Source organism: Acinonyx jubatus, chromosome E4 (assembly GCF_027475565.1).
Source record: "Acinonyx jubatus isolate Ajub_Pintada_27869175 chromosome E4, VMU_Ajub_asm_v1.0, whole genome shotgun sequence".
NCBI lineage: Eukaryota > Metazoa > Chordata > Mammalia > Carnivora > Felidae > Acinonyx > Acinonyx jubatus.
Genome location: NC_069395.1, coordinates 2,353,401 through 2,588,607, shown reverse-complemented (window position 1 = coordinate 2,588,607; position 235,207 = coordinate 2,353,401). Strand labels below are relative to the sequence as shown.

Sequence of the window (235,207 nt, the reverse complement as noted above, 5' to 3'; positions counted from 1 at the left end):
GTGGTCCTCTGCCCTTCCTGCCAGACCCTCCCTTCCCTTCCCGCTGACTCCTTCCCCCAGTCTCCCCAGCGACACGGCTCCCCCCACCTCCCTGCCACCTTCACGGCCAGGCAGTACCATCCCTTTGGGCAAATCTCCTCAGTGACGGGGCCACGCCTGAGAAGCACGCAGCTCAGGAGTCCACGGCTGTGTCCAGAAAGGGGTGGGGCTGCGTTTTTTCCGTGACTTCCTTATTCCATTGCAACCAGTGATCACACTTTGGTCCTTATCTTGTTCAGCCTCTCCCTGCATCCACCACCCTTGACGACTTTTATTCCATTAGTTGCCAAGATCGACCCCTCCCCAGGTCTCCCTCCCATCCCTAAGATGTTCCTTTTCTTAAAAAAACATTTTTTTTAATGTTTATTTTTAAGAGACAGAGAAACAGAGCATGAGCAGGGGAGGGACAGAGAGAGAAGGAGACACAGAATCCGAAGCAGGATCCAGGCACAGAGCCCGATGCGGGGCTCGAACTCACGAAGCGCAAGATCATGACCTGAGCCGAAGTCGGACGCTTAACCAACTGAGCCACCCAGGCGCCCCAGTAAGATGTACCTTTTCAAACTCCATTCTGGGGTCCCCTATACACACCCACCTCCAGGGCTCTCCACGGACCCCGCCACAGCCCTGCTAAACCTGCCCTTGATTCCTGGGTGGTTTCAGTTCTGTCCTGTCTCCCCGCCTTGGCTGCCACCTAAATGCTGACCGTGCCCACGTCTGCACAGCCAGCCATACCTCTGACCCGAGCTCCAGGCTCATCGGTCCGCCTGCCCACTGCCTGGACGTCCCACAGGCACCTCGAATGTGTCATGTCCCAAGTGGAGCTCTCTGTCCCAATATCCAGGGCTGCCTCTCACGCCCCTTGCCTTTCTGTTTCTTGCTTTAGTTAATGGCACCACAAAATATCCACTTACACCCAGGGAGAAGCTCGAGGGTCAGGCTGTCCTGCCTTTCCCCTCACCTCCTATACCCTTTCAGTCATCAGGGCCTACCAGTTTACCAGTTTTCCCTCCTAAACATTTCTCGAATCTATCCTTTTCTGGATAATCCTACGCTGACCTGGTTAGGCTCTGACCAGCCCATAGAAAGACCACCCTGCACATCCCATACATTTCTGTTCAAAATGCCGATCTGACCACGTGACTTAAAACCCTTCTGTGGCTCTCCTGAAAGGAAAAAAAAAAGTCCTCTGTGCCCCCAGTGATGGTAATTTATCTGTACAATAATGTCATCTAAAGAGACAGAGACGTGGGAATGCAAACTGGTGCAGCCAGTTTGGACAACAGGATGGAGGTTCCTCAAAAAAACTAAAAATAGAACTACCCCACGACCCAGCAATTGCACTGCTAGGCATTTCTCCACGGGATACAGGTGGGCTGTTTCGAAGGGACACACGCACCCCCACGTTTACAGCAGCACTGTCGACAACAGCCAAAGGACGGAAAGAGCCCAAATGTCCATCGAAGGATGAATGGATAAAGAAGATGTGGTCTATATATACAAGGGAGTATTACTCGGCAATCAAAAAGAATGACATCTTGCCATTTGCAGCTACGTGGATGGAACTGGAGGCTATGATGCTAAGTGAAATTAGTCAGAGAAAGACAAAAATCATAGGACTTCACTCATGGGAGGACTTTAAGAGACAAAACAGATGAACATAAGGGAAGGGAAAAAAATAATATAAAAACAGGGAGGGGGACAAAACAGAAGAGACTCATAAATATGGAGAACAAACTGAGGGTTACTGGAGGGGGTGTTGGGGGGGATGGGCTAAATGGGGGAGGGGCACTAAGGAATCTACTCCTGAAATCATTGTTGCACTATATGCTAATTTGGATGTAAATTTAAAAAAATAAAAAATAAAACAAGTTTTAAAAAAAGAGGTAGAGGGGTGCCTGGGTGGCACAGTCGGTTAACCGTCCGACTTCAGCCAGGTCACGATCTCGCGGTCCATGAGTTCGAGCCCCGCGTCGGGCTCTGGGCTGATGGCTCAGAGCCTGGAGCCTGTTTCCGATTCTGTGTCTCCCTCTCTCTCTGCCCCTCCCCCGTTCATGCTCTGTCTCTCTCTGTCCCAAAAATAAATAAAAACGTTGAAAAAAAATTAAAAAACAAAAAAGAGGTAGAGACAGCTAGTTGTAAATATATATTTATGGCACATCCAACTATAAAAGATCTGGCAATTTACCAATCAAATGGAAACAAAATTAGCAAGCCAATACGTATTTTACTAATAACATTTTTTTTTAAGTTTAGTTTATTTTGAGAGAGGAAGAGAGTGCAAACAGGGGAGGGGGAAAGAGAGAAAGAGAGAGCGAGAATCTCAAACAGGCTTGGCACTATAAGCGTGGAGACTGACGTGGGGCTCAAACCCACCAACTGCGAGATCGTGACCTGAGCCGAAATCAAGAATCAGATGCCTAACTGCCTGAACTGCCCAGGCACTCCTTTATTTTACTAGTAACATTAATTTATTGCAACAGATGGTATTTACTGAAACCGATGACTGCACAAAGCATGACCCTCCAGCGCAAGTTCCCCGGTGTTTGGCAGGCGTGTGACAACTCACCTCTGCCGCCACTCTCCGTTAGAACTTCTGCTAACCCCCTCTTCACGCCACCTGGAGGGAAGAACCAAGTCCTCTATTCTCTGTTCGGTGGCTGACACCATTAAAGCGGCGCTCCTCAGCACCAACTCATCATAAACACAAAGGCAAATGCAAACACTGAAACCAATTGGCAACGTTAAGTCATAGAGCGCCTCCCGGATAATCCAAAACATGATTAGCTCCTTTGTTATCTTATCACTAAAAGTAAGACCCAAAAGTTAACCTTTCCGCAGAAGTTTCATGGACTTTGGGTTGAAACCTACAGAACCGAGTCAGAGTTCCAGAAAGAGCCAGGAGCTCCCCACTGCACCTGACACAAACACTCAGAGCCACGTCTGTAGCCATTCCCCGCCATCCACTTGACATCCCAGTGGAAACAAATTGCTTGCGCCTCTGGGCTTTGCATGCCTCCTCATCCCCCTGACTGAAAGGCCCTGTTTTGCCCACTTCTGAAGCTAACTCCTCCTCATCTTTTAGAATTTCACTCAGAAGCTCATCCTGAACCCTCAGGTGGGATCCAACAGGATTTGTCCGAGCTTGCCCCCGGACCAGGCAGCATGGAAACACGGCCACCAGACTAAACCCCAGGATCCCTGCAGCAGTGGAGGGAAGCCCTCACCATGGCTGAGCCGTACAGCTTGCCGCGATGATTGTTTGTGACCTTGGACGTGCCATTTCACCACCTAGGACCTCAGCTGCCCCATCTGCGACGCAGGAACAATACAGATAAACTGGCACGGGTGAAAAGTATAGGCAAACTTGATGCGGCCTGGGCTCAAAGCAAAATATTAGAAGCAACCCAATGTCCACAAATTACACAGATTAGGGCACATCCATAGAATGGAATCTCATGCACAGACAGAAAGAGGAAGCTCTCTGTGTACGGATGTGGAAACACCTCTGAGATTTGTATTGGGAGGGAGTAGGGACATAGCAGTGTCCGTGGGATGTTATCATTTGTCTGTGAAAGGGGGGAGGGAATGCATATTCACATTTTCTTGCTTCTGCACTAAAATGTCCGGAAAGGTAGACAAGAACTAATCACAGAGGTTACCGTTAGTGAGAAGGAAGTGGGTGGGTGGAGGGCACAGGTGACAGATTTTTCACCGCACAGACTTTATGTTCATGATTTTAAAGTTTCTTTCTTTATTTTGAGAGAGAGAGAGCGCGCGGGGGATGGGCAGAGAGAGAGGGAGACAGAGTCCCAAGCAGGCTTCATGCGGTCAGCACAGAGCCCACATCGGGGCTCGATCCCACCGACCGCGAGATCATGACCTGAGCCAAAACCTAGAGTCAGACGCCCCACCAACCGAGCCACCCAGGCGCCCCACGTTTATGATTTTTAAACTACAAGATTGTTATTAGTTATATAAAAAGTAAATGAATTGAAGAGCAAACGGTAATATTGCTGCCATGGCCACATCTCGGGATCAAGTGGGGAAACCAAACAAAATCTGCAAAAGCACGTGCCGTGGTCGTAAAGCGTGGAGCAACGGCAGCATTTTTGTGGTGAAGTTACTACCCTCCGGGGTCACATGCCTGCCCTTGTCTATCCCTGCACCCCTCCCGCCACACTCACCGGGAGGACCAAGCTACCACGTGACAGAGGGACGTGGGGAGGCTGCAATTCAGGAAAGGACAGCTGGGCACATGATCTCGTGCCTGCTTGTATTATGGCGGGTCCCACGTGCAAACCCTCCCCCCCAAGAGCCTTCCTCCCACCCTCCCTTCCCACAGCTCAGTCCCAGCCAGACCTTCTCGTGGGCCCCCGCACAATCGTGACCTTCCTTACTCAGTTGGACGTTCTCCCAGGAGCCTCAAGGTCACCAAACAGCAGGTCCCCACAGAGATACTGGGTGCTGAGTCCTGAGATCCTGGGTGAGCTAGCTCAGGGTGAGTCACTTCGGATGGGCTTCCCGCCTCTTCTCCCTCTTGCTTCAAAGAAACTGGAAGGGTGAGGGCGCCTGGCTGGCTCAGAGCACATGACTCTTGATCTCAGGGTCATGAGTTTGAGCTCCATGTTGGGTGTAGAGATTACTTAAAACTTAAAAAAAAAAAAAAACAGAACTGGAAGGGAAGAATGCCAACATTGGCTTTTGGAGAGCAGGCAGGTGCCATGCAAATAACACCCCAGCAATGCCCACAGGAAGGGTCTTCTGTGAAATCCTACGCTGAGTCCTACTTGGTTCAAGGAATGGCCGGAAAGACCCTAATCACGAAATGATTAGACACATGGATTTTGGTCATGTGTCTATTCATTCAACAAATATTTACTGAGTGCCTACTAAGTGCCAGGTGCTGGGCTAGATAATGGCATGCTGGTAAACAGGCTGTCCAAAAACAAAAATTAAAAGGCCCTGATTTTTTTTTTTTTTTTGAGTAGGTTCCGCACCCAATGGGGGGCTCGAAGTCATGACCTCAAGATCAAGAGTCACATGTTCCACCAAATGAGCCTGCCAGACACCCCAAAAAAAGCCCCAATTTAGAGCATCTGTCAACTACCGTGGTGTGAATACTCCCACTATGGTCCATTATCAGCTGTAGGACGTCACTGAATGTGGAACTGGGAGGAGAGAGGCACAACCGGTCCTCGTCGGCACAGGCTGGCTGCAGCACGCCACCAGACGATGAGCAAAACACACAGACTCTACCTTCATGAGCACGTGGCATAATTACTAACGTTTCCTGAGTGTTCGCTGTGCGCCAGGTAATATTCTAATAGCTTCATCATTATAAACCGTTAAGTTGTCACGACAAACCCTATATGGCGAGTTTTATCATCGGATAACAGGAAACTGCACACATAATCTCGAAGTGGGAAGCCAACAGACAGGGTACTGGAATCAACTATCGACAAGGGGGCAGGGGCAGGATATGATGACCAGGGCAGAATCTCTCCCCGCCTGGGTACCTTAATGAATAAGCACAGGAGGGCGGCATGCTACCCTGTTCACCCATCCCGCTGGTTAAACCACTGAAATTTGGGGATGCTTATGCTAGCTAGAATCATCCTGGGACAAATATTTTCAGTTGGTGGCAAGTATTTGTTGTATTTGTCACACGGAGGACATCATTCCACGGCTTTCTGATTTCCATGGTTGAACGTTGAGAAGTCGGCTATCAGTATAAATGTTGCCACTTTTACAGACAGCGGGGTTTTTCTCTAATCCCTTAAAAACATCTTCCTGTGCAATGATTTTAATAGGCATCTCTAACATACAAAGAATAGGGGCGCCTAGGTGGTTCAGTCGGGTAAGCCTCTGGCTCTTGGTTCCAGCTCAGGTCCTGATCTCATGGCTCGTGGCATCAGGTTCTGGGTTGACAGCTTGGAGCCTGCTTAGGAGTCTCTCTCCCTCTCTCTCTCTCTCTCTCTCTCTCTCCCTCCCACTCTCTCTGCCCCTCCCCCACTCAGTGCTCTCTGTCTCTCTCAAAATAAGTAAATAAAAACATTAAAAATAAATAAATAAAACACCAGAGATAACTATTTTTAACATAACCACAATACCATTATCATATCAATAGTATTAGCAACAGTATTACTAGTGTATCACTCAATAATTCCTAATATCCAGTGATCTAATGTCTAAATTGAATCACAAACGCCATATGCTTTTTTAAACGTTTTAGCAATTTGTTTGTTTGAATCAGTATCCATAAGGCCCACATATTACTATTGCTTGGTTTGATTTTTAAAATCTCATAATCTATAGGTTCCCCATACACACACACATACAAACACATACAAAATCTATATATAAGATACAGATTTTATATATATATATATATATATATACATATATATGTGTAGATATATATACTTTGATATATTTCATCAGTTTCTGTGGTTTTCCTCAAATAGATTTGGTATATACTTTGTTAGATTTTTTTGTTTTTGTTTTTTTATTTTTTTAAGTAGGCTCCACACCCAATATGGGGCTCAAACTCACAACCCTGAGCCCAAGAGTCACATGCTCCACTGACGGAACCAGCCAGCTGTCCCTATTTTGTTAGATTTATACTTAAGTATCTCATTTTGGGGAGTGCTACTTGAAATGGTAATGTGTTTTTAATTTCAGATTTCACTAGTTCATCGCCAATACATCGAAAAGCAATTGACTTTTGCATATTAGCCTCATTTTCTGCAACTTTTCTCTAATCTCTTATTTACAGGAATTTTTTGTTGACTCTGATTTTCTACATAGATGATCATGTCATCTACAAAGTTTTATTTACCTCTTCCCAATCTGTATCCTTTTTACTTCTTTTTCTTATCTTATTACATTAGCTAGCATTTCCAGTATAATATTGAAAAGGAGTGGTGAGAGGAGACATCCTTGTCATGTTATTGATCTTAGTGGGAAAACTTCGAGTTTCTCACCAAAAGTATGATGTTAGCTATAGGATTTTTGGAGATGTTCTTTTATCGAGTTGAGGAAGTTCTCTATTCCTAGATTGTTAAGAGGTTGTTTTTTTTTTTTTTTTATCATGAATGGTTGTTACATTCATGTCAAATGTTTTTTTCTACACCTATTGATATGATCATATAATTTTTCTTCTTTAGGCTGCTGATATGATGGATCACATTAATTGATTTTTGAATGTTGAATCAGACTACCATGCCTGATATAAATCCCACCTGGCTGCAGTGTATAATTCTTTGTATACATTGTTGAATTTGATTTGCTAACATTTTGTTGAGGATTTTTGTATTTATGTTTATGAAAGACATTGGTCTGTAGTTTCCTAATAATGCGTGTGGTTTTGTTATTAGGATAAGACTGGCCTCATAGAATGAGTTACAAAGTATTTCCTCTCCTTCTGTCTTCTGGAAAAGATTGAAGAGAATTGGTAATAATTTTTTTCATAAATGTTTGGTAAAATACCAGTCGGCAAATCTGTGCCTGGTGCTTCCTGTTCTTAAGGGTTATTAATTATTAGTTCAAAAACATTTTTTTAAGATACAGGCCTATTCAGATGGCTTCTTCTTGTATGAGTTTTGGCAGACTGTGCTTTTGAAGGAGTTTGTCCATTTTATCTAAGTTATCAAGTATGTGGGCATATAGCCGTTCATAATATTCCTTCGTTATCCTTTTAATATCCATGGGTTCTGTAGTGATGCCCTTTTTTTATTTCTGATATTAGTAACTTGTGTTTTTCTTAGTTAGCCTGGCTAAGAGCTCATCAATTCTGTTGAGCATCTCAAAGAACCAGATTTGGTTTTGTTTATTTTCTCTACTGATTTCCTATTTTCAATTTCATCGATTTCTGCTCTAATTTTTATTATTTTTTATCTTCTGCTCACTTTTGGCTTAATTTGCTCTACTTTTTCTACTTTCCTAAGGAGGAAACTTAGATAATTGATTTTAGATCTTTCTTCTTTTCCAAAAAATGTATTCAATGCTATAAATTTCTCTTTAAGCACTGTTTTTACTGGATCCCACAAATTTTAATACACTGGGGTTTTTTTTTTAATTTAATCAGAATATTTTAAAATTTAGCTTGAGATTTCTTCTTTGATCTGTTGTTTGGAAGTATACCATTACATTTCCAAGTATTTGGGGATTTCTAGCTATCTGTCAATTATTGATTTCTAATTTAATTTCATTGGGGTCTAAGAGCAAACACTGTATGATTTCTACTCTTTAAAAACTTGTTAAAGGGTGTCTTATGGCCCAGAATGGGGTCTACCTTGGTGAATGTCTCATGTGAGCTTGAGAAGAATGTGGTACCTGCTGTTGCTGGATGAAGGGGTCTGTAGATGTCCATTATATCCAGCTGATTGATGGTGCTGCTGAGCTCAACTCTGTCCTTACTGATTTTACGCCTGCCGGATCTGTCCATTTGTGACAGAGGAGTGTTAAAGTCTTCAACTATAATACTGAATTAATATATCTCTCTTCACAGTTGCATCAGTTTTTGCCTTACATATTTTGATATTCTGTTTCAGATGCACACACATAGGATTGTCATGGCTTCTTGGAATATGGACTCCTTTATCATTACATAATGCCCCTCTTCATCTCTGATAACTTTCCTTGATCTGACGTCTGCTTTGTCTGAAATTAATGTAGCCACTTCTACTTTTTTTTGAGTAGCATACCTTTTCCTGTCTTTTTTTTTTAACACAAAGATTGAGTTTGTAGTTAAAAACTTTCCCACAAAGAAAATTCCAGGTCCAAATGGCTTCACCGGGGTATTCTATAAAACATTTAAAGAAGAAATAATGCCAATTCCACACAAACCCTTTCAGAAAATTGAAGAGGAAGAAATTCTTTCCAACTTGTTCTACAAAGCCAGCATGACTCAAAACCAGATGGGGCGTCACAAGAAAAGAAAGTGACAGACTAATATCTTTCATGAACATAGATGTAACAATTCTTAACGAAATGTTAGCAAATCAAATCAAATCATAAAGAAAAGGTTAACATCACAACCAGGTGGGGTGTATCCCAGAAATTCCAGGCTGGTTCAACGTTGAAAATCTACAATATCAAACAACTAAAAAAGAAAAACCATATGATCATCTCAGTCAATCCAGAAAAAAAAAATTGATAAAATAACGAACATCTATCTATTCTTGATTTTAAAACAAAACAAAACAGAAACAAAAAACAAACAAAAGCAACTCTCAGCACACTAGGAATAAATGGGGACGTCCACAGTCTGATAGAAGAGCACCTAGGAAAAACCTACAAGATAACATCATATTTAATGGTGTAAAATCAATTTGCTTTCCTCCAAAGATCAGAAACAAGACAGGAATGCATGCTCTCACTAGTTCTATCAACTTTGTTCTGGAGGTTCTAGCTAGTGCTGTAAGACAAGAAAAAGGAAATGAAAGGAATGCATACTGGAAAGGAAGGAGGAAAATTGTCTTTATTCTCAAACAACATGCTCATCCATACAGAAAATCTTATGGAATCTACAAAACACCTACTAGAACGAATGAGTGGTTTTAGCAAGATTGTAAGATAAGATCAATACATACAAAAATTACTATAGATCCATGTACTAGCAGTAAGCAATTTGAAATTGAAATTTTAGGGACACCTGGCTGGCTCAGTCGGAGAAGCATGTGACTCTTGATCTTGGGGTCATGAGTTCAAGCCCTACGTTGGGTGCAGAGATTACTTAAATAAATAAAACTTAAAAGAAAAGAAAGAAACCTAAGAGAAAAAAGAAAAGTCCCATTCAGCAATAAACTGATGTACTCAACAATATAGATGAGCCTGAAAATATGCTGAGTAAAAGAAGTCATGCAGAAAAGAATACATACTGTATGATTTCATTTCTATAAATTCTAAAAGATGCAAACTAATCTACTGGGGCAAAAAGCAGATCCCAGATTGCCCAGGAGCTCGGAGGGGTGGGGGGTGGGGGTCCAGTGGGAAGGAGCCGCAGGCAAGAATCAGAAATGAACAAAAAGTAACCTTAGAGGTAATCAACATACTCATTACCCTGACTGTGGTGATTGTTTCATGGGTGTGTAAGTGTCAAAACCCCTCAAGTCGCACATTTTAAATATGAAAAATTGATTATATGTCAGCAATTTCTTTTTTAAATTTAAGAACATTTTCAGTTTTTAAAGCAAGCTTCGGGCGGTTTTTAAAAAATTATCTTCCCCTTGGCCTCTCACCTTTTTTTGTAGCTCACTTTTGATCCTGGGAACTTTTCCTTATTCAGAGGGAAAAAATAACACACGTACACAGCCAGCTTCCCGAAATATTAGCCTTCAATCTAAAACTGGTTTTCTTTCACACATTTTCCTTTACAATGTATCTTGGCACCTTCCCTGCTATTCAGTTCGTCTCAGCTACCAGAGGTGTTGGTGGGAGAGAGTTGGTTTCTAAGGTAACCACAGACAGTAAGGTACCAAGCTTGGGAGGCTGGAGTGCACACCCAGAGGTGACCCCCCCCCCCCCCGCCAGGCAGCACAGACCTCCCCTCAGTGGGAGTTAAGGTGAGAAGCCCCTTCTGCACTAAATGCCTTGAGATCTTCAGAAACCATGAAGGGCCGAACTTCTGGGGGTGGCATCTCAAGGCATCAAGGGACAGTAGAAAGGGAGACACAGAACTGAGAGCAGGAAGGTGAGATCTGCTGGTCACCGCCCTGTGGGAAAGAGGACCGTGCAGACAGACCCGGACTTCCAGCACCACCCTCGCCAGTGTCCCCGCAGTAAGCCTGCACCCTTCTAATCTTCTGAGAACCTCCTGCCTCCGCACCGTTCTTTGGTTTCATCTTTTCCTCCAGTGCTGGCACCGTGCCTACAACATTGAGGGGGTGTGGTTGACAGTTAAGCACAGACTCCGGAGACAGACAGCCTGGGTTCCCAGCTCTGTGACCCTAAGCAAGTCATTCAACCTCTCTGGGCCTCAGATTCCCATCTGAAAAGAAGGGGTAACGGTAAGCACCTCAAAAGGTTGCTTGAGAGGATCTAATGGTTAATGTTGACAGTCTGTTTAGAATGGTATTCACACAGCAAGCACTGTATATGTGTGGGGTATGGTTATCACTTCATATTAAAATGTGATCGGGAACTCAACAGGTTGAACGAACAGAATACTGAGTGTTCAAAGGGGGTGTATAACACGGGTTGACTACTGGTTATCCTGTCTACCCAAAAGCATTCTAGAGAAATCTAAATCAGCCAGAAAATAAGTCTCCACCTTAGGGCTAAACAACACCTTAACTAAGCCAGCCTTTCCACATCCCCTTCCCAGTGGAGAAAGGCTACAAAGAAGGATAAAGGATCTCCAATAAACAGTGGCACTGGGGCCTTCAGTGGTGATGTTGTATTCAGAAAGAGAATGGCTGAAACCTGGAGTGACCCGGCTGTCACTCTCTAGGACACACCTGCTTTGGTCTGGGGATGTCTGCCTGTGAATGAGAAGCTGTTTCTCTAGAACTCACTCCGAACCATTCGGGGCTCCGTATCACTACTCTCCCTGCGCTACTCAGTCAAGCGTTAAGTTTCTAGAATCCCTCCCCGCAAATAGGAGCCGCCCATACCTGTGTTTTCCTCTGCTTCTCACGCCTAAATATGAGGAAGTATGAATTCTAGCTTCAATTTATCAAATTAATGAAACTTCTTGCTGACCACCTACAACCTGTCTGTGCCCTTCCTAGTTTCCTTAAGTATAAATGAACGAAAGCAGCATAACAACGAACGCCCTCCCCACCCCACAGGATGTTGGACAGAGGAAAGGATTCATTTATTTTTTTTTAATTTTTTTTTTAACGTTTATTTATTTTTGAGACAGAGAGAGACCCAGCATGAACGGGGGAGGGGCAGAGAGAGAGGGAGACACAGAATCGGAAGCAGGCTCCAGGCTCTGAGCCATCAGCCCAGAGCCTGACGCGGGGCTCGAACTCACGGACCGCGAGATCGTGACCTGAGCTGAAGTCGGATGCTTAACCGACTGAGCCACCCAGGTGCCCCAAGGATTCATTTATTAATAGAGTTCTGGGGGGGGGGAGTTAAAAGGACCACGTCAACTCAAGACATCGCTTCTTAATGTCTATTTTGATTTTTCTGTCCAGCACGCTACAGTTTACAGAGCCCATGCTTGAACTTACTCTATCCTTACGACCTGCAAACAGCAGTCCCAGAGCTGAAAAGGGACACAGTCCCCCAAAAAACTCAGTTCTTTGGACTCCTAGTCTAGTGCTCTTTCCATTAACCAGCCGCTGCTTCCAGATCCCCTACAACGCAGTCTGTCTTGGGTCTAATCTAGGTCTTGTTTCTAAACCAAGAGTTGCAATTCACTTAAGTGGCCAGCTAACTTGAAGGAACTCTCTTCTGCTGAAGCCCCCCCCCCCTTCCCCATAGACTTCAAAGTGGAGTGTACCAAGAGATGCTCAGGTGTGCAAGAGGAAAACGTCTAAGAGTGCATGCACAGTAGTATTTAACTGTAGCAAACACAATTGTCTAAGCTTTACTAAAACCTGTCTTTAACACAGGGATCGACCTAGAGCTCTCTCTGGGCAGCGTGTCGGATGTTTCCAGGAACGAACAGTAATGCCACCCACAGCTTAGACCTCCATTTTCTCCACCGCGTAACGCCATCCGCCAGACAAAAACAGGCCTATTAATTGCTACAAACTTGACAATTCTTAGGAAAGACACGGAGAATGACCATGAAAATCCTTGTTCTGCAGAGATTCACTGGTTATCTCCAGAGAAAGGCCCCACAAGAGATACTGAACACAGAAGATATACCCGTTTTTATGTGACAGCGAGCGTCCTATGCTGAGGACTGGCCGGCAAGAGTGGACTAACACTTGTGTTCCGAACCAAACAACGACAACAAAAAATCCACTTAATCTGTTCCTTCAAAGTGAACAGGGCAGTCTATTAATGAGTGAGAAAGGCATTGCTTTGCTAAAGAACGTCATGCATATGGGGAAAGCATTTTGAAAATGCACGACTACATATGGGTCCAACACTGTGATTTTTAAAATTTACTTATCGGGGAGCTTGAGTGGCACAGTCAGTCAAGTGTCTGACTCTTTATTTTGGCTCAGGTCATGATCTCAGAGTCCTGCAAAAGAGGCCGCGTCAGGCTCTATGCTGAGCACAGAACCTGCTTGGGATTGTCTCTCTCCCTCTCTCTGCCCCTCCCCCACGAACATGCACTCACATTCTCTCTCTGTCTCTCAAAATAAATAAATAAACATAAAACAATAAAATTTATCAAAAACAATGTGCTACCTGTAAAACATATACATATATACACATATATATATATGCACACATATATATATATTTTTTAAATCAAGTAAACCCTATGCCCAATGTGGGGCTCAAACTCATGACCCCGATGTCAAGAGCTGCATGGTCTACCTAGTGAGCCAGCCAGGCACCCCGTCACCTGTAAAACTTTTGTCTGCACGCTTGAAAAACTAAGAAACAGAATTTTAAAATCTGTTTTAAAAACCTAAATGAACTTTCTTAGTAGGTTTGGACCCATTTGTTAAAAATACAAAACGCAGTACCTTTCAATCAAATACCAACCAACTCATTGACTTAAAATGTACATTTGCTGACTGGATTTCAATGAAAACCTTTGTATCGTGGTGAACGGACTGGAAAATGGGTCCTAATTTAATAAATGCAACCAAGGATGCTCTTCCTCTATTTTAATCTACCTCTTTGACAACTATCTCTTCCAGTTATGACAGCCAATACCTTTCACCAAAAAAGTATGATTTTAAAAATGCACTTCATCTTTATTTCGGTCTTCGCGTATTCCTACTCTAGGGCATGTTTTATAGGGTATGTAATAAAATGGCATGTACACCATTGTTTTTAAAATATCGCATGTATTCAGAAAGCACCATAGGGCTTGTCTGGCGACCACTGGTTGGTCTATCAGCACAGAGGAAGTGTCCACATTCGGGAGCATCATCCTCGCAGGTAGAACGGGAAAGGAATAAACAATAGGACAGCAGCAATTTGGACCGTGGCGCTTCAGATGCCGGCAGACCACCCGTCTTGGGGAGTTCTGACCTGGGAGGTGGTGAAGACGGGTGAAGGCAGCCGGTCTTTCTTTTAATTGTCAACTTGTACTTGGGTATCATCTAGGGGAAGCTCCTGGGTTATTCTAATCGTCAGCCAATGCTTACTCGTCTTTCCTCGTGCCAACTGGTAACGCTGCTGGGGTCAGTCCACACGGCTCCCTCCACACTGCTCATGGATGTGTGGGTAAGCACACGTGCACCTGCGTGTATTCCCCGCCCCCCCCTCGCCCCCCAACGATCAAGGTGGTGTGGGAGGGAGCGAACACACTGCCCGCGGGGTGTTCTACAGTAGCACTTACCTAGACCGGAAGACAGAGAGCATTCCCCAGTCCCGATGGAAAAGTTTCCTTTTTATCTTATTTTTAACGGTAATGCCAGGGACCCTCTGACCAATGTCATGTTACTGGGAAAGATTGAGGCACCGTGATTCTGCGAGAGGGGTTGTAAAGATACAATTGTCCTTGAAAGGCTCTTCCACCGAGTTCAAAAACGCTCCAGGGCTGGCACCAAGGTGCCCAAACGCAGGGGAGCGGGAAGAGCGAAAGGTCTCTGCCTCCCAGGTGGTGGGGGGGGGGGCGTCGGGGGTAGGGAGGTCACGGACACCGGGAACAGACTAAAGAGCTCCCGGCACCCAGGAAGAAGGGCCGCACAGATTTTTGGAAAATAAGATGAGGTCAGAGGTGGAGAGAGGGTGAGCAGCGGCGGTGGGAGCGCCCCGGGCGGGAGAAGGGGGAGGGGGCGGCGCGCGCCGACTCGGCGAGCCAGGGCCGGGGCCGGGCAGCCGGCGGGCCGGGCCGGGAAAAGCCGGGGATCCCGACGCGCCCGAGGCCGGCTAGGCCGCGCGGAGAGAGGGTGGCGCGCGAGGGGCGGCGGGGCGCGGGGGGGAGGAGGAGGGGCCGGAGGGGGGGTGGAGCGCGGGGAGGGCCGGGAGGAGGGGAGCGGGGAGGACGGCCCGGAGTGGGGGAGGACGAGCCAGAGTGGGGGAGGGCCCGGAGGAGGGGAGAGAGGAGAGCGGGGGAGGGGAGCGGAGAGGCGGACCCGGAGGAGGGAGGGGGAGGGGCTGGGGGAGGGCCCGGAGGAGGGGAGGGAGGACGAGCGTGGGAGGGGTGCAGGGAAGGCCCAGAGGGGGGAGGGGAGCTGGGAGGAGAACGCGGAGCGGGGAGGGGCCGGGGGAGGGGCCTGCGGGCCGCGCCGCCGGAGCGGGGCCGAAGGGGGCGGCGCGGGCACGGACGGGCGGCCGGCCGGGCCTGCGCCCGAGGAGCGGCGCGCCGAGGGGGAAGGGCCCGGAAGGAACCGCCGAGCCGCCTTCCGCGCGCGCCGGGCCGGGAGGCGAGGCCGCGGCGGGCGAGCGGGCGGGCGGGCGGCGCAGGGGCCGAGACGAGCCGGGGCCGGGCGGCCGCGGGCCGGCGCGGAGGAGGCCGCAGGCGGGCGGCCGCGGTTGATGGCGGCCGGCGGCTGGCGGCGGGCGCGGGCCGGCGGCGCGGAGAGGCCGGGGGTCCGGCGGGCGTGAGGCGGGGGCGCCGCGCTGCCGGGGAGGCGCTCGCTCGCGCGCTCGCCGTGCGCCAGCGGCCCATTGAGGAATTTCCAGACCTTTCACGGAAAGGCTGCTTTTTTTCCCTTTTTCCAAGGACGTTGGTAAGCGCGGTCCCGGCGGCGGGCCGGACCTGAGCGGCCGCCGCGGCGCGCACGCCGCTGCACGGTGGCGGCGGCGGGGCCCGGCCCGGCTGGGGTCCCTGTGGCCGCGGCCCGCGGCGCTGGCCGGCGGGCGGCCCGGGGGGCCCGCGCCCGCTCTCCGCGGTGAGCGCCGACATGCCGGGGGCGCGTTCTTCCTGCGGTCCGCGCCGGAGCCCGCAGCGCCAGCCGTGAAGAGATTTGCGGTCGGGGGTTTGTTTTCTGAGGTCACAGTTTTTCCTCTTTTTCTTTCGGTTTTTTTCTTCTTCTTTTTCTTTTCCCTACGGCGGGGGAGGGGACCGGGGGCCAAGAAAGGACAGCATGCTGGCCGGTGCGAGTAGAGTGGAGCCTCAGTTCCCGGGGTCCTGAGAGCCCAGCGCACGGCACCCGACCATCCGGCCGCGAGCGGGGAAGCCCTCCTCCCGCCTCTCTTAACCATCGCAGCCGATTCGGCCCCGATCCCGACGTCCACACTGCAGGACCCTGGCGGCGCGGACGCGCTGAGGAACCATGAGTGTAAGGTTGCCCCAGAGCATAGACAGGTAGGTTTACGGATGATGTGCTTTTCAACACTTTCTTAAGGAAAGGCTGGGAGGGTGGGTGTTGCATTTGGATAAAAGGTTGCAAAGCCCGGGTCGGGGTGGGAGCGACCGTCTCTGGGGACCCTCCGGACCTGTCTGTGTGTTTATGTTCTGTGTGTGTGTGTGTGTGTGTCCGCGTCCTGATTCCGTGTTTTTTTAATCTACCAGCAATAGACAGCAGAGCTGGGAGAGCAGAAAGAGGGGCCGTGCTCCCAAGAGCCTTTGACTTTTGCCTTGCTACAGGCTGATTTTGAGCCCCTAACACGCCAGTTTAGGGGGCGGGAGGCGACACGAGCCTGGTCACGTGAGTCCCCAGGGTGGATTGGGACTGGCTTTAGGTGTTGAGCTGCTGGGGGAAGGGCCCTGCAGGGGCGTGGGCCTCCGCCTGCTGGTTGCTACGGAATGGTGGGGCTTGGTGATGGGGTGGATTCCATTTCTAGAACTAGGAGGATGTTGCAGGCCTGACTGATGGGACAGAAACACCCTTTGCACCCATACAGGTCTGGATTTTTGCCAGTGGCTGATAATGGCCCGGCAAACGCACAGGGCACATTAGAATCTCTTGCTCTGCAGGCTTAGGGTTTAATTGGAGTCCTGCTTACGGGCGCACGTTCTAGGCTTGATCTTCTAAGCCGTTTTTAAAAAGCCTGGTTCTGCAGGATGGGCCTTTCCTCTGCCTAGGAGTTGTGGGCTCTCAGGCCTAACCTGCAGAGGCGCTGGGCCTTGGAGTCTGAGCCCAGGACCCACCCCCCACCGGCCTCTGCTTCACTGGTTACCACCGCAGTTTACAACTTTGTGAGGCCTTTGCCCACCGCCCTCCCCCCCCCAACGCTTTCTCCTTAAGAATCTTGACAGAGGCCTGCATTGTGGGTGCTGCACACATCCTAACTGGATGGAGATGGGTGGTTGCAGGACTGAGCACTGGCCTGGAGGCCGTGTGAGCAGAGCGGCAGGGAAGGGCAGGGAGCGGTGGTGTTTTCAGGCCAGTTAACCTTTGATTATCCATGCTAATAGTAATTTCTTTTCGGCTGTGGAACGCAGCCTGAGTATAATCTGTCCCTCCCAGACACTCCTCTGTGTGTCGTCCCCGAGTCCTGTTTAGATCAGTTCAGCATCAGATCAGCTCAGCAGTCCCCCAGCCCGGGACCTGACTTGGCAGCGGTGGGGGGAGAAGGCGGCCAGCCGCAAAGGACATAAGGCGTGTGCCCCTTCCCCTCGTTGTTGGCCTCTTGTAAAGGGAGGCCCGAGGTGCGTCGGGGCAGGGAGGTGACATGGTTGCCGCCTTCTCTGTTCCTCCTGCTGGAGTTTGGAAATTCGTGCACCTGCCTTTTGTGAGATTTGAATGGTGAGTGATTTCTTAGAAATCGGGGATGTGAGCAGGTGGAAACCCAGGCTTAGGGGGGCAAAGAAAGAGGCCATGACGGTTCCCGGGCTAACGCGAGATGCCCCTCTGGGAGCCTGTGTCTCCTCGTAGTCTTGTCGGGATTCATACAGTGCAGGACATCTTCCTAAGAGCTTTTGTAGGACATATCTCATCTGGGCCCACGGCGTTTCTGAGGGGCAGACAAGTTGGATGTGATTCCGTTTTACAGAGGGGGTCACTGAGGCTCGGGAAGGATACGTGGCTTGCCCAGTGCCATCTTGCTGGACCAGTGGCAGAGTCTGAGCTCCGATGCAGGTTGTCAGGCCCAGGCTCTTCTGCTTGCCACACGCTAACAGGGTTTATGACTTGGTCCCGTGGAATGTGGTGTTAGTCTCTCCTTTTGACAGTAGGTGAAGATGCCTTTCAGTGTTCCCTTTGCACTTTTTTTTAAGGGTCATTTATTTGTTTTTAATTTCTTTTTGAGAGTGGGAGACGGGCAGACAGTCGAGGGCGAGAGAGAGAGAGAAAGAATCCCAAGCAGAGCCCAACATGGGGCTCGATCCCACGAACTGTGAGATCAGGACCTGAGCCGAAATTAAGAGTCGGATGCTTAACCGACTGAGCCACCCAGGCGCCCCTCCCTTTGCACTTTTTAACAGTCTTGGGGCCAACACTAGCTTCTGTAGTAAAGCACTGTTTTCTCCTGGGGGATAAGGTACCTTTGCAGGCTGAGAGCATTCCTCGCCTCTGCCCCCACCTCCGCTCTCTTCCCCGTTAGGTATCTCCCGTTGTATCCGATCTCACCCCCGAGGCTGCGGGCTCATTCTGCTGGGCCTTTGACATCTGAGGTTCAAGACTCTGGATTTTAAATAATTCATGATTTTACTCTGCACTGGAGGGATTGAGCAGAAGGAATGCTCCAGATTGTGGCGTCAGGGTTTCTCTTATAGTTTGTCCACGTGCCGTGTAGGGTCTAGCATGAGACGCCAGACGGGCGTTTCAGAAAATTGAAGGACGCGGCTCCTGCCCACAAAGAGTGTGCAGTCTATTTGGGGAGCGAGGGAAGGGTCCCGAAGACCAGGGAAAGGCAACACTAGGCTGTAAGCCGCGCACAGGCAGGGACTGTGTCTGCTTTGCTCAGCGGTAAGCTGTGCGCACTGAGCTTTCGATAACTGTGTGACAGGTGATTGTGGGAAGGAGTGAGCGTGGCAGCAAGCAGAAAGTCTTCCATTTCAGATTGTCTCAGCGCTCCGGTGTTGGTTTCCCAGGTAGTCAAAGCGGGGTCAGAGAAGGCCTCCTAGGTGGCGTGTATTTCCCAGGGGATAAACCACGTGGCACAGGACCACGTTTGTGGGGAAGAACCCCCTCTAGGGGACGGACACCCGTGTCCGCTGGAACGAGGGGTATTTGTGACTGATCTTTGTCTCTCCGTATTAATCGGTTGTGACTGACACATGGGCCCCAGCGGCTGCTTGAGCCCCTGTCGGTTTTGCCCGTCGACCCCTCGTCTTCTCCAGAGATCCTGAAGGTGTGTTTGGTGCTGCAGGTGGAGGTGAGGACGCTGAATTCGTCTTATGGGAACGGTAATGAGTTCTGCTGAACGATCTAGATCCTTCTGCCTCGTCTCCAGTGACACACGTTTCCACGCCGGCCGGGTGGGTTAGGCGGTTGCGTCCGCACGGCAGCTTTCCTCCGTGCAGAGGAAGATCGCCCCTGTGAGGCCAGGACAGACGGCGAAGTAGGAGAGCTAAGCCAAGAGGCCCTGGTTTGAGCCCTGGCATGCCCCTTGACTCCGTGACCTTGGGCAGGTCACAGACCTTCTCCGATTTCCTTGTAGGCGAAACGAGTGTTCGCTTATGTGCAAGGCCTTCTGGTTCACAAACATTTTCACGCTGTGTGGCATTTGAGGATTATAACATTTATTGCGTCTCTCTCGTGGGGCTGTTGAAAAGAGCAAATAAGATAATATATTTCAGATTGCTTTCTAAGCTGTAAAGCTGTAAAGGAGTTCTAGGCGGTGAACTCCTGAATTTGATTTAGCGTCATGCAGTACTTTCTGAACTAGCCCAAAACAGATTTTGAGTAACCGAAGGATCCTTGCGTCGTTTCGAAGCATTTGACCAGAGTGAACAGGCTGTTTGTGCAGAAGTCCGTGGTCGGAAGGGAGAAGTACTTCTCCTGTGGTCTGTGCTGGGTGATAGACCTGAGGAATATGAGAAGAGGAAGCTTCTCAGGAGTGTTGATGAGTGGGAGGGACCGTAGCTACCTTGGCTCCCTTAGATTTGGGGTGGAAAGAATTTGTTTCGTGATCTCCAGCCATCCCCAATTCAGAGTAAATCCAGACCCAGCAACCGCCCTTATCAGAGATCTGAGGCTGAATGTAACCTTTCCCTGTCGGTAGCCTTTTTTCTAGAAGAGACCCAATCTTGGGGGTGGGGGGGTGCACAGGAAGGAAGGACGGTAGAGAGCCTTGCGCTTTGGGGAAGGTCTGCAGAGAAGAGACGCTGGGTGCCCAGACAGGGCTTATGTGGAAAGGAAGGGGGTGGTTCTGGGTTCTCTTCCCACCTTGGCTGCAGGTTCTTACCGAGCCCCAGGTCCTAGAAATCCCCATTCAGCTGAGTTTAGATGGTTGGCCTCCCTCCCATTCAGAGCTACAAGTAATAAGCCCCCTGAAATGCTGAGTCTCCTCCAGGACATACTCTTGCCCCGTCTGGGGTGAGACGAGAGGTAGCAGCGGATTTGGAGATGAAACGTTTGGTGGTTAATCACCACTATGGCCGGAGCACGCTGAGCTCAACTCCAGATTCATTCACTTCAAAAGCATTTTTGAAAGAGCGCCTTTTTTTTTTTAATTTTTTTTAATCTTTATTTATTTTTGAGACAGAGAGAGACAGAGCATGGATGGGGGAGGGTCACAGAGAGGGAGACACAGAATCCGAAGCAGGCTCCAGGCTCCGAGCTGTCAGCATAGAGCCCGATGTGGGGCTCGAACTCACGGACCGTGAGATCATGACCTGAGCCGAAGTCAGATGCTTAACCGACTGAGCCACCCAGGCGCCCTGAAAGAGCACCTTTTGATTAACAAATTTATTTAGGGTTTTGTTTTGTTTTGTTTGTTGTTGTTGTTGTTGTTTTTGGTCGGGCTACTGTCAGAGTCCTTGCCACCCATTTAAGAGAATAAATAAAAAATGTGAAAAGTTAAGTGATGGTATGATTTCATCAAAAATAAAAAGATCTTATGAAGGGTAATGGCTCATTCCCAAATTAGTATAGAGACAGAGTCCTGGAAACTCATAACCCTCACGGAGTGGAGTTTGGGAGCCCGGGCCAGCACCCCGCACTGCCGCTCTGAAGGTCTGGGTGGGATCCCATGGGAGGGAAGGGCTTCCGTGTGTGTGTCATCCCGGGAAACGCCACAGGAGTTATTTTAACCTATGTTGACGGAGTCCGCTTCGTGTCTTCATAGTGGCACTTACCGCCTTTCGGACTCCACTTTAGTGGCGTGTTCATCTTGTTTTGTTATTTTATTTTATTTTATTTTATTTTATTTTATTTATTTAAAAAAACTGTTTTTGTTTTATTTTACATTTGGGAGAGATAGAGTGAGCAGGGGAGGGGCAGAGAGATGGAGACAGAATCCGAAGCAGGCTCCAGACCACGCTGTCAGCACAGAGCCCGATGCAGGGCTCGAACTCATGAACCACGAGATCGTGACCTGAGCCGAAGTCAGGCGCTCAACTGACTGAGCCACCCAGGCGGCCCATTGGCATGTTATTTTAAAACGGTTTATCGCGTGGCCCTGAAGAGCCTCTTCGGGGACCCCCCCCCGGGGTCCGTGCATGCTTTCCCTTCTCAGCCCCTGAGTGGCCCATGGCAGGACCCGCACACAGCCCGGCTCTGGCCTCCAGGGTCACTCCTGCGCCCCGTGGGGGTCAGCAGCGCTCACGAAGCTACAGGTCCTGTCTCAGAAGAAAAAAGGAATCGTTCCTTCACTCAGTCACACTGGGTCCCTCCCGAATGGATCTTTAGGGCTCTGAGTGACAGGGGAGCACATCAGCCCGCAGCCTCTTGGGCTCGGTCCCTCTGAGAGCATCATGTGTGTGTCCTTTCCAGAACCAGGACTTTTCCCCCGGGGATCTTGGTCTGGCCTTCCGGGAAACGGTGAAAGTGAAAGTTTGCAAAGACCAGGGGCAGAGCTGGTGCTGCAGGGATGGAGGAGAGTGGAAGTGTGCTGAGGGGCCCGGAGCAGGGGCTGCAAGGTGCTCTCACATCTGGAAGGACACCCGGAGCTGTGGCAGGAACGTCACACGGGTCCTAAGGCTTAAGGGGTCACCTTGCCCTTTCCTGTTGGCTCCAGAATGGACACCTCTGGGGCTAGTTTGCAGCAGGTGGAGTGTCTCTCCCATACTGGCTGGTCCCTCGAGGAAGGTGGCTCCACATGGCTAGCACAGTTAGGGTCTCAGACTTGCCTCTGCTCCAGTTTAAGCCCATTGCATTGTCTTTTCATCCTGACTTCAGCGTAGGCCCTAAAATCACGAGTATTCTTTTATCTCTTTGTTTGACTTCAGGGTTTTCGTCCTCATTCTAAAGAACAGCAAACTAAGATATGAATGCACAAGGAAGGAGCTTTGAAAAGTCAGGGGAAGTGATTTCAGAGTCTTGGTTTCCAGCACTTTCTCCGCCAGTATTTGAAGCTACCATAAGGTGGTCTGTCGGGGTCTGTCGTCACCGGTCGTGGCCTGGCCTCAGGTGCTAGAGGGGACCGGGTGACTCCAGCAGCCTCCCGGGTGATGCCTTGTGATCTGTAGTCCGCTTGCTGGACGGCAAATATCTATCAAACAGCCGCACACCTAGCTCGGTCCTTGGTGTCCTGGCAGATAACGTCGGGAGGGAACGTTAGCGAAACAGCACATAACCACGAAAGGATAGTAGTAATTGCTCAAGTCCGTGTGTGTCGAGAGGTGCGTTCGGAGGAGAGGAGAGAGCGGGTGCTAAGAAAGGCAGCCGGGAGAGGGCAGGTGGAAATTAGGGAGAGGGGAGGGGCCGCGGCAGACGCGCAAACAGCACCGGCAGAGGTTCTAGGTGGGACCAGCATGGGGCGCGTCGGGGTGGTAAGATGGTGTGTGTTTGCAGAGCAGGGAGAAAGTAGGTTGTCGAGGTGGGCAGGATGGGGGGATAAAGGCGTTCGGACTCGATGCGGGAGGGAGAAGGAAGCCAGTGAGGTTTGTGTGTTACGTGCAGAGAGAATGCGGACTGCGGACGTCGATAGGCAGATCGGAAGAGAGCCTGGGGCCCGCAGGCCGGCAGGGAGGTTGTGCGGCCGTCTTGGCAAAAGATAACGTGGAACAGAGAAGAGAGGCAGGACCCGTATGACACCATGGAGGGGAAATCTGCAGGGTCTGTTACGGCTGAATCCCATTTGATTTCCAAGGTGCCGAGACAGGTTGGCTGGGAGGAGGGTCAGGCTGTCGCTGGAGAGAATGGGACCGTCCGTGAGTCTGTCTCCTATTGGCTCCCAGTAGTTCGCTGACTGTGGCCGCAGCCAGCGATCACTTCCCTTGCCGACACAGCCCTTGGGTTGGGCCTCCTGACCACATAGTTGTAGTTCTTCGTGGCAGCCTCTTGAAGGGAGCGTGAAGGGAGTCGGGTCTGGGAGATCCCTAGGGAAACTGGTCCTGGTCTGAGGAGGCGGGCACATGTGTGATGGGGATGAACTCACACTGCACCCCCACGCGGCAGACTGGGCCCCGGGGCGGGGGGGGGGGGGGCATCTCTGCGGGAGTGGTGCTGAGACCAGAGTTACAGAGTCCAGGATTTGGGGCGAGAAGGTCCTTGTGGGAGCCCCCACTCAACCACCACCCGGCCGTGCGAATTCTGTGTTGTCAAGGTGGCTGGTGGGACCAGGACCAGACAGGCCTGGGCTCTACTCAGCTGTCACGGAACACCCGGGTCTGGGGGCTCCGGCCTGTGCTCGCCCTAAACTAGGGACTGGCAGACATTGCTCCGGGGACACCAAACAAACACGGGACGGTACTTAAGAACCCAGTGCGCAGGATCTCGTCCTAAAGGCATCCTTTGCAAGACACCCACGGCGCCTTTCCTTCCCTGCCCAGACCCCCCAGCTGGGGCTCCCCCCCAGCTGGGGCTCCGTGGCTCCTTCCTTCAGCTCGGCCCACCTCTTCTTACTGTGCCCCCCACCCGCTTCCTGGGCCCACACGCCCCTCCGCACCTGTACTCGGGCCTGCTCTTCCCCCCACGACTTCAGGGAGGCCATTTCTGGTGAATGCCACCGCGCTTGTACGTCTCTGTCATTCAGTGTCCCTTCTGTACACACGTACAGCAGTTGGACTCTCACCCTTTGTGTAAAATCATTCACGTAGGGGTCCTAGCAGAACGCTGCACCCCTGGCGCCCTGTGGTCGGCGGGTGCCGGTGTGCTTCTGTCCTTCCCATGCTCTGTGTCAGTGACAGTGTCTCTTCCTGTCTCTTCTTTCCTGTGGGTGGATGTCTCGTGCCCAGCTGGCTCTCTCCGTACGGCATGCACACCTGCCTGCTGTTAACTGACTTCACCTGCAGCTCCTTCTGGACATTTCCCATCCCCACCGGGCCTGGCCACAGAGTTTTCGAGGAAGCAGCTCTCTACACAGTGCTGCCGGGAACGGAGACCAAGAATTCAGTGCTCGGTCTTGGGCACTTGGCGTTTCTTCTAGGGACAGAGCAGCCTTGTTGGGGCTGCTTCTCAGAGGCCGGGGGATTTCCCCACTGGCGGCCTGGCTTCCGGGCTGCCTCTCCCCGAGGGGGTCTGACGGCACCGGGCCCACCCTGCTATTGTCCTGCCCGCCCCAGGCCCCAGGCCGGCCCCATTCAGTTCCCAGAGCAGACCCACGGAGAAAGGCTGCTGTTGTCTGGGGGAGACGGTGGAGAGAGTGCAGTCAGCAGCCCTGTCAATGGACCTTGTGTGGGGCCAGAGACGCACGCCCTTCCTGCTCAGGGCCCTGGGGACGGGGGCAGAAACCACGCATGCCAGTGTCTTCGCAGGGACAGGGCTGAGGTTCGGGAGGGTCCGTGCTGGCCCTCAGGTTAAGAGGTCTGGTCCACTTCTCGAACCTTCAGGGCTTCAGCGGGAGTGAGCTACACACACCCCTCTCCGCTGGGCGGGGAGACAGAAGGTGGGGGACGGAGTGTGATCCCACCCGGAGCTCTCTTTGGTGACACCTGCTGACGCACGCCGGAGGGACACCGAGGAAGGTTTCCTGGAGGGAGGGACCTTGAGGCCTAAAACAGAGCCAGGCTAGCGGGGGCAGGAAGGGCGAGGTGTGGGGGGGGGGGGGTGGCCACGGGACAACGAATAGGTGAGCCTGGACGACGGCAAGGAGCTGGGGCCCGTGTCTGGGTTCGGGGGGTGACGTGAATGGGATGCGCCATGAGGAAAACGGGGGTCCCTGTGGCGTCGAAGGAGCAGTGACAGAGCCGAGAGGCGATCAGGCAGGGAGCTGTCGCCGCCGGGGGTGGAGAAGGACGGTGGGACACTGAGCAGCTGGCTGCATGGGGGAGGACGGTGCCCCATCCTCGGTGCGGGTGGGGGTCCCCCTCGAACGGGAGCGCCGGAGTGGACAGCGTGCTGCAGGGAAGGAGGAGCAGGGCGCACCCCTCTCAGGCGGTTGGTTGGAGGTGCTGAGCAGGCAGGGGCTGGGGCCGGCGGGCCGCCCGCACCCAGGGGAAGCGAGAGCGAGAGCGGGTCCCACAGAAGAGGCTGGGAGGGAGCAGCGGAGAGGCAGCGGCGGAGTGTCGAACGCTCCCACAGGCTGAAGGCGGAAGGGATAGAGAAACGTCTGGACGTAGGAGCATTTTCTTGGCCTCTGGGCCTGGAGGGCAGGCGGGAGCCAGTGTGCAGTGGGTGGAAGAGAGAAGAGAGGGTGAGGAGACGGTGACAGTCTGGTCCGTTCTCGTACGAGGTCTGCTCAGGAGGAAGGGGAGGTCCTTGATGGAGGGACTTTGAGTTCGGTTTCTCAAGGCAGGACTAGGCTGCCTGCAGCGGAGGTTGCAGTTGTAGGCATCCGTCAGAATCATCTAGAGCCGCTAGAGATGTGTGTTAGCATACCCACGGCAGGGCCTCCCCCCTGGGAGTCACCTCCCCTCCCTCACCCAGGGAGGCGGTTTCTGACTCCCTGAGCTCCCTGAGATTGGGATCTGGCCTGAGCATTTGCATCTTCACCAACTTCCCGGGTGAGGCCCCTGCAGGTGACTCCTGTGCGGGTCGGGGCGGGTGGCCCACGCCTAGAGAACCACCGAGGACGCCTGTGGCCCTGCTTAGGTCTTCTGGTGCACGCACAACAGAGCTTTGTACGCGTGCTTCTCTCTGCTGGGAATTTTCTCGGTAGCTCAGGAACATCCGGGGGGGCAAGGGCTGGTCACTCTGTAACCTTGGTGCCTAACCTAGTGCCACTTAGATGCCCAACACGGGATTTCTGGGCCCTCATCTGTGAAACCTCGTTTAGCCTTTTTCTGCCTACCTCTGGTGTAGGTGCCAATAAACCTGGTCTACTAAAGATCTCCAGGGGTTTATCTAATTTCATAGTGAACTAAAGCCAAAAAGAAGGTCAGAAAAGAATTATATAGAAATTTCAAGATTTATAGTAAATGCCAAAATTGAACATCCGTAATTTCAGCAATTCAGTTTTGTATTGAAAGAATACATTTTCTAACGTGGTTGGCAGACTGATGCCCGGCTCTGAATTTTCCAGTGGGCAAGGTCCTTGACGTGCCATTGATTCCCCTTAGAATGTCGGCAGAGCTGTTACAACGTGGGTCCTGCCCCCAGAGAGCTTCCGTCTCTGGAGCCCACTTCTGTGCAGTGGCGGTTCTGCCCTGTCAGCCCTCACTGCCCTCCACTGGCAGTGTCTTTGCAGGGTGGGGGCACCGTGCTGTTCCGGGGCCCCTGTCGCTTCCCCTGAAATTGGGCTGAGGGACTGCACAGCTGGGGTTTCCAAGAGTCCCCTGACCCTTAGTCTCTCCTTGGTTTCATTTTCCTTTTTTCCCTCTGAATCAGTGGGCTGTTTCTTTCAGCTTCTAGAAAACCCCCAGACCAGTGGCCACAGAAGTCTGAGGTGTAGGTATGGGTCGTGGACCATGATCTGTGCGGGCCAAAGCCAGGCAGCTCCTGCGGGATTCCTAACCCACTACCGGCCCTGCGATCATCTGATTATGCAGCAGGATCCCAGAGGAAATCCGGGTTCTCCTAGCAGGGCCCGGCGTGGGCCTGATGGCTTTGCTTCTGCTTTAGCGTTGGTCTTTCACTAGTTCTGAACTTGAGGCCCGACAGGTGGAGAAAGGACTGGGTGCAACATGGGGGCAGAGACCACTCCCCTGTCAAGATCCTGCTGCACATTTGTTGGTCTGGGATGTGGGAATTTTGTGTGGATTCAACACACATATCAAATACATATTCAATGTTAGGCAGTGTTTTAGGCACAGGGGATACACTGGGACTTAGACTGCACCGGGGAAAACAGACAAGTGAGTATATAACTTGCTTTCGTTGTTGTCTGTGATCCAAACATAAGTGAGTTTAGTGAAAGCTGGGTTCGTAATTGCCACGGGAGAGGCAGGACGGGGATGTGTCAGGGTGAAAAGAAAGATCCGAGTCGAGAGGGCGGTCAGTGTTTGAAGCAGGGGAGGACGTGGTTGGTGGGGAGAGAAGGAGGGCAGGTATAGGAGCCGGGAGAGAGCACTGATGGCCTCCTTTGTACTTTGCAGTATAACGTATCGTTGGTGGAGCGGTTTTGTTTCTTGTCCTGTTGAGGTAGTTGGGCCAGTATTTGCGTTCACGTGTCGCAGACGTGGAAATGGGCCCAGAGAGGCTGTGGTGACTTACCTGGGTGTGGACGCTGGTGAGTGACAGAGCCGGGACTAGAGCCTGGCATGGCACGGTTCCACTCTCCTCGGCCCGGCGGGGCCTGGTGGGCATGCGCGTCCTGGGAGGGAGCCAGGCCTCAGGCGTGCCCGGCAGGAAGAGATTGGGGACCAGGAATCAAGCTTCCTCCAGGAAGACCTCCTTGCCCCTGGCCCGCTCGGGATCTGAGGGCTTGCATTCACTGGCTGGTTGATGACCCGGAGAGGGTGGCACTTGAGTAGGGGCTGGGTGAGTTGGGGGTGCCGGGAAGAACCAAGTGTCCCCAGCAGTCACTCCGAGCCCTTCCACCACGCGGCGTGTGGCACCTTGGAGCTCCTCAGGGGCTCGTCTGTGTTCTCTGTGGTGGCCGGGACCGTGTCGCAGGTGGGTGCTCAGTGAAGTTTTACTGAAGGAATGGATACAATTTTTTGAAGATTGTAAGTTACGTCTACACCTGACACGGGGCTCACACAACCCCAAGATCAAGACGCACATGTTCTAGCAACTGAGCCGACCTGGGGCCCCTACCATTTTTTCATTGACGGCTTTATAGAGGGTAATTCACATACCTAAAATTCACCACTTTAGAGCATACAAGTCAGCGCGTACAAGTTAGTGTATTCAGGGTTGTGCAACCATCCCCACTTGCTAATTTCGGAAAATCTTCATCACCCCAAAAAGAACCCTTGTGCCCATAGCGGCCGCTCCCGTTGCCCCTCCCCCCAGGCCCAGGCAACCATTAATCTACTTTCTGTTTCTGTAGATTCGTTTATTCTGGACATTTCCTGTAAAGAGAATCCTACAGTATGTGGCCTTTTATGCCCGGCTTCTTTCACTTAGCACGGTATTCTCAAGGCTCATCCGTGTCGTGGCATGTCAGTGCCTCGGTCCTTTCTGTGGTCGAACGCCGTCCCTTCGCACGGGGAGACCACCTAGGTCATCCACTCCTAGGTGCGCGGGCACCGGTGTGTTTCCACTTCCTGCTAACTGGTCCCCGCGGACATTGACGCGTCGTGTCTGTGGGGGCGCGTGTTCTCGTTTGTCATGGGCCCGTACCTGGCGGGGGACGTGGGGGGATTGCCAGATCATGTGGCAACGGTATGCTTAGCATTTTTAAGGAACCGCCAAACCGTTTTCCAAAATGGCTGCACCACTTTACATTCCCGCCAGCAAACCGTGAGTCTGGTTTCTCTTCACCTTCACGGACACTTGCTACTGTCTGTCTTACAGCCATCCTCGTGGGTGGGAAGTGGTTTCTCGTGATTGTCGTTTGTTCCCTTAATGAAAACTCACGGTGACCATCTTTCACGTGCTTATTGGCCATTTACATATCTTCTTTAGAGAAACGTCCATTCAGATCCCTTGCCCGTTTTTTGTTTGGATTATTTGTCTTTCTATTGTTGAGAAACGGATACAGTTTCAAACAAAATGACCTAACCTCGGGGGCCTTAGTTTCATCCGTGATCCAGTGGGAGAGTCTCATGTGGTGTCTGAGACCCAGGTCCCCACCTTCTCCCTAACAGTCACCTTGCCGGGCCGGGACTCTGAGCTCTGTTTTCCTCCTGCGGTCTCGCCTCTGTCGCTTTGGTTATTTACCCCAGAGACTGAGTTGCTTGGGAGCGCTGTGAGCTGAATTCCTTTGGAGAGGTGCGTGTGTGTGTGTGTGTGTGTGTGTGTGTGTGTGTGTGTGTGTGTTTTCTAGGACAACGGTTTGAGGAATGGTGCTGAATGGGTAGGGAGCACAGAGGAGCAGAGGGCAAGAAGGGAGCTAGAGCAGGTAGGGAAAAGAATCTCCCAAAGTGGCAACTGTGACGTTCTCTTTCCTTGGACTGACAAGAGTGCTGGTGGGCGCACAGCTGACCTCTGTCTGCCAGGAGCCCACTGGCGGCCCGCGCTGCCCCCGCGTCATCAGGGCCGCTCGCCGAGAGTCTGCTTCGTGTCACTTCCTGTCTCAGTGAGCTGTGTGACGGTGCCGTTGCAAGCACCAGGATGCAAAGCGGACAGAGGCTGAGCGCCCACTTAATAACCAGCCCCACGGCCCCGAGTGTGCAGTGCTGTCCCCGTGCGCCTGCCGTGCACTTCAACCTCACCGTGGGCGTGTGAGGAGGGCCTGGGGCGGATGAGGGACGGTGACCTGCTTTCCCTTCCCTCCTCTCCCTCCTCGGGCCTGGCGGCCCTAGGACGCACTGTTGTGACAGCTTTTTCCCACGTTGGAATCGTCCCCCTTCTGGTACAGCTCAGCTCCTCCATCTTCCCATGAATGGGGGACCTTCCGTCCCTGGTGCTATTTAACAGGGGCCCCGCTCGCTCATCTGTGTGGCTGCCCAGTCTGTCACCGTCATCGCGTGCGGAGCCTTTTATACGAAAGCTACAGGACCGGAGAAGGAGTGGGCTCGGGCAAGAAGATGACCGGCTCGTAGGCCCGGAATCCACGCTTCAGGAAGGCGAGCAGGAAAGGGGGTGAGGAGGGAAGGAGGCGGTGGCCACCAGCAGCCTGAATTCGACTGGAATCCGGATTCTTTTCCCTCCGCCAGACTTACGCCGCATCTCGTTTTGGCTAGCATCCTCTCCGTCAGCTTCCACTCCTGCGCTGTGCTGCGTGCTCACGTCTCCGCCAGATGCCTTGAAGAAGCTCATGGGGACGGGTGGTCGCCGACCTCGCCTTTCCTTAACGGCTGATGATGTTGGGCATCTCCTCCTGCGCCTGGTGGTCGTTTGCATACCTTCTTTGGAGAAGTGTGTGCTGTTGAAGCAGCCTTGCCTTCCTCGGACAAATCCCACTTGGTCGTGACGTATCCTCGTCTTCCCATGTTGGTGGATTTGATTCACTAGTAGTCTGATGAATTTTCGTGCATGTAGTTTTATTTAATCATTACAACGACGCTCTGAGAATTAGGGTCCTCGTGAAGAAGCCAAGACAAGTAGGCAGCTTGCCTGTGACCAAATGGCATCAGAACTGGACCAGGAACACTCGACTTCCGAATTTAGTATGATTTTCTTTCCAGTGCTCCACTTTGCCCCTCTTTACAAAAAAAAAGTTTTTTAATGTTTATTTTTGAGAGAGAGAGAGAGACACAAAGTGCAAGCAGAGGAGGGGCAGAGAGAGAGGGAGACACAGAATCCAAAGCTAGCTCCAGGCTCCGAGCTGTCAGCACAGAGCCCGACGCGGGCCTTGAACCCATGAACGGTGAGATCATGACCTGAGCCAAAGTCAGACGCTTAACTGACTGAGCCACCCAGTGCCCCTTTCCCTCTTTCTAGTGTGGGTAACCAACAGATTTCATTTATGTGGGCTGTTGTCCTTTTTTAAAGCCTCATCACTGTTGCTTAGAGTGTAAATTCCCAGAGGGTGGTCTCACTAATGCTCTTGTCACATGGCCACACAGGACTTAACATCGGATGCATTTGGGATGATAATGAAGTTTATATCCTTGACGGTTACTGATTTGATTGGAAATGTGTCCTTGTCTCCTTGTGGAATCTGGAACATTTCCGGATAAGGACATACGTGTGATTCTTCTTTCTTTTCTCAGCACCCAGAGTTTGCTGTGCCCAAATACATACTTACTAAAGACTGTGGGGTGGGAGGGGTGCGTCTCTGTCGTGCCCACCTGAAAGCTACCCCTTAGACGTCCCTTACGTACCCTGCTGGCCACGTGTTCGTTGGGTGTCGTCTTCTGCCTGAACTGTGTGCCCCATCACACCTGCCTCTCTACCTCCTTGCCGCACGGTGACTGGTTCATCAAAGACTGGAATCACTGAGAACTTGCTGATGGAATCTCATTATATCTTTTGCTTTTCCTACCTTTCCGATGTGAGCATAGGCAGACTGCAATCCATTTCACATTGGGGTACACACATTTAGAGACCCAGGAAAGCTCTGGGGCAGCTCAGGAGAGTGAGTAGGGGGTGCGTGGGCAGACATTTACCTGTGAGCGTGTGACCCTGGCAGGCACATCTGAACGCTCTTGAACTGTCATTGTCTGCAGGTAACCCAGCGGCCTTGTGTGTGTGCCAGCATCGCTCTCTGCGACACCTTAGCTCCTGCTCTGGTGTCAAATGGGAGAGGGGTGGTGACAGTTCATTTCAATATTAGTCAAAGCCTGACATCCCCGAGAATATATCTTCTGCGAAACAAAACCATGTATTAAGTTACAGAGGCAGATGAAATTGCTTTTTGGATGATCTGTTTTTGCTGATTATTTGTGCCGCCTCTCCGGTAACGTGGGTATTTGGGATTTACTTGCCTGTGCATTAATTGATTAAGTAATCATTTGTACGTACAAGTAGATAGAATGCAAGAGTATGCCCCTGTTGTGATTTTCGCTGTTTTAAATCCAGAGGCCATCGCCTCGTTTTGTGATCTAGCGACACTGTGGCCTGGACGATGAGCAGGATGTCTTGGGGCAGGCTTGTGTTACCAGGAAAAGGCGCCTGTCTGTGTCTCTATAATTGAGAAGCACAATGTTGCGTTTCTGTGTGGGCCCAGAATACTTTTTTCCCTTAATGCTGGTTTTTTTTTTTTCCTTTTAGTAGCTTTATTAAGGTATATTTGATGTACCATCAAAACGCACACACTTAAATAGAGTATACACCTTGATGCTTTTTGACGTATGTGAGTACCTCTGACACTGTCACCCCAATCAGAATAACGAACATACTCATCACCCCCAAATGCCCTTTTCATCTCTCTCTCCTCCCCAACCCCGGGGAACTTCCCTTGGGGATTTCCTTCTTTCATGGTAGATTAGTTCCCGTCTTCTGTAATTCTGTCCAAATGGAATCCTACACCGTGGCCACTTTTCTTGTCTGACATCTTTCCCTCGGCACAGTCATCTGAGGCTAACCCGTGTTCTACAGGTCGGCGGTGTGTTCCTTTTTATTGCTGAGTAGTATTTCAGTTTACGGGTCACTTGTGTGTCCGCTCCCCTGTTGACGAACAGTTACAAATAAAGCTGCCGGGAACATTTGTGCGTAAGGCTTTGTGCAGACCTCGGCTCCCGTTTTTCGCGCACTGGCCCTGGTGTCGTGTGCTAGGTGTGTGTTTGACATCACGAGATGTGGCCATACCACTTTCCAGAGTGCTTTTCCAGTGTTGTATTCCCACTAGGGGTGTGTGAAAGTTCCAGCTCCCGTGCCCTGCAGCCAGCATGTGGTGCGGTCAGTCTTTTCCACCGTAACCGTGTGGGTGTGTGCACAGCGATATCTTACTGTGCTTTTAATCAGCGCATCCCTGATGCCCAACGGTGCCGAGCATTGTCGATGTGCCTGTGTGCCACACATGAGTCTTCCTGGATGAAGGGCTTGTTCAGGTGTTTTGTCCCTTTCTTAATTAGATATAATTGCTTACGATTAGTTAAGTCACTGAATTATAGGTGTTCTTTGTGTATTCTAGAGTTTCTCTGTCACAATATGTTTTTGTAACTGTTTTCTTCTAGTCTGCGACTGGCTTTTCCATTCTTACAACTCTTTCTTTTAAAGCTTGTTTTAAATTTGCATGCAGTATGGTGCGCCTGGGTGGCTCAGTTGATTGAGTGTCCAATTCTTGATTTTGGCTCAGGTCATGACCCCAGGGTCGTGGGATCAAGCCCTGCGTTGGGCTCCACACCGAGCGGGAAGCCTGCTTGGGATTCCCTCTCTCTCTCCCTCTGCCCCTTCCCCCCCTGCTTACTTGCTCAGTCTTTCTCTCTCTCTCTCTCTCTAAAATAAACTTTAAAAAATAAAATAAAAACTAAATTTGCATACAGTAGAATACAGTATATTTAGAAGGGCAAAGTTCTTAATTTTTTTTGGCGTTTTATTTTTTGAGAGAGCACAAGTGGGGGAGGGGCAGGAGAGAGAGGGGAAGACAGAGGATCTGAGGGGAGTTCCGTGCTGACAACAGAGAACCCGATGTGGGGACTGAACTCATGAACCACAAGATCATGACTGGAGCTGAAGTCAGATGCTCAGGACGCTCAACTGGCTGGGCCACCCAGGCACCCCTAAAAGTTCTTGATTTTGATGAAACACAACCTATCAGTTTTTCCTTGTGTAGCTTGTGCACTTTTTATTTAGAAAATACTTGAGGGGTGCCTGGGTGGCTCAGTCAGTTGAGCCACCTCATTTTGGCTCAGCTCATGCATGACCTCACGGTTCATGAGTTCAAGCCCTGCATCGGGCTCTCTGCTGTCAGTGCAGTGCCTGCTTTGGATCCTCTGGCCTTCTCTCTCTCTCTCTGCCCCTCCCCTGCTCGTGCACACTCTCTCATTCTCTCTCTGTCTCTCTGTCTCACAAAAATAAATAGGTAAAAACTTTAAAAAAGAAGTTGGTTCTAGCTCTTATGTTTAGAGCTATGATTTATTTGTAGTGACTTTTTGTGTGAGATTGGGGCAAGGTTATTTACTTATGTATTTGGCACATGGGTGCCCAGTTCTAGCACCATCTGCCAGAACACGTATCCTCTCCCTGCCGAGTTTCACTGGCATCTTTGCTGCGGATCAGTTGATCGTACGTGTGTGGTCTGGACTCTTTGTTCCGCGCTCTCTCTCTCTCAGTAACACGGCTTTGGTTATTGTCACCTTATTGGAAGTCTTGAAATCAGGAAATGCAAGTTTTTCCAATGCTGTTCTTTTGTTTTCAGTATTAAATTTTTGCTTATTCTGGGTCCTTTTTGTTTCCATATAGATTTTAAAATCAGTTTGTCGTTTTCTACAAAAATGCCTCCTGGGATTATGACTGAGAGCTTGATGGCTCATAGTTCGGTTGGAGGCAAAGGTGCCCTGACAATACCCGGTCCTCTGGCCAGCAAGGTTGGCGTATTTCCCTGTTTATGGAGGTCTTGACTTTCTGTCACCGCTGTTTCACAGCTTTCAGTGTACGGGTCTTTATCGGTCTTTTGTCAGATTTCTCCCTCCATGTTTCATAGTTCTGATGCGGTTTTAAATGGTAGTTTTTACAGACCAGTTTCAATTGATTTTTTTTAATGTTTGTTTATTTTTGAGAAAGCGTGAACGGGGAGGGGCAGAGAGAGAGGGAGACGCCGAATCCGAAGCAGGCTCCAGGCTCCAAACTGTCCTCACAGAGCCCGACACGGGGCTCGAACTCACAGACCGTGAGATCATGACCTGAACTGAAGTCGGACACTTAACCTACTGAGCCACCCAGGTGTCCCAGGTTTCATTTGTTTTTGTATATGGTTTATTTTTGTACATTGATCTTGTATCCTGCAACCTTGCTAAATTCATTTATTAGTTCTTGTAGTTTATTTTGTTAATTCTCCAAGATTTTAGAATCAGCTGTCTAGTTCTAAATCATGTCGTAGGCAGATGATAACAGTTTTTACCTCTCCATTTCCAATCTGTGTATTTTTGAGTTTTGGGGGAAAATCAGGATTTTACAGCTTTTTGCTAGACCCATAGAGTAGACATTGGGTTCTCCCTCACTAGGGTATCTTTAAAAACCAAAAAAAAAAGAAGATCATTAAATCCTTCTCTCCAGGAGTGTCAGACATTTGTGTGTCAGACGCTGTCTAGTGGCCGGTGGAGGAGACAGACGTGTAAACAAGTAATTATAATTTAACAAGTAAGTGGAGTGAGCACCCGGTGCTTGGGATCCATGTGCGTCGGGCGCTCAGTGGCAGGGCCGTTCAGACGCGGGGCGGAGCGTGAAGCACTCCCTGCCGCCCTGCTGCCCTGGACGTGGGTGACAGAGGAGTCCTCGGAGATTTGTCCGGTTACCCTCCCTGTCCTAAGACATTCTAAGTCTTCTCCTGATGGGTTCTGTTTATTACGACTGAGAGTCTGAAAGGAATGTGTCTTTATCTATAGTTCTTTTTAGAGAGAGGGAGAGAGAGAATCCCAAGGAGGCTCTGCACTCTCAGCACGGAGCCTGACACAGGGCTTGAACTCTCAAACCACGAGATCATGACCTGACCGAAGTTGGATGCTCAACCAACTGAGCCACCCAGGCGCCCCTGTTTTCTTTTTTTTTTTTTCAACATGTGTTTATTTTTGAGAGAGAGCGAGAGAGACAAGGCAGGAGTGGGGAGAGTCAGACAGAGTGGGAGACACAGAATCCGAAACAGGCTCCAGGCTCCGAGCTGTCAACACAGAGCGTGACACGGGGCTCGAACCCACGGACCGTGAGATCATGACCTGAGCCGAAGTTGGACCCTCAAGCGACTGAGCCAGCCAGGCACCCCTGTTTTCTTTCTTTAAAAAAAAAAAAAAAAATCTTCCGTGTTCCTGTGGCGGCCTGTGCTTCTGGCTCGAAACCTCCTCGAGCCGAGGCCAGGGGCAGTGCAAGCAGGATACTCGACGCTGTGTTAGTCTCAGTACTGAATCGTGCTGCTGTGTTCAGAGAGCCTTGGGAGGGGGTCCTGCCACCCCCTTTCTGCAAGGCTCTGTTCTGTGTAAAAGCGTGCTAGTGTGTCCCCATCTTTGTTATTCTCATAGTAACCTAGACCTTTACGTGTCTCCTGCCACGTGCATTTTGGGGGGAGCATGCTTTTGACCTCGTCGCCCCCGCCTAGATCCCAGGGTCTGGTGGGGGTTGGGGTGTGTGCATTGGTATAGCTTCTCTTTAGCCTACTTGTCATGCTGCGGGCTCCTGCAAATGATACAAGATCGCTCCCATTTCACAGACAAGGAGATGTCTGCGGGCCACCAGGGGGTGAATGATAGGAGGCACGCCCGTCAGTAGAGAATTCCGGATTTTCTGGGTCACTTAGGAGACGCTGAGACCAGCGCTCTTCATTCTGGAGGTGGGGACTCTTGCTCACAGAGGACGATGGCCGAAAACCAGTAACACTGGCCGTAGCTCTTGCTTTCCTTGTGCCCGGCCTGTCGTGGGTGCCGAGCCTGTGGGGTGCAGGCCTGGCTTGGGGGTGGCCGGGTGGGCCGTGGCTCCTGCAAGCGCATTTACTGCCGACCCGGAGCCAGGAACCTGATCCACGTTCTTCCCTTGACACTTCTTGTGTCTCACGCCTTGTGACCTCCCTCTTCTATCATCCTGTTCTTGAATGAAGCACTCCCATAGAGCGAAGCGGCCGCCGCGAGGTGGGAACCGAGCCCGTGGTCTTGACTGAGCGAGCGAGTGTGTCCCGCTCGGCCCGGGAAGCACACCTGTCGGGCCAGCATCGTAGTCTGGTGGTGGGTTTTCCGTTACTACCTCTTTCTCCCTTGGTGGCGAGGAGACCTCGCCTGTACCTACCTGTGCCCAGTGTGGGAAGGCCCTCTGTGACCTTAAGACCCCTCACAGCACGCTTCCTGAGGGCCCGGGGGCAGGTATGGCACTAGGCCTTCAGGCTGCAGAAACAAAGGAGACAGTCCTTGCCTCGGCTTACAGACCATCGCATAGATAAGTGCAGTTGACCCTTGAACGAACGGCACAGGAGTTAGGGGCGCCGCCACCCGCCCCCATGCAGTGAAATGTCCACGTGTAACTTTGAGTCCTCAAAAACTTAACTACCAGTAACCTGCCGTTCACCAGAAGCTTTACCGGCACCATAAAGTCGATAAACACGTGCTTTGCACGTTATACGTATTATAGAATATTATTCTTACAGTGAAGTAAGCCAGAGCAAGGCCAGTGTTAGAAAAATCATGAGGGAGATTTGCGGTCCGTTTACAGCACTGCCCTGTGTGGTTCAACAGCCCTCCTGTGAAGCAGACTCTGTTTTCCAGATTCAACATGGGTGACTTGACAAAAATCCTGAACAAAAATCTTAGACCACTCATTTTGAACATTAGGAGGATAGTATCCATCAGTGTCCTAGGAAAGACCTTTTCTTCCACTTAGTAAAACCAGAAAAGCGGTTTGATTTTTACAACTTCATTGAGATATATTTCACATACCATAAAATTCATTTGTTTCAACTATACCGTTAAGTGGGTTTTTATGCATTCACAGAGTTGCAAGGCCATCACCACTAGTTTGATCTAGAATTAATTTTCCAGTGCCGTGAGAAGCAGCCCCGTGATCGTTAGCAGTCATTACCTTGTCCTGCCCCCTACCCCTGACCCCAGCCCCAAAAGCCCCGAGTCTCCTCTCTCTCCGGAACATGCCTCTTCTGAACATTCCACGTAAACGGTGCCCCACAACATGAGGACTTGTGCCTGGCTTCTGTCACTGAGTATCACGTGTTCAGGGTTTATCCGTGTTGTAGCGTGTGTCTGTGCTTCGTGCCTTTATTTCAGTTTATTTTCTTTAAGATCTGTTTTTAAGTAATCCCTACACCCAGCATGGGGCTCGAACTCACGACCCCGAAATCAAGAATCACATGCTGTTCTGACTGAGCCAGCCAGGTGCCCCCATTCCTTTTTTAAAAATTGCGGGTTAAAAGTATGGAAAGAGCCCAATATATACACACATACAATGGGCTATTACTCAGCGATCAGAAAGAAGGAAATCTTGCCGTTGCGATGACATGGATGGAACTGGAGGGTATTATGCTGAGTGAAATTAGTCAGAGAAAGACAAAAATCATATGACTTCATTCATATGAGGACTTTAAGACACAAAACAGATGAACGTAAGGGAAGGGAAGCAAAAATAATATAAAAACAGGGAGGAGAATAAAACAAAAGAGACTCTTAAATACAGAGAACAAACTGAGGGTTGCTGGAGGGGTGGTGGGTGGGGCGATGGGCTAAATGGACAAGGGATATGAAGACACTTGTTGCATGAGCCCTGGGTGTCATATGTAAGCGATGAATCACTAAATTCTGTTCCTAAAATCGTTATTACACTATATGCTAACTTGGATGTAAATTTTAAAAAAATTTTATTGAAAAAATAAAACTGTTCACCCTGCAAAAAAACGATTGCTGGTTAACGTGTCATTGTACAGACAGACCACCTTTGTTCCCTGTTTGTCTCTTGATGGACTTTTGGGTTGTTTCTGCTTCGGAGCTGTGATGATTAATGTGATTATGAGTGTTCACGTGCAGGTTTCTGCCTGGATGTGTGTTTTCAGTCCTCTCGGGTTGTACCCAGGAGTGGAATCGATGCATCTGTGATCCTCTGCATGTAGGATCTGGAAGAATTGCCAAGCCGTTTTCCACAGCGGCTGCGTGCCTGCACGTCCCCCCCGGCAACGTATGGGGGTTCCGTTCTCTCCACATCCTCACCAGCTCTTGTCACGTACCCTTGTTTTGGTTTTAGCCGTCCTCGTGGGTGCGAGGTGGTATCTCATTGTGGTTTTGATTTGAATTTCCTTGATGACTAATGATGTTGAACATGTTTTCACGTGGTTGTTGGCCATTTACATGTCTTATTTAGAGAACTGTCCATTCAGGTCTTTTATCCATTTAAAAAAAACTTTTTATTGTTGTTCTGTAAGAGTTTTTTTGTATACTCTGGCTACAGGTCCTTATCAGATAACATGATTTGCAAATTCTTTCTCCCACTGTGTGGGCTGCCTCTTCCCTTTCTGGATGTTGTCCTTGGAGGCACAGAAGTTCTTAATTTGAGTATGATAACTTGATGCTGTGGGTTTTACTTTTTATTTGTCTGGGGGGAAGTGTGAGATGAATTGGATAGGTGCTCCGGGCAGCAAGGTCATGTTGAGAGAAAGCAGGAGAGCTTGAGCCAAGGCATATTGAACCTGGGGGTGGGGTGGGTACTTTTATGGCCAACAAAATGGTTCAGAGCTAAGATAACAGCTCCTGGCCTCCTTAGTGTGTTTTGAACTTTGCAGCCAGTTAGACTGGCTGCACCTTCCACAGAATTTCCCACCAGCCAGCTTGGACTAGCCAATGAATTTGCATTGGTAAGGAGTCCCCTTGTTTGGGTCAGTTCGCGGCTCAAGACTCATTGAGAAGCTGCGGGAAGTAAGAGAAGGGCGTTTATGCTTTCTCCGTCCCTTTAAGAGCTCCGTGTAATCCTCTGACCTTGGCATCGCTGTCCTTGGAGAGCCCTGATTTCTGATCTCGGTGCCTATAACTCAGTGCTTTCTGTATCCAGTTGACTCTGCAGATTTGCACTTAACTCCTCTTGTACATTGTACACCCGTGTCCCTGACTCCTCAAGATTGTGAATTTCCCAAGGACGAGAATCATGCCTACACCAGTATATGTGCCCAAATATCTAAGTCACATCTGTGTACTGATAGTGATTACCTCTTGGTAAAGGTGAGTGTGATCACAAATGCAAAGACTTCTGAGCCATTGGGGAAGTATATTAAGCGTAAATCCATTTTATACTTGATAAGCAGACTTTTGACACAGATGAAGGTCACCTGAAAGTCCTAATTTTTAAGTTTAATACAGACACATTTGGGTTTTTAAGGATGTGCAGGAGGGTTCGAAAGCGCCCCTAGAACGTCCTGGGTTCATCTAGTTACCTGCAGGTGAGACACCAGGCAATCCTACTCCTCACGTCCCCAGGCCTTGGTGTAATGGAAAGTCCCCGGCCTGGGCCCGGAGCCCTGGACTCTGGTTCTTGCCCTGCTACCAGGAGACCCTGAAAACCGCGCCAAAAGGCCTTCTTACTCAGCTCAGGCTGCCGTAGGATACCGTAGACTGGGTGGCCTTCTCATAGTTCTGGAGGCTGGAAGTCCGAGACCAGGCCGGCAGCCTGTTGGGGTTGTGGCGCGTTCTCTCCTGGCTTGCGGACGGCCGCCTTCTCACCACGCGCTCCCGTGGCCCGGCCTCGGTGTGTGCGCGCCTCATGGGGGCCCCCGTGGCCTCGCTCAGCCCTCTTTCCCTCCCAAAGGCCGCTCTCCAAGTTCCACTGCGCTGGGGGGTTAGGGCTTTAGCAAGGTGATTTGCGGGGCCACACACATTGGGCCCGTGACAAAGGCTGTGATCCTCAGACTGTCTGCAAAACGCAAGCGCAGGGCCTTGAGATTCTCTCTGGCTCCTACCGTTAAGACTCCGTGGGCAGCGCGTTTGCACTACTTTCTATTTCGACTTCTCTGGAAGGCTCCTCCCTGCGTTCTCTCTGGCGGCGGAGAATTGACTAGGTTTGGAATTAAAAGGGGCTAGGTGTATTCCTTCGCTTAGTAAGTGCGTTTGCTTTGGAGCATCTCTCTGTGCTGGTGTAAGCACTGAGGCTGCAGCAGTGAACAAAACAGGCCGTTGTCCCTGCCTTCCTGGAGCTTCCATTCTAGGTGAATTAAAGACACTACATTACAGCGTGCCGGGTAATCGTTGCCAAGGAGACAAAACGCCAGGAATGTGAATGGAGAGGGGAGAGGGCGTGTGTTTAATCCTGCGTGGCCCGGGCGGGGAAGCTGAGACCCTGCTAAGGAAAGCTCCTTAATCCAGAAATCCTCCTCTCCCTCCAGTGGCCCTCCTCCCCGCTGCCCCCTCATCCACTTCTGTGCCAGACGCTCTGTGCTAATTAATGATTTCACAGCCCTTTTTAAATCTCCACCCAAGGGCGGTAATGAGGAGTTGCATTTCACACTCCCGCTGCCGGAGTCTGGGAGGATGTAAAGCGGCCCCCGAGATAGGCAGGTGTCCACTCCCTTCTCCCCTAAGCCGGCCTTTCCTCTGTCACCCTGGCTCGTGCTCCCCTGTCTCCGCATCTTTCTGACAAGCCCTCCGCCCCGACCTTTTTCTTGCTGTACTCCCCCCTTTCTCTTGGACCTTCCCCGCTTCTCCTCCTCCACCTGTCTTACCTCCCGTGTCCTTGCAGGGGACGGGGCTGACGCAAGGGGAGCGGCCCTCCTGTCCCCCAGTTCCCTGCACCGGGTCGCCCCCCCCCTCGCCGTGCCACCCATAAGTCAGTTTGGCCCCACCGGACCCCTGGCCTCCCTAGGCCTTGGCATGGGGCTCACGCTGCAGATCTGGGGCTGCCTCTGCGGCTCGGGTCAGGCCCTTGGCACACTTAGTGGGTCTTGGGTCACTGTCGGTGTCACTCATCGGTCCAGTCGTTTAGGGTTCAGTGTGCTCTGGGGAAGGGGGTTGCTGGCAGTTGGTAGAACCTTCTGTCAGTCATCACCATCTCTGACCTGACCCCTGTCCGGGTGTCCAGAAGGGCAGAGCCACCCAACTTCCCTGATGTCACCAAGAACCGGAGCCTTGAAGCCCACTCCTGAGCAGTTCGGCCCCCCGGGGGGCAAATAGGATCAGGGAGGGGGCCCCCTTGTCCTTAGGACCCTTCTTCTCTAAGAACAGGAAAGAGTGACGGAGAAACTGGATTGTGCCACTTGATCTTGTGAGTCCGGTGTCTTTGACGGGTGCATCCTTGCTCCCCGCCTCCTGCCCTCAGCCCTGCTGTGTCACGATCAGGGTCAGCCTCGGGGCCGGAGGGAATCCTGGCCGTCGCCTCGTGGTTCTCAGTCCGCGGTTCTCAGCCCGTGTGGTTGCGTGGCCCCATCTTGCATAGCTCATTTCTGGTTGGCTGTGCAGTCGCTCGGACTTGTGTCGGTGGCCATTTGTCAGCTGTGCATAGAGTCTGTATTTTGTATGCTCTGTGTGTGTGTGTGTGTGTGTGTGTGTGTGTGTGTGTGTCCATCCGTGCCTGTGAAGAAACACCCCTTTTATCCCGCTGGCCCCTGGGGGAGGGGAGAGGACAAAGACACTCCAAAGAGGGAGGGCACATCCTTTCCTGTCAAGGTGTATACACTTGGCCGGGAAACCAGACGTGTGGAGGCACATTGATTGAAAAGTACCAGGAGAAGGGTGTCAACCCCAGTGTCCTTTACTACACAAATCAGATCTTTGTGGAATGAATCCCAGGGAAGTGTCCGTGCCTCCGGTCACGCTGGGTATGGCACGTATAACTCGCAGTGAGTGGTTGGAATGCTGGGTTTCGTTCGCAGTAGCACAGAGTGAACTCATGAGAGCTGAGGTTACTCCTGCCAAGGGGGAGAGGTCGGCCGGGAGAGACTAAATCAAGGAAAGCTTCTTGGGATTCACGTTTTCAGTCAGATTTTGATGGGTGGAATGGGGTCAGTGCCAGTGTGTTTGGGGGCTTTTCTCGATCTGCTCTGCTAGCTGCGATTCTGGGAGCTCTGGACCGGCCTCGAGAAACCCAACCCTCCGTTCCAGCCATAACGGCTCAGAAGCCCTTTGGGATTTTGAGGCCCCTTCCGTCCCTGTCCTCTGCACTACCCAGCACTCAGCATACCTCCTGAGGGTCCCTGTGGATGAGCCCGGGCACTCAGACCCCCTGAAAGCCCCAGCATGAGGGGGACAGGAGCAGGGGCACCCTGAGGCCTCTGGGAGCACCAGGGGACAGCATGCTGTTTCTTACGGTGTGTCCGCAGCCGTCACGGGAGGAAAACTGAGCGGACCTGCCACCCACACGATGGGCAGTACACACAGCACAGGCGTGGGGACCCCAGTCCTATGTGTGAGGGTAGAGAGCAGCGTGTTTAGAAGAAAAGGCAGAGGAGCACCTGGGTGGCTCAGTCGGGTAAGCAGCCAACTCTTGATTTCGACTCAGGTTGCGATCTCATGGTTCGTGAGATCGAGCCCCATGTTGGGCTTTGCGCTAACAGTGTGGAGCCTGCTTGGGATTCTCTCTCTTTCTCTCGCCCTCTCCTGCTCACATTCCCTTCATCTCTCAAAATAAATAAATTTTAAAAAAGAGAAGGCATGGCCTGTGTTCCTACAAGCCTGGATGAGGAGGAGCTTTGGGAGGGGGATTTACTCAGGATGGGGGCACACACACACACACACACACACACACACACACACCCGATGTTCATATAAGAGTCAGAGGCCCAGACTCCCGGCCTTCTGGACGCCATCCTTCCCACCCCGTCTGCAGCCAAGAGCGCTCCGTGTGGGGAGACTGAAGGTGCCCTTCCCCTTCCTCCCGTTCCTTTCCCCCTCACATTGGGGGTCTCACCCAGGGAGGGAGTTCCCAGTGTCATCTCTGTGGAAAGAAGGGGGAGGAGCGAGGGAGGAACGAGGAGGACCTCGGAAGCCTTCAGCACGTGGAAGTCCCTTCCAGTCCTCATCAGTTACCCCCGGGAGACGGCTTCTTTCCTCCCCCACCTACCCTTCTTCAGCCTCCTGGAATTGAGGGGGGCTGGAGGAGGGCTGGAAATCCCCACTGCGTCTCTGTCCGCATGCGGGGGCCGCGACGGGGTTTGGCTGAGGGGGTGGGAGAGGCCAGAGACTGCCGAGCCGATGGTAAGGGCCTAATTGCTGCTCGGCCTTGAGCTTGCCTGTAATTGTGGTTTCTGGGAGCCAGCGCGTCCTGGAAATCTGCTGGAACAGCAGAGATTTGGGGTTTCCGCCTGGGATGGACTTGGATTTTCCACTTGGAGCAGCTCGCCCAGCACCCACTTTTGGTCGGGGGCGGGGGGGCGAGTCCCGGAAGCTCTGGCAGTTAGGACAGGCTTCGGGCTACAAGGCCTGCCTTGGGGGTGAGAGGCTGTGTACCCTGAAATCCGGGACCTTTTAAAGAGCCCAGAGAGGTAGCCGGGTGTGGAAGTGCCACGTGCTGCAGGCCGGGAGAGCCGGTCGGCCCCACCCCTGGGTGGGGACCTTGCGTCTCTAGCCTTAGTTTCCCCGCCTGTCACTGACTTGGATATCCTTCTGCCTTACAGGATCTTCCATAATAACAGGCGGGGAAATGCTGGACTAGTATAGGGGAGCGACGCAACTCCTTTCCCACAGTGGCAATAACAATAACAATACGGTACATATCTTGAGTGTTCATGGCGTGCCCTGTGCAAAATGCTCTCGTGAACGGCGCCTTCAAGTCCGATAACAATCCCGTGCAGTAGTCCTAACCTCTGCTACAGGTGAGGACACCTGAGGTTGAGAGGTGAGCTGTCTTGCCTGAGCTCACAGGGCCAGTCTCCGCATCAGGATCACCAACCCGGGGAGCAGATCCCGAAGCCTGCGCACTTGGCCGGCAGATGTGTAGACGGTAGCCCGCATTGTGTTTTATGCGTGGGCCAGGAAACACCCAGAGCCCGCCTGGCCCGGGGCTGCCGTTGAGCTTGGGGTCACGGGGTCCGCGTGCCGGCCCTGGCACAGGCCGTCGTCACCCAGGGTCGTCCCCGCCTGCAGCGTCCCCGTCTGTAAGGTACGCGCGTGCAGAGTTACTCCGAGGGCCAGGCGAGGTGCTACCCAGCTCTGCACCCGCCACCAAGCGGGTGCCTAGTAAATGCTAGCAGAGCCTAAATCCGCGGAAGGAGAAGCCAGCAGCCAGTGCTGCCATCCGGACGTGGGATCTGCGGTGTCAGAGCACTGAGTAGAACGGTCTGCAGCAGAGCGGCACGGGCACCGAGGGTGCCCTCCCGCGGGGGGACGCGGCATTGGCCGCCCGGGGTCGTGTCCCAGCTGCGCCTCGCTCCCCGGTGTGCGAAGCTAAGTGTGGTGCTTGCGTTCCCGCGGCGCGGCTTCCTCGTCTGCGAACTTACAGCACCAGGTAGTGCTGTCCCAGGGGGTTGTCGTGCCGGGTGAGTGACCCAGGCAAGAAAGGCTAGTGTTGGAGGAGCTCATTGTGTGCCAGGCCCTGGCCTGAGCATTTCATTTTTGCATGTTTAACTAGTCCGGTCCTAACAGCAGCCCCAGGAGAGGGACAGTCTTATCGCCCCCATTTTGACGGTGAGCCAGCGGGGGCGCAGAGCGCTGAAGCGACGAAGGCCACGTCGCTGGCACGTGGCAGGGCCGGCACCCACACCTGGGAGGGCGCCAGGAGCCCGCAGCCTCGTCACGCGCACCGTCTCCGTGAGTGTGCCCCGCGCGTGCTTGTCTCGTCCTCGCTGGAACCCGTCCGTCAGCCGGTCCCAGGCACGCACGAGGGGTGTGGGCCCAGCACGCGTCACCAGCGCGTGCTCTGTCAACAAAGAGCGTGAGACGTGGCCTGTTTGGAGGGAGGCATGATCGGCACGGGGGAGGTGACCGAAGACGGTGAAGCTCTGGCTGATACACGGGGCCGTCAGTGGCGCCTAGGGACTCAGACGTGGCAGGTGTGCGCTCCGGAGCCACACAGGTCGCCGGAGACGCTGACGGGGCGCGCTAGGGGCGGACTGGAGCTCAGCTAGCAGACGGGCGGGGGCGGGGGCGAGGGCGAGCTCTCCGGATGCTGGAGTTTGGGAGGGGCTGGAATTTCAAGGCCGCCGTTCGTCACTCAGCGCTTCGTTGAGCCCGTACACGCACCTGGCGCCTGGCCCGATGGAGAAGAATCAGTGTCGAGTCCTACTTGCCACTGATTACCTCCTCGTCAGTCCTGGTTTGTTTCTTAAAGGTGGTGTTTAGCAGACTGGCTCCTTCCAAGTTGAAATGCTGTTATTGCCCTGCTGAGGTGGGGGGGGTCCCCCTGTTGATCCGACAAATCTCCTGGTGATGGGATTTGTGCCTCGGTGGAAGGTGTGTGTTTCTAGGCCCCCAGGAGGGAACGGCAGGGACCATCCGGTTCGTGCACCCCTCTCCCCGTCACCGGCCCCCGCATCTCCCCCCCCCCCCACGCCCCGTGCCTGCGCACACGCCCCACACTCTGCTTGGGAGGAAACCAGGACCCACAACCAAGGTTATAGCCGGGGCTATAGGATGCCCTGTTGAAACTGCTGCCTGATCACAAACTTAGTTGGAGTCAGTGCTCTGCAATGTAGCTGTGCAGGACATGTGCTTAGCACTTCCGTTCACCTATGGGGAGCGGGGGTTGTGTCCAGTCTCCCGGCTCCAGTAATCTTAACACCCCTTTCACCGTTGTGCAGCCCTCTCAACACGAAAGATTTAACCCAGTAGGAGAGTGTAGGAAGCAGCCCTCGCTGGAAGACGGAGGGGCCGCTGCTCTGAAGACCCTTGTCTTCCCACCAAACGGCCTCCAAGGGTGTCTGCCCCACCTGCAGACCCAGAAGAGTCCAGGCGGGCAGGGCCCGTGCAGCTCTCTTCCGGTCTCCCTCCTTGAGGGCAGGCCCCGGCCCGTCCGCACCAGGGGCCCGGTGGGGTGCGGTGACTCAGAGGGGCCCAGAGGAGTCGCTGCTGATGGGCCTGTCGTGAGGGCCTCAGGGTCTGGCTGGCCTTCCATGGGCTTCCTAACCGGTTGTGTCTGGGAAGGGTCCTGGGTAGAACCCGGGCTCTTGGCTGGGGACCCAGGTCAGGTGCCTAGAGAGGCCGGTGCTAAAGAAACTCAGAGTCCCTCCTTCGGAGCAGGTATGTTGTTAATGTGGTGGGGGGGGGGAGGGCGTGCGCTTACAGCAGGAGTGGAAATCCTAAGGGCTGGACAGCACAAAGAACAGGAGTGGTCATCACTGGTGAGCACATTGAGGAAAGTTTCCAGAAGGCAGGGAGCCCGTTGCCAGCCAGAGAGGAACCTCCCCCACCTGTCCCTCTCTGTCCCTCTCCCTTGGCGGGGCCTCCCCCAGTACAACCGGTGGCTCCCCAGCTGTGAACATCTTCCTCAGCCGAGGGAAGGTCCGGGGGGAGGGTGGTAGGGAAGGGCAGCGGCTTGCCTCCCCATGACTCAGTGCATGGCTTCAGCTCGGCAGCTTTAAAATCCAAGGCAAACTTTCGCCTGCCACCCAGTACTTCCCCATCAATTCTGATCCGAACTCAGGGAAAGAAAACAAGTTTAAAATCCACCTTAACTAAAAGTAAATTAGAAAGGTGAATCTTCTGAGCCGATGACAGGCTCTTTGAAAGCAAAATGGAGACTTCTTGGATTGGCTATTATTCTGGATTGTTTTATGGTCTGTCCTTTAATTGTGCCAGTAATCAAAAATTGACTCAAGTAACAATTCTATTCATATAAAGTATACAGCCAGATGTGCTTTGTGTATTTAAAATATTATCATCATGGGGCGCCTGGGTGGGTCAGTCGGTTAAGCGTCCGACCTCGGCTCAGGTCACGAGTTTGAGCCCCCCATCGGGCTCTGTGCTGACAGCTCAGAGCCTGGAGCCTGCTTCGGATTCTGTCTCCCTCTCTCTGCCCTTCCCCTGCTCATGCTCTGTCTCTATCAAAAATGAATAAAGGTTACAAAAAAAATTTTTAAGTATTATCATCACTTCAGGAGGATGTACACATTTAGTTTCCTTTTCCGGAAAACTTTAGGTGGGACAGGATGCGCCGAAAGCGGTTCTGGGTTTACGAGTAACGTGGTCATCGCAGGGCCCCGTGAGAGGGGCAGGCTCGGTCTTCCCGCTGTGTCGCCACGAAAGCTGGCTCCTGGCCGCGGTGTGTGGCTTGTCCACTGCCACACGCTGGGCACCACGGAGGCGAGGAAGACATCTCGTGCCCCAGGTTGAGGCCCTTCCCCACCAAGTCCAAGCCTCGGGCCCTGTCTTGTGAATTCTGACCTCTCTTGAATTCCTTCCTCTCATTAAAACCAGGAAACTGGAGTAAAAACACCCTAGGCCATCGCACGAACATCCGCGGTGCGGACTCCGTGGGGCTTCTAGAGCTTCTAGATCGCTGCCCGTCAAGGCGCCTGTTGTTTTCTGCCTGTGCCGTTGAGCACATCTAGCTCCGCATCAGCCCTCCCTGGGTACGCGGACACAATGCGCCCAAGACCCCCTGTGAGGGCAGAGACCGGCGCCGGATGAGAGCCGGAGGGAGGGAGATCGGGCCCAGGCTCTGCAGCGTAGGGCCGAGGAAGCCGTGGCGTCCGGAGGGGAAGACCCGACTCCGGCATCAGCAGGCTAGAGTTCACATCTCGGCTCTACCGTTTGCTGGCTGCGTGCCCTTGAGTGACTCGCTGAACTTCTCTGAATCTCGCTTTCCTCACCTGTTAAGGAAAATAACCACGTCTGCCTCGCCAGGTTGTTGTGAGGATTACACGGACGCCTGCGACGTATTAGACGCTTACTCCGTGTAATTTTCTCCTTTCTCGAGGGCATCCGGAAAGACGGGGGCAGAGTTGGTCTAGAACCCAGATGTCTAGACTGTCTGTCCCGCCCCCTCCCCGCGGCGGCCTCCATGACTGCCCTCCCGCGGGCCGCACGCCCCGGCCGGGCCTCCGGAGACGCCGCGCTTACGGTGTCTGTCCTCCCTCACTAGTGGCCGGCGGCTCCGGCCACCCCGCCTCCCCCGGCCGTCCGCACACGGTGTCCATCTCGTCGGAGGTGACCGCCGGCGGAGGTGACACGTGGACAGAAGCACAGGAGCGTGGACCAGACCTCACAGTGCGCAGCAGGGCGTCCGCCCCAAGGAGGCCCAGAGGCGGCTGCGCCCACACCGGATAACTCCAAGTTCACTTCTGTGCTGCGAGCCAGGCCGCGATCGCCTGGAGCAGCCGCCTCGTTCTGGTGGACTTAGGGGCTCGCAGCAGGAGTGGCAGCCAGTTTCCGAGCATGGCTGTGTGCCAGGCGTTATGCCAGATGCTTTGCTTACGTCCCGGTTCTTACAGCAGCCGGGGGGGGGGGGGGGGGGGGGGGGAGGGGTGGCTGGTTTTCCGGTTCCAAAGATGAGGAAACTGAGGTTCATGGAAAGGAAAGAATTTCCTCTGAGCCCTGCCAGTGGTCGGAGCCGGGATGGGGATGTACTCCATCCGCCCCCCTGCTGGACCACCTTGCCCGCCCCCCATACTGGTTTGACTTCCTGGCCCGGCCCAGACGTCCGGCTTTTCCTGAGGCGTGTGTGACAGACAGGTGAATCGGATGTGAGTCTGCCCCTGCGCTGAGCAGGGGGGCGGGGGGGGGGGGAGGGGGTGTCGGTGCCGGGTCCCGAGTGAAGAGAAGGTACACCGCCAGTCGACTTGTTCTAAGCGCTGGAGACGGCCGCCCCCCTGAGCCCCCGCTTCTTCCTCGCCGGGGACACTGAGAGGAGCCCTTCTGGCAGTCACAGTCCAGTGAGCAACACGGGAGAGGGGTCCACGCCCACGGAGCACTGCTTGGCAGCAGTCTGGTCACTGGGTGGTGGCTCTGGGCAGGCTTCTGGTTGCTTCTCCCGGTCCAAGAGGCTGGAGGCCCCACCATGGGAGAGAAGGCTGCGTCTGGGACACCTGTGGCCCAGGGAGGCCAGGGCAGCCTCGTCTAGCAAAGCAGAACGCAAGACACACGTGCCGTCGGAAATTGTCTAGCAGTCACGTTAAAAGTAGGAAGGAGGGTTGGGGCGCCTGGGTGGCGCGGTCGGTTAAGCGTCCGACTTCAGCTCAGGTCACAATCTCGCACTCCGTGAGTTCGAGCCCCGCGTCGGGCTCTGGGCTGATGGCTCAGAGCCTGGAGCCAGCTTCCGATTCTGTGTCTCCCTGTCTCTCTGCCCCTCCCCCATTCATGCTCTGTCTCTCTCTGTCTCAAAAATAAATAAATGTTAAAAAAAAAAAAAAAAAAAGTAGGAAGGAGGGGGCACCCGGCTGGTGTGGTTGATAGAATGTGGGACTTGACCTAGGAGTGAGTTCAAGCCCCGTGTTGGGCCTAGAGATGATTTAAAAGTAGGATCTTTTAAAAATGAGAAAAAGGGCGCCTGGGTGGCTCAGTGAGTTGAGAATCCAGCTTCAGCTTGGGTCATGGTCTCACGGTTCATGAGTTTGAGCCCTGCATCAGGCTCCTTGCCCTCGGCACAGAGCCCACTTCAGATCCTCTGTCCCCCTCCCCTCTGCCCCTCCCTCGCTTGTGTGTGTTTGCTCTCAAAAATTAAAACAAAACATTTAAAAATGAAAAAAAAAAAAGGTAAGGAGGGGCACCTGACCTGGGTGGCTCAGTTGGTTGAGCATCCCACCTTGGCCCAGGTCATGACCTAACAGGTCGCAAGTGAGCCCCGCGTCGGGCTTGTTGCTATCAGTGCGGAGCCCACGTCAGATCTTCTGTCCCCCTCTCTCTCTGTCTCTCCCCCACTCACGCTCTCACACTCAAAAATAAATAAGACATTAAAAAAAGAAAAAAGGTGGGGGGGGCATCTGGGTGGCTCAGTCGGTTAGGCCTCCCAACTTCGGCTCAGGTCATGATCTCGCGGTTCGTGGGTTCGAGCCCTGTAATCAATCAGGCTCTGTGCTGACAGCTCAGAGCCTGGAGCCTGCTTCGGATTCTGTCTCCCTCTCTCTGCCCCTCCCCCCTCATGCTCTGTTTCTCTCTCAAAATAAGTAAACATTTTTTTTTAAGGGGAGAAACAGGTAAAAGGAATTCAGTGATATGTTTCATTTAACTGAATCTACTCAAAATACTGGTATTTCTGCCTGTGATCAGTGTTGAAAGTGTTGGTATTTTGCGTTCCTCTTTTGTCTTGTACTGAGTCTTTGAACCCGTGTGTGTGTTTTACACTGACCCTCTCACTTCAAGCTAGCACTTTTCTGGTGCCTGTGGCCCGGGCGGCTCCCCTGTGGACGACACAAGACGGTCCTGCGGCCTCTCTCCCGGCTGCTCTGGTTCATTCCATGCAGTGCTGGCACTCAGGTGCATGTGACCCCTGCCCTACCTGCTCTCTGCGCCTCCAGCCTCTCCCCTTCCAGTCCACTCTGGCCACCACCGTCAGACCTATCCTTTTCGTGCCCTGATCTGCTCCCGTGACTCCCAGAGAGCTTTCAGCCTCTACAAGGAGTGAAATCCACAGCCCGCCCCAAGCTCTCCTCCTGCTCTGATGTTGCTTCCGCGTCTCCAAGCCTCTGACGCACCTTGCCACGTAACTCCGAGCCGCCCCGTGAGGCAGGGAGAGCCGGCAGGTCAACTGTCCGCGTTGTCACGGTGAAGAACCCGAGGGTTTCCTAGATCCACTGGCTGGGATGCGGCAGAGCCCGGGCGGAGACCCGTCTTCTCGGCTCAGTCCTGTCTGACCCTCCGTCCCCCCACGTGTTGCACCGACGGCCTCAGAGCTGCCGTGTCCCCCTGCCGCCTGTGCCCGCTCCTCCCTCCTGTCTTTCCATAGCAGAGCTTTTTGCCCTCGCTCCCGGGCCCTGGTGAAGTTGGCCTCCTCTCCGGTTCCTTCCTCCTTCTTTGGCCCCCTCTCTCCCCAGCCCAGTTTGTAGTCACAACACGCTTTAACGTTCATTTTCTTGTTTAGTGCTTTGTGTGCAGAATGGAATTCTAGAAGTCCGGGAGACTGAAGACTGTAGGAGCTTACATGGTTCTGCAGGTCGATGGCACTCGCTGTGTAAGTCCATGCAGAGGCTAACACCTTCCTGCCTTTGTTAAAACCACGAAGCCGTGAATGTAATCCTAACTTACGTGCACTGTGGCGGTCCTTCAGGCTCTCTCGATCGACGCTAAGTGTGTGCTTACAATATTTTGATGTCTGCAAAGTTCTCTGGCACATATGGTCTGATGTTATCCTTCAGCTCATACTTTTTTCTTAACGTTTATTTCTTTTGAGAGAGATGAGCACACACGCGAGTGGGGGAGGGGCAGAGAGAGAGAATCCAAAGCAGGCTCGGTGCCGTCAGCACAGAACCCAAAACAGGACTCGACCTCACAAACTGCGAGATCGTGCTCTGAGCCGAAATCAAGAGTCGAACCGACAGGAGCCACCCGGCACCCCTCAAGTCATAATTATTGTATATCGACTGCGTGCTCCGGCCAACAGGACACGATGAAGCTTTATCAGCAAAGGAGGAGAGTAGACGTGAAGCAGTCCGAGAAAGCACGAAATGACCAGTCGGCACTGAGCACCACAGGGAAGATTTCGGGGGAGGCCCGCGTCGTGGGGTGTCCAGGAAGGCCTCCTGGAGGAAGAGGTGGTTTGTGCTGAACCCTGGAGCGTGTGTTGGCCTTCATGGACGGGGAGGCTCCTGGGGTTGAGGCCAGTGGGGGCACGAGGACCCCCCCCCCCCCACCCAGAGCACCTGCTGGGCTAGGGGAGGATTTGAACCTTTATACGAGGGTGAGGACGGTAGGAAGCTGCTACAGGGTAATGTTCCACTTCGTCTTTTTAAGAGATTGCTGGAAAGTTCTCAAGTAGAGAATGGATGCGATCTAGGGAGGGGAACGGCCGACTGTGCTAGGAGAGGGGCAAGGAGGGACAGAGCGGGTGGGTCCAGAAACAGTGGTGGGTAATGGCAGTAAGGTGTGGCGGTGGTTAGATTTGCAGGGGTGTCAGAGTTAACTTGGGCTCCCACGTGAGTGACCACATGGCACGGTTACCTCGGGAGGAGACCTCTGCTTAGGAGCAGGGCCCACGCTGGGAGGCTGATTTCAGTTTGGACATGTTGGCTTTGAGGTTTCTGTGAGGGTGATGTGCTCCCAGCCACCCTTGGAGGAAATGGTATTTTCCACATTCATTGCTGAGAAACCGGGGCTCGGAGAGGTGGGGTGCCACCCAGGAGAAGGCTGAGCCCAAGCCCGAGCCTGTATTTCACCCCAAAACAGTGCTTTCCAGACCATAGCATGGGCTGTGTGATAAACATGGAGTGTTGAGCCCCGCACGCCGGTTCTCGCCACCCCCCGACCCCCTCCGTGCACCTGTCCGCCCCGATGCCCGCCGCCCTCAAAGCCCTGCGTGGAGGCGACCGGGACAGCCGGGGGCATCTTCACGTCTCCGTTTCTTAGTCACCCACTCTTTCTCATCGGTGTGCCTCACCTCTGGCACGTTGAGCGTCGGTCACCTAGTGTGGACCTTGAAAAGATTTGCACGGGACTCCACGCCGTGGGGAACCTAACGGAGTGCCTCTCTGAGCCTCACGGCAGCTCTGAAGGGGGAGGGCCGTGCACGTTCCTTCAGCAGACGTGTCAGGGCGGCCTTGTCCCCGGGGCTCCGGTCCACCCCGGGAAATCAGTGCTGGCGCAGAGGGAAGGGGCTGCTCGAGAAAGGACGCGTGTTCCCCGCCACCGAGCTGCCGCGTTGGGTCCCCGGGTGGGAGCGTGAGGGGTTCCCACGCCGCTCTGCAGCCAGTGCGTGACCTCGGGGGTGGGAGCCTCTCTGTCCGCTCTGCCAGGGGCTTCCGCTCCCCACCCCCCACCCCCCGCTGCCCCCCGCTTGAATTGAGAAGAGATCCACGCGCAGAAGTGGGTGGTGGCCGAGGGCCCCGTGGATTCCAACAGAACTGGAATTGGCTCCTGAATTTCCAAGCCCAGTCCTTCTCGGCAGCACCCTTTGAAGTGTTGACTCTGCACTCTGGTTCTTTCTGACGGAGAGTGCTTTCGTTTGATCTGTGCCTCTTTTTTTCTAAGTGTTCTCAAGTGTATGAGCTCTTAGGGGCAACAGTGTCTCTTCCCTTCACTGCAGGGATGTGCAGGCTGGAGTGTTTGCCTCAGACCGTGGGGAGACTTCCGCCCAGATGCAGAATCCTTGAAAAGGGTGCCAGGAGGCTACTTAGAGCTCCTCCACCCTGGTAGATAAGGGAAACCAGACCAGTAAGACCAGGTCAGGGTTCAGCGAATGTGCACTTTATCTAGAACGAAGGTCCTGGCAAGGTAGCTCTTTCCTGGTTCACTGCCGCTCCTGGCTTTGGGGAGGGGCTCAGGAGTATGACTTTGCCCAGACACCAGAGACCTACGTCAGCTTACGTACGGTGTGCTTTTTAATCTCTGTTGATCGTATTTGTTATCTCTCTAGATATACATAGCGTATGCCTTCTGCGTACCTTGTGAGTCTAGAGTACATCACGTGTATTGTGTGTGTGTGCGCACATGTGAGGTACATGTATTGTGTGTATGCAAAAAAGAAAATACCAGGAAAGGCCCAATAGAGACCAGTTAGTTAGATCCTCATACATGGCCACAGGTCAGATAAGTTCATTTAGGGGCCCAGACCTTGAAGCCAGATCCTATCTCAACTCCGCTTAACCCCGCTGCTCACTCTGAAAATGGGGGTGTGCTGCCTACCTCGCCTGGCTCCGGGGAAGGTTAAATAGACAGCATACGGCAGGTGTTCCGCACACCGCGCGGAAGGTAGGAAGGACTTCATAACTAACTAGCGTCACGGGGACATCCTAGGCTGCTCCCTAGCTGCAGGCTGCCGGCGGGACAGAACGAGGATGACGAGAGCAGGCCCTGTCGGCAGCCGTTGTCCCCTTGTGGGGCTTAGAAGCACGGTGGTGCCAGAAACCGGAAACCTGTGGCTTCTTAGTGTGAAAGGGTCTGATTTTCAAATGTTAACTAATTTTTAAAAATATACACACCCATAGGCCAACAGGAGGGGTAAATGGGCAGTTTCGGATTTTGTTGTCGGGACAGTCTCCACGCGTGTCCGCGCTTCATTGCGCACGGGGGGCGGGGGGACCGTTTTGGCGTGGATTTGCAGAGCGCCTCTTCTGCGCCTGGTGCTGCTGTGGGTGGAGGGGGGCAGACCGCCGGGGTGGGGGGAGCGTTCCGGAAAGCCCGGCCAGGACTGACACCAGATGACAGGAGTAGTGTCGGAGGGAAGGCCGAGGGCGCCTCGGCATCAGGGTGTGGCCGGCAGGGCAGAGAGAAGGGGAGGGACGTGGAAGGTCTCTGCGGACCGGGACAGAGCAGTGTGCATTTCCTTAGCTTCCCAAGACGAGGCCCAGAGAGGAAGCCAGAGACCGGTGGGAAAGCTTCCCTGCAGGGTCAGGACGCGGCAGGGGCGGCTCTGGAGGGACCTTTTGTAAGGTGGCATCTTGCGTTCTCGACCATGTAAGTGCTGAACAGGTTCAAAACGTAAAGTTAGATAAATACTGAGGAAAGGAAACCCCCCAAGTTAAGTACAAGTATGAAAAGAGGCCTGGATGCATTTCAGGCCGATAACATCAGAGAGCAGCTTCCGCACACGGTCCTGACTGTGTGCCTCTGATGCAACGCGATGTGGGGACAGAGCTGCAGGGACACCCTGGACTGACTGAATAGACATGTTGGTGCGTTCACCCCAGCAACCCTCTCACGTGGGAACCGGTTCTCACTCCGGGAGAGGAAGGACCCGCTAGTGTCGGAGCCAAACTGGAGATGTCAGTGTGGACTCACACTTTCTGCATAAATACTCGCTGCCCTGGCCCCCCCGATCCTGTCTCTAAGTATGACTCCCACTGAAAGGAACCAGGGTCCTTACAGGAGCGTTTGATCCTAGGCCTGGCTCAGGGAAGGTAGGCAGTGAGCCGGGAAGGTCTTGTGCCAGAAGGCAAGGATGTGCTCAAAGACAGACGGTGACACTGTTGAGGAACAAGGTCTCCCCCAGCCAGATGGGGACAGCTCCGAGAGTTTCTAACAAGTGATGATGAAAGGGGCGCCCGGCTGGCTCAGTCAGTGAGCCCGTGACTCTTGATCTTGGGGTCATGAGTTCGAGCCCCACGTTGGGCAGAGAGGTTCCCAGAAAAAAAAATAAACTTAAAAAAAAGAACATTAAAAAGAAGTGATGATAATGGACTATAATGCCTTGCATTAGGGAAGAAATTCATGAATTCGTGGCACCGCTCCAGGAAAGGGAAGGACTGCCTCCTTTACAGGAGACTGCCCGCTAGTGGATGTGGAAGGAGAGGCGGAATCAGTAGATGGCCTTTCTATGGCTACAGTGCAGCATGCGGTCCAAGCAAGGAGCCCCCGTGGAGGGTGAGGCCGCTGGGGAGGGGCTGTTGGAGAAAAGGGTGGTCCTCTGGCTCAGGTATCACCCCAGCTTGCCCGCCGATTCAAGTGGGAAACATGTTTTTACCACTGCCGACTCCCCGGAGCGCACCTGACCCAAGTAACCAAACCTGGCATAACCACTTACATGATACTCTTTTAAGAGGCTTAATCTGAATCTAATCATGAGGAGACAGCCGAGTCCTCTGCAGGCCGATCGATAAGACGACTGGCCTGAGCTCTTACACCTCAGGGTTCGGAGGGACCGGGGTGGGTGGGCGTTCTGGATCAGACGAATCCCGAGGAGACTGAGTAAGTGCGATCTGCGATCTGCGGCTGGACCCTGGTCGCAGGCCGTGGGAAAGCAGCCATGTGGAAGAGCCATACGACAGTTGGGTTTGAGCGCGGACTACATGTGAGGTAATCCTGTTGTATCAACGGTGAGCTCCTTGGGTGCTGAGGTCACTGTGGTTGTCCAGGAGAAGTCGAAGGTCTTGGGGGGTCATGCTGACGTACTTCGGGATCAAGTGTCACGCTGTCTGCAACTTTGAAATAGGGAAAAAGTGTGTAACCTTGGGAAAATAAAGCAAGCGTGACGAATGTTGACTGAGGAGTCTAGATGGAGGCCTACAGGCACTCATCGTGCTGCTCCCCTCAACCTCAACGCACGTTTGAAACGTTTCAGAATACAATCTTGGCGTAAAAGATACGCAGGCTGCTGTGGCCAGGGAGAGCACGGTGGGGTCCATGCCCCTTGACCAGAGCCTCGAGGAGCAGGGGCAGAGGGTGGTGCCGTCACAGGGCCACGGTGTTTGGGTCCCCTCGGTGGAAGGCCCTTCAGCTCCAGGCGGCCTCGCACGTGTCTGGTTGTCAGGTGTGAGGAGGGAATCGCGGGTCCTGATCCAGGGCCCGGGGCGGGCCGTGCCAGGGAAGGCTGGTCCACACAGTGAATCTGGGCTTTTCCAGTCACCCAGACCCAAGGCTAGAAGCCACACGGTCAGTGGGGGCGGGAAGCAGGGAGCGGGTCTGGAAACACCGTCGGCTGCACTGGGCAGGGGGCTCAGTGGTGGGGCCCTACTGGGAAGCTGGGCCAGACCTCCTGTCTCGCGGCTGCCGTTTAGCGAGCCACGTTTTCCGGGGGGGGGGGGGTCTGCACTCTCCCAGGCCTTCTCCCTTCAGGTTTAGGCCGATTCAGATCTGATCTCTGCTGCCAGACTTGGCGGGAACGGCATGAAGGAGAGGGGAGCCCTGCCGTTAAAATCCCTTCTCCTTTTCTGACGGCCGAGTACGCTCTTTGCTTCTCCCTCTTCCCTTGTCTCTCAGATTTTAACCTTCCCAAGGGCTCCCTCCAAACTCTCTGCTCGGGCTCAAGCCCCCGCCGACCCAGCAGCCCGCACGTTGTTTCCGCCCACCTGATCTGCCGATGTGTCTTCCTGCCCAGTTCCGGGGTAGTTTTTCCTCCTCGAAGCTCTCAAAGAGAAAAGGCCGTTCACATCTGTTGCTGAAGTGATTCTCGTCCACGCCCCTGACGTCCTCCGCAGCCAGGTCCACGGGCCGCCGCTCCGCGTGCCTTTCGTGACGCACGACAGCGCACGGCCCAGCTCGAGTGCAAAGCAAACCAGGTTCCGAGTTCCCGTCCCTGCCAGGCTTCCATACAGGCGTGGGCCAGACTGCACGAGGCCAGGAGGAGGCCCCGGCCGTCCCAGCAGAAAACGGGCTTTCCCCCGAGGTGGCGAGGAGGAGGGGTTCAGGCCTGTCCTCGGTAGCCCAGGGGTGGGGTGTGCGGATCCGACTGCAGACAGCAGATGAGCAGCTGGAATAAAAGACCTTTAAATTAAGGTCCGTCCTGAGGACCCCTCTCTGAGGGGGCCAGCACAGAGCTGTTGCCCCCGCGTGTGTGCTCCTCCTCCGTCTGTACCCAGCGCCTCGCACGGTGCCCGGAGCAGCACCGTGCCGTCCAGGAGAGCTTTCCGCAGCGATGGAAATGCCTCGTGCTGTCGGGTCCAGTGAGTGTGGTATGGTAACCACGAGCCACCGTAGCTAGCTAGGAAGCAATGGAAATGTGGCTGGGCCAGCTGAGAAACTTACATTCTTTTTCAGATGTGAATTCAAATAGACGCTTGTAGCTGTTACGTCGGGTAGCACGGGTCTGGGCTCTAGGGCACTCTCTCAGTTTCCCTGAGATCTCATTGCCACACGGCACTGTGCACGTTCCAGGGGAGCAGCGTGACATACATATGTTGCAGAATGATGACCGCAGCAAGTGTGGTCATCATCCGTGGATTCTAGACCACTTACTGAGTGCTGAGCTAAGCTGGGTGCCCGGCGTGGGTGGAGGGGTGGGGGTGGGCAGAGATTGGAGGCAGGGGATTTGAAGACAGCCAGAAGCCGGAGCTGCCGGCAGCGCACGCTCTCGTCTGGCTCACAGATGCGGTCACAAGCCGTGCGGCGGGAGGGACATCTGGGGAGCAGGCGCGGTACGGGCAAAGGCAGGGGCCAGAAACCAGAGCAGGTGAAGGGCCGGTGGCAAAGAGCAGAGACGGAGAATAAGGTGGCGCGCCTGCCGAGTCCCGCCTGGGCGGTGGGCCCCGGGGGCAGTGGGGGAACCCGGCAGTGCCTCCCGCTCGGCCACGGCCATGGCCCAGCTCGGGCAGCACAGCCTTCCCCCCGCCCCGCGCACCATACGGAAGCTCTGGGAGGTTCCCGGCAGCAAAATGACATGGGCGGATTTGCATTTCAGCAAGATGACTAGTGCACTGTGGGCAGTTTCCACTCCGCGGCCCTTCTCGGCGCGATTGCGGCTTTTCTTGAATCAACCGTCTCCCGTGTCTTGTCTGGTTTATGTCTTGTTTTGTTCTTCCTTGTTTCTCGTCCTCCATTCCCACGTCACGCTCTCCTGGGCCCCACGCTCTCCTCTCCCTTGGCGTCCTCCTCTCTCTGATCCAAAGATCAGCCAGTAAAAAGCAGTCTCACCTGTCCAGGGAGGAGGGGCGCCAAGATGAGGGGAGAAGACCCCCGTCTTTTAACTTTGAAAGTTATTTTGTTGTGTCATGTGTGTCACTTGAAGAGCTGGCTCCTTCCCGGGATCCAGAACCTAAAGGCTGCAATCGAGAATATGAGTTTCTAGCACCAGCCCTGTGCCCCAGACACGCAGTCTCCTTCCTCAGAGGCAGCCAGTGTGTGTTTCTTTTGTACCCTCCCAAAGGTGTCTTAGATCCTTTGTGCATACGTGAGCGAGCGTCTAAACGCACACGAAGAAATACTCCCCCCCCCCCCCCGCTCTTTTGCCCACTTTTCCCTGGGCTCGTAATCCTGCGCCTTGCTGTTTTCACTCAACACGTCCTGGAGGCCATTCCTTTCCGTCAAGGGCCTTCCCGTCACACGCAGCTGAGCACCCTGCCATCATACTGTCACCGTCACACTGTGGTTTACTCAACCAGCCACCACGTGAACATTTACACCGAGGGCATGTTCTGCCACTGCACACAGCGCCTCCGCTAATGACCTTCTGCCTGGTCACTTGCTGTAGACACGCGGGAGACCCCCTCAGAGGGGCAGCAGGTACACTCTCCTGAATGGGAGAGGCATGGCAGCCGTTGAACTTGCCCTACTGCTGTTGAAGAGAAGATCTGGTTTGGTGATCTCAGTACCTTGAGGTGTTAGGGTCTCACTTAACCTTTGCCGAGCGGGGCGCCTCGGGCTGGCTGCAGGCAGGGGCTCGGTGTGGGCCGGATTTCTACCACCAGACGGGCCAGACTCCAGGAAAAGGGGCGTTTTCAGAGGCTTGGCCATTGCTCTTCCCCTCCCTTCTAGAGAAGCGTATGCTACCCCGCCCAGGTTAGTCCCAGTTCCCCGCCTGGAGGTGCCCGTCTAGAGGGGACGAGACAAAGCCCGAGGTGGGGAGGCGCTCTGCTGCACCCGCCGCCGTCCTCTGCCGGCTGGTCCTGATGCCCCGCCGTCTCGCCCTCCCGTCTCCCTGTCCTTTGCCAGTCGCCGCCTGACACTAACCAGCTTTTGTTTTCTCCCGTCTTTTTCTTGCAACCATCTCCCTGCTGCTTCGTTCTGTTCCGTCAGCCCCATTGCCGCCTGGTAAGAGCCACCAAGCGTGTGTGTCTGTGCGCGGTCTGCTCCCGCCACTCTTTCTTTGTCTCCCGACTCCAGGAAGGGCTCTTGCCCTTCGCGCCTTGCTGGGTATCAGGGAGACCGTGCTTGCCCTGCGGCCCAGGATCTCACATAGGTGGTGTTGCCGGTGGTGTAGACACGGCTGATCTCCCACCAGATTGAGCCGCTTCCAGGCTGAGAGGGGTGGCCTCTCTTCACCCAAGACTCGGGCCCCTTCTAACAGAGCTGCAGGCTGGTCCCTCCCCGCCCGGCTCACCGCTGCTCTCCTTGCCCTGCAGGTTAAGTAGCCTGTCTTTGGGAGACCCGGCGCCCGGACGCAGGCCTTCTTCCCACCTCCGCCAGCCCTCTGACGCCTCTGACGCCTCTGACACAGCAGGTAACCTTGGGGCGCTAACACGCAGACACAGAAGGGGTGCCTTCCCCGGGGGCAAAGCAGCCTTCCCGTCGGGCTCGGCAGTTTGCCGTTTGTACGACTTGTCTCCTCTGTCCATACACCAGCCACGGAAGGGGGATGTTGTCCCTGCTCACAGAGCGGGGGGCCGAGGCACAGAGGGCTTCAGACACTTGCCGAGTGCATAGGCTCGGAGGGGCCGGAGGCAGGCCCGAAACCAGTTGGGTTTAACTCCAAGGTTCCTGCACTGGCCGTTGTGGGACGGGGCCCGGGTCGGCACGCGAGCTCGGTGCTCGGTATGCGGCATCCAGTGCGGTGTGCAGTCCGCGGATCCGGGGCGTGACGTCTGGGGCGCAGCGTGCAGGGTGTGGGGTCCGGTGCGCACCCGTGGGGACGGGGGCACTCGGCAGTCGTGGCTGCCTTTCTTTTCCTCCACATTCTGGGGGCAGACGTGTGTGTGACAAGAGCAGGCTTTCTCTTTCCCTGCACCCTTCCCCGGCTCTGGCAAGGGGCCCGCCCCGGTCGCCCCCCGTGAGCCGCCACCCACCACCCTCGCCAGGCGGGATTTCCCAGCAGACACCTCACTCGGGCCTCAGTCACAGGGCTGCTTCCCTGTCCTGACCCTCTTTGGCCAGCCTCAGCCGACAGACCTAAAGAGACAGACGCCTCAGTGACTGGAGAAGGGTGACTTACACGGGGCGCAAGGTAGCTTCCAGGTGTTCGTTGCTCCGGAGGCCGTCGTGTCATCGCCCTAGTTTTGCTCGGGAAGAGTCTGGGGAGTCGGTTAGTCTGGAAAGGCTTTCTGCGGGAGGACGACCTGGGGCTTTCCCGGTCGATGGTGGCTCCTGATGATCCTTCTCTGTCTGTCACCCTCATCAGGTCTTGTTCAGCGCTGTGTCATCATCCAGAAGGACCAGCATGGCTTCGGCTTCACCGTCAGCGGGGATCGTATCGTCCTGGTGCAGTCCGTGCGGCCCGGTGAGTGCTGCGTCCCGCTGCCCGCGGGGGACGGGAACACCGTGTGGGTAGCAACCGTGTGCGTGACCTGCCGCGTGATTAGAGGACGGGCGTGGGCGCTCCCTGGAGGTGTGGGGAGTGCTGGGCGTGTGTGAATTACTACGAACTGGTCCCCGGGGCCGTCTCGGCAGTGCCGTGCGCCAGACAGAACTCGTAGGGGTCACGTCGCGTGCCCACCTCCCCGTTGGGAAGGGTGAGAATGGCAGGGTGGCCCTGAGGCTGCCGGGCAGATGCCAGGTTGCCACCCGAGGGAGGCCCTCTTACCGGGTCAGAAGGTGCCGTGTGGGGTCGGAGACCCCCGTCTTTGTGCCACCTGCAGCGCCCTACAGTTTGGGACAGCGTGCCGGCCCGGGCGGGTGCGGGTGCCGGGGCGGCCGACGTTAAATAGTAAAGGGCCAGAGAAATGACGTGTGCCAGGCATTCTGGGAGGAGACGGTGCTGGGAACGAATGGTGTTCGGGTGGTTTGTGGTCCAAGCCTCCCTGAGAAGCAGTAGGATTTCGGGAGCAGTCGCAAAGGTGGGAATGAAAGACGGCTGGCAGGATAGGACTCGGGGGGAAGGGAGCAGAGCGGGAGGGCACGTAGGCAGGTCGGTCGAGCCGCCAGTTGCGACTGGAAGAGCCGCCAGCACCTGGAAGCCGTGTCGCCCCCCAGGTAGAGCCGTGCTGGTAAGCGACCCAGGCCGGAGCTGACAAGCGGGAAGGACGTGGGAGCGGGGACGTGTGTAAACCAGTGTCCCTAGGGGGGTGAACTTCAGTGTGGCCGCGGGGGTGGCGCGGGTGACGTGGAGAGTCTAAGGCTTGACAGGTACGGGCTCGGCCCCTGACCGCCACAGAAGCAGGCGTCGCAGTAAAGCGGCTCAGAGCGACGATTTGGTGTCTCCGCACGCGTGAAAGTCGCGCTCTCACCGTACCGTGGTCTCAGAGTGCGGTGGCGTCACGTCTGAGAAAACAACACACGCGCCTTCGTTAAAAACACCTTGTTGCGGGGCGTTCCTGCTAACGAGCGAGTCACAGTCTCTGCCGGAGGGTCTGCCTCGATGTTGGTGGCTGCTAGCTGGCCGGGGTGGTGGCCCCCGAAGCCTGGGGGGGCTGTGGCGATTTCCTGAGATAAGACGATGACGTTTGCCACATCAAGCGACTCTTCCTTTCAGGAATGTCTCTCTGTCATGAGCGCTGCTGTTTGGGAGCATTTTGCTCACAGCACACCTTGCAGAATTGGAGTCCATCCTCTCCACCCTGCTGCTCCTTTAGCAACCGCGCTGATGGGATATTCTCAGTCCTTTACTGTCATTTCAACAGTCTTCACGGCATTCTCACCAGGAGTGGATTCCATCTCAGGAAACCGCTTGCCCTGCTCCTCCCCAGCAAGCACCTCCTCGTCCGCTCGGGTTTTATCCTGAGGTTGCAGCCATTCAGCCCCGTCCTCAGGCCACACTGCACTTGTGCCTGCGCGGAAGTCTTGAACCCTCCGAGTCAGTCTGTGAAGGCTGCCTCTTCTGGTTCCTGTGAATATTGATGTTTTGACCTCTTCCCATGAACCGTGAATGGGCCGAGTGGCATCTAGAATGATGAATCCTTCCCAGAAGGTTTTCAATTTGCTTTGTCCGGATCCATCAGCAGAATCATTATCTAGGGCAGCCACAGCCCTACAAAATGCATTTGTCAAATAATAAGACTCGAAAGTCAAAATGATTCCTTGACGCGTGAGCTGCAGAACGGGTGTTGTGTCAGCAGGCACGACAACACTCGTCTCGTTGTCCATCAGAGCTCTTGGGTGCCTGGGTCATGGTCAAGGAGCAGTAATATTTTGTTTGTTTTTTAAATTCTTTAATGTTCATTTTTGGGAGAGAGAGAGAGAGAGAGCGCGCGCACATGCACACACAGGGGAGCGGCAGAGAGAGAGGGAAACCCAGAATCCAGAGCAGGCTCCAGGCTCTGAGCTGTCAGCCACAGGGCCTGATGTGGGGTTCCAACTCACAGACTGCAAGATCATGACCTGAGCCGAAGTCGGACGCTTAACCAACCGAGTCACCCAGGCCCCTGGAGCAGTAATATTTTGAAAGAAATCTTTTTTTTTCTTCTTTTTTTTTTTCTGCACAGCAGGTCCCAATGGGGGACATAAGATATTCAGTAAGCTATGTTGTAAACAGATGTACTGCCCTCCAGGCTTTGTTGTTCCATTTCTAGAGCACAGACAGAGTAGGTTTAGCGTGATTCTTAAGGGCCCCAAGAATTTGGGAAAGTTCAAGGAGCTTCAGCTTACAGTCACCAGCCGCGTTAGCCCCTGACAAGAGTCGGCCCGTCCTTCGAAGCTTGGGAACCGGGCCCTGACTTGTCCCGTCTGGCCACGAGAGTCCTGGACGGCGTCCCCTTCCAACATGAGACTGTCTGGTCCACACTGAGGATCTGTTGGTGAGCGTGGCCACCCTGGTGAATCCTCTCAGCTGGATCTTCCGGAGAACTTGCCGCGGCTTCTGCATCGGCCCCGGATGCTTCTCCCTGTGCTTCTGTGTCGCGCAGGCGGCTTCTTTCCCGAGACCTCGCGGACCAGCCTCAGCCAGCGTCTCGCCGTGCCCGTGCGGCCTCCTGCCCTCGCTCGGCCTCCGCAGAACGAAGACAGCGCGGGCCTTGCTCTGGACCGGGCTCTGGACCGGGGACGTGGTGCGTGTGATGCTCCGTCCGGACCACTCAGACTTTCTCCGCATCGGCAGTAAGGCCGTTTAGCTTTCTCGTCTTCCGCATGTTCCCTGGAACAGCACTTCTCATTTCCTTCAGGAACCTTCCCTCGCGTTCACAACATGGCCAAGCGTCGGGTGCGGGAGGCCTAAGCGTTCAGTGTATCTGGGCTTTGGACGCGCCTTCCCCCCTGAGCCGAATCGCCGCCAGCTTCCAATTTCAAGCGACGGGCGCGAGACTCTGCCTTTCACTGCACACTCAGCGCCGTTGTAGGTCAGTGATCGGCCTGATGTCACTGCTGCTGTGTCTCAGGGAACAGGGCGGCTGAGGAAGGGAGAGAGACGGGGCACGGCCGTCGGCGGAGCATCTGTCCAGTTCACCGTCTTACAGGGCACCGCTCGTGGTGCCCCCCACACCATCACAGCAGTAACACCAAACGTCACTCGTCGCAGGCGCACCTGGGTGGCTCAGTCGGTTGAGCGTCTGACTCCTGATTTTGGCTCAGGTCATGATCCCATGGTTGTGGGATCAAGCCCCGCATCGGGCTCTGCACTGAGCATGGATCCTGGATCCTGCTTAGGATTCTCTCTCTCCCTCTCCCTCTGCCTCTCTCCCCTGGGTGCGCACACACGCGCTCTCTCGCACGCGCGCACGCTCTCTCTTTCCCTCAAGAATAAAAATACAGGTTAATGTAAATAAGTTTTTTAACCTAAAAAAGATCACTCGTCACAGATCACCATAAAAATATAATAACAGAAAAGTTTTAGATATTGTGAGAATCACCAAAATGTGGCACTGAGACAGGAGGTGAGCAAACGCTGCTGGAAAAATGGCACCGACAGACTTGCTCGACGCTGGTTCCCGCAAACCTTTCATTTGTTTAAGGTTTTTGTTTAATGTTTTTATTTATTTTTGAGACAGAGCATGAGCGGGGGAGGGGCAGAGAGAGAGGGAGACACAGAATCCCAAGCGGGCTCCAGGCTCCGAGCCGTCAGCACAGAGCCCAACGTGGGGCTCGAACTCACGGACCGCGAGATCATGACCTGAGCCGAAGTCGGACGCTTAACCGACTGAGCCACCCAGGCGCCCCTCCCGCAAAACTTTCATTTGTAAAACCCACTGCCTGCAAAGTACAGTAAGACAAGGTGTGCCCATGAGCAGGCTAGCATTTCACACTAAGTACATTGCAAAGTGGGAAGAAAAATAGACTTTAAGTAATTTTGAGGAAATAGCTGGGATTTGTTTATGGGAAAAGTAAAAAGAGAATTTCAAATTCATGACCAAAATGAGGTCTGTAGATCACACGAGGATATAAATAATTGCAGCTCAGATGTTTGGGAGTTAACTTGTGTCTGTGGGGCTTGTTTTCCTGTCCGAGGACAGAGCTCTGAAGAGATACTTCTGTTCTCTGCTTCCGTGTTGTCCCTGCTGCTGGACAGGGGAGACGGAGCTGGTGGGGACAAAATGCTCGTCCTTCACCTCTGCGGCCTGCGGTCCCTCGGGTGCAGCTCAGCCCTCTTACATGTCCCTGCCCTGAGGCCCAAGCAGAGTCGGACCCAGAGTTAAGGGGTGTGTCTGTCCATGTGTGTGTCTGTGCACGGGTGTCTCTGCACACGTGTGTGTGCATTTGGGGCAGGAGACAAGGAGAGCCTACATTGGCATCAGCGTTGACCTCTCGGGAGTAACGAAGTGGTTGTTACGGTCTTTCCCTGACCTTAGGCTTCTCTAGTTCAGTTTCTCAGAGTGTGGTTGGTGCCCTGCCGACGTCAGAGTCACCCGGACCCCAGGATGGCTGCCACCCTCGTCCTGAGCCCACGGCCACAATTACTGAATCACTCTCTACCAGGGGGCCAGGGGTCATGCCTTTGAACACATCCCCCAGTGACTCATGCTCACTGAGGCTTGAGAGCTTCTCCGGTTCCTTTACTCTGGAGACTGTTTTTTTTTCCGAATCACTAAGTTACTAGAAATCACCACGTGTGTTTCCTACTTTCTTTCCCACCTTTGGTTTCCAGACACAGGGTAGAGCATTTCACGCTCCTTTCGAGTCCTCTTCTGTAAATAGCACGCTGGAGACGAGGGCGTAGTCTTGAGTCCCGTATTGAAAAGCCAAACTGGGACGCAGTCAGCGCTGTAGAATCTCTTTTTAGACCAGAAACATCTATGTGTGCTTTGTGGGAGTTTTGTTTTGATCAGATGAGTGCAGCTCACAGATTGAATGATCATCTGGGGCAGATTCACGAAAACAGTCTTCATGCCGCTCGTTAGCTAGCCTCAGCTTTCGTGTTTCTTATGCTTCCTGGATGTAAATCAGACCAGGACTGAGTCATGGAAAACCACACGGCAGTCACAGCCAGCGCAGCCTCTGGCCAAGGGGCAGTGTCTCAGTAAGTCTCAATCAGAAGCTCTTAATGTGGCGCATTTTAAAGGGAGGAACTAAATAGCCTGAAACAAATTTTGACAGTGAGTGACCATGACCATCTTTATTGATATGAACCCCAGGATACCCCTGAACCCTTCAGGGCTTCAGAAGGATGCTTGGAAACCTCATTTTTATCCTTTTGTCCATATTCCTGTTAATAACTATCATTATGCTAACAGTACAGTTGATACGGTAAACCCATCCTTCCCACTGGATCATAGGAAGTAGCTCTTACTGGTCTGGGACATCCAGACACATTCGAATAAAGCGCACGCCCACTCCCCGGAGCCCGGCCTGCCTCTCCAGCACCGTGGTCTGGCCGCTGGAAGTCTGGTCACTGGAGCAAGACAAGAGGCATCCCCGGCATTTGAGGTCCTGACACAAGGGGCTGAGAAGACAAGTCGGAGGGACCGCAGGGCAGGGTCAGTGACCTCTGGGGAGGGTGGCCGGGCTCTGCTGACCAGGTCGTCTCCCTACAGGAGGGGCAGCCATGAGAGCTGGTGTCAAAGAAGGCGACCGGATCATCAAAGTGAGTGCCCCTCCCCTTCTGTCTGGCACCTGCACCCTCCAGCCTCGCTGCCACCGGGGGCCCCCGGGTTGGGGGTGGGGCCACGAGAGGAGCCGGGGTGTGCCTGGCAGCAGGGGCAGCCTCTAGGAGCCCCATCCTTGGCCCTTCTTGACTCTAAGCAACCGAGCTTCTGGGATGGGTTTTATCTTTCCATTCATTTAACAAACAACAAAAATACAGTTAAGACGGAGAGGCTGAGGCCAGCGAGGGGCCCAGTGCCTTAGGATTCCGTCCCCACACTGCACTGACCTGAGGTCCTGGCCAGCTGCCACCTACTGTCACCTGCCCGCCCTGTCCACCCAGCACAGAGTCCTAGACGTGCTTAGGAGATCCTAGACGAGGATATCCCTCGGTCCTCTCGTGAAGAGGACACAGGCTGGGGCAGGTGACAGGAGTGTGGGCAGGAAGCTGGTATGGAACCTACCAGAAATAACAGATGAAGCTGCAGGTCTCATCCCTGGATCCTCACAGACTGACTGGGAGGACAGAATGTACAGCAGATGAGAACAGAGCAAACAAGTGACCGGAGGTGTCTGGAGAGCACTGGAAAATGGCTTTGAAGGAGTGACATTGCGAACTTGAGAAGGATTCTGTGCATCCATCTGGTTACTTAATAGCATCTGTCCCCCAACAGGTGAACGGCACCATGGTGACCAACAGCTCCCACCTGGAGGTGGTAAAGCTTATCAAATGTGAGTTGGAGAGAGCCGAGCACAGCAAGTAGGGGAGCAGGTGGGCTGTGGGGCAGGCCCCTTGACCCGGAGCCTCCTTTGTATGTGACAGAGGCAGCCGGGGTCACGTCTTTAAACCTGATCCGCTGGGCCTGCCCCCGTTCCCTGTGGTCACTGCACGTGCAGACAGTGGCCTCTTGTCTCCCTACACGCCCATGTGGACCGTATCCATATCAGGCCCCTCCAGTACCATTCACTGCCTGTCCCCCCACAGACAGCCTTTCTCATTGGTTTCCTATCTGCGGGGGAGGGAAGCAGAAACACCCTGTTTGTAGCCAGGAAGACACAACAGTCAGGCCTGCCCAGGTAATGAAACAGAAGCAACAGATTTGAGGAAAGAGTTGGTGGGTGGGCCAAGGGGGCGGGGGGTTAGCTTCCACGTGCCTCCTGTGTGCCAGGGGCTTGACTGAATGACACGAGAGCTGGACAGGTGGCCGCTGGGGAGTACGGCCACGTATCCCTGTGGGACTGTGGTTGAGCGTTCCACGTGAAGGAAGGGAAGGAACGCAGGGCCAGTGAGCTGGGATTAGGGATGACAGGGCGTTAAAGTGCAGAGAATTTTATCTGCAGAATTTTAAGCTCCGCGCAAGGAGAAGGAGGACCCCCTCTGTAGCTTGAGTGTCTGCCGTCCAGAACAATGTGCCGCGAGCAAGCCTCTCCTTGTCTGTCTTCCTCCAGCTGGTGCCTACGTTGCACTGACCCTCCTGGGCTCTTCCCCCTCATCCGTCAGCGTCTCTGGGCTGCAACAGGACCCAGCCCCAGCCGGAGCCCCCCGAGTCGCCCCCACGGTCCCACCGCCTCCTCCGCCTCCGCCTCCGCCCCCTCCACAGCACATCACGGGGCCCAAACCACTGCAGGTGAGCTCCCCTCCTCAGCTGTCATCCGTGGGGAGGAAAGCAGGTTGTAGCTCAGTGTTCTGGTGAGAAGACAACCCCGAGATCCGTGAAGCCTGTCAGAAAGCAGAGCAGAGAGAGGCTGGCTGCAAGAAAGTGGCCACTGCATCCTTAGTGTCCCCCTTCCACGCAAACGCGTGGTCTTTCCAGACAGCAGTGGGCTCGTGCCTCCTAAATGGGGGAGACCCCGAGGAGGCCCTCAAGGGCCCTGCTCCACAGCTCCCCCGCACTCCCAGCCGTTGCTGCAAGACCGTGGAATACACTGGGGAGGAGGGGGACATGGAGCCCTGCTGTAGGCAGAGAATTGGGAAAGGACAGACACCAGGAGGGGGCGGACCCGGGACAGGAGCTAAGAGGACGGAGAGGGCGTAGTTGGGAGACGGGACGGGACCTCCAGTGGGGAGGAAGGCAGAGCAGAAGTCCCAGGAGACTTGGGAGCCGTTGGACAGCAGAGGTGGTTACGGCCAAGGCTTCTGGGAAACTCCGCAGTAGAAGCCCTGAGGGAAGTGAGGGGCCGAGTGTCACTCCCACGCCTGCGCGGCCCAGGCTGCTGTGGTGGCTTTTCTCGCCTGAGAAATCAGCAGGTAGAGGAGAATTAAGCCGCGGGGCTGTTCCCAGCCCTCACCTGTCCTATGCTCCGTTCCCAGGATCCCGAATTCCAAAAACATGCCACCCAGATCCTTCGGAATATGCTGAAGCAGGAGGAAAAGGAGTTACAGGTAAGGCCCCTGCTCAGGGCGACTGGCCGCGGCTGTAGTGAAACCCGCAGCCAAGTGCACGACCTCACTCCGGGCGCGCAGCCCGTCATGGCCAAACCCTACCTACCAGCTGGACCTCGTGGGCCGTGGGATTCGTGACTGCGCAGCCCGGCTGAGAAGGGGAATAGGGACCAGAGCACCTGGTCAGGTCGGAGTAGTAGATCCGCAGGCCCCACGCCAGCAGGTGACGGGCGAGGAGAGCACAGCCAGGGAGCACCAGAACTGAGCAAGGCCTCGGGCTCCCTGGGGAGGGAGGCGGGGCGGGTGGGGGCCCCGTCGGTGGGAGGGGTGCAGAGTGAGGTTCAGGCGGGGGCGGGGGTGATGCGCTCTCACTGTGGCGGGCAGCCAGGTCCTGGCCCGGCCCCTCCATTTCAGTTCACGTTGCCGTGAGCGTTCGCTGCACGGAAAGCCCTGTTGTTGGGCAGCGTTCAGAGACCGAAAGATGAGGCGCGTCTTGCCCTCGACGCGACTGTGCTGACAGAGGAGATTTGTAGCACGATGGGCCAGTTGGTAGGGGACATGGAAGAGAGCAGTTGGTGAATGACAGGAGACGCAGGGACACCAGAGAGAGGCCTCCAAGAGGGACTTCTGTGGGTGGAACCAATGCAGAGGGACCGCGGTGAACGGACCGCGTCAGCCAAAGGCATGCACACGTGAAGACGCACTCCTGGGTTCAGCGGGCATGGAATCTGTGTGGCGGGGTGGAGCACAGCGATGTCGGCACAGAGACAAATGAGAGATGCTCTTTCCTCGTGGCGCTTGTACTCCAGCAGAGGGTTGGCGGATGAAGGGAGGTACGGCTTCCCCCACGTTATAATGCGTAGAGGTACTTAAGTGTGTTCGTGTCACGCGGTGATCAGGACAGGCCTACACATCAGGAGAAGAGAAGTCACAGTCCAGAAATTAAACCGTACAAATATAGTCAGTTGGTTTTTGACAGATGCCAAGACCATTTAGTGGACAGAGTCCACAACCAGTGCTGGGCCACCTGGCCGTCCGCACGCAGAGAACGGACACGGACCCATACCTCACACGATTCCCAGAATTCATTCCAAACCGCTCGAAGACTCACATGTAAGAACTAAAACTATTTTTTGAAACTGCAAAACTCTCGGGGCGCCTGGGCGGCCCAGTCAGTTAAGCATCTGACTTCGGCTCAGGTCGTGATCTCAGGGTTCATGGGATTGAACCCCACACTGGGCTCTGTGCCGACAGCATGGAGACCGCTTGGGATTCTCTCTCTCTCTCCTCTCTCTCTGCCCCTCCTCCATCTCGCACATATGCTCACTACCCCCCTCCTCTCAAAATAAATAAATAAAACTTAAAAAGAAAACATAGGTATGAGTCTTCACGACCTTGGATTAGGCAACGTTTTCTTAGGTAAAACACCAGAAGTAGAAACAGCGAAAAATATAAAATAAAATAAATTGAACTTCATCCAAATTCAGAACCTTCGTGCATCAAAGAACACTGTCAAGAAAGTAAAAAGACAGCCCGCAGAATGGAGAAAATACTAGCAACTCATATATCCAGTAAGGGCCTAGTACCAGACTGCGTAAAGGACTCTCAAAACTTAATAGTAAAAAAGACACGTGAGCGCCTTAAAAGTTGGCCAAAGATTTGAATAGTCAGTAAAGAAAACGTAGAGATGGCCAATAAGCTCGTGAAAAGACGCTCCACATCATCAGTCGTTAGGGTGATGCGATCAAAGCCCCACAGCACTGCTCCGCACCCATTAGGGTGGTTAGAGCCAGAATAACAGAAAATAACAGTTGTTGGTGACAGTAGCCTGTGTATTTTGTCTGCATGCTCGTTATCCTCATCTGTTCCCACCATTGCCGGGGGGGACGTGCAGGCACGCAGCCGCTGTGGAAAACGGCTTGGCAATTCTTCCAGATCCTACACGCAGAGGATCGCAGATGCATCGATTCCACTCCTGGGTACAACCCGAGAGGACTGAAAACACACATCCAGGCAGAAACCTGCACGTGAACGTTCTTCGTACCATTGGTCATAACGGCCCCAAAGTGGAAACAAGCCAAAAGTTGTTGGTAAACGGAGGTGGTCTGTCCGTACTCAGCCATAACAAGGTCGGACACACGCTGCACCACACGGGGACCCCGAACACGTGTTGCTCGTGAGAGAGCCAGGCACAGAAGGCCACAGGCTGTAGGATGACATTTACGTGCAAGTCCCAAATAGGGAAGTCTGTAAAGAGAGAAAGTAAATTAGTGGTTTCGGGGGTGGAGGAGGGGAGAGGTTGAGAGTGACCGCCGTCCTGTCGGGTGGTAGCCGCGTTCGGGAATTCCACGGCGGCTTGTATGCTCTGCGAAGGCGCTCCAGGCCACTGAATTGGGCACTTTAAAACGGTGAGGGTTACGTTACGTGAATCACGTGTCAACAGTTTTTACAACGGTTTTTGAGGGCACAGAAGCCCAAAAGAAGGAATAATCATGCCGTAATCAGAGCAGGCTTCCTGAGGTGGCCCTTGAGTTTGGGTTCGGTCTGTTTCACTCTGGAACGTACTTTGGGCCTAGAATTCCGTCTGAGCTTGGGGTTTATTCTGAAGACCGTGGGATTGGTCAGGGTTTTGAATGGGAATGATCACACCTCCAGACCAGCAGTCTCCACGGAGATGCGTGTTCTGTGCGTGGACACACCAGAAGGCCACGGGGAGCCACGGGGACATCTCAGAGGCAGAGGAGCGGGGCGGGTCCAGGGGCAGGAAATGAAGGTCAGCTTCGGTTGACCGTGCGACGTTCAGATAAAAAGGCCGTGGACCCGGCCGGTGGACGTGACAGGGTTGAGCCTCAAGGGAGAGGGCAGGGTTGGGACAGAGGTTCAGGCATCCTCAGCCCGAGCTGGTAGTTAAAAGTGGGGACCGGGTGGTGTCACCCAGGGTGCCGGGGCCAGAGGAGGAGAGCGCGCAGGGATAGAACGTGATGCTCCGGTGCTCTTACTGCACACGCACCCACCCGCCCGTAACATCGCTGCTATGGTTGCTGTTGCATTCAGATTTCAATTATCTGTCCTCCTCCCTGCGGGACTGAGTTCCTTAAAGGCCAGGGCCACGCCACGTGTCCCTGCATATGCGTGTCCTACACTGGCATGGCTGGCACGCAAGGCGGGGTGGAGACCAGGCGAGGCTGCGGGCAGCTGTGAGGGAGGGTGGGGGGCACCGGGGCGGCTGTCCGAGGAGGGGGCACTGGAGAGGTGACGGCTGGGGCCAGGCCTCTGGCTTTGGCCTTGGGTCATCGGGCTCCTTGGAGGAGTAGCAGTCAGATCATTTGCGGGCAGCAGGGTCTGGCCCCGAGGGTGGACCCGTGTCTGGAGGTGTGTCCGTGGATGGAGGGTGAAAGGGCTGAGGGTAGTCATAACTGACGGAAGGGCTCGTGTGCTCGCAGGATGGGGGGAAGGAGCCACTGGAGGGGAGCCCGAGGGCATGAGCAGCGTCTCAGCAGAGTCCGGGGAGCTGGAAGCAGGGCTTCTCCAAGGGCCGGGCCCGGGATGTGATGTCGTGTGCTGGGCGGCTCGGACGGGATGGAACGAGAAGTGGGGGGTTGTAAAATGCGGTTGGCAGGTGGCAGGGGGGGCCTCAGATGAGCTTCGAGAACGTGTGCACCCACCATCTTGTTTAATTGCGAGCCAACACTTCCTTCCAGAGTGAAATTACAGTAGCTGCTCCCGCTGAGTCCTCATGGACGCTATGGCGTTCAGGTCTCCCAGCTGTCCCCGTTTTATCCGCGAGGACCCGGTCCAGCTTGCGGGTCTACGCAGCTAGTGAGCACGGGTGGCAAAGTTCAAGTCCAGCCTCCCCGAGCACACAGCCCAGGCTGTAAGCGCGCCGGGTGAGCGTCCAGCCGGGCACGCACATCCGGCTGCTCCACGGGGACGCTGTGCATCCGCCCTGGAGCAGGAGAGGGAGAGACTGCCCGGGCCTTCCTGCCGTCCCTCTCCAGCATCGCCTGCGCCCTCACCGCCTCCACACCTCCCCCTCCTCCTAACGTGCGTCTCCCGAAGGCAGAGAGCTCCCATCTCTTCTCTTTGTTGTGGGGTGACTCCCCGTTCCCTGCCCCCGTGAGTTGTCTGTCCTCCACTAACCACCTTCTGCCTTCCCCCGTCACCCTCGCCCATCCCCAGCGGATCTGCGAGGTGTACAGCCGGAACCCCGCCAGCCCGCTGGAAGAACAGATGGAGGGCGCCCGGAGGCGCGTCACTCAGTTACAGCGGAAGATCCAGCAGGAGACGGGTGGCTCTGCGGTGAGTGACGCAGGCTGGGCTCCAGGCGGGTGCCGCGCAGACGGCCGGGGGCAGAGCACGGAGAGCCGGATGGGCTTCTGGAGCCATGCAGGACCCGGGGCTGACCAGTAAGCGTCCAGGACTTTACAGGGAACGGAGGGCAGCAATTCTTTCTTTAGCGCCAAAGGGCCCCTTCCTGCCCCCGATGAGCCTGTGGCGGAAGGAAACACGCACGAACGAAGTCGGGCCCTTGGCTTCAGTCTCCCTGTCACCTGCTCCCCAGTGCTGTCCTTGGAGCTGACGGTCGTCCCTGAGCGATCTCACACGGCGCACGTCTGGAGGCTCCTTTCAGCCCCCGTCCCAGCACTTTGCACATCAGCCCAAGTGAGGGACCCACAGCGCTGACCGTTTTGCGTAAACGGAGTTGCCAGAGAGGAGTGTCCTTACCTGTCCTCGTCAAGGGCTTTGTTATTAGCATCCGTCTGAATCTCCATCAGGCCTTAACTCTTTGGGTAAATAAGAAGGAACCCGCCAGAAACTTTAAGATCTCCAAGGATAGTTTTGCCAAAGCTGGTAGAACTTGTTGGAGGATGACCTTCTTCTTTAGAGCATCCAGATCAAAATGTCTGGGAACCGCAGGCTAGTCAGATTTGAACCGTTGTGTCTTCTGAAGGACAGTCAGTGTCGCATGGCTGGTAGGAGCTCAGGTTCTGTGCTCGCCTTCTGTAAGACTTGGGCAGGCTCCGTACTTCCCGGGAGGCTCGGTGTCTTTGTCTGTAGAACGGAGGTCACAGCAGGGCCTGCTGGAGCGGGGCGGTATTGCGGGAGAGAAGCATGCCCCTGCCACTGTCCACACCCGTGTGCTCTGCGGGGCGGTGGGTCGGGTCGCCAGCCCCGGCGTCAGTTTTCCTGCTGTGTAGCTTGGGCACGTCACGTGAGGTCTCTGGGCTCCTCAGTTATGGCAGAGAGCTGTCCCTGCCTCGGGCTTCCCGAAAGCCTAGACGAGATCTAGAAGGGCGGGCTTCCCGAGCAGCCAAGCTCTGTCACCATAGTCCCATCCCCCCAGCCCCGTCCTGTCTGTCGGTCAGCGGCAGTTAGAGGCCAGCCAGCCCTCCTCCGCTGCCCTCAGTCACCAGCTTTCCTGGCGGGAAGCTCCTTCTGCGTCCAGCCCAACCGAGGCAGTAGATGCTTTGAGGTCCGGGGCGGCAAATCCGTGGGTTTGAAGAATTTCTCCGCTTCCACCATCCTCCCGACTACCCACGATGCACTGGCTCCCCAGTCTGGGCATTTTTAGGCAACAAATCAGAAGCAGCCGCTCACTGCGGCAGATACTCTCTGCGGAGATGAGGGAAGGGGTGGCTGGAGGAGGAAACAAGTAGGAGAGAGGCTTGCAGAACTTGCCACCCTCGGCACCTTTGTTTTTTAGGACCTGCTGTCCCTGTACGGTGACACCGGCCAGAGGTCGTCAGAAGGTAAGTCGGCCCAGCTCTCCATACTCTGGTCCAGGTTCCTTACTCACTGTCCCCTCCCCCTGGGGCAGGTTCAGGAAAGACTGACTGGAGGCCCTGCTCCGGGCACAAGCATAGGGAGAGAAAGCGACATCCACGCACAGGGGCAGCGGGGGGCGGCTCAGTCGGTAGACGGCAGTGCGTGACCGCAGCACCGACGGCTGCGGACCAGAGAGGAACTGTGATGACAGCAGTCAGGCCCTTGGGAGGCCACACTGGGGTCAGGGGCAAGACTCTCGGTGATCTGGCACAGCAGAGTCTCATTCCGGGACTGACGTGGCCCGGGCACAGGCACACTGGTGGGTGAGAGCCGGGTGTAGAGCATCTGACCTGAGGGAAACGCGGAAAGGAGGGAAGGTGGCACGTCGCCCCCCTACCCTGCCCACGGGCCCCCCAGGCCATGATGCCACCTTCCGTGTCATCTGTCTCCTTCCCAGGCCGGCTCTCTCTGGATTCCCAGGAGGGGGACAGCGGCTTGGACTCTGGGGCAGAGCGCTTCCCCTCCCTCGGCGAGGTGAGTGCCCACAGGGGGCCAGCCCCGTCTGAAACCACCGTCGGCGTCCGCTCTCCGGGCACCCACAGGTCCTGCCGTCTGTGCACGCTCCCAGCTCCAAGGGTTCTCGTCGCTGTGCTCTGGGCACGGAAGGGGCTGCACGTGCGCCCTGCGTGCGGGGCTGTCGGAGCCGCCTTCCGTTCTGTAAAGAATCGGCGGAGGAAGGCGGACGACGTGTGGGGAGCCTCTGGGCGTGAGGGAGCAGAGCCTGTCCGCGAAAACCGCGGCCTCACCGCACACACGGGTCTCCCTCTCAGGTGGACACCCCGAGCCGGCCGAGGCAGAGCGGCGGCCCCTCTCTCTCTCACAGACCTCACTGTCCTTGAACAGCTCATCTTTTCTGCAGCGGTCAGAAGACTTGGTTCTGGCCTAGCGTTACCTCCCAGCTGTTCTCTATTTGCATATGTAAATTGCAGATATAAACTTGCAAGCTGAAAGTGCAAGTGAACAGAAGAAGTAATCGTGATGTCTGTAAGACACCTGCTGAGCCAGGTTAATTAACACACTTACACCGTAATTCTAAGTAATAGTTGGAATTGTATTAGCGTGTCCTTACAGGACCCAGGATGCGTTCCAGGTATCCTGACGGCCGGGTGTCAGAGAGGCGACCTGGCTTAGAGAGGAAGGCTGTGGGCTGGGTTGACTCCAGGGAATACCCGTGGCTGGGTCCCGACCTTCAGCAAATCTCATGACCTTCCCGAGTCTTGGTTTCCTTATGTGAGAAGCGGGAGGAGAGGTAGTATCTGCCTCAAAGGGCGGTTGTGAGCATCGAGCCCGGTGCGCCTAACGCGGGCCCAGAGTCGTGGCAGGCGCGGAGGAAGCACTGGGGAGTGCGCGTGCGCCACCGGGCATGGGCCTCACCACACGAGCAGAGCGTGAGTTTCTGGATGGGCTCTCTGTTCCTCTAGGTGCTGAAGAATCGGAACTCGGCACTGTCAGACCCTGGGCTGGACAGTCCCCGAACCTCCCCTGTGATCATGGCCAGGGTGGCCCAGCACCATCGGCGGCAGGGCTCGGACGCACCGGTGCCCGGCGCCAGCGACCAGGTGAGGGGTCCAGAGCCCCCTGTGGCTCTCCCTCCCCTCCTCCCCTCCTTCAGAACCACATTCCAGTGCGTGGCCTGGACCCCTCTGGCCACACCTGCTTCCTGATAGACTTTTGCCTAGAGAACAAGACGGAAGGACGAACGTGGCTTGAGTGGATGTTTGAACGCTGTCTCGGGCTGTGTGAAGACGGTGAATACGTGTGCAGGGAAGGGAAGGACGCCCGAGGGACAGACAGCTGTCTGTGTACAGCAACAGATAGATTTGTGCAGTCTTTCTCCCGAACACTACTCCTCAGTTTTCTCTTTCTGCAGCAAAATCTTATTCTTATTTGGCACCCTGGTACCACAAACAGGTAAAAGCTCAGCTCCCCCGGGACCTGAGCCCGTCAGCATCCCCCCTACCCCAGGGCAAGTCCTGTGGCCCCAGGGTCCTGAAAACCTGATTTGGAAGCGCTGCCCCCAAGAATAGAACCAGGAGGGGAGACCCGGGAAGAGGGCTCTGGGCTCAGCGCAGAAAGCTTGCCGAGGGTCTGGGCTGTCGAGGGCCCAGAAGTGGCCATCCGCCATCCCTGGGGATCCTGGACCCCGAGGGATGCAGAGACCCGGGTGTTACAGGAGAGGAGGCAGCCCAGGATGTGTCTGAGAAATACAGAGGCAGCTGCCCCCACGTTCAGTCTGCCCGGGCCTCGCGTTTTCATTTGTCAGTGAGCGCCACGCTGATCTCTGACGTACCTTCTGGGTCTCACGTTCTTTGACTCTGTCATTCTGAGCAAAGAGTCTGCGAATAGCAGGAGAGCAGGGTGAGTGAGTTTTTGGAAGGCGCTGTCAGGAAAAACCCCTTGAGCGAGTCGGGTGGGAGGGCATGTTAGGCCTGGAAGAAAGTGGGCAAAGTGGGCGTTAAGTGGTCCAGACGGGCTCCAGAGCAGGGCCTGTGTTGGGGAATGCCTGGAAATGAGGCAGATTGAATTCAGTGGAAAACATTGGTAGAAAAGCTTTGGAAGTTCATGGAACCTTCAGGAGAAAGCTTGTCCAGTGAAGCGTCTGACACGTCTGTGCAGAATGAACTCTCGTTGTACCTGACACGGACCACACACCAGTTAGGGGTTGGGCTTCTAGTAAAACAGGCGTGAGGAGGAAGGGGAGAATGCCATGCTCAGAAGTCTGGAATTTAGGCAGGTGGTGGAGGCCTGCCGTAGACCCTTGAGCCGGCTGGGGGAACGGTCAGCTCCGTCCCATCCTGCTCAAGGAGGCAGAGATGGCTCCAAGCTGTCCTGTGACGGAGACCGGGCCACCGTGGGCACCGTGCTGGACGTGGACATGGCCGCCGAAGGGACCAACAGAGCCCCAGGCCGCGGCGGCAGGAGCTGGCACTGCGTCCCAGGGTCTTTCGCAAACAGGAAGAGCGCCTTCTCTCACTTCCTGTCTCCGCATGCACATGCCCAGGCCTCCCCACCCAGAGGAACTTGACTCCGGGCGCTGGAGACTGTGGTCTGCCCTCTGAGACCAGGGGAGGTGGGGAGATGCCAGCGCTCTCGCCAGACACACACGGTCCTCCTCACCGGTGCCATGCCGTCACCACACAGATGTGGTGTGGGGCCTGGATCCGTGTCCCCTGACCTCCCTGCATCTGGACTCTCTCTGCAGGGCACAGACCAAAGCCCAAAGCCTTTAATTATTGGCCCAGAGGAAGACTGTGACCCGGGTTATTTCAACAACGAGGTAACGGTTCCCTGACTCCCTGCTTTCGTCATTGTCGCACTGGCTGCTGTTGACTAGAAGCCGTTAGACCCACACCGGCCGTGAGGGGCACAGGGTGGGCGCCGAAGCTTGCAGACCCGGGCGACGGGGGACGTGGGGCGAGGCCGCAGGCCATGCTGCTGTATCCTGCCTCTGCGCACCGCAGCCACGCCCGTGCGTCTGCCTTCCAGAGCGACATCATATTCCAGGACCTCGAGAAGCTGAAGGCCCGGCCAGCCCACCTGGGGGTTTTCCTGCGGTACATCTTCTCTCAGGCGGACCCCAGCCCGCTGGTAAGTCCGATCCGTGGGCGCCGGCAGGCAGCTCGAGGACAGAGGCAAATAGGGAAGAAGGTGCGGGTCAGGCGGGAGGGACTGTGCCCCATCAAGCACGTCCGGAGTGTAGGGAGGCGCGGGGAGAGGGAGGCCAGGGGAGCCGCCATCATTCTCGGTCCGCTTGGAGGAGACGGTCATCCTGGAGTCATGAACCCTGAGGACGTGAGAGCCTGGCCTTGCAGACACGAGACCTTACCACAGGGAGGCTTAGCGGAGGGGCAAGGTGACAAAGATGACAGCGGGCTGTATGGGAAAGGGGCGCCCTGGGACAGGGCTCGGGGCCAGCGGCCTCAGCAGCTTCTTTCCTGCTGCTCAGCCGCTCGGAAGGGGATGGGCACGAGGGGACGGTGTCGTGTTCCTCAGGAGGCACAGAGCACTGTTTGCCTTCGGGGCCAGGAGCACCGGTGTGTGGGACCCAAGTGCTGTGTCCCAGAGACTCCGGGGTGAAGTCCGGGCACATCACAGACAGAAGTAGAACACCGGCCCGTAGAACACAAGATACAGACCAGCACGAGGCAAAATGCCGAGTGTGGAGGACGCACAGATAGGGTGCCTGTGTTGCAAGCGGGTGGGCAGAACTCAGAGGGTTCTGAGACTCCAGGCCAGGGTTTCTCCGCCCCAGCGTGGTGATGTTGAGCTGTAGGAGTTTTTGCTGGGGGGCCGTCCTGTGCATCTTCCCATCTCAGCTGCGCCACTAGGCTCTGCCCACTACGTGCCCCAGCACCTCTCCAGGGAAGGGTCACAGGTGTCTCCAGGCACCTCCTGCTCATTGTCCCTTGGAAGCAAAATCACTGCTCCACGGAGGGGGGCCACTGAGAACCACCGCTCCAGCCCCCTTCTCTCTCCTCCTAGCTTTTTTACTTGTGTGCCGAAGTTTATCAGCAGACAAACCCCAAGGATTCCCGAAGCTTGGGAAAAGACATCTGGAATATTTTCCTAGAGAAAAACGCGGTAAGGCAGTCGTAGATTGAATTACAATTTTACTGTACTCCTGGGGGCCACTCGGAGCAGAGGAAAAATGAAGCCATACATTCAGACTGGATGGAAACCGTTCTTCAGGAGAAGTTGGGGCTGACGGACGGCTCCTGGGTCCTGTTCCCGGCCCTGCCCTCAACCCTGAGCTCCTCTCCTGGCCCCTTTGTTCTGCGTGTGGCCAGGTAGAATGCACGTGGCCTCTCCAAACATTTGGAGAGAGAAGGAGCTGGTGCCAAACCCTGATTCCTGTCCCCTAGATCGGTGCTGGCTCCGTGTCTGGGCTCACTGATCTAGGGAGGGGCTCTCATGCCCAGCCCAGAGCAGAGTTCCCGGGGAGGAGGCCGAGAGCGCGCGCCCGTGTGGACGGGGCCGGGCTGCGGTGGCACCTGCCTGCACAGGGCAACGCCTTACGGACTCTCCAGTGTGAGCGGCTATGCTGATGCCCAAACGACTTCAGTCTCTCAGTTCCAAAACATAAGCTCGCAGGATTCCTGAGACTGGGAGTAAAGTGTCCTTCTCAAGACTTCCACACCTGTTCCCTCTAGCGGGTCTGGAGGGGGGCGGCCGCTGCCGGCCGCACCCTGTGGGGGTTGCAGAACCGGCCCGTCCCCGCGGTCAGTCCCTCTGCTCTCCGCTCACTGGGACACTCGGTAACCTGAGGGAGCAGAGACGGCCCAGTAAAGCTTGCTCCCTTGGTGCTGAGTCAGCACCCGTGCATCCCATGCACCCCATGTCCTTGAAGCAAAGTGGGAAGCCTACATGTGCCCCAGAAGGTGGCCCAGCTCACCTTGTAGCTTCATGCTCGAGTGCAGGCTTACGAGGGGGCAGAGGAGAGGACGGTGGGCCGGGTGTCCGGGAAGGAGAGAAGGGGCGTTCCAGTCCTCCCTGCCACCGTGCAACATCTCCCACGTACCCTGGGCTGTGGGCCTCACTGCCCCCGCCCCCACTCTTCTCTTTTGTAGCCACTGAGAGTGAAGGTCCCAGAGGTGTTGCAGACTGAAATTGGTAAGTCAGTTTACTAGCCAGCTGCTCTTGTCCTGGGCCGTGGGAGGCTGCAGAGCACAGAGGGCACGTGGGCCCCATCCCTGGGAAGCCCTCCTCTAGGAGGGAAAGCAGGGGCGGTTCCCCCCGAGCGCCTCACGATGGCTGATGAGCTGCACAACGGGACAGGCCCTGCCTGGGGAGCCCATCCCAGGAGTACGTGCCCCCGTCAGACCTGAGCTCGTTTCTGCCAGCCTTCCCCGGGACCTTCCTGGGCCCAGCGGGGCCATCTGTACGAAAGGGCAGTTGGACTTGAGGGATTCCTAAGCCTGGTCGATCACCAGAATCCCTGGGGGAATTCTTGAAACTCCAGAAACCGGGGCCTCACTCCATCCCACCTCGGGTCGGGATCTCTGGAGTATTTTTGTTTCTGTGAATTCCTCTCTGATGCTGCCGGCGTTTGGCCCGGTGAGGACCCTGCCGGCCAATGATTGCTCTGTTCCCATCTCGTTCTCTAGTCGTGATAGGAGAGCTGAAGGAAGGCGGCATAAGAGGGTGTCAGCCTGAGAAGCGGGTCCCAGGCAGCTTTCTAGAGAACAGGCGTCCCACGCTGCCTTCGGAAAGCGTGCTTTGTGGCCTGAGGCCAGAGGGTGGAGTCCCTCGACCGCGTGAAGCTGCTGGGGGAGCGGACCGACACCGTCCAGGTTCCGCTGGGGAGTCGGGGCTTCATGTGAAGTGCTTGCCTTTCTCGGCCTCGCGCCCTGGCCCGGTGGCCACGAAGAATGAGGGGTTTGCACTGTGGCATCAGAGGGCAGCCCCTGGGCCCATCTGATCATAGACGGGGTTTCATTTGTCCACATAACAGAGCCTAGAACATCCAGAAAATGTTTTTGTGCCTGCCTTGGGACCTGGACAACAGGAGTCCAGTCCTGGACTCGGGACTGGCCTGGTGGGTCCAGGACTCAGGGGGCTCAGCAGGCCTGGCCCCCTCTCCCGACACCCCATTTCTCCTTCCCTGGGTTCCCACCAGACTCACGTCTGCGCAGCAGCGAGGACGTCCGCGCTGCCCTCCGGGAAGCCCAGGAGGCGGCCATGCCCGAGATCCAGGAGCAGATCCAGGACTACAGGTTGTGGGTCCCCCCCCGCTCCCTCTGCGTCCTCACCCGTCTGTCCCCTGTGACGAGCGTCTCTCGTGAGCACATTTGCCTCGCTGTTTCCGGGCGTCTGTGAGCACACGTGTGCTCCTGCTTTGTCTGTCTTAGAACGAAGCGCACCCTGGGGCTGGGCAGTCTGTACGGTGAGAATGACCTGCTGGACCTGGACGGCGACCCTCTCCGAGAACGCCAAGTGGCCGAGAAGCAGCTGGCTGCCCTGGGAGACATCCTGTGAGTGCACCACCACCCCACCCCCACCCCCCCCGCAACGCCACCCGGAAGTGCCGAACAGACGCGAGTGTCCTGTGCGTCTGCTCGCCGGCCTCTCCCCGCACGACGTCTGCCGGATCCTCCCCCCGGAAGGTGCGGAGGGCCCGGCTTGCCTGCTGCCTTGCTCAGGCGAGACTGTCGGCATTTCACGGGGCCGCGGGACTCTGCGGCTCCCCACGGAGCTTTCTGCTCCCCTTCCGAGCCCTCTTCCTGACCGTGCTGCCTCCTGTCCTTAGGGTCACAGGGACCCTGGCACGAGGGCCACACGTGGGCCCTCAGGAGGCAGACCGGCTGGCGGGCGGGAGGGTGAACGATTATTCTCAACCAATCATCTCAGTAGGGCGTCAGGAGACCGGCCTGACTAACCTGGTCAGGAACTTCGGCTCAGCTGCGGTGGCCGTGCCTCTCCTGTCCCGTCTTCCCAGCGCCACCCGCGTGACTTTGTGGGGACACATCAGACTTAAGGGCTTCTCCACTCAGTGCTCTGGGACCCTGGTCTCAGCTATAAAATGACAAAAGGTGGACGAGACTGTCTCCAGAGTCTCTGTTCACGCTGCCATTCAATGCAGCAACACGTGCGGAGTTCATTCTGGGCTCTCGGGACGTGTTAGTGAACAAAACAACAGTTTCTGTGGTGCTCACGTCATAGGGGGAAGAGAGAGCAATGTGCAAGAAATAAGGAAGGCCTGTAACGCGTTGGAGACAACGAGGGGGACAGAGCAGGCTGGCGGAAGGGGTCGGGCGCACCAGAGCCAGCGGGTGACGGTTTTAAATAGGGCGGCCAGGGCGAGCCTCCCCCCCCCCCCCCCCAAGTAACATTTAAGCAACTGAAGAAAGTGGGACCGTCATCCTTGAAGACCGCTGGGGGGAAGAGGCAGGGCAAAGTAGGCACGTGCTTGACGTGTGGGGAGCAGCGGAGACCAGAGCAGATAGAGAAGGTGGGTGCTGAAGTCAGAGAGGTGACGGAGGGCAGCCGCAGAGCCTGAGGACGGTTGTGCGGCCTCTGGATTTCCCTGTCCGTGGCGGGGAGGGGCCGCACGGGAACCCACGCGGTGGGGCTTGGACCGGGCAGGGCTGGGGCACGCGGTGAGACGCGGTCGGTGTCCCACGTGTATCCTAACAGTAGAGCAAATGGGCATCTCCTAAAACTGAGTGTGGGTCGGGGAAGACCCCACGGTTTGTGCCTACACGGCAGAAAGGACGAGGTGCCATCAGCCGGCATCAGGGCGGCTGTGGGGGGGGCAGTCCGAGGTGGGCATGTTGAGTCTGAGGTCCGTATTAGACGTCACCCTGGAGGTGCGGCCGCAGGCTAAGTCTGGCAGAGGACAGACAGGACTGCAGACATCACACAGGGGCATATTCCTGGGAATAACCCCCTGAACTTCAGCCAAGCCCTGGATCTTTGTGGGCCTCAGTTTCCCTGGCCTGTTACAGTGGGCACCCCGCTCAGGGTGGTCTCTCCGGGAAGCTTCAGCCTCACTTGATGGAGATCTAACACCTCCTCACCGGGCACTTTGAGATCTCGATCAGCTTGTGAATAGCTTAGAATAGCGCCTGGCCCATCATGCCCCCTCAGCTGGTCGTTGCTGCCTCCACCGCCGTGTGGGAAGGTCTCTCTGGGTCGGCTCTCGAGGGGCCACCCGCCCTCCTCCAGTTCTACGTCAGCCCAGCCCTTCAGTCGAGTCTGGCTGGGCGAGGACGGGCCCCTTCCTCCGTGATCACGTCACAGTGCTGGCCACGTCCCCCTTCAGCGGGAAGGACCTCTCAGTCCCTGTGCCGAGGCCCCCACGGGGGTGAGCGCTCTCGCCTCCTGAGCCCCACGTGGGCTCAGAGCTGAGACCGGAGTCGAGGTCTGGCCTCCCCACCCCCACCGCCCCCGTCCTCTGTGTCTGCGCGGCCAACACGCCTGTGCCGTACGTGCGCGTCATGGCTCCTTCCTTTTGTTCCAGGTCCAAGTACGAGGAGGACAGGAGGTGAGTGAGTGTGCAGTGCGTTTGCCATCCTTCTGGACACAGGGCGCCCTGAGCATCGAGGTCACAGTGTGTCCGGCCATGGCCCCAGGTGTCGCGTAACCGTAACAGCGGCTTGTGAGGTCCAGGCCCCTGCCGCTTGGGGCCGCCGCCTGGGGCAAGGGTCTGCCCTCACCCCACCGTGCACATAGCCAGCCTCCCCACCTCCGCCTTAGCTCTGCGTCTCCCTCCGGCTTTCACCTCTGAGCCACCGTGAAGTGCTGGTGACAGGACCGGTCTGAGTCAGCAGCCCTTGTCGGGGAGCCGGGGCGCGACGCCTCTCCTCTCTGGCACAGGTTATGGGGTTTCCGCAGCCGGTATGCGTGTCCGCTCCTCAAGCGGCCAGCGTCGAAGAGTGTGCGCACGCTTGAGCCGGAGGAAGGCAGGCCAGGGCGGTTGTGGAGGAGGGGCCGGAGCCCCTGCTGCACTGAGTGCCCAGAGTGCCTGACCTGCCTCCTGAATCCAGGGCCAGATCCGCTTCCAGACACAGCTCTGGACGGTTCCACGTGTGGCCCGTGGCGGCTCCGTTCCATCTCTCTCTTGGTGCCAGGGCCGGGAAGGTGGTGAAGGCAGAGGCAGGCCGGCATTTGCCACCCCACCGCACGTGGATGCCCGAGGACCGTGGCCGTGGGCCTCAGTCGGCTCCAGGCCTGCCGGCTTGTTGGCTTACGTTGTAGGGACCGGCCACACCCTTCTGCTGGCCACTCTCCCCCTTCAGGAAGAGTTCTGCTTAGGGAGAGAATTAGGTCTCTCCCAGGACTCCTGCTAGCCAAGAGTCCTTCTGTGCCCCCCCTTGAGAATTCCAGGGCTCCTTCCAAACACCCTGACCCAGAACTCTCCCTTTGTCACCCCCCCGGGCAGTAGTTTGGAGATTGTTCGGAGCGGGGTTCCGGCCCTTCCGCCTGTTGGCGGGCACAGCTCGAGCTTTCTGACTGACCACTCTGCTTCCCGTCTCACAGCGCCCCCATGGACTTCGCCCTCAATACCTACATGAGCCACGCCGGGCTCCGTCTTCGAGAGGCACGGCCTTCCGGCGCAGCCGAAAAGGCTCAGGCAGCTCCTGACAAGGACAAGTGGCTGCCCTTCTTCCCAAAGACCAAGAAGGTGACAGAACTACCTGGACAAGAGTCCTCTGGTGCGGGTCTCTGCATGAGGCCAACCCGGGAAAGCCACTCAAGACTGCTCCTGACCCTCGCTGCCTTTGCGTGGGGAGTCCCTGAGAACCCACAGACAAGCTCAAACCCGGCCCAGGCGCACGTGTGCTGGTTCGGGAGCAAGCAGGAGTCTGCTTTGCAGTTAGCCGTTCAGGGGGGTCTGGGGGGCAGTGGCAGGGATGAGTGGCTAAGTCTGGGGATTGGGACCTTCTCCAAAGCTGGTGTCTCCTGTCCCAACAGAGCAGCAATTCCAAGAAAGACAAGGAAGCCTTGGAGGACAAGAGGCGAAACCCTATCCTCAAGTACATCGGGAAGCCCAAAGGCTCTTCGCAGAGCAGTGAGTACATGGGGGGGGGGGGGGGAGGGGGGGCGGTGGCCTCAGGCAGGGGCGGCGGCCCCGTCACCGACCGGGTGGCTGGCAGAGGGTGTTCCTTGTCCCAGCAGCCGCACGCCCGCCTGCCCTCTGAGACCGCAGCTCCCGCTCAGTGCTGCTCATTGTCCCCTTGCCACACCGCGTGCAGGCTCCTCGAGATGCAGATGACGCTTCCGAGCCAAGGAGGCCATGCCGGTCCCCGGGCCTTAGTCTAGGAGCTCAGGGCAGTTATAGCTACCGAGCAGCCACGCGGAGGAATATTCCCGCCTGGCAAGGCCGCCCTGTTGACAGTAAATGCCCCCTTCACCTTCACCAGTGGGCTCCGTCTGTGCCCCTGAGGTGTGTCAGGAGCAATTGTGGGCCCTCGATGGGAAGTCTGACTTACTGCTAAGCAGAACTACATGTGGAGTGGGAGGTGGGGGCCCAGCGACACCCCCGATGCTGCCACTCACCTGAAACTCGGTTAAGCCTGTCGCCGGTCTGGAACTTCCTGCTGGCCTCCCGGTCGGCGTCTTCAGACCCCAGTGTTAGTCTTGGGAGTCTGGGAAGGGCTGTGGGGTGGGTGGGCCAGTGGCCTTTTCTGATATTGCTGCCTGGGGGCTGTGGAAGGGGGGACTCTTCTAGATCAGACCTGATTTTTGCCATTCGTTTTTCATTTTCCAGCTTGATGTAAGTTTTGTTTTGACTCTGGAGACGTTAATTTGACTTTTCATGGTTTACTTTTGTTTTTGTTTGTTTTCTTTTAGCATTTCATATTCCCTTGTCCCCTGTGGAAGGTAAAAGGACCATTTTCTGTGGGTTTTTCTTTGCATTAGCTTTGAGTTTCCATCTCTCCACTCTGTCTGTCTGTCCTTTTTCCCCGTCCCCCATCCCGTCACTCCGTCGCTGTCTTCCATGTGCCTCCCTCCTGCTCCAGCTGCCTCCACAAGGGGCTGCTCCTGGCGGTGTCACGGAGGCCAGGCTCCCCGCCCTCGGCCCCACCCTGTCCCTGTCTCACATCTCAGGGAACAGGCTCCGAAGGTCCAGGGCTCCGTGTACATGAGGGAGGCCTTTACACATTAAAATGTCCTGCACGAGCTTCTCAGGTTTTTGTCTCGACTGAAATAACGAAAATCCTCATTTTTGAGAGTTATGCAGGGTTTCTTTCATAAACAATGGGTCTCTAACAGTTCTTCTTGGGGGCCTTTCACCGTCCGTCACCTGCTCTGCTTCAGCCCTTGAGCATGGCGCGTCCACCGCTCCTGACTTAACATGGACGGCGTGGCGTCACCACGGCGGTTGAAGAGAGTGACCCCTGCTGTGTGTTAGAGGGCCTGGTGCTGTCGGGGGTCTGTGCGCTGAAAACGAACACGTCATATACATTAACCCAGAGAGGCTGAGAACCACATCATATACATTAACCCAGAGAGGCTGAGAACCTGCAGTTGGGCAAACTCATTTTTCATCAGTGAGGCTCCCACGAGTACAGTCACGTGATTAATGTGGTCAAGGCTCTACTGTGAATCTGTGCAGAGAGAGAGCAGTGCAGTGAAATCAGGAAATTGTTCAGTGGCTAGAATTCATTTTATGTGAAGTGACAATTAAAAATAACGATTTTCAAAATTATTTCAAAGTTACTAAATTCCTAGACTCGTGCTACTTTCTTGATTTTTTTTTTTTTTAATGTTTATTTATTTTCGAGAGAGAGGCAGAGACAGAGCGTGAGCAGGGGTGGGGCAGAGAGAGAGGGAGACAGAATCCGAAGCAGGCTCCAGACTTCGACGCAGGGGGCTTGAACCCACGAACCGTGAAATTATGACCTGAGCTGAAGTCGGACACCCAACCGACTGAGCCACCCAGGCACCCCTCCTTATGCTACTTAAAAAAAAAAAAAAAAAAAAAAGGTTTTAAGTTTTGAGAAAAGGCATACAAAACAATGGAAAAATAAAAGAATGGCCTTGGGACCCAGGCCCTTAGATCTTAACACACACTTCCTCCTGTCCACGCTGCCCCAGTGGAGGCAGGAGGAAGCAGCAGCTTCGAGGGGCCGGGAGCCCAAGGACAGGGTAAGGGGCCTAGGTGTTCACCAGGGCTGAGTTCGGTCTTTCCATTGTAATCTAATGATTTGGTGTGGCCTTGGTTCTCAAGTTCCCAGGACATCAGCAAAGCCTATGTCCGTGTCTAAAGACCAAACAGCCCCCAGAGGTGGAGGAAGGGTCAGCACTGAGTGACCGTTAGAGTCATCAGCTGTTGCCCCCGTTTAACAGCGACCATAACTGACTGTTAATAATATGGAATGTACTTACCCTTCCATTTCATTGTCATCCAGAGAATGGAGGAAGGAGAACAGGGGACACCAGTGAAAACTGTGCTCATTTAAAAAATTGCGTTCCTTTCTGCCTTTCTCCCCCCCATTACACTGACTTTCCTCAGTTGTGCCGCCTCTCAGAGCAATCCCCGTTTGTCGTCACAGGGTGAACTATACCCCGAGCACAGGCGACACACAGGGGAGGGAGCAGTGGGCTCAGCCCAGCGGCCTCCTGTTACAGGGTATTCCCAGGCCCTCGTGCCATCACCCAGCAGGGCCGCTCAGGCTGTGACTGCAGAGCTGACCCTGTGGCAGGCAGCTCAGGCCCCAGTCCCCAGAGTGGGCGTGATGCTAACAGCCCCTGCTCCTGACACGGCCTCCTGTTACGCATCTCTGGAAAACTGTTACCCCGGCCACCTGCCTAAATGATACGAAGTTTGAAGAGACCAGCTGGATGTTCTGTTTGCTCTGGCCTGGAAACTTTCTCATGAAACCTGAGTTTAGAGACTTAGGGAGATTTGTAGGTTTGCACGGGTGGGACTCTGGCTAGTGTGGGTAGGATCAGGGCCTTGCCTGCCTCCCTGCCCACCCCCAGCCTTCCTGTTGGTCTCTGGCAGATCGGCCTCTGAAGCCCAGCTCTGGGCTGATGTCACTGCATCTCTGAGGAGGAACCTTCTGCGGGTGTCCCATGAGCCTCGTGACTTTCATACCTGCTCTGTTTCTTTGAACAAGAACAGCCTTCTTTTGTCTTAGCTTTGAAGAGGGGCTGGAATTTGAATGCCAGAGAGTGACCCCTTTTCTCTGTTCTACCTAAGACCACCCCCACTCACTGATAATAAAGGGTCTGATTCACAGTGATGGCAGCAACTAGAGGCAGGGGCCGGGACTGGAAGGACAGGAAGGAAAGTCAAAAAAAAGAACAAATAATGAGCTCTAAAAGTAATATAAACTTGGGAAATGATTGATATAACCTGGCAACCTGGCCAAATTACAGACAGATGCGTTTTGGGTGCTCCTGGCTGGTATTCTATTCTGTATTCGGTTCTTGGAAAAAATGTCATCGTTAATTAAGCCTGAGAGTCATTGTAATAACGTGAGAGCCGAAAGGAATACCCACAGGAAATATACCTCCAAATGGTCTCATTTTGCATGTGAGAGAGCAAGGGACTGCCCCTGTCACTCTCCGGGTTATTGGGAGAGGACCAGGAAGTAGTCTAGAGGACCAGCCCCCGCGTCTCCCAGTCCCCAGCCCGGTGCTGCTGTCATCCGTGCTTGCTCACTGCTCTGTCTTCTGGGCTAACGGGAGCGAGGGTCCCGAATAGAAAGCAGAGTACCCTTCATTGTCTTTCTGCTTCCAGTCAAACCAGGCAACGTGAGGAACATCATTCAGCACTTTGAGAACAACCAGCCGTATGACGCCCCAGAGCCCGGGACGCAGCGGCTTTCCACAGGAAGCTTTCCCGAGGACCTGCTGGAAAGCGACAGGTAGCAAGGGCCACGTGGGAATTGCCGGCTTCCCACGGAGGGGAGCCTGGGCAGGGTGTGCTGCAGGGTTATTTCCAGGTGCTTCCCCCCACTCCGTTAGACCATAAGATCCCCGCCGCAGAACTCGCAGCTGCTCCGAAGACACGCCAGTGTCGGCCATCAGGCCACCAGAAGACCGAGCAGGGCCCCCGACCTCCCAGCCCGGGGACTGCGTGTCTTCAACGTTTCCTTTGGACTCACCGCCTGGGTACTCAGCAGCTAGAGGATATTACACAGCAGCTAATCCCGACACCCTACCTGACAAGGCTGGAGAAGACTGGGGCAGGGGTGGCAAGGGACAGTCCCGGGGATGCAGGGGTCAGGCAAGGTTGGCCCCGACGCCCGTGAGGAAGAGCACCGGAGTTTGGCTCTGCTGGTTCCAAAGCACTTTCGAGAAGAAAAGAGGGTTTGCAGCTCTGGCATCTCGTATGTTCTCCATCTTTGGCCACGTTCCAGTGAGAACCCTTCTCTGGCACCGAGGCGTGCTCCCGGACTTGTTCCGGACCGCGGCACGACAGCAGCCACGTCATGTCTGAAATTCTCCAGCCAACACTTAGTGAGAACCACCTGTGGTCAGAAAGCTCCGTGCACCTTCCCTGAGTCACCCTTGAGTCATCGTAGACGGGGTCTTGCGTGCACAGAAATCATACACGTGTGTACCTACTGAGCAGGCGCAAGCCAGGTCACTGGGTCACTGGGGAGTGGCCAAGGGAATCAAACCATTTTACCTGGGAAACTGACCAAACTACAAGTCCGCCGTTCCTGCTCCCACACAAGGTTACTCCTGCTTGTAGCAAACCTTCGTAAGCTCAGTGCATGTGGAGATTCTGCCGTCATGAGAACAAACAAAGCTGTAAGGGAAGGTGAAGGTTAGATCTGTCCTGAGCCAAGAGGCCGAGCTCTGTGTAATCTCATTGAGTGAATTAAATGTATAAATTACGGGATGTGTAGGCCCGATGTTACAGATGCATCAGGCGTGTAGAGACAAGATACCAATGTTGTGAGAAAAAAGTTGAGACCGTTTGCAAATAGTGCTCTTGAAGGTGCCAGCTATACATGCCCTGAGACCCTAGGATCCCGAATCCACTGTCCACGGGAGCCGTTGGCTTTGCTGACTGTAAGCTCACCAGCAGTCTTAGCAGAAACGGTGGGTCAGAGGTCGGCAGGTATAAGAGCCCCTGGGTCTAGAAGGCGGTATTCTAGGGATCGGGGACCAGAGGTAGGTCGCCCCACTTGTTGGGAGGAAGGTTACTCGCTTGTGGGGGCTTGTCCTGGTGCTCAGGTGGCCTGTTGTGGGTTACTGGTGCAAGTGCTGGGTGAGTGGTCTTGGCTGGAGGCGTTCTAGCAGCCCCCAGGGGGTGGTCTGAGGCGGTCGGCTGGCAGTGTGGCTTCAGGGATAGCTCCGTTTGAGTCCTTGGCAGTCGAGAGACACGAGATAAATGGAGCCCAGGGTGCTGGCCTCCTTTGCTACAGCAGCTTGCTGTGCCCTCAGGAGCTGCCCGGACTCCGTAGGCCGTCCCTGGTCCTGGAGGCAGGGGGCCAGGATGCAGATCAGTGAGCAGGTCAGTAAGAACCAAGCCAGCAGGAGGAGGGAGGAGGCACCATCCTGGGGCAGCAGGGGTCAGAGACACCAGCTGTTTCCCGGCTCATGCTCTGCAGGATGCGGGAAAGAACACCCGGCCGTCAGCGTCTCTTCACACTGAGGGGTCTCTGGGACTGGAGATGCTGAGTCTTGTCTTGTCTGTGGGTCTTTTGGCCAAACCTGGCAGGTGAGGGAGCGGGTTCCTGCCGGTCAGTAGATGGGCCCTCCCCAGCCAGCCTGCCCCCAGGAGGGGACGTGGAAGCTCCGGAAGGATGCTACAAGAGGAGAACCGAAGAATCCACACCACAGCTGGAGGGGCAGGAGCCCATCTGTGGATAGAATCTCTGATAGGCCTGCGAGGAGGCCAGGACAAGTGTGAAGGAAGTGCCTGTACTTCTCGGTAGAAGAAAGTCCTATGAAAGGAAGAGATCTGCCTCAAGCAGGGTCCGCGGTGGGAGCTGACCTGCTCTGGAGTCGAGGGAAAGATGGTCTGGCCACCAGACAGTCCGGGACAGGAGCGAGGACCTCATGGTCCCCGATAAGGGCCTGCGGCATCCACAGCTTTCCTGGAGGGTTTGGGGTCTGTGGCGTACCACAAGTCTGATCTCTTGGTCCCCGCTCTCATTTCCTGGTGGGCCACGGGGACGATGACGGGGACGATGAGAGCCTCTGCCCATCGAGCCGGACTGGGGAGGGGCAGGGGAGGCACCTGGAGTCTTGGTGGCAGAGGAGAGCTCGTCCGGGACGTGGGACCCCAAGGTTGCCGGTCCTCCTTCCCCAGTTCACGCTCAGAGATTCGCCTGGGCCGCTCGGAGAGCCTGAAGGGCCGGGAGGAGATGAAGCGGTCTCGGAAGGCGGACAACGTGCCCCGCTCTCGCAGCGACGTAGACATGGACGCGGCCGCGGAGGCCGCCCGCCTCCACCAGTCAGCTTCGTCCTCTGCCTCCAGCCTCTCCACCAGGTGGGCAGGGCTCGGGCAGCTCAGCTGGGGCGTCTCGGGGCAGGGGCAGCGGGGGCTGAGGGCTGACTTCTCTCCACAGGTCTCTGGAGAACCCAACCCCTCCCTTCACCCCCAAGATGGGCCGCAGGTGAGTGGGGTGTCCCGGCCCCGAGCGGCCGGCCAGGTGTGCCCGTCCACGGCCGCCGTTTCCCGTGGGCTCCGGGCAGGAGAGACGGGGGCGGACCCCGAGCTGAGTCCTTCCTCCTCTTCCCCAGGAGCATCGAGTCCCCCAATCTGGGGTTCGGTGCAGACGCCCTCCTCCCCCACCTCCTAGAGGACGATCTGGGCCAGCTGTCTGACCTGGAGCTGGAGCCGGATGCCCAGAACTGGCAGCACATGGTGGGCAAGGACGTGGTGGCTGGGCTAAGCCAGAGAGAGATCGACCGGCAGGAGGTCATCAACGGTGAGCATGTGCCCCTCTGTCTCGGGCGAGTAGGGGGCAGAGGGTGGTAGTAGGCCAGGTGGCTCCCCGGGGACGGGACCAGGTCCGTGTCGCCATTCCCGCATGGCCCTTGGGGTGGGACGTCGCCCTGCGATCTGACACCAGCGCTCGGCTTCCTCAGAAGTGGTTTGGGGTGGCAGTCGTATGACTTTGCATACTCGCTTGACCCCCCTGTGCTTTGTGTCCCTCCCATCCCGCGACCACCCCGCTCAGAGCTGTTTGTGACAGAAGCCTCCCATCTGCGCACGCTCCGGGTCCTGGACCTGATCTTCTACCAGCGAATGAAGAAGGAGAACCTGATGCCCCGGGAGGAGCTGGCCCGGCTCTTCCCCAACCTGCCTGAGCTCATAGAGATCCACAGTGAGGGGCCGTCCTCCCCGCCCGCTGTCTTTCCCCCACACCCCTTCTCCGGCCAGCCTTCAGGTGTCTGTCCCCATCTGACCGTGTGCCAGGGCCTACCTGAGCAGACAGCCCTCACCTGCTCTCTCTGGCGGACAGCTTGATACGCGGCCTGGAGCCAGCCTCCCGGGTCCCCCAGGAGCAGAACGGCTGCCGCACCCTTCCCCTCGGCACTGCCGCCCAAAGCCCTTCTCCCCGGGCCCCGGAGGGTCCGGCGGTGCAACTCTACCCCGGGCCTCTCTGATTCTTCTCTCCTTGCCCCAGATTCCTGGTGTGAGGCCATGAGGAAGCTCCGGGAGGAGGGCCCCATTATCAAAGACATCGGTGACCTCATGCTGGCTCGGGTATGCTTGGAGGGGACGGGTGCCCCTTTCCCGCGGCCACGGGAGCGGCGGCGGGGGGTGTGGGCGGGCCGGGGTGCGATGCCCGGGTGGCGTCCCTTGTGCTGCAGTTTGACGGCCCCGCCCGGGAGGAGCTCCAGCAGGTGGCCGCGCGGTTCTGCTCCCACCAGTCCACAGCACTGGCACTCATCAAGACCAAGCAGCGCAAGGAGAGCCGGTTCCAGCTCTTCATGCAGGTGTGGCCTCCCGCCGCGGCCTGGCCGCCAGCAGAAGTCAGTGCGGGCGTAGCTCCGTAAAGCCGGCCGGGGTCGCCAGGGATCTCCCGGCTGCTTTCCTGGAGCCCCGGGGCAGGCCCGCCGGCCTCTCCTCTCCACCCGGGAGGGCAGCCCAGCCACCCCCACGCCCATCCACAGCCCCCTCGTCCCACGCCACCGCCTCAGAAACACTGGCACGTGCCGGCCCTCAGGACGGACGTGGCTTAGCGGCCAGAAGGCCGTGTTCACCTCCTGCTTCCTGTGTGCACGCAGCTGGGCCTCGGTTTCCCTGTCTGTAAAGCGGGCATAGCACCTGCTCTGTGGCGCTCGTTCGACCACATCCCCTCCGTGGGTTATCTCCCGGCCCCCACCAGTCTTCCCTAAACCTTTCTGAGTGACCCTCTGGGGCCAGGACCCACTTGGCCTTTTCACACCCATCGGGGTCCCGAGCCCATGAGCCAGGCCCTAAACCGCGGGGTGTCCTCTTTCTCCGTCTGTGCCCCCTGCTGTTCAGGAGGCCGAGAGCCACCCTCAGTGCCGGCGGCTGCAGCTCAGAGACCTCATCATCTCGGAGATGCAGCGGCTGACCAAGTACCCGCTGCTGCTGGAGAGCGTCCTCAAGCACACGGAGGGTAGGGAGCGCGAGGCGGTGGCCGCACTCAGACCTAGTTCTAGCGCTGACCTGCTCTGTGGCCTTCACGAGTCACTTGTTTCGCTCAGTCTCGAGGGAGGTCGTGATTATGAGCGTGCTTTGGGGGGAAGAAGCTCAGCAGCGGGAGGGGGTGTGAGGCTCGCCCCCAGCCTGTGGGGGCCTTGGTGCAAACCTGAGGAAAGCGTCCGAATGGAAAGAGGTTGGCACGCGGACTCCCGTGTGACTGTGGTCCCACACCGGGGCCACGGCTGCCGTCACCTCCCCCCCCCCCTCCCCGCCCCCGGCATCTGTCCGTCCCCCTGCCGGACGCCTCTGTGCAGCGCACAGACGTACAGCCGCGTGTGCTGACTGTAGAAGTTCAGTGGCCGTGCTGAGAGGAGCTAGCCCCAGGGACACTCTCTGGGGTCCCGAGCATTCCCCCGCTGCCCTCGAATTTGGGGTGCTGGAGTCAGGGTATGGAGTGTGAGGACCCTCTCCCGACCTGGGCGGGCATCCTGGAGGCACCCTTGCCGTCAGCCAGGCCCTGCCCTCCCCCGCATCTGTGGAGCTGGTTGTGGTCCAGCTGGCAATTCCCAAGAGCTGTGTGTGTCTCCGGGACGGTGCTCTGATCCCGAGGACGCTCAGCGCCAGGGCCCCTTACGTGTGAGGCCAAGACAACACAACTGTGCCCGTACCGTCGGCTTGCAGCCACCGGCGGCCAGGTGTGCTGGACTCTGACACGCTCCTCAGGCAGGCACCCCCCAGCACCGCCTCTGCCCCGATCGGTAGGTGGCACGTCTGAGCACGAGAAGCTGTGCCGGGCCCGGGACCAGTGCCGGGAGATTCTCAAGTACGTGAACGAGGCCGTGAAGCAGACAGAGAACCGGCACCGTCTGGAGGGTTACCAGAAACGCCTGGACACCACCTCCCTGGAGAGGGCCAGCAACCCTCTGGCGGCGGAGTTCAAGGTGGGAGGCGGGGACCGCCGCACACACTGGGGGCACCCCTGGGAGCGGAACCGGCCGGGGCCCGGAGGGACGGGGTGCCGCAGCGGGGCCCCACGACCACCCAGCAGACGGCCCTGCCGACAGGGACGGGATGCTGGAGTTCTCCTGGCTGAGCGGGGGCTGGGAGCCGGGGTCCAGGTGAAGGTGGCCGGGGAGGAAACAAAAAGAGGTCGGGTTGGGGAGAGGCCCGGGCAGAGCCGCTGGCGAACCCCCCGGTGGGACGCACAGCCTCACGGCGGCTTCTGTCCTGCCCGTGGCCTCTATTCGAGCGTCAGAGCAGAGGCCGCCTCTTGCTTGCCGCTGACCCCCAGCTCCTCAGCAGTGTGGCGTGCACTGGGTCGAACGAAGGTACGAATGAACGAACGACGTTTCCTTAACAGAGCCTGGATCTGACAGCCAGAAAGATGATCCACGAGGGGCCCCTGACCTGGAGGACCAGCAAGGATAAGACCTTGGGTGGGTGCCCCAGCCCTGCCCCCTGGACCGCACGCCCGGGGCCCGGCAGGGCTCCTGCGGCCCCGCCTGGGGAGGGGGCACAGGACCCTGTCCCTGTGCTGGGGGGGGGGGGCGGGGGCACTCCTCATGGCGCTTGCCCCCCAGACCTGCACGTGCTGCTGCTGGACGACCTCCTGGTGCTGCTGCAGAAGCAGGACGAGAAGCTGCTGCTCAAGTGCCACAGCAAGACGGCCGCCGGCTCCTCGGACAGCAAACAGACCTTCAGCCCCGTGCTCAAGCTCAACGCCGTGCTCATCCGCTCCGTGGCCACAGGTGCCGCGCGGGCCTGGCCTCGGGCCTCCCTGCTGGCCCCTGAGCAGGAGGACGTGGCCCAGGGCGGGGTGGGGGGACGGGGCCCGGCGGACAGAGGCAGTTCGGTGAGAAGCCCCGTGTGTGCGGGAAGGGGCCCTGGGCCCGCTCTCTCCACCCGTGGTTTGGGGCGATGCCCCCCCCCGCCTCCGGGAGTCGCGGGCGGCGGCGAGCGTGAGGGAGAGCAGAGGGAGCGGGGCCGCCGCGGGGAGGGCCTGAGGGTCCAGGACTGCCTCTGGCCTTCCTGTACGCGACCCTGCGTGGTTCCGGTGGCCAGCTGCGTGTTCTGCTCTGGTCCCCGTCCCGTGTCGAGGGCCGGGGCTTCCAGCACCTTGTGGCCCTGGCGGGGGCCGCCGTCACAGCTCTGCCACCTCCACGCGGCCCTTCCCCCTTCCTTCGCACAGACAAACGGGCCTTCTTCATCATCTGCACTTCCGAGCTGGGCCCCCCCCAGATCTATGAGCTGGTGGCTCTGACGTCGTCAGACAAGAACACGTAAGAATCGAGGGGCCAGGGCGGCGTGTGTGAGTGGTGGGCAGTGAGGCCGGGCTGAGGGGTGGAGGATGGGGCATGGGCGTGGGACAGGGAGACAGGGCAGGCGCAGCGGACTCGCGGGACCGCCGTCCTTGCCCCCGAGGGGTCTTCTGCGTGGTCAGTGGTCCCTTCCTCCTCCCTGCGCTGGGGTTCTTCCTCCTTCCCACCAAGCGCATGCGCCTCCGGGGTCGTCACCCACCCCTCGTTCCCTCGCTGCCGCCACACGAGGCAGCTCGACTGAGTCAGCGTCTCAGCGTCAGGCTTGTCACCTGTGGGTCTTACTGCCTGTCTGGGGGCCGTTTAAAGACAAGGAGCAGACGGGGACTGCTCGGCCCAGAGCACGGCACAGGGCCACTGTGGGTGGCTGCACACGCCTGTGGGGAGGGCTGCCTGCGGGGGGCGTGCCTGACCCTGTGTTTACCACCGGCCCTCTCTGCCCCTGCTGAGCCACAGGTGGATGGAGCTCTTGGAGGAGGCCGTGCGGAACGCCACCGGGCGCCCCGGAGCCGCCCCAGCACCCGCCCATCCCCCACCCACCGGCGCCCAGGAGCCGGCCCACCAGAGCCTCACACCCAGCAGGTGCTCACCCCCCAGGCCCCCAGTCGTCCCCACGCCTCCGCCTTCAGTCCCTGTCTGCTCCCCCCAACCTGGCCGTCGGGGAGACCATGCCTGCGCCAGGGTGGGGGGTATAGAATCGGGACCAGGAGACGCCGGCCAGCACCCACCCTGCTCTCCAGGTGGCCGACCCGTGGCAGGTGCTGAAGCCTGCCACCTCCCTTTGTCGGACCATCCTTTACTGCCCGTTGTGACGCGGGAGGCCAGGGCGGCGCCTGAGCTCACCCCTCCTGGCTGGTGTCAGCAGTGCGGCGGGTGACCTCTGGGGGTTTGTCCCCGCAGGGTGGGACTGGATGGCTCGGAAGTGTTCCACGGCGAACCAGGACCTGAGGAGCTGTCTGGAGGTGTGTCCCCGGAACCGTGCTTGTGGGAGCCCACCGGGCCATTGTTGGTGGGACAGGTCAGGGGGTGGTCGGGTGCGGGTGCGGGGCGATGGGAGAGGATGTCGGGGCCAGAAGCGTGAGGTTTGGATAAGAACAGAGAAAGGACTGAGAAGGGGGTCCAGAAGGGGAAGGAGAGTAGACCTGAGCCAGTGTGGACGAGCTCACTTGAACAGAGACCCCCACCCCGGCTCTCCGGGTGACAGGCGTTCCACAGTGGAGGGGGGGGGCCCCGTCTCCTCCAGCTGGGCGTTTCCATGGAGAAGGCCACACCCGTGGGATACCGTGGGTAAATCTCCTGGTGGACTCCTCACTTCCTTCGGGTCCCTGCAGACGTTGCCTCTGCGGCGACGCGCCTTCTGTGGCCTTGCGGCTGCAGGTAAACGGCGCTCCCGCCCGCCCCCGCCCCCTGGCCTACGCGCTGCCGTGTCTTTCCCACGGTGCTGTCTCCTTCTAATTCGCCTGGAGAGCTCGCTGTACTGTGTTACTCCTCTGTGTCTGTCCACTAGAGCTTAAGCTCCACACTGGCAGGGAGCTGGGTGTCATCCCCGACGTCTGCCAAGGGTTCGGGACGGTGTCTGGTTGTAGTCATAGTAGGGGTTCACTAAACATTCGTGGAATGAGTCCATGTTGTCAGCCGCTTGAACCCAGAGCTGGGTGTGGATGGGGTCCGCCCACAGGTGCCTTCCTTCCCCCTCCTTATGCTGTCCTCCCGCCCAAAGCAGGCCCTGGGCCACAGCAGAGGGTCAAGGGGAAGCACCCGGTCCCGCTAGAGGATCCCGAGCAGGAGGGCAGCACAGAGGAGGAGCTGGGTGCCTTGTCCCACCCTCCCGCAGCCCTGGATGCAGAGAACAGGGGCCGCAGGACCAGGGATCCCATCCTCCTGTCCCTCCCAGGACCTCTGGTTACGGAAGGGCTCGCTGATGCAGCCCTCCAAGATGGTGAGTGCCTTCCGGGCCCCACAGACCCCTCTACCCTCCACCTGCTGGAACGCTCTCTCCGGCCGTGCTGGAGGAAAAGGGCCGCAGAGTCCGCTCCGGGTTCTGCCCTGTGGGGGAGGGGAGCAGCGGCCCTGGGCGTGGTTGTGCGGGGGAAGCCAGCACCTTCTCTCCCTCCAGTGGAGAGCCTGCGGCGCCTGATCCTGTGGGGCCTGCTGCCCAGTCACCCCGCGGAAGCACAGGCGTCCGGAGAGCCCGAGGCCGACCGGACACCCACGCCTTCCCTCATGAGCAGCGCCTCTCAGCCCCGCGACCCCGGCTCCCCCGGGCCGGAGAGGGATCAGCCAGAGCAGGAGGGCACGGCTCTCTGTTCCCTGGAGCAGCTGCCCCCACGGGCCAGGAATTCCGGGATCTGGGAGTCCCCCGAGCTGGACAGGAATCCAGAGGAAGAGACTTCAAACACAGAGGCAGCAGGAAGCTACAAAGTTGTGAGAAAAGGTAAATCAATTGGGACGTCCACTGGGGAGACGGGCGCCCGGTTCACTGAGGTCGAGGCAAGCCTCCCAAATGGCGCTTTATCCGGGAAAGCGTGTGCACAGAGGCTCCCGGATCCCGGGAGGAGACGCCGACACACGAAGGCTTCAGGGTCGGGCAGCCGAGGTTCAAAGCCTGTCACCTAACATCCATGTGGCCTTAGACAAAATCGCGAACCCTCTCTGAACATCAGTGTGTAACGTGAGGGTGTCATCTGGTGCCCGGCACAAACCGGCTGCCCACAAAAGCCCCCGCTAGCATTCTTCACGGACGACCCAGGCCTGAGGAAAAGATGAGGCTCTCTTTGGGGGCCTCAGACCCGGGACAGGTGCTTACAGCCACCCCCTGCAGCTGGTGGTTAGTGGCTGTGGTGAGGGCACTGGCAGCATGGGGGGGGGGGGGTGGGGAAGGGCACACGCCACAGGACAAAGCTGGGGGTGTGTGGCGAGCCATCGTGACAGTGGGAGAGCGCCCCAAGTTGTGGCCCCGTGGGCGGGGTCGAGCAAGAAAGCCCAGACCGGCCAGGACAGGGGCTGGGGACGGGTTCAGGCAGAGCTGCAGGCCCGAGGGAGGAGGGAGGAGGGAGGGGACGGGACGTGGTCTGAGGAGGGCAGCAGGAACCATGTTCACAGGGCTGCGGGGTCCTGTCCTCCCGGCGCTCAGCTCCGCCTCCCGTCTGCCCGAGGCCCGCCCTCTCTCCTGGGTTTCCGGGGGCTGCCCTTCCTGCTCTGTGCTTCGGTGAACTGGTGGACGGTTTCTCCGCGGCCCCCGGGCGTCTGCGTTCACGGTGTTCCCCCTTTTCTCCTCCTCTCCTGCTGTCTTCCGCCGCCTCCTCTTTCCTTCTCTCCTGGTGTCGGCTCTCCCTGGTGGTGGTGCTGGTCCAGCCGAGGTGGCGGGTGCCACAGCTGTCCCCGCGCTACCCGAGAGTGGCCAGTCGGGGCCTGAGCCAGCCGAAGCAGAAGGCGGAGCCGAGGCTGCGGGTAATGAACTTCGCGGAGCCGGAGCCAGGCTGGGGCTGGAGCGTGGGGCCTGCGGGGGCAGAGCCGGGCTCCGGGAGCGGACCCCCTGCCGCAGGGCACCCCTGCCCCTGCGTCCTCCCTCCCCCATCAGGCCTGGGCCTCTGGGACTGGGCTCGGCGAGCCGGTGCCAGATATGGTGGGGAGCGCACGCAGCCTGGTGCCCGGAGCCCCGCGTCCTTGGCCTGACATCCTGAGCCACACTGCAGTGTCACTGTGGAAAGAGGCTCACGTGGCCTCCCAGGCCCCTTGGTGTCTCCCCTCCTCCCCGCTCCAGTGGTGTCTGAGTCCCTCCTGGAGCTGAGGGGTCTCTAGGACCCTGCAGATGGGCGCAGGGGCTGTGGCAGAGTTCATCTAGAGCTTGCGATGGGGAGATGTGACGGGACATGTGACGGGAGATGTGACGGAGCCTCCCTCCGCTCCTTCTCCCAAGTGCCTGCGGCCGGCCCTGCCTCCTCACCCCCCTGCAGGGACGGGGAGGCCTTCCCTAACCTCCGCTGCTGGGCACCCTCCCTCGGCGTGGGCCAAGCTTGGCCAAAGTGCCACCTAGAAGGCTTTCTGGAGGAGGGGGCCTTTACAGGGCTGGTGGGCAGCGTGAGGCCGCCTACGCCGCGCTCACCCACGGGACGGCAGCCCTGGCCCCTGGCCGCGCCAGTCCACGTGGGGAGCGAGCACCCAGGGCGATGGGGTTGGTCTCTGCGTCCTCTGGACCAGCATCCTAACCTCCCCGTCTCGCCGTGGGGACAGGGAACTGTTTTTACGTCAGCATGCCAGCGGGACCCCCAGACTCAAGCACCGACCCCTCGGGGGCACCCACAAGCCCCGCCCAGCCCGACAGCCTCCCTGACTGGCAGACGGAGCCTCGGCCCTGGTGCCAGGGCGGCCGCAGGCGCCCCAGCCGTTCCCCGCCCGGCCTGGCCTTCAGGGACGCGAGCAGCATCTTCCATACCATCGAGCAGCTCACCATCAAGCTCCACAGGCTCAAGGTGAGGGCAGGTCCCCAGACCCGTCGCCCCCAGGGCCCTGACGCAAGGGACCCGGGTCACACATCGCCCTGCTGTCTTCCAGGACATGGAGCGCGCCCACAGAGAGCTGCTCAGGTCCCTCGGGGGAGACTCGTCTGGTGGCACCACACCCGTGGGCAGTTTCCACGCAGAGGCGGCCAGATGGACAGACAGTTCCCTGTCCCCTCTGGCCAAGGAGCCCCCGGCCTCAGACTCCAGGGACAGGCACCAGCCAGGGCCGTGCTCTGAGGACGGTGAGTGTGGCGCTGCCCTCTGGGTACCCACGCAGGGGAGGGGGAGGAGGGCTCTGTGAAGGGGTCTCATCACCCCCACCCGAGCACGAGTAATTCACACCCTCAGCTTCAGAAAGGGATCTTTCCAGGGAACCCTTACAGAAGCTCCCCTAAAAGTGGAAAACTTAGTATCGAACTCCATTTCCTTGGATCAGAGAGAGGATGGGTCTTCCCCCTCGAACCAGACAGGGGGTGGGGGTGGGGCCAGCGCGTAGCCACCCACAGGCTTGGGAGCAGCAGCGGCCACTCCCAGGCTCCGGGAGAAACTCCTTTCTCCGCTTTCGTCGCAAAAGGCTCCAGAGGACGCACTCTCTTGAGCTCGGGTGCCGTGCAGGTGAACCCTAACAGGGAGGGTCACCCCAGAGGCTGGCCGCTCACTGCCCTCCCCGTCACCCCCCCCCCACCACAGGCTCCGACACACCCCTGGAAGAGTGCACGGCCCACGCAGCCTCGTGCCCAGGACTCTAACTGTCCAAACACCGCATCCTCTGCATCCCCACTCCCCCCGGGGACTGGCCTGAGGCAGGGGCACAGGGCAGCGGGACCCCAGACCTCCACCCCGCAGTAGAGGCGGTCTAGCCGAGACCCCACAGGAGACCCGCATGTCCCTTGGTCCGCTCAGGTCCGGGTCAAATTTCAGTGTGTTCCCGCCTCCCCAGCCCCGTCCACGGCCTGGCGCCCTGAGCATGCCGGCTGCACCCAAACGGCCCCCCAGACACGCAGGTGGCAGGAGGAGGCTCTGTGTACGTGCACTTTCTTCCTCCCCTCCCCTCTTCACGGGACCCCGGGGCTGGGGTGGGGTGCCCGCACCCCTGCCCTCCTTGTCACTTTGGTTTCCTATAAATATGTATGTACCATACGTGCATCTTGCTTTGTAAATAACCGAGCGGTTTCTGTCGTCGGGGTGCCGGAGGCAGTCACAGAGGGCAGCTTGTGTCCTAACAGCCCAGCCCCGGGAGGGTCAGAGCTGAGCACGCCGGTCCCCAGCGGGCAGGAAGGTGTCCCAGCCCACCTGGCCTGAGAGCCCCGCCTCTGCAGCCCAGGCCAGAGCTGCTCCCTCCTGCGGTTCTCTTCAGGGGGATTCCGGACCCCACCTCTGTCCGCCCGTCCCCACCCTGTCCCTGTAGAAAACCAGTGTATCAGGTACGGCCCTGAAAACTGGGCCCCAGGAGGTGGGGTGGGGGGTTGAATGCTGGAGTCCCTGAACCTAACCCAGGACCGTCCCCAGGGGCCCCACAGCATTGGCCCCTGTTGCCGGGCCAACCCCCCACCCTAATAAAATATACACACTGTGCTAGGTGTATATATACATATATATATAAATATATATATAATATATAAAATATAGAGATGGAAATGACTGTTTTCCTGTTAAAATAATGTATACTCTTTCTTTCTTTCATGGTTAAGATTTTTTTTTTTAAGAAAAGTTAAATATTCTTCAACCGTGGTGGTGTGTGTGTGATTTCTGAAACTGCCCTGATAAAGACAAGGGGGTGGTTCTCAGGCTCGGGTGGAGGGAACAAAAGGCAGCCCCTGCCCCTGGCGTCGAGCCCCCAGACGCAGCTCTGGCCAGGGTCTCCCCCAGCCTCTGTTGGGGGTGCAGCCCTCATGGCCAAAGAAGCCACGGAATGTACCGCACACACAGGCAGGGGGCCCAGAGCCGGGGGACCTCGGGCAGGCCTGGCTGGTCCTCACTGCCCTCAGCCCCCGCTGCCTCCCACGGGCCCTGGCAGCCCTGGAGGCCGCATCCCCCAAACCTCCTGTCTTTCGGACTTCATGGGCGGACCAAGGGACGGCTTCTCTTGCCACTCGGTCTCCTGGTCTCCCTCCCAGACCCAGCACGCCCTCCGTGCCGGCCTCATGGGCTTATGGTGCAGCCGGCACTGGACTTCCTACGACACGGTGCCTGGGAGCCGTGAGGAGGACTGGAGAGGCCAGCCAGGTCCCTTTCGAGCACCGGCAGCGTCCCACAGGTTATCTGTTCCATAGGTGCTCTCACCTGAGGCAGCACTGAAGGTAGAGATATGGGGGGGCGGGGGGGCAGCTCTGAGGCTCCTCTGCACCCCAGCTTCCTGCCATGCGGGCATCCCTGGTTTCACACCACCCACCTCCACAAACCATGGCTTTGGGGTTTGGGTGGAGGGCTTGGCCTTTACTATGTAGATACAGAGCCCTCTTCAAATCAGCCGCCAACTCCGCATCCTCTATGGAGTCCTTGCCTCCTGTGGGCGACTACCAGCTGCGGGAGTGGGGGCCTGGAGCCCTCCCCTTCCCCTGGGCCTGGGCGAAGGGGTTACAATCCCTGGGGTCCTGCTGGCAGCACGGAGAGAGCAAGCCGGGAGCAGGCCCTGGCCCGCCCAGGCTGGAGGGGCCAAGCTTAGCCCGGAGAAGAACTGGAAAGCCCTTCAGCCACTTCTGGCCACGAGACATGAACAGACTCAGAGTCCAAACGTTCCAAGTAGTTCTGGAACGGTTTTCAGACAATCTCGAGGGGCAACATACAGCAGTGGAGTTTGCTAGCGATCGAGATCGCCCCCAGGGAGGCCAGCCCACCACGCAGGGACCAGAGATGCTGCAACAGCCCGGCGGCAGCTCCTGGAGGCAGGTGGGAGGGGCTAGGTGGTCTCCTCCTCCCTGGGCTTGGCCTTGGTGACGGGGGCTCGTGGCAGCATCAGCTCCTGGATCGTCGCATACGCAGGACATCGTGGGGAGAAGCAATTTTTCTGGAAGAGTGAAAGGAAGGGGACGGTGGACAGAAGGGATGCAAGTCAGTCCTCCGGCAGGACAAAGCTTCCCGGGACAAGGTGGGTTAGGGGCCAGGGGACTCACCGCCAGGGACAGCCGCAGCAGCCCCACTGGGCCCTTGGACGGGCTCTTGGACTTGGAGAACTGGGCCTGGTACTGCACGGTGGCCAGGAAGCCCTCCAGCCCCACCTCCGTGATGCGGTTTCCTGGGAGAGGGAGCGACCCAGGTGGCCCCACTGCACCTGTGCCCCTCCCACCCAGCCCCTGCCCCTCACTTCTCCTGCTCCCCCCCCCACACCCACCCTCCCTTTCTCCCTCTTCCCCGCGCCCCCCCCCCCCCCCCCCGCCTCGTTCTCCTGCCTGCCCACCTGGTTTCCCGCCTGCACTCCAACTGCCAGGCCCGCGGCCCGACCTACTCTCGCCCCAGACCCTGTGCGGGAGGGCCTCCACACTCGTGACGGCCAACCATGGGAGGACCGTGTTCTGCCCCGTAGGGTTGGGGGGGGGCACCCCCAGGGCAGCACGGGGCCCCGGTGGCCTCACGGCAGGAGGACAGGGGTGCTCGGCAGACATACGGAGGAGGTTAAGGTGCAAAAGGACCTTGTTCCCAGGCACGAAAACCTTCCCGTTGTGGTGCTCCACCGGCTCCAGGAGCGGGCTGACCGTCTCTGTGGCTTCAGCAACCAGCTGCTAAAGCATAATCCCAATTGCAGCAGAGTAGAGGGAGCGAGCCCCCAGGCCACCAGTCAGTCAACATACATGCTTTGGAGACCAGCTATAGGCCAGGCTCTGTCCTAGGTGCTGGGGATACAAAGACACAATAAGCCCACGCCCTCCAGAAGCAACACTGTGAGGGGGAGCCAGAAGGGGAAGGGGGAAGGGATGGGCAAGCCCCGTGGAGAGAAGCTGGGGTGTGCGGAGCACAGAGGAGGCCCCCCCGGCCCCCTCTCCGGGAGCAGGTGGCCCCTGTGCTGAAGCTTGCGGGGCGTGTGACGGTTACCAGGCAAAGAGGGGGCGGAAGGTGTTCCAGGCAGAGAAAATGGCCAGAGCGGAGGCCTGAGGCGTTGGGGCTTTCCTAACAACCAGCCAGCGCGAGGAGGGCCCAGCGCTGGAGACAGAGGACGACCCACGGACCGGACCGGGGCAGAAAGGCTGACTCTGTGGGGAGGAGCCTGCGTGCGACTCTTGATCTCAGGGTCCTGAGCTTGAGCCGCACGTTGGGCACAGAGACTACTTAATAAAACAAAACAATGTTTGAAGGCAGCCCAGCCCCTCTCTACCTGACCTTCCTCCTTGGTAGGATCTTGTGTTGGTGCCAGAGAAAACTCCCAAAAGAGGGGAGGCCCCTCCCTGCCTAGGGCAGGAGGTCTGATGATAGAGACAGACCCTTGGACAGCTGGAGGGCTGGGGGTGCCGGGCGCTGTGGAGTCAGCCCAGAAGGTTCCGAATTAACGGGGGAGCCTCCCCAAGTTGAAAGAGAAAAGGGAGGCTCGGGCGGCAAAAGAAAAAGGGGCTCAAGGAGCCGAGCACAGGGTGGGGCGGCACCACGGGAGCCCTGCCTTCCCGGGGAGCTGAGAGGGGCACAGGGCCAGCAGGACAGTGTGGCCGTGGCCGTCCGGCTGGGAGGGATCGGCCTCCTCCAGCCAGACAGAGGGAGCACTGAGCTCTCCCCCACCCTGCACCCGGACTGGAGCCCGGTTGGGGGGGGGGGGGACCCAGAGACCTTTGGGGCGGGGCCGGGCAAGCACTCCAGGGGGCCAGGCTGCCACCACACCCCCACGCCCACCACCTCTCCCCTACCTCCGACTCCAGCAGGAAGCTTCGCTTCTCTTTGTTCCCAGTCTTGGGCCCTTTCCCCTTGCTTGTTTTCTGCTCAGGGATGGTGACCTCTGCAGGGGGCAGGGGGTGGGGGAGCCAGAATGCACAGGGCCCACTCCGGAGACCACCCAGGGGCCCCGGAGAGAATGGGGCCCGGTGGGGGGGAGGGGGGGCGGGGGGGGGAATCTCCTCACACCAAGGGTTGGGAGCAGCCGAACAGCTGGAGGAACCACCCTGGCCAGGACGACGGTCCTCGTCTCAGAGCAGTGCCTTGGGGGTCCCCTCTCTTGGTAAACAACGTGGGGAGTGCAGTGGGCCAGGACGGGGCCACATGGGGCCGGAAGGACATCACCAGAAAACGCACGTGGAGGCGGAGGACAGGCCTCCCGTCCAGCCCCCGCCGGCCCTCCCCCTGCACCGAAGAGGAGCCTCCAATGGGCACCAGCACTTACTCCCTTTGCCTGACTTCGTGGGGTCTTCTTTCTTGGGGGTCCCTTGCGTGGGCGACTGCCCTGACCCTGACTTCTCCTCCTTCCTCACCGACTCCTGGGCAGCCAGTAAGGACGCAGATAGAACCCGCCTCCCCGGGCAGGACGGAGCCCGGCTGGGAAGGGGCCCACGCGGGACCTTCCACGGCCTTCCTCCCTCCAGCCCGGTTCCCCCAGCGCTGGCAGCACACCCACCCCCCCTGACTTCTCCTTCTTCTTGCTCAGGCCTTTCGGGGTCTTGGTTGTCTGCGTCTTGTCTGTCTTTTCCGCCAGTGCAGCACTGTTGACCTGTAGCAGCAGGTTCTTCTCACGGTCCGTTTTGGAGTCCCCAGGTCGGGAGGAGGAAGGCTGCGCTCACAGAAGGGAGGGGAGGGGAGGGGAGGGGAAGGGAGGGGAGGGGAGGGGATGGGAGAAGCAGCCAGCACCCTTTCCTCAAGGAGGGGTGAAGGGAAGCCCGGTGCCCGGCTGGCGGCGGGACTGACCGCACCCCCACGCCATCTCCCCGCCTAAAAGCCGAAACTGCGCGTTTGGGAGTCCTGGGGGTGTGGGGGAGGGGGGTGGCGGTGGGAGGGGCTGGGGGCTCAGACTCTCGCGTCGGGAGGGAAAACAGTAGACTTTCACTGAACTAAGGCAGGTGCACCGCGCGCACTGTCCCGTGCGACCCCGCAACAGAGCTGCGGAGCAGCCGGGCCACAGGCGAGCACGCAGGCCGCGGTTAGGGAACGCGCCCCAGGTCCCGGGCTGTGGCCGGCTGCCCGGGGCGGTATCTAGTCCTTTCTCTCGCCCCGCAGGAGAGGCTCCGCAGGGAGAGCAGACCCGCTAGGCCTGGGGGGGGGGGGGGGGAGGGCGCTTCGTGCGGGGCCGCGGGCGCCGGGGGCTCACCGATCGCGAGCGCTCCTGCGTCCCTTTCTCCAGCAGGAGGCGGCGGCGCTCCACCACCTCGGTGTGCGTCAGCTCGAAGGGACGCAGGACCTGGGGCGAGCAGCCCGCGGTCAGACACCGGCGGGGGGGGGGGGGGGGAACCCCAGCCTCTGCCCCGCCGCCGCACCCACCTCGGCCAGCTTCAGGGCGCCCTGGTCCTGGATGCGGTTGTGCGCCAGCGACAGCCAGAGCAGGGCGCGGTTCAGCCGGAGGCCCTGGGGCGGGGGCGCGTGTGAGCCTGTGGCCCGGCCGGCCCGCCTCCGCCTCCAGTCCCCGCTCCCTGTCCCCGCCGGTCACGTACGTCCGCGATGTAGCCGGCACCCGCGTCCCCGATGTGGTTGAAGGCCAGGTTGAGCGAGACCAGGGTCCGGTTGCAGCTGCGCAGCGTGGACAGAGCCTGGCCCAGCAGCTGCGCGCCGTGGTCGTCGATGTTGTTGTTCCGCAGAGACAAGTGCGCGATCCTGCGCGCGGAGGGAGAGCAGGCTGGCTGGGGACGTGGGGCCGCGCCCCCGGGGAGCCCAGCGGCGAACTCGGCGCGTAAGGAGGGCGCAACGGTCCGAGGGCGGAGGGGCAGGAGCGGAGGGTGCCTGGGGGTTTGTCAGGGGGCAGGACAGGGTGGACCAGGGCTGACCTGGTCCGGGGGACGGGCCCTAAGAAAGGGGGGAGAAAAAGCAGTCTCACGGGCTGTCCGCGGCCATGAGCTTGTGATAGGACTGTTCCGGCAGCGGGTTGCCCTCCAGAGACACCTTCCTGAGGACGGGGGAGATCTGAGGACCTGGCGGCACCACTGGGGCCAGAGGAGGGAGGGGGTCGGACAGGACGTGTGGGTCTCTGGGGAGCAGCTTGGAAACAGCCCAAGGGTGGCCCTCGTAGGAAATTACACGGACAGTTCTGTAGACCAAAAACCCACAAGTTCTGGGGGGCCCGGGGGGGCTCGGTCAAGCGACAGACTCGATCTCGGCTCAGGTCTTGATCTCTCGGTTGGGGAGACGGAGCCCCGCATCAGGCCCTGCGTTGATGGGGTGGGGCCCGCTTGGGGCTCCGTCTCTCCTCTCTGCCCCTCCCCCACTTGTGCACGGGCACACGCTCTCAAAATAAGTATTAAAATATTTTTTTAAACATAAAAATCCATAAGTGTAGCCATGTGAATGGGGTCACTCGCCAGCGCTAGTGACCGGTGGTGAGGTGGCCTCTGAAAGGATTTCGGGATCCCACCTTCCTGGTACCCAGGCCTGGTGTAGTCCCCCCACTCCCCCCCCCCCCCAGTGTGGCTGGACCCAGTGACCCCCTTCCTACTGAATGGAATATGGCACAAGTAATGAGGTGTCGCTTCTAAGTCACAAAAGGACCGTGGCCCCTGCTCTCTGGCCCTCTCTGGGATCCCTTGCGGGGCAGGGGGGGCATCCAGACGGCCAGACTGGCCCGGAGAGCCCTCCCTCCTACTGCAGCCCCACGGAGGCGGCCACTAGGTCAGCTGGGCGGCAGGTGCTCCAGCCCCAGCCGCCAGCTTCCTGTGGGCCCACCGGGCCACCCCCACCACCGCGAGGGACCACACACCCCCCACCCCCCCCACACACACACACCCTGGGCAGGGGGCACCCAGCTTGTCCACACCCGCACCCAGGTCTATCTCCCAGAAACCGGAAACCAATAAACTGGTGTCGCTGGAAGCCCCCACGTGACCCGTAGTGTGTACCTGATTCGAGACCCCCACAAGCCTGGCTTCTCCCGCAGCAGCAGCAGGCGCTGGGAGAACGCAGGCCCTTTTCCAAGTCACCACGAACACTGAACTAACGGCTAGAAGCTTCTCTACTTAAAAGGTCTCTCCCACGGTTTATTATCACGGGAGATTCATTACCTTTCGGGTTGGCTCCTCCTTCACCTAAAGGTCATCACGTTCATTTTCAATTATTCGCCCTCGGCGATCTGACTCACTTTCGTATCTTAAGAGGAATCCCTAGGTCTGTTTCCGGTTCCCATGATGGAAACAAATTACGTTTCCTCCGCTGAGGGAGACCCAACCCCGCCCTGCAGGAACGTCCCACCGGCCACCAGGGGAAGACCCGTAGCACCGGAACGCGGAGGGTGTGTTCTGTGAAGCAGGATAAACCAAAGGTGCTGGGGAAGCCTCGAGAAGGACTTCGAGGCCCCACACCTGTAGCGACACCGCCTCCCACCTGGCCCCTGCCCCCTCCATTCCTCCTCCACAACTCGGCACCACCTCCTCCAGGCAGCCCTCCTGTCTCGCCGCCCAGCAGCCATGAAATGGGGTGGCACTCTTTCTCTGCCCCCACTCCCTGCCCCACGAACCGCCACAGTGCCCACGCGGCCCTGCAGTGTCTGCCCTAACCTCTCCCTCCCCCACCGATGCCGGAGGAGAAGAGCCAGCCCTTAGTCCCGCGTTCAACCCCAGGCAGGAAACCCCCAGGGAGAGCATGGGTGGTCGTGGTGGCGAGGAGAGGGGTCGGGGCCCAAAGGCCTGTCTCTTTAGGCACTGGTGTGGCATAAAAGGGACCCCCTCCTTGTCACACTGGAGCTTCCAAACCTCCCTCCCGCCCCAGGGACGCCACCGCCAGTCTCCTCCCCAAACTGCTCCCGGCCCCCCGCGCCAGGTCCGTCCTGGGGCCCTCCCCACCTGCCGTCCCGCCTCTGACCTGAGCGTGGGCGCGCAGAGAGGCAGGAGCGCGATGAAGGTGCTCAGGGTCTTATCCGTCAGCCCCACCTTCCACAAGCTGGACTTGGGAGGCGCGGAAGCCAGCTGGAGCCTCACCCCCTTCCCCGCGTCCCCTCCGGCCACACGGTCTCCCGGGCGCCCCTTCCACCGTCCCGGGCCTCCCGCGCCCCTGCCCGCGGCTCTTTATCCCCCGCCCCGGCCCACCCACCCCGTGCCCTCACTTTATGGCCTGCAGCTGGCTGAGGGGGGGCAGACATTTGGAGAAGATGCCCAAGATCCGCTCCTCGACCCTCCAACCTGTGGCAGCAAGAGGAGGGAGGGGCCTCAGGCCCCGGCCAGGGGGGGTCCGCGGTGTGGGGGGGGACTGCGGGGCGGGGGGGGGTGCACCGCCGGGAGGTGGGAGGCGGACTGAGGGCGGAGGGGCACCGCGGGGCCGGGGGTCGTTGGGGCTCAGGTCCAGGGGGCGGGGCAGCGCGGGGTGGGGGGCGGACCCGGGGCGGAGGGGCACCGCGGGGTGGGGGAGCGTCGGGACTCAGGACGAGGGGAGGTCCGGGGGGTGGGGGGCCACCACGGGGCGGGGTGGGGGGGCGGACTCGGGGCGGAAGGGCACCGCGGGGCGGGACTCAGGCCGGGGGAAGGTCCGCGGGGCGGGGCGGGGGGGGGCACCGAGGGGGGGCGGGCCCGGGGCGGGGCTCACCGCGGATGTAGATTTCCTTCACCCACTTGTCCTCGGGCTCCAGCTCCACCTGGATCGTGGGCCGGAAAAACACGTATTTGCTCTCCAGGCTGTTGAGGCTGCAAGACGCCGACAGGCGCTGATCGTCTGCAAGGCAGGGGTGCAAGGAGCGGGGTGAAGAGGGAGGAAACAGAAGCGCCGGCCCAGGGCGGCCAGAGGGCAGTAGCCCCCAGGTGTGGCCGGGCCAGGGTCGCCGAGGGTTTGGGGAGGAAGGCGGGAGACTCGCCCGCCTCCACACCCGCCACTTGGAAGCCTCCCCTCGGCGCGCCGCACCCCTGCCCTGCGCATCACCCCCCCCCCCCGGCCTTTGACCCGCCCAGCGAAGGGGGGCCACCCGGCAGGCCCCCTAGGGGCTCCCCTGGCACTCACTCACCCTGGGCGGGCTTTTCCGACATCGAGGCGGAGGGAACGAAGGCCGGGTGCGGGCGAGGCCGGGTGACGACCTTGGGGAAGTCCGTGTAGCCCGAGCGCGTGCAGAGCTCGGCGAAATCCGTCTCGAGGACCCCGGTGCACTGGTATTCCTCTGCGGGGCGGCGGGAGGTGAGGGCGGCCGGGCCCGCCGTGGCCGGGGGGAGGGGGGGCAGCAGAGAGCAGCGGGCGCCCGCGGGGACCCACGGGACCGCGCCGGCGACGCGTCCCCAGGCTCAGCCGCCCGGGGCTTCGGGCCCCGCGGCGGCTGGGCGCCCCCCTCCCGGAACGGCATCCTTACAGCCAGTGTTTAATCTAAGATGCGTGGTAAAGACCCACGCTGGGGACACTTAAGGGCAAACCGCGGGAAACCCAGACCCGGGAGAAAGGGGGCTGCCGGGCGCCTCCCCTCTGCGCTGGGGGCTCCACCCACCCACGGGTCAAGGCCGCTTGCGCTGCGCTCCCCGCGCCGGGGCAGGGGGGCGCTCCACCTCCCACAGTGTCCCCAGCCCGGCCTCCTCCCGTGCCCCTTGTTTGCTGGGACGGCCCAGCGTCACCCGGGGAAAGAAGCCCAGGCCCGACCGACGTGAGCCTGGGAAGGAAGCCAGGAGCACCTGTCACCCCGCCCCCACCCCACACGGACACCGAGCTGCCGCAGAGCCTCGGGCTTTTATTTAGGCAGCAACGTGTTTATAGCACTTGTTTGTTCTGAGTGCTTTAGAAACATCACTTCACTCAAGACTCCCATTCATTCAGACCGACGCTCCCCACATCCCATCCTGAGGGCTATGCAACCTGGAGTCCTCAGGGACCCGAGGTCTTTCCCACTTCCCCCTGTGCATCCCAGGAAGCAGTGGTTCCTGAAGATGGGAAGGGCTGTCCCTGGCGCAGGGGAGCGTCTGGAGGCCGAAGGGTTGGCCCGGTACCAGCCTGCTCTTCCAAGTGCTGGCAACCTGGAGCCGGAGCCCCCGAGGCACCACCACCGGCCTGTGCTGAGCCGAGCCGGAGGAGAACCGGGGCAGCTGACCACCCGGGAGCCCGGAGGCCCAGATGGGCTGGAAGCAGGTGCTCAGAACAAGTGGGGACGAGACAGGTTCTCGTGGCAAAGGAGCGAGACCGGGGCGGGGGGGGGGGGGACCGGGGCACAAGACACATCAGCTCCAGGGACAAGGCAGTTGAGAGGAGGCTCAGGGCCCCAGGGAACCCCCTTGCACAGCCGCCTCCTGCACACCGCCTGCCTTCCGGGCTGTTCCCCCTGCTGGGGGAGCCCCTCACCCCTTCCTCCCTTTGCTCCCACCACCCTTCTCTGTAACAGAGATTCTCAAACCTGAACAAACCAGGAGAGCCGGTCAAAACAGTTTCCTGGGCCCCCTCCCCAGACACCCTGATTCCGAGGGCCAGGTGGAGTCTGTGAATTTGCATTTCTAACAAGCTAACAACAAACCGGTGATGCCAAAGCTACTGGTCCAGGGCCGGCGGCTGAGAGCCTCTGCTCTGGAGCCGGGCTGCCCAGCAGAACTTCGCGGGCACATGGAAATGCCCCCTGCGCTTCAGGCAGCCTTTACCTGGTGGCCAGTGAAGCTCTAAAGGGGGCTTGTCCCCGCTCCGTCCCTCCCACACTCCTTCCTCACGCTCTCGGCTGACCTTGCCTTGCACTTCTTGAGAAAACAGAAGCCACCAGATGGGGTTTCCACTAAATCTCTAAACCTTCCTGCGGCCGCCATCACTCTCTACCCGGCTGGAGCCCTGAGCCCCGCATCTGCCCCACCACTGCCCTCAGTGCCACTCCGTGTTGCCCTGGGCGGTCGCCACCCCCACTCTCTCCCACCTGTCAGCTTCTCTGCCAGCTGCTCCCCCCCAACAATGCCTCCAAGTGCTCCACTCTTCTCTGCACATGCTCCCCGCTGCCCCAGGGGAACCTCTTTCCTCCCCAGGCCTTAAATACACCCGGACATCAGCAGCTCCCAAAGTGCCAGCTCCAGCCTTCCCTCTCTTGGGTGCTCCGGACCCAGGTGTCCAGCTGACGGCACCCCTTGGGGGACTTCTCCCACGTGCCCTTGGCAGGCTTTCCTGTCTGCGCGGACGGCACCTCAACCCACCCACTGCCGAGCCCAGAAACCTGGGAATCGTTTCTCCCTTCACTTGCCACCCGAGCCGAGACTCCACCGGTTCTTACGGCTTCTACTTGGGAACTATTTTTCCAAGAAGTCTAACTCATTCTCCCTCGCTGCTCTACCCCAACTACCACTGTCCCCCGTGTGGACTGGCGAAATGCCTGGATTCACCTCCCTGCCTCCACACTCTTCCCTTCCTCTCCACTGTTTATGCAGAGCGGGGGGGGGGGGGGGAATGCAGCTGGGTTCCTACCTGTAAAACATTCTACATTGTCTTGTCTCTCCTTCTGGAAAATGCTCTTTCTCCAGCTCTCACAGCTCCCCACCCCCCAGCCACCCTGACGAGGAGGGAGCCCCTGACCAAGTTCTGACTATCAGAGCCTCTTCCCAAGTGGTTTTCCCGTGAGTCCAGGGACAGCAAGCCCCGTCCCTCTCAAAGTGGATGGATTTGAATCAAGGAGCCTTCCAACAGGGGTGCCGGCTAGCTCAGTTGGTAGAGGGCACATCTCTTGATCTTGGGGTCATGAGTTTGAGCCCCACGTTGGGTGTGGAGCCTACTTTAAAAAAAAAAAAAGACTTCCAGTAAATTCCCCTTTGTGGATCATTTATGTGGGCTGGGGTTCTGTCCCTTGCAACACACAGAGCCACACGCTGACTCCTCTGGTTTTCTTTCCCCAGAGAGTGTGAATGGACCCTGTGCATCTCCGCATCCAGAAAGTAATTGTTGAATGAATGAGTAAATAAAAATCAACTCAAAGTCACCTCCTGGTAGTTTCCCCTCCCCGCACCTGGTGTCCCTCCCCGGGGCCTTCTTCTCATACATCTTATCACACCTTATCCTGTTTGTCAGCGTCCCAAACCACAGGGTGGGTTCTTTGGGATCGAGTTCGATTCAAAGCTGTGCCAAGTTGACTTTCAAGAGCTGGGCTGCGAGAACCGTGATCTGTAGGCCAAGATGGAGCAGAGAGCTGGGCACAGGGGTGCACAATGTACGCTCGTGGGATCAACAAAGGAATTTGCAGTTTACAAAACACCTTCCCACCGCCAGCTCCCTTGTTCCTCACATGTCCCATGTCCGCACTACACAGAAGGGTGCCCGGGGCCACACGCCTAATAAGGGTCACCACGCAGGAGCTGGTTACACGCACCAGCTGAACACAGCGAGCCTCAGCACCGGAGCTCCCGCGGCGACCCCCGGCTCGCCCGCCGCGCGCTCCAGGCCGGCGCTGCGCCCCGCACAGCGACCATGCCCACCCGCCCGCCTACCGGGGTTCTTGGGCTCCTCCTCTCCCACCGGCGGCAGGACGAGGACCGGCTTCTCCTTGGCCCCGCGATCCCCCTTCTTGGTCACCGAGCCGGACGACTTCTGGGTCCCGGGACGCGGGGCCCTGGGGGAGGCCCCGGGCGTACTCGCCTCGCCGGACATGCCGGCGCCGTCCGCAGCGGCCCTGGGACGGCCCACGCGGCGCGGAGGCGAGACGGGACTCTGTGGGGCTCGCCCTGGGGGAGGACTGAACCTGGGGTCTCTATTCCGCTGCCACCGCCCCGCCGCGCCCGCCGCCCCGTGGTCTCCGCGTCCCTCTCCAAGACAACGCGCGCCGCGGGAGGGCGCAACAGTTACAGCCGCGGGCGGGGGAGCCCGGGGGCGGAGCCAAGGAGAGAGCGAGGGGGCGGGGCGGGGCCCGAGCCAGCAAGAGGACCACTCACAGCCGCGGGCTGGGGAGCTCGGGGGCGGGGCCGGTGGGAGGAACAGTTACAACTGCGGGCGGGAGAACTCGGGGGCGGAGCCAAAGACTGAGCGCCGGGGGGGGGGGGTGGGGGGGGGTGGGAAGAGGCGGGGCCGGGACGGAGGTGGGCGGGGCATCCAAAGTCACTCGGGAAGTTGCGTCCCGGAGAGCCGGGATGCGGCACTCAGCGGAATCTAGGAAGGGAGGGTCGGGTCGGGGCAGACCCACTTTCTGGGGTGCTCCCTCCTATCCTGTAAGGAGAGGGCTCCTGATGGAAAAGGCGTGGCGCTGGGTTTTATTCCCGACCCCCCGTGTGGTTAGCCTCTGGGAAGTGTGCGCAGCTAGTGGGTCCGCTAATGAGGTCACGAGGCGGATCTCGCTTCTCAGAAATCTTGGATTCAAAGTCCTCAGGTCGTCTAGCCCCCCGCGGTTCCACAGCCCTTGTGAGCCTCCCCTCTCCCCGCTGCTTTCCCGCCTCCAGCCTCCGCAGCCCACCCAGCTCTGCTCCCCCCTGCCACTGCCAGCACCTCCCGCCTGGGAGCCTTGGCGCCGACCTCCTGTGCCGCCCTGTGCACGTGCCACTCTTCCGGGAAGCGGCCCACATGTGCCGCCCCTCAGCTCAGTTCGCAGGCTGCCTACTTAATGGCACTTACCACTGGTGCTTTCAGCTCACTTAGCCGCTCGCCCTTTGGGGGACATTTATTGAGTGCCTACTGTATACCAAGGGGAACTGATGTTGAGCGTATTACGTGATCCCTGCCTCCAGGGAGCCTACAGTGGGGGGGGGGAGGGGGGAGGCAGAGATTAATCAAATGATCCCACAAACACCACATTACAGGGAGGACTGGTACCCTGAGGACCTTCTGCAGGTATCCGGTGGATGAACACAGCTGGAATCAGTGCTACACAACAGAGGGGAGCAAGAGAGGCGCTTCCCTGAGGACCGGATGTGAGGGACAAGTAGCAGCTAACAGGTGAGCGGAAGACAAGAGCACCGGATGTGCAAAGTCCCCGGGGTAGGAAGAAGTGTGGCTGGTAGGTGGATCTAGAGCCCAGGGTGACTAGAACGGAGTGACAGTGAATACAGTTCAAGGTGAGGCTGAAGACAGGCCAGGCCAGCAGAGCCCCTAAGGCCTGTGACAGTTCTGAGTCTGGTCCCAGAGCCATGGGGCACCCACGAAGACGTCCACACACGGGTAACTAACCACTGTCTATTCTGAGCAGCCGGTTGGAACAGGTGCCAGTGTGCAAGGAGGCCAGTTAGGCTGTTGCTGGAGTTCGCTGAGTTTGGGCTGCCTCTCGACTGCACAGTGTGTGCCCCAGACAGGGTGTGTGCCTGGAGGCCCTCTGCACACACACACACACACACACACACACACACACAGCCTTGAGTGCGCAGAAAAGGAGCCCAATATACATTTTTGACATTAATCTGAAATCAGAGTTTTCCAGCAACATTCAACCCACCAGTTTATGTACAAAGGCCTTGGGGCCCTGGGGAGCAGCAGGTTGCGAAACGTACAAAAGGGAAGGCAGGCCTCCTGCTGACCGGTGTCTCCCACGATGGAACCCGGGATCCAGGCCCCGGTGTCCCGGACATTCGCTTCCTCTGTCAGGCGTGTTCACGTTCACGGCCTGCCGGTCCTCTCCCCGCTCCTGGCAGGGTACAGCAGGCTCTGCCCCCAGCCCCGGGCCGCGAAGGGCAGGTACTGGCCTCTGCGCACCACCCCGACCTCTCAGCGGTCCTGGCGCCGAACTGGGGGTGACGGGGGATGCCGTACTGGGGGCAAGTCATAGTGTCCAGGGATGTGGCTGTTCTTTGGGGAGTCGTAGTGGCCAGGGGGCAGGCCCGGAGGCAGTGGGGGCTGGGAGCCCACAGAGTCTCCATCTGGGGACAGAGAAGGGACAGGGCGGGAGGTGGCTCCTCCCTCCTCACCCCTCCCTTCCCCTCCCCAGCCCCTCCTGCCCACAGACAGACGACGGACGGTGCCAGTTTGTGTATCTCCTCAGCTGCCGTCGGGGGGAGGCCACCTTGACCTGCCCACCTCATAGGTTATGAGGACACTTTGTCCCCATCCTTGTTCCCCTCTTTTCTGAGTACCAACGCCACAAGTCAGGTGCTGTCAGACCATTTCAAATCCTCAGCCCTGGGAGGCAGGCCACCACTCACAGGCCCTTGGAGGCAACGTGACTTCCCAGACGTGATGCCTGTGCGAGCCCAGTCTGACCCCAAGGTCCACGCTCTTGGTGCTGCACCGGGCCCGCTCTGTGCTCTCTCCCCCCCACCCTTCTTTCTCCCTCCCTCGTCCTGCTTCCCTGTAGCCCCTGCCCCAGCGGAGAAGGGGGACTCACCATAGGTCAGAGGGCTGGGCCGTTCATAGGTGCCACTGTCTCTCTGTGGCTGGGGGTGTCGCCGCCTCTGGCTGTCCCGGAGTGGAGGGGGCTGCCTGGGGGGAGACCCTGAGGGGGGGCCTTTCATCTCCACATAGCTGCTCTCCCGGAGGCCCCCGAGGAGGCTGGGCAGGTCCCGGATGGTGGCGTAGGGGTTTTCGCTGCTCAGGGAAGCCACGCTGGCCCCCAGCCCCTCTTCGGAGACGGGCCCCAAGGAGAGGGGAAAGGAGTCAGGCTCTGTGGGCACACTGGCGCCCAAACCCCAGCTCAGCATCCTGCCTCACCCCTGCGCCCGTACCTTTACCAGAGAACGGGCCTGGGCCGTCGCTGCTACGGTAGCTGTGGCTGTAGCTCAGGCGGCCGCTACCTGCGCAGGGGGAGAGGGAGGCAATGAGCAGTCAGACCCCGCGCTCCTCCCCAGGCTCCCACCTGCCCCGGAACCAGAGCCCAGGACCCTTCTGCGGACACACAGGCTCCGAGGGAGCAGGGTGCTGAGCCGCACAAGCCCCCCTCTCCAGACGCCTTGGCCTCCAGGCTCCTACCCCTGTCCAGAGGCCCTGCAGGGGGCTCCCGACGGTGCTTCCAGTCCGCAGGCAGGGTGCTGTGGTTATCCTGCCCGTGAGCCCCCCCTGGCCGCTCAGGGACCTGCAGGCTGCCGAAGAGCTGACTGCCGGGAAGCTGACGGGGAGGGGCGGAAGGGGGAGAGAACACACAAGGATGGAGCTTTCCAGAGAAGTAGGTGTGCGCCCCCCCCCCAACTGCGGTGCCTTCCCTCCCCCAGCACTGACCTTGTTCGGGGGCGGGGGTTTCGGTGAGCACTGTGACAGGGTGTGGTAGCTGGGGTTGGAGTAGTAGTGGCTGTAGCTGGGAGGGACATCTGCGCGAACAGACGGGGCGCATCGTGACCTGGGCGGTCAGCGAGAGGCCCGGGCCCGAGACAGTTGTTCTGTCCCGGCAGATCTGACCTCTCTTCTCCCCTCCAGCTCCCCGCTTCGCCTCTTCCGGGTCCAGGGAGGGACACGGGAGCCCCGCACCCCATCCGCCCGGAGCCCACGCGCCAGCCCCGCGTCGTGTCCCCCGCCCCCGGGCCAGCTCACCTGGCATGACGTACTCAGAGCCATCCAGCCGCCCGCTGCTGTAGGCCACGGCCAGGTGTTGGTGTGCCTTGCCTTTTTGCCAATGGCGGTAGCCGACGAACAGTGCCAGCAGGGCCACCACCAGGGACCCCAGCACCGCGATGCCAATCACTGCCCCCAGCGAGTTATAGGCCACCGGAGAGGTAGGCATCATGGTGAAGGGCTCCTGGCTTCCTAGGGGGATGGGATGGCCACTCAGCGCAGTCTTGGCTCTGCCCGTGAGCTTGGGGTGCCCGCATAGGACAGGCCCCGGGAGGGGGGCAGGGCCCATAAGGGGACCGGTCCCGGTGCCCTGGGGACCATCGGGGCCAACAGGAGAACTCACCAATCCTGCAGGGGGCGCCGCTGTGCCCCGGGGGACACACACAGGCTCCCGTTTCCGGATGGCACCTCTCTCCAGGACCACACTGGCAGGACTGGGAGCAGTTGGCACCGAACATCCCCGGAGAGCAGCCTGCGGGACAGGCAAGGAGGCAGTGGGGTTGAGAGACCCAGATCTGCAGTGTCCGCCTTGGGCTTGGGGGCAGGGCGGGAGTTTCCCTTCTCTGGGTACCTTCTAAGCAGAGGTATCCAGTCCAGCCTGGGGGGCAGAAACAGCTCCCATCCTGGGGGTGGCAGGCCCCCCCCTGGCGGCACTGGCAGGGCTGGGCGCAGTTGGCTCCCCAGTGTCCTAGAGGGCACGCTGCAGGAGACAAGGTGGCTGTCCGGTGGGGCAGGGCCACCCCCGTCTGGATGAACCCTCAGCCCCAGCTCCCTGAAATCTTCTCAGCCTTGGTCTCCCGGGGACACCAAGTTTTTGAACCGCAGCCGCACACCGATGAGTCACACATGCTTATCACATGCCCAACTGCCTACTGGAACCTGCACTTGGCTATCTAGCAGCCATTTCAGACTCGCGGGGCCAAGGCCAGACAACCAAAGGCTTTCAAACTACCCTGCATTGCTTAGCTCTGGTTTCTTTTTTACGTCTTTATCATAAGAGAGAAGTAAACCCTTTGAGGCATAACTTCTGTGTGTGTGACACTAGCAGATAATCTAATGGTAGCCGGGACCGCATCCTATGGGAAACTTTTCCCCTAGATATGCCCCTCGCCCACCGCCACGCCTGCACCCAGCCTTTCTTGTGGCCACATCTCCTCATTTCCCGTTTCCAACACTTGCTGTCTGTGGTTTGGGGGACTAACCTTTTCCGTGATGTTCTTTATATATTTATGGGGGGAGGAAGCCACATACAAATAAATATAAATTGAAAAGCGCAGAGGGGATAAAAGCACGTGCCCAAAACCAAGCTTGGGGTTCCCCCCACCCCGCGCCTGGTCGAGTAACGCCCTTCCCAGACGTCCCGTGCAGAAGGGTGGGCGTTCCCTGAGCACGTGGAACAGGACCCGGCGTGTAGGGGACACCCGCTATGGATCTGTTTGCGTTGTTTACATAAGTTACCGAATCCAAGTGGGTGCAGAGGCTTTTACGCCCCGCAGCAGGGGAACAGGAGCCTCTGGCCCTCAGCCCGCCTCTCAGCACACACACGCACTCCCCCACACAGGCCAGCACGTACGCTGGGAGCAGTCGGGGCCCGTCCAGCCAGCCAGACAGTAGCAGGTCCCATTGGAGGGATGGCAGGAGGAGTGGTTACCACACTTGCAGGGCACACAGCGTTTGCCATAGCGGCCAGGCTGGCAGGCTGCGGGAGAGAGACTGGCGGTGACTGGGGGCAGGGGAGAACCCTCAGCCAGCCCTTGACCCGCTGTCTCCCTCCCTCCCTCCCACTGGAGCGGGGTAGTGGGGGCGGGGCTTCCGGCAACTGATGTTGCACCGCCCCCTACTGCTGTAAGCACCGCCCAAGTGCTTACAGGCCCCAGGTGGGGGAAGAAAAGGGGGGCCTCACATCTCTGGCAGGAGGGGCCTCGGAACCCAGGCGCACACACGCAATTGCCGTTCTCGGGGATGCAGGTGCCCCCATTCTTGCAAGAGCAGGTGTTACTGCAGTTTGCCCCCCAGAAGCCTTCGGGGCAGGGCAGGTGGCAGCGGGTGCCTGTGGGAGAGAAGGGTAGGGTGAGCCCAGCCTGGGCCCCCGGTGTCCACAGGGGCTCTTCTGGACACACTTAGGATGCATCCCCCAACTCCGCTGTGGGCCTGGGGCCTGGACACCTAGAATGCTCACCCGTCCAGCCAGCCTGGCACCGGCAGCGTCCGTGAACAGGGTCACAGCCGTCAGCATGGTCACAGTCACAGCGACTAGCACAGCCTTCACCGAACTGTCCCTTCTTGGAGAGGAGGTGGGGTGGGGGCAGGCCAGTCAGCTGGCAGGGAGGAGGCTGCGACCCGCCATTCCCTGGGCAGACAGGCTGTTGAGTGCTTACCGGGCACGGGAGCTGGCAGTGGGCCCCCTGCCACCCAGGGGTGCAGGTACAGGCCCCGGTCTGGGGGCTGCAGGCTGCCTCGTGGGCGCACTGGCAGCTGGCGTTGCAACCGAAGCCCCAGGTTCCAGGTAAGCAGGGCACAGAGCAGTTACCAGGCTGCCAACCTGGAAGAAGGGCCCTGCAGGTAGGCCTAGGGCTCCAGCCCTCCCGGGGTAGCACACACCAGGCCTCAGCTGTGCCAGGCTCTGGGCTCCGAGCCGGGGGTGGGCTGGGGGCCCTCCCGGCCCACACGGGGGACCGGCATATACACTGGTAGAAGCTGGACAGAGGCAGAGCGGCCGCCTGCGGCGAGCCACCCCCTTCTGGGGCCCGCCTCTCCTGCAGAATGAGGGGAGCTGGCAGCGACCCAAGTGTTTACAGGCCCCACCAGGTAACTAAATGAGTTACACAGATCACGTGGCAGACTAGGGGGAGGGCAGGCGACTGCAGACCGGAGGTTGGTTAAACATAACAGAGAACCGCCCAAATAAAACACATCCGTGTTAGAATCCAGCCTAGACGTGGCCAACGGGCCACCCGGGTAGGTCTCAGAAGTCCCTCCTGGCCCTGCCATCGCGCGGTTCTAGATGACAGAGGGTGAGGAATGCTCTCCGAGAGGGGCCTTCTGGCCTGGGCCTTTAAGCGCAAGCAGGATTTTTGTGGTTGAAGAAAAGCAAAGTGGATATTCCAGGAAGGAAGTAGGCTGGCTACTTTCCCACCGTCCAGCTGCTGCTACCCAGGGGCGCCGCCCTCACCCTGCAGCCTCGCGCCTTCCCCGGGCCCGCCCCCGCCCCGGGCCCGCCTTCTCTCCCGTGGGCCCGCCCCCACGCCGCCCCTCCCCGGACACCCCACGCCCTCACCCTCCTTGCAGACGCAGGCGCCGTCGATGGGCGAGCAGGCCAGGGCGTTGTGGCAGGAGCAGCGTGCGGAGCAGTTGACTCCGTAAGTGTCAGGCGGGCAGAGGCTGGCGCAGTGCGGGCCCTGAAAGCGGGGCCGGACTGTGAGCGGGCGGCCCGGCTCCGCCGCGCCGCGCCCCCGGGGCCCCGCCGGGCCGCGCCTCACCGTGTAGCCGGGCGCACAGCGGCATCGGCCGCTGTCGGGCTGGCACACGCCGCCGTGCAGGCAGAGGCAATGCTCCTGGCAGCCGGGCCCGTGCGTGTCCTGCGGGCAGCTCTCGTTGCAGTGCAGGCCGGCCCAGCCCGGCAGGCACGCGCACTCCCCGCTCATCGGGTGGCAGCTGCGGCGGGAGGGGAGGGGCCGTCAGAGCTGCGGGGTCCGCGCCCGCCCCCCCCCCCCCCCCGGCCCCTCCGCGCAGCGCGCGCGCGGGGCTTCGCGGAACCGGGGAACGCGCCCCCGCCCCCCTCCCCGAGGCCCCTCCCTCTGCCTTCTGCGACATCTGTCCCGCCCTGGGGCTTGGCCTGCCCCAGCCTCGGCACCCGTGAGCGCGGGCCCCGCGGCGCACCTGAGGCTGTGCTCCGGGTCGCAGGTGCACGGCTCCTGGCAGCTGAGGCCGTAGCGGCCGTCGGGGCAGAGGCGCTCGGTGCAGCGGTCCCCGGTGAAGCCGTGTTCGCACAGACACGCGCCGTTGGCCGGGAAGCAGCGGGCGCCGGGCGCGCAGTCGCACGTCTCCGCACAGTCTTGCCCGAAGCGGCCCACGGGGCACTCCTCACGGCACCTGGGCGCCGGCCGAGTGAGCCCCGGCGGCGCCCACCCCCGCCCAGCCCCCGCCCCCCCCTCCCGCCCTCGCCGAAGCCACTCACCGATCCCCCGTGTAGCCCGGAGCGCAGCGACACTGCCCAGTGAAGCGGTCGCAGAGGCCACCATTGTGACAGCGACACTCTTGGGAGCAGTTGGGTCCGTGGAAGCCCTCGAGGCAGGGCAGGGAGCAGATGATGCCCTGGAGAGACAGAAGGTGGACAGAGCCCTGGGTGCCCGCCACTCCCCCCGGGCACAGGGCCCCTTCATACCCCCCCCACTTCAAACCTCCACAGGGTCCCCAGAGCCCACCCCCTTCCCAGGCATCCTCCTCCCCATCCTGCCCAGAACCACCCCATACCCCCGCCCCAGCCTACCATCCACCCGTGTGGGCAGCTGCAGGAGCCCTGGGAGGCCTGGAAGACACCCCCGTTGTGGCAAGGATAGGTGCTGGGGCAGAAGAAGCCGACGGTGCCCCGGACACAGGGTATCTCACAGCTGCTGGGTAAAGCGGTCGAGGTCAGTGTGCACACAAGCAGCCCGTGCCCCGGCTGGGCCTCCCAGGGCTGGCCGCCTGCACGCCTCTCCCGGGGCAAGTCCTGAACTCCCGGCTCTGGTCCCTGCTGGGGACTGCAGGAGTCAGAAAGCAAAGGTTTCCAGGAGGAGAGAAGTGGTGGGGACAGCCAGCACCGCCAGATGGGAAGGGGAACAGCCTGTGCACTCCCCCCACCCCCAGCACCTCTGCTCCGGCCGGCCGGGACGGCCCCCCTCCCTGGCTCCTCTGTGAGGCCGGACCCTTCTTGACCTCCGCCTGGTGCACATCCCCCCACTCTGCCTCCACCTCCTTGCGACAGGCCAGGCCGACAGGCCGCCTGGGACCCTGTGTCAGCCCCACCTCGCAACATGGTCGCGCACACACAGGCTTGGGCTGTCTTCACAGCAAGCCTCCCGGGTGGAGGACACTGTTCCCGCTTCACAGACAGGCACAAGCCCATGAGGGGTCGATCTGCTCAAGGTCGCTCAGCTAGCAGGCGGCAGAGCTGGGCCGAGGACCTTGGCCTCTGCATCCCGTCCCGTTTGGGAGCCTGAGTCCCCTCGGATCCCTGTGTATGCTCGTGGGGCCCTGTGGCTGTGACCCCATTATGCACCTGGCCCCAGTCCTCTCTGGGGGGCAGAAGCAGGCTCCAGTCTGGGGGTCACAGGGTGCTCCGTGGCACAGGCAGTGGAACTGGCAGGCGGGACCATAGTGGCCCGGGGAGCAGGGCTCCAGGCAGCGTGGGGGCTGCAGGCCGGGGGGGCAGGAGCACGCTCCACTCTTGGGGTCACAGGAGCTGCCGTTGCCACAGTGACAGGGCTTGTCACACTGCAGCCCCCACACTCCTGGGGCACACCCTGGGGGCGGGGAGGGTAGAAGGGAGTCACCAGGGGTCTCACCCCTCCCTAGCCTCCACTCAGCCCTGGGCTCTGTCCCCCAGCCCCCCACACCCGTGCCCTGTAGCACCCCCCCTCCCGAAAGGGCCGTGGTGGCTATGGGGCTCCTGTGGGTGACTGTCCCGGGGCGTGAGCACTCGTGGGCGGTAAGGAGGGCGCCGCCCGGGGTCCTGGGACCTGCGGTCACCAGCTACTCACCACTGGAACAGTCGTCACCCCTCCAGTTCTGCACACACTGGCACTGATTGGGTGCCACACAGCGGCCATGGACGCACTCCTGGTCACAGAGCGCTGGGGCAGAGACGAAGGGAGGGGGTTGTGCTTCCCCTGCCCCCACCCGCCCATCCTCTTCTTGGGGGCGTGTTGCTGGGTGACACTCCTCCCTCCCATCCTTTTCTGCCCCGGGGTGGCGGGGGGGGGGGCAGGCTGACTCTCCCCAGAAACACTAGCATTTTTCTGCCTCTGAGACGCAGAAGACAGGGGGCCAGGACTCAAGGCTCCCCCGCCCCTCTCTGTGACATTCTCCAAGCACCTTGTTGGGAAAAGGCACAGGGGCTCCTCAGGTACGGGCCAGACATGGATGCTGTGCAGAGGGGGTGGGCTGGGTGGGGGTTAGGCAGGACGGAGGGGGGGGCAGGAGTTTGGGGGTGCAGGAGAGACTGGGCAGTGACAAGTCAGAGACAGATGGCAACAGACAGACAGGGATGAGAAGACATAGCGATGGACCCAGACCCACAGTGACAGAGAGAGACAGAGAGAGGCTGCCCCGGGGCTCAGAGAGAAGGGGCAGGAGACACACGGGGTCAGCTGGAGACACAGGCAGCAAGTAGCGGCTGCCGTCCCGGGGACACACCCGGGGCGGCAGGGGGGGACGAGGCCCCCCACGGCCCCCCAGGACTCACGGACACAGATCCCACTGCTCTCATAGAAGCCCCGGCAGCATTGGAGTCGCTTCCGGTGGTCTGTCTTCACCACCTGGCGGTACACCGTCCTGTAGACAACCCTAGGAGACCGCGAGGCGGCCCTCAGCCCCCCTGCTGCGGGCCGGGCTGTCCCCCGCCCCGCCCCGCTCCCGCCCACCACGTGGCAGGGGGGCAGCAGGGGCACCACTCGCCGCTCTGGGCCGGGGGAGCACAGAAGGAGCGTTCCCCCCAGGCCCCCCACCCGACCCCGCGGCGCACCCCACGCCAGCCTCCCCAAGCCACGCCTTGAGTGCCTCTGCCTCCGAGTCTCCGAGGAGAGAATGAGGGTGTGCGGGGTGGGGTGGGCACTCACGTGGGCCGGGGGCAGGTGTGGGGGCTCTCCCAGGGCCGGTCGCAGGGCTCCGAGGGGAGCAGGCTGAAGGGGCGGGAGTGAGACTCCTTGGTGGTGGTGGTGAAGCTGCAGGACAGGGGGAGGAGGGCGGGGGGGGGGGGCTGGTTAAGGACAGGACGCGGTCAGAGCCGGAGTCAGGGGGGCCTGGAGGAGCAGAGAGCAGAACCAGGAGGGAGGGGAGGGCTGCAGAGAGACAGGGAGGCTGGGAAGGAGAGGAGGAGGAGACCCGGGGAGCAGGCACCCCTCACCTTTCCCAGAAGCTGCAGGTGTTGGGGTCACTGGGGTTGAGGGCTCCAGCCAGCCGCAGGCCCAGGCCCAGGAGAAGGAGGGCACGCAGAGCTGGTGGCATCGCAGAGGCCAGGGGCAGAGCGGGGGACCGGCGCAGAGCCACAGCCTGGAGGACCAAGTGTCTGCAGAGGCGGCTGCCTCTTGTCCCCCTGCCTTCTCTTCTCTTCTCGTCACCCCTCCTTCCCTGCAGACCATGCCCCCCCCCCGCCCCTCCCTCCCAGCACCCTTCACTCACACACCACCAGCCAGTGCCTCTTCCCGGGACGGGGATCCTGCCTGGTATCTCTGAGCCCCAGCCCAGGGCACTTTGACCTTGGTACCAAGGTGTGAGGCCGGGGCCAGCGGGGAAGTCAGGGGGGAGGCCCACCTGGGCTCAGCTGGAGGAAGGACTTTCCAACAGCCAAGGTTCCGGAAGGGAGTCGGCCGCCTCAAGTGGGGGGCTTCCCGGCCCGCATGTGTGCAGGTGGAGAGCGGCCGCAGGAGGCGCGGGGCTGGGGCGGGACCGGGTGGCCCTGAAGGAGGCCCCTCCTGACCACGGGCGTGCGGGCACCTGCTCGCCTGGGCTCTCGGGAGCCAACTGTGCACGTCTCTGCCCAGCTCCCCGCTCACAGACGACACATCAGGAGCTAGAAATCAGGCTTGGGGAATTACTTCCATGCGGGACATGGGCCAACACCACAGACCAGGGGCAGCCTCATCCGCACCCGCCAGAGGCACCTGTTAAACCCTGGCCAGGGCACCTCCTTACCCAGCTCCGGGGACTACTGCCCGAGGATGTCCCCAACCTGGCCTCGGACAGAAGAAGCCCCCACCTCCCTCTGGCCACCCCATCGGCCATCTGGAAACAGCTCCTCTCCGCCCCCTCCAACCCGGCCTCGCCCAGTGGGTGGGAAGCAGGTCAGGACCTCAGCAGGGTCTGTTCTGGCTCCTGAGCTCAGGAGGGGCTGAGCTCCTGAGAGGCCGCCCCCGCAGCCGGTTTCAGATTCTGGGTTCAGTGTTCCTACAACTTGTCCTGGCTCCTTGCTCTCTGCCTCCCCGAGGCGCCCACATCTGCTTATAATTTTCCCGAGAAGAGAGAAAGGCCATGGTTGCTGGCCCCTGGCCCCCCTGAGTATCTCTGGAATGCCTGCTGCCTGGCCCCACCCCATGCCCCCCACCCACACGCTCCCAGGGTCCCCGGGGCAGCAACGCTCCAGCCCTCCAGGTCTGAGAGAGGTGCTCCCTGACTTAACCCCATGTTGCCCTCTGCTTCGGCCCCAAAATGCCTCCTGCTGTCTCTTGCCCCCCCCCCCCCCATACCGCCTGCTGGCCCACGGGCTTTCCTCCCTTTGGTCCTCTGGCTGGTGTCCCTGTCACCGCTCCCCTGGGGCACGTGTCCACCCCTAGCCTTCTCTGTGCTCCCCCAACCATCCTCGGTCCTCCAGTAACTCACCAGGCCTCTATGGCCTCCTGCAGCCTGAGAAGCTCAGCTGAGCCAAGGGGCAGGGCGGCTAGGCCCTGGGCCCAGGGGCCTGGGGGGCGCCAGGGAGCGTCCTGGGGGATCCCAGCGCTCAGGATATGGAGCCTGAAAACAGGAAATAGAGCCTGGCTAGAATGTGTGATGTGGGGGAGGAGAGCAGGGTCATGGGCTCCCTCTTCCCGACACCCTGAATTCAGAAGGTGGGGTGCAGGGGGCAGGGCCAGAAGCCTCTTTCTGTTAGGTTGTCTCTGAGCTGAGCACCGTGGTCCCCCTCTGAAGGGCTTCAGAGGAAACAGCCTGTCCTCAGAGAGCCTGGCCAGTCGGAAGTGTCCTTCAGACGGGGTCACCGGTCTGTCCCAGGGCACCCCCCACATCGTCCCTTCTCCCGCCACCCCCAAACTATCCCCTCCACCCTGCCCTGCACCGGCCACCTTCCCAGGTGTGGGGCCCACCTCCAGGGCCATCCCCGTCAGCACCCAGTTGACCCCTCCCTGCCTGGCCCTCCCTTGGCAGGGCCCCGAGCCCTCACACATCCCCCCTCTCCACCCCAAGGTCTTCTCCACGCTGACCTCTCCGTGGACCCTCGCTGTCCTCACTGGGGCTCAGTCTGAATGGATTCAGGTCGTCACCCTGACCCCTGGGTGAGCCTCACATCCAGCCCCACAGGGACCCCCCCTCCTGGATCTGTCGCCAGAGCTCAAGGCTGCAGTGGGACCTACCCCGTGGAGACAGGTCAGAGCCCTGTGGACAGTCACTGCCTCCCAGACCAACTTCTAGAGGAAATGGTTCACCTGAGGGCTTCAGGAGGTGGGCAGGGGGGCATGAGGAGGGCTGGGCCCTGACAACCAGAGATTAGCTGGCTGCAGGGGTGGGGGAGATTGTTTTCCCAGAGGGCCTCCGTTCCCGGAATGCAGGGGAGGCCCCAGCTGGTCAGCAGTGGGACTGGAGCCCGGGTGGGTCCACCACCAGTGGGTGGTCCGCAGGGAGGGAGGGTGGGGGATCCCGGGAGGGAGGAGAAGCGGGTGGCCTGAGGGACCTCAGCCCCTGAGGAGGGAAGGAACACAGGCCTGACCAGGAGCCCAGAGCCCCAGCCTGGTCCCCCAGCTTGTTTCCATCTGAGACTTTGTCCCCAAGGGGCTGGGGAAATTGAGGCCCTGGCCTGTCCTTCCCTAACACCCCCGGGCCCACCAGCATCGGGGCCCATGTGCCTGCACACACTCCCCTCTGGGGGGGTTTGAACCAGACAGCTCTGACTCCCGTCCGGCCCTGTCCTGCCCCGGGGCCCACACTGCGGTCCCTGAGGGCGCCCCATTCCCCCTCCCTGTAGGCCCCCACCTGCCCTCACAAGAAGCCATCATCTACTGCGTGGAGAAAGGCAGGGAGCTGCGTATGAAATCCACGGTGGTGGGTGCAGTACTCCCTCTACAGGTGAGGACACAGAGCGGGTAAGTCCCCCACCCGGGCCACACAGCCAGCAGGAGCAAAGACCCAGAGTGCGGCAGCCTCCCCACCCCAACCACGCTTCCCATCAATCCGGCCCACCCGGGAATCCCAGGGGCTTTGCATCTGTGTGTAACAGCCTCAGTCATGCAGAGGGGGAGCCGGGAGGGGGCGGGGGAGGGGGGGAGGCGGACCGGGGAGCTGCCACAAGGACAGACCAGAGGCGTGGGAACCGGGATGCGTTTACAGTCAGTCTTCTCTCCTCCACCTCGAGATGCAAGGCAGCTGGGCCCCCGGCCAGGCCCCGGCCCCGGCCCCGAGGCCCCCAGCCGCAGCCGGGTTCCCTCTGGTGGGGAGCCCTGCCCTCCTGGTGCCCCGGCCCCCTTAGCAGGAGGGCAATGACTCTGGGTCCGAGCTCCCAGTGGGCAGGAGGTGATCCGTTTCTGTAGGAGGCAGAGAGCAAGAGGGCTTCCTCAGGGCTCTTCTCCAGGAGGTGGGGCAGCGAAGGACGCCCTCTGAGCTGGGCGATGAACGCCAGGTCTCAGTTCCCTGGTCTGTAAAATGGGGATGATAGCACTTCCCTTTGTAGGGCTGTCCCCAGGATTAATACAGGAGTTACGTTCGCGGTCACCAGGATGGCGGCTGGGGTCCCGGGTCTCCTGAGCCCATCCCTGTCCCCACTGCCCTTGGCGCCCTTGGCCCTTTGAGCATTAATTCCAAGAAAAGCTGTTTCTTGTTTTTCATTTGTTTTTTTTTTTTCCTGAAGAACCCCCAGGATGATCCGGGAATGGGGCCTTAGCTGCTGGCACAGAGAAGGGAAGTGGGGGTGGGGAGGGGCCAGACCCCCCACAAAACCTGATCCCTCAGAACCACGGGCTGCCCGCCAGGTATGTCTTGAAGCCAAAGGCGGCTGATGAGTTGGACCGCTTGGGTTCTGCTTCCCCCCAGCCCCCAGCCTGAGCACCACCTCCAGCGCCTTGCTGGGTCCCGGTGGCCCCTCCTCTCCTCTCCGTCTCTCTGTCCTGCCTCTCATCTTGGAATCCAAAGCTTCTAGGGCTTACAAGTTGTCACTTTCGAGCACATCACTCGAGCCCCGTGGGCCTCCAGCCTCCATTTCCCCCTCTGTAAAATGGGAGAATAACCCCCGCATCTCACAGGGTGCAGTGAGGGCTGGGACTGCTAGTTCCCGTGACCGCCCCGGAACAGAGCCTCAGACCAGAAGCAGCTCAGAGGACCTGCGCTGGTGCAGAAACAGAATCCCCCACGTTCTAGGCTCTCTGCCTCTTTTTGTTTCTGTCTTGTTCCTCATCAAAAACTCTTTGCTTTCTGCCTTTTTTTTTTTCTTCCTCCATCAGTTTCTTGGTCTGTGTCTTTCTGTCTCTCTCCTTCCTTTCCTATATCAAGGCCGTCGGTACAGCACAGTCGTGCGGTGTGTTGACTGCACTAGGGAATCCATCCTCAGGTGTGGCGCGGGAAGGGAACTCCGGCCGCACTCGGCTCACCGGGCCGAGTGTCTTAGCTTGTGCCCGGGGCTGCCTTGCCCTCTGTCTCCCTTGTCTGTCTGTCTCCTTCCCCGTCTCTCTCTCCCTGCGCCGTTTCCAGATCTGTCTTTGCCATGGAGACAGGGTCACTTAGTCCTCCCCACTCGGCAGCTAGACCCCAGTCGGAAGACTCCTCCCTCCCTCTCCACGCAGGGACGCACCCTAACCCAGCTCCAGCAGCCTGGGCCGCTCTCTCCACGTCCGCGCACGTGCACACGCCTGCACACGCGAGCGCCCAGCCCCTCCCGCACCCAGCCAGGCCTTTTGCAGCCAGGAATGTCTGCCGGATGGAGGGACAGGAAGCCTGTGTGTGAGCCAGAGGCTGGGCGGGAAGGGGGCAGGGGTGAGGGGCCGGCCTGGCGTTCTCTGTGGCTCAGGAAACAGAAGCTAGAGGGTCCTCAGCCCGACCTGTTTACTCATCAGGAAATAGGGAAACTGCAGGGATTCTGAATCACCAAGCAGGCATCGCGTGCCTGCCGGAGGCCGGCGCCAGTGCGGTCCGGGCCCCTGCCACCACCCGTGGGTGCCGGCGGCCACGCTCTGCAGCCACAGGCGGACGTGGGGGTCTCGGGCATCAGAGGCAACAAGGGAATTAGGATCTGCTTCAAAGAACAAAGCACCGGCCCACCCGCTCACTGCCACCGCCAGACACCCTCAGAAAGCACAGCCCTGCTCCGGCCACTGCCCCTCTCCAGAGACTTCTGTGGCTCCCCACACCACACGAAAGGGCACCAGGAGCCAGGCCCGCCAGGGGCCCATCCTCACAGCCTCTCCCAGGATGCCCCCTCAGTGGCTGCAGGCTTCCTACACTCCTCCCGCCCTCGGGCCCTCCTGCAGGCCCTCAGCCCAGCCACCACAGACCCCCCTGGCCCAGAGGAGCCCTGGGCTGCTCTTGCCGGAGGCCAGCTCCACACGGACACGGACCAGCACTCCCCAGACCCCAGCCAAGGGCTCAGCACCGTGTCCCTCCTCCGGGGGCATGTGGGACTAAGCCAGGCCATCCCAGGAGTTCGCAGCCCCTGGAAACCTTCAGGTCTGACGGACCCATCAGGGATCAGCGTTGGGGCTGCGGGTCTGTGCTCTGGCTGCCCCAGCAGGCTGGGGCACCCTCAGTCTTATTCCTCTGGGGCTGTTAGTGGTCAGGCTGACCCGATGTACCCTCACAGCCCCCATGCCCCACTCCTTCTGTTCTTATGAAGGTCGGTCTTCCCCGCTGGAATGGAGCTCCGTGGGGTCAGGGCGCTTTTCCACACCTGATGGAGGGGATGGCCCGATAAAGCCCGAGCCCCCTTCTGACTCCAGCAAGCCCTGACCTGACTCTGTGGGGCTCGGGGGCTGAGGGAGAGGTGTTCAGAGGCTGCGGCTTCAACCCGGCTCACCGGCCAGAAGAACTGGCCCCCCCTTCCAGGGCCCTCGAAACCCAGGATTGGCAGGATGCCGGAAACTGGGGTCCAGAAGGAGCCTCCACCCTTACAGAGGGGAAGGCGGCTCCGGACCTGCCCTCCTGACCGCCGGCCTCTGAGTTCCTAAGGGACGAGTGCACAGTCGTGCGGGGCACTGAGTCGCCTGGAGAGCAGAGGGTGTGCCCACACGGCTGGACCCTAACCTTGTACCAAGGGCCTCGGGATCCCGGGACAATGCCCCTCACTGTCCATCCGCACACCCCCTCTGAAACAGAGGGACTGGGCGCCCCCCATGCCTTATGTGGGGGTGGGGCAGAGGTGGGAGAGGGGACCCAGGAGGCCCCATGTCCCAGAGCTCCCTACACGCCATTTCTCTCTGGACACCTCCACCTGCACGCGTGGGGGCTGTAATCTGCACCAGCCCAGATTAAATGTGCGCTCTGGGCTAGACGACCTCTCTCCATTCTCTCGGCAGTCCCAAAACGTAGGTGCTATTATGCTTCCCATTTTACAGATAAAGAAACATCCCAGAGAAGTTAAGTAACTTGCCCCCGGTCACACAGCCAAGCGACGGCAGAGCAGGGGCCTGGACCAGGTCAATCAAACCCTGAAGCCTGTGCTGCCCCTTTACCGCCTCCCCCATGATTTCTCTTTGGTCTTCTGACCCTGCTTCTCCTGTCTCCACCCCCTTTCTGCTCCTTCTCTAGGTGCGTTCTCCGTTTCCCTAAGTCTGCCCTTTCTCCCCTCTGGCTCTCGTTTGCAGAAGCCTCTGCCTTTGCCTCTGTTTCCGTATTGTTGTCTCCTCCTAGCTCTGTTTTTGTCTTTGTCTCTCCTTCCCTGTCTCCCCTTCCTCCTGCTGGCTTCTCCCTGCCCGATTATGAGCCAGGAGTGGTGCAGACACCCTCCCCGAGCCGATGGCCAGCCCCTCCTGCCTCCAGGGAGACTCTTACTCAGTGCTTCCGAGGCCACTCAGAGGAGAGGCTGGGGAGCAGAGTGGTGGAGGAGCAGCCCGGCCCCAGCACCCCTCCCCAGCACCCTCCCCAGCACCCTCCCCAGCACCCTCCCTAGCACCCTCCCCAGCACCCCTCCCCAGCACCCTCCCCAGCACCCTCCCCAGCACCCCTCCCCAGCACCCTCCCCAGCACCCTCCCCAGCACCCTCCCCAGCACTCTCCCTAACACCCCTCCCCAGCACCCTCCCCAGCACCCTCCCCAGCACCCCTCCCCAGCACCCCTCCCCAGCACCCTCCCCAGCACCCCTCCCCAGCACCCCTCCCCAGCACCCTCCCCAGCACCCCTCCCCAGCACCCTCCCCAGCACTCTCCCTAACACCCCTCCCCAGCACCCTCCCCAGCACCCTCCCCAGCACCCCTCCCCAGCACCCTCCCCAGCACCCTCCCCAGCACCCTCCCCAGCACCCCTCCCCAGCACCCTCCCCAGCACCCTCCCCAGCACCCTCCCCAGCACTCTCCCTAACACCCCTCCCCAGCACCCTCCCCAGCACCCTCCCCAGCACCCCTCCCCAGCACCCCTCCCCAGCACCCTCCCCAGCACCCCTCCCCAGCACCCCTCCCCAGCACCCTCCCCAGCACCCCTCCCCAGCACCCCTCCCCAGCACTCTCCCTAACACCCCTCCCCAGCACCCTCCCCAGCACCCTCCCCAGCACCCCTCCCCAGCACCCTCCCCAGCACCCCTCCCCAGTACTCCTCCCCAGCAGCTGCTGTGGTGGCAGCGGTAGGGAGGCAGACAGAAGCCCAGTGACCTCTATCTCTATCCAGGTTTCCGACCCATTCGATTCGCGGACTGCCTGGAGAGTCAAGTTTCCTCTTCTGGGAAAGTCTGATAGGGAGCGGGGTCAGGCAGGAGTGAAGGCACCGATGCCAGTGCTGGGTTTCACCTCCCGGTGAAGAGCGGGGGACAGAGAGGCCGGCCTGGCCTCCCACCCAGCTCCCAGGTGGCCAGCCCTCGCTGCACTGGTGAGTGCGCCATAGACTTCAGGAGGCCTCGGGACTGGGAGAGGAGCAGCAGGGGACAGATGACAGGAGACAGGACGGCGGCCCCCACCCTTGGTTCACACGTGCACACGCGCAGGCACTCCGTCACGCATTGGGCTGGCGTGGTGTTCAGAAAACAGCTCCCTGTGCACACTGCTCCCCTGCCCAGCCCCTGCTGAGGCCAGGGGTGACAGCTGACCCCTTGCCCAATCCCGCCTGGGGAGGAGGTCTGGCTGAGCCTGGGAACCTCCGGGCCAGTACAGGCTGTTCCCATCCCTGGGGACTAGGGTCACAGCGCAGCAGCCCCGGGAGAGGCCACTCATAAAAGGTCAGGACAGGAGAGTGAGAATCCGGTGGGAGGCAGGAGACGGGGTGGGGCTGCCGGCTGGCCTCGCTGGGGGTCCCCCTGTCTGGGCCCGACCACCCCCGCCCCCTCCCCAGCCTGCCACCCCAAATCATCTGCCAGGCCAGGCTTTTCTGACCCTCTAGACGCTGGAGACCTTTGGCCAACCTTCTGTGCTCAAAACCGGCAAAGCTGTGAGCCGCACACCTGGCCCTCCCCTCACCCCCCCAACCTCCCCGGGGAGGCGCCAGCACCAACAATGGCCCAGACCAGGCGCCAGCGGAGCAGGAGACATGTTTTTGTTCCTCTGAGCCTCCCAACAACCGTGGTAGGCGCCGTGTCTTATGGTTCCCCGCTTAGACACGAGAAACTGAGGCACAGAGGGCCCACAGCCGGGAAGGGGCAGAGTGAACTAGAACCCCAGCAGCCTGGACTCCCAGATCTGGGGGCTCCCCTCGGCCAAGAAGAGGAGCCGGCACCCCATTCTCCGTCCAGCCCCGAGGGGGCCACGGGTTGGGGAGAGCGCCCGGCCCCCACGTCGCTGCAGGTCACTTACGTGCAGTCCCCCGGGGAGGGCGACCCCAGTGCCCTCGCCCCCTCCGCCGCCCCCACCCTCGCGCAGGGGCACCCGCAGTCCTTACCCGGGGTAGGGGAGGTCGCGGAGCGGGTGGGGGCGCGCAGTCACTCACCTGCGTCGGACCCGGGCTGTCGCCGGCCTGGGGTGGGGATGGCGGGGCGGCCAGAAGGGGCCGGCGGGCCGGCGGGGAGGCGGGGCGTGCGGCCCGCGGGGCGGGGCGGGGCAGGAAGGGGGCGGGCCCCCGGGCCCCCGCGGGGCAGGAAGTGTTGAGGGGGCGCGAGGGAGGTGGGGGGAGCGGGCTAGGGAGGCTGCGGGCGCCAGGAGAGGGAGGTGCCGGGGAAGAGGACGCTGCGGGGGCTGGGGGGCTGAGGGGCGCTGGCGGGGGGGGGGGGGGCGAGCCGGGGGAGGGGGCTGGGAACTCCAGGAGAGGGGCAGGAGGGCGGAGGGAGCCGGAGGGAGCGGGGTCGGAGTGGCAGCTTAGCCTGGAGAGGGCAGGGTGGGGAGGCGGGGTCCCCGGACCCGGGACCCCCGCCCTCCCCAGCTGCCGCAGGGCCCCGGCTTGCTCCGCCTCCCGCGCCCCAGCCTTCCAGTCTGCAAAGTGGGGCTGTGCAGGGGGCCAAAGAGCCCGTCTGCGGCGGGCAGCTTCCCTGGGCGGCCCGGCGACCTCGGGACCCGAGCCCGGCCGTAGCCCACTGTCCCCTCCTCCGCTTCCGCCCGAGCCACCCGGGCCGCGGCGACCCCCGGCCCAGCCGCCGCCCCAGCGCGGAGCCCGCCCGGTGCCGGGCGCCACCTGGCGGCCGCAGCGCGCACCCGCACCCCACTCTTCTTAGGGCCCCGGACCGCGGGCGTCTCTGAACCCACACAGACCATTTTTGTGACAACTACGGTTTGCTTTCCTCCTCGCTAGCCCTTTGGGTGTACTGCGCCATCGAATCCCTAGCTCGAGGTCGGTTTCATTTACAGGATGAGACAGCTGCCCGCGCCTTAGGCTGCAGTCGTGGCGGCAGCAGGATTTGAACCGCGCTCTGGGCCCCGCCGGCTGCGTGGCATCCGGGCTGAACCACCGCCAGCCACAGAAAGAGCCCAGATAGCTCAGGGCGAGCGAGGCAGGAACACCCCTCCTCGGAGAGTTTTAAAAATCAGCTCTATTGGGGTATAGCTGACGTACAATAAAAAAAAATGGACCCACTCAAAAGCGTACAGTTCGATGATGCTTTTTAAGATTTTTTTTAATTATGGAGAAATCTACATAACAAAACTTACCATTTTAACCATTTCAAAGCGTACATTTCGGTGGCATAAGCTCATGCATATCGTGCAGCCACCATCCGTCTCCATAAGGTTCTCATCACTCCAAACTCAGACTCTGTCCCCAACGCCCCCCGCCCCCCGCCCCTGGTTACCGCTCTTCCACTTTCCGTGGCTGTGGATGTGACCACTCCGGGCCGTCATGTAAGTGGACCGCACACACTGTCTGTCCTTTGGTGTCAGGCTTATTCACTGGTGTGAGGTCGTGGTCCAATGAATTTTGACAAATGTGGTTAACCTGTGTGACCACCTCTCCAATCAAAGTATTTTTTAATTCTTATTTATTTTTAATGTTTTAATGTTTATTTTTGAGGGGGGAGGAGCAGAGAGAGAAGGAGACCCAGAATCCCAAGCGGGCTCCAGGCTCTGAGCTGTCAGCACAGAGCTGGATGCGGGGCTCGAACCCATGAACCGTGAGATCATGACCTGGGCTGAAGTGGATGCTTAACCGAGTCCCCCAGGCGCCCCTCAAAATAATTTTTTTTAAGTAATCTCTACACGCAAGGTGGGGCTTGAACTCACCACCCGGAGATCGAGAGTTGCATGCTCCACCCGGCCAGGCGCCCCAATCAGAATAGTTTTTTAAAACATTTTGTCTCCCCCAAAACTTCCCGTGGACTCTTGCAGACAATGCCCCACCCCCGACCCCAGCTCTATGCCATCTCCCGTCTGATTTCTGTTACTGTGCAATTGTTTGTTCTCGAAGGTCGTGTACACGGACTCACGCCACACTGAGGCGCTTATGTCTGGCTTCCTCCACTCACCAGGAGGCTTTTCAATAGTTCGTTGCCCCTTCCCACTAAGTGGCATCGCACTGTGTGGACGTACCACGATTATCTTTATCTTCACATCCCAGTTGATGGGACCGGCTCGTTTGCTTTTCCAGTTTTGAGCTACTGCGAGTAAAGGTGCTCTGAACGCGTGTGTACAAGTCTTGTGCGAACATGTTCTCATCTATCCTTGTAGCCAGGCGCCCCGTGCCAAGCTTGCACCACCCCCCCCCACTTTGGGTGGGATTGTGGGGTTTCACAGTGATGAATCCTTTATGTATTCTGGTTTCAAGTCCTCTGTCAAAAATATGTCTTGAGAATATTTTCTACCCGAGAGACTCGCATCTGAGGGAGCCTAGCAAGTGCTCAATGTGACGCTCCCGGAGGTTTGCAGTGGGGAGGGGTGGGCAGGTGCTGCCCGAGGAACGGAAGGGCCGGACGCGTTCGCGGGTGGAAGACCAAAAGTTTCCAGCAGGGGGCAGCAGAAACCAGCGCACGGCTCCAGGGTCCGGAGGCCCAGGACCTTCGAGTTGCAGCATGTCCGAGGCCAGAGAGGCCTCGAAAGTCTTCCGATGCAGCGCCCTCTAGGGACCAGTGGGGGGACCTGCGCTCCCCCTCCCTCACCTGTGCACGTGCTCGGCTCCCTCCACGGTCAGGTTCAGCACGACGCTGGCCCTTTCTCTGGGACCCTGTCCAACCTCTGTCTCTCCCTCCCCACTCCTGCATAAGAAAGTTAAACTCGCCTCGCCTAGACTGAGTGCTTTCAGGACTGGGGATTGGCTGAAATTGCCTTAGTGACTCAGAGCCTGGCAGGAAGTGCGTGCCCCTTAAACGTCCCAGCGGTGGTAAGCCACCCTGCGGAAGGCTCCTCCAGCCCCCTGGACCCCAGCTCGGCCTCCTGGGCCAGCCCTGTGGCTGGAAGGATGCCCCCAAGAGGGAACAGGAGGTCCAAGGTCCTTATTCGTTTTTGTTTTTCCTTTGTTTAAAAATGATTATTTATTTATTTATTTTGAGAGAGAGTGAGCAGAGGAGGGGCAGAGAGGGGGGGGGGGAGAGAGAATCCCAAGCCGGTTCCATGTTGTGGGTGCAGAGCCTGACAGGGGGCTCAATGTGCGGCTTGATCTCATAAACCCCGAGATCATGACTTGAGGAGAAATCAAGAATTGGATGCTTAACCAACTGAGCCACCCAGGTACCCCAAACGCTGACTTTTTTAAAAAAGCTTATTTATTTATTTATCTATTTATTTATTTAGGGACCGAGAGCCAGCGGGGAAGAGGCAGAAAGAGAGGGAAAGAAAGAATCCCAAGCAGATTCCATGCTGTCAGCGCAGAGCCAGACCAGGGGCTCGATTCTGCGCACCATGATATCACAACCTGGGCTGAAATCAAGAGTCAGACGCTTAACCAGCTGAGCCACCCAGGGACCCTGATTTTTTTTTAAGGGAGGCTCTCCACCAAACATGGGGCTCAAACTTGGAGATCAAGGGTCGTATGCTCCACCCAAGGGAGCCAGCCAGGCGCCCCAGCTCATTCATTCTTTTGTTCCGCAATCACGTGTTTTGTGCCCAGGATACAGAGGAAGCAACCATGACTATGATGATGGCGGCAGCTACTTTTGTTGAAAAAAACCTACCGATAACCAGGTTCTCCCCAAAGACCTTTGTATTTGATCACTTATTTGGGTAAGAAATAAAAGTTCCTTAATCTCAAAACCTCACATGCTAGTTGAGGAAATAGTTACTCGTTCGTTCGTTGGTGCAATAAAGATCCGGTGAGCACCTGTGTGTGCAGGCACTGGGGCTATTCTGTGAACAGAATAGGCAAAGATCTAAACACGGAGGTCGAGAGGGAAGCTCGCACCCGGTAGCGGTGCTGGAGGGGAGACGATGAACACGAAATCAGAGAAATCCGGACACTTACCATGATAGGTGCCGTCAGACGCCAATAGAGGGAAATAATGCGGGAGGGGAAGGGGAGTGCTGGGGGGGGGGGGCGATTTGGGAAAGGAGGCCAGGGAAGGCCTCACTGGAAAGGTGACCTCCAGATGAAGTCCTGAAGGAGGGAGCAGGCCAGGAAGAGCGAGTACAAGACCCCGAGGCCAGAGCACAGGCCACGTTCAGAGACCAGCCCGAAACCTGCAAGGAGCGGGTGTTGGCGGTGGATGAGCCAGACCCTGCGGGGGCCTTGTGGGCTGTGGGGGTTTGTTCTGCGAGGGGGGGGCCGCAGGGGATTCTGAGCAGAGGAGGGTCATGATCCAGCTCAGGCTTTAACGGGACAGTTGTGGGCTGACGTGGCTGTAGGGAGCACGGTGAAGCAGGGGCAGTGGGACGAGGCCACTGCACTGACCCCGGGGGACGGCGGTGGTGGCTCAGAACCCGGGGAGCCCAGCCGGGGGCAGCGTGTGGGTGCCTCTTCCCTCCAGGATGGAAAGGCTGCTGGCGGAGGGGGGGGGGTCCCAGAGGGGGCCGCCTTGGAGGCATTGGGGAGGGCCGAGAGAGCGGGCACCAGCTGAGCCTCCGGCTGGCGTCCTGAGCACACAGCGCCCCCCTCAGGCCTGACGCCCGCACGCCCCTGCATGTCAGGCCCTACAGACGAGAGAGGGAGTGGCCTCCGCCCCCCTGCAGCCCACTGTTGGGGGGGGTGGAGGGAGGCGCGCAGCCTGGTTAGGGCAGGGGAGCCGGCAGGGGGAGCCTCAAGGGACAGAGCCTCCTTGCTGCTCACCGAGCCTGTCCAGGTGCCTGGCAGTGATTCCGAGACCCTGGCCAGCATGGTCCCAGTCAGGGGGCCCACCTGCCCCCTCCCTCGCCCTCCGGGGTCTCCGGGTGTGGATGGGGGACCCTGGAAAAGGAACCATAACCCCAACTGCCTGCCTTCCAGCCGGGCGTCCCCTCCCTGCCCCCGGTGGTCCTGGCCTGAATCTGCCCACAGCCCCCCCCCCCCCCGCCCCCCCAGCCCTGCCCTCTGCTTCCCATCCCTCAGCCCTCCACTGTAATCACAGCTCAGCCCAGACCCCCTCCTGTGAATAATTGGGGCTGATTTAGGGGCTATCAGGGGAGAGAGGGGGGGCTAATGGAGTCTGTGGGGGGGCCTGGTGATGAGAGGAGTATGGGAGGCAATTAGCAGGGCCGGCAGCCTCGGGAATCACCTAATGCACCGGCCTGCAGTCAGGGCCCGCGAGGGCTTGGGGAGGGATCGGGGCCATCCTTCAGCCTGGCAGCAGGACGTTGGAGGACAGACAGCAGGAGGGACTTCCAGCAAAACAAGGGTAAGGGGGGAGAGGGGGCAGGCTGACGGGATGAGTCGGGAGCCCCTGGTCCCCCACAGCCCCTCACTCCCCAGTACGAATGCATGTGTGTGCAAACACACACACACACACACACACACACACACACACACACACTGCCCCATATGAATCCTATCCCTCACTGGGGACCAGCTCCTGATTAATACCAACATTAGCCCTGAATGCTCTCCCCTCCTGGCCTCCCCGTCATTAATTACCTCCTCTCCCAGCCCAGCAGAGGGGAAGCCAGCTCCTCTGGGGCAAAAGGAATGAGTCTGACCCCCTGCCCAAGAAGCCACCCCTACCCCTCCTCTGTGCTTCTGAAGGCAGAGAGCAGAGAGGAAGGAAGGAACCCTGAGCAAGGAGGGAGGGAGAGTATGTCATACCACCCCCAGCACCCCCACAGCCCGCGCCCCCTCGCGGAGGCCCTCGCCCCTCGGATGCAACCAGAGCGCCAGCCCCACCCCTGCAGGTGGAAGAGGGGCCCCCCCAGGACAAGGTGGACAGCCACACCCCCGATCCCCTTCCCCTTTCTGATTTCACCTTGGGAACAGGAATCTGCACAGAGAGCCAGGCTCTCACAGACCTCCTCACAGAGACTGTCACGTGCAAACACAAAAGCAGACACACTGGGGAGAAATGACAACACGAGGATGGCATCTCCTGTGTGGCATCACCCAGCACCCAGCACCCACAGCGCCCACCGGGAACGTGCGCTTCCCAGGACAAGGGAGGCTGCCGACAGGGGCAGGTGACGTGTCTCAGAACGTCCGCGTCGGTGAAAGAGGCTCTGCCTTCGTGATGGGACCTTGAGTGGCCTGGACTTGAACCTGAGACTCAGGAGGAGGGAGCCCTGCCTTCTCGCTTTTGGGCTGCCATCTTGAATCTCTCCATTTCACCTGGGCCCTCCCCTCCCTCCCCCTCCCTCCTTTTCTTCTTCCTCTCTCCCTCTCTCTCCCTCCTTCTCTCTCTCTCTCTCCCCCTCGCTCCGTGTCACAGCCGCACACACACTTTAAAGCAAAGTGCGGTGAACTGAAACCCAGCCCGCACCCCCCCAGTCGGCCCCTCGCCAGGCTGGAAGCTCAAACCCCCCCTGGGCCCTCTCCTCCCCGCAGCCTTTGGGTCCCACACTGTGTCTCTCCACGTCTCCCTCTGAGAAGGCGCCGCCCAGCTCCCCCTCAAGGATAGGGGTGGAGGCTCGGTGAGCCCCTCCCAACACCCCCGTGAGCCCCCTTATAACCAAATGAGCCTGGAGACCCGACAATCGATACCCCTCAAAGACGAAGATGATGAAGACGCTAATAACTTTACCCCCTCTCGTCCTCCGACTCTTGCCTACATTAGCTCTGACCACAGGCCCAGGCAGCTGGGATCTGCCGTGGGCAGGCCTGGAGCTGAGTAACCCCTTCAGATCCAGGTGGGAAGCGGGAGGGCAGACAGCAAGAAGGACTTCCCGACGCCCGCGAATGGGAGGTCACGGGGATACGGGATAGAGGCCGCCAAAGCATGTTTCTAACACCTAAATGGATACACGGGAGACCTGACTCGAGTCTGTGAGGACTTGTGACCTCAGAAGCACCCTACAGGGGTGCCAAGGTCCATGTCTAGTCCCTGAGGGCTGCCTGGAGGAGGTGAGCAGGGAAGGGAGGTCCCACTGGGGAAAATCAGGGCACTGGAGTTGACGGGGGTGGGGGGGAGGTCAGCCAGTGGGGGTTGCTCTGGCCCTTCCCCCCCCGCAGGGGAGGCTCTTCCCCCACGAGGCTGTTGAGCAGCTCAGGGACCTGCAGTCTGCGGGGCTTCAGAGGGAGGAAGAAGCCCCTTCCCCACCTCACACGTCCCACCTCCGGAGGGAAGTGCCCTCCCAGAGCAGCTGCAGCTGGGGGGCTGGTGGCGACCAGCCAAGAGCTTCCCTTCTGTGATCACTGTTCCCACAAAACGCGGCCCTGCCGGTCTGTGCTGCCCCGTCCCCACAGACCAGGGATGGAGAGGAGGAGGAGGGGGAGAAGGGGGAGGAGGATGACACCGACAAAGACAGAGGAGAGAAAAAGGGTAATAAAGCCAGCAACCTTGTGCCCAGGCATCCACAGGCCAGTCCCCGCTGGGAGGGACGCACACAGAAGACTTGCTTCAACCTGCAAACAACCTCGTGAGGTTAGTGCTATTATTATCCCCATTCTGCAGCGGAGGACCCCGAGGCACAGAAAGGTTGAGTAACTTGCTCAACATCACACAGCCGATGGATGCAGAAGCTGGTCTGCGAGCTTAACCTCCAGGGAGCCTCGGCCTGGAAGAGGAGGAAGGGACCCAGTTAAGCAGGGGGGTGGGCTGCAGAGCTTCTTGGTCCAAGCGCTTGCTGGGAGATGGGGCTCAGAGGACAGCACGCAGCCTTTGGGCTGTGTCCTGCATCTCGGGCTCTCTGCCCTTGTCTCCGCGCAGTGCATGTGCGTGTCTGCCCTGCTCGGTGGCGCACCCCTGCCCCTCTTTGCCTCTCTGTGGGCCCCCCTGCAGCTCCGGCTTTGTCGTCTCTCTGCCTCTCCCAGCTCCGGATCCCTCTCTTCCCACAGCCCCAGAGCCCGAGCTGCTCAGATGTTCCATTTTAGCACTGGAGTCTGTGAGAGCTGATGCCTGAAGCATCCCTGGGGCCTGGCAGTGGCCTGAAAGTCGCGACTCCTGGGTCCTGGCTCCTCCCAGGACTGTCACCCCCGCCCTCACTGGACAGCCTGTCCAAGGCCACTTTAGGAATTTGGCCAAGACGGGCTCTCTCCAGCTGGCACTTAGAGAGCCCAGGGCCTATGGAGTCTGGGGTCCTCCCTAGGGTCTCTCTTAACTTGGGGGTTCACAGGGGCATGGGTCAGGACATCTTCCACCCAGGCTGCCCCGGCCCTCTGCCCACACAGTCCCTGGAAACCCGAACAGATGCCCGTTCCCCTGTCTCCTGTCAGGAATCCGGCCCCCCGAGGGGCAGTGCAGGAAGGAGGCCGAGGCTGCCTCGGGAGGCAGAGGGGGTCGGACGGCTTGGATCCCTGGGCTCTTTGGAGAGCCCATCCCCGCACTGGGGTGGCCCCGGGGGACCCCCACTGGCTTCTGTATCACTGACTCCCGGTCTCCAGAGCCGAGAGCGGAGGCTGGCAGCAGCTTCCTTTAGAGGAAAGTTCTGGGTGCTTTTCTCAATGTTCTCGCAGAGTGAGCCCACCACCATTTCTGAGCCTCTATCTTCCAGCAGACACAGCCTTTTTCTGAGAGGGAGGGGTGGTGGGAGGGGCTCACAGTAGGTCTAGGGGCCCCAGATGTCTGACCCCCACAACCCCAGGTTGCTGTCCCTGTCCCAGCTCCCCGCGGGGTCCTCGGGGTCCCATTCCATTGATCCCCCTGCTGGCATCCGCCTCAGCTGGTGCTCAGCCCCTGGTGTGTAGGGCGGGGCGGGGGGGGGGGCGCTAATGGACTTGGCACCCGCAGGAGGTAATTAACAGGGCGGGGCGTGGGCCTCACTGGGGTGGGTGGAGGGGGCACCATTACTGACAATGGAATCCAACAGCTAGAGAGAGGGGGCGGGGCCGTGTGTGTGTGTGTGTGTGTGTGTGTGCTCATCTGCGTGGGAGCAAAGAGGAGCCAGTGGGGGGGCTCTTAGGCCATGAAACTGGCAATGTGGGTACAAGCCCCTTCCTCACCAACCAGGGCCAGGTCACCTGGAGGGGTCCCAATGACTGGCTTCAGCTCCCCTTCCAGATCAATGAAAAGCTATCCAGTCCTCTGTCCCACACTCTCCCGGAATATTCCCCTCCAGGTCCTAACCTGTTCCCAGAACCTCTCACCTTACCTTACCTGCCCAGCTTTTCCAGCTGTGGTTTTAAGAGCTTCTGATGTTCCGATGCCCTTGACCTTGGAAATGCCCCCCACACGCCCTGGCAGTTCCCTTCTACTGCCTGACCTCCAACCCCTCTGCTTCAGCAATGGCCCAAATCCTGCTCAGTGTGGGAGGCCCCCTATGGCCCTACCTCTGGGGTCTCCACGGCTGGCACTGCCCCACCCCCTCCTCAGCCCTGAACTGGGGCTCCAGGGGCAGGGGAGGTGGGGAGGATGGGGGCGCAGGTGAGACAGAAAGCGTCCCAGGACCCCATGCTGTTCTCCAGAACATTCTCTGATTCAGTTGCGTGTCTCACCTGTGTCTGTTTCCAGCATGCACCTGCACCCTGTCTCTCCATCGGTGTCCCTCTGTCTCTCTGGGGGTCTGTCTCTCCCCTCTGTTCTCATACATCCCTCTGCAGTCTTTGCATGTCTCCGAGTCTGTAGACCCTGTCCCGGTCTCTCTCCAGGCACCTGTCCCTGGCCTACCTGTTGGATGTGATCCCCGACCCTGTCTCTCCCGCCACATTGCCACCCGCCCCCTTACCGCACCTGCTGTAAGCCCTGCCTTACTGGGTGGTGTAGTACGGCCTCACTCCTCCCAGGTCAGGAGAGCAGGGCCTGTGAACTTGGCCCTCAGGGACCAACCCCCGCCCCCCACCCCCATCAATCAGCCTGCAGCCCTGGGTCAGACCTCCATTAGCACTAACCAGCCTGGACAAGAGGCAGACACCATCGGGCTAGGCCTAGGGGTGATAAGGCCCAGATTGAATCACTGTGTGGGGGGAGCTGGGCACCCAAGGACATGAGACAGCCACGACATTAGCCCTGAGGAGCCTTGGGGAGTGTGGGTTATTGTGGGAGCTCAGCAGGTGATTGGAAGTGATGGGGCGGGAAGCAGGAGGGGGGGGGGGGCGGGGGGCGGGCACTGCTCCTCCAGGGCTCCATGTGATGAAGATGGGGGCAGGGCCCAGGTCCTGAGGGGATCCTCGGCCAGCCTCGAAGCCTCCAGAAGCCTGGGGCCACTCAGTAAAGCCAAGTGCTGTTCCGAGAGGCAGAGGGGAAAGGAGACCCTACCTCCTCCTTGGGCAGAATGGCACAGGGAGACGTCTCTATCCTTCCGAAACAGACACCTTGCCCAGTCCCTGGCCTCCAGATGCTGATCTCCAAGCACTTAGAGCCCGGAAGAGCGACAGAGCAGAAGGAACATGGCGTCCTGCCTCCCCCACCACCCTCCTTCCCCGGCCTCGCCACGTGCGCACGCGCGCGCACACGCACGCTCAAGCTCACGCTCGCTCATCCACTGGTCCTATCATGTGCCCGCCCTGTTCTGCCCACACCAGTACCAGGCGGACCCACCCCACGGATACTCCCGCCCGGTCCGCCGTGACATCTAACTTCCGCCTCGCGCTGCAGCCTCAGCCTTCGCGAACACGAAGCGCGGAGACGGACGATTCGGGTCTGAAGTTCTGGAAAGCCTGCCCTGAGGCTGCCTCTCCACCAGGTGAACACAACGGTCACAAGACTAGGAGGCTGCCACAGCTGGAGGTGACAGCCACATGGACTAGGGACACCGCGGAGGGCAACTAGAGAGGGGAGGCTCATCCCCTGCCTGAGTCTCGATACCCCTCTCCCGGAGTGACGTCATCCCAAGAACTAGCGACAGACACGCGGCCAAGGGGTAATAAATATAATTGCCATGATGGAACCTGCCCAGAGAAGCAGGGACATCCTGTGCTCCCAGACCCCACTTGTCCCCTCCGGCATGCTGAGGGTGAGTTAGATGCTGAGATCACCCCGGGGGGCTGCTGGGAACTGCAGGGGTGACTGATGGCAGGCCCGGGATTCCGGCTGCCCGGCCCCTGGGTGGCCCCCTAGCCCAGGACGTCCAAGTAGACAGGAGGCGCCTGGGCCAGGGCCTGCAGCCGGGCGTGCACCTCCTTGATGCTGTGGCGTTGCTGTGGCTCCCGCTGCCAGCAGCCCCGCATGATGGCGTAGACCTCCGGTGGGCAGGCCCGGGGCCGCTCCAGCTCGCGCCCCTGCGTGATGCACTCGATCGCCTGGGGACACCGGGGCGGGGGAGAGAGAAGAGCGCACGCGGTGCTGGAGCGCCACCCCCGGGAGGCTCTCCCGGCAGGCCACACACAGGTCTGGGCCTCTGGGCTACTAATCTTCTAAAAGGATGTGGTGAACCACCGGGACACTGAGCAGTGGGAACGATTCAGGCTAGGTAGACTCTGGGGGTAGGAGCTTCCAGAAGGGCTGGAATCAGACCCTCAGAAGACCTGCCAGGTGATGTGAGGAAGGGGAGGGCCCCGCCATTTGCCAAATCCACCGGCCCAGTGCTGAGGGCTGAATGGGGGGGGGGGGGAGGGCCCCCCACCTCTCAGCTCCAGGGGGCAAAAAGAAAAGAGAGCAGGATTGCAGGTAACGGCCTCGAAAAGGGTTTGCAATTTAAGGCACAGGGCGACCCACTGCCTTTTCTCTTCTGTAGGCACCACTCTGTGGGGACCTAGCTCCTCCGAAAGTTTGAAACGGCAGCAGGAGAGACCAAAGTTAGACTCCAGGAAGGACTGTCAGAGCAGCGAAGGGATCCAGGGACGGAGAGATGGTGGGGGGGAGGTGGGCGAAGGGGCCTGGAGCCTCTCCGCCCCTTCTCCCCTCCCTCCCCATTAGAGGACTTGGGTTATGGGCAGCACTAATTCCATTCCTTCTCTCAGTGCTTGAGAAAATTAAAATCTATAACCCTCTCCCCCACCCCACCGGCCTCCAGGGAGCAGACTGCATTAGCAGGAGAAATGGAAACTGACAGCTGCGAGCCAAGGAGGGGGAGGGGGGGCTGCTCTGGGAGACAGAACACCTGGGGCCCCTTGGTGGCCGCGTCCGGCCGCGCGGGCGGACGGAGCGCCAGGCCTGTCCTCCCTGCAGTCTGACCTCCGGCCTTCCTGCTGCGGCCTCAGGCCCTCCGGTGCTGTGCTCCTCCTCCCGGGCCTCTCCCTTCCACCCTGACAATGCCTGCGAGGTCTGTAAAGTGCAGCTAGGGATGGGGGTCTGGGCTCCGTCTGTAAAGTGCTTTGGGGCTCCCCCAGGAGCCAGCTGGGCCTGGGCTAGGACGGTGAGTGGGAAGAATGCTGGGGGGGAGGGGCTGGGGGGAGGAGGCCCAGAGCTGCGGGGGCGCTGGATGGGGGCAGAAGGGGACAGGAGGGGCAGGGCTGGGGGGGGGGGCGGGCGGGGCTGACCTCGGTGTTGGAGAGCTGGTACCAGGGCTGTTTGCCGTAGGTGAAGATCTCCCAGAGCACCACGCCGAAGCTCCACACGACGCTCTCGGTGGTGAACTTGCGGTAGAGGATGCTCTCGGGGGGCATCCAGCGGATGGGGAGCATGGTGCGGCCCCCCACCTGCGGGCGGCACCGTGTCACTGCCGGGAGGGGGGGGGGGGACCCGCCGCTCCCGCGCATCCCGCTCCCACCCGTGGAAGCGGCTCTGGGCCCGCGCTAAGAGGGAAGAACCCACGGTGTCTTTTCCGTCTGTCCGGGAGAGCAGAGAGCCGAGAAGGGGGGTTCAAGTCCCGAGCCGGCAGCCTGGGCCCCCACACCACCCTCCTGGGGTCGAGGGGCCCCCCGGGGGGGTCTGCAGTGCCGGTGCGGCCCGGCCGGGACCAAAGACCCTTACTCGGTAATAGTCGGTGCTGTAGATGTCCCTGCTCATGCCGAAGTCGCCGATCTTGACCACTAGTCCCTGACCCACCAGACAGTTGCGCGTGGCCAGGTCCCGATGCACGAAGTGCAGACCCGCCAGGTACACCATCCCGGCAGCGACCTGGCTAGCCACGGCCAGCAGCTGGGACAGGCCCAGGGGGCCCGGAGCCACGTCCTCCCTGCCAGCCAGCAACTTGGCGTCGGGCCCGTGGGACCTGCCAGAGAGTGAGGGAGAGGGGCGGGCTGGGGGGGAGAGAGCCCCCAGGAGGTGGAGGCTGGGGAGTCTGGGGAGCTGGGGTGGAAGCGGGGAGGGGACTCAGGAGAATGGAGGAAGGGAAGAACAGGGAGGCGGGTGTCTGGAGGGGCTGGGATGGGCCCGCCAGGTGTGCCCACCTCCAGAGCCCTCACCGCTGCCCACACTTCCTACATTCGTGCCCCACCCCCAGGCAGCCCCCTTGCACTCTGAGCCCAGCATCCACCTGCCCGCTGGCCCCTGCATGTCTCGCTCACGGGCACCTCCCACTCAGTCCTGTAGATGCTTAGCATCTTCCGCCAAGTCTGCGCCTTCCTCCGTGAAGGGAACCTCCCTCCCCAGCCTCCGAGCCTGAAACCTGGGGGTCCTCCTGCCTCTCTCACCTTCGCCCTCAACATCCAGCCTCCTGTGGGGTCCTCCTTCCTTCCCGAGGTTTCCAGGACGCCCTCCACCTCCCACACGGCCATCACCAGGCCAGACCAGTCCAGACCACTCAGCCCCATCCCCCAGATACGCCTTGTGACCCCTGCCTGAGCCCAGGGCTTTGTCAGCATCGCCCCTTCCTACTGGCCAACTTTCTCCTGGTCCACTTATTTCTTCGTTTCTTCCAAAGCCTGTTAAACACCTCCAGTGTGCCAAGCACCAGAGCTCAGGTGGAGGGTAGGGTACAGATAAAGGGGTCACTGCAGTGCAGTGTGGGGGGCACCTGATGGGCACTTCTTCCTGATGGAAGAAGTCGGGGAAGACTTCCTGGAGGAAGAGACATTTAAAGTGAGACTCGAACCCTGAGGAACAGAGGTGACTAAGCCATTCAAAAGGGTCAGAGACAGAGGTGAAGTGGCTGGGAGAGAGACCCGAAGTGCCAGGCAGAGGGAGCTGTAAGTGCAAAGGCCCTGAGGTGAGAAGGAACAGATGCCCCTCCTAGGGAATGTCTTCCAGACTTATCAGAAGCTTTCATGGTCCCCTCCTTTGGTTCTCCATGTTCCATGCAGCCATGAGAGCCGCTTCTCCCACAGCCTGGGCCCCAGATAGCAGCATCACCAGCACTCAGCACTGAGCCCACACCGGGGCGGTGGGCAAGGGGAAGGCCTGCTGTGGACTCCAGTTCCGCTCAGCCCATCCACCCCTCACTCAACATCGGGCCCTCCCTCCTGCTCCCCAGCCTCCACTGCATCCTCCTCCTGCAGGGAATTAAGCTTAGACCCTGAGGTCTCTCCCAACTGAATTCTGTAGACCTCACTCCCAAGGGGGCGTCTGGAGACCAAATCACGACCATTAACTGGACAGCCACAAAATGCTTTCTTATCCACAAACACAGTCCCCCCCCCCCCCGCTCTTGTCCCGCTTAGTGGCAGGGAAACTGAGGTCAGAGAAGAAAGCTACCAGGTCACAGCTGATCCAGCCCTGGCCCTCCCCCTTCCTCCCTCACACCTGACAATGTCCCGTCCTGCGAAAGGGGGAATCTCATGCAAGAAGGACTCAGCAGAGGGAACATGTGACCATCACAGTCAGGGCTTGAGACACGGCTCTACCTGGGGTCATACTCTCCCCTGGGCCGCTGACCACCTTCGTGCCCTGGGGCAAGTCACTTAAGCCTCATCTGTGAAATGGGCACCTTTCCTGAAGTTATTAAAATTGTCGGCACACGTCAGTAAACGCATCGGAGTTGTTCTGCCCAAAAGAAGGGAATTTCTAGTCACTTCCTCCAAGTGTCAACTGCCACATGCTCTCGGAGAGCATGAAGAATAAAAGTCTACTTATGTTATTACACAGATGTGTACAAACACACGCAGCCTAGTGAAAGTGACTCGCTTAGAAAGTGAGCATAGATCATGGAGCCTGGAGCTCAGCAAGCTCCTGACAAGCGTTTGTTACTGTTGCTGTAACTCTCGAAACCCCACCTCCTGGGGGCCCGGCTTCTGCACGCCACGGGCCACTCCACCACCGGCCACTCTGCCACCGGCCACTCCGCCTCGGGCCACTCCGCCACAGGCCACTCCACCATGGGCCACTCCTCCATGGCCACTCCGCCACCGGCCACTCCGCCATGGGCCATTCCCCCACGGGCCATTCCCCCACAGGCCACTCCGCCTCGGGCCACTCTGCCGCTCACGGATGCATACCACTCTCTGCAAAGCCACCTCCCCTGAGGTACAGCTCCCGACTCCTGCTAGTGCCACCTTCCCGACTGCCACCACCCTGTCCTCTGCGCACGCTGCCTCCGGCGTTCACACATCTGCCCTAGAGCTCCCCGGGGACGACAGCCGCGCCTTCCCGCTACTTCTTGGTGCCGCCTCTCGACTCAAGGATGCGTGCGTATGGAAGGGATGAGGGGCTCAGGGCCAGGGGCCAGCGCGGGGGGCGGGGGGCGGGCACTCGTACCGGAGGAAGCGGTTGAGGTCGCCGTGGCGCATGTACTCAAAGACCATGAGCAGCGGGCGGCCCTCGGTGCAGACCCCGAAGAAGCGCACAATGTGCTGGTGCTGGAGCACGGTGAGCAGCTGGGCCTCCCGCTGGAAGTCCTGCCTGGCGCTCTCGGACACCTCCTTCAGCGCCTGGACGGCGGGGCGGCACTGAGTGCAGCACCGCCCCCCCCCCCCCCCGCCCCAGCCCCAGCTCACGTCAGGGAACGCTGGTGCTCCGGGAGGTGGCCCGGCCAGCGGTGCGTCACCCACGGGGTCTCACCTTGACGGCCACCAGCATCTTGTCCTGCTCCGGCAGCAGGTTGTAGCATTCGGCCAGGAAGACCTTCCCGAAGGCGCCCTCGCCCAGCTCCCACTTGAGCACAATGTCCCTGCGCTTGATGTGGTGAACACCTGCAGAGAAGCTCGAGGGATCACGCACAGGAGCCCCAGCCTCTGGGAGCAGGGGCGAAGTGCCAGCCAAGGGGGTGGCTGGGGGCTGCCATGAGCCTCCACGTGCTCACCAAGCCCCATGCCGGGGTGTGGACGGGGGTGGGGGCAGATGGGGGGGGAAGGCCCGTTCGGGCCTGGGGTGGGCAAAGGAGACGCTACCGGGGCTTCCACACACACACACACACACACACACACACACACACGTGCACACACACCCAGGTCCCCCCCACCCTTGACCCAGGATAGCCGCTCACAGGCATCACTGAAGTATTGTGGGTTCTCAATGATGTGGCCTTGGAGCCCAGAGCCTTTGCCCTCAGTGGGGGACAAGGAGCTGCCACCTAATGTCATGAAATGCAGGGACATGGCCAGTCCGTCCTCTGGAGCCAGGACAGCTGTGCCTGGGGAAGAGACATAGCCATGTGGAGGGGTCACAGCCCAGGTGCCCGCCCTGGCCCCTGGCAGGTGCAGGACACCAGACAAGCCCACCTCCGGAGGAGCGGAGGAGCAAGTCAGCCGGCAGGGGAAGGCGGGGGGGGTTGGGGGGGGTGGGGGGGGCACCGTGGCCTCTCTCCGTCTGGCTCCTGTCCAACCCCAGGCCCCGTGGGCCACCAGAGAACTCCCCCGCCACCCCCCTAAGAGCTCAGACCTCCCAGACCCACTTAGTGTTTGACTACAGTCCAGCCACCAATTAGCAGCTGCTGCCTCTGACACTGCCCCAGCCCCGGCCCCGACACACTCACTCACACTCACTCACACCCACGAGCCCTGCAGCCAGGCGCCCAAACACCCCAACACACCCCCGAGCACTCCACCTGCCCACGGGCCCCCCACACAGAGGACAGAGCCCGCAGGACAGACTGATGGACAGACTGACGGACAGCCCCGCTCTGGCACCCCCACTCACGGTTGATCCCAAACTTGTTCCTCCGTCCACATTTGTTGAGTACAAGGAAGAAGGCAGAGAGGAGGAGGCAGGCAAAGACGGCCAGGCCCACGGCCACTGAGACCTGGGGGGCGGGGGCAGACCCAGAATTCCTCCTATGGCCTCAGAGCTCCCCCAAAGCACATGGCTTCTCCGGCCTGCGCAGGGGCCCAGAGTCAGGCCCCCAGACCTGCCCCCCTACTCCCCTGGCGCCCCAGGCTGTGGCTGTGAGGGTGGCTGAGGGAGCTCAGGCCACACGGTAGCGGTCCCCACGCTGTGACCAGAAAGGACACACAGACAAGCCACTAGCCCAGACTCCGGACCCCAAGTCCTCGGCAAGCTTCCCGCCCCACACTCACCCCAAAAGGGGTTTCGTCCTTTTTCTCCACTGGGTCTCCGGACGTGCTGTTCGAGTCTGTGGGGACACAGGGGAGAGTGGGCACACTCAGTGCCTCCTGCAGCAATGCCCCCCACCCCCGCCGACCCCTGGGGGGTCAGGTCAGCCGTGCCCCCTGCCCCAGCCTCGCCTTCAGACCAGACGGAACTCCGGCCTGAGCTACTCACCCACCGGCGAGAAGGAGACTGCCATGGGAGGAGGAGAGAAAGCCATCAGATGCCGGGCGGAGAGTGGAGAGTCACCCCCCCCCCCCTTCCCCCAGACTCATCCCTTCCCGGGGCAGAGTGGGACGGGGAGGTGAGCTGCTGGACCTTGCTGAGAACAGGCACGTGGCCCCTTCCAGCCGAGCCACGGATGCCCTGGGGCAGGGCCCTCTCTCCTGCCAGCCCAAGAGAGTGGACTAGCCCGGGGGGTTCGGGGCTCCTGGGCTGGGAGGGGGGCGGGGCAAGGAGGCCAGCACCGAGCCTGTCACCACAACCCCAGGCCCCTTTCTGCCCAGGCCCCGGCACCCCAACTTCTGGGGTCGGGATCACAGCAGGGCGTGTGCGGGGCCTCCCCCCGCCCCCTCGACACCCGCACCCAGGGGGAGCCCGGGGGGGGGGGGGGGCGGGGCTCAGGGTGGCCCTCGCACCGGGGATGGGGTCCTCGGGGTTGAACTCGAACGGGTTGTCCATGAAGGCCGCCAGCACGGAGGCGGCGGCCCGGCCAAAGGGGTTGGCGGCCAGCAGCGTGTAGTTGCCGTTGTTGACGTGGGTGGGCTGGTTGAGGCGCAGGCAGCCGTGCCGCACGGTCTCGTTGGCCGCCGGCTCCAGGAACTCCGTGAAGATGAAGCTCGTCTCGTTGAGCACCGAGCCGTTGAAGAGCCAGCGCAGGGAGGGCGCCGGCTGCCCGTCCACCGAGAAGGGGATGCACCAGTGGTGCAGCTCTACGGCGGCATGCAGCTGCACGCTGGCCGGGACTGCGGGCCACAGACAGGGGTGCGGCGAGGTCAGCCGCCGGGGAGCCCAGCATGGCCCCGCCAGGTCAGGGGGGAGGGAGGGGCGGGCAGAGCCAGAAATCAGGTGGAGGGCCTCAGGGAAACGGGCGAGCAGCCCCTAACGAATTCCCCGGGAGGGACATTTTGGAGAAGGGCGACAGTAAATCTTCAACCAACCAGGCAGCAGGTGCACAAAATGCAGAGGCTTAAAGCACTTAAGTGGTGGCCATGAGTAAGCGACGGCCCCAGAGAAGCGGGGTGCCCGGCTGGGGAAACTAAGCAGGCCGTGCCTCTCGGACAAGAGATGCGGAAAAATTAAGTGCAGTCAAGCTTAAGAAGACCGGGAGAGGGCCTAGACATCAAACAAGCAAAACGTATCTAGTTAAAAAGCTTTCTGAAAACAGATTCGGGTTTGAAAGAGACCCGACCTAAAAAAAGCAGACCCATACATGTCAGGCAGCGGGATCCCCCTCCGCAGGGAGTGAAGCAGCCAAAGCCACTCCCACCGACACGGACGAGCCCAAAAACGTGCCGCTGAGCAAAAGAACGCACAGTAATACTGGCGGTGTGATTCCACACGTGCGACGCACAGGGACAGGTAAGACGAAGCCACCTTGACGGGGCTGCGGGACGGGTGTCAAATTATTTTTAAAAGCAAGGAAAAGAGGGTCACGAAAGTCCAGATGGGGCAGAGAAAAAGGATGGCGAGAGGAAGGGAGTGTCTTCGGAAGAGCTGAAGAGTAATCACTGTTTAAAGTGTCTGAGTTTGGGGCGCCTGGGGGGCTCAGTCGGTTAAGCGTCCGACTCTTGGTTCCGGCTCAGGTCACGATCTCACGGTTTGGGGGCGCGAGAGCCAGCCTCGGGCTCTGCGCTGACAGTGGGGAGCCTGCTTGGGATTCTCTCTCTCCCCCTCTCTCTGCCCCTCCCCTGCTCCCTCTCTCTCTCTCAAGAATAAATAAATAAAAACTTAGATGGAAAGCAATTTGACAATAAATTTCATATATTGAAAAAAATAGTGTTAAGAGCTAACAAAATAAAGAAATAAAAACTTAGAAACAATTTTAAATAAAAAGAAAATAAAGTGTCTAGGTTTTATGTACAAATCTAGATCATAGATCACAACTAAAGAACTATGTAACGCACCGGGTTTAAAGTGATTTGTTGGCAGACCTAGGGGAATTAGGCAGCGAGCCTACAGAAGAAGCCGGGAGGGGAATTTCTTGTCTTAACACTAGGATGTGCGACAAGAGTACTACGAAGGCTACGAAGGGTCAGGCGGTGAAGCGATCCAGCAGGGAGCAGTGAGAACAGCCGGGCGGCGGGCACCAAGGGCCTCAGGTAGCAAGACTTGGGCAGGGGGCCAAAAAGAAATCCATCACCATCCCTCCGGCCTTGACAAGCCCCCAGGACTTCCCCCACAGGATCAGGTTTTCATGGGAATCTGGAAACAGCTGGGCAGGAGCAGCTGTGGAGACACGTATCCCGGCCCATCCTCCAGCCCCCCACCCCCACAGCCTCTTTTCAGGGAAGGAGGGGACATGGGGGTGGGAGCCGTCATTGGGACTCACAGGACACGTTGACCTGCACGGAGACTTCAGCCCGGCCCACATCATTCTCCGCCCAGCATGTCACATTCTTCCTGTTGAGGTCACTGGTGACATTGGCCAGGGTCAGCCCCAGGGATGGCAGAGCCCCAGATTGCTGGGTCACAGAGAAGAGAGGGGGAAATCAGGAAAAGTGTCAGCAGGCTTGGGTATGGAGGCAGGGGGCTGGAGCTGAGGTCTTTGGGGGAGCCCCTGGGGCTCCAGATGGAAAAGGAAGAAGGCGTAGGGGGAGGAAAGAGGTGCAGGAGAGAATATAGCAGAGAATGGCCCCCCTCCTTTAGAGCTCGTTCGCAGACTATGTCCTGGATCGTGTATTTAATGGTCCGAAACATCTAGAACATGACCAGTAACCTCAAAATAGGCACGGGATACCCTGAACCAAAACCACCGTCCGAGCAGCTAAATAGATGTCAAGAATCCCAAGTGCCAAACAGACACAACTCACTGACGAGCCAGCTGGGGTCTCGCCACCCTGCTCGTTTTTGTTTTACACACAGTTCTAATGGTCTCAGCCCGAGGAAGGCCAGAAACGCAGAGGCGGCTTGGATGGCAGGGCGGCAGGTGGGAGGGACAGCGGCAGCATGAGCCCACCCACTTTGGCAGATAAACACAGAGAGTGAAGTTACAGGCAAAGCGACTTGATTCTGAATCATCATCGAAAGATTGAATCAGCTTCAGATTCTCTTCCTAAGAAACTGCGGCTACGTGCCAGTTCCACGACCTTAGGACAATTCTTAATCTTGCTGAACCGTGGTTTTCTTGTTTTGTAAGCTAGGGAGGTAGACAAAATGATCTTCTGACGTTCTAGAAAGCTATTTTCATAAAATGATGAAAATACACGAAACAGTGGATGACCCTCACTTATCTGGAAATTTCCTAAATGTGGGATCCTTTGAATAAGTGTGGGAGGAGGTGAGGCTTCCCCGGGTTTCCACTGGAGTATTAGCTCGAAGACTCCAGAAGAGCCCTCCAGTCTCTTGTGCAAGCTCTGAGTTCCAGGCTCCTCCAGGGGAAGCCCTGCCCTGCCCTGCCCTGCCCCCAGCTTCTCTTTGCTGTCCCATCTCCCCCAGATCACCCTGGGCATAGGGCATCCCACTAACGCAGAGCTGCTCCGCGATCCCCCAGCGTCCTGAGGGTGACCAGCACCCCCCTGCCATCTATTTAACCCAGTTGGGTGTGGCTTTTCTATAGGAAGTTTCTAGAAAACAGAAGCGGTCGCAAACATGTAAGTCTCCCAAAGAGAAAAAGCAAAACCCTGGAATTTCCCAAAGCAGTTGACCAGAGGTCTCTCCACAGATGGTCACGGCCAACCTCCTGCCTCCACCTGGTTCCCTTCCACCGCTCACTCTCGGGGGCTGTGCTCTCTGGGAGGGAAGGAGCCACACAGCGGCTACTGGTCCCCCCCACCGTGCCTGGATCCCCTGCTCTGGTGGTTCCTCCTTCAGTATTGTTCCAGAGGCCTCCAGCAATTCTGGGGGATGGTTCCCTCCCAAAGCGAGGGCCTCCACACTGAACACGCTGGTCTGGCTCCGCCAAGGGGCTGGACCCTGCGTGTCTCCTTGTGGGGCCAGAGTTTTGGGTGGGCACAGCCTATCGTCCACCCCTGCTGATCTTGTCAACAAGGCCTGAGTCTGCTGCGGCTACACTGCCATCATCAGCCTGACGACAAAGGGCAAGGCGTGGGAAGATGCCCAAAGACACATCTGCAGGACAGAGATAGCAGCCAGAGTGTCCAGAGGCAGGCGGGACATCAAAGGTCATCATGTCCACCTCCGCAGTAGACAGATACGGAGACCAAAGTGCAGGCAGATTTAGGCATTTTTCCAAAAGTCAGTCCAAAAACTCATTAGTGACAAAGCTGGACCCAGACCCGTGCCTTCTTCCCTAATACGGTTGTCACACGCCCAAGAAGATGCTGCTTCCAGAATCTCCAGAAAAAGACGGGAAGGATCCTGAGGACTCACCTGGGTGCCAAGACCACAAATACTGTGCTCTCTCCCTCGTCTCGTTTCCTTCTCCAGAAAGCAGGTGGACGGCAGGGATAGTCTGTGGGTTCGGGGACCTTCTCTTTTGCGGCCAGAGAGGGGCCTAAGTCCTGGCGGCCCCAGCAGAGCCTGGGGTCCCTGCTGGGCCAGTGCCCACCCTGAGGGTACGTGTGCACCTGCCCCACAGAATGAGCCTCAGCCCCGTGGAGTTAAGCCATATCTGTCCATCCCTCACGCTCTACGTGCTTCTTCCTCACTGTCTCGCTTTTCCTGTCTTTGGCCCCGTGTCCTGTCCAAGCCTCTCCTGGGACGAGGGGAAGAGGAGGACGAGGGACGGGGGGTGGGGGTGGGATACAGCGCTTCTCACCGTCACCGTGGCCGACTCCTCCAGCTCCGTGAGGATCCAGCCAGCTTGCTCCAGGCCCCGCCCCTCCACCTGGCATTGTAGCAACACATCGTCCCCCACGTTCACGGAGGCATTGGGCGTCTGGACCTTCAGCACGGGCACGCCTGGCAGCCCGGGACGGCCAAGGGATGTCAGAGCAGGGAGTGGCCTTGAGGCCCTCCCTGGCGCCATGCCTCCTCCCCCACCCTCCTCAGCGACCCTGAGCCCTTACTGGCAATGCCTCCCAACCTCCAGTCCCCCAGCTTTTGCCAGTGCCCGCTCCCCAGTCCCCTCTCAGTGCCCGCTCCCCGGGCATGCGGCTCCTTCCCAGCCCCTTACACCACCTCCAGCACCTACCGCAGCTGGCATTGGACAAGAGGGCCAGGGGCCCCTGCCCGGGACACTGCAGCCTCTGTGCACGAACTCCGCCCAGGCCCTCCTCCTCCCAGCGCAGCAGCCAATGCAGGGCACAAGAACAGCGCAGAGGGTTCCCCGACAGGACTCTGTGGGCACGGGGGACACCGAGAGAGAGTCAGGGCGGAGCAGGTGTCAGCCGGGGGAGCCACAGAGAAGGAGGTATCACAGTAAGAGGGAGTGCAGTCAGAGCGCAGGGGCGGGAACATCCACAGGGAAAGGAGTGGGGACAGAGGAGAGGCTCCTCCTCCTGGGGACCCAGGAACAAGACACTGTCACAAGAAATCGAATCCGGAAAGTCAAGGAGCCGGCTGTGGGCTCCACGCAATTGCCCTGCCCCAGCGGGCTCCCTGGGATGACAGGCCGGGCGAGGCCTCTGAGCAGGGTGACAAAGAGGGAAGGGCGCTGGGGTGACCCACAGGCCCCAGGTTCCGACCACACACAGACCTCTGCTTCCCAGCCGGCCCGCGTGCACAGGGTGCCGGCAGTGTGGGCAGATGCACGCGCGGCCCCCAGCCTCCAGTGGGCCTGCGGCCTCTTTGATGGGGGTCACGGTCACGTGCCAAGTCCCTGTCTTGAGTCTCAGCTCGCTGCCGAACACGTAGTCCCCAAAGAGCGTGCCCCGCAGCTCCACACACACCCAGTGACACACCTCCACACAGGGATACGAGTGCCCACGCACACACGCACACACACGCACACATACCGATCCGGCCCCCTGGAAGCCCCACACTCACAGCTCCTGCAGCGACAGGCCCTGGACGGTTTTCCAGGAGAGAGACTCCAAAGCGTTAAAGGAGAGATTCCTGTGGGAAGTGAGATAGAGACAGTGGCCTTGAGCCCCAGCTGGCCTGCTCTGGCCTGGTGGGGGGGGGGGGGGGAAGCCCCGGGAGCCACAGGAAGCTGCTGTCCGGCCGCCCCTCCTGGGGCAACAACTAGAATCATCCAAGGGGCACCGGGGTCGGGACAGGTTAGGCTCTTTGAGTCCTCCTCTCCTCCCTGGGACAGCAAGGGTTAACCCCACTTAACCCCCTCCCTAGACCCCAGGGAGGGGGTCCCAGGGAACAGCCGCTCCCCTCTCCCCCACCCTGGCCCCAGCTGGCAAAGTGCTGAGGCCCCAGCTGGGGGAAGGGGCTCCATCTGTGCTCCCCTACCCACGAGCCCGGGACGGGCCACAGGAGGAGGGGGATGGGGACCAGGATCTCAGACTCCTTCCTCAGCTCCCCCACCCCTCCCTTCCCCTCCTCAGGGCCCCTGGCCCCGGGGCCCCTAGCTGGAGACAGGGAGAAGTGAGCCCTGAGGGGTGCCAGCTCCTGGCCACACCGTGAGCCAGGTTAGGCGTCCCGGCTGGTGCCGTACACCAGGCCTCGTCTACAGGGCCTGCCCTGGGGCCCTGTTTGTTGAGCTGTTTGTTGAGCGGCCGACTCTTGGTTTCAGCTCAGGTCATGATCCCACAGTTCACGGGATGGAGCCCTGTGTCGGCTCTGCGCTGACTGCACGGGGCCTGCTTAGGATCCTCTCTCTCCTCTCTCTCTCTGCCCCTTCCCCCTCCCCCGTCAAAATAAACATTAGAGGCGCCTGGGGGGCTCAGTGGGTTAAGCTGCCAACTTCAGCTCAGGTGATGATCTCATGGTCGGTAAGTTTGAGCCCCGCCTCCGGGCTCTGAGCTGGCGAAGCCTGCTTGGGGTTCTCACGCTCTCCTCTCTCTCTCTCTCTCTCTCTCTCTGCCCTTCCCCCACTCGTGCTTTCTCTCTCTCTCAAAAGAAATAAATTGGGGACGACACGACCTCTCACCGCGTTGACCGTGAAGATTCACTGACATCACGTATTGTGAGGTGTCACTGGGCACACATCTTTAACTGAAGCCCCCAGTGTGTAGTCCGGGATGGAACATCACTTTTGCGTGTGTGACAGAGAGGGGTGGGGGAGGGGCAGAGGGAGAGGGAGACCAAGGATCCAAAGCAGGCTCCGCGCCCACAGCAGAGAGCCTGATTCAGGGCTCGGATTCACGAACCATGAGATCATGACCTGAGCCAAAGCCAGACCCCCCCCGCCCCCCCACTTCCAGGCTACCCCAGGGGCTCCCGCCGCCCGCTTGCTCCCTCGCACTGGTGTGGATCTGAACTCCGGGAAGAAAAACGGGGCAGGCACCTACGAGACGGACGCATCCTGTGGCAGGCAGCGCGGGGGAGAGACCGCGAGGACCTTGGAGCCCACGGGGTGGGAGCTGGGGGCTCCCGCCTCCCCGGAGCAGGTGAGGACGAGCCCCGGGAGAACGGGGGAGACACTGGCCCGACCGGCCCGGGGCTTTCTTCAGAATGGGGGGTGGGGGGCACGAGCCCGGCAGCCGCCCAAGTCTGGGGGCCCTCCCGCTCCCTCTGCCCCGCCCGGGCCACTCACAGGCGACTGAGCCGAGGAGTAAAATGGAAGACATCTGGTGCCACGAAACGGAGCCCGCTCTTCACGATGGTGCTGGGGGCGGGGACAGCAGGATCAGACCCCCGGGCCTCAGCTACCCACTCCAGACCCCAGTGCCCAGCACCGGACCCCCCAAACCCTCCCAGCCTCCCCGGCTACCCTGGCCCCACTGACCCTCGGGCTTTCTGATCTCCTCCTGGAGTCTCCGAATCCCTGGCCTTTGCTGAGCCCCGTGCCCGCCCCCGTACCCGCACCCCTACCCGCAGCCTTACTGGTGCCCGCACCCATGCCCACACCCGCACCCGCGCCCACACCCGCAGCCCCTCACAGGCCTCTCAGCTCCCCCAGGCCCCTCAGGTCACTGGGCTCCAGATGCCGCAGCCGCTCTTGGTTCTCGATGTAGCTGTGGGGAGAGGGGGCGGGAGTCACAGGGGTTCAGCTCTCCAAGTCCCGTATGCAGCCACCGCCTCCCCCACAGTCACACGTGCAGGTGCACACACACTCTTATGAACACTTGCACACATATGCACTCGGTCACACGCAGACCTGCTGCACGCACATACGCGCACAGGTACATGCATACACGTATACGCAGAGACTCCTCACACTCACACACACGTGCGTGCATTCTCTCACCTCTCATGCGTGCACACACAGCCATGCACACACACGCAGGCATACACATACCCATAGAGACACACCTCCTCAACGCACATCACACACGCGCCTGTGACGCCAGCACGCCTACGCCCTCACAAGTGGACATGTGTGTGCACATATCTCTCACGTGCACAGATGTACTCACATTCCTAAACACGCAGAAGCCCAGTCTCAGCTTGGTGTTCTGCTTTTATGCACAGGGCCTGTCCCACACATGTCAGAAACGGGGGGTCCCACACGTGCTTAGAAATGGGGGGTCCCACACATGCTCAAAAATGAGGGTCCCGTATGTGTCAGAAGTGGGGGGGTCCCACACATGCTCAGAAATGGGGGGTCCCGCAAGGCTCAAAACTGGGGGGTCCCGTATGTGTCAGAAATGGGGGGTCCCGCACATGCTCAAAAATGGGGGGTCCCACAAATGCTCAGATATGGGGGGGTCCCGCACGTGTCAGAAATGGGGGGTTGTGCACGTGTCAGAAGTGGGGATCCTGCACATGTCAGAAATGGGGGGTCTCGCACATGCTCAGAAATGGGGTGTCCCACACATACTCAAAAATGGGGGGTCCCGTATGTCAGAAGTGGGGGGTCTCGCACATGCTTAGAAATGGGGGGTCCCACAATTGCTCAGATATGGGGGGTCCCGCACGTGTCAGAAATGGGGATCCTGCACATGTCAGAAATGGGGGGTTGTGCACGTGTCAGAAGTGGGGGGTCCCTGCAGAAACACTTGCCTCTTGCTTCCACCAAGGGCCTAGGCTCACCACAGCCACTGCCCCCCCGGCACAGAGGAAGCCCTGTGGTCATGCACATATGTGTTCCCAAACACATATTCACCATCTGCGCTGACCCACATTGCAGCACATGCACGCTCACACACACACACACACACACACACACACGCCCCACCCTCTCCTCCTCAAAGCCACAGCCCCTCCCTACTCAAACAGCAATTCCTAACCCCCCCCCCACACACACACACACCTTTCAGCAGAGCAAGGGAGAGGCACAAGGCTGTTGGCCAGGGACCCCTTGAGCTCCTGCCTGCCCCAGCAGGGACCCAAAAAGGGGGAGAGGGGCAACAGGAGGATGGAGACGGGTGACAGGGGAAGAGGCACAGACTGGCTGGCTTACCTGGCGAGATAGTGGTGGGAAGGCTTAAGGAGGGGGGCAGAAAAACAAAGAGGGGAACAGAGACACCGAAAAGGAGAAAACAAACAGGAAGAGACTGGCAGAGAGAGACACAGGCAAGGAGAAAGACAGATAAGGACAGGCAGACAGACAGATAGATAAGGACAGAGCGCCAGAGAAAGCGAGATAGGGAGCCGGGACAGAAGGCCCTGCATGTGGGGTTGGGGGTTGCTGACGCCCTGGGCCCTGCCCAGCTTCTGGATCCTTCTGGACTCGGCATGCCAGGGAGTTCCTGAGAACTCAGCTGCCCTGGAGTGGCATGTCAGTGTGCCCCCCCCACCCCGCCCCTCCCACATGCCAGGGGCCCCTGACTCACTGCCTGTTCTCAGAACTCCCCTCCTCTACCCTCTCACTTTCCCTCGCTTATAGGAACCGGGCCCAGCCAGCATAACGGACCCCCTCCCCAGCCGGGGCCCCAGCAGGACAGCCAGGTATCAGGCCCTCCGGCCCCTGAGGCCTAGGGGACAATCTCCAGTGACGGTAGAAGAGTAGGTCCCTGCTCACAGGGTTTACAGAGAGCTGTGGGGACCCAGGGAGGGTGGTGGCTGTGTGCAAGCTGTCAGGCGGCACACTCAAAGCTGCCTCATTCGTTTGGATTCATAATCAATCTGTCTTTTGGAGTCCATTATCTCCTTGTTAGCTCTGCGGGCGAGGGAGGGGAGGAGGAGGGGGCATGCAGGCAGAGGCAGGGGGTCAGGCCGCTGCCCCACCCTGAGGGACATGCCCTCTCCCCACCCTGCACCTCCTAGTCCCCGGCCCAGCCCGTCCCCTACCCCCGCCCCACCCCCAGGGCTGGACCCACTTGGGGCCTGGCAGGGAACTGGGGCGAGAGGGGACATTCAGCAGCCTGGGCCCCGATGTGAAGGCACAGGGCACTGAGTGGACTGGACCAGCGGTGGCGGCCTGGATCCCGCGCCCCTCCCATCACGCAGAGACCTAGGCCCAGACCAAGACAAGGCCATCATCTCGTCTCCTCCTGGTCTCCCTAGGGCCATTACAGAGAGAGACTGAGGACCTTCCCGTTAATTACCACAAGATACCGGAGTAACTCACTGCCAATTATCACAGGCTGCTCAAGTAACTTCCAGACAGTGACGGTTCCCGCCTCGGACGCCTTCCAACCCGTCGTCGCTGCCTGAGGCCAGGGTTCCTCACCCGCCCTCTAAGCCCCAGGCCCCAGGAGGAGGGTTTTTCTAACAGTTCCTCCCCTCTTCTAGAAGTCTTGCCGGCCCCACCAGTCCCGTGGGATATTCAAGTCTTTCCCAGCCATCACCATGTGATGCTTGGGGACCTCTAGGTATTTCTACAGAGTACCCCCATAGGTTCACCAGCTGCTAGGGAGTACTCCAGTATTTTGTAACCAAGTGCTGTAGGACATCAGAGTACTGCAGAATGCTGGAGCTTTCTGCCAGTCTGGGGCCCTGCAAGGAGGAGAGTGTCTCAACAAGAACCCTGGCTTTCTGACCCAGGTAGGGGGAGGAGGGTGGAAAGGGAGTCAGGACAGGGACAGAGAGGCCAGGGGTCTCCTTTTCCACCTTGGAATCAAGGGGTGGTGAGGCCACGGCAAGGTGGAAATGGGGAGAAGAGAGCTGGACCACCTCACCAAGCTACGCTCCTCACCACCTCCACCAGCTCAACCCCCAGTGTTGCCTGGTCATGACCCAGAACGGGGTGGGGGCTAGTTTCCCCCTGGAAAGGGGACAAGGCGGTAAGGATTTGAAACTAGGGACTCCCCGCAGCTAGCCACCCTCCCCCCACCCCCACCTCCAGGAGGCAGAGCTTGGGCTCCTGTCTGATCTCCAGAAGGCCGCTTCCACACGGCTGGGCTCCCCCAGACCCGGTGCACGGACAGCCCCCTCGCCCCAGCTGCACTGAGCACCGCGGTGCTCCCTCCAGACGGTCGCCGCGGTGGGAGCCGCCGCCAGGTGCAGCCTCCCGCCGCGCCCGGCCCTCCCGGGCCCGGCAGGCCCGAGGGGAGTCCGCGCCCTCGGGGCTACGGCTACACCCGTCCGCTCCCCACCACCCCCCCCCCGCCCCGCCCCGCCCCGCCGGCCGGACACTCACAGCTCCGTCAGGTTCTCAGCGCCCGGCAGGCGGCGGAGGCTCTCCAGGGCCCCAGCCCGGGTGCAGCGCAGCCCCGAGGGGCCGTGGGGGCAGCAGACGTCCGCGCAGGGTGCGGCGCCCGCGGACGCCAGCATCAGCCAGGCCAGCAGGCTGCCCGGCCCCGCGGCCCGGCCGTGCCCGCCCCGCGGCCCGCGTCCGCCTCGCAGCATCGCGCCGCCGGCAGCCGTCCGTGCGCTCGCAGCCGCGGCCGCCGGGCCTCCCCCGACACGTGCGCCTGCCGCGTTAAAGACCCAGCCGCCGGGAAAGGGCGGGGCCCGCGGCCCGCCCCGCCCCGCCCTGCCCCCTCCGGCTCCACCCCCGCCCCTCGGCTCCTCAGCCCCGAGGCTGCCCCCACCCCTTTCGGGGGACCCGGCGCCCCCTTTTTTCCCCAGACCCCCGGCTCCAGAGAGAACTCCTTAGAGGTGTCTGCTGGGGTGGGGGGGTGGGGGAGGGCTGGGAAGTTGATCCGTTATTTCTCCCAGCCTAAAGCAGCTGCCTTTAGGGGGAGGGGAGATGACAGGGCGAGGGCAAGGTTACCGTCGGGGTCATCCCAGCCAGTCCCCCGGCCTCAGATCTCCTCACGATGCGCGCCCCTGAGGGAGTGTACGATGTCACTTGGGGATAAAGAAGGTGAAACACTCCCTAAGGCCTAGGAAGAAAGGGGAAGGGACCCCAAAAAGACCAAACGCAGGACCTGGGGAAAGAAAACAGGAGAGGGAGGGGGTCGCCCCAAAACGGCCGGAGCGCCCCAAGGAGCCAGGAGGCCCGCTTTCAGGAGAGACCACAGGGTGGCGCTAGAGGCGCGCGCGCAGAGTGCGCTCCGCGGGGCTGGGGGCGCGGTCTGCAGCCCCCCAGAGCTGCGCCCCAGGCCCCAGCGACGGCCCCTGACCCCGGCCGGCCAGCGCCGGGCCCCAGGCCGGGTGGGGCCCCGCCGGGCTGGGCTGGCATCGATCGCCGCCCTGACAAGAGCATCGATTTCTGCGCGGAGAAATTAATAGATCTTCTCTTAGCTCCTCGGACCCGGGAGCCGCCCGCGGGTGGAGCTGGGGACCCTTCGGTCCTAGGAGGTCGCGCACCCGGAAAGCCCCGGGATCCCCAGCCCCTCCCACCCCGGTGGCCGCCGGAACCTGCCCGTCTCAAGCCGGGGAGGAGGCAGTAGAGAGCGAGGGAGAGGGTCCGGGAGGAGGGGTTCGGCCGGGAGGGCAGGCGAGGGCCGCAGGGAGCGCGCCAACCAAACCCACCTAGAGGGGTCACCAGGCCCTCAGCGCAGACCGTGCCCCAGCCCCGGGACGGGGACAGACCGACCGACCGACCGACCGGCGGCCCGCTTTGGGAAGGCGACCGGACAGAGGTGGGCCCCCAGGATCTGGGTCGGAACCGAGGGACTTGGCTGGGACGGATCCTCGCGCGAAAGCGGAGGCGGCGGCCCCCCAGGGGGCGGCGAGGGCCTCGGAGAGGCGAACAGCTTGAATGTTCAGCACACGGTTCGCGTTCCCGCCAGGTTCCAGCAGGCTCGCCCGGCCGGGTCGTGGCCGCCAGAAGTCGCCCAGCAGGTGTCAGGGCGGCAGAACTTACCCCCGCCCCCCACCCCAACCCCAGCCGGCACACGCGGCCCCACGTGAGTGAGTCCGCAGGGGCGATGGGCGAACTCGTTCCTACCATCCCCCTGTATTTGGCCTTATTTCCCCAACAGACCTGTCCCCCCTCAGTTGTCAGGCTAAATATTTTGGCTTGGCGGGAAGGGCGGAGAGAGCCCGGAGGTCCCAGCAAGCCAATCCGTTGCGCCCCGGGGCGCGGAGGGCGGGAGCTGGGCGCGGCCCCGAAGCGCCCAGTGATACCGCGGCCCCGTGCGGCCCCCCGACGCTCGCTCGGCGCCCAGCCGCCCAGACGCCCAGCGGGGTTCCGGACTTTTCTCCCGGGCGAGTCCGCGCCGCTCTCGTGGGCGAGCCCCCCGGGCTTCCTCGCCGCGCCGGCTCCGGGTTGGCAGGCCTCGCGGACTGCCTTTTGCTCTGCACCCTGCCTGACTCTCCCTCTCCGAGGCCTCTCTGAGCCTCCTCTGCTGCTTTCTGCATCTCTGCCCTTATCATTCTGCCTCTGGGTTCAGACCGAGTCTGTCTCCAGCTGCCTGTCACTGTCTTTGTGTCTCTGTGGCTCTATTCCCTTTTTGCCTCTGAGATTCCCCCCCACCCACCCCACCCACCCCCGCGCCCGTGGGCCCCCACCCTCCCCTCCCCTCTGAAGCCTGCAACTCTGTGTCCCTTAGGTCCTGCCAGACCCTGCTCCTCCCCGAGCCAGCTGCAGAAGCCAGGAGTGGGCACGAGGCAGGCCTGGGACGATGGCAGCGCCCAGCCTGTGCCCGGGGGTCGCATGCCTGCTTGCGATCCATCTCTCCTTGGGATTTGGCCTGGACACACTAGAGGGTGAGTCCCCCAGCGCTGCCTCCTGGAGCCCCATCTCCCCCCTCCCACACCCCCCAGCCAGCTGGGAGGCCAAACATCTGTTTACCTAGGGCATGAAGACAGGGGCGGCTCTCAGGACTTCCCACCAGGAAGAGCAGTTAGTTCCCCCACATAACCGTGTATCCCCCTCAGCCCCCTGCGATGTGAGAAACAGAGAGATGAAAGAGATCTCCTCCATCGTGCATTCCCAGAGAACAGCATGAGGAGGAGAGTCTCAGGGGTCGTTTCTCGGGTGCAGGGAGGGATGGGTAGCTGAGAACTAGGCACCATGAAGTAATGAATCCATTGTGCAGGCGGGAAACTTGAGGTCCAGAGAATTGAGAGGGAAAGCTGGACTGGGGCCCTGAGCGCTTGTCCCAGGGCCTTGTCCCATGTCCCCCACACTTAGGGCCAATCCACTGGGCCCAGGCCAGACCCTTCCTATGTGCAGAGTTGGGGAGAGGAGGACCGCATAGACCAGAAGGCCCCATGCAGGTGTGGGGAGCCTAGCAGGGGAGGAAAAGACACTGAATGTGCGACATTCAAAAGCGGGAAGGATTAAGAGCGTGCCCTTCCCCAGTCCCTCCGTCCCCTTCCAGACCGAGGCAGCTGGGGGTGGCGGGTCCACTGCTCCATGCCCCCCCCGAGGGGCCCCGTGGCGCCCTCAGATGGCTCAGATGGGAGGCTTCCAGGAGGAGGTCAGAGTCTCCCTTTCCTACAGAGACAGAGGGGAGCTGCAAAGGGTTGGGGTCGGGGGTCCCCTGAAGAGTGCTGGTGGGGAAGGCACTGCAGGCGAGGGACAGCCCCTCCCCCACTGCCGGGCCAGGACAGGGCACACAGATGCCAGCCATGAGCCTGGTTGTCAGGAGGGGAGCACGTCCCTGGGAGGGGGTGGGGCGTGGTGTTTGGTTGTTTGATCAGGGGACCCAGATGTCCTCTTCCCAGCACAGCTCTGCGCAGGGCCAGGTCCTGAGGGCAGGCAGGCAGGGGTTAATCTGTGAAGGTCGTAGATTTGTTTTTCCAAATGACTCCCATCAGGGGAGCCCTAGAGAGGCCGGGGCATGATGAGAAGTGGCATGTGGGCGCCTTGGAGAGCCTGATTGGCCTTTGCCTGGAGGGGCTAGAAGTGTTTTCTCATTCTCTCCCTCTTTTTGTGCATGTGAACACACACACACACACACACACACACACACACACACACAGCAGCTGTGCAGAGCCAAGCACAGGGACCATTAATGACAACAGGGAGAAGGTGTGATGCAAGCCTCAGGGAGCCAACCTTGCCTGCCCGCTACCAGGAGCTGGGTCTGGGTCTGTGTGGGGGTGCGGGGGTCTGTGTGGGGGCGCGGTGCTGCCGAGAGCCAGGCAGGAAGTGGGGAGCAGGATCCAGAGAGCCTAGCAGGACATGACTGGCGAGCCGAAGAATAGACTCGAATCCTCCAGCCTGGAAGGTATCCTCTGGAGCAAATGAGAGTGCATGGGCCAGGCATCCAGCCCAGTCAGGGGGCCGTCTCAGGTGCCTTGGGGAGAGGAAGGAAAGTGGGTCTGAAGAAGCCAGGCACACCCCGGTCCCCGGGGGAGGAGTGGATCTGGGAACCAGATGTCCACCAGTTCAAACCATGGCCCCTGAGTGCCCGGTGGACGCAGCCCTGAGCTGAGCACTGCGGACTCGGTGCCGACTAACAAGGGCCACCCTCGGGGGATCCCGTCCTTGGAGAGGTGACAAAAATGTGGACAACAGTTGTGGGGTGAGGCCCCAGGTGTTCCGGTGGGTGCTAGAGCCAGAACTGGCCAGCCCGAAGGGGGAAGTGACTAACTCAGGTCAGAGGATCGGGGACGGACAGGCTCGACCCGAGGTTCGCAGGACAAGAGCTGGGTGTGTGGCCAGGCCCGGGGAACCCTCCTGAGGCTTGGAGACATTAGCGAGGACCCGTTTATCAGCCCCCTGGATATCAGGCCGAGGAATTTTCACTTGAACTTTCGGCAGTGGGGAGCCACGGACGTCCCTTCGAGAGTAAACCAGTGCGGGGACCAGACATCCGGCTCCCTTAGGCCTGGGAGGGAAGCGGGAGGTGTGAGGCTTTGCATCCCAGTCACAGAATCCATTCATTCATCACATACTTGCTGAGCACCCGTTTTGTGCCAAGCACCAAGGATACAGCAATGAACTACACAAAGATCCCTGCCCTTCTGGAGCTTACCGTAAACAAAATAAGTAACTCAGACATTAGCCGACGTTAAGATGTAAGGAGAAAAGTTAAGTGGGAAGGGGGGTAGGGAGTGTTTAAACGGATGGTCAGAGAAGTCCTCATTGAGGAGGTGACATCTGAGCAGAGACTTAAAGAAGGTGAAGGACCGCGTACAGGGAACAGCGCTCTAGCCAGAGGGAACAGAATGGGCAAAGACCTCAGAGCAGAAGCTTGGCTGGCTTGCTTGAAAAACCAGCAAAACAAAGTCAGTGCGGCTGAGGAAGAGAGGCTGAAGTCAGAGAGGCTGCAGAGGCCTTGCAAGCCCCGTCAGGACTTGAGCTTTTAATCAGATGCGGGCCTCCAGGGGGGTGTGAGCAGCGCAGGAAGGTCACCCCAGTTGTTTTGAGACGATCCCTTTGGCTATAGAGTGAAGAGACCGGGAGGGGACGCGGGCGGAGGTGGGGGGCCATCTGGGAGGCCACCGCTCAGTCCAGGAGAAGGGCACGGTGCCCCGCAGCGGAGGCGGTGACTGAGCATTGGATGTGCTGTCGTTTAAAGGTGGAGCCCGCAGGCTCTGGGGGCGGGGGCGGGGGGGGCGTGGAGGGAAGGACTCTTCACCGTCGCCGCCGTCACTGTCACCGCAGGAATGAAGCAGGTTGGGGGGGAAGGAGCTCCCTGTGGCCCACGTCGACCCGTGGGGCGCCCGTCCTTCAAGCCGCCATGAGGCCTGTGAGGCCCAGGGAGGAGGCCGCCCCACCGCCACGGCGGAGCCCTGCCCCCACGCCGTGTGCCGCTCCCAGAGGGTCCCCCAGGGCGGGGCGGGGAGCTCAGTCCACTGACGGCTGCCTGCCGCCTGTGCCCGCAGTGTGCCCCAGCCTGGATATCCGCTCGGAGGTAGCAGAACTGCGCCGGCTGGAGAATTGCACCGTGGTGGCGGGCCACCTGCAGATCCTGCTCATGTTCACGGCCACGGGCGAGGACTTCCGCGGCCTCAGCTTCCCGCGCCTCACGCAGGTCACGGACTACCTGCTCCTCTTCCGCGTCTACGGCCTGGAGAGCCTGCGGGACCTCTTCCCCAACCTGGCGGTGGTCCGCGGGGCCCGCCTCTTCCTGGGCTATGCGCTGGTGGTCTACGAGATGCCGCACCTGCGGGACGTGGGGCTGCCGGCGCTGGGGGCCGTGCTGCGGGGGGCCGTGCGCGTCGAGAAGAACCAGGAGCTCTGCCACCTGTCCACCATTGACTGGGGCCTGCTGCAGCCGGCCCCCGGGGCCAACCACATCGTGGGCAACAAGCTGGGCGAGGAGTGCGCCGACGTGTGTCCCGGCGTGCTGGGCGCCAGCGGCGAGCCCTGCGCCAGGACCACCTTCGGCGGGCACACCGACTACAGATGCTGGACCTCCAGCCACTGCCAGCGAGGTGGGCGCCAGCCCAGAACACGACGGGGCGGCGGGGGGCCGGGGGGGGGGGCACCGGAAGGGTGGAGGCAGGCGGGCCGGTGGCCACGGGACGGCGCGCGTCCTCGCTCGGCCGGCACGGACCCCCTTCATTCTCACCCGTCCTGTGAGGCAGGCCATCTTTGTTATTCCCAGTTTGCAGATGAGGAAACTGAGGCTCGGAACAGTCAGGTAACCGAGGTGGCTTACGTGAGCTATTCCACGAGGCTTAGGGCAGTGCCTGGGTCATGGAGGGTGTTCTCTGTCCCGATAAAAGTGGCTGCAGCACGGGCGGGAGGCACAAGGCAGGCTGTCAGGTGGGATCCAGTCTAGCAAGGCAGGTGCAGGGAGAGAAAAACGGAAGGAGGGAAGGGAGTGGAGCGAAGCGGGGAAGTGAAATAAGGAGGGATGATGGGGGGAGGAGGCGGAGTTCACGGGGGGGGGGGGGGGGAGGAAAGGAGGACCGTTCAGAGGCTCGCAGCAGATCTGGGGTCCCCGGCCACAAGGAGGTCAGCTCCCTCAGCCCAAAGCCTCTGCTTCGGGGCAGAAGAGTAACCAGATCCCTGCTGTATCTGCCGGGCCCCAGCTCCCCGGTGCCTCCGTGTTGGCTGTAAACACGGCTGCTTCACATCCTCTGCCGTGTACAGTGTCAACACGCCCTGACTGACCCCCGCACGCCCCGCTCCCACAGACAGCGAGCTGCCACCACGCACAGTTCACAAGCCTTGGGCCCCCAGCCCCAAACCCACCTGCCACTGCTTGGAGCCGCCTCCTGCCCAGGGCAGAGAGCTGGGGAGGGGGGAGGAGGCGTGGGCAGGGCACGGGCGAAATGGCCCGTGGCAGCCCCACCTCGCACACACTCCCAGGCCCCCTGGCCCCGGGCCTCGGTGCCCGGGAGAAGCTGGCAGGCTCCCCCTGGCACCAGGCCCAGTGATGATCTGAGCACCAGGCCCAGACAGGGCAGCAGGCGGGGCAGAAGCAGCCGTGGTGGACGAGGTCACGGCTCTGCCCTGAGTTCCGATGTCCCTGGCCAGGCGCCATGGGAGGTGGGGAGCCACACAGAGGGACCGTGGTCCTTGTCCTCAGAACCCACCTGAGGAAAAGAGAGCCAGCAACCCCGTGCCATCTGAATGGGAGGAATTTGGGTGCGGACGAAGAGTGTTATCCCAGGGGGAGGGGTGGCACCAGAACCAAGGGGGCAGGGGCCAGGCCCGACACGGCCCTCTGTCCGCAGTGTGTCCCTGTCCCCATGGGCTGGCCTGCACCGCTGGGGGTGAGTGCTGCCACGTCGAATGCCTGGGGGGCTGCAGCCGGCCGGAAGACCCGCGTGCCTGCGTCGCTTGTCGTCACCTCTATTTCCAGGGTGCCTGCCACCGGGCCTGCCCCCCAGGCACCTACCAGCACGAGTCCTGGCGCTGCGTCACGGCGGAGCGCTGTGCCCGCCTGCGCTCTGTGCCCGGCCGCGCCTCCACCTTCGGCATCCACCAGGGCCGCTGCCTGGCCCAGTGCCCTCCAGGCTTCACGCGCAATGGCAGCAGGTGAGTGTAGGGGGTGGGGGGGGGGCACTCTCGGGTCGGTGAGGAGGTCCACGCTGGTCCAGGGCTCATTCCGCACCCTCCACTTGCCCCTGCCAGCATATTCTGCCGCAAGTGTGAGGGGCTGTGCCCCAAAGAGTGCAAGGTGGGCACCAAGACCATCGACTCCATCCAGGCCGCACAGGATCTGGTGGGCTGCACCCACGTGGAGGGGAGCCTCATCGTCAATCTTCGCCAGGGCTGTTAGTACCTTCCCCAGGCCACACCTCTCCTCCCGGCCGTGCCCCCTTACAGGGACCCAGCTAAGGCACCACTGTCCACCACCCCGGGTCCCGGTCCTGAGGGGCCCCCTCCTTGCGCCCCCATCCAGCAACGCGCCCTGCTCCCCCACCCCATGCAGACCTGTCACCTCCCGCCCTGCTCTGGCCCTGTCTTCCCCGTTTCCAGACAACCTAGAGCTGGAGCTGCAGCACAGCCTAGGGCTGATAGAGACCATCACCGGCTTCCTCAAAATCAAGCACTCCTTCGCCCTCGTGTCCCTGGGCTTTTTCAAGAACCTCAAACTAATCCGGGGAGACGCCATGGTGGATGGGTAAGGGGTCAGAAACAGCCTCTGACCTGATCCCTCTGTCACACCTCCTTGTCCCTAACCCTCCCAAAGCAGCGGCAAAGAGCATGGGCTCCGGAACCAGCTCTGCCTCGGACTATCTGTGTGACACCGGGTAGGTTACTTAACTTCCCTGGGCCTCAATGTTTCTTCTCTGTAAAATGGGGTTAATAGAACACTACTTACTTCTTAGGGCTGTTGTGAATACGACTCACATTGTTATGTATGAAACACAACAGTGCCTAGAACACAGTACGTACTATGTAAATTATAGTGACACTATACGTAAGCTCTACATAAACTCTACGGAGGTTGGCTATCATTGTTATCCGATGCTCTCAGCTGCAGAGCAAGACTGCCTCGGTTTGAACCCATCCCTACCACTGACCAGTCAAGGCCTACCTGTAAGGTAGCCAGGATTTGTCAACGTACAGAGAATGTTTTAAATTACCGTCCCACCAAGCGGTTTTTCATGTCTCCCTGGAACAGCCACGGACCCCCCAGGGGTACCCACACTGCAGCTGGAGAGGCAGAGCCCCAGGCTGAGTGCCCCTTCTCCCCTGTGCCCCCGGCAGGGACAGCCCCTCCAGGAGGAACCCATAAGGCACCCCCCCTCCCCCCCTTGCCCCCACCTCTCGTGCAGAGCAAGGTCCCCTGGCCTCCCCCAGGAACTACACTCTGTACGTGCTGGACAACCAGAACCTACAGCAGCTGGGGTCCTGGGTGGCTGCGGGGCTCGCCATTCCCGTGGGCAAGATTTACTTCGCCTTCAACCCGCGCCTCTGCTTGGAGCACATCTACCGATTGGAGGAGGTGACCGGCACGCGGGGACGCCAAAACAAGGCCGAGATCAACCCCCGCACCAACGGAGACCGCGCTGCCTGTGAGGCCCGACACCCCAACCCCGGGGAGACACGACCCGCGCAAAGCCCAGGCGCGCGCGCGCTGAAACACACCAGACACGCAACCGGGAGGCAGGGGGCGCTTGACCGGGACCCTTAGTTACGTCCGCTTCGGAGGCCGCGTGGGGGGAGGGGGTGCCGCGGGGTCAGGGTGGGGGCTCGGAAGTAGGTGGCTCGGGCAGAGACGAACGCGGCTGAGAGCAGGTGTTGGCCCCCCCGCCCCGTCCAGGCCAGACTCGCACCCTGCGCTTCGTGTCCAACGTGACGCAGGCGGACAGCATCCTGCTGCGCTGGGAGCGCTACGAGCCGCTGGAGGCTCGGGACCTGCTCAGCTTCATCGTGTACTACAAGGAGTCGTGAGTGCCAGGGGCGGGGCCAGGGCGAGGGGCGGGGCCCGCGCTGGAGTGGGCGGGGGCATAGCCACCGCGGGGCGGGGCCAGGCCCGGACAGGGCCGATTCCTTGGAGAAAGCGGTCAGGTGAGGGCAGAGCGCTTTCCGGGGGGGGGGGGGGGGGGGGGCTGTAGAGAACCCAGGGGGCCAAGACCCCCACGTCGCACTCGCTAGCAGTGCCCACGTCTGGCTCTCCCCTCACTTTATTCATCCCTCCGTGCCTCAGTTTCGCCTCACCAGTGAACTGGAGAGGACAGTCAGGACTTCCGAGAGACCAGGACAGGAGCCCCGCTGAGAAGGCTTGGATACTGAAACTTCAATTCACTATGCTAATGTTCTGTACTGAGCACATGCTCCTGCCCCAGCAGCGGTTTGGGGAGTACCCACTAATTTGGCCAGTTTTATGCGTAGCTTTGCCAGCATTTCATTAAAGCCAGAGGAAGGGAGGGAGCAGGGACAGCCAAGGGCAGGCTGCTCTTTTCCTCCAAGAGAGTGTACTGACCAGCGCAGGAGGGCCAGTGGTTAGACCACGGGAAGGATTTCTCCAAAAGCGTGGCTAGGAATCAAAACTAAAATTCTTAGAAGAGAGAGGTGGGTCTGGGAGGGCAGTCTGGGAGGGCAGCAGTGAGGAGAACTCCCCGTCTATGGGAGGGAGACAGAGGATGGGAACCACCTCGCTTGGAAGTCGTTCTTGGGAACTAAAATCGAGAGGCCTTAACCTTCCCACTAGCACAGGACCTGGCTGGGGGGAAGGGGGTGGGGAGTCAATGGTGGGTGGCCTGTCTCAGTGGTAGGTGAAGGTCTCTAGCATGGGGAGCTGAAGACTGGTAAATACAGATTCCTGGGCCCTACCCCCCCCCCCTCCACGCGCACACACGCAAGTTCTGATTCACTTAGTCCTGGGTAGGGCCCATGAATCTGCATTTCTAACAGGCTCCCAGATAATGCTGAATCTTCTGATCCATAGACCACACTTTGGCGAGCACTAACATGGGCTGCAATGTACCTGGCACCCCCTGCCTGGCTTGTGCAGTTCACAATCTACACAACTGTACCCAGCTGCCTCTGGGCTCAAAAGATAGAGAATCTTAGAAGTCCTTCACGAAGCTCCCCTACCATCACTGCCTTGCAGCATGGCTGTGGCTGTGCTCACTCAGAGACAGGCTGTGACTCCTGGCCCAATTCCAGCTCTGAGCAGACCCACTCAGTGAGTGCCCCCAAAGAGCAGGGTGCCTTCACGCCTACTGGAAGAATGGTAGCGACAGTCTTCAGGTGGTTCAGAGAGGAGGGGGTGCTAAAAACTGGGGTGGGGCTGAGCCACCCCTCAGTTCTGGGGGTCGGGATGTTCAGCCCCTTCCAGAACGCCACGGAGCACATAGGTCCAGATGCCTGTGGGACCCAGAGCTGGAACCTGCTGGATGTGGAGCTGCCCTTAAGCCGCACCCAGGAGCCAGGGGTGACTCTAGCCCCCCTCAAGCCCTGGACCCAGTACGCAGTGTTTGTGCGGGCCATCACACTGACCACTGCTGAGGACAGCCCCCACCAAGGAGCCCAGAGCCCCATCGTCTACCTCCGAACCCTGCCTGCGGGTAGGCTGGACTTCCAAGGGGGTGGGAGCTAGGTGCCTGAGTCGGAAGGAGAATGAGGGAACCCAGGCACCAGACATAGAGAAGCTGGGTCACTGAACACCTGGCCCCTAGAGACTGGGAAGCCAGATGTTAGAGTCCTAGAAAGAATAGGGGGCATCCGTCTGGGTCCTAGGGAGGCTGTGGGTGGGAGAGAGCGCAGGGGGAACATTTGAGCCAGTTCAAAGGCCTTCGAGGGACGGGGGGCCCTGGTTCTGAGTGCCAGGAAAGGGAGTTTGCGGGTCACTGATTCCTTGGGAGAAAGAGAGGGGCTTGGACCCCAGAGAGGGGCCCCTTACCAGACAGTATTTGAAAGGGGGATCCGCGGCCCCTCAGCTGTACCCTACTTACGTCCCCAGCGCCCACGGTGCCCCAGGATGTCATCTCCACGTCCAATTCCTCGTCCCACCTGCTGGTGCGCTGGAAGCCACCGACTCAGCGCAACGGGAACATCACCTACTACCTGGTGCTGTGGCAGCGTCTGGCGGAGGACGGCGACCTCTACCTGAACGACTACTGCCACCGCGGTGCGCAGGGCAGCGGCGCGGGCCGGAGGGGTTGGGACGCGGGCCGGGGCGCCGTGAGTCTAACTGCCTTTCCCTGCGTCGCGCCAGGCTTGCGGCTGCCCACCAGCAACAGCGACCCGCGATTCGACCGCGAGGACGCGGAACTCCAAGCGGAGACGGAGCCCGGCTGCTGCCCTTGCCAGCACCCACCTCCGGGGCAGGTCCTGCCGCCGCTGGAGGCGCAAGAGGCCTCGTTCCAGAAGAAGTTCGAAAACTTTCTGCACAACGCCATCACAATCCCCAAGTGCGGCGAGACGCGCCAACCCCCCCCACACACCCGGAGGGCCTGAAGGGCCGGGCCGCGGAGGGGCGGGTGTGGCTGGAGGGGTGTGGGCGGGGCCGCGGAGGGGCGGGTGTGGCTGGAAGGGTGTGGGCGGGGCCGCGGTGGGGCGGGTGCGGCTGGAGGAGTGTGGGCGGGGCCGTGGGGGGTGGGTCTGGCTGGAGGCGGGGGGGCGGGGCCACGGAGGGGGCGGGTCTGGCTGGATGGGGGTGTGGGCGGGGCCGCGGGGGCGGGTCTGGCTGGCGGGGGAGGGGCCTGGGTGGGGCCGCTCTGCGGGCGGGGCTGACCCCGGGCCGACCCCGCCCTCCCTGGCCTCCCCAGATCCCCCTGGAAGGTGACGTCCATCAATAAGAGCCCTCACAGGTGAGCGGGGCGGGACTGAGGGGCGGGGGTCCCGGGCCGCCGCCGTGGTTCTGACTCGCGCACTCCCCAGAGACTCAGGGAGGCACCGCCGGGCAGCCGGGGCCCTCCGGCTTGGGGGGAACAGCTCGGATTTCGAGATCCAGGAGGACAAAGTGCCCCGGGAGCGAGCAGTGCTGAGTGGCCTTCGCCACTTCACGGAATATCGGATCGACATCCACGCCTGCAACCACGCGGCGCACACAGTGGGCTGCAGCGCCGCCACCTTCGTCTTTGCGCGCACCATGCCCCACAGTAGGTGACCCCCGACACCTCTACCCACCCCCCACACCGACCCCAAGGACTCTACCCAATTAGTGCGCCAACTAGCGAGTTCGACCTCCCGGTAACCAGGGCCTCTGCCTGCTCACCCTTCCTAGTCCACAAGTCCGCATATCCTAGAGCTTCCTGAAACCTCCCAGGGTGGCCCCCTTGAGTTTGAACGTGAAGGTGAAAGGAAGTACTTGGGGCCGGACTGCCTGCTGCCCTCTCCCACAGGAGAAGCCGATGGCATCCCAGGGAAGGTGGCCTGGGAGGCAGCCGGCAAAAGCAGTGTCCTCCTGCGCTGGCTTGAACCCCCGGACCCCAACGGACTCATCCTCAAGTACGAAATCAAGTACCGCCGCTCGGGAGAGGTAGGTACCCCAGGGGACCCCCCACCCGGCCCCAGTTTTTGCCTCCATTCTCTTCCCAGACAGCTGTTCTGTGTTGTCCTCAGGAGGCCACAGTGCTGTGTGTGTCCCGCCTGCGGTATGCCAAGTCTGGGGGGGTCCACCTGGCCCTTCTGCCCCCCGGAAACTACTCTGCCAGAGTTCGGGCCACCTCACTGGCTGGCAACGGATCCTGGACAGAGAGTATCGCTTTCTACATCCCTGGCCCAGGTTGGCGTAGCCTCTGCCCCAGACTGCACTCCCAGCAGCCCCGCCTGGCTCCCCCGCCCCCCGCCCCTGCCACATCTCCGGTTGTGGAAGTCACAGCCACTCCACCGCATTCCTCCCCCTGCTCCTGTTGCCCTGGTGAAAGAAGCGTCCCCTGTGCCCTGACTTCTCCATCTTTGACCCTACCATCTGCTGCCCTCTGACCACCAGAGGAGGAAGACTCCGGGGGGCTGCACGTCCTCCTCACCGTCACCCCCGTGGGGCTCATGCTGCTTGTCATTCTCGCTGCCCTCGGTTTCTTCTACAGCAGGAAGAGGTGATGATGACCAGTCCTACCGTTTCCCATCCCCCTCCTCTCCCTGAGCCCTCATCACAAAGTCAGCGTGCAGTCAGAGGACGGTAAATGAGACAGGAGAGGACTCCCTAGAGCCCTAACTCATCCCCTGAGGGCAGCATGGAGGAGACACACATTTCAGGGGGGTGAGCGCGGGCCTCAGTTTACTGGTGAATTTCCCAACCTTACCAGTGAGAGTCCCACCTCCTGGGACTCCCCGGTCTGGGCACACGGGGACTGCTGGCCACCACGTTCTCAGCCTGCAGGGGAAGAGACAGGAGACCTGAGCATGTGCCCTGAACAGGTGCCAGATGCCCCCGGGGCTGAACACAAGAGGGCAACGGAGGCAGGATTTTGCTTGGCTGGACTCTAAGGGTCACAGGGTCACCAGAGTAGGCAGGAGCTGCTCTACTCCCCATTCCCAGCCTGTCACAGCCCAGATGCCGGGACTTGGAAAGTGCGTAGGGATCCCCAAGGTCACCCTTGATCAGGGATGGGGGTGTGGTCAGTAACTTCCCTCCTCTTTGTCCTCTGACATTGCTCCTTCCTTCCCGGGGACACTTCCAGCCTGACCCCCTCACCTCCCTTTGCAGAAACAGCACCCTGTATGCCTCCGTGAATCCGGAGTACTTCAGCGCCTCTGATAGTAGGTCTGGGAGTGGGTGGACAGGTGTGTGGGAAAGGGAGACAGGAGGGGAGGACAGCCACGCTTCCAGGAGACCCTCTTAGAGAAAGCAGCCTTGGGACCCGAGCCCTTTCAGAGAGGAGAGGGGTGGGCGGGGTGTGGCAGAGAGCAGTGTTCTTGCCTCGTGACCCCCACCTCCCCTCAGTGTACATCCCTGATGAATGGGAGGTGCCTCGGGAGCAGATCTCCATAATCCGGGAACTGGGCCAGGGCTCCTTTGGGATGGTATACGAGGGACTGGCACAAGGACTTGAGGCTGGAGAGAAGTCCACACCCGTGGCCCTGAAGACGGTGAACGAGCTGGCCAGCCCACGAGAACGCATTGAGTTCCTCAAGGAAGCCTCTGTCATGAAGGCATTCAAGTGTCACCACGTGGTAAGGGAGGATCAGGGACAATGCCAGGGTAGGGTCATAATTGGGCTGAAAGTCATATGGTAAGACGGATAGAGAGGGTCAAGGATGAGGTCAGGGCACCATTGAGGTCAGGGTTGGGACTGTGGCGAAGATCCTAATTGAGGTAAAGGTCATGGTTAGGGCTGGACTCAAAACCGGATCATGGGAAGACCATGACAGAATCATGGCTGGGGCTGGGATCAGTCATGGCTGGGGGTCAATACTCAGTGTCATTAGGATCATGATTGGGACCAAGGTCAGAGTTGGGTGAATCGTGAAGATTGGAATGATAGTTATGATCAAGTTCGTGGGTTAGAGTCAAGGTCATTGTTAGATCAGGATTAGGGCTGTGGTCATGGTTGGGTTTAGGGTCAGGGTTGGTGTCTGGGTCAGGTTGTGGTCACAGCAGGTCAGTACTTTGGCCAGGTGGGTCAAGGAGAGGGGACCTGCAACCAGGCTCTTTGTCCGTCCCAGGTACGTCTCCTGGGCGTGGTGTCTCAGGGCCAGCCAACTCTGGTCATCATGGAGTTAATGACCCGTGGGGACCTCAAGAGCCATCTTCGATCTTTGCGGCCTGAGGCAGAGGTGGGGACCAGAAAGACCCTGGGCCAAGGGGCTGGAGAGTTAGAACTGACTTGGGCACAGTTGTGGGGGAATCCTTGGGCAGGAGTCCAACCTCCGGGTTCCTTCTTCACCAGCCCCCTGTCTTGGCTCTAGAACAACCCTGGGCTCCCGCGGCCAGCACTGGGAGACATGATCCAGATGGCTGGTGAGATTGCAGATGGCATGGCCTACCTTGCCGCCAACAAGTTCGTGCACCGAGACCTGGCGGCCCGAAACTGCATGGTGTCCCAGGACTTCACCGTCAAGATCGGGGGTACGCAGGGTGCAGCGGGTAGGGGCAGCCTGAGGAGTAGAGTGACCCTCCCTGAGCTAGACTAGGAGATCCAGACCTGGCCCCCAGCTCTGCCCCTAACAGCCACTCCCCCCACCCTGGATCTCAGGCTTCTCGTCCAAGGCCAGGGGGTGGTTGGCGTGGGATGATCTCTGAGGTCCTTTGAGCCGCCGCATTCCAGGATTCTTGGGGGCTGTGCAGGGGGAGAGGGCCGGGGCTGGTGTGGCCTTCCGCGGCCCCACACCTGTCCACCCTCACTTTGCAGACTTCGGGATGACCCGAGACGTGTATGAGACAGACTATTACCGCAAGGGTGGGAAGGGGCTGCTGCCCGTGCGCTGGATGGCCCCTGAGTCCCTCAAAGACGGAATCTTCACCACCCACTCGGACGTCTGGTGGGGACTGGCTGGAGCAGAGGGCTCAGGGGGTGTGCAGGTGGGGCTGGGGAGGGGCCCAGGTGCACTGCGCGGCGTGCAAGGTGCTGGGCTCAGGCCCTCGTGCATGCCCTCCAGGTCCTTCGGTGTGGTGCTCTGGGAGATCGCGACTCTGGCTGAACAGCCCTACCAGGGCCTGTCCAACGAGCAGGTGCTCAAGTTTGTCATGGATGGTGGGGTGCTGGAGGAGCTGGAGAGCTGTCCCCTTCGGCTGTGAGTGCCCGCTGCCCACCATCTGCCCTGCCCCGCCCCCGCGACGGTGGCCCCGCCTCCTCTGATGCTGTAGGTCCACCGGTGCCCCGCTCTGAGCCTTCCCATTCTGAGTCCCCACTACGACCCCATTTCCGCCCCCGTGGCCCTCCCGATGTAGTCCCCCACACCCCCCTTGCACCAGCTGGCCTTCTCACGCTGCCCCCCTCCCCAGGCAGGAGCTGATGAGCCGCTGCTGGCAGCAGAACCCACGCCTGCGGCCCACCTTCACCCACATCCTGGACAGCATTCGGGGGGAGCTGCGGCCTTCCTTCCGCCTCTTTTCCTTCTACTACAGCCCAGAGTGCCGGGACGCCCGGGTGTCCCCACTGCCCGTGGCCGAGCCCGACTCCCTACCGACCCCAGAAGGGGCTCCCTCAGACTGCAGCCCCCAAAATGGGGGCCCGGGGCACTGAGGCCACCCTATTCTCTGGGTGACAGGCCTCCCACGGGCAGAGAGGAAGGGTCCTGACCTTTGAGGCCCTGAGGTGTGCAGACATTCACACCCCACCCCATGCTCAGAAGGGTCATGGGGGCGGCCCAGGCTGGGCCAGGGAGCAGGAGAGGGAGGATTGGGTGGGGGGCAGAGGGGGCAGAGCAGACTCCCCATAGGAGTCTGAGTTTCTCCACGAGCAGCTCAGCAAGGTCACGGCAGGAAGAGTGGACAAGAAGTCCAGCCTGGGGGGCGGGGCCCACCCACCCAGAAGGTGGGGTTCAGAGACCCCCAGCCTCAGCTTGGGGTGTCCTGTGGACCTCTGGGACCATCAACACACTCAAAACCAGAGGAGCACCCGCATGAGGCCGGGAGCCCTCTCTGTCCCAGTGTGGAGGTGGGGGATGGGATGTCCGTACGAATGCCCTTCTCAGCCCCACGTTCCCCCTCCTCCCCTCGTCCCCACGCATCAGGGGGCGTGGGGAGAACCCAGAGACCTGGGTGAGCAGGTTCCTAGCCTGTAGCCTGCCCTCACTTCCTCCCCTCCTTCGCCACACCCAGGACCCCCCAAGTTTGGTGCTCCTCCGCCCTCCTCCCCAGGGGCATCCCTTGGTGCAGATTCACCCCTTCTCCCAGCCCCTTCCCCTCAACCTCCCCCCTGCCCTAGGATGATTAAGGCTTTGATCCTTCAAGCCTTGCTTCCTCCCTGCCCTCACTCCTGCCCCCCAACCCCCGGCCTCTCAGGGGAAGACTGAAGGAGGCACAATAAATGCTGAGGTCTGTTTGTGCCCTGGTCCCTGGAGAGCCCATTATCTCTCCATCTATGTGGTCTTAACACTGGCTGAACTTCCTCCTTCCCTTCTTGGGGACTTGACACGGTGACCCTGAGGCCGCGATACAGGATAAATACTGGGCTGTCAAACACCACCTCCACGAGGACCTAACAGCCCGGGTTGTCATGGCCGTGTCCGCCGCTCGGGCAGCCAGAGGTGGCTGAGCCTGGCAAGGAAGCTTTGTCTCTGGGCTCCCAGCCTCACCAACTGTCCCCCACACCTCATCTTTAGGTCGTCCCTCGCTGCTTCCACCGGGCAGACGTCTCCCGGGCATTGGAGGACAGATGCAGGGGTGGGGGAGGGGCCCTGATGACCGGTCCGTGCTGGACACCCCACCCCCCGCCCCCCAGCCAGGGCAGGGACCGCGAGCAGAGTCTGTGTGTCTGGCTCCCTTAGATTACCCACAAGCAGAGATGCCCTGCAGGCGTGTTGAAGGAGCACAGGGGAGTCCATTTCCAGGCTCTTATGCCAGGAAGAGCTGCAGATAAACGACTTAAAGCCTTGGTGAAGACGATGGAGGCAGAGGGGGCTGGTCACGGCTCAGGACATTTTAGCATCCTGTACCAGCGTCTTCCGCACCCTGGGCTCGGGGCCATGGCTCCCGCGCTGCCACGCGCTGCCACGGACCCAGAGTCTGGGGACGTTTGCGCTTCTGAGCTTGCTTGGCGCCCTCGTGCCCTGCAAACCACAGCTCCTTAAGGCCTGAGTGGAGTGGGCACGAGCCTGTGTGAGACCATCTCCGTCATAGCAGTTACAGCTCACTTACACTCTGCTGGCAGGGGCAGTGTGGGCAGCCGGGACCACCTGTCCCGCTGGACCCCTGCCCTGCCCCTGCCTGTCAATGGTAGCTGGTGCAACAGTGACCCCTAATGGTTGCTGGTGGAACCACAGTTTACGGAGAATGGAACCCCCGGAGGTTGTTCTCTGGGTTCCTGGTCTCTGACCGGCCTCCCGCTGACTAGAAGGGGGGGGGGGGGTGGGCACGCCACACAGGGGCCCCAGGGGAGACCCACACACCTACACAGGGCACACAGCCACACCGGCGCTTGCACGGGCCTGGACGGCGGCAGTGGGGTCAAGCTTTCCCCCACCGCCCGCACCCCTAACCTGCACAGTGCTGGATGTCACCTGTCCTGGAAGTGCTGGCCATCTGGACGTGGAGGGGCACAAGGAAGGGCTAGAAAGCTGAAGCAAAGAGGGCTTCAGGAAAACCCTGCCTGTGCTCGACTTCCAAAGATGAGCAGGTGCTGGCTCTTGGTGAGCCCCTGGGAGCACGGTCAGAGGGAGGCTCTTGGCAGGCCCCTGGGAGCACGGTCAGGAGCTTGCGATCAAGTCCTCAGCTACCCCTGATGCCTGACAGAAGTAGGGGGTCTCAAAGGGGCTGCAAGGCTAAGAGTTCTAGTGTCCTTGCTGTGGAAAGGAGGCCTGAGGGGCCGTGGGACAGGGGTTCTGAGTGCGGCTAGATATTGGGTCACCCTGACTCAGGAGTATTGGCCCTTCTCCAAAGCCAGGAGGTATACAGCCCGTGCCCCGAATCTTGACCCACGGTAGATATTGCAGCCCCAGCTGAGATGTCCCCTCATTCGGTTCCTGGGAAGGCAGGACACCTGAACACTTTGGCTTCTTGGACGGAGCAGGCCAGGAGTCATTCTCTCTGCCTTCGTTGCTCCCACCACAGCCTGGGAGAGAGGGGAGGAGGGCGCTGGTAAGAAGCGAGTGTGGGGATGGGCAGAAGGGAGGCCGTCCAGGGACAAGGAGGCTGGCTGAAATCCTAGGACAGAAAAAGGGGCTCGTTCAGGGGCCTCTCTCCCCACCAACACCCCAGCAGCTGCAGCTCTGAACCACCCGGGCCTTCTCGGTGCTGGGATGGGAAAGCACGGATGCTGGGGAGGCGGTAGGAACAGAGACACGGACAGACAGGGAGACAGGAGCTCAGAACCCCTCTCCACACGCCATGGACGCTGAGAGGCCACCCCAAGGCCTCTCCCCTACCCTGCCCTTTGCTCTCTGTGGGTCTAGCCCTCCCCCCCCGACCCTACACTTGCAAGCAACAACAGGGGGACTTTCTGCTTGGTCACTGCCAGACATGCTCGTGCAGAACTAGAGCAGGGGGGGAAGTGGGCAGAGGTGCAGGGAGAGGGGGTGGATGAAGGATACATAGAAGACTAGGCGGCCGTGGGGGAGAAATCCCGAGACCATGAAGAAAGACTCTCAAGAAACTGAGACAGGGCGTCTTCCTCCCTGGGGGGGGCAGAGGCAGGAGAGCATGTGCATAAAAGATGATGCATCTCAGGCGAGAAGACGGGGAGCTGGGGAGGGGTGCGGCCAGCCTCACCCCCGACGCAGGAAGGGGGAAGGCGAGGCTGGGGGGGAGTGTGGGAGCACGGTGGCCTCTCTTGGAAGCAGACTCACCTAAGGGAGAGCCCCCCATGAAGGAAGGCCAAGGGCTGAAACAAAATAATGAACACCGAGCACTCTGCGAGCTGGGGAGCATCGCACAAATGACCACCGTTACCTAATCGTGATAGCATTTTTTTTTAAGTTTATTCATTTCGAGAGAGGCGGAGAGAGCAAGCGGGAGAGGGGCAGAGAGAGAGGGAGAGAGAGAGAACCCCAAGCAGGCTCCACGCCGTCAGCACAGAGCCGGACACGGGGCTGGAACCCACAAAACGCGAGACCATGACCTGAGCCCAAACCAAGAGTCAGACGCTTAACCAACTGAGCCCCCCAGGCGCCCTTAAGTGTGATACCATTTGAAGGACACGTGGCACTGCCTGTGGTGAGGACAGGTGGCGCCTTGGAAAGGTGGCCACGGTGAGCTGCAGAGCAAAACGAGCAAGTCACAAATTTTGCATTTACGTGTCCCAACTCAGAAAAATATCGCCAGCGTAATCGAGGCCTGGGAGACGCGATTGTGAACCACACAACTTTTTGCTTATCTGTATCTTCTCCGCCGGTCTGTTCAAGAGCATGCATCATTCATAGGGTGGAAAACAAGCAGTTGCTTTGAAAAGGAGGCTTCCTGCCTAGGTGGCTGAGGTCCGGGGCTGGGGACGGGTGAGGTCAGACCCGTGGGGCCCCGGCTCACCCTCTCCCTACTTGCTTGGATATCGCGAGAACTGACCCATACGCATCCTCCAAGAACCTTGTTTCCTCCGTGTTCTGGGCAGGACCAAAGTCAGTTTCCATGAATTTAGGATTGGTAGCCTGCTTCCGTAGCCCCAAAATGTCTTCTGCCTGGAAAGACTTAAAACAGGAGGGAGATGGGGGAAAGCGGACACTTCTTGGAGATTCCGGACAACTCTGGGCCCAGTCCAGGGGAGGCCAACAGCCCCCCGCGAGCAGTGTCTTTGGGACCACAAAAAGTGAGGGCGCCTTCCCCTCCCACCCCGACAGGACCACCCTCCGTCTGGTTTCCCAGCCCCTTCACTGGACAGACCCTCCACACCCACTGACCAACCGCATCTTCCCTTCCCCTCGGGTCCCACACCCTGCCCAACCTGTCCCCCCAGACTCAGTGCGGGCCACCTCACCCCTTGAGGTCACCCCACACTCCTCCCCACTGGGACGCCCCCCTCCTCCCCTTCCCAGCCTGGAAACACCCGCTGCGGTGGCCCCTCCCCCAAGCTGACCTTCTCCACTTTCTCAGGATAGCGTCTTAATACCAATAACTCCTCACGCTGGCGGAGAACTTTCCATTGCCAAAGAAAGAGAGACAGACAGAGGTTTTTGTTTGTTTGTTTTTTAAATCTGCTTCAGAGGGGATGGTGTCAATGATCTGAGAGGCCAGCTGGCCCGCCTGGGATGGCACAGCAGCTCCTGGAGGCCCAGCCTGCCAAGGGCTGAGAGCAGTCACCCTCCCTCCGTCCTCCAGTCCCCGTCTTTATCCCTGAAGCGCATCTTCCCTGGCGTGGAAGCCTCCACTTCTGGCTGCAGCCTGCCCTCCAGCCTCCTGATCCGCCCAAACCCGGTACAAACCCCACCTTCCCATCAGCCTCGACTCTTCCGGTCCTGCCAGCGTGTCCCCCCATCGCCCGGCCCGCGCTGCCCCGGGACTTGCCTCCATGGTGACCCCTCCCCGGCCCCCAGCCGCGTTCTGTGGCTCCTGTTCATGCCCTTCTGGCCTCTGCACCGAGCACAGTGTGCCCTGTACCTGCTGTCACACGACCCCGGTGCTGGGCGTCAGGAGCCAGTCCCTCGGGAACACACACACACACACACACACACACACACACACACACACCACGCTGTGGATTTCCACAGGCATCCCTGAAGGCAGGCGGAGGACCCTCCTGCTGTGGGAGGGGACACGCCTAACGACACTGATAAGGCAGGAAGCAGCTCCCCCTCCGGGCTGTGAGAATGAGCGGGCGAGGCTGGGGTTGTCGGGGCCTGGACGCTCAGAGGTGGGATCCAGCTCTCGGGGGAGGCGGTGCTGGGCAGCCTCAAAAAGAGGCAAACAGGAAGGAGCGGGTCCTCCCCTGTCCCTGGCAGCAGACCTCACCATGGCCCTGGCACAGGCCCGCCAGCAAGGAGCCCGGGAGTGCAGTTTGCAGTCGAAGCCCTGACCGCACAGGGCGGAGAGAACAAGGGAGGGGTGGGGCTGGGAGACGGGCGAGTGGCCAGTGCCCTTGGCGGCTGCTACTCCCTCCGACGACCATTCCTCAAGTGCACTGAGCATGTCCTACGCGCCTTCACTCCGCACGCACTCTAACACACAGAACGTTCTGGGGGGCTTCATACCGTGGCTGACATCTTGCAGATAAGGAAACTGAGGCCTGAGGAAGTGAAGGAACTTGCCCAAAGACCCACAGCCAACAGCTGGCCAGACTGGGATTCAAAGTCCGAGCCATTCTCGTGTTTCCCGATGTGTCCCGCTGCCCCCGGGGAAGGCGGCCAGGGATTCCTCACGGGCAGGAATGGCGGCAGGTGCCAAACCACCCGAGCACCTAGCAGATGCCGGACAGCCGTTGACGGGCCACCTGCGGTGGGTGAAGGAGCGCGAAGATGAGCAAAGCCAGGCTCGCCCCGAGGGTCGAGGATCGTGCTGGACGGGGCGAGCGCACGCCGTGGCCTAGGACAGCCGTCACTGGGCGATGTGAGCGCTGGAAGCGGACCTCCCACTCCCCCCATGGCTCCCCAGTGCCAAGATGGAGCTCCCCGGCTGGCGGCTCTCCCACTCTCTTCATGCTCATTCACGCTCACTCGTGCCCCTTCCCAGAGGACCCTACAGCTCAAAGCCCCTCATCAACACCCATTCGCTCCCCCACCCTCCTCCACCCATCCCTGCTCATCTATCCCGAGGATCACCTGCTCACCCCTACACCCGCTCTCTCAACTACCATCCCCTCCCTGAAGCCTCGCTTGGCCTCATGCAACCTGGCACCAGGCAGAATGGCCCACGCCTCCCCACCCCACCCCCACGCCCCCCATGCCTGGCTTCCTGGTTAGTTCCCGTGTCCTGAATCACCCGGGTTTGTTTACCTGTGTGTCTCCCCCACCCTCGTGTCTCCCCCGCCCCGCCTTCCTTATCTCCGTAGCCCCTGAAACACACACACCAGCACAGAATAAGTTTTTGGTAGACACTCGGTGATTTACTTACAAAGCAGGGGTGCCTGGGTGGCTCAGCCAGTTAAGCGTCCGACTCTTTTTTTCTTTTTCTTCATGTTTATGTATTTTTGAGAGAGAGAGAGAGAGCCAGAGTGCAAGCAGAGAAGGGGCAGAGAGAGAGGGAGACCCAGAATCCGAAGCAGGCTCCAGGCTCCGAGCTGTCAGCACAGAGCCGACGCGGGGCTCGAACCCATGCACTGCGAGGTCATGACCTGAGCCGAAGTCGGAGGCTCAACCAACTGAGCCACCCACGTGCCCCTCATGACTTCTTGTCTTGTTGAGATGTATCGTGTAACCTTATATTAGCAGCAGGTGTACAGTGTAATGATTTGATATCTGTATCTATTGCAAAGTGGTCTCCACAATAACATCCATCACCACACATAATTACAAATTTCTTTTTCTAGCGAGGAGACCTGTTTTTAATGTTTTATTTATTTTTGAGAAAGAGAGAGAGTGTGAGCAGGGGAGGGGCAGGGAGAGAGGGACACAGGATCTGAAGCAGGCTCCAGGCTCTGAGCCGTCAGCACAGAGCCTGACGCGGGGCTCGAACTCACAGACCACGAGATCGTGACCTGAGCCGAAGTCAGAGGCTTAAAGGAGGCACCTGGTGATGAGAACTCTTAAGATCTACTTTTGTAGCAATTTTCTAATATATGATACAGTGTTATTAACCATAGTCACCATGCTGTACATGAGCTTCACGACTTACTTATTTTACAACTGGGAGTTTGTACCTTTTGACCCCCTTGGTCGGTTTGCCCAACCGCCACCTCTGCCAGGCACCAACCTTTCTGTCTGTAGGTTTGAGATTTGTTTTGTTCTGTTTAGATCCCACACAAAGCGAGATCATAGAGTGTTTGTCTTTCTCTGGTTTATTTCACTTAGCCTAATGCCCTCAAGGTCCACCCATGTTGTTACAAATGGTAAGATTTCCTTCTTTTTATGGCTGCATAATATTCCATTGTGTATGCACGCCACACGCATCCACGGACATTTAGGTTGCTTCCGGGCCTTGACTACTGTAAGTGATGCTGCAGTGAACGTCGCAGTACGGGTGTCTTTTCAGGTTAGTGTGTTCTTTCCTTGGGATAAATGCCAGAAGCGGGACTGCTGGACCATATGGTAGTCCTAGTTTTAATCTGAGAACCTTCCATAGTGGCTGCACCAACTCACACCCCCGCCAGCAGCGCACGAGGGCTCCCGGTTCTCCACTCCTCGCCAACACTTGTCATTTCTCGTCTATAGGATTAGCAGCCATTCTGACGGCTGTGAGGTGACGTCTCTCTGTTGGTTTTGATTTGCATTTCCCTGATGGTTAGTGACATCGAGCACCTTTCTGTGTGTCTTCTTTGGGAATGTTTATCCAGATCCTCTGCCCGTGTTTTAGTCAGACTGTTTGGGTTTTATATGTTCTTTATATATTTTATATACTAATCCCTTACCAGACATAGGATTTGCAAATGGTTTCTCCCATTCAGTAGGTTACCTTTTCATTGTGTTGGTGGTTTCCGGCTGTACAGAAGCTTTCTAGTTTGATGCAGTCCCATTTCTTTATTTTTCCTGTTGTTGCCTCTGTTTTTGGTGTGAAATCCATAAAATCATCGCCAAGACTGATGCCAAGGAGCTTACGACCTCCGTTTTCTTCATGCCTTTAATCTCAGGTCTTTATTCCGTTGTGAGTTAATTTTTGTTTCTGGTGTAAGGTCAGCGTTCAGTTTTATTCTTTTGCATGTGGCTGTCCGGTTTTCCCAGCACCATTTATTGAAGAGACTGCCCTTGCCCCATTGGTATATTCTTGGCTCCTTTGTCATAAATGAATTGACCGTATGTGCCTGGGTTTATTTCTGGGCTCTATATTCTGTTCCATGGACCTATGTGTCTGTGTCACCGATGCCATACTGTTTTGATTACTATAGCTTTGTACTATATTTTGCAACCAGGAATCGGGATGCACACGGCTTTGCTCTTTCTCAGGATTGCTTGGGCTATTCTGTGTCTTTGGTGATTGCACACAGGTTTTATAATGGTTTGTTCTATTTCTGTGAAAAGTGCCATTGGAACTTTGATAGGGACTGCAGCAAATCTATAGATCGCTTCGGGTAGTACGAGCATTCACCTGTGACTTCTCATCATGGCCCGACCCGGATGCCTCCCAAACTGAACTCCCCCCTCTTAGCCTCCACTCCCGTCACCCCATCAGAGTACAGCTCTGTTCCCTGAGGTCCTGGGGGAAGCACACAGCACATGCTCTGAATCACCAAGTCCCTTCTGAGGTCCTACCTACCTTAGGACGCAAGATCCTTGAGAGGAGATGACAGTTGCTAACATTTGGTGTATGGACTAAATCGGGTCCCATCAATATTCATATGTTGAAGCCCTAACCCCCTGTTACTGTATTGAGAAAAAGGGCCTTTAAAGAAGGAATTAGGGTTAAATGGGGTCATAAGAGTGGGGTCCTGATTTGATAGCACTGACGTCCTTATCAGAAGAGGAAGAGACAGCCGAGATATTCCCCCAGCCCCACCCCTGCACGAGCACAGAGGAAAAGCCAAGTGAGGACGCAGCGAGAAAGCAGACATCTGCAAGCCAGGAAGAGGGTTTTCATCAGAAATCAACCCTGCTGGCACCTTGACCTTGGAATTCCAGACTCCAGAATTGTGAGAAAATATATTTCTGTCATTATGCCCGCAGACTGGGGGTTTCACTGTGGCAGCCCAGACTAATACATCTGGGGCCTCAGAGAAAGGGATCTGGGGCTGGGGGGCCGGGGCGCCACCACACAAACCGTCTAACACACATGTTCTTGAGCCCTTCCTGATATCTGCCCGGTGGTCCCCAGACCCCCGTCTGTGCAAGCCCGGCCAGAGGGGGAGACCTAAAGTCTGAACTTGTGCCCCAGCCATGGCATGGCAGTGGCCAGAAGTGCCCATCACAGTGCCAGGAGCTGCAGGAAAGAAGGGAGGGAATACTTGAGCGGCCCCTACGTATCAGACAGACCGACTGCTGGCTCAGTGCCCATTTACTGATGAAATCCCACGGCCACCCTTCCAGAGAGGTCTTCTTGCCCCATTTTCCAGATGAGGCACCTAAAGCTTGGAGGGATCAAGCAACTTGCCCAGGCTGACCCAGCCACGAGGGGGGTGGGCGATGAGACGCAGGTAAAGGGGGGAGACGGTCACAGCCTCAGAGGCGCTAAGGCTTTTCCGACACGGTCTACCCGACCAAGTGTTGAGGCCCACCCGGGGGCCGGTCTGCATTTGGACAGAGCTGGGTCCGCTGCACCTGCGTCCACCAGCCAGCGCCTCTAGCCGGGCCCAGGCCTCCAAAGAGCACGGGAGTGAGTCCATTTGAGAGGTGAAAAATGCTTCCCTTGCGATCATCACAAAGCGCACCAGAGTGGGGGGGGCAGGGTTTCCGGAACTGGGCTGTGCCGAGCAGAATTCCAGACACGCAGCGGGACACAGAGCAGAGCCCTGCTGTTTGACGGGGCCGGGAGGGGCTCGCCCCCACCGCCCGGTCAGGTCATCACAGCAAAGTGAGGGGTCTGGGGAAGAGGCCGTTCGGGCACCTCTCGGCCTCACTCCCAACCCCTGGGGCTGGGCCCGAGGGGAAGGCGATAGCGTTTCGGGAAGGGGAGAAGGCCTTGGAGTGTGTGCACGTGCGGGCCAGCGGGGACGGCGGGGACAGCGCCCCTGCCCAGAGCTGCTGGCCAAGTAGCTCTTCCAGCTTCAGGCCAGGTGTCCAAACTCCTTCCTGGGCACAGGGCAGCATTTCATCCGGCGGCACGAACTGCTGCGGGGGGGCCCCCCAGCCAGCCCCCGCTCCGCCCCGCGCACCTCGCTGTTTCCTTCTTATACGCATTCGCACACACCCGTGCCTCTTCTAGAAACATCTCTGCCCACCTTCCTCCCCCCACCTCACCCTCCACGACTCAGCTCCTCCTCCTCCTCTTCTGATAACCCCCCCTGCACACACGCGCACCAGGCGGGCCGGGCACCCGTTGCAGCAGCCCGCGCCAGTCTCTCGCCACCAGAAGAATCTGTTGGCAGGCCCGTCCGCCCCACCTGGCCTCTGGAAGCAAGATCCTTTTTTTCCCTCTGGGTTCCCGGCCCCAGGAGCAGTGCCTGGCACTTAGTCAGGGACTGTTGGCTTAAACCGCGGCGAAATGGGTGAGAAGATCTAGTTTCTGATCCCAGCTTCTGAGACATCTGGCCACAGCACTTCTCTGAGCCTCAGTTTGCCCTTCTGGAAAATGCGCGTAACATTCCCCCGTCCCTTTGAGGATCAAATGAGAGAGAAATGGGATTGGTCCTCTGGTGCGGAAGGAGGTGTCGGCACAGCGCGGGTTTAAGACAACAGCTCACCATGTGGCCGGCAATCACGACGTGTGGAGTTGGAGGAAAGTCTTCCTCCCTCCTCCAGGACGGCCTGGTCTGGCACTAATTCAGCTTCGTTAGCTGCTGGAAGGTGAAGCCAGGCCCCTCCCCTCCGCCACCGGTCTCGCAGATTGCATATGACCTCAGAAAGTCCTTCCAGAAGTCTGACCCGCATCCTTCCGTAGCAGCCCTGCTATCCCTCCACTCATATGTCCTAAGAGCAAACTCCGGAGTACAAACCTCCGAGGAGCCCAAAGCCCAGGCACCTAATTAGAGCTTATCCTGCTGAGGTTGACATCCGCAATTGCCACTGCTCGTAACAGAAGCTGAGAGAGAGACAGGGAGAGAGAGAGAGAGAGAAGGGAGTCCCAGTCTGGAGTGAGGGGGTGGAGGAAGAAACAGGCGGTTTCAAGGTCAGACGACAGTAAGGACTTCCCAACACCCAAGCCCAGAATGACACAAATACCGCCACACCACCACCAGGTTCAGCTGCCTGGCTTCCGGGGGAGGGACAAGTGTCTTACGGCTTTCCATGACGTGGGTCCCCTGCCAGGGCTAGGGCTGTGGGTGAGGCGACATTTCCTGCCGTCGGGGGCCGGGTGACGGAGATGAGTTGCTGAGTGTGCACATCTCCGGGGAGCACATACACATCCCGTGCTCCGGGGGCTCCCTTCTCAGGCTGCCCCCATGGAGCCCCCTCTGGCCCAGATATGCCCCCAAGGTAAGTGCGAGGCCGGGCCGGGGACCGTGAGGGGAGGGACATCAAGACCCCCTCACCCCTGCTGTCCCCAGGCCAGAACCTGCAGGGCCGGCTGGCAGGGCGCCCACAACCCCCTCTCCTTGGCCGGGGCTCCAGTCCACTCAGCCTGGGGGAACACAGGTAGCGGCGTCTACGGGGTGCTTCTTAGAGAGGACGGGTGCAGAGGAGAACCCGGGCCAGGAGGCAGGCGGTCCTGGGCCATAAAGACACGGCTCTGCCCTGAGGAGATGCGCCACCCCCCACCCAGCACTGTGGCACTTCCGGACCATCAGGAGGCCCCCTGGCTTCCCAGTCCTGTCTCCCTGGCCGGTGGGCACCTCCTTGTCTCCCTACCCTCCCCCACCTCAGAGACCCCCTGTGGTCCCGCCTGCATTTCTGCTCCCATGACTGTCCCCGTCCGTCCTCCAGATCCCTGGTCAGAGGCACGCAGGGCCCTCACTGAGAAACCCCAGCTTCCCTCTTTGCGCTAACAGGAAGTCGCGAAGCCCCTGCTGCTGCCTTCAACACCTTCCAGAGGGTGGAATTGCCCCGCAGGAGCCGCTGCGGCCTGAGCGTGTCTCAGGGGCCCGGGCTCCGGGCCCCGAAGGCTGAGGAGGCCCAGCCCAGCCCCAGGGTCCCCGCTGTCTGTGCCGTGGTGAGTGGGAGCCAGGCTGACACATCTTCCTCACCGGCTCCCATCCCCCCAGTGACCTGGGGCCACCCATGGACGGGGGAGGGAGAGGGGATGGGGAGCACCTCCGTCATGCTCATGCGCTATATTCCCCCCTCACTGTTCCTCTGTCCCTGGGAAGCTCGGCCTGAGTCCGCAGGTGGCCAGGGTGCAGGGAACCGGGTCCCGGAAACAGGCATCCGCGTCTCTGGCCGTGGCCTCCGTCGGCATCTCTCTCTCAGTCCCTCTCACCCACCAGGACATTAGGAAATCCTCCCTGCGGACCAGCCCAGCCCCTCCTGCAGGAGGCCAAACCCTCCCTCCTGCCATCCTCTGGGTTGGCCAGTAACATCACCTCCTTTCATCCCACGGGCCAGGGAATGACTTCCTGGTCTTCTCGAAGGTCTCACATCCGTTTATGCACAATCCGTCAGCTCCCAGCTACTGGATGAGAGGCCCTCGGGGCAGAGGGAAGGGGAAGGAGACCCTCTGGAAACCAAAGCAGGTGTTGCTGAAGGAGAGTGTTACGCTAGGCCTTGAGAAGCACTTTCTGGGTGATCACAGCATAAAATAGGCAGCGGGGATAGAGAGCAGGGGTGAGGATGAGAAAGTGGCAGCTGGCCTGGAGTCAGGAGAAAGCCCACTAATCGTGGCTACTTCGTCCTCCTTGAACTTTCCCCTGTTCCAGGCCTGTCCTCAACCCCCAGGGCCTGCCTCCAGCCCAGACACTGAGAAGGCTGAAGAGCTGCCTGGGGAAGGCGGCCAGTCCCTGCAGGCCGAGACCCGGGCTTGGTTCCAGAAGACCCAGGCCCACTGGCTCCTGCAGCGCGGGGCAGCCCCCCCCTGGTTCCATGGCTTCATCACCCGGAGGTGAGTCACAGGGAGGAAACCGGCCCAGAGATGCGCGGGACGTGCGCCGGGCCCCGGGCGGTCGGGAGTCCATGGAGGCTAGAAGTGCACGGATGAGTCCTGGAGGCTCCCAGGCCATTCTCTAGGGCATCTGTCCTGGGAGGGGGGGCTCACTGGAGAGGCTGCAGCCCCCCCACTTTGCGCCTCAGCCTCCTGCCCTCCTGGTTTCCCCTCCCCGCCCCTGCCACTGTCTCCCAGGGTCTCAGCCTCTCCAGCCTCTGTTCTGCCTTCTCTCCCCCCCCAGCCCCTCCCTCCTCAGTTTCTCAACTTTGCCCCTCCTGCATCTTTGGGGGCCTCCTCCAGTTCAGCTGATGACTCCTGAAATCTACAAGTCTGGGGGCGCCTGGGTGACTCAGTCGGTGAACCATCTGACTTGGGCTCAGGTCACCATGGCTCATGAGTTCAAGCCCCGCATCAGGCTCTGTGCTGACAGCTCAGAGCCTGGAGCCTACTTCAGCCTGTGTCTCCCTCGCTCTCTGCCCCTCCCCCACTCGTGCAGGCGCGCGCGCGCGCGCGCGCTCTTTCTCTCTCTCTCAAAAATAAACATTAAAAAAAACATTGAAACCTACAAGTCTGCTACCACCCCACCCCAGCGCCTCCAGGCTGCCCTGCAGGGTGAGGCCTGAGGAGGATGCAGGGCTGGGAGTTCCCTCCCCCCCCCCCCCCCCCGCCCGGGGCGGGACGCCGGCCCGTTTTCTCCAGTCCCGGGCGCGTGGGAGCAGAGCCGCGTCCTCTCTGCCACCTGCACCCTTTTCCTGCCACTTCCGCCTGCTTGGCTGGGGTCTGGGGTCGCCCTCGAGAGCCGGAGACAGGTGTGAGGCTGACGAGCGTCTCCCCCATCGCCCCCAGGGAGGCCGAGAGGCTGCTGGAGCCCAAGCCTGAGGGATGCTACTTGGTGCGGTTCAGCGAGAGCGCCGTGACCTTTGTGCTGACTTACAGGTGAAGGGCAGGGTTCGCGCCAGGTGGCCCAGAGGCGGGGCTTCGGCGGGGGCGGGGCGGGCTGGGTGAGCGGGTCAGACGGAGAGGGCAGGGGCGGGAGGCCGGGCCTGGGTGGCTCTGACCCCACGGGCACCCGCCAGGAGCCGGACTTGCTGCCGCCACTTCCTGCTGTCCCAGCTCGGGGACGGGCGCCACGTGGTGCTGGGCGAGGACAGCGCCCACGCACGGCTGCCGGACCTGCTGCGGCACTACACCGTGTGCCCGCTCAGCCCCTACGGGGAGACGCTCAGCGAACCCCTGGCCCGCCAGGTAAGCCCGGACCCTGGCCCCGGGGGACCCAGGCTGCAGGAGCCGCCTCCTCGGGACCCACGACCCAGCCATAGGTCCTTTGCCCACATGCGTCCCGGGGAATCCCTTGGAGAAGGATGAGTGCTGGAGGAGGGTCCCCGAGGGACAGCAGGCACAGGGGTCCTTGGTGTTGTCAAGGGCCTATTTACTGAGCTCCTGGCTTGCACCAGCTGCTCACAGGCCCTGAAAATAGAACCATGGACAAGGCAGAAGGGCCTCAAACCCACAAAGCTCACTTAGCAGCAGCAAGGACGGCTACACCACAGCAATCGGGTGCGATGAGAGGGGACATGCAGAGTGGGGTGATCCTGGGCTCACCTGGGGGGGGACCGTGTCAGGGAGTGCCTCCCTGAGGGGGCTCAGGCAGTTCCGGGGACCACCGTGTGCCAGGCTGCGGCCTGGGCACCGGGAACCCAGCAGAAAAATCCAGCAGAAACAAAGTGACCAAAACGGCCCTGCCTTCTGGAACTTCCAGTCTAGCGAGGAGATAGTCATCACATAGGACAGAGAAACAGATCATCCATAATATGTCCAATAGGAGAAATGCATGCCAAGAAGACAAGCAGCAGGGGGACCTGGGGGGCTCAGTCGGTTAAGTGTCCCACTTGGGCTCAGGTCATGATCTCGCTCGCGGTTTGTGGGTTTGAGCCCCGTGTCAGGCTCTGGGCTGACAGCTCGGGGCCCGCAGCCTGCTTCGGATTCTGTGTCTCCCTCTCTCTCTACCCCTCTTTCTGTCTCTCTCTCTTTTGAAAAAAAAATAAATACACATTAATAATTTTTTTTATTTAAAAAAAAGACAGGGCGTAACAGGGTGGGGGCTATTTTACAGAGGGACATCAGGTCAGGCGGCTCTGGTAAGGGGACATTTGAATGGGGCCTGGATGAAGTAAGGGAAGGAACCATGCAGACAACTAGAGGGAAAACATGCTAGGCAGAAGGAACAGCAGGTGCAAAGGCCCTGAGGTAGGAGGATGCCTGATGTGTGTGAGGAAGATTGAGAACAGTCAGTGAGGTGGGAGATGAGACCAGAGAAGTGAAAGAAGGGGGCCCTGCGGACTCTCATACGGATTTCAGATTTTATGCTGGGAGAGGTGAGGAGGCACCGAGCAGTTACAACCTGAGGAGTGACACGCGCTGGCAAGTTTGGGGGGGGGTATTCGGGGACCAGACGGAGGCCACTACAATCCTTCAGATGAGCTGAGGGCAGCCTGGATGAGGGGGGTAAGAGGCTGAGGGGTGAGGAGGCGGAATGCAGGGTGCGTTTTGAAGGTAGAGTTGACAGTTTTTGCAGGATTGGTTGGGGAGCGTGAGAAGCAGCGTTGCCTCTGCAGGATGAGCAAACCCCTGAGAGGCGGGGCAGAGCAGTTCAGTTCCACCTGCAGTTTGAGACCTTGATCTACATCCAAATGGGGATGTGGAGGGGCGCCTGGCTGGCTCAGTCCGTGGAGCTTGTGACTCTTGGTCTTGGGGTCGAGTCCGAGCCTCACGTTGGGCACAGAGTTTACTTAATTATTTTTTTTAATTTTTAATGTTTATTTATTTTTGAGACAGAGAGAGACAGAGCATGAACAGGGGAGGGTCAGAGAGAGAGAGGGAGACACAGAATCGGAAGCAGGCTCCAGGCTCTGAGCGGTCAGCACAGAGCCCGACGCAGGGCTCGGACTCACGGACCACGAAATCATGACCTGAGCCGAAGTCGGCCACTTAACCGACTGAGCCACCCAGGTGCCCCAAGTTTACTTTAAAAAAATGGGGAGGGGGGGGTGCGCCTGGGTGGCTCAGTCAGTTAAGCGTCCAACTTCGGCTCAGGTCACGATCTTGCAGTCTGTGAGTTCGAGCCCTGCATCGGGCTCTGTGCTGACAGCTCAGAGCCTAGAACCTGCTTCAAATTCTATGTCTTCCTCTCTGTCTGCCCCTCCCCTGTTCACATTCTCTCTCTCAAAAATAAACATTAAAAATTTTTTTTAAAAACTTAAAAAAATGGGGATACCGAGTAGGTGGTTGAAATACATGGGTCCAGAGTTTGGGACAGAGGTCTGGGCTGGAGATAAACACCTGGGATTCATCAGCATCTAGAAGGACTGATTCAAAAAGCCTTCAGGGGGCGCCTGGGTGGCTCAGGAGGTTAGGCATCCAACTCTTTGATTTCAGCTCAAGTCAGGATCTCACGGAGTCACTGAGATCAAGCCTGAGTCAGGCTTGTAGTGACAGGGTGGAGCCTGCTTGAGATTCTCTCTCCCTCTCTCTGCCTCTCCCCACTGGCACTCGCATGCTTGCTCACTCTCTCAAAAGAATTAAACGTTTTATTATTTTTTTTTTAATGTTTATTTACTTGAGAAAGAGAGAGGAGGGGAGGGGCAGAGAGAGAGAGACACAAACACAGAATCTGAAGCAGGCTCCAGGCTCAGCACAGAGACCGACACAGGGCTCGAACCCACAGATCTCGAGATCATGACCTGAGCCGAAGTCGGACGCTCAACTGACTGAGCCCCCCAGGCGCCCCAGAAATAAATGTTTTAAATATTAAAATAAATAAATAAAGCCGTCAGGAAGGGTGAAATCTCACTAGAGAATGAGCAGACGTGGAAAAGAAAGGAATACCAAGTCTCCAGCACTTAGAGCTTGCACAAATGAGGGCAAAGCTACAAAGAAAATTGAGATGGAGAGACGGGGGGGAGGGGGGGGCGGGGGGACCAGGGGCGTGTGATGCACTGGAGGCCAAGCAAAGAGAACGTCTCAAGGAAGAGCCGTGCAGGTGGGTCCCATGTTGACCACCGGACTTAGTCAGAAGGAGCTCCCTGGTGGCCTGGACACAGTTTCTCGGGGCCCCGACTGGAGTCAGTTCAAGGAAGTGTGCCCCATGGGCCTGCGCCGGGCAGTCAAGTCCTGTGTGGAACTTCACGGGGAATGGCAGAGGCCGTGACCCCCAGCGGTGGGAACAGGGTGCAGGGAAGTCTGGAGGTGAGGGAGCCAGCGGAAGCTGAGGAGCCAAAGGCAGAGCTCTAGGAACCGAACCACCCACCGGCACTCCCGTTCTCTGGACTTTGGACTTTATCTGGGAGTGACGGGGTGGCCACCAAAGGATTGCCCCGGGGGGACTTCTTTAGCTCAGGCTGCCCTCGGAGAGAAGAATGGGTTGGCAGGGCAAGATGAGACAGGGCAGGACCTAGGAGGCCGGAGCTGGGGAGTGGCTGCGGCATGCAGAGAGGGGTGCACATGCGGAGATGCTGAGGCAGTGGAAGGAGCAAGTCCCGTGCTCCATTAGGTGTGGGGGGTGCTGGCTCCCAAAATGCTGTCCCAGCAGCATTGAACACCCACTTGGTGGATTGCAGAAGCATGAGACAAGCTGTGGCCTAAGCCTCTCAAAGCCGTGGGCATGAGGAGAGCCCGGGCTCTTACGAACCCAGGGCTGAATTGCTGAGCTAAAGCACAGCTGCCATGGGAGGGAACCTTCCCACAGTAAGACGCATCTCCCTGGAGGCGGTCTCCCTGCCCCTAAAATACATAGCTTAAACCTCCATAAAGTACTCCTCCGACACCTGCAGAATAAACACAGGCACGGCAGTCTTGGAGATCTGTCCCCGGGTTGGAAATTTTCAGGCTAAAGACTTGTAAAGCCTTGTTGCATTTTTGCAACCACAGGCACAAATGGAGACGGGCCTGGCCCTGCGTTCCAGGCAGAGTTAACGTCAATGCCAGATACAAGCCGTGACCAAAGCTACTTTCCCCCTGTTGGACCCCTTGCCATCTCCATTCCCTGTTCCTCACCCAGGGAACCCAGCCACCCCAAATTTCTGTGCCCCTCCCCCCCACATCCTCCACTAGCACCTGCCCACCCACCAGCCCGCCATCGCTCCGGCACCGAGTCCCTGAGGTCTCCTTCTTTCCCAGCAGACTCCTGAGCCTGCAGGACTCTCCCTAAGCCTTGAAATGTCAGACTCGGGAACAAAACTCCACCCTCAGTACAGCACCATCCTCAAAAAGTCGCTGAACGCAGGCCCCACGCAGAAGGAGGGCGCCGGGGAGCGGAAGGAGGTACTGCGCTGGAGGGGTGCCCCAGGGGAAGGGGGGGTTGGGGCAAGGGAAGGGAGCGGCGTGGGGGCGGGGCCTATGGGCGGGGCCCGCGGCTGTGGGCGGGGCCTGCAGGGCCCCGGCTGGGACTCGGGCCCCAGCCTCCACCCGCCTGGGTTGCTCTAACGCCCCCTCCCCCCCTCCCACCCCACCGCGGCCTGGCCTTCTCTCCCAGCCTCCCCAGCCGCCCAGGCCCAAGCCTCCCGTGCCCGCCAAGCCCCAGCTGCCCCCCGAAGTCTACACAAGCCCGGCTCCAAGGCCCCGCCCGGCCCCGCCCCCCAAGCCCTCCAACCGCATCTACCACGAGCCTGACGAACCCATCGCTTTCTACGCCATGGGCCGGGGGAGCCCCGGGGAGGCCCCCGGCAACGTCTATGCCGAGGTGGAGGTGCAGCTGGCGCCGGGGGCTGGGGGCCCGCCCTGCGCCCTCGCGCACCCTGCCCTGCGGAAGTGCAGCTCCAGGCCTGTTCCCCGAAACCAGGTAAAGGGGTGCCCGGAGAAGGCGGGCCGCAGGGGGCGGGGGCGCCCGAAAACCAGACTGAGGACGGTGGCGAAGGTGCTCAGGTGGATGCCGGGGTCAGGGTAAAGTCAGAGGCCTCAGGCGACGGGGAAAGGCAGAGGCTGGGGCTGCCAGCGGCCCTTTCCCAGGCCCAGAAGTGGCTCCTGACGGGATGGCGTCCCCTTTGTCAACCCCTCCACTTCTCGGAGGAAATAGGGGCTCAGGCCCCGCCTCAGCCTTCCCGCCCTCCACCCCACCCCCAGCCTGCCTGTCTCACCCACCCAGTGCCTCCCACGTGTTCCCCACTGTGCCCCGAATCTTGACTCCAACTATCATCCCGTCATCCTGGTTGGAACTTGGGCCTCTCCGGCCCAGGCTCCCTCCCCCCAACCCCCCCCCAGCCCTGCCATTCTGAGTCCCTGGTGTCAATTCAGAGGGAGCTCTGGGGAGGGCCACCTGCACCCCTGCCCCTCCACACACCCCCCTCTCCCTCCTCCCTCCCCCACCTCCCTGCCTTCTCTCGGGGTCTCAGTCCAGGGCCGTGTTAGACCTTCCGGCCACTCCACTCCGATCCTCTTCCTGGGCCTCTGCCCCCTCCACAGGCCCCTCCCCACCCTCCCTGCTGGTGCCCCAGGCCTGCCTCAGCCCTTGAGCCTGTACCACCCCCCCCCCCGCATGCCCCGCGGGGGTTGCTCCTGCTCAGCTCCCAAGAGCCCCACGGCCTCCTGAACTCAGCATAGCAACCGGCTCTCACCCTTCTCCCCAGATTGGCCCTCCTATACTTCCCATCGGACCGATGACTCTCCAGCCACCCGACTGTCCAGGCCAGGATCCCAGGGCTTCCCTAGACACCCCCTCCACACCACTACTCCTCATAAGTCACGGATTCCTGCTGGGTCCCTTTCCCCAGTTTCAGCCCCATCACCCCTCATCACGATCTTCCAAGAGCTTCTTTACTGGTCTAACCACCAACCCTGCCACTTCCGATCCACTCTGCCCCAAGGAAGCCAGAAGGGTCTTGCTTAATCAGTCCGTGTGGCCCTCCACACTGGCGGAACAGGGGACCTCCTCCTCAGCCTTCCCACCAGCTGCTGCGGACCTCCAGAGCTATTCCCGCCTCAGACCTAGTCATCCTTCCGGCCAGCTGGCCTGCTGCCTCCTCCGCACTTCCCTGACCCCACTACAGAGGCATCCACTGTGCCTTCCGGCACCTGCCACTCATCACCTGGGAAGCTGTCTCCCCTCTCCCCGCCCCCCCCCAGAGTGCACGCTCCCTGAGGGCAGGGGCTGGGACTCACTCAACTGTGTCCTCAGCTCCCAGCACAGTGCCTGGCACAGAGCAGGTGCTCAGGAAATGGTTGCTGAAGGAATGAGAGGGGGTGAGAGCCTCTTCTCCGCAGGCCGACATCTGTTCCGACCAGACTACCAGACGATAGCCCTTGAGGCTTCAGGTGAGCCTGAGAGGCGGAGGGTAGAGGGTGTGACCTTGGGATCGCCCTTTTCTCCGCAGAATGCAGCCGGCCAGCAACTGCATTCTGAGAACTCTGTGACCGGACAAGGCCCTTTCGTGCCCCACCAGACCCTGCCCCGCTGGGGGCACACCCTCCCCTACAAGCTTTCTAGACAGAAGATGGAGGACAGAAGCCAGGCGTTGCTTCCCCTGGGGCCTCCTCAGTAGCCCGGTGAGCCTGCGCCGGGGGAGGACAACCCGGGACCCCAGGTCCAGAGACCTTTGCACGCGGGGCACCCTTCTCAGGAAATGTGCACGGAACACACCGTGGGCGATCAGAGCCAGAAAGGGCCTCAGCCACCATCTATCGCAAAGATGGCAGAATGGTGTCATCTTGCGTGCCAACTGCAATCCATTGGTCGTGGCTGCCTAGGGCACCACGTTGGGAAGGATGCTAAGGTCAGGTCTGCACTCAGCAGAAAAGGGCACCATGATTGATTAGTGATGTCTGCTACGGGCAGGGAGGCAGGAGCAGTGTCTCCTCTGCCCTTACAAATCTGGGCCAAGTTCCTCACTGCGCAGATGAGGAGACAAAGCCAGAGAGGGATAGCGACTTGGCCGAGGCCAAGGCCCAGAACCCAGGCTTCCTAGTTACCCCGTTTTGCACTCTGTTTCTTACCCCACATTCCCTACCTCTTTTCCACAGGAGATGTCAGAGATTTCCTCAGATGGGAAACCTGGCTACTTCTGAGACTTCCACTGCATGGGGGCCTGGGTGCCGGCTCCCTCCCCCAAATCGCAGCTTAGCCGTGTTCCCTGGACAGGTCTGCCCCCCTCCGCCCTGCAGAGAAGCCTGGAGTTCAGAGGAGCAGGTGGCGAAGTCCCTTCCTCATAGGGGCACACCCACTGGTTCCCTCCCCAGAGTCCCTGAGAATCCGGTGGCTCAGTGATCTCCGTGATCGGTGGTCCTCTGCGGAAGTGGGCGAGGCCGCTGGGCAAGGGCGGCCGCTGCCGCCCGCTGCCTCCCGCTGCCTGGCTTCTCCTGGAGTCTGATTTCCTTGGCCCTCTGAGCCTTTGAGGTCTGGGCCCTGGTCCAATGCTGCTGTTGTCTGAGGAGTGGTTTGGCGAGAACAGATGTTAGAACTTGTTTGTTGATTCTTGTCTGGCTAATAAATCATCGCCAACCACCTCTCCCCACAGGGATCCAAGTAGCGCACGCTCCTTCTGTCTGTCTCGGGCTCCCTCTCTGTCCTATTGTGGAGGGCAGGTGGTTCGAGCACCACTGCAGTGGGGGGGAGTGGGTCTGGGGTTTGAGAGACACCCGGGCAAGGGTCACAAATCGGGGGGCCGGGAGACTCCCGGGTAAGGGCCCGCGGAGTGTTCTGTTCTTAGCAGGGCCGGGCAGGTAGCCAGGGGCAGAGGGGTGGCTGTGTCACTTGGGGGTGCCAGGAAATAAAGGGGGGCAGGGGGGAGAGCAGTTGAGGGGTAGGCCCTGTACCCCCTTCCCCAGCCCCCCTGCCAAGCACAGGCCTGGGGAGAGGAGCATGCGTTGGTGACCTGTGTACGTGAGCCCCTTAGGAGGATGGGGGGCCCTGCAGTGGTGCTAAGGATCTCTTTTGTCTTCCCAGCCTCTTCGGCTCAGGCCTTGCCTCAGTCAGGACCCCATCCTGTCCCCTGCCCTCTTGTGAGGCTTCCTCTCCACTCCACCTCCCCACCCAGACCCACTCCGTCCCTCTCCCTCTGCCCTCTGCCCCTGCACGGCTCCACACCCTGGGCTTCAGCCTCCTGGAGGAATCTGCCGCAGGCCACGTTCTTCTCTCAGACTGAGGGCCCTCTGAGGCAGGGCTCTGGGGACTCCGGGGTCCCACCGGTGCAGCCGTTCTTACACTCGTTCCTACGGGAGTTTAGTCAAGACAGTGCCCATCAGGGTCCCTCCTCCCGCCAAAGGCCCCACCGCCGCCCCCCCCCCCCACCTGCCAGGGGCCCAGAAACCCCCCAGACCCGTCCCCAAAGCGGTGCTCCCTAGGCCTGGGCGCCGCCTGCCGCAGCCACACCCCACCCCCGCCCCCCAGCCTGGCACGGGCACCACCTCCGGTGACTGGTGAATTCTCCCCCTTTGCAGCCAGTGCTAATCAGCTTAAGGAGAGCTTCTGTTGCTGAGTCAACAGGGTTGGGGTTCCACTCCCTTCTGTCTGTGCCTCTCCAGAGCAGGGGGAGAGATGCCGAGGGAGGGGAGGGGAGGGCAAGGAGCAGATGGCTTTGCCGAAATCAGGGAGGGAGGCTGAAAGGGCAAGAAAGGTCTTGGATTGAACTCCACGGGTGGGGGTGGGGGTGGGGAGAGGGCTTCTGGCTGACTCCGGGGCTGGGGGAGCCCCGCGCTGGGGGAGGCCGCTGAAGGAGGGGAGGCTCACTGCACAGCAGGAACTGGAAGTCGAGTCTGAATGTCCAGGGGGAGGGGGGCGGGGGGGGCGGGGGGAGGGGAAAAGAAATGCCTAGTGACCCCCCCCCCCCCCCCGGGTGTCCCTGAAGGAACAAAGCAAGAGGGGACAGGGCAGGCCCCTGCGGAGCTCGCCCTCCCTCAGCAGGTGGGGAGGGAGGATCCCTAAGGCGGACGTGGGGAGAACCCTGGGTCTCTGTGCGAGCTGGCTGGCGGCCTGGGTCCTGTGCTGGCGAGGCAGCCTTTCGAAATGGAGAGAATGCTTCCCTGTTTGCAGGCAAGGCTGCGTCAGGATGAGGCCGTGCAAGGGAAGGGTGCAGTGAAGCAGGACTGCCCGGGCCCCAGGGAAGCCAGGTCCTTTGTGGCTGGTTTCTGTTTGCTGTTTGTTGGGTTTGGGGTGGTTTGGTTTTGTTTTGGTTCAACCCAATAGGAAAGTGAGGTCTAGAGAGGGGAGGTGACAGGGAGCTGGAGGCCGTCACACCCAGATCCTGCTATCCTGATCCAGTGCTCCCCTTGTATCAGGGGCCCCTCCCGGGTCAGCAGATAAGGTCCCTGTCCTCCCAGGGGCTCCCGCTGCAGGCTCGGCCCTGAAGAAGAAGGTGGGGAAGCCTCCCCTGCTCACCAGGACCGGCACCCCTGCTCATCCTGCTCACTCCATTCCTGCGCTGAGGCCTGGGGATGGAGAGGCCTCGTGCAGGGAAGGGGGGGGGGGCGATTCCTGAAGCAGTTGCCCCCCCCTTGCCGGAGACGCCGGCACCACAGGGGAAGGGCACCTCCCCAGTCACCCCATCCTCCCGCCCCCCTCCATACAGGGCCGCCTCTGGCTCAGTCCACCCAGAGTTGAGAGGACATTTACCCCGGCCCCGCAGCCTCCATCGGGCCTCGCTGGGATCCCAGCAGAGGGCACAGCCTTCCCCTCCGGCCCTTTCGGCCCCAGGGCAGACCCGGCGGCTCTCCGGACCCTCCCTGGCCTCCTGTCTGCTCCCTCAGCTAACCCAGAACCCGATGACTAAGGTGCCGGGAACTGGCAGCGGGGCAGGGGGTGAGTGGAGGTCACCACCACGACCTCCTGGGTCCTGGGCCACAGCACAGCACCGCCCCCCCCACCCCACCCAGGGAGGGCCAGTGGCGTCACCACTGAGCCCCACCCCCCACTACCTCGACAGCCCTAGAACGTCTGCCCCCTGGTGGCAGAGGAAGGGGAGGTCAGCAAGGCCAGGAGCAGAGAGCGCTCCGGCAACCCTGCGGCTGCCCCAGGCCCCACAGGGCTTCCTGCAGCCCCTCCACCTGCCGCAGCGCCTCCACACCCCTGCCGCCCAGCGCCCCTCAGCTGCTGGTAGTCAAGGACTTGAGCTTCCTGGGCTCTGCTCCCCTGGTCCGTGCGACACTGCACCCCAGGCTTAGCCCCGGCGGCTCTGGTGGCCCCGGGGCCTGTCTGGACCCACTCAGACCAAAGCCTTTGCCCTCCTCCCGTCTATTCATCGGAACTCGAGGCTACTGCCTGCGGGAAGCCTTCCCAGGTGAGGACTGTTTCTAACCTGTCAGTATTTCTCATGGTGACCAGGAAATCCCAACCACCAAATAAAAGGTCATCAGTGGTAGGACTAAAAAGTGGCTTTAAAAGACATGGCCCAAGGGGCGCCTCGGTGGCTCAGTTGGTTAAGCGTCCAACTCTTCATTTCCGTTCATGATCTCACGGTTCATGAGTTCGAGCCCTGTGTGGGGCTCTGTATGGACAGTATGGAGCCTGCTTGGGATTCTCTCTCCCTCTCTCTGCCCCTCCCCCACTCACTCACTTGCACGCTCTCAAAATAAATAAACATTAAAAAAATAATAGGGGCGTCTGGGTGGTTCAGTCAGTTAAGCGTCTGACTTCGGCTCAGGTCATGATCTCGGGGTTCATGAGTTCGAGCCCCGCATCAGGCTCTGTGCTGACAGCTGGGAGCCTGGAGCCTGCTTCGGATTCTGTGTCTCCCTTTCTCTCTACCCCTTGCCCACTCACACTCTGTCTCTCTCTCTCTCCCTCTCTAAAATAAACATTAAAAAATTTTGTTTTAAGTAATAATTTAAAAACTGGCCCAAGACTATCTGCAGAGAACTGAGGTGGGAGGTAAGAGCCTTACAGACAACAGGCCTAAATCCATCCACTTCCAGAATACACCAGGACCCCCCCTAAGGGCCACATCCTGCCTCCCAGCCCAGAGCCCCCGCATCTCGGTCACGACGCAGCCCCCCCCCCCCCGCCCCGTGTCAGGGTCCCAGGGGTGCGGCAGGCCAGGAGGCCGGGCTGCATGTGCAGGCAGCACATCGGGTACAGAGGACAAAGCTTTGGACTCGGGATCTCAGACTTTGGGGCCTGTCGACCCAGGTGACCACCTCAGATACCCCGGCGAGTGGCCTTGGCCCAGGTCCCGCGGCCTCCGCAGTGGAGTGCCAGTGGGTTGATGCTCCTTCCTGAAGACGGCTGGAGACACCGCCACGGGCAGCTGTAGCCCCAGTGTCCCCGTGGGATGCAGGAGCCCTGTCTGGCTCCAGCCCCAAGTAGGTCAGATTTCAGATAAGTGGGTGGTTTTCCTGTAAGTGACGAAACCCTCCGCCGTACTTAATGAGAAACAGACTCCTCAACTTACCCAACACGCAAGACCGCGAGCTCGGGGAGACCCTCCCTCCCGCCTCTTCCTCCTCACGCCCGGGTCCCCACGCCGCCACACGCTCCAAATGACCCCTTGGCCGTAACCTTCACCTTCCCGTCTGTCACCAGGACTGTCAAACGGCGAGCTTCTCCAACGGCCCGGCACCAGGGCCTCTCCCTTCAGGGCTCTTCTCGACGCCCTGGTATCGGGAAGCCGCTGCAGTCAAGCGCGGCCGGGGCCCCGGCACCCCCAGCACCCCGCTCCGGTAGTGGCCGCAGGACGCATGGTCCCAGGACAGGCGTGGGCCTCCCGCCCCTGCCCGAGCCCTGCCCCGCGGAGGAATCAGGCCACCGGTCTTGCTGCACGTGGCATCCCAGCGCAGAACCGCCAACCCAAGTGTGTGACCCTGCCGCCCCCCTCCCCCAACCACTCCTCCTTCTCTAACAAAAAGCTAGGGGTCCAGAAGTCCCCAAGGAGACCTGCCTGGCCCCCAAGCTCCACACAAATCTTCCAAGCCGTTCATGGCCAATGGCAACTGGTTGTCAACGTGAGTCCTTTCCAGGGACATTTCACCACTTCACCTCCTGCTGGACCGAAACAGATGTGAAGCGACTCTTTCACGTCACAGAAAGGACCTCCTCTAGTCTCCAGAGACACCGGAGATCAGCGATACTTTCCAGATCTGGGACCACAGGCCCCCGCCCCATACGAAGTCGTAGGCACGCCTCCAGAGTCTTCAGTGGCCACGAGCCCAGTTTAGACGGTGGGCCCAGGGGAGAAAAGCAAAGCAATCATGAGGCAGGTTGTGAGGGTCGGGGCGGGGGGTGCATTACACTAGGTACAGTCAGACCGAGGAACAGGAAAATGCAGGAGAAAGATCCAGAATGGAAAAAGGAGAGCACACGAAAAAGTAGGAGAGGGGTTAGGGCGAGCAGTGTCCGTCAGACTGAATGTTTTATTTCAACAGACATCCCTGGTTTAAAATTAAAAAAAGAAAAAAAAAAAAAAAAAGATGGAGGGAGGGGTTCACCATTTCATCACACCCAGGAGGGAGCAAAACTCCCATCCAAGGACTCGGAGCCCCGTCTGAAGCATCACCGCTCGAGTCTTTGCTCCAAGACAGAGAGGAGCTGAGTTCTCTAACTTCTGTTAAGAAAAATCTATCAAACGTGTTCATCCTCGCGGAGGCGAGGGCTGGGTCCCCAGGGAAGGAGGCCCTGGACTTGGAGGCAGCGGGGGTCCCGGAGGTGAGGCCGTGGCGCCGGGCTGCAGGAGGTCCCGGGGGCAGTCGGGTCCGGAGCCCTAGAACCCGTACTTGGCTTGGGTCTGCCGGCGGCTCAGCTTGTTCTCGGACCAGGCGTTCTTCAGCTCCAGCTCCCGCTCCTTGGCCTGCGGCGAGAGACATGGGCGGGGGGGGGGGGGGGGGGGGGCATCAGCCTGGGGTGACAGACTTCTCCCCTGGCCTCTGTGAGCTTCCCGCACCAGCCCCTTTCCCCCCTGGAACACGTCCAGGAAGTAGCAAATCTCCTGCCAGACTGTTTCCTCTGACTCAGGTCGAAGGGGAGACCCCGAGAAAGCAAAGAGCTAACGGGGTTTAAGCAGAGCAAAGACTCAAGGATCCCTGGCCCCGGGCGCCCGGCCGGCTCAGTCGGCGGACAGTGCAACTCGACCGCGGGGTCCTAAGTGGGAGCTCCACGTGCGGTGTGGACATGACTTAAAAAATCTTTACACGGGCCCCTGGGTGGCTCAGTTGCTTAAGCGTCCAACTCTTGATTTCGGCTCAGGTCATGATCTCACACTTCATGAGTTAGAGCCCCTCGTCAGGCTCTGGGCTGACAGTGTGGAGCCTACCTGGGATTCTCCCTTTCCCTGCCTCTCTCCCTCCCTCTCTCGCCGCCCCTCCCCTGCTCGTGCATGCTCTCTCTCTGTCTCTCAAATAAATAAACATTCAAAAAGTAATAATAAATACATAAAATCTTTACAAAAACAGAACAGAAGCATCCTGGTCCTACACCTGCTGGAATTAAAACCTGGAATCTCTCCAGTGGAAACCTGACAGAGGTCAGCTGGAATTTGCATCTGAAAGGAGGACATCAGATGCCTTGGATGCCCGACCAGCCAAGCGGCAGAGGACAGTGTCAAAGATGTGGACAGGGCCACACGGGACACCAAGCGACAGCTGTGTCTCGAGATGGAGTGTCACTGCTGTGCTGCACACAGTGGATGTGGAACCCTAGAAATTCACACCCCTTTCAAGCACAAACTGAAGCTGTGAAATACAGACTGGAAGGCACCAGAATTGTGACTTTCCTCTGCTGACCTCAACACCACACTTGGGGACCCTACAGGCACCACCTGAGAAGGGGGGCTCGCCAACCCCACCCCGCCAGAGTTAGCTGGTATCTGCCCACCTCCCCTTGGTTAAGGGGCGGAGGTGAAGAGTTAGGGTTTAGGGACACCTGGGTGCCTCAGCAGGTGAGCACTGGACTCTTGATCTTGGCTCAGGTCACGATCTCACCCTTCATGAGTTCAAGCCCCGCCCCTTCCGACTCTGCGCTGACACTGCAGAGCCTGCTTGGGAGTCTCTCTGCCCCTCCCCCACTCGCGCTCTCTCTCAAAATAAACATTTAAAAAAAAAAAGGGTTTGGGCTTAAAAGAAAACCCTACCCTCCAATCCTTTCCCTACAAATAACAAGTCAGGATAAGGACACAGGGGAGTCCCTGAAAAGGAAGGTGAACCACTGACAAGAACAGCAAAAGCAGATTTCCCCCTGAAATCACCAGGCAGCAATGTGTCCCTAGGGAAAGGGCCAGAACAGCACGTTCCCATCTGGGTCTCAGACAGCGTTTGGCACAGGAGGTCTCCAAAAGATGTCTGCTTAATGATTAAATAAGTGAGAGTTGCTGGGTCCTATCAGGTAAGTGACATTCTAATTCCAGAAGACATGTTTGGATTAGCTGTGATTTTTAATTATTTGTGTTGTTTCCTGCCACAGAAGTGGAGACTACAAAACCAACATCCTTATCAGGTGGATGTTCTGTTAAAAGCTGGTGAACCCATTTTTTTCTTTAGATTCTTAAATCCCTAGATAGATAAACTCGCCATTTATTTCTGATAAACTTGCCATGTAATAGAACCGTAGGAGAAACCACTTTGCTGCCCTCTGCGTGCATGTTTGGGTACCTGAATCTCCACCTAGTTTACTCACAAGCCCCTGGCACTTGAGGCTGAAGGGAAGTGGGAAGTGACAGGCGCCAGGGCGAGGCGGGGTGGGGTGGGGCAGTAGGAGATTCTGAAGAACACATCCCCCCCCCCCCAGTGGCCACATGGAGAACGGACCCTGGGAAGCTGGTGCCTGGCACCTGGGCTTCCAGCCCACGGGGCGGTGAAGGGGCCTCAGGCCCGCAGTCAAGGGGTCTCAGCCGGCTGTCCCTGGGGTCTCCGGGGACCCTCTCACCTGATGGATCAGGTACGTGATCTGGTGCTTCCGCCGCTGCTGGCCCGTTGGCTGCTCCCCTTTCTTCTGCAAGGGAAGAAAACACACTCTTTAAGCCACAGGAAGAAAAGTAGAAGTATCACACGTGCCCAGATGGTGCAAGGCTGGGGCTTAGAAACCAAGTGCTTGGCCTAAAACCTGGGGGAGAAAAGTCAGCTTGGGGCTGTTTTTATGTCTGTACGCTCACAAAACGGTTTTTATTAAAACCATTATGCCAAAAACCCAGGCTAAGAAGCTCTGCCTGAAATAGCCTGCTAATATCTCTGCTGGACTGGAGATGCTTTGAGGTCAGGATTGCGTCTTCTGTTTCTTTGGTAACCCTACCCCACCCCACCCCACCCACCCCCAGCAACAAGCACAGGGCTCTGCCCACAGTGGGCACTTGAAGCTGGCTGTATTACGTGTAGTGACTCTACAACAGCTTCTGTTCCAGGGCCTGGGTGACCTCCCTCCCTCTCGTAATCCTGCCCGTCTCCGCCTCAGCCCTCCCTGTCTCTGTCCCTTTCTCCCCGGCAGGCCAGCCACCCAGCCTGCTCCTACCTACAGCTTCCCCAGCTCTCCCATCCCCAGCCTCTAGCTGAAAGCCCACCCCCGCCCCCCCTCCCCGGCGTGTGCCTCCCCAGAGACCCTGGAATCAGAATTTTCACCACCACCCACCTCTCCCCCGTCTTCCAGCCTCCACCGGTAACTACACCCAAGCCCTAACCAAGCTCTGAAGCAAAAGCTTTACTGTCAAAGTCTATACTGGTCTGGGCTTTTTCATCCTACGGTTTTCCTGCCCCACCAGTGCTGCCTCAGACCAGAAGCATCCTATCAGCCCCACCCAGCCCCCAACACTCCTCTCTAGAGGGTCTTCGGCAACCCCCCATCACTCATCAACTTTCTCCCGGCTGTGCCGTAAAGCCCTCGAGGACACGAACCGTAGGTTTCTCTTCTTTTTAAACAGTCGAGCTGTAACACCATGAGGCGGTGCAAAGAAAGTAAGGACCCAAGCAGCAGCAAACCCCCAATTCCTGGCTGCTGTGGGACACCGTTTAACGTCACCATCAAAGCCAACAAGCACGACGCACTCGCTGGCCACGGTGGACACCACCCACGGCGGCTGTCACACAGAACAGTGATGCTTCCGACCCGGTTAGGAGAGCACGCTCCCCCCAGTGGTTTTTCCAGGAAACACAGATGGCTCTGTGCTGATCTAACCACAGCCCTCTGCTCTGTCCTGTACGACCGCCAGCATTCGGTGAAAACAAACGGCCAGGGCTCAGATGGCCATCTGTGGCCACAGAACAGAGCCGAGAGAGTGGGAGGGAGAGGGGGAGAAGATGCCCGACCTTGGCCTTGCTGGTGCTGGGCTTGAATCCAGGGCTTCCCCACATTCCGCCCCCCGTGGCAGGCTCATAAATGTCCATGTTTGCTGTGCTCAGCTACTAGGTGGAGAGGGGTCCCTCACGCTGACTGAAGAAAACTAGCACAGGAAGGCAGGCGTGTGGTGTGGGAAGTGTGGACAATAAACACCCGAAAAGCCCCCAGCTGGCGACAATAAGTAACAGCAAAAAAGGAGAGGGGAGGGGGTGCATACTCAGAACCGGAGCCCCCAGGACTCTGCTGTTCCATCCACACCTCAAAGATGTGCTGAGCCAGGCCCCAGCCTGGCAGGGTGGAGGCGGGAAGTGACAGAGGGAGAGGGCAGGGCAGCTGCAGGTTCTGTCCCGCCGGGGAGACAGCCACAACGCATCAAAGCTCTTCCCGAGTCGCCCAGTCTCGGTGACAAGACTCCACCCCCCAGACAGAAAGCAAAGTGCCGCAAAGTTCTGGAAAGTTCTGGAAGGCGGAGGCTGCATCCGTGAGGCTCGGCGCAGGCTCCAGTCCCACGGGTGGCAGGCATCTGTGAAAGGTGCTGGGGGGTAACCATCGGGTGTGGGGTCGGGACAGGAGCAGGCCCAGATTCTGCTCTGGGCACCCCCCACCCCCAAGTTAGCCATGCAACAGACCCTTCCCACTTACTTTGCTGAATGACTTCATGGTTTTCTCTTCTGTCAACGACTTGGTCATCCACTGCTGAGCCCCACTGAGCTGGTCGTCACCTTTGATCTCCACAAAGTTGACTTCCTCCCTCCCTCGGTTCCTCTTGCCCTGTAGCCGCTTAAACTGGAAAAGGAGACAGAGAGCAGCAGTGGGGGATCTGGGTGAGAGATCGGGGACTCACTAGAAACCCAGAATTTATGGAATCATCTTACGACCATCCCCCCGCCCCCCGTGCTACCCACGGCGGCCGTCACACGGTGCAATGATGCTTCCCGACCCAGTTAGGAGAACACAATTAAGTGTCCTTAACTCCCCCCTGTGCGATACCCCATTTCACCCCCCACCTATCAAACTCGTCCGATGCCCAATGAAGGGCTGCCGCCCAGACGTTCTCCTGCCCTCAGGGAAAGGGAGGCCAAGGCGGTACCCCCAAACATGAGCGAGTACGGGGGCGGGGGATCACTGCTGGGAACATGTGCTCAAACTATGCGTAAGTTCAATGTACCGAAAAGGACTGCATACAATTTTCAGATTAAGAATTCAGAGTAGGGGCGCCTGGGTGGCTCGGTCGGTCAAACGTCCGACTTCAGCTCAGGTCATGATCTCACAAGTTCGTGGGTTTGAGCCCCACACCGGGCTCTGTGCTGACAGCCCGGAGCCTAGAGCCTGCTTTGGATTCTGTGTCTCCCTCTCCCTCTGTCCCTCCCCTGCTTGCACTCACCTTTCTCTCTCTCTCTCTCTCTCTCTCTCGCGCGCTCTCACTCTCAAAAATAAACAAACATTAAAAAAAAGAATTCAGGGTAAAAAAAAAAAAAATCTAGGATTCTTCCTCTAAAAATTGGTTTTTACACGTGCGTTCCTTCTCATTGGTTTGGCATCACAAAATCAGCAGACTCCACACCAGAGTGGACCTCAGAGGCGGAGCTGGGAGAGAGGGAGCCTGGCAAGATTTCTAGGAGGCTGCCGCTCTCTCTTGCCCTCCTCACCGAAAGGGCAGGTCACACCAACGTCGCCCGGACTCGTGTGGGTGAGGGAACTCTAATTGAAACACTCAGAGACCTGAGTGCAGGCCAGGCCCAGCTCTCAGCGTCACCGGTGAGGTCTCCTCCGAGGGACTCTACCTGCAGGAAAGAACTCTCGCCCCTGGCTGAGCTCTCTGCTGCCTCCCAGGCTGAGGACAAAAAGGGCCCAACTATGGACCGTGTCAAGGATACACCTGCAGGGGACACAGTGACAGCAGGAAGAAGCATGCGGAGGGATGGACACCTTCTGTGAAGAGGCGAGAGGGGGTTATTTTTCCTAAGAGCCTGAATGCAAAAAGAGCACACCCCCACTTCCCCAGCCCCCTCCTGACAGGCTGAGACCTCCCTACGGAGAGAACAAGGTTTCCCATCCGGAACACAGCCTGACGGGACCCGGGGTTTTCTCTCTCCTTGTGCTGAGGTGAGGGAGCCCAGCGGCAGGGGATCCAGGCGTGTGAACACAGGAGTCATTTACTGTGGCTGCTGTCCTCTCCCCAAATCCATCGTCCCCTTCACCTTTAACGTGAAGGAGCCCAACATTCTGGCATATCACCACCCAACTGGATAAAAGACTATCCCACCCCTGGGCTCCCCCTGAAGCCACACGTGGTCACGTGACCAGACTCTAGTCAACGAGACAGAAATGGAAGCGCTGGTAGGAACTCTGGGGAGATTTGGGGGAGGTCTCCCCAAAGGAGAAGAAGATACTCTTCCTCGGTCTCTCCACCTGCCGCAGAACAGCGGCCGCAACGCAGGCGAGAGAGCGGCAGCCTCGGCGGCCACCACCACCGACCAGAGCACAAAGGCCACAATGCAGGGACAGCAGAGGAATCACCACAAGGCGCCCGGATCCCCAACAACTATGCAGGGCTGCCTCCGGCCTTCTTTGAGGAAGAAAAAAGTTAACTCCTCTGATGTAAGCCACTGCACTTTGGGGCTTCTGCCACAGCGAATCCTAACTGAATATAGTTAAAAAAAAAAAACAAAAACAAACAAAAAAACCCCACACCCAGTGCAGAGCCCAATGCAGGGCCTGAACTCTCGACCCTGAGATCAAGACCTGAGCAAAATTCCACCACAGGGGTGCCTGGGTGGCTCAGTCAGTTGGGCGTCCGGCTTTGGTTCACGTCATGATCTCGCGGTCTGTTGAGTTCGAGCCCATGTCAGGCTCTGTGCGGACACCTCGGAGCCTGGAACCTGCTTCGGATTCTGTGTCTCCCTCTCTCTCTGCCCCTCCCCCGCTCACACTCTGTCTCTTTCTGTCTCTCAAAAATTAATAAACCTTAAAGACCTGAGCTGAGACCAAGAGTCAGATGATCAAACAACTGAGCTATCCAGGCCCCCCTCCCCAAAAGGTTTCTTTACTTTTGCATTTGAAACCTGGTGTCCATGGGTCAAAGATGGTCACCGTGCTTTATTAACTTACTGCTTCGTCATCGATGAAGGAGGCGTCTGGGGCAATTTCCTGGGGGGGGACCAGGGCCGGGTCCTGTGCAGGATAGTAGCCACCACTGTAATAATCCTGCAGTCAAGAGAGGGAAAAAACACACCAACTGAGGGGCACAGCGGACAGGGGACAAGGTCTGGAGCAGAGCAAACCCTCACCAAGTGGCAGCGGAGGCACCCGCACCACCGGCCCCTCAAGCGGCCCAGGTAGAGGCGTGCGTCCCGAGGACCCATCCGTAACTCAGAAGACCCTCTGCAGCTTCTCCGATCGGCACCGTCCAGGTGGCTATAGCTCAGGGAAGGGGGACAAGAAACAGGCATTCTCTCCTGCTTCGGTTGCTCCCCTCTCCCTCGGTTGCTCCCCAGGGTGAATCCCAACCCTCACGCCACAGTGCCCTCAGCGCCACACCTCCTGCCCGTGAGATGGAGACACGCTTGGCTGTGAGCAGGGGAGAGGTGTGAGGGCGCACCGTTCCCGCTCCTTGTCTTAATTTTGGGCCTGTGGACCCAAGGACGCTGCCTGCAACGGGGAGGGAGGGTGCAGATCTCTGATATGAAATAAATCGCCACACACCTGAAACTAACATAACATCCATCGCGTCAACTATAGTTCTTTTCTTCTTTTCTTTTTTTTTTTCAGGGAGTGCGGGAGAGGCAAAGGGAGAGGGAGAGAGGGTCTTAAGCAGGCTGCACACGCAGCACAGAGCCCGACGAAGGGCTCCATCTCACATCCGTGAGATGATGCCCTGAGCAGAAATCAAGGGACGCTCAACCGGCCTCTGAGCCACCCAGACGCCCCTCAACTATACTTCAATAAAAACCTAACATAAAATAAATGGCTTTCAGACTGGTACGGAATTTACAAAGCCGGGAACAAGCCAAGGTGTGTGTTCCCGGGCACTCGGCTCAGGAATCTGATGACCGCCCTGGAGCTGAGCTGTCGGAGGCTGCTGCGGTCCCGGAGGAAGAGGGGTGCAGGCAGGACGAGCCCCCAGGAGGCCAGCCAGGTGGCCCTCGGGCTGAGAAGCGGCTTCCTCCTGGCCCACGCTTTCTCCCAATCCTTCCACTTTTGCCCAAAACTCCAAAAAATGCCCCTTTAAGAACATTCATTTTACAGTGAACTAAATGGGAAGTAAGGTTTAACACTGAGCGAATAAAACACGTAAGAATCCAGAGTGATCAGAGCGTGATTTTCTATGAAAGCATTCGCAGTAAGATGCGTGCAACTGCCGGCTCCCGAGTGCACATTGCACGTTTCGCGTGCACGGACTCCCTCAGTGCAGCGTATAAATAAATACAGAATGCCTGGTTGTTGTTCCTTTAAATGGCTTTGGTGGATGTTGTGTTTTGTTTTGTTTGGCTGAACAGGTCAGAACACTGGCGAGTCCCTGAGCCCCCGGAGCCCTCTCCACCCAGGACTGTGATGCCGGGAAAGTCCTTCCTAAACCCACTCACCTGGCCTCCCGTATCCTCTGACGCCACTCACAACAGAGCTAAGCAGCTCTTCCAAATGGCACCGGGATAAAAAGTTATCCCAACTCTTTCCTGGGCATTTGCTCTGGCCCGGGCACCATGCCACGCTGATGGGCTTGTCCCAGCATCGCTACGAGGCCACTGCTGTTACCCCCGCCTCGTACAGCTGAGGAATCTGCCCAGACTCACACGGCTTGGGATTCCAAGCCCAACCCCCCCTCAGACCCCACTGTCTGTCACAGCACAAATTACGGTCCCCTGGCTCCCTGGGACAGGGGCTCCCATCCTTTCACCTTCCCGTGGCTCCTGCCTTCCCCCCTCTTCCCTTCTGTGTTTAACTCTCCAGATCCCCTTCGCCCTCAGCCCCTCCTCTCCTTCCTTCCTGCTCTCAGTGCACCCCTCCAGTTCACTCAGCCTCACCATCCACACCAGGGGGTCTTGGATCTCCCGCCCTCTCCCTACACCTCTCACCAGCTCCTACGGGGCTGGTTTCCAGAACAAACGTATCAGTTACGTACTTCTCCCTGTCAGACTTCAAGACGGGCCCTTTTTCAGAACAAAGGTGGTACGTTTTGAGGGCGGAGATATACAGGAAAATCAAGGCGCCGGAAGACATTAATTCAGCCAAAGCAAAACCACAGAGGCCGTAGGACCAGCTCAGAGCTCTCCGTGACCTCCACGCTCCAACGCGCCCTGGCCCGCCCTCCGGACCACCTACCCACCTGATAATAAGCACCAGCGGCATTGGCATCGCCATATGTGGAAAACTGGTTGTAGCCGTAGTCATCCCCAGGCTTAGGCATCCAAGGGGCCCCACTTGAGCCCGCTGCCATCTTGAATTCGAGGGGGGCATTGGCTGCGTCGTCCTGGAAGGCCGGCTCCGGTTCCGTGCCTGGAGGCAGCTCTTCAGGGACGGCAGGGAGAGGGTAAGGGTATGGCTCAACTCCAGGCGGCTCAGCCTTGTCAGGGAGGGAGAAAAAGTTCTCGGGGGCTACTTCCTCATCACTGTCGTCCTCCTCCTGCGTGATCTGCTTCGTCACCTGTAGGGCAGCACTCTTGGCGGCAGCCTTGATGGCAGAGGGTGACGGAGTGGTGGTTGTGGTGCCCACGACAGAGGCGAGGGAAGAGGGCTTGGTCTTAGAAGCCTGTCTGGATGGCTTAGCGTCAGAGGAGCCATCCGCGGGCTTCCGGGAGGAGGCGTGGGGCAGGGGCAGCCTGCCAGTCTCTTTCACAGGCAGGTTTTTAGGCTGGGGAAGCAAGGCAGACAGGCCAGCGCCCTCGCCGGATCCCTGGTGAGCACAGGTTTGGGGAAGGAGGGAAAAAACGTGCCAAGTGAGATCTGGTGATACGCGTCATCAACACCAAGAACAAGAAGCACAGATAGGCGCTCTGGCCTAAAATCTCATCGGCCCCTGCTTCCTTCTCAACTCTGCCCGCTGCCTCGCTGGGGGATCCCATCTGCCTCCTACCTCAGGCCCCTCTGCTGGCTGCTTCTCCCAGGGAAGACATCACCCCTGTTCTCCTCGGCTCCACACCAACCCAGCTCCGCTGCCCTGTGCCCCAGAGCCTTCCCTGAGTCTGTGGCTTTTGGTGACTACGATGCTTTTAATCCCACATCATCCCTTCTTCCCAGAAAGCCCAGGGCTCTCTCCAGCTGATCGCTCTACCTCTCTCCAGGGCTTGAAGATTCTTAACATAGGAACTCCCTGCTTCCCTGGGATTGCTACTCAAAGTCAAGAACAGGGCTCTGTCCAAAAGACCTTCACTCCTGTTGCCCAAAGTCCTCTCCCTGCCCAAGGAAAGCCCTATACGTGTGGCACATTCAGCTTATGCCAGAGTCGAGCATTTAACTTCTCAATCTGTAAGCTAAATGACTCAGCCCATCCTGAGTTCCTACTGCACGGAAAAATCTCTCCGATTCTGCTTTCTGTATGCCACGGGGCTAGCCTGGCCTAACTGGAGGGCCGAGGGAGGTGTCAGTCTAAAAAAGGAGAATGGAACAAGGCCACCATGCCCCTATCCTGGAGGACCAGTATACTTCAGCCCCTCGGCCAAGCAACGCCCAGAGCAAGTGAAGAAAGGCTGGTGAGTCAGGCAGGCAGAACAGTTCATCTGGCCAGTGGGCTCCTCCCCTGCTGTGTGTCCACAGCTCTGGAACATTCCAGCCAGGCGGACCGCAGAGACTCAAGCACGTAGGGAGCGGGCCCAGGTGCCATGTGGTTCACATGCTCAGGCTACCTTGAAGTGTCTGACTTCTCAGATGGCATCTGGGGTCACAGCCACACCCCTGTGCAGCACTGGGTCCCCCCTCCGCCCGACAGCTGAGCCAGTGTCCCCCCAGCCCCTCCGCCAGCTGGGAGGCTGCTCTGTGCTCCGGAGGCCCTCTGAGCCAGTGCCCCCATGACTCAGGCTGCCCTTACCCACCCCCTCCAGGAAGCCACCCTGGGTAACGGAGAACCGGCCTCCAGCAGCCTCAGCTGCCAGTTTTGGCCGCGACTCCTCTTCCGTCACCCCCCCCACCCCCCCGACACAGGGCCAGGACGTCTCTCTCCCCTCCACATGACTGCGCCCGGAGAGCTCCCAGCAGTGGAGGTGACAGCAGAGTCGGGGGAAGGGGCAGCTCTGGCGTCACACGCCTGAGTCACAACATAATCTGACAAAGGCAGGACCGCTTTTGCTTTTGTTTTCCCCGAGACATACGATCCACAAGATCAGAGAGCACGTAAGTCCCTGAGCGCGGAGTGGAGCGGGAAGAAACTCCCAGGGGCCGGAATAAAGGCACCCGGACAGGGGAAAACAGGGCAGACGGCCGAGAGATCAGCTCCTGGCATCGTCTGGCTGAGGACTTCCGGTCTCAGGTCTGGAGCAGGAGCCAAGCGCAGCAGGGAAGGGCTGGGACTGGACGGTCAGACGCAGAGTCTGACCCCCGCCCTGCCCCGCCCATCGCTGCCCGCGGGCAAGCTCCTTCACCCGTGGCTTCTGCCAGCAGAATACGGGGGTGATGACAACGTCACGACTGCGGCACTACCTTGAGAATGAAATCAACTAAAGGCTGGTGAAGCACTGAGAGCTGTGCCTGGCGCGACTTCCTTTCCAGGTTAAAGATGAGGTGAGAGGATAACTGTGCAGCACACACGTTGCAACACCGTTCTGCCCGCTCCGCTCACCCTTCCTAAACTATCCTTTCGGCAGAAATGCATCGCACCCACTGGTTTCCGCCTCCCCGCCACTGGCTGCCCCCAGCAGGGGTGACCCCACCAGGCCAGCACCGAGCAACGGCGAGGGGAGGGCACACGGCACGAGGGCCGGCGGCTCCGAGAACAACCAAACCACACGGAGGGAGCTGGTCCTCAGATGCTCGCGTCTGCCCTACGTGTGAGGTGGAAACACTTCCCGGGCGTCGTGACTCTCTTTCGGGAGGCAATACGGGAGGAGAAATGGCTTCTGCCGGGTCACAAAGCTTACCTGAAGGACAGTTTTCTTCTTGGAGGGCTCATCTTCCTCGGAATCTGACTGAGAAAAAAAGAAACGGGATAAGGCCTTCCTGCGTGAGGGCGGTGGAGGAAACACCCGCATCCAGCGAGGTCCGGACAAGGGCGGCCCACGGGTCTGTGCGGTTGCAGGGGAAGCGCCCGAGAGCTCCCTCCCTGCTCTCGAACCGCCTCAGGGCGAAGGGGTGTGTGGTGACTTCCCCAGGGCGCTCGTTCTGCCCCGGGTCCTGCGGCCCAGGCTCCTTGGCATCGATTTCTATTCCTTTAAAGTAAAAGCATTTCCTCCCGTTTAGACCTGGTGGAAAGAAAAGGCTACATCCATTTTTCTCCTAATAACTCTGTCTCCTGGAAGACGGATGGATGTGGCCCACCATCTCCCCCAGTCTCAGCTGCCCTTCTGAAACCGCTCACGCAGACAACATAACCACACGGCCGGGCAACTCCGGCGGGAGTTAAGTGGGGTGTTAACTACTCTCTGTGCAACATTAAAGGTCAAAGCCATTGGAGAAATCCATTCCCTCTGCAAGTATGATCTACCGTCTGCCAGACAGAGTTGCTCACGTCCAGGAAGAAGGTGAGCAAATGGGGACGGTGAGCGCTGGGGGCAAGACAGGAGGCCATTTGTGTCACCCTCTGACTCACCGGGGCTGTCCCTAACACAAGCTCTCACACTGGAAGCTACCTGACCTTGGAGCTCAGTACCAGATCCTGAACATCGCCCTCGATCAAAAAGGTGCAAGCCTATGATTTTTCAAAGTTATTCCCCTAGGGGGCGCCTGCGGGCTCAGGCGATGGAGAGACCGACCTCGGCTCAGGTCATGATCTGGCGGTTCAGGAGGTGAAGCGCCCAGGGGGGCTCTGGGCCGACAGCTGGGAGCCCGGAGCCTGCTTCGGATTCTGTGTCTCCCTCTCTCTCTGCCCCTCCCCACTCGCATTCTGTCTCTCTCTTTCTCTCCAAAGTAAATAAAAGCATTAAGAATAATTACAAATAAATACATAGGTAAGCAAGTAAGTAAGTAAATCCCGGGACGCCTGGGTGGCTCAGTCAGTTGAGTGTCTGACTCTTGATTTAGGGTCAGGTCCCGATCCCAGGGTCATGGGATGCGCGACGAGTGTGGAGCCTCCTTGAGATTCTCTCCCCACCCCCCCCCCCACTTGCACACTCTCTCCGTCTCTGTAAAATAAAAAATAATAACGCTAAAGCATTTTTTAAAATTAAGAATAAATAACAAGTGAATTCTCAAGCCAAGAACCTTAAAAGCTTCCATGTGTTCCCAGGACCTGCTTTGGGCGTCTGCGCATAAAGGGGATCAGGCAGGTCTCAGACACGTCCGTGTGCAAGATGCTGCAAGAACTCAAACGCTCTGCTGGAATCTCTCGGCCGACCCTCACGGCCCACAAGTCCCTCCCCGGGCTCATCGGCTACAAGGACCTCACAGCGACTGAGAATCTACTCTGTGCAATCCACAGTGCATATATCGACGGATGTCCCGACGGCCGCCCCAGGCTGGGTGATGACGGGAAGACGATGCTCATGCGCTCTGCCCACGGGCACGGGGCAGGGCCTGGAGCAGGTAGAGTCTTGTCCCCTGTTCCCCAGACCAGTCCCCCCGGTGTGCCTCAAAGATTTTGTGTGTGTGCTGTGCCACGGAAGAAGTCCCCGTCCTCAAGGAACTCACGATCCAGTAAGAGTGACAAGCGGCACGTAACAAGGCAGGACAACACAAAGGGCGTCAAGTGTGGTTCAAACACCCCCTCCACGAATCTGCTGGTCCCACGTTTGTCTCTCTTCCATGTGGGGCCTCACCTTACCGCCCAGTCCCGGCACCTGTATCAGTATGTTACAAAACCCGTAAGGGGAGTCTCTCTGGGGGGCAGGGGGACAGGGGAAGAGGTGGCAGAGGGCAGGACAGTCATCTTAGGTGGCAGTCAACTCACGACGCTTCACTCGTCCTTCCAGTAACACTTCCCGGCAGGCCCTGTCATCTCAGTTTCGAGGGGGAGGGAAGGCAGCCCCGGAGAGGTCAAGTACCAGCTGGATCACGGCGGAACCAAGGGCCGGAACCATTCAGCTCGCGCGTCTCCGCAGAGACGCCGTGCCGAGTTGTCCCCTGCTGGCCCGGGCCCGAGATCCGCCCTGACCAGGCCCCTCAAGACCCCACACGATGCAGACGGGCGCACACGGCACCAAATCAGAACCACAAGTGTGAGTCTCGGCTGTGCCATTTATTTGCGGCCCCCAAACCTGTGGAAAATAACACGCGCACACATCACAACGATGCGCCAAAGACCGCACGAGCGTCTAGCCATGGAAACGTACATACATGCAAGTTCTTGGCAGAGTTCGAGGACTCTCATTCTCTCCGGCCTGCCAAGACATCAAACTCAACCAAAAAAAAAGCAAATAAACAAAACATTAAGCCCCAAACACCTAAACATCTTGACCCGTTCTCTCTGTTCCAAACTCCCATTGCCTCAGAGACCCCTGACCATCCCCTGGCCTCGTAACCACAGAGACACGTCCCCTCCCTGGCAGGGCGCGTGGGGAACCACCTCACTACCGGGCACAGTTTTCGTGATGTCTGGAGGCCCAATTAAACTTTAACATCTTAGGCAATTAGGTTCAAATGCAACAATGTGCAAATAAACAGGTTTTGTCCAAGTCTCAGATGATTACGTTTATAAAACTGTACAAACATATATATTTTTTTAATTTTTATTTTAACGTTTATTTTTGAGACAGAGAGAGACAGAGCATGAACGGGGGAGGGTCAGAGAGAGGGAGACACAGAATCTGAAACAGGCTCCAGGCTCTGAGCTGTCAGCACAGAGCCCGACACGGGGCTCGAACTCATGGACTGCGAGATCATGACCTGAGCCGAAGTCGGCCACCTAACCGACTGAGCCACCCAGGCGCCCCAATTATTTTTTTTTTTTTAACATTTAGTTTTGAAAAAGAAAGACAGAAAGACAGTGTGAATGGGAGAGGGCCAGAGAGGGAGACCCAGAATCCCAAGCACACTTTGTGCTGACGCGGGGCTCAAACTCAAAAACCGTGAGATCATCACCTGAGCTGAGGTCAAGAGTCGGATATGCTTAACTGACTGAGCCACCCAGGCGGCCCCATAACATTTGCCACTTTAACCGCTGTGTGCACTCGGTAGCATTAAGTGCGTTCAGTGTTGTACAACCATCACCACTATTTCTGGAACTTTCCATCATCCCAAATAGAGAGTCTGTACCTGGTAAACAATACCTCCCCTTGCCTGCTTGCTGCACTCCAGCCCCAGGGACCCTCCACTCTCCTGTCCCCTGGGCTCTGCACACTGTGGGCATTTCATGTGGCTGGGATCACACGGCACGTCCCCCGCTGTGGCTGGCTTGTTCCTCTTAGCGTAATGCCTTCCAAGGCCATCCACGCTGCACACGTGTCAGAGTTTCCTTCCTTTTTAAGGCTCAATGACACGTGTGGCACGGACATGTCGTGCTGCTGTCCACTTGTGGACACCTGGGCTGCGGGCGCCTTCCGGCCGTGGAGAAGAGCGTTGCCGCGGACATGGGCGTGCGTGTGGGAGTCCTGCTCTCGGCTCTTTTCACCGAGGAATGAAACTGCCGGATCACAGGGGCGCCGGGCCGGCTCAGTCAGGGGAGCCATGCGACTCGATCTCGGGGTCATGAGTTCAAGCCCCATGTTGGGTGTAGAGCTTACTTAAGAAAAAACTTTAAAAATAACATTAAAAAAAAAAAAAAAAAAAAGAGGGGCACCTGGGTGGCTCAGTCGGTTGAGCGGCCGACTTCGGCTCAGGTCATGATCTCGCGGTCCGTGAGTTCGAGCCCCGTGTCGGGCTCTGTGCGGACAGCTCAGAGCCTGGAGCCTGTTTCAGATTCTGTGTCTCCCCCTCTCTGACCCTCCCCGTCTCATGCTCCATCTCTCTTAATAATAAATGTATGTTTAAAAAAAAAAGAAAGAAACTGCTAGACTGCGGAGTAATTCCAAGTGACTTTCTGAGGAACTGCCACACTTTTCCACAGGAGTAGATCAAACGAAGGCCATAGAGTCAGCTCCTAGAGAGCAGCAATCAGCCAGTGGTGACCTGGGCAGGGCTGTGCCATCAGACCCAGAGAGGGCGACGTTCCAGGCACCACGGAGCCTCGGGCTGGGCCAGCGCAGGCCCTCCTGGGTCTTAGAGGCGCAAACTGCTTGCGCCTCTGAAGGAGAAAGGAATGGACGTCTTGGCCTCACAAGAGCCTGAGCCTCCATGGCCACCACTGTCCTCTCCGCTCCAGCTGCCAAGAGTGACAAGACGCACGCACGGAGACTGCAGAGCAAAACGGAAACACGCATTTTCCATTAAGCCCGCCCAGTGGGATCTGCTCATCTGTCAGAGCGGTCCTCTTATCTTCCCAGGCTCGGGGCTCTGGCACACGCCCGCTCCAAAAGGCCATCTCGAGCTGCCAGGGCCAGGAGCCAGGGAGGAAAGAAGGGCCCAGGCCCCGACCCCCCCAGGCTCCAAACCCGAGTCACCACCACACTCCTCGCGGCTTTATCCCAATTAGCCTGACTCATCAGCCGGTTTCCGTCTTTGGTCTCCTGATCTTCTGCCGACAGGTGCCCTCCAGTTAGAGCAATGTTCCCTTTCGCCTGCCTCTCCCCTGCAGCACCCTCACCACGTTGCCTCCCCCCTGCAGCACCTTCATCACGTTGCCTCTCCCCTCCAGCACCCTCACCACACTGCCTCTCCCCTGCCGCATCCTCACCATGCTGCCTCTCCCCTGCCATACCCTCACCGCGCTGCCTCTCCCCTGCAGCACCCTCACCGCGTTGCCTCCCCCCTACAGCACCCTCACCACACTGCCTCTCCCCTACAGCACCCTCACCACGCTGCCTCTCCCCTACAGCACCCTCACCGCGTTGCCTCTCCCCTGCCATATCCTCACCACGCTGCCTCTCCCCTGCCTCATCCTCACGGTGCTGCCTCTCCCCTGCAGCACCCTCACCACGTTGCCTCCCCCCTGCAGCACCTTCATCACATTGCCTCTCCCCTCCAGCACCCTCACCACACTGCCTCTCCCCTGCCACACCCTCACCATGCTGCTTCTCCCCTACAGCACCCTCACCGTGTTGCCTCTCCCCTGCCACATCCTCACCGCGCTGCCTCTCCCCTGCCTCACCCTCACCGTGCTGCCTCTCCCCTGCCACATCCTCACTGTGCAGTCTCTCCCCTGCCGTACCCTCACCGCGCTGCCTCTCCCCTACAGCAAGCACCCTCATCGTGTTGCCTCTCCCCTACAGCACCCTCACTGCGCGGCCTCTCCCCTACAGCACCCTCACCGTGTTGCCTCTCCCCACCGCACCCTCACCTGCTGCCTGTACAGCTGTGCTTGTCCACGGCTCTTCTCTCTCCCCAACAGGCACTGCTTGAGAACAAAACACCCCTGGACTCAACCTTACCACTCCCAAACTGTGACTTGAGACAGATCACCTCTGTTCTCTAAACTCCTGTTTCCTCACCTGTAGACCAGGGCTGCAACCGCCCAGGCAGTGTCAGCCACTCAGCGGGTGTCCCAGAAGGGTCTGTGCCCCTTCCCGCTCCACCTCTACCGAGGGCTGAAACTCGGCTAAACCTGCTGCCGTCAACTCTTTACTTGGTTAACAGAAATGACCAAAATTAGTGAAGTCTGCCTCTCACACCCTCCAATTTTCCACTATCTGGGTAAACGATCTGGAAGTATAACTAATCCTAACCCAGATAAGCCTCAAATTTGCTTGCTCTAAAATGCATGTTATAGGACACAAAACTTTTTCTTTTTCTTTTCTTTTTTTTATTTTTTAAATGTTTATTTATTTTTGAGAGTGAGAGAGAAAGAGACAGAGTGCAAGCAGGGGAGGGGCAGAGAGAGGGAGACACGGAATCCCAAGCAGGCTCCGAGCTGTCAGCACTGAGACCGTTGTGGGGCTCGAACTCATGAACCTTGAAATCACGACCCAAGACGAAGTCAGACGCGTAGACTGAGCCACCCAGGTGCCCCAAGGACAGAAAACTCTTACAGCAGACTCACTTTGCTAATTTTGACATTTTGTATCCTAATTTTAGAAGTCTGAGTCCATGAAATCAACAATCCTCCAGCCCAATGCGTGGGGGGGTGGGGTTAGCGCGGGTGGAGTAAGGAGAGAAGGGAAAAGGAAATGACCATCTGTCGGGTGGGTCGTTCCCAGTCCCTCATGTAAACCGAAGGCTGACTGAATGTGACCTCGCGTCGCACCTGGACAGACTTGGGCGCTGCCCCGCCCCGACTGCATTTGACTGATGAGCCGACCCACATCAGACCGACCGTATTCTCTCTCCTGGAACACCAGGACCGGGACAAGAACGCGGCTCCATCTGGACTGATCACTAAAGAGAAATAAAACACGAGAAGGGGTGGGGGTGGGGCGGCCATCTTTCATCGGCAGCAAAGGCCAAGCAGCAGAGGAAACTGATCTGCAGCCAAAGAAGCATGAATCAAACACGCAAAGATCTCCAACTTTTGACTCCAGGCCCTTTCCCCGGGCGCCTCGGGACATTCATTATTCAACCTGGCTTGAGGTGGTTTCTGATCCTTGCAACCAACTAAATCCAGCTAATCCCCAATCTGCTCTGTATTCCCTAAATAAATGGCACCACTACCTTCCGGCTGCCTGAGCTAAAAGGCAGGGGTCAACCTTGAATCCTGGCCCTCATCTAGGCCGTCCCATCGACCGCCCAGATGGCCCAGACGCTCTACCTCCTCCACAGCCCTGCCGCCTGCAGCTCTCCCCAGGCCCGCGCCCGGGTGCCCAGGCCATCACCCCCTGCCACGCCGTGCCTGCCGGTCTTGCTCCCCCAGGTCTTGGCCGCTGTGCAACCAGAGAATTCTTGCTCGGCCCGTTAAGGGCGCCTTACTACCCCAGGGTCACTTACGAAGGCCTTTCCGTGGTGCCCAGAGGCCACATCCCCTGGCCTCAGCACCCCCACGTCCCCGCATCCAGCTCCGGAGCTTAACTCACTCCAGGTGCCCGGGAAGCATGGTCTCTCTCGCCGCTAAGCTCCCTGCCACATCCTGCCCCTCCGCCTGACGTGCTCCTCCCCGCGGCACCCGCTTTCTCCGGCTCCCTCTACTCACGTATCTCATCTCTGTGCAGACATCTCCTCTCTCTGGCAGCCTCCCCAGCCTCTAGACCGGATTAGCACCCACTAGGTACGTTCCCACGGCACCAGCTCTACCATGGCTCTTCTCGGACTTGACCTGAAATCCATCTCCTCGTCCGCCTCCTCCAGAAGCTCCTTGTGGGCAGAGCCTATCACGTTCACTGTACTCTGAGCTGCTGGCACAGAGAAGCAGGCTAGGATCGAACGAACGAACGAACGAACGAACGAGAGTTCAGAGTTCATTGCTGCTACTTCAACTCCAAACCCTAAAGGGAAGTCACTTAAGAAAATGTTTGTTTATTTCTCCAAACGTGCCCTGTGAGCCTACTAAGTGCAAGACACACAGCTTAGAACCGGAGGAGCACGACCCTAAAGCCAGCAGCTGCCCTCAGCTGACCATCCTGTGCTCTTGGGGACCTTTCCGCAGGAACCATGTGCTCAGAGACCCCCAGCACCAGCTCAAGATGAAGGAAGGTAGGAAACTGAAGGCGGAGGAAGCTTTGGCTTTATTTGAATGATCCGAGTCTCGAGTCTCCTTCACCTTGGGGCATTCGGGAACTTTGGGAACTTTGAGAATCACACTGACAAAGGAGGGACGGGGCGGGGAGTCCTCAGGGGTTTCCTCCACCTCAGCCAGACCGAATGGAAGACTCTACAACCTTTAGAGGCAACTTGTTCTGATGCTGCCTCCCCAGACCTGCAAATGAACTCTCCGCTGTCACAGTGGAGGGAGGCAGGCTGCCTCAAAGTGCCTCCTCCCCCCAGACATCAGAAGTAAACTAGGCGGAGAACACGGCGAAGCGGAGAAGAGAGAGTGCAGAAGAAATGAACCCGTTCTCTTCGGTCTTGTTCAGGGACTTCCCTGCGCTCGAGGCAAAACCAAGACCAAAGTTTCACTGGAGACAGAAGGCTGTTTGGGATCCTGGACTTGGAAACAACAAACTCGGGGCAAAGAAAGGGTGAAGTAACGTGAAAGAAAGTTTGGAACGAGACGTGAGGGAGATCCTGGAGCCTCCTTTTCGTGAACAGTCCACATTCATTCACGTGTATTCACTCAGGGAACGTCCAGGCAGCAGTCCGCACACCCCGAGCACTGTTTCGACCGTGAGGGATACGGCACGAATCAACAGGGCCTGCCTTCGGGGGGCTTGTACGGCTGCCGGAGAAAAAGGAAGGGAAAGGGTGAGGGATAAGAGGCTGCAGTTCATGCAGGTGGGCCAGAAAGCCCTCCTGAGAAGCCCGCTTCCAAAGGAGCCGATGGGACAACAAAAGGCCATCTAGGGTTAGAAGGCGAGGGGCCAGCAAGTGCAAGGAAGGGGGGACGGCCCCCAGCCAGAGCTGGAAGCCTGCAGGGCAGGAAGAGCAAAAATAAGCTTCTCCCAGAGGGCTACCAAAGGCCAAAGGTGAGCGCAAGACTGACCGGTTCGCTTTTCAGGAGCCAGAGAGGAAAGACCTCGGCATAACCCTAAGCCCCTGCCCGCCAGCAGGCTCCATGTCTCCTTTATTCCCAAAGCACTCGCTCCAGAACAGGCCTTCTATTTTCTGTTCCAACTTGGCGGCTTCTTCTAGAAATAGAACCCAAGCATCCTATCTCCCCTAGGCTGAGCGGTACCTAAACGGGGAAACTGAGGCACCAGCCTGGAAGTGACAGACCCAGCTCTTCACCTCCACTCTGTCCTTTTCCAGGTAAGAGCTTACCTGCCGGACACCTGTTACCTCCCAGAGCTCTGCAGCAGTTGAAAGGGGAAGAAGGGGAAGGACAAAACCTGCCCTTCTTCCCTAACTCCCCTCAAGAGCAGAACTCGAGATGCCTATTCTTTTCGTCCAGACCCTAATGGTTTTAGGGGCAACGGGGAAAAGTTGGTCCCGAATGTGCAGGCAAGGGCTCAGCTCAGGATTCCTGCCTCCTGTCACTTCTTCAGGTGGCGGGTCGTAAGCCGTTCTCCGGATAAGACAAGTACCACACCGCCTGGGCTGAAGACGCAACAGGGGAGCAGAAGCAGGCGCGCGGGGGCCCGGGACCGCCAGCGCCGGGGGACGGGACGTGGCCCTTCCGCAGGCGGGTCCGGCCCCGCGAAACCCGCGTGGACAAACAGCGAAGTTGACAAACTCAGCTCAGTGAATCGCAGCGTGGCAGGAACGCAGCGGTCCGCGGCCAACGGAGGCACGCACAGGAGGCAGCCCCGGAACCTCCCAGGTCCCTGGTCCGGCGGAGCCCAAACCCGAGCCGAGGGGCAGTGCGGGGGCGCCCTCCCCGGATACTCACATCCCCCTTACGCAGCTCCGGCGCCGCGATCTTCACGGGCTCTGTCCGCTTCTTTGGCTTGGGAAGGCCCAAGGGGGGCCCGGCACCGCCCACGGAGGGCGGCAGGCCGAGGCCGGGGCCCCGGGGCGAGGGCAGCCCCAATCCCAGCCCCTCCCCAACTCCCGCCGCCTCGGCCGGGCTCACGCCTGGGGGTGGGGGGAAGCCCCCCAGGCCGAAGGGCAAGGGCGGAGGCGGCTGGAGCCGGGGGTCTCCGGCGGGAGGGGGCAGCAGCAGCGGCGGGGGGAAAGCTGGGGCCAGCATCTGGGGGGGCGGAGGCAGCAGGGCCGGGCCCTTGGGTGCGGGGAGAGAAGCGAACAGGCCCCCTAAAGCGGGCCCAGATGGAGGGGCCGCCGCCTCCTCCTCCTCCGGCTCCGGCTCAGCCTCATCCGGCTCACTCTCATCGCTGCTGGCGTAAGCAACCAGCGACATGGCGCCTCCCGCCTTTGGGGCGCCCTTGCCGGCAGACGAGGCCTACTTGAGACCGGGGATGTCCGGGGGCCTAGTGGGCCCCGCCACTGGGCGGGGCGGGGCGCCGAAAAGCCCGCCTTCTCCGTACTCTGGGGCTAGGCCCGGCAGGAGCCCATGGCCACGGTAGATTTCCACCGAGCAAGGCTTCCCTCTTCACTTAAGCTCCCAGTCCCGGGCAACTACACACAGCTAATGGCCGCCGAGTCACTCCGCCTCCTCCTCGCCTCACCAATATAGAAACTACAACTCCCAGAGGACACTTTGGCCACAACTCCATTCTCCGCCACTGGAAGCCCAGCGCGGGGCACGGCGGGAGTTTGAGTCCGAGGAAGGATTAAGGGTCGCGCAGAGAGCCAAGAGGGAAACCCGCCTCTGACGCGAGGACTCCTGGGATGAGTAGTTTCTTCGGGCCTCTGACAATTCCTCAGGGGACCACAAGCCCCATCGGTCACCGCGGTAGTCAGCAGACAGTGGGAGAGCATTTCGGTACTTGAAGTTCCCTAGGGTAGACGCGTGGGCGCTAAGACTGCTGGGAGATGTAGTGCTCTTAGGAACCGCAAGCGACGTCGGGAACGAGAGGGAGTCCACGAGAGTGGTGAATGGGGAAAAGAGCTTAAAGGAAAAGTGAACTCTAAATGAACTGATGCAGCCCCCGAGTGGCCTGAAGCCAGGAATTGGCCTAAAACACCCCAAAAAGAGGCGGGGCCCGAGAGACCTGTGCAAAATTGGGAGATGAGTGAGAAAGAAGTGAGACTTAGGGCCTAATAATAAACGTCTGAGAGCTAAAATGAGCGTGCCCGGCGTGGGGAGGTGACTCCCTCGCCCTGACCAAGGTGCACGCCCAGGAGTGACCCTTCGCTGTCCAGCCTGGGGTCTCCCCGCGACAGCCGGCGGAGAGACAGATGCGCAGGGCCTGGCAGCAGCACCGCGTGCCTCCCGAGTGCCCTTGGGAGACCCGAGGCATCACCCGAGCGCATCCCTGTTCGCCCGGGCCTCCCGCCTGTCCACCTGCGTGTGTCCCGGGCACCCGTCCCTCTCCGTGCCCGCCGTTTGTTGTCGTGCCTTCGTGTGTGACCTTCTTATCCACCCACGTGTGTGTGTGTCCTCCAAAGTCTCGCGCCTGCCTGCCTGCGATTCCACACCTGTCCACCTGTGACTCTGTTTCCTTTCTTCTTTATCCATCTTTGCCTCTTCCTGTCCGCCTGTGACTGGATGTCGTCTATTGTCATCTCTGTGCGTGTCCTTCCCATGCCGATCCACTTCTGTGGGCGCCCCCTCCCCACTCTGGGAGAGCAGAAGATTCTACTGAGCTCAGCCCCTGAAAACTGTTGAAGTTTGGGGAGGAGGCCAAAAAGGAAGATGGAAAGGATGATGGGGGCCGGGGGTGATGGCCACAAGGAAGAGCGACAGTGACAGGCCCAAGCTTGAATCTTCCATCGCACAAGCCTACATGACCCCTCCCTGCCAGCTTACTCCATGTCTGCAATCTCTCCCCGCCTTCAGAGCCAGACCAATATGCCACTTCCACCAACCCTCCTTTCATCTGTTTGCTCCCCACTCTGCATGCACAGAACATTCTTTCTACACACCAGTTCTTACTGGGCCTAAGATCCCTGGGGGAGCTTCTTAAAAACACAGATCTTGGAGCGCCTGGGTGGCTCAGTCCAGTTGAGCGTCCAACTTCAGTTCAGGTCATGATCTTGAGGTTGGTGAGTTCAAGCCCCGCATGGGGCTCCGTGCTGAAAGCTCAGAGCCTGGAGCCTGCTTCGGATTCTGTGTCTCCCTCTCTCTCTCTGCCCCTCCCCCATTCACACTCTGTCTCTGTCTCTCAAAAATGAATAAATGTTAAAAAAAATTTAAACAAGCTCTATGCCCAATGTGCGGCTCAAATCACGACCTCAAGATCGGGGGTCACATGCTCTACCAACTGAGCCAGCCAGGTGCCCCTGAAGGAATATTTACAGCAAACTTCGCAGACCTGAAGGAAAAGGGTTTTCTGATTGAAAGGTCTACCAGCTGCTCAGCATAATGGGTAACAAGGGCCCGGCACCGTTGGGGAATTTCAGAACACCGGAGACAAAGAGAAGATCCTACGATCTCCCTCTGGAAGACTGCGAACTTCATAACAGACACTCTGGAAACTACCTGACAGCGGAACCAGTCAGAAGGAAAAATGTTTCCAGCCTAGAATTCGACTGGGAGACATCAATCGAGTGGGCGGGCAGAATAAAGACACTTTCAGGCCCGTGGGTTCTCAAAATAACTTCTGTTACAAACACCTTTTCTCAGGAAGTTACTAGAGGATGTTTCCATCCCAAAACTGGGGGGTGGGGCGGATTATTCGTGAAAGAGAAACACCCATGATGTAGAAAACACACAGAAGTGGGCAGGGCCCCCAGGGTGCTGGGGGACAGAAGTGCCAAGAGGGCAGCTGGGCCCCAGGTAGGTGAAGGCCGCCTGTCAGTCTGGTTCGGGACAGATGGCTTCAGGGACCGCGACAGCAAGAATTTGAAATCGATGGTGTATCTGATGTGTCCAAATATTTTGAGAAGAGTTTGAGTGGAAAAGGAGAGATTTTGTGGCTGATTTGGTGAGAACCTAGAAATACAAACAAACAAACAAAAACAAAAATAGGTGCCCAGGGGGCTCAGGTCATGATCCCACTGTTTGTGAGTTCGAGACCCACATCAGGCTATGTGCTGACAGCTCAGAGCCTGGAGCCTGCTTCAGATTCTGTGTCTCCTTCTCTCTGTCCCCTCCCCCGCTCACTCTCTGTCTCTCTGTCTCTCAAAAATAAACTTAAAAAAAAATTAAGAAACAAAAATAGTTGACAACTTAGAGAAAACAATGTTATACGTAAAAGGAAAATAATATGGTGCAGATGTAACTGACATGTGAACCTGAGTGTTCATACAACAGACATGATCACGGGACTGTACTGGGATGATGGGAACTTGGGGGACAGGAAACGTCCATGTGGCTGAGACGGACAGAGGAAAGAGCAAGATATATTCCAGAGGGTTCTGTCAATAGATAAAGCCCACAAGAGAAAAATCAAGATATAGCCATCACAGCGTGTTGCTCAGAAATACGGAAGTGAATCGCCAAACGTTAGTCAAAATGGCTTGAATGTTGAACGTTGTTGTCTCGTGCTGGGCCCGGCAACACACATCCTGAATGTTGTTGTCGCTGGAGAGGGAAGAGAGGAAAGTGGGGGCTGGGACCACTGTTTTTGATTAAAACTTAGAGACCTCTGTTTCTTTTAAACCACAGGCATCTGTGACTTTAAAACAGCAGCAACAAATCTCCGCACAGAAGTGGAGACCCCGTAACCTCTGGCTCCTGATTTGCCTTCACGGTTGGTCCACACATGACCCTCTCTGGTCTCTCTTGAAAACTGTGTATGGATGTAACCAACACCCACGTCCCTCCCAGCCGATGACTCCCACTGATCTGTGCTTCTCCGTGCTCCCCTTCCCGCTCAGGGTCCCCTCCTCCCCCAACACTAGGTATCCACTCTCCCGAAAACTTTTCCATGTATATCTAGCTTTTTCTCGCATCCATATGTACAACTGAAAATACACGGGTCATTTTTAGCTGTGTCTAACTTTACCAAAAGGGTATCAAGCTGTAATGACTTTTCCTTTCCCACGCGATGTCATATGCCTTAAATGTATCCACATTGAACACGTATGTTATTTTTTGTTTTGGTACTACTTTGTATGAACATACAATTTATCTATCCATTCTGCTAGTGAGCATCTGAATTGCGCTTCGGTGTTTGCTATTATGAACAAGGTGGCGATAGTCTTTCTCCACGTCTCCTGGTGCGCGCACACAATGGTTTCTCTCGTGTGTACCCCTGGGAGTGGAGATCGTAGCGTATGTGAATGTCAGACCTTACAACGTGCCATCAAACTGATTTCCAACATGTAAGTGACTGTCCACCTCCTAGTGGGTGAGCATACGTGGCTTCTTACTGGGGTCTTGATGGGAATTTACTAATCACCACTGATAATAAAGTAACATTAATAATGACTAATGACATTAGTAACTGGTGTCCTCTCACATGTATTGACCATATATTTTTTTTAAGTGTATTTCTTTATTTTGACAGAGAGAGGCAGAGAGGGAAGGAGAGAGCGAATCCCAAGCAGGCTCCGCACTGTCAGCACAGAGCCCAATCCGGGGATCGGTCCCACTCACTGTGAGATGAGGACCTGAGCCGAGATCGAGAGTCGGATGCTTAACCGACTGAGCCCCCCCCCCCAGGCGCCCCTGTAATTTTGTTCTTACGTGAAATTGTTATTCGTGAATTTTGCCCATTTTTCAGTTGGGTTGTTTCTCTTTACTGATTTGTACGTGTTCTTTGTATAGTCTTGACATAATCTTAGGTTGGTTTGCATGAATACTTTGAAAAAACAAAGAAACGCACCGAAAAATAAAGGAGGGAGGGTGAATTTGGAGAAAACTGGAAGCTTCCATACTGGACCACGAAGTCAGTTGCGTGAGGGTGACAACAGCACCCAGGGCCGCCCCAGCCGCCTGTCTTACTCATTTCCAGACCCGCCCTTTCCCCCCAAAATTCACCTGCCGTCGGGCACAACACCTAACAATGCCTGAGGAACTACGTGGGGCAAAGGAATGAATGAAGCCCCAGGCCATAGGCAGCGGGGCGGCAGAAATGGCCTTTCAGTACCCGATTGCCATCTGTCCCTGTAGAAGCCACCACCGCCTCCTCCAGTAGGGCCAATCCTGCTGTCCAGTGAGGGAGGCTCTCTCTCCCCTGAGAGGGAGGGGACCGGGAGCTAGCCCACCAGGGCTCAATCTTACCAGGGCAGGAAGGGGCCCTGACCCCTCCTTAGCGAGCACCTCCCAGGCTCCTCCCCTCCCCAGGCATCTGTCCCTGGGGTCCCAGAGGCCACACTCCAGGTGAGAGAGGGCTGCGGCCCGGGCGGCCACACGTGACTGGAGCCCTGACACTTCTGTGGCCCTGACCCTGTCCCCAGACCTCGTTCCTTTACGCCGCAGGGACTTAGGGGAAAGCAGACACACCGGGGGTTTGTGGCTGCACAGAATGGCGGGCGGCCCATCCAACCCGGGCACTTCTGGCGGTAAGCAGCGAGGTAACTTCCAGAACCACTTGTGGGCAAACACCACAGCGGTGAACGGCCGTGTGCCTCTTCCAGTTTGCAAATTGCAGAGCAACCCGGAGATCCTTCGCCCAGAGTGGACAGCGTGCACACAGGCTTCTTCGCTACAGCATCGTTGGTTGGTGTTATCACAAGAGAGGAAGGAACCTGAACGTCCACCAACAGGGGACTGGCTAAGTCATCACGACAGGAGGAATCGTGAACTGTCACGCAGCCGTTACAATGAATGGGACAGACCTTTGTGGCCGACGTGGAAGGGGTCCCACGGTAAACTGCTTAAGTAAAAGCGCAGAACGGTGCATATGGGATGCTAAGATCTGTGTGCAGGAATCTGCTTTGTGTTGGCTTCAAAGTTACATAGGAAACGACTGGAAGAACACATACAAAATTGGTCATATTTTCGTCTCTAAGAAGAAAACTGGGGCAGCTAGGAGATAGAGATACCGTGGAGACTGCTTTCTTCAAAGGCACCTTCTTTACCTCCTAAGTCACATATCGTAAACGTGTATCAATTACTTATCCAAAAAACGAAACTGAGTTTTTAAAACGGCGATGCGGGCCTCATGGCGCTCTCGAGGGGCTCTGCCCGCTCCTGTCCTGGAAGATGTCACATCTCTCCCGGGGGCTGAGGAGCTGTTGTCACCACAGTGCTCGGGAGACAAGCCTGGGAGCCTCCTTGGCCTTCCCTTATCGGGCACACGCTCAGCAGCAGCCAAGCTGCACCCTCTCCCCTGACCTGGCAGTCCCAGGCCTTTTTAGAAGCTTCTAGAAGTTCAGCTCTGCTCATGTTTCTCTCCTGCCCAAACCCTTTAATGGCTCCCACCGTCAACCAATTAAATCTAAATTCTGGGGACTCGGGCCCAGGCATTAGCTGGTTTTTTTTTGTTGTTGTTTTTTAAGCACGTTCTATGCCCAACGTGAGGCTTGAACGCACGGTCTGAGATCAGGTCACACACAGCTGAGACAGCGAGGCACCCCTGCACTGGTATTTTTTTTTAATTCTTCAAGTGACTAACGTACAGCCCAAGTGGAAAGTCACTGCCTTGGAGCAGTGCTGTCCAAGCAAATGGTCTGTGATAACAGAAAAGTTCCATGTCTGTGCTGTCTGATAGGTGGCCACGAGCCACGTGAGGCTACCAAGCATTTGAAACGTGGTTTGAATGGCAGAAGAACTATTTAATTGTGTTTAATATAACAATTTCAGTTTCGAGAGTCCAACAGATTGGACAGCACAGTCCTAGAGAACGAATCCAGTGAGTTTCACTTTTTGTAGAACAGAGCCCTCTTTTATTTTTAAAAAAATTTTTAAAATTGTTATTTATTTTTGAGAGAGAGAGACAGTGCGAGTGGGGGAGGAACAGAGAGAGAGGGAGACACATTCCAAAGCAGGCTCCAGGCTCCGAGCGGTCAGCACAGAG

At 59.0% G+C, this 235,207-nt stretch overlaps 7 protein-coding genes and 3 long non-coding RNA genes across 40 annotated transcripts; 4 read left to right on the top strand and 6 right to left on the bottom strand.

Annotated features, from left to right (window-relative positions):
- Positions 1-13,950: 13,950 nt before the first annotated feature.
- LOC113596190 (uncharacterized) lies at positions 13,951-15,043 on the bottom strand. Its single transcript, XR_003416954.2, has 2 exons — positions 14,468-15,043; positions 13,951-14,157 (listed from the first exon to the last, which is right to left on the bottom strand). It is a non-coding gene; the product is annotated as an uncharacterized LOC113596190 (long non-coding RNA).
- A 979-nt stretch (positions 15,044-16,022) lies between these two features.
- On the top strand, positions 16,023-102,895 carry ARHGEF11 (Rho guanine nucleotide exchange factor 11). 9 transcript variants are annotated; one of them, XM_027048329.2, is made up of 42 exons: positions 16,024-16,381; positions 60,023-60,037; positions 60,349-60,446; positions 61,341-61,439; positions 67,057-67,106; positions 67,780-67,837; positions 68,555-68,733; positions 69,417-69,488; positions 73,668-73,787; positions 75,193-75,238; positions 75,712-75,788; positions 76,736-76,873; positions 78,517-78,591; positions 78,801-78,902; positions 79,797-79,895; positions 80,882-80,924; positions 81,931-82,027; positions 82,163-82,285; positions 84,274-84,297; positions 85,293-85,437; positions 85,725-85,824; positions 86,607-86,636; positions 89,506-89,632; positions 92,035-92,214; positions 92,294-92,341; positions 92,469-92,656; positions 92,909-93,055; positions 93,359-93,438; positions 93,546-93,671; positions 94,204-94,321; positions 95,110-95,288; positions 95,708-95,783; positions 95,928-96,095; positions 96,536-96,626; positions 97,119-97,244; positions 97,563-97,624; positions 98,383-98,601; positions 98,779-99,096; positions 100,017-100,112; positions 100,896-101,134; positions 101,217-101,406; positions 101,855-102,895. In XM_027048329.2, the coding sequence occupies exons 1-42, from the start codon at positions 16,350-16,352 to the stop codon at positions 101,911-101,913; spliced, it is 4,659 nt and encodes a 1,552-aa protein (XP_026904130.2). In that variant the 5' UTR covers positions 16,024-16,349; the 3' UTR covers positions 101,914-102,895. The 9 variants fall into 9 exon arrangements, with proteins under 9 accessions (XP_026904137.2, XP_026904130.2, XP_026904135.2 ...); XM_027048331.2 differs by having other exon boundaries at positions 16,025-16,381; positions 98,386-98,601; XM_027048332.2 differs by having other exon boundaries at positions 16,028-16,381; positions 85,728-85,824; positions 98,386-98,601.
- On the bottom strand, positions 102,844-115,168 carry LRRC71 (leucine rich repeat containing 71). Of its 9 annotated transcripts, none has more exons than XM_053209207.1 (16): positions 114,619-115,167; positions 111,204-111,353; positions 110,792-110,917; positions 110,316-110,391; positions 110,075-110,152; positions 108,102-108,170; positions 107,722-107,881; positions 107,552-107,635; positions 107,382-107,471; positions 106,695-106,847; positions 106,464-106,557; positions 105,994-106,082; positions 104,953-104,994; positions 104,794-104,883; positions 104,278-104,399; positions 102,844-104,171 (listed from the first exon to the last, which is right to left on the bottom strand). In XM_053209207.1, the coding sequence occupies exons 1-16, from the start codon at positions 114,776-114,778 to the stop codon at positions 104,120-104,122; spliced, it is 1,635 nt and encodes a 544-aa protein (XP_053065182.1). In that variant the 5' UTR covers positions 114,779-115,167; the 3' UTR covers positions 102,844-104,119. The 9 variants fall into 9 exon arrangements, with proteins under 9 accessions (XP_053065182.1, XP_053065183.1, XP_053065179.1 ...); XM_053209208.1 differs by having other exon boundaries at positions 104,794-104,880; XM_053209204.1 differs by having other exon boundaries at positions 104,769-104,880; positions 114,619-115,163.
- A 72-nt stretch (positions 115,169-115,240) lies between these two features.
- Positions 115,241-119,612, top strand: LOC128312994 (uncharacterized). The gene is made up of 4 exons (XR_008293054.1): positions 115,241-115,522; positions 115,918-116,053; positions 117,892-118,749; positions 118,943-119,612. It is a non-coding gene; the product is annotated as an uncharacterized LOC128312994 (long non-coding RNA).
- Positions 116,494-134,743, bottom strand: PEAR1 (platelet endothelial aggregation receptor 1). 7 transcript variants are annotated; one of them, XM_027048343.2, is made up of 25 exons: positions 134,603-134,743; positions 127,166-127,297; positions 126,101-126,359; positions 125,694-125,855; positions 125,407-125,511; positions 125,034-125,134; positions 124,330-124,422; positions 123,849-124,092; positions 123,078-123,201; positions 122,766-122,902; positions 122,468-122,680; positions 122,068-122,242; positions 121,866-121,986; positions 120,967-121,130; positions 120,768-120,870; positions 120,492-120,638; positions 120,162-120,287; positions 119,160-119,288; positions 118,932-119,060; positions 118,568-118,780; positions 118,259-118,347; positions 118,013-118,148; positions 117,769-117,837; positions 117,432-117,665; positions 116,494-116,967 (listed from the first exon to the last, which is right to left on the bottom strand). In XM_027048343.2, the coding sequence occupies exons 4-25, from the start codon at positions 125,792-125,794 to the stop codon at positions 116,816-116,818; spliced, it is 3,105 nt and encodes a 1,034-aa protein (XP_026904144.1). In that variant the 5' UTR covers positions 125,795-125,855; positions 126,101-126,359; positions 127,166-127,297; positions 134,603-134,743; the 3' UTR covers positions 116,494-116,815. The 7 variants fall into 7 exon arrangements, with proteins under 7 accessions (XP_026904144.1, XP_026904143.1, XP_026904147.1 ...); XM_027048342.2 differs by having other exon boundaries at positions 125,694-125,839; XM_027048346.2 differs by having other exon boundaries at positions 123,078-123,198; positions 125,694-125,839.
- Positions 134,744-141,903: 7,160 nt separating this feature from the next.
- LOC113596174 (uncharacterized) lies at positions 141,904-144,933 on the bottom strand. Its single transcript, XR_003416913.2, has 3 exons — positions 144,774-144,933; positions 144,014-144,185; positions 141,904-142,137 (listed from the first exon to the last, which is right to left on the bottom strand). It is a non-coding gene; the product is annotated as an uncharacterized LOC113596174 (long non-coding RNA).
- A 438-nt stretch (positions 144,934-145,371) lies between these two features.
- Positions 145,372-163,750, bottom strand: NTRK1 (neurotrophic receptor tyrosine kinase 1). The gene is made up of 17 exons (XM_027048348.2): positions 163,519-163,750; positions 159,935-160,009; positions 159,589-159,660; positions 157,926-157,994; positions 157,132-157,277; positions 156,757-156,899; positions 154,369-154,501; positions 152,456-152,782; positions 151,992-152,009; positions 151,787-151,842; positions 151,410-151,512; positions 150,757-150,903; positions 150,333-150,463; positions 150,030-150,202; positions 147,369-147,609; positions 146,936-147,094; positions 145,372-145,756 (listed from the first exon to the last, which is right to left on the bottom strand). Exons 1-17 carry the CDS (start codon positions 163,725-163,727, stop codon positions 145,571-145,573), a joined length of 2,388 nt encoding a protein of 795 aa, XP_026904149.2. The 5' UTR covers positions 163,728-163,750; the 3' UTR covers positions 145,372-145,570.
- A 960-nt stretch (positions 163,751-164,710) lies between these two features.
- INSRR (insulin receptor related receptor) lies at positions 164,711-181,018 on the top strand. 8 transcript variants are annotated; one of them, XM_053209171.1, is made up of 24 exons: positions 164,711-164,908; positions 165,059-165,175; positions 165,821-165,977; positions 169,050-169,601; positions 170,853-171,156; positions 171,253-171,395; positions 171,601-171,745; positions 172,429-172,643; positions 172,892-173,018; positions 174,403-174,641; positions 175,037-175,204; positions 175,292-175,487; positions 175,845-175,886; positions 175,957-176,177; positions 176,421-176,557; positions 176,641-176,803; positions 177,011-177,116; positions 177,728-177,780; positions 177,965-178,194; positions 178,687-178,797; positions 178,930-179,089; positions 179,373-179,502; positions 179,620-179,754; positions 179,966-181,018. In XM_053209171.1, the coding sequence occupies exons 3-24, from the start codon at positions 165,893-165,895 to the stop codon at positions 180,204-180,206; spliced, it is 3,903 nt and encodes a 1,300-aa protein (XP_053065146.1). In that variant the 5' UTR covers positions 164,711-164,908; positions 165,059-165,175; positions 165,821-165,892; the 3' UTR covers positions 180,207-181,018. The 8 variants fall into 8 exon arrangements, with proteins under 8 accessions (XP_053065146.1, XP_053065147.1, XP_053065150.1 ...); XM_053209172.1 differs by lacking the exon at positions 164,711-164,908 and having other exon boundaries at positions 165,048-165,175; XM_053209175.1 differs by lacking the exons at positions 164,711-164,908; positions 165,059-165,175 and adding an exon at positions 165,325-165,536 and having other exon boundaries at positions 179,373-179,534; positions 179,970-180,101.
- A 10,591-nt stretch (positions 181,019-191,609) lies between these two features.
- Positions 191,610-201,873, top strand: SH2D2A (SH2 domain containing 2A). Of its 2 annotated transcripts, none has more exons than XM_027048740.2 (9): positions 191,610-191,766; positions 192,279-192,439; positions 193,143-193,324; positions 194,213-194,302; positions 194,443-194,611; positions 198,545-198,685; positions 198,897-199,202; positions 200,731-200,902; positions 201,377-201,873. In XM_027048740.2, the coding sequence occupies exons 1-8, from the start codon at positions 191,733-191,735 to the stop codon at positions 200,896-200,898; spliced, it is 1,251 nt and encodes a 416-aa protein (XP_026904541.2). In that variant the 5' UTR covers positions 191,610-191,732; the 3' UTR covers positions 200,899-200,902; positions 201,377-201,873. The 2 variants fall into 2 exon arrangements, with proteins under 2 accessions (XP_026904541.2, XP_026904539.2); XM_027048738.2 differs by having other exon boundaries at positions 198,542-198,685.
- A 4,802-nt stretch (positions 201,874-206,675) lies between these two features.
- On the bottom strand, positions 206,676-228,881 carry PRCC (proline rich mitotic checkpoint control factor). The gene is made up of 7 exons (XM_027048737.2): positions 228,130-228,881; positions 218,669-218,716; positions 215,926-216,492; positions 213,711-213,806; positions 211,242-211,385; positions 209,199-209,264; positions 206,676-207,129 (listed from the first exon to the last, which is right to left on the bottom strand). Exons 1-7 carry the CDS (start codon positions 228,595-228,597, stop codon positions 207,043-207,045), a joined length of 1,476 nt encoding a protein of 491 aa, XP_026904538.1. The 5' UTR covers positions 228,598-228,881; the 3' UTR covers positions 206,676-207,042.
- Positions 228,882-235,207: the final 6,326 nt, after the last annotated feature.

What these genes read in the sequence shown, in the direction of transcription:
- INSRR (XM_027048338.2), top strand. Translation starts at nt 168,905, where the DNA reads ATGAGGCCTGTGAGGCCCAGGGAGGAGGCCGCCCCACCGCCACGGCGG. An exon ending in CTCCAGCCACTGCCAGCGAG is followed by an intron (nt 169,602 to 170,852) that starts GTGGGCGCCAGC and finishes CTCTGTCCGCAG; the next exon opens with TGTGTCCCTGTCCCCATGGG. An exon ending in AGTACCGCCGCTCGGGAGAG is followed by an intron (nt 176,558 to 176,640) that starts GTAGGTACCCCA and finishes TGTTGTCCTCAG; the next exon opens with GAGGCCACAGTGCTGTGTGT.
- PRCC (XM_027048737.2), bottom strand. Translation starts at nt 228,597, where the DNA reads ATGTCGCTGGTTGCTTACGCCAGCAGCGATGAGAGTGAGCCGGATGAG. An exon ending in AGAAGAAAACTGTCCTTCAG is followed by an intron (nt 216,493 to 218,668) that starts GTAAGCTTTGTG and finishes TGTGCTCACCAG; the next exon opens with GGATCCGGCGAGGGCGCTGG. An exon ending in CCGCTGGTGCTTATTATCAG is followed by an intron (nt 213,807 to 215,925) that starts GTGGGTAGGTGG and finishes TCTTGACTGCAG; the next exon opens with GATTATTACAGTGGTGGCTA.
- ARHGEF11 (XM_027048329.2), top strand. Translation starts at nt 16,350, where the DNA reads ATGAGTGTAAGGTTGCCCCAGAGCATAGACAG. An exon ending in AGGAGGAAAAGGAGTTACAG is followed by an intron (nt 69,489 to 73,667) that starts GTAAGGCCCCTG and finishes GCCCATCCCCAG; the next exon opens with CGGATCTGCGAGGTGTACAG. An exon ending in CAGAGCCTCACACCCAGCAG is followed by an intron (nt 97,245 to 97,562) that starts GTGCTCACCCCC and finishes TTGTCCCCGCAG; the next exon opens with GGTGGGACTGGATGGCTCGG.
- LRRC71 (XM_053209203.1), bottom strand. Translation starts at nt 114,778, where the DNA reads ATGTCCGGCGAGGCGAGTACGCCCGGGGCCTCCCCCAGGGCCCCGCGT. An exon ending in CTCTGCGCGCCCACGCTCAG is followed by an intron (nt 108,171 to 110,074) that starts GTCAGAGGCGGG and finishes CCCCGTCCTCAG; the next exon opens with GAAGGTGTCTCTGGAGGGCA. An exon ending in CGCAGGAGCGCTCGCGATCG is followed by an intron (nt 106,848 to 107,381) that starts GTGAGCCCCCGG and finishes CTGTGAGCGCAG; the next exon opens with CCTTCCTCCTCCCGACCTGG.
- PEAR1 (XM_027048343.2), bottom strand. Translation starts at nt 125,794, where the DNA reads ATGCCACCAGCTCTGCGTGCCCTCCTTCTCCTGGGCCTGGGCCTGCGG. An exon ending in GGGCCCCGACTGCTCCCAGC is followed by an intron (nt 119,289 to 120,161) that starts GTACGTGCTGGC and finishes TGTCTCCTGCAG; the next exon opens with CGTGCCCTCTAGGACACTGG. An exon ending in AACCCCCGCCCCCGAACAAG is followed by an intron (nt 118,149 to 118,258) that starts GTCAGTGCTGGG and finishes CCTCCCCGTCAG; the next exon opens with CTTCCCGGCAGTCAGCTCTT.
- NTRK1 (XM_027048348.2), bottom strand. Translation starts at nt 163,727, where the DNA reads ATGCTGCGAGGCGGACGCGGGCCGCGGGGCGGGCACGGCCGGGCCGCG. An exon ending in GGCCTGTCGCTGCAGGAGCT is followed by an intron (nt 157,278 to 157,925) that starts GTGAGTGTGGGG and finishes CCGTGCCCACAG; the next exon opens with AGTCCTGTCGGGGAACCCTC. An exon ending in ACAGCACCGACTATTACCGA is followed by an intron (nt 147,095 to 147,368) that starts GTAAGGGTCTTT and finishes TGCCGCCCGCAG; the next exon opens with GTGGGGGGCCGCACCATGCT.
- SH2D2A (XM_027048738.2), top strand. Translation starts at nt 191,733, where the DNA reads ATGGAGCCCCCTCTGGCCCAGATATGCCCCCAAG. An exon ending in GCGAACCCCTGGCCCGCCAG is followed by an intron (nt 194,612 to 198,541) that starts GTAAGCCCGGAC and finishes CTTCTTTCCCAG; the next exon opens with CAGACTCCTGAGCCTGCAGG. An exon ending in GCGCCGGGGAGCGGAAGGAG is followed by an intron (nt 198,686 to 198,896) that starts GTACTGCGCTGG and finishes CTTCTCTCCCAG; the next exon opens with CCTCCCCAGCCGCCCAGGCC.